The sequence below is a fragment of the Lichenostomus cassidix genome, chromosome 9, assembly GCF_008360975.1.
Source record: "Lichenostomus cassidix isolate B80296 chromosome 9, HeHo_3.0, whole genome shotgun sequence".
NCBI lineage: Eukaryota > Metazoa > Chordata > Aves > Passeriformes > Meliphagidae > Lichenostomus > Lichenostomus cassidix.
The window spans coordinates 16232085-16520442 of NC_139490.1; the positions used below are offsets into that span (position 1 = coordinate 16232085).

General features: G+C 41.4%; 4 protein-coding genes and 1 long non-coding RNA gene across 22 annotated transcripts; 4 read left to right on the forward strand and 1 right to left on the reverse strand.

Annotated features, from left to right (window-relative positions):
• The first annotated feature begins 10678 nt into the window (after positions 1–10678).
• On the forward strand, positions 10679–157551 carry DOCK10 (dedicator of cytokinesis 10). 14 transcript variants are annotated; one of them, XM_085069637.1, is made up of 57 exons: positions 10679–10981; positions 69330–69449; positions 77008–77097; positions 84530–84612; positions 88375–88447; positions 88767–88901; positions 89174–89308; positions 93233–93416; positions 95045–95130; positions 96882–96965; positions 97865–98020; positions 99554–99775; positions 100504–100626; positions 101247–101329; positions 106772–106894; positions 108181–108260; positions 109371–109558; positions 110186–110251; positions 111025–111117; positions 112878–113001; positions 113153–113271; positions 113924–114010; positions 114556–114648; positions 116701–116819; positions 119373–119442; positions 122543–122656; positions 123477–123548; positions 123979–124125; positions 125162–125245; positions 127917–128013; positions 128602–128646; positions 129114–129289; positions 129416–129532; positions 130496–130607; positions 131329–131450; positions 131536–131650; positions 131817–131883; positions 132628–132675; positions 133331–133432; positions 134311–134435; positions 134822–134934; positions 135494–135631; positions 137189–137371; positions 137946–138056; positions 139438–139653; positions 140345–140402; positions 140725–140823; positions 141987–142093; positions 142578–142700; positions 143617–143730; positions 148665–148811; positions 149273–149483; positions 152207–152397; positions 153019–153119; positions 153467–153605; positions 155562–155637; positions 156813–157551. In XM_085069637.1, exons 1-57 carry the CDS (start codon positions 10679–10681, stop codon positions 156878–156880), a joined length of 6777 nt encoding a protein of 2258 aa, XP_084925763.1. In that variant the 3' UTR covers positions 156881–157551. The 14 variants fall into 14 exon arrangements, with proteins under 14 accessions (XP_084925763.1, XP_084925750.1, XP_084925756.1 ...); XM_085069638.1 differs by lacking the exon at positions 10679–10981 and adding an exon at positions 36462–36725; XM_085069624.1 differs by lacking the exon at positions 155562–155637.
• Positions 157552–171339: 13788 nt separating this feature from the next.
• On the forward strand, positions 171340–172655 carry LOC146433364 (uncharacterized). Its single transcript, XR_014853939.1, has 3 exons — positions 171340–171447; positions 171848–171945; positions 172582–172655. It is a non-coding gene; the product is annotated as an uncharacterized LOC146433364 (long non-coding RNA).
• Positions 172656–175107: 2452 nt separating this feature from the next.
• On the reverse strand, positions 175108–194058 carry LOC146433365 (guanylate cyclase soluble subunit beta-2-like). 4 transcript variants are annotated; one of them, XM_085069640.1, is made up of 17 exons: positions 193344–193717; positions 192428–192501; positions 191454–191548; positions 191101–191261; positions 190598–190697; positions 189268–189488; positions 189076–189181; positions 187058–187161; positions 186521–186541; positions 186325–186382; positions 184432–184752; positions 183633–183781; positions 181280–181426; positions 180859–181013; positions 179160–179374; positions 178949–179071; positions 175108–178229 (listed from the first exon to the last, which is right to left on the reverse strand). In XM_085069640.1, exons 1-17 carry the CDS (start codon positions 193665–193667, stop codon positions 178078–178080), a joined length of 2526 nt encoding a protein of 841 aa, XP_084925766.1. In that variant the 5' UTR covers positions 193668–193717; the 3' UTR covers positions 175108–178077. The 4 variants fall into 4 exon arrangements, 3 of the variants coding, with proteins under 3 accessions (XP_084925766.1, XP_084925767.1, XP_084925765.1); XM_085069641.1 differs by lacking the exon at positions 193344–193717 and adding an exon at positions 193907–194058 and having other exon boundaries at positions 186325–186541; XM_085069639.1 differs by having other exon boundaries at positions 186325–186541; positions 193344–193715.
• Positions 194059–213901: 19843 nt separating this feature from the next.
• On the forward strand, positions 213902–268742 carry CUL3 (cullin 3). The gene is made up of 16 exons (XM_085069642.1): positions 213902–214391; positions 233024–233221; positions 240532–240645; positions 247431–247591; positions 248862–248976; positions 250272–250500; positions 252087–252232; positions 255095–255271; positions 256314–256484; positions 257893–258000; positions 259973–260097; positions 260439–260535; positions 261536–261670; positions 266521–266707; positions 267448–267593; positions 268266–268742. The coding sequence occupies exons 1-16, from the start codon at positions 214326–214328 to the stop codon at positions 268395–268397; spliced, it is 2307 nt and encodes a 768-aa protein (XP_084925768.1). The 5' UTR covers positions 213902–214325; the 3' UTR covers positions 268398–268742.
• Positions 268743–277516: 8774 nt separating this feature from the next.
• Positions 277517–282060, forward strand: FAM124B (family with sequence similarity 124 member B). 2 transcript variants are annotated; one of them, XM_085069643.1, is made up of 3 exons: positions 277517–277655; positions 278571–279897; positions 280890–282060. In XM_085069643.1, exons 2-3 carry the CDS (start codon positions 279169–279171, stop codon positions 281481–281483), a joined length of 1323 nt encoding a protein of 440 aa, XP_084925769.1. In that variant the 5' UTR covers positions 277517–277655; positions 278571–279168; the 3' UTR covers positions 281484–282060. The 2 variants fall into 2 exon arrangements, with proteins under 2 accessions (XP_084925769.1, XP_084925771.1); XM_085069645.1 differs by having other exon boundaries at positions 278576–279897.
• Positions 282061–288358: the final 6298 nt, after the last annotated feature.

The window sequence follows — 288358 nt, forward strand, 5'->3', positions numbered from 1 at the left end:
AGGGACAGAGTTTATCTCCCACCTGTGACTAATCAGCTGGCAGAAACTCAAGTGTCACCCCCTCCAAGTGAAATCTGGATAGGGATAGAGCTTTAAAGAGAGACTTTATACTGCGAGTCTGTGGGGAGGGAATGACTATAATATCCCCATTTTTGTTTATGGCATGTGTTATGTCTGATTTGCATGCATCATTCCACTTCTGTGTAAATGTAATGTGATGAGAAAGCTGGCCTAGACATTTTAAGCTGTTGGGGTCCATATAAAACAACATTTAAGGACACAGTCAGGGACTCCCTGCATGTTAAACTGGGAACTCAGAGATCTATCATTATTAATGTGCCATTAGTCATAAATAAATATTAAATAGTCATAATAGCAATCCTGATGTTAGCCCCTGAGGTTTTTGTTATTACCCCTCAAAGGAGCTATTAAGTATCACAGAACTTCTGTCTGAGCAGGGAAGAAATGTCTTATTCCAGAGTTGAAGAAATGGCCTTAAGGAAGATGAAGCAGCTCAGAAAACAGAGCACTAGTCTAACTGTGATGGGCCCAGAGCTGCAGCCAAAGTCCTCTGGACAGTTTATCATGTAGGCAGATGCTGATGATAGAGACTGATTTTTAGATCTTGATATCTGGCTACTGAGCCCACTGCTCTAGGAGAAGTACCTACACAGTAAATGCCTTTGTGAATGTGCAGTATCAAGTCCCAGGCAGTGCACAAATGCAGCCTGTAGTATTTGTATTTTCTGACGTTTTCAGTGCTCTTTTAGGTGTTGTACATTTCAAGTTGCATCTTTTTTCAGCTTTCTGAATGTAGTCTTCTTTTAAGAATCATTGTTCATGAAAATGGGACCTTCTCTGAACTCTACCTGCTGCTTTTAGTGCCAAAGTGCTTTCAGTTTTCCTGTCCCACCAACTCTCCAAATGTGGGTAGCAGAATTTTTATTTGCTTGTCTCTGATCCACCCATGAGTCATTCCCAGTAGTTTGTTGCCTTATAAATGCATGGGAGATGGTGGGTCTGTAGTGGAACCTCATTTGGGTCTGGATGTTGTGGTGATCTGTCACAGCTAATAATAAGGGTAGCAGTAGGTAAGTTTAAAAAAAAAAACAGGTGGTTTATTATCATGGCATGTTGAAGGCAGAAGGTGGACAAAGAACATTCTACATGACTGTTTCCACTGTAGAAAGTAATAGGGAAGGCTTTCTTTTAAACTCAGTTTTCTGCACCAGGGGATATGAGCAGCTCTGTGTTCCACTGCACAGATGGTAAAGTAAAAGGTACCGTAGAGATAAAAGGGTGTGGTAATTACTATAAAAATCTTCTCTTAAATGTAGTGTATGCATCTTTCCTTTCTGCCACATTAAGTTGAATGAGAAGATGTGTGTACACTTCAGGAGAGAGTTTGTCCCTCGTGTTAAAGACGTACTTCAGTAGTTAGTTGGAATCTTCTTCCTGTTGAAGTGGAGAATGTCAGAGCCCAGTAAAATTGGTGGATTTAGTCTCATGAACTTTAATGAGATTTGGTCAGTCTCAATAACATGATGTATCATTACTATCAAGTAAAATCAAGAATCTGATAACAGCTTCAGAGTACAGTTGCAAGCCAGTTTTTAACATTCTTCTCTAGTTACATTAAGTGTATAGAGTTACCCTAAGCAGAGTACTTCTTATTCCATTTCATTGAATGTGTTTATTTATGAGTACAGAAAAAGGAGAGATATCTTGGCACCTGTCATTGTTACAGTCAGAGGGGCAGAATTATTTTACATTGACTGATGCTGGCAAATGTTCCTGTTCAGATTTTCAGTTGGTCTCCATGGGTAGCTCTCTCCATAGGATGTTATATAGCTATGGTGCCCATCTGTGCTCTCATTTTATAACAAATGGCTTTCTAATATTACTAGTATTTTTGTACTCTGTTACTGTATTAGAACTTCTATTTATAGATGTTGTGATACACTCCAAAGATTCAAGAAATCCACCAGAAAGAAGACATTTGATTCTCCAGTGTGGAATATGCTCACACAACCTGCTGCTTTCATTCACACTGTATGAGTTACAATCTGAGCTTGACCTCAAATTGGCCTAGTTGCTGGATAGGTGAAAAGAGCTTTTGTTTAAAATACAATTATTTTTAATTTATTATGTGTCTAAATTTAAAAGTAAGCCTATTGCCATTCTAGTATTTTCATTTGTAAATATCAAGTGATTGCTCAAAGGCATACAAACTTTACGTGGTGCAAGGAAATTGGACCCAGCAACAGCTTTTATAGTCACAGGAACTAGATTATACTCTGGATTTTCACTTACATAAATTGGTTACCATCAGCTGCTAGGCAAAGATTTTTTAACTTCAGTGATGACATTTTCCCCTCTTTTTCCTGCCAATGCATCTGTGTGAGTTCTTGAGGGTTTTTAGTATTTACCTGTTTGTGACTGGATTGGACAGAGACAGGGAAGATAACTTGATTATCTCCTTTTCCTTACTCCACAAGTTCCCCTGTAAGTGCAGAAGAAAGCAGCACATTTTGGCAAAACTAAACCTCTAGAAAGTAAATTTCAGAATGCCTGTTTACATTTTTTTTCTGACACATGTTTATGGTGTAGCACTTTGTTCAACCCTTCTGACTCAGAAGCGGGAGTGGGCCCAAGAGTCTTCTAACTTGGAAAATTCAGGTCCCTGGATGTTTTATAGAGAGCCAGATTACATCAATCTGAGTATTTTCCACAGCTAAATCAGCTCTGGCAACAGTATTTTTGCAGTGTCCAGATGAGACTTCAGGGGGATTTAAGAGAAGACATCTTAAATCTTTCTGAATTTTGGTGGCAAAGTGAGTGAGGAGACTTGGTCTCACCATGAGCATTTGTGCATGCAGTGAAATGAAAAGTGATTTCAGTTGCTTTGAGTGTGAGGTAAGAGTAGAAATAGAGAACAAAACTTCCCTCAAAACCACGATGTGGCCATGTTTCCACTTCAAGGAACAGGCTTTCAGAGCCAGCATGTGAGTGTTTGTGGCAGGGACAAGACTGCACAGGGCTGCTGCTGGGGCTCCTACTGACTTTTCCATCACGGCAGTAGAACAGTCTAAAAGGGAGCAGAGGAAAGGCCTCTGCTTTTCCTGTGATATTTGAGGACAATTCCTCCCCCTGTGCAGGCACGGTGGTGGGAGGAAGGCAAAGATGAGGGGAGAGGTCACTCATTGAAGTTCCTGGCTGTAGTTAGGGATGTGCAAGCTGGTGGATGCATTCCCTGTTCAACCTCTTCCACAAGCTGAGTGTTCTGACTACAAACTCCAGCCTCTACGCTTCCTTTTTTTTTTTTTTTCCTCAAATGGAGCAAGAAAAAAGAAATTGTTTCCTTCCAAAGGAAAGTAGTGAATCATGTCCAGTACATTTATCCTTTTCACTCCCATTCAGCCATGCAGAATTTCCAGTCTCCAGCAGCAGTTTCCCACCCTGGCAGCAGTACATTGCTACAGGTATCTTTCTGCACCCCAACAAATCACCACAAGAAAGGGAGAATAGTAGGTTCAGCCTTTACTTCCTACTGCTTCAAACTGGACCTGTACTCTACTGAAACCTGTGTCTACCTTTATTAAATGACTGAAATATATACTAGGCTTTCTGCCTTACTTCTATTGCCTGATTTGTTCTTGATTATGGTTATGTCTCTCTTTTCAAAAGAGTTGACTGACTGTGTATCTGCAATGCCCAAGAGGTCTGGCAGAAGTCAAGACAGGCTGGCTGGTTATGCTGTTTATTGTTTTATACCATAGATTTTATCATCTATGTGCTCTGCATTTTCATGAAGGGAAAAACATTTGTGCAACATTTGCTTTTAAGAAAGAAAAATATGACAAAGCATCCAGCTTTCACCCAAGAGGATTACCCATTCAGTTATGGTTGCATTCCGTTCTCACCCTAGTTCATTTCCACTGGGAATTTTTACCTGTGAGGTAGCAGGCAAGATGCATTTTAAAATGAGATTTAGAGGTCATGAGACCCATCCTATTAATCATTTCAGGCAGTAGAAAAATCAAGCAGACTATGTGTTTAGAAAAGAAAAAGAAGGCTCCTGGAATGCAACCCTCAATGCCAAGTACACTTTGTATAGAGTATCATGGAAAAACAGCATTTAAAAATGGAAAGGTCAGGATCTTGACCTGATTGACTTCCACAAATGGTAAAATATGCTTACTGTGGAAAAAGAATACGTGCTATGGAGGTATGGGACATGAAAGTGAGAATTAATAGCATGAAGACAATTAATCTTGCCTTTAGTATCATCTATAAGAACAGTGAAAAATGTGCAGGTGGAACACTTACTAGAAGTTTCAAGTTGTTCTGGATATTCCTAAATTAAGACTGTGATCACAGAATTACCTTCAGCTTCTGTTATTTTATATTTAACTTTTCTGCCAATTTTTAAACTAAAGAGGTGGTTCTAATGATGAACAGTTGTCAAGTGCTACATGGAACAAGGAGAATTTCTACTTTAAAAGGGAAAAGTTTGCTTGAGCTGTAGTTTAATTTGTATGATTATGTGCACATTCTCCAAGGCTAAATCTAAAAGATATCTGCTTTTCATGACAACGGACCTCAGTCTGTTTACAAGTGGGTTGGTGTCACAATTAAATCATGCATGACATTGCATCAGTCATACTAAATGGAGCCTCTCAGCAATGTATGTTTAATGTAATTGATAATTGAGTAATATTTTGAAATTGAGAACTATCAATCATCCAGTGATTAAGATAAACTTGAAATTGATTTGACATGATTTTCCTTGCAGCTTCCATGCTAGAATTTTATGAGAATTTCTAAAATTAATCTGCAGAGATAGGATGTGAAGAATGAGTCTTAGAAGGGCTGCAGTGCTCAGTGCTGCCATGCTTTAGGATTCATAACAGCTTTGCAGAGAGAAAGGTTTAAACAGCAAACTAGTTATTTTCTGCACACTTAAGAAAAGCACTGTATTTAATGATGTCTGTAGTCCTGTGAGTGCCTGAGCACTTACAGGATGTCTTGTGAATCACTGAGTGATGCTTCTGCTCCATAAAGGTGCTTAAATACATGTGTGAATCTTCTCCTAAGAGGCTAATACAGCTGTCACAAATTCAAGGGTTTGCACTTGCACAGCTCAAGTGAAAAGGTCCTTTCTTTTAATGTTCTAGCTATGTATTTATAATGCTGCTCTGAATGCTGTGTTTGAATGCTTTATAAACAACACTGTTCTTGCACTTGATACCACTGTAAAGGGGCAAGTATTGAAACCAGTCATTGGGAGACTGATTAATGTGAATTACATAGCTGATCAGAAAATGGAATACAATATTTAGATGGAAATTTTTCATGAAACTCCAGCTCTGAGACTGATACACATCTTAAAATTATCACTATTAAATTAGTATTAATTATTTTTGTTCTTACAAATATTTACATAGAGCCATAGCTAGCCTTGTTACTCTTTTGGACTTTATGAACTAAATATTTGAACACCTTTAATGTACATCCATGTGAGGATGTAGTTTTTCCCATCTTCCAGAGGAAAGTCAGAGAAAGATAAATTCTGCAGAATAGGGATCATCAACCCAGGTGTCCAGACTTTTGCCTCAACCATTAAGTAGTGCCCTCTTTGCAATGACATTGTACAAGTTTAAGACTATGTTACTATTGCCACATCAAAACTGTCAGTAAATTTTGTGCCTATTCATGATGCAAAGACCCATTACCCAAAAGAAACTGGTTTGGATGAATAAATACTCCTTGTAATATAAAATTTAAGGACGTTGAAATGGGAGAGGAGCTTATGTCTAGAGTTCAAAGCATGAATGAATTCAGATCCACAAGACATGCTGGATTTTTATGGCTACTTAGGTGATTGCATGTCCTGGTCAGAGATACCATTAAATATGTATACATCTTTGTTTTCATTTAGATTGTGTACTTGAACACTTAGGTGGCGTTTCAATATAGAAGATTTTTTTTTCAACCCTGCAGTGTTCTCTTTTTCTTAACTTCTTATATTTAACACTCTAGAAGGACTAGAATTCTGCCCTGGCATTGTAACTAAATATGAGGTCAGATTTGGTATTCTGTAATTAAGGAAAGACACTCTGACCTTGTTGAACATGTAAAATAATGACAAAGCCTGTATTCTACAAGCAGTGTGTTTTCTAGTAACAAGTCTTTATAAAAAAGATAAATGTTTGCGCAGTGTTTGAGATTTACACTTAACTTGATCCTGATTCATTACAGGCATACATGCATTTGTTGATTAATAAAAACAGTTCCACTCAGATCTATCAGTCGTTGCTCTTCAATGATGAGCCTACATCCTCCCAAATCTATCAGAAATAGTTAAATTTTTATAGAAATACATAGAGTAGTCCATAGCAGGAAGCTTCAAATATTTAGAGGCAGCCTGTGACTCTTTTACCTGCCTTGCAAACATAGCCCTACTGTTGCCAATGTTGCCTCTACTCAGGCAGCTACACCCAACCTGGTCCCTTAGAGAAAGGGCAGGTGAAGGGCTGGAAACTTATTTATTTTAATATCCTTTATGCTATAAGCCTGTTTTTACAGAGTGTAACCTTTGCAGCAAAGTGGGCCTATATGTGCAGATATTAAAGGTGTGTGCAAGAGTATTACTTCTGCAGTTTTTAATTTGAGCTTTGAAGGAGATATTTTGTGTTTGCAGGTTTTAATTTCCTTCTATTGCTATCTCGTGTTATGACACATGAAGCTTCAAATAGATGTATCACCTCTAACTTGGTGAGTGCATCCACTGTGACATGAAGCAATGCAGATGAAGTGCAGGATCAGCTGTGGAGGGAGAAGCTCTCCTCAGTGCTGTGGGGTGTGCTCTGCCCAGGCAGGCTGAGCTGTGTTCCTGAGCAACCATGATCATCCTGTGAAGGGCAGGAGCCTGTGAGCAGGTTGGATTGCATGTTCTGTAGTTAGCAGAACGATTAACCATTGTGCAGTGGTGTAATTTGTAATAGATGGAGTGGGAATTCGTTGGGAAGTGAATAGTGAGGTCTTAAAAGTTTCTGAATTACTGGACCAATGTAAAAGGCACTTGCATTTAGAATCACATTAAAGGAATCAGCTTTCTTGTGGTATTAGCAGTGATGGAGATTTCTTAATTCCATGCAGCAAACATCTGCATCAGAATTTAGTGACAACTTCAAACTGTACTAGAAGCTAAGGTAGGTCACATGGACATTACATTGCACCCAGGAAAAATTCAAAGCCCAAAAGAAAATGACGCTTCATTAGCTTCATTTAGCTTCATACATTAGTATGTTTCAGGGGTTTTGCAGCTCAGATGATAAAAAAACCACAGCAGTTAGTTTCACTTTGCAGTTAGCATGTGCTGATAAAAGAGCAACTGCACTTGTGGTCAGGGGCAGAAGAGGCAGTGGGGGAAAAGGTGTTATCTCAAATAAAAAAATGTTTGCCTAAAACATTTGTGTGCATCAGCTTAATGGTACAAGAAATACAATGACTTTTGCACTAGACAAATTAATGACCATTTCAGGGACAAAGAAAAGTTAGGTAAAATGTTTAAACACTCACACTTCTGAGTAACCTGTTGGCATGAACTAGAGTCCCCAGATAACAAAGCTGGATCTCTGCATTAGAAAACTAATGCATACTGGGAACGTTTACCAGTACAGATATATAAAATGATAGATTTCTGTGATTTGCTTCAAAAGGCAGTTCTAGAAATGTTAGATTACCAAATATGCTGAAGAAGCAAACCTAAACAGAGTTTCACTATCTTTTGTTTTGCTATAAGTCTGTGGGAAATGACCACTGGGGGAACTGGAGCCGATTCTTTGATGCATTTTTGAGAAAGTGGAGCTATTGTCTGTTCGAGCTCACACACAGTTGTGAAAGAATATTGTTTTAATGCTCTTGCTAAACAGAGATGAGACTCATATGGCCTTGCTATTTAATACAACTGCAAATTGAAGGCTTTGCTTCTGATTAGCAGTGGTATTGAAACAAAATTTTTCCAAACATTCTTGAAAAAAACCTGTTCCAGATCCAAAGCCAACTTTGAGCTGGAAACCCAGTCCAAATGGTTACTGCCAGCCATTATATGCTGTGCTGAAATTGCTCTCCATCAGTGATGCTACAGTCACCCATCTCTTGGGGTCAGCGTTAAGTAGTTGAAAGAATAGACTTCAAACTCATGTTTTAGGAATGACTTGTTTCTGTAAATCCAGATCTCTAGTCCAAGACTTATTGAATATCCAAAGTTACAGCTCTTACAACAGCTGTTGCTGCTGTTTTACTAATGCTAAGTATGTGTTTGTCAAGGTAACAGTTTTTTTTGAAGGTGGAGAATTAATGGCATAGAGCATACATACTTTTTTAGCAAAACCACACTATGGGGTACCCAAAATCAAATGGAGGGAAGCATCTTAGAGACTACAGGGGCCTTGTGTAACAAGTGACTGAAATCTGAAAACCAAAGGACTTCTGAAATACAGAGGAACTCTGAAACAATCCCAAAGAATTACTCTTGCATAACAGTTTTTTGGTTAACAACCACATGCATGTAAAATCTTGGGCATTTGTGCTTTGCACTGTGTGACAATTTGAGAGACTCAGCTTATTTTTGACAGAGGTCCTTTCCTAGACTATCACTGAATGTTTACTTAAGAGGATGATAGTGAAAAATAGGTTCTATTTAATCCAACTGCCTTTTTTAGCTCATTATTTGAGTATTTGTGGATATTTCTTGCTTCCCCACAGGCTTGAAAATGTTTGTGGTGTAGAAACAGCTGGCGCTTTTATTTCTTGATGTCTACTAATATATTTCAGCAGCCAAACACTCACTGACAAGTATCTGCATATTCACTCAACCCCAGCTTGCCCATGTGCAGTTGTGAAGGGAGAAGTATTGTGGAGCACAGGCTGCTATTGCCTGACCACAGAGCTGACCACATCTGAGCAGGAGCAACAGTACTGTGCCCAAGGACAGGGATGGCTGGAGGTTTCTGACCTGGATTATGGTGATGATTTTTTTAAAATCATTTTCCAGAATGTACATGCACATACTGAATGGAAGGAACCATTAATTTTCTTTATTCTTTCTCACATACGCAATGTGTATTTTCTTTGCTGTCTGCAATCAATTGCAGTCAAATTTATCCTAAATTACATCCTTCTGTTGAGGCAGAATGGTTCCCTAGTCTCTGAGGCTACTTACTCCTTTTTATTCTTTCTTTGTAACATCAGGCTGCATTCCTAAAATGAGCCTTATATGGATTGTTTGCAAAATTAATGGGCTCCCCTTTTCTATCTCACAGTAGCTTTTTTTTGTGTCAAATTTCTCAAGAAATCTTTTCCGATGAAGTAGTATTTTCTTATTGAGCTTTAGCTTCAAACAGATGTCATCTCCAGGATCTTACAGTGTAACACCTGTTGCCTGGTAGAAATGGCTAGACTATAATATTTAACTGTTTTAAACCAATTCTGGGGCACTTCCGCACTTCAGATAATTCACTTGATGGGGAAATATTTCCTTTGCAGAGCAGTATCTAAATTCTGTTATCATGGCTGCCTTTGGTATCTTGAGTAAGGTTGGAGGAAAGAACTGGGAACCAGGAGGAGGCTGAAGTGAATTCGTCCCACACTGCAACCTGCTGTGTCTTACAGCCAACTACCTCAACACACACACGGTGCTTCTCGGGCAGGATGTAAGCCAGGAGCTCTTGCAACACTGAATTCCATGATACAACAGCCTAACTAAATGCTAGACTCTGTTGGGTCTTGTGGTTTAGCACCTTTGCAGCTTTAGCTGCTGCCCTCACACGTGTACAGCAGCATTGCCCTTCAGGGATTACACCTGAAGTTCCTCGGGTTTTATTTCAATCTTTCCTTACAGAGATTGCCATGCGCTCAGATGTGTTATCTCTCATGGTTACCTCCGTTCCCACGCCTGCCAGTTTAGCTGAATAAGGAAAACTCTGCATGACAGAGGAGAATGCAAGTATTATTGTGCAAAGAAATTAGGATACAGCTCTGACAGCAATCCTATATTCTCCACATGGAAGCTTTAGTGTTAAGGCATAAAGCTGTATTCCTACTAATAGAAGGTATGATGGCTCTGCTGGGGGCTGGGAGAGCTGTGACTATTGTGTAATTTCTGTGGGCTTAAATGGCTAAACTTAATTGTGGATCGGCTGAGTTTTCCATGGTGAAGAAAGAGGGATGCCATTCCAGCTGGCAGAAGGACTGGGAGACATTCAGCCTCAACCGTTCAGGGTCTGCAGCAACCCTCGCTGCTTGCAGGATGCTTTCTATGAGTTCCATGGATGGTGGTGATGACCAGAGAGTTGATTTCTCATGAAACCTGGTGACCACACCAGTTTCGTCCCGTGAGCCGGGGTTCCCACCTTGGCAAGTGGTTAATACCAAGAGCAGCTCTTCCCCTGCCGAGCCCACCCGCAGCCTTGCCGGGAGAGCATCCTTTGGTGCCCACACGCACTAGAGCACGGTGTGGCCGCGCCGGCCCGGCTCGGGCTCCCCCCGGAGCTGGTGTCCCCCGGGGGCCCGCGCGGGTGGATGCCCCTCGGTGCGCAGCCGTCTGGCAGCAGCCGGGGCGGGCGCGGGGCTGTCCCCGGGCGCTTCTCGGGCGGGCGCTGCGGGCGCGCACATGGCCAGCGCGGGCGGCGGGGGCGCGACGCTGCCCCGGGGAGGGTCGGCGGGCCCGGCGGCGGGAGGCCCCCGCCCCGCACACCTCCCCCGCGCGGGGGGAGCGGGAGGGAAACCCCCAGTTCCGCTTCCTGACGGCGCCGCGGCCCGGGCGGGGAGCGGCGGCCGGAGCGCGGGGCTGCCGGCGCCCATGGCCGGCGAGCGGACGCGGCGCTTCACGCGGAGCCTCCTGCGGCCGGGGCAGGCGGCGGAGCTGCGGCACAGCGCGGCCGCCGCGGCCGCCAGCGGGCGGCTGCAGCTGCGGGTGAGTGCGGCGGGGCAGCGCCCGGCGGGGCTGCGGGCACCGGGCACCGGGCACCGGCCCAGGTGCGAAGCGCGCTCGGGTCCCGGGGAGGGCGCGGCGGCAGCGCCGGGGCGGGGGGCGCAGCGCTGGGAGCCCCGGCCCGCCCGGCGCCGAGCGGAGCAGCCCGCGGCAGCGCTGGCCCGCCCCAGCCGCTCGGCCGTCGCCGCGGTGCTGCCGCGCTGCGCTCCGCGCTGTGCTCCGCGCCTCCCCGTGCCCGTGCTGCGGCCGGCGGCTGACAACCTCGCTGACAGCCCCGCTGACAGCCCTCGCCGGCGGCCCGGCATCCTCCCCTCGCTTTAGCCAGTTTTCTTTGCCTTCGGCTGAGCTTAGCAGCGGCGGCTGCAGCGCCAGGCGGGGAGCGCCCAGGCGCTGGCAGGACGGGCGCGGGTGCTCGGTGTGTGCCCATCACGTGGGGGATCGGTCCTGCGCTGCCCCGTGTCACCATCGCTCCGAGAGGCGTGTGCGCTCACGGGGATTTCCACTGGAAAACCCTCGCACGAAGCCTGAAATGCCAGAGGGACACAGACTCTGTTCTTCCTACTTGCATTCGCTTCTAAAATGCATCGCGTGGGGCTTCAGGCCCCGTGTCTCTCCATCAGTGGAATAGCACAACAGGGCTGCAGACTGTAAACACACTATTTTAACTCTATTTTCTCCTCCCGTTCCACAGTTGTACCTAAATCCTTAGCTGATGGGCATAGATGGCAAATTGTTAGGGCTCACAGCGAAATATCTACTAGCCTTTTCAAATCGCTAGGCATTTATGAGTCATTTATTAGCCATTTTGGTATTAAGATTCGTTTGGACTTAAGGCTATGTGTTATGAGAGTTATATGACTCTTTAGATGATTAAGCATATCATTTCTGTGAATCATTTAATTCAGATAAATATTCTCCTTTTCTAGTTTTTCAGACAACACAGCTCATGAAGTAGAGGGAAAGTTGTAAGTGAAAGGTCATCACTCATCAAAGTTTACCCCATGGCAGTGCCTAGCTGTAATGCATTCTCTCTGCATAAAACAGGAAGTATTTCTGCAACTGTGTTCCCATAAAGTTAGCAGACATTTTCCATCTTCTGAGGGGCTTTCCCCAGTACCAGTGGAGAGCTGTGCTAAAGTGACTGCTGTGTTTAGAGACAGCAGTCAGTTCACAGTTTGTAGGTATCTGTGCACCAAATGTGAGTTGTTTTCTTTATGTCACTAGATTTGAAGTGCTTTTACAGTCAGCTTTGAAGGTCTTCATAAAGCATTCCCAAGCTCCTGACTTGTGAAAGCTTAGAAGAACTTACATGTCTCTCCTAACTTCCCACAATGCTGTACATGCTTTCTGCCCTTGTCATATCCTGAAGCATCCCTACAACCTCACCACCAACAGATTTATGGGGTCCTGCCCTGTGGGCACAGACCTCAAACAGGATGCACTACACTGATGAAGTTTGGTGGTATCCTTCAAGGAACCATCATGGTTGGTTTGGGCTCTGACCGGACACTGTGCTGAGTAGTTGTCTCCTAAGAGGGTGTATTTCAGGTACCAGCTAAACTATTGTATTGTCTCATTGCATCTTGAAGTATTATAAATTAAATTCTGTTAGCAGTATGTTTTACTCTGCTGTGTATTTACTGCAAGAGTGTAGAGACAGACAATGAAATTGATGAAGCAAATCTGAAACTGACGGTCTGTTTCTTTAGAGGAGAGTGGGGTTTTTAATGTGTTACTAACAAATCTTATACTGCTGTCTTAAGAATGTAGCATTTAATTACTCCTCCTATATTCACAGTGTGTTTTATTCAAGCTCTTTAAAACATTGACACTTCAGTTGTGGGGCGACAAAAATCATCTGCCACTTCTGTAAGTGACTTCCTGTTGACTGATGAAACACACTGGTGCTGGATTTCATCAGGGCTTTTGATTCAATATATGAGGCAAATACAGTTCAGATCTGAAAAGATGGTCTTTTAAAGATACTGGAGTTAAGATTTGAAGACGCCAGACCAAATGCTGGTTTCAGTTACACCACTGAGTGGGATCAGTTAGGGACTTCCAGATGTGTTTTATTCACCAGTAGGCACAATGATTCTGAAGTCTGAGTTGCTTGCTGTGTTGAATATGTATGGCTCTGGGGAACTTAATGAAGTTACCATCTTTTTACCATACTTTTTTGGGTTTCCAGTGATCTTGCCTTTGAAAGGCAATGCTTTACAGAATGCTTTATGCTGAGGTCTCATGACAGAGTACAAAGCTGCTCCCTTCGGGGTTAAATCTTTCCTACCTATATCAGCTAGACTGGGCAGAATTAACCACTGTATCTTGGCAGATGTAACCAGGTTTGCAGTTTTGGGGCTGCCAGGTGGAGCTGTGATGTTCTGTCCTGGGCAGTGATTGCTGCCTCTGGGTCTGTAACACAGAATGCCAGGGTGGCAGGTCTGTTGAGGTGTGTTAGGGCTCCCTCCAGCCTCTGTGCCTTGCACACAGGGATGCTGGTATGGCACAGCCATTTTGCAGCAAAGATGTTATGTTGTTATTGTAAAAAAGTCCCACAGAACCTGAAATTTCTGACTGAACTTCAGCTGACTTTTTGTGCCAGAAGGGAATATTCGCACAGAAAAAAAGTTGGGTGCATTCAGCGAGGTCTGTTAGTTCTCATAACATCTTGCTCTGGATGTATCAGCACCTTGTATTCCAGTTACACTGAATCTGGCTTGTGTTGGAGTGTGCTGAAAGTTGGCTCAGCTGCTGTCAAGAGTCTGCAAATAACTGGCAGCTACAAAGGAAGGAAAGCATAAATGTGTAATGCGTAAAGAATTATGTGTAAAGACCAAAGGATTAAGCCTTCTGGTACTGCTTTTTGTGTACATCCTGTATTGAATTTCAGCTGGACCTCTGCTGGTAACATTTGAACAGCACCTGCTCTAGGTGCAAACCTTCAGTAAGAGCATAGGGATCAAATGTCTAAACTGTCTTAGAGAAAAGTGTTGTGTCTTTTAGCTCATTACTGTCTTCATATAGATTCCTTTTTCTTTTGTGTACTTCACCTTTACTTTTGCTCATTTATTCATTTAATAGGGAAAAAAAGTTGCTGGTGTTCAGCACACAAATCTGTTTCTAAAAAGAAAAAGGTGCCATTATAATCAGGAAAAATGAGTTGGCGGAAGTAAGGGTGTTTGTCATTTAGTCTTGTATGGGAGAGGAACTTCTGCAGTGCCCTGAAAGATAAAAAGTAGAAACAGAGATTGAAGGTGGAATAAATGTGTGTATCTTGCTGGTAGAGACTAGTAACTGCAGTGTTTTGGCAGAAGTAACTCATTCTACATTAATTACCCAACTCTTCAGCAGGTGGAAGGAGTGGTACTATCAGGTGTTAATGGTGTATAGCACTACTTCAGTATGTTTCCATTGCCTCCTTAAGCTTTCAAGTAGAAATGGCAATTCACTGAACTAGCTGGTGAAATAGATCAGCATCATCTGGAAGGTAAATAATTTATTGTATTTTGAAACTTTGTTGTGAAACTCTTTGTCTCTTCTAATAGGAAACAGTTGTTTGAAAGTTGCTTTGTGAACATTCTCTGCCACTGCCCAGGAGAGCTGAATAGCTGTGCACAAGAAAGGGAAATTAATATGTCTGTTGCTTCATTTGTGTCTGTCACTGCAACAATATGTTACTGGAAGTTTTTAAAATGGGAATGGGCCAGTCAGTGCTCCTAGAAATCAGCTTGCTAACGCTTAGCTAGTACTAAACTTCATGTTATACTATTATTTCCAGTTCTTAATTATTTTGGCTGAGCACTGCTGGCTGCAGTCCTCATCCTTTACATAAAGTACTGTGACATTGTTTTTACAAAAGAGCTGTGCAAGATCTTGCTCCTCATCTCTCTTCCATCGTTAAACAAGTTAATAGCAGTCTGGCATTGGGCTGGTACTCCACGTGTCTTTTTTTTGGCAAAGGTTTCTTTCCATCCCGCTGCAGCCAAGCACAGAGAGTCGTGATGTCCAATCCCTGCGTACTGGCTGTCTCTCTCACATGGAAGGCTGCATTACATGGCTCTCTCTTCTGCACAGTATGGGTTCCTCTCCTTTTCACTTTACCTGGGGCCACCATAATTCCTCCCTGAAAGAATAGATCCCCTTAGTTTCCAATGCATGTTTTTGTGGTATGTACTTTACAAATAATAATGTCTCTGTTTATATCGTGATTGTGTATTTCTAGTATATTTCTAGTGTGGGTGATGAACTGGTTTGTGACCCCCAGTGCTGAGTTGTAGTCTCTCAGGAAGGTAATGTGTGTGGTTTGCAGCCTCACAGGGTACACCCACTACCTTGGTACCTGGATAATGATAACAGAGTTGTCTGTGCCTACTCTGTATGGCCTTTTCTTGTTACGTGATTGGACTTCCGTGTTGTGAATGAAATAACACTGGAAACCTCATCTGTCGAGAAGGTACAGTGTTACCTCAGCTATTTCAAAGACAGAAATTGGATTGTGAAAGACTCCTTTCTTCTGAGGATGTTCTGGTGTCTACTGTTTGTCCAGGGTGAGCCCAAGTAATGCATTTATAGAGGCAGTGAGTCTATCATGGTGTTGTACACAAAATAGACTCTGTGTGCATGTACACAGGTGTTCATGCACTGACTTCACACACCAGTTACCAGATTTTTTGTCTATTTCCCTGGAAAAAAATGCAAACAACTGGTGCAGTAATCTTTAAAGCACATGCATACAGAGAAAGCCTCATCCTGTTCTAATGGCTGAGAGAGAGTTTGTTCATGACACCAGCATAAGGGAGAATCACCTGCAGCCTGAAGCTGGTAGTTCTGTTATAGCAGGCCTTTGCATTTGAAATGAATCTAAGGTTTGTTCAGGGCAGACAACTTGACAGGCATATTTAGACTGTTAACAACCTTGTGCAATGTTGAAATATTAAATAACTTGTGCATATTTGTAATTTACCTGTGAACCTTGTTCATGAATCTACTCTCAAAAACTTCCCTTTCATTAATAGCCTGTGTAATGTTCCTTACATGCTCAAGCACAAGACCCCCGTTATCTGCAAGTAGTCTCCTTTCTTAGCTTTTTTTTTTGTTGTTGTTGTTTTGAAGTGTCTGATGAGTAATTCTGTAGATGTTTTTCAGCTGGGGTATCCCAAGATCACTTGGTCTGGCCCAGGCAAGGATCTGATTGCTTTCAGCTGGCTGCTGGAGCCCAGATGGAAGGGCAAACCAAGCAAAGGGCACAGGAAGAATGCACTACTTGCACATTCTCCAGCTGTAAGGCTCCCTCCTCTGCAGGCAGACAAAAGGGGCAAAGTCTGCTCCTGAGCAATTCGAGGAACTTCATCTGGCACTGGGGATGAAATTGATGCAGCAATGAGGGAAAGGAGATAAGGGAACAGAGCCTCAGAGAGGGTGGAGACAGAGAAGGGAAGAAAATGGTTTAGAAAGAAGAAAAGCATTGGAGAAAATGGGGGAAAAGAGAAAAGACTTTGTGGGGAAGGAGAGGCTGAAGAAGACAATAAAACGAAGGAAAGAAACTAAGAGAGCTGCAAGAAAGATTCGTCAGGTTGGTGAATAACTTGTGCAGATAATCCATTAATATGCACCCCTGGGCAGTCATTTAGGAGGCTGGGAGACCCATGCACTTGGATTAAATGCAGGGTTTTTACTGTTGTCTCTCATCTGTCACTTGACTAACATTTTGTTTTAAATTCATGGAAAGTGAGTCAGCTTGAGTAACTCAAAATGCTCTCTGTTTGTAGAAATTGCATTAACTTTCTTCTTTTTGCCTACAAGGTTAAATAAGGGGTCTTGGGAGGGAGAGAATGAACATCAATAGCAAAGAGAAAGAGAAGCTGGAAAATTAAGCCTTGTGTTGGCTTTGGAGGAGGATGGATACACAGAGAGACAATTTAATATTGTTGTGGTTTATAACAGGCAGTTCTGCAGTGCATGTGTCACTGTCCAGAAGTCAAAACATGTTTGTAACTTTTCTAGCACAAGGTCAAAAGCCTGTAAAGTAGTGACACAGATGTGATTATTACACAAAGACTTACTTGTCATGTGTGTAATGTTTCCAGTTTAGGATTCCCTGCATTTCACAGAACTCAACAATAATTTTTCTTAATCTGAATGATACTTGCTGTCTTTTTTGTAATAACTACATATTCTTATTTTAGCAAATGCTGACTTTATCCCTGTTTTTGTTGATAAGAAAAACAAAATACCAGGAGCTAACTGCCTGAGGTCTTGTAATAAATCTATAGTAAAAGCCTTAGAATGATTGTCTCCAAGTTTGTCCTCATCACAGGCTGTCCTGCCCCATATGTATGAATAATTTGCCTGGCTTTGTAGTCTGCCTTACTCCTCTTGTTTCTGATATGGGCAAATTTTTACCTCTCTTGTAAAATTTAGAAAAACTGAAGGCTGCCTGTCCTTTGTGTCCTTGCTTAGTGTAAATAACTTCTGCTCACGTTGTCCCTTTCTGGGCAGAGCACAAACAGACTCCAAATAGCAGTCTAATAGGAGGCTACTGAGCTGCTTTAGTGTTAAATAGTGATGTGTGTCAGTGAAGCCTTCCGGAGCTGGGAAGGACTTTTCTACTTGTTTTTTTCTTTTCTTCCTAATTTTTCTTTATGATAAACCCAGGAAAGAAGGCAATGTTGCTTTTTTGTTCATAGATTTTACACAGGGAGGAAGTTCCTTTGGAGCACTGGGGGTAGGTGGTGCTGCCCAGCCTCTCCTTCCCAGCCTGTACTCTGGGAGTTAACATCCAGCCTCTTTGCTTGGGTGCTGTAATGTAACTTTTCAGCTGGAACCCAAATACTGCGTGTTTTGGAACACAGTGTAATGTTTTGAGATGACATAATGTAGATGTTCTTTAAGCTTGTATAAAAATACATCAGATGGGGAAACCTGGATGCATTTGTGACGTGTTTGGGTTCATACTGTGCAGACACCAGTGTGAACTGCAGCTACTGTCATTGGGATCCCAAGAAAATATGGGGAAATGGAGATAGATACCTCCCTGCAACAGTACTCTTCTGCTGCCTCTGTGAAACAAGGTTTTATCTCTGCAAAATCAAAGAAAAAATAAAAAGGAAATACCAAAAATTGAAAGACACACTCTATTACATTTTAAATTACTAATGCGCTCATTGTTAAATAACAATTAACATACTACAAGATTTTCTTCCTGCTTTTGCTATTGTGCAGTTGTATAAGATGCATTGTACAGAAGCTCAGTATGCTGTGAGCATTGGAGTGATTTTTTTAAATTCCAGTGTAGTTCCCTCCTTTTTCCTTCATGGAGTGTAGAGGAGGAAGTGGAGGGCAGTTCTGTCACTGAGTCTGAAATGGGCTGTTCAGGTAGGAGAGTAATGCTGGCTGACTTAAAGCAAACATGATCCTAGGTTACTTTGACATGTTGACCTAAATTAAATGATGTAGATATAATGAAATTTAATGAATGCAATTGAATTGGATATGATAGAGGGGGGGAAAACCCCTTCATTTTTAATGTATTTTTACTGTTTATCAAGGATAGTACAGAAATACTCTCTCTGAAACTGGAATAACTAGGACTGCTTAGAATAGCAAAAAGAAAAAATCTATTATCTTTGGATTTTAGTTTTTAAACTGTCATCATCTAAATGTATTGCTTGCCCATGACTGCTGTTCAATGTACCTGCTTTGCTAACTATGTTTAGGTTGATGGTTTTGAACAGTGAGCTTCTAATTTATAGGCAAGAATTAAATTCTGGACTCTTAAGTGTTTTGTAACATGTGGCTCTGCTTTTCCTAGGGCTAAGTTAAAATCTCCCCACATGGAGAGCACACTGGCTCTGCAGACAAGACTTAGAAACATCTTTTACCCAAAAGCCGTCTGGAACATTTCAACTAAGGGTTAATGTGTCTGTCTTTTGATGCAAATTCCTCAGTGCTCCGTGTTCTAGATTGGGTTTTTCTTGTGGTTTGGGGGCAGAGGTTGACGTGGTTTGAAGAAAATGTATTTTTAAAGTGTGAGAAGATTCTCCTGTGAACTGAGCTTTTGCCAGGCACTGGGACAGAACAAGTGCATGCAGAGTTACATGAGAGGAAGGGAGAAGACTGCTGTAGTACCCTCTGGCCACAGTGGTGTTTAATGAAGCCTTGAACTACTTCTTCCATCTCTTTCCTCTGCTGTGAGGGGCCTGGTGCAGCTTCCTTCTTGCCCACTCTCCACTCCCTGCCTTCTTTTCCTCTTAGTCCTGTGCAAACTCTGGCAGCCCTGGGGGGAGTCTGAGCCAAAAAGTCAGCAGAGGAAGGAAAGGCTGCCTATACTCAGATACAGTGCAAAATGTATGTTCAGTTTGAGGGAGGGCAGGATGCTCCACATCCCTTTCTCTCCCCTTTGGAAGCAAACACAGCACTGCTTTCCATGCTGTGAGTAGGGGCAGGAGAAAGAATTCAGAGCTTGTTGAGTCTTTGAGTGAAAGTGGTGGGCTGAAGTCAGCCTGGGGGCTATTGATTGGCCTGTGCTTGTTTAGATAGTAAGTCATCTTTGGAGTCTGTCCCGTGAAAGAGCTTTCTCATTGCTGTGCAAGTGCCATGGCACAGGCCAGGCTTGATGTCTTTTGTTAGGAATGCCTCTGTTGCATTTCACACGCCATAAATAACTTGTGGTATTTGTAGCAATCTCTGTCTCTCTTTGAAGATACAAGTGTACAGCCTTTTTCCTGGCTTCTCTTTTTTTTTTCTTGTTTTTTTGTTACTTAGAAAAGCCTCAAAAGTGGTCTCAAGTCTCAAAAGTGGTTTAGGGGCCTAAATTTGGCCATGCTAGGGGTAGAACTTTTTCATGTCTTTGAACTTCAAGCTATATGGAACAAAACACATACATGGAAGTTCATTGTACAGGGCTACTGTGCATTGACAGGGAGAACAAGTCCTGGGTCACACCTCTGCTTCTGTGTGCAGAGAGAAAGGGAGTGATGAGTAAGTATTAAAACCAGTAATGAGCAGACTTTGATATTTATTCTAGAATATCATGTGGTGTGTGAATACCTTTTGTATTCACATATTTGCAATGCATACTAAAATAGGTGCTGAGCCATCATGTTTCTATTGTCAGTGTATAGGCACACGTTTTTCCCTTCAATTCATGGCTAGCAGGTGGACTTCCAGCAGTGCACAGAGAGCAATTACAGTGGCCATGCAGACCTTAAATGTCATAAGCAGCTCTCATCTGGAAGTAAGTCACTGAAAGGCATGTGCCAATTCCAAAGCTGCATCTCAGTTTAGGCAACAGTTGCCTTTTACATGAGTAACAGTTGTTTTTTCCTTTGAGCTGTGTGATTGCAAAGTGCTTCTGTTCTGCTGACACCCTTTCATTAAACAGCTAAAATTGCAAACACTGATGGAAACAAAGTCATACAACGTTAAGTAGGGTTGAATTATACTGGTCTCTTTAGTGCTGTGTGAATTTATCCTCATAGCTTCTTCTAAATCAATGAAAACTGTTTCAGAGGTTTTGTAAGAGAACCTACAAAACAGAAATTCAGAAGATACGTGAACAGAAATTTGGCTTTCCTGGTCAAATAATAACATATGATTTAACAGCAACATTAGGAAATCCCTGATATAAACAACAAAAAACCCCGTTGCAGTCAAGGTAGATTATTACGTTTCTTCAGGTGTCTTTCAGAAACCTCCAGATCCTTCTTTTTATATTTCAAATACATACCCAGTTGTTTCCGTGTTTCTGTAGTCTTTGGAAAAGAATTGGAGATCATGTAACACACCAATTCCAAGTGGTTTAAGTCTGATTGGTTTGGAAATGGAAGAAGATGGAATGATAGTTTTGGGAGGCTTTTCTGTAACTATGATAGTTCCAGCTTGCTGTGGATGTTGGCCATGAAATACTTTTTGCCTTCTATGTATTCTTTCCTCAGAAAGGATGAGGAGAAAACTGTTTGCAGAGAGGTTTCAGATGGACGTTACAAATTTTGTGTTGCAGTGGGCAGGATGAGCTGTAGTACAGTGAGACACTATCTGAGATGCCTTAGTATGAAGTTTATCTCCTTTTTTTTTTTCTTTTTAGAGTTAATTTTACAATGAGAACCCTTCAAATGCACTTGCCATGGCCTGTATGTCCCAGTTAAATATTATCTTTCTCTCATTCCTTCATTCTCATATCTACCGCCTCCCTGCTTTGCTGCCCTCACCCCATCCAGTCCTGGATCCTTGTTGTGCTTTGTGTCTCTCCCACTTGTCTCCGGGCCTGTTAATGCCTCTCTGTGCAGGGAACAGTGTGTCAGTTGTGGCAGGCACCCTATCTTGCCATCCACGCCACACTGAAACCCACTTCTTCCAGGAATGCTCCTTGCCAGTTCTGCAAATGGATAATCTCTCTGCTCCTTACCTGCCTGAGCAGCTGGTCTGTGTCACTCTGCCCAGCCGTGCCTCTCGCCCCATACTGGTGATGGAAAGCCTTTGGCTTTGGAAATAGGGCTCTCTCCTGCCTTTAGTGTGAGGTTTTACATTGAGCACATGGGTTTGTATCAATGACTGCTGTCTGAATGACTGTTCACTGGATAAAATGTGGTTCAAATAATACCTAGTGACTCTTCTTGAAAGAAGGACTTTTCCTATGTCTGTTTCCTTAAAGGATTTCTGTACCAGTGGTTCCCTGCTTAGTGTAGCATGAAACGCAACTCCATGTCTTGATGTGTGAATATATCCATGGATTTATAAATATTTTTAAATCAGCTTGAGTAAATAGGGCTCACATCAATTTCCTTGGCATAATGTGGCACTCTTGGTTTGGAGCATTTAAGACAAGATAACTTGGAATTTAAACTCCATGGTGATGGCTACTGACATGTTCTAGAATAAGGTTATAAGGGCTGCTCTGCTTGGTCGTTGTGCCCCAACACTTATGGGTTTCTGTTTTCTACCACTATTTCCAAGTGTGTATTTCAGAAGATCCTGATTCCTAATCCTAAAGCATCTGTCAGGGATTCAGATAAGAACATGTGAGTCTCTTTATTTTGTGGGAAGGTTTTGTGTGATCGAGAATGGGAGTCAGCAGATGACATATAACTGGAGCCTGAAAAGGTGAGGTGTGCAAGCTGTATGATGCACAAGGAGGGATTGCTGCTCAGTGTGGAACTGAATCTGACCTCAGCCCAGCAGCACATCCTGAGCCCACCTGCCATAGTCTGCAGTGCAGCTGGTAAGTCTTGATGGTGTTACTGGTGTGGAGGTGAGGGCAGTTCAGCTTTGAGAGCGGAGGTAAGAGGAAAATTGCTGGCAAGGAACAGCAGCAAAGAGGACATTGCCATTTTGTCCCAAAAAAGCAGCTGCAGTTTTACAAAAGGACATCAAGGACAGTTAAAGGTGAAACTTTTAAAAACAAGAAGTCCTTTTATGTGTGATTATTAGTAGTTTAAAATACAAGAATTAAAGGAATTAAAGCTAAGGAAGTGAAAATATTTTTTTAATGTATGAAAATAAATTCCTTCTCCCCTCTCACTTATTTCCTTCCTTCCCACCTTTTTTTCCTTCTATCTCCCCCTCCTCTTTCCCTCTTTATTTGCCCAGAATCTTGAATCAGTGGAATTAGATATATTCCCTGTGATGCTGCAGTACTTAGGTAGATGATAGTAAAAAGGGATATTTAGGGAGGAGATGATAATCTTTTTCCTTGTCTGTCAAATGTGGCTGGTAAGGGTGAGCCTTTGAATTACTAATGTGTAGAGCTGTCTGGAAGTCTTCCTGTTTGTTTCTTTTATTGTTTGGGGAAGGTGTGAGGGGCTATGTTACATTTTTGAGAGTGTCCAACTAAATGCTAGCTTTTAATTTAATAAAGTTATTACTCTGTGTACTAACACAGCTGTGCCTTGAAGGGAACCCCATTGACAGGGGTGCCTTCAGTACCAAAATCCTGGCACAGCAGCACACCAGCCTCCTCTAATCCTTGTGAAGATTTTTTTCCTTTCTAGAAGAAAAATGCATGGAGATGATAGGCAGCGCATGATTTCATTCAGTTAATTGTTGTTCACATCTATAGGGTAAAAAAAGACAATGCAAGAGGGTTGTCTGATTTCTTTTGCTGGTGTCAGAGGTTCAGGCCTGCCCCATAACCAATATGCCAAACACATCATGCTGTCATCAGCTACCAAGGACAATTTAACAAATATCTTTTTCTCTGATAAGGCTGCAAAAAGAAATGAAAATTGAGCCATTACTAAGGAATAATACTTTTTTTTTTGCTATTATCATGGGCTCAGCATAGCAGATTTTTTAGCTTTTTCATGTCTGTCAGATAACAGGAATAAAAGCCAGCAAAGTGCAGTGCTAACAGTATGACTGCTTTTAGACAGTTTGGCAGGAAATGGTATTTCCTGTTCTGTTTGATGTTCTGTTGACTTTCTCATAAATATTAACCCATCTGGGGCTTCAACATTTGTTGTTACGGTGGGATAGACAATGTCAGTGACAGCCAAATTTAAATGTCTTTGTTCCTTTAAATAGATGGAACAGGTTCTGGTTAAAAAATATAGAATTACCCTGCACTTCTTTCAAGTGCAGTGTGACATCTTCAGATTTCTGTCTGCACAGTCGAGTTGGAAAGTGGATTAGATTTATCTTTAAGTTGTGAGCTCACACTGGTGTGGTTTGCTCTTATGGATCAAGTAAGAGCTTCCAGAAGTCCTGTGTCATAGACAAATGCAATGTTCCTCAGCATTCCAAAGTCAAATAATAATTGTAGTGCCATTTGATGTCCTTCCCAGATCACCAGGTAAATTTCTATTTCGAATAGGATGGTAGATCCATCTTCTCCATTACTTTCTTGAGAGGAATTGTGTCCTTGTCTCTTGAGACCCCAAGCAATTGCTATCCACAGGGGTGTCAAGGTCCCCTCCAGCCCAAACTCCTGTGTGATAGAGGAGAACCTCTCTTAACCTTTAACTCTGCCCATTCTTAGCCTTTCACACTGCCTGTTCCTCTTGGCTGGCAGTCGTGGGAATGCTGGTTCAGCAGGATGTCTTGGTTAGGCTAGTACCTGCTATCAGGGTGCAGCAGTCTTTTGGGGTTGGCTTTTGTGGTTTTTTCAAATCAGATGCTGATAGATGAGATTTGAAAGCCAGAGGGTGCTGCTTCCCAGAGTGCTGAGATCTGCTGAGCCATTTGTGCTGGGCAGAGGACATCTCCAGGTGTCTCCCTGGAAATGCAGTTCCATTCCTGGGGTTTGTGTATGCCAGTGACACTGTGCCCAGCAGTCTCCCGAGTAAATTGCCAGCCTGATCTTTTGTGAAAAGCAGTCGTGTTAAATTTAGTGTTACTACATCAAGAGTGAGGCACTAATACTGAGAGTAATTGTAACCAAGTCTGCCCTTATGGCTGACAGTGTGTGTTTGGTGTTTAGCTGTAACTGTTCCTAATTTGCTCAGCTGCTTGACAAAAGCATGAATGACATCAAGGTAAGAGCTCTTCTGTTGGCTGCAACTCTGTGTTGCCATGAAATAATTGTAACATTACATAGAAAGTGATAAATGATTGTTAACTTATGACTTTAATTAGAGCACTAATTATATATTGCAGTGAATTTCAGCAGAAATGAACAATTGCTATCTCTGCATTTAAATTTCTATCTGAATTGTAAGAGAAAGTTGAGAATATTTTCCCTTGCTGTGAAAAAGGGCTGTGTTTAGAGGGAATCTGCATGTACCATCATATTTTCACTTGGATGTCTCATGTTCTAATGAAAGCTTTGGCAGCATAGACAACCAGACTGTTGTCTTCCTTGAAAAAAAACTATAAAACAATCTTTTGGATTAAAGTTCCCGTGTGTACTCTGTAACATTTAAATAATTTACTTATGCTTTTGCACTATTCAGCTGGGGTTACTTAAGAACAAAACCCTGTTGAATGCCCAGCTGCCAGCAGAAGAATGAGGGGGTGGTCCAGGAAGTTGGTCATCTATTTAAAAATCTAATTGCATGTTCCACACAATTAGGGAGCTGCGTGCTTCTCTGAAGTAAATCAATACATCTGTGAGTGTAGATAATTACGATTTCTTGAAAAGCACTATCTGGCTGATTTGTTCTCTGTTTCCTGCTTGATTGAGAAGTCTCAAATGGTTAAAAAGAGAAGAGGTCAATGTTTGGGTACTACCTAAAATGACTAGGATCCTTTGGAAGTTCACTGGACATGTGTCATAACAAACTAGACAATAACATCACTTCTGTTATATGTTAGATAATTTTTTTAAGTAATGCTCTAAAATGGTTCTGTAAGAACAGGATTTTTTCTAAAATATCAGTTAATTTTACAAAAACTCAACAGCACATGCTATTAGGACTTTAATAATAAAAACAAATTACTTGTAACCAGGCATTTCAGTCAGTGAGAATGAAAACTCTTTGCACATATGTGTATTTAGCTCATAGTTTGTACTCATATTTTAATCTCCCTTGGAGTTCAGTATTAGTCTTTCAAAACACACATGTTACTAATCAAAATATTATTCTTCTAAGGATCTTTTCCTGAAATACCAACCAGAAGACATATGTTTATAGAGACTGTGTTAGAACTTAACAAATACAGGCCAAACAACTTAAAATTGGGCTGGTTGTGCTTATTTTGTATTTTGTTGAATCAACAGCCTTGTAAATATGAATGTTAATGGATACCAGAAACTTAAGGTTCGTTAGTTTTAGATTTTGTATGATTTTATTCTCTTCTGGAGGTCAACTAAAAGAAAGGGAGTGAAATCCTGACAAGAGACATGAAATGAAAACCACATGTTTTATAGAAAAGCTGTCCAGGGGACAGTGTCACTCATTAGCTGCTACAATAGCTGTTACTTGGTTTGATATAGTAAACACATTGTTGTGCTGTGAAAAAAGCCCAGCATTGTTATTTCTAAAAGGAGCAGGATGCTTTTTTATTGGGATGGGTTGGTTTTTTTTCCTTTTGGGGTGCTTTTCCATTTCCATGGTGATAAGGGCCAAGCTGTGGGTTTCAGGCACTTCCTTGGGTGTGGTGTGAGAGGTGGCACAGGAGCTCCAGGTGTGTCCTTTCTGAAAGGGTGACAACATCCTCCTGAGCACTGTTGGTCTGAGGGACCTTGTCTCTTTTCCATGCTGTTGAATGGGTGGTCTCACTGTTCCATTGTGTAGTTTGGACTTCTTGGCTGGTGTAAAAGCAGGAGGACTGTGAGCCTCCCTGAGCTTCTAGATGTGCTGAGAAGGGAAAGGTTTTGGGGCTAATCAGCCCCCACATTGTAATCAAGAGGATAACTTCTCTTACAGTAGCTGGCACTATATGCACACAGATCCCTTTTCTTGTCATGTAAAGGCTGATGTTTATGCCAGTAGGATTGTCTGTAGGTGGATTTGTCTGTAGAAAGTAATAATTTGGCCTGTGTGCTTTAGCCTGAGAAGTGTCATGGTTAGGTGACACTTTACTTGAGCAAACAGGGAAAAGGTGCTTGACTGGCTGCCCGTGGACCTCTCATATTTGGGTAGGATTTTTTGAGTAATATGTAAACAAACAAAAAAATCAAGGCACCTCTGTAATATTTATAGCCTTAAAAACTTTCAGAGTCCTAAGTCTGAGCTTCTTTTGTTTTGGATTCTTGGCACTGATAAATAAAAGAATCTGAAGCCACATTATTACACTGCTAGTGGAAACGATCCCTATTCTTCTTGTGGGATCTTTTCTGACAGCTAAGAGGATACATCTACAGCTGCTGTATTTGGGGGAGTGGGGTGATGGGAGAGCAGCACCTGAGACAACACAGTTTTTGCTGGCCTCTGTATGTACAGATTTTACTTTGCATTTCATTTTTTTACTTTGTCCACATCTTGTGCCTGATTTTCCATTTTGCAGCTGTAGACGCTTATGCTCGGAAATTGAATGAGATTGTTCCTTTTGGTTCCTTGCTTCTGGCTGAACTCCTTGCATATGCCTCAAAGTGAAATTGCCTTGAAATAATAAGCAGGGATTGTACAGCTGACATAGAGTTGAAAGAAGCCTGATTGGGAGCCTTTTTTGTTCATTTCTGGGTTAGGTTAGAAACAGAGCCTTGTGTGAAGTGAAATTGTACAGCCTAAATGACCAGGTTTTTTTGCCTCGAGCCTTTGGTTTAAGTCTTTGGCTTAGGTGGCTCTTCTTCTGTGGTTTGTTAAGCTGAATAAGCCATGTTCTTACACATTCATGGAATAACAGTTCGGAAAGAACTCGTGGAGGTTGTCATCTCCAGCTCCCTGTTCAAAGCAGTTCCAGAGAGATCAGGTTACTCAGACCCTTATCTACTCTCCAGGTATGCCCTGTTCCTCTGTTTGAACACCCTTCATGGTTAAAAATTTATTTTACCATAATTAATTGAAATTTCTACTTTCACATGTGTTGTGTCCATTGTGCATCATCCCCTGCTGCTGTGTCTCCATGGAGAGTCTCTCTGTATCCTACTAGAGTATAGACTGGCAAGGTTTTCTATCAGCCTTCATTTCTTAGGGGTGGCCAAATGTATTTTTCCCAGCATTTCCTCAGCATTTCCTCCAGCCTCAATTAGTCTTGGTGATTTTGCAAAGAACTTGATCCTCTCTGTCAGTGGACTTGTTCTGGGCATCTGAGAAATGGACACAGCAGCCACGTTAATTCCCTGGGCACGTTGGCAGGTCTGTTCTGCAACTGGTTCATTCTTGAAGGTGGCCAGCCCTGTTCACGAACTTTCAGTGATATCTCAGCAGAGTATTCATGTCATTACTTTTAAAAATAGTAGTGTAAATACATCCTTTGCTAGAGGTACCTTGCATTATCTCCAGGACTACATTGAACTCTGCTTATGCTGGTGTTGTATTGGTAGTTGATGATCATTTTGGCATTGGCCTCTGCTTCCAGCTCTTCTTCCTTTATTTTCAGCTGCTAAATGCCCAGCTTGCAGTAGAAATTCTTAGCTTCAAGGCATTGGATGTTTTGAATTAAAAATTTATTAAATTAGCTTGGAATGCTTTAGGCAGCTAGACTCCTGGCTCCCTGGGACAGCCCATCATTTTTGTGAGGCAGTTTGGAAAGGGCTTTCATGGCTTGAAAGTCCAGAAGCCTTCTGTGAAGAGCATGTGCAGGGCCGGGTGGGAATTGCTGCTGATCTCTATCACATGCAGTCTTGACTTGGGGGCAGAAGGTGTTGGATACTGCTCTTGTCCTCTCAGTCTGGCATCTGAGAGAGCAGAAGAATACCCAAGGTGGGAGCCAAGATGTGAGTGACTGTAACCTCTCTGGCCTGACTTCATCTGCAGGAGAAAAAATGGTGGGGTTTGATTTTTTTTGTCATTTTTCATGCAGGCAAAGAAAGAAACATGCTTATCTCCCAGGTAGTTATTCTAAGTGCTGATATAGTGAAGAATAGGAAGCTGTTCTAGAATGCTGTGATTGAGGTGAAGATGCCATCCAAGCTGCCACTAAGTGCCACACTTTAGTTCTCAAAATATTTTTACCCTATGTGCATTTGCAGTCAATACAGTCCTTCTTCTCTAGCTTATCTGGTATGGCCTGAATTTCTCCCTGTCCTGTGTAAGCTCTGGCATTTGTGTATGAAGCCTGACCTGTTCATTTAATACCTGATTCCACTCTTTCTTGATTGTAAACCACTACAGTTTTTCTTTGTGAAACGGTATAAAAAACATTAAATGAAATAATTCATTTCATTTATGAATTCAAACAATTCATTATTTAAATTCCTACCTCAAATGTTGACGTGCATTTTTTCCTACTCAAGTGAGTTGTTTGAAAACTAAAGGGGTGTAGGAGTAGATTGGAGTGTGCCAAGAGATACCTTCCTTTGCAGGATTTCTTGTGACCCAGAAAAGAGGTATCTTTTTCAAAGAATTAGAGGCTGAAAGTGCTTGTTATTTGTTGTTAGCTGGGTTGTAAGTAGAAAGATGTCATTGGCTTGGGGGCAAATTGGAATAAGAAATACATTTTCTACCAGGATATCACTGTCTAAAATTCTGCTTTATTCCAGATTTCAGTGGTCTTTTTGAAACTAACTCCAGTCTCTCTTTGTCTCTATTTGTTCTTGCTCTGTATTTCTAGCCTGTATTTGAACAGAAATACTACTTTTGGTTTTTGAACCAAAATACTCCTCTATTTCTGTTACAGAAATAGAGAATAGGTTGCACATCCTGAAGATGAGATGTCAGCAATAAAAGTTTCTGTGGCTCTTGTCCAAAGTTTGTTGATGTGGGTGAGAGTTTTTGCAGTGGTTTTTTTTTAGGCCTTTGATCCTATTTTAGAGAAGAAGTGGTAGTTCATTAAACCACCATGCTGTTCAGGCCATTCAGCATAGAGAACATTGCTGTACAATTGACACCTCGTCCAAACCCACATCTTGCTCTTAAAACCTCATTAGTGGCCAATGACGTCTCTGTCTCAGTGTGCACCAGGAGAGCTGGCTGGGAGATGTTCCTGCTGCTCTCCCCAGTTGCTTGGGTCTCTTTCCAGTGTTGTTCCTGTAAGTGGCAGGGCTGCTGCCAGGGCAGCAAATGGAGAATGCTTTTGCTCTTCTGTGGGAAGAGTGTCTTCCCATGTAGCTGGGTGTGTTTCATTCTTCAGAACTGATCTGTGAAACAGCCAGATGAAAGTCTTTGGAATTTATGCATGTCATGGAGGTCTTGGACAGTGACAGGTAACAGACGAGTAGCACTCTGTTTCAGCTGTAAGGGATGCCACAAGAACAACATCTTAGAGTGAAAGCAGGAGCTGTGGTCTTTTTTGGTTTTTTTCCTCTATGCCAGTTTTGGTTTTCAGACCCTCTGCCATTGGGCTGGTGAAATGGAAGTCACCTGGAATCAGGATCAGGTGTTGACAATGCTATTTGAGGGGTTGTGTGCAAGTTAAATGTGTATCTTTCTGAAAGGGAGTAACAATTTGCTACCAGTTCTTTTTGGGATCCAGTGGGGTGGTGGCTGTTTTTTTCTGTTGTGATTTGTTTGTAAAATCTTTGCTTCAGAAGTGTGAGCTCAGCCAGAGTTGTAACTTCTGGTGAAAACTCTTCACAGAGTTTATCTTAATACATTATATTTTTATTTAACTGTGTGTCAGAGAGAAGATGAATTTTGGTAGCTCCAACTAATTCCCCACCAGTTTTACTGGATAATAAAAGTTCTTTTTAAAACAAACAAACATTTGCTTTGTAAGTTAAGTAGTTATTTTTCCTGGTTCAAAGTCAAAGGTTTATTTTTCCTGTTTCATGTTTAAGGAAACCACAACAATACTTTTAGCTGCTGTTTGGAATGTTCTGTGCTAGATCCAGAAGCCACTGAAGTGCACTGAAATAAGGAGGTTTTCATCACTGCCTGTGGGCTGCAGTTCTCCATTTTACTTTATCTAAGAATAATCCCATTGATCTCAGAGAGGCTGTAATAGTAGAAAATTACCTGTCAAAGTGAGAAATTACTTGAAAATCAGCAGAGTGCTTCACCTGAGTTGAAAACAAGAATGTGGGAACTACTTGCATGCAAGTTAGGGATTTATTTCGCTTTTTTTGTAAATAGAACATTCTGAGAAACCCCTTTAGGAGTTGAAGCTCCAGAGATATGGGATTCTAGACCAGCTTCTGTCATTAGCCTGTTGGAAATCCTTACACCAGTCTTTTATCACTTTATCACCTTGTTTGTTGAATAGTTGTAATTTGTTGATGCCATCAGCAAACTGCTGTGAGATCTGATACAGGGAAACCTCTGTATTTTGGCCATGTACACTGTGGTGGTAATTGATAGTTTTCCACACAACTTCTGTATAACTCTTTACCCCAGATATCAACGTGAAAGAACAAAAGAATATTGGGAAGAGAAAGGCAGCAGTGGCACAGGCAGTCATAGGGAGCCTATTTCTGTGGTCATCTGACTTTTTCCTTTCCTGCCTTGTCTGTAGCGCTTGTTTCCATTTTCAGCAGGTACAGTACGTCAGGAAGCAGGAGTGTGTGACTTGGTCTTTCATGTAGTACTCCCTAGAGGGTGCCAGACACCCGCGTTCTGCAGCCCTGTGTGCTCTGCAGCCAGGTGACATCGCAGCGCTGTGGCAGCGCAGCTTTCCTCTGACCGGCGGTGGGGTGAGCATCGCTTGCTGCTGCAGGGTGCAGGGAGGAGAAATGAGGAGCCTGAAGGATGCAGGTACCTCTCGTATAGTCATAACCACGTACTCTCATTTGTGGGGTTTTACTCACTGAAACTTGCGTGTTATAAATTGTGTTGGTCAAGGATAACTATGTGAGAAGGAAACGCAATTTCAAGATGAAAAAGGTGTAAATCATTCAGGAGTTGTGCTGACCAGTTGCTGCAGTAAATGCCTGCTTTCCCGGGTCACTAGGGAGCAGCTGGTGGAAACTAAAGAAATATAAGGCTGTGTATTCTGACTCTGTCACCCACCCTGCTGTTTCAGACCTCAGTGTTTCTGGTATTTAACTATTTCTTCAGCAATGCTTGAAGATACAGTGCATGAATGTTTTGAAGTGAGTGCAGGAGGGTATGTTAGGAGTGGAAGGCACAGATGCTATTTATGGCTTTTAGCACCTGTGACTGCATAAGCTTTCTTTGAAGTAAATGTGGGATCCCCATGTATCCTTTAAAGCACTTTTTTTCTTTTTTTCCTCCCTTAGAACGTATGGTAGCAGTGGTTCAGCCTAGCACTACACAGCCTCTTGTAGGCCACTGGTCTGGATGTGAAAGGCTGGGACATAACTGTTGGAGGGAAAGGACAGAGCAGTTCCTTGAAGGTGGATTCTTGTAGTCCCCCAGACCTCCACTGGGAGCAGACAGAGAACAGGAGGTGGTGTTGGAAAAGCTGCCTCTGTGGCAGTGAGAGATGCCACTGTCACATGGCATCCGCCACATTACTTTAAGGCTACCTGAGCTTATACTCAGGTATATGTACTTATAGCTCTTCCTCAGGCATAAAATGTGCAAGGAAAAGAGGCCCATTAATGAGGGTTTGTCTCATTAAGCTGTCTGCCATGAAGACCATCTCTTGGAGTACTTTGCCTGCTCTGGATCTCAATGCTGATTCCTTGGAGGCTGGTTAGGATTCCACTGTTTGTTTTGAAGTAGCAGAGCATAAGAGAGGCTTTCAAACTTGGGTGTGTTTTTTCCCCTCTGCTTTCTTTGCAAGGGCCTCCAAGCCTCTGTGAAAACAAATACTGGAGACAAAGACCTCTGCTAAGAAAATGTGTATCAGCTCTTTTTATTTTGAAATGGTGATGTGGGTGGTAAATGTTTCAGTGTTGAGAGATGAGACATTAGCTTACCAAAATGTGAGTGATCCTCATTTGCATCCAGGTGGAGACTGTAATTTTGTAAATTTATCTTTCCTCAAATGTTTATCTGCTACCTGTATAAACTAACTTAAGAGAAGTTTTACTATAAAATTGTGGATCTGTGTGTGGAGCTGTGAGTGACAGCCACTTGCCACATTGCTTATGTGCTGTTGGGGAGCTGCTCATCATCTGTATTGGGATGATGTATGTGGAGTAATAACTTTGGTAACTTGTAAAGGTGGCATGAGCCTTATCATCTGTAGCAGTGCAGTTCTTGTTGTTTGTACTGCTGTGCTCTCTTTAGGCCCTGTTAATGGCTTGAGGCATCTGTGGGTCAGACTGAACATGCTGTTGTAGGCAGTTCCAGGGATGTTCCTGTTTGTGTCGATGGCTCCTGTGCTCACCTGCTATTGCTACTTTAGGATTGTCACACCACAAGACCTTCTGTGTAGCTTCTCAATATATGTCATGGAAAAACATCATGGAGAGGCAGGCTTGTTTACCAGATTAAAAAAAAAAACACAAACAAACAAAATGGTGCATGTCATGCTGACAGCTGAGAGGTCTGATGGCAAAGGGGGATTCTAACCTGCAGCCATCCTTGCTTGAGAAGAGCACAGCCCCCTTTGGAGATGGAAGGAAGGATCAGTGCTCAATTTGACAAGCCATCCTCTCCCTAAAGGATCTTCTCTGAGACTTGCCTTTCTGCCTTCCTCTTTCAAGCCCTCAGCTGAAGACCGAAATACCAATAAGTTGTATCCTGTTTATTGTGATCACAGGAATTCAAATGCCACAAAGAGAAAGGAAAATTAATGGAAGAAAGAAAGCTGTGGGAAGGAAAACAGCTTTTAATGTGGTGTGCTAATGAGGTATGAAATAATGTGTAAGAAAATGGCTGGTAGCATCTTTACAAAGTCTTGCAGTCTGCAGAAACAGAAATACAGGAATATTAAGGAAGAGAAATAACCAACTGCTTGGAGGAGAAGGGGTTTACTGTCTGCTGCAGACTTCATGCCAGAGAGAGTTTACCTCTTCAGGCCCTGGCTGCCCTTTTGCAAAGCCAGCATCTATTTCATGTGGAAGCTGAGGCTGAAATAGCTGCAAGCTTGAGGATACAGATGCCTTTGAACTCTGCTTTCTTATCATGGACTTTATAAGACATGGCAAGTGTGACCCACTTCTGTTCCTGCACAACTGTGCTGCTACACAGCCCCAGCCCTTGGAGGTGCCAGGGACTGGGTCACTGAAGTCCTCTGGGTTAAAACAATTATCTTGCCTATTTAATTTTTTCTTTTTCCCTTTTTTTCACTGAGTTTCCTTTAGTGGTCTCCTTCCCAGCCTGTCCCCATAAACTATCATGCTGGTGTTCCATGTCTACACAGCATAGCTAAAATGAGTGGTGGTTGAGCATGGAGTGAGAGTGGGCAGTGGAAGGCTTCCAGTGTGCATATTCCTTAGCCCAGCATTGCTGCCAAAGTCTTCGTAATGGGGAATGAAGGAGTTGCTTGCTCAAAGGAGTATTTTGCTTCCCAGGGGGTTTCACTGAATTTTGTTTCTGGATTAAAGTGCTAATTAACACAAAATAGGGCTCAGTGCTTCACTGTAAGAGTAACTAACACTGTTGATAGTTGGTGTACAAACATAATGTATGCTAATGAGATCCCTACCTGTGTAAAACAAAGCTGTTGATACTCTGTATGTGTCCAGGCATTTTTAGTGGGCTGGGAGGTTTCCTTTCCAATGATAGCTCATGCTTCTGTGAGATTTTCTTAAAACAGAAGGGATTTTTTAGCTCCTCAGTGGTTTCTTTTCCCCTGTGCATTAGCTGTTTTTCAGTTCTTGAATTTTGATCAAGAGCTGGAGGCTACTTTTAGCTGTCTTTGGCTTGTTAGTTTACTTGCTTTCAGACTAAGTGTCATTTTTTCTCTCCAAAGAGACAACATGCCAGGATTGTGTCATTTCTACTTGTATCTAATAGTGGCTTAATCCACAAATAATTGTAATGAAGTTACAAGGGCTGCTGGCAGAGAATAGTGTGATCCAAAGGCTGGAGGAATGAATGGGATTCTTCACTGAGAACAAAGTGAAGCTTTGGGTCGAGCCCTGGGGTGCTATTCCATACACACGTGCATGCACATGTGTGACAGTGTTGGGCTGTGCTATGGAAACCAAATTTCAGAAAAATGCTGCCAGCTCTCCCAGCTGAGCACTGGTGAGCAAAGGAAGATGCTGTACAGACAGACAGGAGATGTGTTAGCAGCCCCCAAGGTAGCAGAGCAGTTGCCATAACAGCCGGCAGCAGATGTTACCCAGGACCCTATTGCTGCTGCTGGAATTAGAGCAGGAATGGAGCTCTCCCGGCTGCCAAGTGCACTGTTTGTGTGGCCAAGGTGTCAGTTGCAGCTCTGGAGCAGGCAGGGGGCTGATGAAAATATAAACAATAGCAGCAGCAGCAGGATTGCTGATTTGGTGCAGGAATTACTCAGCTGTGCCACTGTGCCCTTGTAATCCCATTAGGAAAGTCAGGCTAACAAGCATGATAGGAGGCTCCCCCTGCAGGGTTTGCTGCTGGGGATGCAGGGACATCACATCAGCGTGTGAAGGATGTGTCCAAGAGAATCTGAGGGGGAAAGAGTCGGGTGGGTGCCTTGGCAGGGCTGGGGGTCAGGCTGTGCAATGCCTGCCAGTGCTGCAGACTGTTTTCCATATGCACTCAAAACAGTTTGCTCTAAAGAAATAAAGGCAAGAAATAATGGCTGTGAGTTTGTTACTACTAAAGAATGAATCTAAAGGAGTTACCTTTTCTGGGAAATGCTTTAATTAGAATTATGATGTCTTCGCCAGATTGCTGAGAAATTATGGTCTATCCAAGACCAGAAAAAGTACTAAGTACTTCCATGAAAAGTTTTCGGTGCAGTTCCTGGCTGAGATTCTGAAGAGGAGTATTATTTACAAATATCTTGTTAACAGACATTATAAACTTGATTATGCCCCTGTGGGAATTAATGACAAAACTTTCATGCCCTTCACTAGAAGCAAAAATCTTTTGATGAAAGGTAAATACGGTTTTGGGTGCACATATAACGAAGTTATACATATTAGCTTAAAAGCAGCTGCTCTGGAAACCCTATTGGAAATTCTTAGTTTTCCTAATGTGTAGGAGAAATCCATTTTCTGTAGGTATTTTTAGTGCTAACTTCCTCTCCTGTGCTATTATCTTACACACTCTGCCATTAGTGCTTGCTGTGTTTCCAGGTCAGCCATGTGATTGCCGAGCATCCCTGCCTGCTTTTTGAATGACTTGTCAGGCAGGAGCCAGAGAGGTAAGCTGTTAGTGCTGGCTGCCAGCAGCAGCCTCTCCCAGCCCAGATCCCACTGACAGTACACAGAAACCCTCTGCTCTCACCCTTCTGGAAGGTCTTTGCTGTGGGGTTCAGAGTGAGCCCCTGCTCTGCACAGGCTCCCGGGTAGGTGTGAAGATGTTTCCCTGCAGAAGGCACCCCTGTGTGGGAACACAAAACAGCCCCACTGTTGAGAGGTATTTCAGAGCTGCTGCTTCGCCTTGAGCCACGGCTGTTTTAGCATGAGCTGGATGAAGCACACCAGATTTCTGCCTTTTTGCCACTTGTTACATTTACAACTCAAATGAACTTGCTGTCCTTCAGAAAATTGCAAGAAGTGGCGAAAACATTGCAGTCCAAATCCCTCTGTGAGGTTTTTTTTTTTTGTGGTAAAAAACCCTTAGGCAAAGTGTTTTAAACCCAGCAGTGCTGATAATGAGAGTTAATAACTTTCCAGATATTGGCTTTTTTGCTACATACGACTTTTTTTTAAAGGTATTTAAACTGAGCCAGCCAGTTGCTGTGGATGCCTCTGTGTGTGCTTAATGAACAGCTGGCTCTTTTGAACTGGGAATTTTAATACTTTCAGTTCCATGAAACTGGAATCGGAGGAGGCGGATGAATGTACAAGAGAGGGAGAGGATTTTCTCATGCGAATTCAGGAGCAGGGAGGGAGGGAGGGAGAGGAAAGCATCGTAATATTGCGTGTGTTTCTCTTTCAGTGGATCAAATCTTTCCTCTGTCTGCATCCAAGCTATTTGGTTGTGATCAGATGATCAGAGCTCAAGGAAGCGATTGGAGAGCGAGCTGGCTGCAGCTGCACTGTAGGCTGTTTTCAGGGACAAGGAGCCACTGTTTTTCAAACATAGCATAAACATAGAAGTTATTTTGTAGGCTTCAGGATGCAGATATGGGTTGTGCTGCCAGCATTGTTCTGCTCCAAGCCTTTCGTTCTGTGGTACAGAGGAACTGTCCACATATCTGCAGGCGACGGCGACGAGAGGAGCTGTCACATGAAATTCTGCCGCTGGATAGCGATGATGAAATGAGCAGACCCAGGACTCTCATCATAATGGTATGGTATACTTTAATCAAGAGAGAGGTGACAGAATATGTGATTATTTTTTTTCCTTTAGCTATATATTTGTAGAGAGAGAGAGCATTGACAGGCAATTTGTCAGGTTAGTTCGGTTAGTTTGCTGGTAGATTTGCTGTGTCTGTAGTGTTACTTTATAGGTAAAGCTGTAAGCTGTATATAAGCTCTGTGTAAAGTAAATGTTCTGTTATTTAATTGTTGGTGGGTTTTGTTGCTGTTTGTGAGACAGGCAGCACTGGAGCCGGTAGCATGGTTATGTTTTATTTCAGACTTGGAATTCCAAGCAGCAGACAGCTTAGGAAATGTTTACTAAGTCTGTTCATCATAAAAACAAAAACAAACCCAAAAGCTAAACCAAACAAAACAAAAAAAATATCTTTACTTGCACCCAGGATGCAGTTGGAATTTATATTAAGTTATATGCAAATAAACTCCCATATATCTTTGCTTCAAACAGTTTGCAGCAGTAAAATGTTTGCTGGATCACTGCTTTCCGGTTTACTGAGTTGCCTCTGTTTTTAAATGAAGGAGGGCTTGAAAGGCTCTCAGTCTTCATGCATCATTTTCTTCCTGAATTAAATTTTTATTTTGTGATGGGAATATAATAAGCACTAAAGGTTTATTAGGAATAAGTGGCAGTGTTGTTCCTTGTTATAAATCACTGTTTCAGAATGAGGAATACCCTTACTGCCTAGTTACTGCTCTTCTTTGCCAAACACACATATGGTGAGCATTTCCAGAACCCTGGAGTGGCTTGCATCTGAGGTGGCAATGATTTGTTACTCTGTGGCTCTCACTTGATAAAAATATTACCAGACACTGAAAATAGTATTTTTGCCAGTTTGTCAGGACACTTGTTTATATCATTTAAGTGATAGAGATTTGATAAAGTTCAAAGTGCATCCCCCTGATCCTCTGTTTAGGGCTGTAACTTAGTGGTAAAGGGAAGATGGTAACATGAGAGAATTTAATAGCTGTCCTGAGCAGCTGTTTTGAAAAGAGCATTGCTGCCCATGGAGAGGTGTGTGGTGCAGTCATGGCAACTATAGTAGCAAGGGCCCAATCTCAGCAGTGCTTTACATATCAGCTGAGGGTGTTATCCAGTGCATGGGGGAGCCTCATGGTCATAAGGAGGGGAAGGAAAGAGATATCATCATTGTGAATCTTGTTAAAGCTTCTTGTGCTCTAAAAGTATCTATGTCTATACAACAAACTTTTTTTTCCCACTTAATGGTTAAAAAAATGACCTCAACAGCATTTAAACGAATAAATGTCTCCTTCCTGGTAGTAATTTCAAGCATGATGAAGTGAGAAATGTCTGGATGCACATCTGAGTATGGATCATCTGTGTAACTTGCTTCAGTCCATTGGGTGTTGTAGCAGCAAACATTGTGCCAGCCTTGCCAAACCCAGAAATACTCATCAGCAGCTTGAGTTGTGTTTCTTTGTGTGTAAGTCCTGTGAAATGAGGGCTCCAAGAGCAAAGGTCCCTGGGCTCTCTTACCCTGCAGTGTGGAGGGAGCTGTGGAAGCTGCCCAGCACCCTGCAGTTTGGGATCCCCAAAGGAGAGGCATTCTGGTCAAGGTGGTCTGTTACCTGATGCTGGGTGTGGGCTCTGAGAGCCCCTCAAACACATCCACTTGTTGTACTAACAGGGCCTTAGGTTTTCTGTAACACCAGTGGTTAATGCTTTGGTGTTTGTCCTGCCAAAAGGCTGCCCTTCCCCAGGAGCCTTGTGGGATCATTTTCTACCTCTCAGTCCCTTGGAGAAAAGGAGTGATTCAGCCCTGTCTTGAGGGTGGGGTAGGTGCAGGCAGGCACTTTGGAGAAAAGCTGCTGGGCAGGGGTTAACTTTGGACACATCTTTCTCTTCAGGATGTGTATTATTACCATGCTTTTGTTTTTAAGCAGTTAATTATATAGCTATCTAAATGAATTTGCTATTAAAGTTTGCAGTTAGGCATGGGAATGATGTGAAGACCTGGTGAGCTGAGAAGAAAGTGCTGCTTCAGAGCACTTTGTGGCTGAGTGGATGGTCCTGTTTCTGCCTGAGTTCATGTTACTTGAAAGAGCAGTGTGATAAAGAGAGCTGGAGGCTGCTGGGCCTTAATACGACATGTTGTGATCCTAACAAATTAGTTTTTCCCCTTGGTGTGTTGTATATCGTTGAGGTTTATGTCTGGATAATACAGTGGAGGCACCTATGTAGACGAGCCAGAGAGTGTTTAGTTCCCAGTGTCATTATGCACATTGTGCAGATGCCAGGAGCTAAACTGATCCCAATGAGATTACCGAGTGCTTGTGTCTGAAGGCAGTGAGTAATTGGACTGCCCAAAGAAGAGAGGTGAGGAAATCCCAAAATGTGGAATACCAGAAATACACTGACAGGCCTGGGTGCCATTGCCAGCGGCATTTGGCTCCTGTCAGCTGAACATGTGGCACTTTGTCTCTTCCTTCCATCAGATGAAATGGTCTTCCTCTCTGTAGCTTATGTGCCCCTGCCTGTATGTGCCCTACTGAAAGTGTTAGTCTTTGGTATTGAATTCAGGAGATAAACTATGTCTTCTATTTAAACAGCTTTTTGAAGTCACCAGGCTCTGCTGTCTGTTCTTGCAGGTTTGCCTGTCCTGTGTGAAGCAGAAGTAACATCTCGGTGTTGTTGCCTTGATAAAGAAAGCAACCCTGAGTCAGAGAGAACAGCAGTCTACCCTAAAATGCTTCCAGTAATAAACAGCTCTAGGGATGTGCCCCATTTTCCTCTGTTAGTCACTGAAGGGGAACATCCTTGTAGGATATTCTTCTAGGAATTGTTTTTGCCAGTGGCACTCCAAGCAGGAGATGCTGTGGGTGCACTCTATGACAAAAGAAAGGAAGATGTCCTGAGCACAGCCTCCAGCTATTGCTTAATGGCTACCAACTAATCACTGTATGGAGCCTTTAGGCATCACAGCAGGTATTTCTAGCATTCTAGTCCTTGCAGAAAGTGAGGGTTGATGTCTTTATACAGAGACATTTTTTTCTTCAGTTTGTTATATTAGAAATTTGGTTTTACCCTTAGGCAAGACAGATAAATTGTTAGTTTTAGATCTTGACTGGATCCACAGAGTGGGAGAGATGTCAGAAAGAGAAAACTGCAAATTCTCTGTCAATTACTAACCATTGTGTGTCATCTTCTCTTGAATGAAATCCTGGAATTTGCCAGAGACATGCAAAGTAAGTGTCCAAACAACCTCTAATATGGTGAAAAAGTTGAATCAATTTGTTCAGTGACTCTGATTTAGTAGACTCTTGTTTTCTGTACCTTTAAGAGCTCACAAGAGCTGGCTTTCAAAATAAGTCTATGAAATGGTGAGGTCTGAGATATTAAAAACCTTTCTGGAGTGAATGCAAATGGCTGTACATGCTGTTTCCACAACAAAAAGGAGAAGGGGAAGATGCCTGAAGAAAGAAAATAAAGTACATGGGGTTATGTAGAGCTGTTTGGTGTTTTAACGGGGGGCACTAACATTCAAGATGATGGTTTGCATTTGGAACTTGTCACTTGAAGCTGAGCTTTATGTGGTAGGTCATTCTTTGGTTTTTTTCATGCAATTCATTACAAACTGTGGCAGCTGAGATTTGTGTGATAAGAGCAAAGCGTATTTGTGGATATCATCCTACTCTCCACCACCCCCGGCCTTCTTGCCCTTAGTAATAAACCACATAAAAATGTAAAAAATGTTTTGCATTTTGAATAAAATAATGTAACTTGAGCTGACTTATTAGTTTGAGCACAGCAATATTCACTTCATTAATGCTGCCCAAGCTGCTTCTCAGGCCATTAGTTTGTATATGGATTTTTACTCTTCTAAAAGCAGTAGAGAAAACAGAAACTGGCTTTGGGAATTTGCCATCATCTAGTATTGAAGTTTACCTCCAGAACTATGTTCCTTAAGTTTTGTTGCATGAACTGTGTTAATTTTCTGCTTCTAGTTGAAATAATTTAGTGCACTCATCTCATTTGCATGCATTTCTCTCCTGGAGGTCTGTACTATATAAGAGCTGTCAATGGGTGGCAACTCCAGGAACTGCAGGACCTCTAACTCACAACTTACTGGTTTTGTTTTGGGAATGTGTCTGTGTGTATTCAAATGGGGGAATTGCAGTGCCTTTTGGAGGCTCAACCCTGGGAACTCCCTTCCTGGAGTTGTCTTGGAGGGGGGATTGTCTTTGCAAAGCAAGATTACCCAGGGCTGCAAAATGGAAAAAAAAAAAAAAAGAATATTCAAAATTTTCAAGACTTCTTAGCTCAAGTCAGAAGCTTCAATGTGTAATACATTTTCAAACAACAGTAATCATATGTAGCTTTATTTGACCTTAACTTCCACTTCAGTACTTGACCTCAGCAGGAACAGAAACAGGTCCATGTTTGAATAAATGAATAACATTAGAGTGTAAAGAGGAGAAGTAAAGTGATGCACAAAATGCAGTTCTGCTTCAGAGTCATTTTGGCCACTGTTCTTGTTACCTTTGCAGCTTCTTTGCATGCTGTGCTGGTGCTCTCCAGTCCTGTGAGTGACTGCAGTGGCTGCCAGCCCTTCCCCTGGGCACCAGGGACAGTGTCCATCTCTGCTCCTCAGAAGGGTGTTGGGTTTGTTCTGGTGTTTACCCATTTAGGCAGCAGCTGTGGCTCTGGGTAGAGTTTCTTATAATCAGAGGGGAGAAAGTGTGGGTTGGTTTTCATTCTTCAGTGCTGCAGTACCACGTTGTGTATGCTGATGGTTCAAGAAAAGCTGGTGTTGAAAGTGGTTTTTACCATGGAGCAAATCATCTCCATCCAACTTTGGTACTTTGAGCGATGTTTTTATATTGCTTTCACTTCTTATTAGTGTTGCAGCTATGTGTGTAGTATGACAGTGTGTAGAATGTAATTATTATGAATGTGTTAACCAAATTTTTGTGACAGCTGAAGAACAGTGTGGGCTCAAAGCAATAAAGTGATGAAAATATTCTCTTACATATGAGGAATTTATTCTCTTTTTTCCTCAGGAAATAAAAGAGAAGTGAGCAATATTTTTGTAAGCAGTGCACACCTGAAAGAGTAGGATATAAATTAAAGAGGCACAGAAAGTCTCTGTAAGTCTCAGTGCTTAGGAGTGCTTTGGGAAGGTGATTTATGCATTTGACAAAAATCGCAGTTTAGGATGTGTGTTCAAAATATTTCATGAGAGAGAAAAAAATTGACCTATAGAAAGGCAGAGGAACTTGATTAAAACCAAGAAGACAAAGAGAAACAAACACAAGAAAAGCAAGAAAAAAACAAGTCAGGTTTTTTTGGCTATGGCCATCTACAGCCAGTGCTGTGTCAAAATACTAACACAGATGTAAATATTAAGTGCTAGACACAGGATGAACCACCTAAAATAACCACAGTAACATCTTTGAAGTTCTGGAGACTTGATTTGAAATGCATTTCATACAGAATTTAGTGGAGGTATTTTGTTTCATGCTGTCAGTAGACAGTGTAGTGTTGGATAGAAATATAAATCTATGCGTGTGTTTGGAACCAGCCAGCCTTTAGAGTAATTTCAGAGTAGTTCTCTGGGTTTTTATGCACATCTTGGGCTGCATAAGTAGTTCCAGACTCATGACTTTGTTGAAATTATTTGGTCTTTTGCTTCCCTCAGTGAAGTTTTGGTACTGGGATGTATGGCTTCTGGCACTGTACTGACCAGGCTGTGGGAGTGGCTTAGGTTGATGGTTAATATCTACAGGAATCAAGTGATGACAGTGATACAACCTGCAGCAGTGTCTTGGCTGAGAAGCAGGTTGTCCCATGCAGAACAAGCTCCATCACGTCTCCACTGGGCAGAATTCACAGAATCACAGAACACTTTGAGTTCAGCAGCACTGTGGCTGTCCATAGCTCACAGGAGGCACGCTTGGGCAGCACAGACACTCTGCAGAGCCAGAGGAGTGCAGAAATCCCCCTGGGATACTCCAGTCACTCTCCCAGAACACTCCAGGTGTTTGTACTGCATTAGCCGTGAGAGTATTCCTGCTGGGATCCACAGCTGGAGCACCGGCCTGGGCAGCACAGGTGGATAGCCTCTGGCTGGCAGGGACGGTGGCAGCAGGGACGGTGGCAGCAGGGACGGTGGCAGCAGGGACGGTGGCAGTGTGGTGGCAGCAGGGACGGTGGCAGTGTGGTGGCAGCAGGGACGGTGGCAGTGTGGTGGCAGCAGGGACGGTGGCAGCGTGGTGGCAGCGTGGTGGCAGCAGGGACGGTGGCAGCGTGGTGGCAGCAGGGATGGTGGCAGCGTGGTGGCAGCAGGGACGGTGGCAGCGTGGTGGCAGCAGGGACGGTGGCAGCGTGGTGGCAGCGTGGTGGCAGCAGGGACGGTGGCAGTGTGGTGGCAGCAGGGACGGTGGCAGTGTGGTGGCAGCAGGGACGGTGGCAGCGTGGTGGCAGCACCGCTTACCGTCTGAACGTGCGCTCGCTGTCCTTGGCCCAGGCTCTGGCAGCCTGGGTCTCTTGGGATGAATTAGGGTGAGTTGCAGCTGCTTCCAGAAGAGCACAAAGGAACAGTATATTAAGCTCATGCTCTCAGAAAATGATATTAGTGCCAGCCCTCAGCCCTTGCCTCTCTCACTGGCCTTAACTCGCTGCTGGCTTCCGCCCTGAGAGCTGGGCTGGGCTTTAGTTTTCGTGCTGTTGTCAATACAGAATCCTCTGAGCAGCACTGAACTAGATTGAAATGCATATAGCTGAGTCCAGAGTCCATTTCAGGCCTTTGGCCACAACTATGGGGTATTGATTTAGCTTGGAAGCAGCTCTGCCCTGTAAGAGGTATGCTGAGTGCGGAAGGGAGCCATAAAGACACCGGGGCCCTGAGAGAGCGCTGGCCAGCCAAAAGTACTGCCAAAGTAAAAGCTCCTGGGAGAGGCAGAGCAGGAGGGAGAGCTGTCGAGGCAAAGACACTGTGTAAGAGAGGAAGAGTTATGTGATGAGAGAGAAGCAAAGTGGAAAATGCCATTTCTTCTCATCTGAAATTAAATAGGTACAATGCTGTTAAATGTAGGATATTTGACTTTAGAGGACTAGCCACCATTGCTCTGATGATATATCATATTCTAATGCTGCTTTTTGTTTCCCTCCTTGATCTTTTCAAAAGCTTTGGTTTTACTTCAGAGTGAGTATGCCTCTTCCTCCCTGATATTAAATTCTCCTCTCTTCTCCATCTTCCACCTCCTCCTTCCTTAAGGGTAAAGCCATCTTCTACTTTGACTTCAGCATAATTATGTTCCATTCCCCTCCTGGGTAGATTGGCAATCTGAATGGAGTGCAACAGAACTGTTCCTGATATTTCTGACTTCCGTGAAGTTTCTCCTTTGCAACACCAATCTTAATACACTTGCTCTAAACCTAGTTTAAATAAACTAGAATTACAATTTAGCACATTTCAGACAAAATTGTTATGCAAAGTTTCATTGTTATTGAGAGACAGAGCTATATCTCCAAACCTTTATCTCAAGGCTTCATACTCTTCATCCATCAGAACTATTGGTTTTAGTGTAAGTGGAAAGTCTCTGTTGCTCCATAACCTCTGGGCAGCAAAGCAAGATGATGTGGTAACAGGAGTCAGTTCTCTTCCCAGCAGCTGCTGAGCCACTCTACCACCAGCTGTGGCAGAAAGCTGAATGGAGGAGTAGATACTGTAAGTGCACCTGCAGCATCAACTGAAGTGTGATCAACTGTGTGCTGCAAAGCCTGCTGTGGGTAGCTTTGTTTTTGGTTGTTTTTTTTTTCTGTGCATCTCAGGGGGATTCCCACCTGATTTCAAAGAACCTCTTAAGAGATTCTGACTTCTAGATTGCATTTCCTGAATGGTACAAGGTTTTGATGAAAGGCAGCAGTGCTTCATGACTGTCAGATGGCTGCTGTTGTTGTGTGAGTGAATACAGACTAGCTCCAGCTTGCAGTACCTCCTGTAGCAGAAGGGGAATTGGACAAACACAGGCAAATGGTTTAGATGTTCCCTTGACCAAAGAGAGGTTTGTGAAGGCAAAACACAGGATTTAATTTCTAGGTCTAAGCAGCATTTCAGCCTATTTGAGCCTGTCAGCTAGTACTGGCTACTAGCTCTACTTTTATGAGTAAAACAAAAATTAAATTACCTGCTGAAGTACTCAACTCTTGTTGACTGCAGCAGTGTTGTTCAGGAATGCAGGAACAGGTGTGTTATCTTCAAGTGTTTGGTGCTAAGGAAGATGAAGGAAAGTGGACTGTCTAGGAGATATGGGAACCATTCCTGGTCTTTTAAGTTTCGAATCACTTCCTTGAATAATTAAGGCTTCCAGTTTGAATTTGTGATTGGAGTTAGGAACACCACAATAGTGAAAGGATTAGGATTCAGCATCAAAAAGCATGTCACATGAATACTTGAGGATGTTTTGGGTGGCAAGGGTTTGACATCATCTCGAGGCACTATTCCAAGTCTAGTCCAGCTGAAGCTGGCTCAGACTGTGGGCTGTGATCTCCTCTGCCAAGGTGTGGTAGCTGTACATGTGTGCCCACATTTCCAGTCAGACAAAAACTGATTACTTCATTATTCTGGGGCTCAGTTATTTCTCTTATTTTAAACTCTGTAAGTAAATACATTCTATAAAAATGTACTTTTATCATCCTCTAATGTGGTGTCTCTTCAGAACAAAATGTTATTTTCTGTCTAAACAGAAAGAAATTGTGTGCAATATCTTACTTCTACAATTGCAGTCTGTTAATAATTATTGCCAATTTGTGGTTAGCTTAAGAAATAATAGATTCTCTGTGTGTGGTTTTCAATGAAAAATAGCCATTGTAATGTTCATTGGACTTTTCTGCCTCAGGGATCACTCTGAGTACAGTGTATGGAGCCAATTGAATTGAATACTTCGTGCCTTTGGTGTTTGTTTTTCCTCACTTCTCATCTGTCAGCTGCTGTGCTCATTTTCTTTTCATTAGTATTGATACTTGCATGAAGAAGATATGGCCAGATTCAGTTCTCACTTAAATGTGTGCAAATCCAGCAGAATAAGGTTTTGACTTAAAGCAGTAAACCAGATCAGAAGTGTAATTCTGTTCTGCTTGCGTGTTTCTCTCCCCAAAAAAAGAAATCATGAAGTTAGAGTGGAAAATGTGTGTGGCCTTGCTGGATCAGTCAGGGGTTGGCTCTGAAACAGAGATGCTGGGAGTTGAACATTGTGCCACCAATCACTCATGACTTTCTCTGGCATTTTAGTAAGGGTTTGGTGTTATTACCTTGATGTTTTCCACAGGTTGTGACTTATGTGCTAAAATTAGCTCTTGCAGAGTAGAAGCCTTAGCAGTGAAGAGATTAATTACTGAAATGCAGATTCCTGGAACCAGATGCTCCCCCATCGTCTGCAATGTTTCTGCCATTAGTAAATTATGTGCAAACATTCATTGCAGCCATCATTACAGGAGATCTGATCTTAATGAGATTACAGAGAAGTTCTTGGGAGAAACTGATCTTGGAATTGGGCCTATTCTTTCTCATTTTTGGATCCTTCTCTTTCATGGCTTGAAGTTAAAGAATAAAAAGTGCTCACACAGCTGATCTGCTCTTCTTTCTTTTCAGAGCCTTAGCCCTTTCCCTGTCTTTAACCCATTCTCCCATGAACTTAAGGAGATTATTCTCCTCTCCCTAGAGCCCCCAGAAAATGCAGCCAGGCACAGAGCATCCAGCTGCCTGTTTGGTCTCCCCACCTGCCAGGTGGTGCTTGTGTCTGACTTTGCTGGTTCTGGCTATGACTCTGGGTGGCTTTTGCAGTGCTCCAGTTCCTCCAGCTATTCAGCACTGTCAGCTCTTTGGTTTTAAGCAAGGGCACAGCCCTTAAGGATGTACAGTGATCTAAGCAGTTACCTAATGGCTTGTTTGTTGCTAGGAATGTCCAGTTCCTTTGGCCTTTCAGCCTTGAAGTTAGCTCTCCTTTTATCTTTTAACTGGGCTGTTATGAAAGAAACCAAGTCCCTTGTTTGCTGCCTGCTCCCAGGTGTTGGACATGTGCTCCATAACACATCCTCCAGATGGATGTGAGCATCAGATGTGTCGAAGATAAAGGGAAAGCAATCCTAACCTTGAATCTGGTTCAGCAGGAAACATTCACTGCTGTTTTGCATTTTCCAGTATTTCAGATACACAATATGTTTTGTTGTTCATGATGCATCTGATTCTTCACGATGACCATTTGCCCCTCGTAGCGCCTGATTTTGTTTGTGCTGACAGTGCAGCAAAGATGTCACTTGGGGGAGGACTCGTGACTGGAGTGTTTGTGCATCTGTCACCTGCTTTTGTTCAGAAACCCTCTGACCAAGCAGCTCTGACAGACAGCATGCTCATTCCTCATGTGTAAATGCAAAATATATTAGCAGAATGTATGGAAGTATAGAGAATACTCATGAACACAGTTGGAGCTGAAGAACTATTTGGAGATAATAGAAATGTTTACTAACATATACTTAATTCTGGTTTTTATATAAAAGATAGGGAATCCAAGCCTGGAATTATATCAATGTGTTTTAGCATGTCCTCTCTGAATCTAAATGAAACTGTAAGTATCAGTTAATAAAATGTAATTCTGAAATGTTTTACTGTATGAAAAAAGCCAATTCTTGAAGAATGCACCAAAACAGACCTGCCCAAATGAAATGTTTGAGATGAGCTGACATAAAAGTTTGTACCAGCTCCCACTGAGAAGTTTCTTTACACAGTATTTTTAAGTTGCCAAAAGCTTTTGTACGTGCTCAGTGCTTGCCAATTTTTTCTTTTTAAATGAACTCAAAGGCAATTTTAAGTTATATGACCCTGCAGAAAGAATCCGAATTGGTGGCTAAACATTGTTTTTTGTAAAATGCATTCAAAAGACAACTGTATTTCTTGGAAATATTTTCAAGAAAGGTTTTGTTCCTTGAATCAGGACGTGTCTGCAGTGTTTCAGGCAGAACAAGGAGCTGACTGAGGAGGGACTGCAGCAAACTCTGCTTTATTTCCCATCCACATCCTTTTTTGGCACTTCTTTTTGCCTGGCTGTAGTGTGTATTTGTAGGAAATCAGAAGTTAACCCTTTGGTTTCTGGTTTCCTGACCAGTTCTTTTGTTTCCAGCTCAAGGGGTGTTTAATAGAAACAAGAATCATGATGTTCCAGCTATTTCCCAGTAAAAGGGAATTTTTTGGACTTTCCAGAATTTCCATATTAAAAACTCCCCCAGAATTTCCAAATTTAAAAAAGACCTCTTGGTACAGTCAGTTGTCAGTGACCAGTTTAGGGTTGATATAGGGCAAGAGTGGAGGTGCAAACAATTGTGTTTATGTGTTGGATAGGAAAAGCAAGAAGAGGGAGTGGGGATAAACACAGGAATACTGGCTTACACTCATCCCATCAGAGAAAGTCATCCAGAGAGGTTGAAGAGAGAGGAATCACTGTGATTCAGCTATGTGCCTTGCAGGGGCTGGGACCTGGAAGCTTAGAACAGCTTTACTGTGTTAAAAAGGACATAATTTTGGTCCTGTTTTCCAGTTCACTGAGAAATCGTAAATAAATTTTGCTTTTTGATCTATCCTTGGACAGAAGAGTTCCATAGCAACTTCTTGGGAGACCTTTAACACCTCATACAATTCAAACAGACTTAGTGGAATTGGAAAATTACAGAGAAGGGTGAGGAGGATCAGCAACATGTGTCCATGATTACATCTGTACATAGAGACTAGGCCTGGACTGGCCTGAAAAATAACTATCAGGAGATATGATGAAAGCCGTAAAAATCCAAGAATGGTCAGAGGTGTGTAGACTTTGCTTGAAATTTCTTCTCTCAACAATGAGAGATGATGAACTAGGGACCATCAAATTAAACTAATAGGGGGCAAGTTTTGGGGAGAAAGAATTACAAAATTAATATCAAAACTGGATTTCCTTGCCACAAAATGTGCAGGTTTGAAGAATGACAGACAAAGTTCACAAGAGAGAAGACCTTGAGAACTAGTAAATATGCTGATGCTATCTCAGGCTGGGAACCTGCATGACTGCAAAGTGAAAGAGTATTCAGGAGAAAGACTGGCGCAGTGACGATGTTCTGTAGATCTACCTAAGCATCTGCAGACACAGGTGCAGAAATGTGGTTTAAATCCTGTGTGTTAACACTGTGCTTATAGAAACTGCAATTAGGCATGGGATAACTGAAGGAGTAGAATTTGATGGATTAATTTATACCTCATTCTTTTGTCAAGGTTGGGTTACATAGTTTTAATGACTTTACACAGGCTTACTCAGGGACCCTCACCACTGCCACTTGGGTATTTTCCTTGTGGTTTTTGCCTTCTTATTTTAGTAATACTGAAGATTGCATATTTTTTCTATGTCTCTATTAGGCTAAGCAGTTTTTAATTAAGAAATTAAACACAAAGGCCTGGAAAGGTGAAACAGTTCTCCAGGTCTGCAGAAAGTTATGTCAGAGTGAGAAATAGCATATCAGATGTTGGCACAATTCGATGATGCTGTTTTATTTTCTCTGTTCCTGGAGAACAGAAAGATAAGGGCAATGTCAAAAGGATGCAAGTTATCTTTCTCTCTTTTCCACATAACAAATTTAATTAATGTAAATCTGACTTGCAGGGTTTTATATTCCACACCGTTTTTTTTTTTCTAAAATGAGAAAATAATCTTGCTTATTTGCTTTGGAAATTTATATGCTTTTTGTCTCTTCAAAATGCCATTGTTTAATTTTCATTTATAGGATCCAGATGATGAATTATTAGATGCAGTTGCTTTCTCAATTGCTTAAGATACCCACAGGCACTAGAAGAGAGTATACAGGAATTTGTGACATGGGATGTATGTTAAAAATATATGATATGAAACACAATGGTTGTACAATCAGTTTGCACATGTATGGAGGGGAGAGTGTTTTAGTGCTTAAAAAAAAAAGAATAAAAAGGAGGAGGATTCTAGGGCATTTTATATTAGCATTACACCATTGTAGATGTTGATTGTGACCTTGAGTAAATGAGTTGCCCAGCCTCCTTTTGCTTCAGTTATTCCAGCTGGAAAATTGGGTGAATATATGGACAATTTTTATAAACCAGATGTCTGATCTGAGATTTTCTTGGTAAAGAAAAAGAAAAATCATTCCTGCAGCATAGCATTGACATGAATAAAAAGGATTAAAATTACATTCAGAAAAGCAAGCAGCAGGAGCCAAAGTCACAGCTGCATTGACATGTCTGTAGATAGTGCAAATTCAGATGATTAAATTATTTAATCACCTTTCATGTCCCTTCATCACTGCATGTGTTGCTATCAAGGGCTGATTCCAGTCCAAGTAGGTGAAAACAAAAGGGGTAATGTTTGTTTGAAATTTCCCAATGGATCAAGCTAAAGAAGAAATTAGAGTAATTGCATATTTTGCTTTTGTACACATCAGCAGGACAACATTGCTAATGGAAAGTTTATTTTTCCAACCTGATCACTGGTGTAAGAAGCAGCATTTTGTCTGCTTAAAGAGTGTGAGTGCAGCCCAGTTTGTCCCCTACCTGTACAAAGCAGGCTGGGGCAGCAGCCTGTGCTGGCTGTGCTCAGCTGTGCTCCTGTGAGGCTGCAGTGCCCTGGGGAGCCTGGCAGTGGCACAGGGGACCAGCTGGCAGCACCATGGCACAGAACCAGTGCCCTGCTCGCTGTGCTCCCCCGGGCTCTGTCCCCAGAGGGCTGGCAGGGTAGGGGAAGGATGGCAGCAAACACGAGAGCAGAGGTGATGGTATTCTCTGAGACCATCATTAGCTTCTCTGAGGCCCTTCTCAGCCTTGTGGCAAGGGAATGTATGATATTCCTGCCAGGTGCAGGTGGGTTTCCAGCTTGGAAAGCTGCTGAAATGACACTGCTGTTCCATCTGTGTTCTTGTGGGGTGAGCTGATAAAAACATTGTGGTGGCAAAGAGAAAGTGGGGTGGTGTGTGCAGGGGGAGCAGCATTCCCAGGCTGTGGGACAGGGAGGGACTGCTTTGGTTCAGCCAAGCCTGCTTCCCAAACAGGAGGTCAGCAAGCCATTCTTTAGGAGCTGTAAATTCAGCAAAGAGGAGTAGTAAGTGGCTTTTGGTGTATGGACTTTATCAGCAGGGTCTTGTGTTGACATGGCCACACTGAGGTGATGAAATGGCCATCGGATGCTGTGTGTAACATCAGGCTGGAGCTGCCAAGTTGCTGTCCCAAGGCCTTCTCCTCAACCCTCCCAGGGACCCCTCAGCCATGGGTGAATTCTCTGCCAAGGCACAAAGAGACTTGCATGGACAACCTGGGGATGGCTCCTGTCACCACCAGCTGAGCTAGAGGGGCTGTTTCAGCCTTTCAGAGAGGAGAAAGACACACAGCAGCCTCTCCCAAGCATGTTCTGCATGAGTGCACTGAGAGCTGGGGCACAGAGGGAAGGTGAAGGCACCGAGAGAGGAATTGCTGAGATCAGCACACTGACCTGCCTGGGAAGGGAGGAGATGGATTGATACAGGCAGAGTCTTTGACATCAGGGAGTGCTATGTGGAAGGATCTGTTAGCAGAGCTCTGACAGATAGAAGGGCTGCTTTTCATGGACATTTATGCAGGGGCACCTTCCCCCTGCCTTGGAGAGCTCCCCTTGTGTGCTGATGTCCTTTTAACGGTGATGGATTGCCAGCCCTTTGCCTGGTCAGAGTGAGCAGTATGGATGTGTGAGCAAAATGCACGCATCAGCTGTCCTAAAGGCTTTGTGGAGTGTTTGTATGCAAGGCTTGATGTATCAGCTTAAGTTGTTAGACCATAGGTGGAATCGTATTTCTCAAAAAAACAATGTCATTCAATTTCAGTTGATTTAATACCAGAGTGGCTTTGCAAAAGGTTGCTTCAGATGTAGTTTTTCTAGCTCAGTTGTTTTACCTTTCTGTTTACATTGTTTTGGTTTCATATTTTTCCTTTCATGTTTTTTAAAGGACATTGTCAAATGTTCATGGATCAATACTGAGCATTTAATTCTAAATTATGATTGCTTCGTTTGATTTGGGAGTTTTTTGAGGGGGGGGAGGATGACAGGAGAGAATGTTCAGTCTTTGACAAAGGGATTGGGATGGAGGTCACTAGTGCTTTCTGTTGTCTTTGTTAGGTGCTAGCAAAAAAAACCCTATCTATCCCTGGCCCCAGTGTAGTGATCTGATTTACCTGTCCACCATGAAGCCTTTGGGAAGTGCTGTTTTTAGGTGCAGTCACAAACCACTGCAGAGCATGTGCTCTCCCCAGTGCCTGGACGATGCAGGTAAGATGAACGTGTGGTGTCCAGTCATTGTCAGCCTTAGTCTCACCATCCCATCAGGAGATTTTTGACAGTCGTATCTGAAAAAGCACATCCTGTGTGTGGCCACTCAGTGCAATCAATTTCCTAGTGAGCATTCTGGCCACAGAAAGGACGGTGTGTTATATTTGATCCTGCTGGCTTTGTCCAAACACAAAACTGGCTTCTGGCAGCATTGCCTGCTCAGGGTGTCACAGGCCGTTGTGGGGGACTTGCTGGGGGATTATCACTGAAGACATGAAAAGTAGCATCAGCCTGTGTACCTGGACTGACTGGATGCTGTGGGATATTAACTGTGTAAATCTCATTATTGGCCTCAGAAGATGAGTGTACCAGCTAGGCCTCCAAGTTCTGAAAAATTAATGTAAAAATATTCAAATTAAGAAAGAAAAATATAAAGAGCTCTTTCTGACCCTAGCCAGGGTACCACGATTTTTCTTCTCCCCAGTACCTGAGCTAATAGCTGCCTATTCCCCATGTGCTAACCTGTAACCGTGGTCACAGAGTTCAGGATTGTTTCTGGTTCTGCCCCAAGGATGGATGTTGGGAAGGGCTGGCACCTGCTGGTTTTTCTTCTACAACTTTATCATTGTGGTTCTGCCAGGAGCTCTAAGTGCTGGAAATGCCACAAGCCATTCAAAGGAGGTAGGAAGGCTCTTATCTGCACTTTGCCTGGCTGGGAAACGTTAAGTGTGTCAGACAGATCTCTCAGTATTGGTCTAGGCTGGGAAGACTTCTTGAATGGCAGTGTTGCTGTCATCACAGGGGGCTTAGTTTATAAATGAAGCAAGTTTTTTTATGAAACGTTGGTGTTTCATTTCAGAGTTTAACCTTAGAATAGGCATAATATGTGGTTGATGCAGCTTATTCCAGCAAAAGGAACCTCCTTATTTGTTAATTAAACTTTTTCTCAAATCTGTTAAACAAAAGGCCTGAGTCAGGATTATGCAATTATTTATATATACCTTGGTATAAGTCAGGATATGTTTTTGACTTGCGTTCTGTTTGTTCAGGTCATAATTGCTCCCAGACAGAAGTCCTGAGCTGAAGGGAAGCATTCATTCCCTGTAATTTGCTGTGAATTTGATGTTTGCATGAGATTTTTTTTCTTCTCTAAATCTGGGTGGAAAAAAATGCCAGTGTGACAAACAGAAGCATCAGTTCTTGATTCTTCTTGGTTGGAGTTGGTAGATCATATTATTTTAGAAGGACAGTACCATGAATTGATTATTTGATACACATCAGCCCAAATATTCAGCTAGTTTTGGAGTGTCTTTTATGTTAGTTGAAGATACATACTTTAGGAATTGCATTTTTGTATCTTTCTGTGGCTCCTAGTAAAGCACTATTGAAATGCATTTTACAAAGATCACATGATGTACTGCAGCACTGAATTAGTTTTGTCCGATGGTATTTTTTTTACATACTGCTGTATGTCACAATTCAAACTGAAGTAAATGAAGCATGAAAGGGAACAGATGTAAAAGGGAAATGAGAAACTCTAGAAGAAATGCAGGAAAAGGGAATTAAAAAGTTATTAAAGAACTTGTGACCCCTGTCAGAAAACTAAATGCTAGTGGTTCTGCAGAAAAAGCAATGTATAGCTTTTCCTTAACTGGAGTAGAGATATCAAATATTATTATTCTTTCTATCTAGATATTCATACATTTCTGAGAAATGCTGGGAGCAGATGAACATGTCCCACAAAGAGAGTAGAGCAGAAGGCAATTAAACACTTAATTGACTACTTTACATAACATAATTTTTTGAAGGGCTTCAACATCCTTATTTTGGATCTATGAATTGGGTATAGCAGTTCACAAGTGTAAACCAAGGCTTGTGGTTTTCCTGAGGCCAAATACCTCTTTTCATGGAATGACTTGAGGTATGGGTAATACTTCTCACCTTATACGTAGTAGTTCTGAATTTAAAAGTAGCACAGGAGCTTTATTCATAATAACATAACTATTTTTATAATTTTCTTAAATTACCCAGTATCTTTAACTGATGAGACAGAGAAGTCTTGAGGAAAAATTAGGAAATATTTTACAGTCACACGGATGCTAATGAAGTTTGCTTTGTACTTTGCTACAGGACAAAGCATTATTAGACATTTGAATGGTTTTGTTATTCCCCATTACAAGAGGGATTTGCATTCAAAACAGATCTAAGAAAGTGGAGTCTTTATTTGCAGTTGTTTACTATTATTTTGGTTCATATCTCTGTGTGAATGCTGTAACTTATTTGTTATTTCAGTGCTTCGACCTTTTAATCCTTGGTGTTGAGAAAATACAGTGCTGACTGCCTTTAGTATTGTTCTGAAAACCTGTCTGCCAGAGATATGGAAATGAATGAAGATTAATAATATTAGGAATGAAAAATCTTTTGGACAAAAGACACTCAGTGGAGTAAACTGGATGAGGACCAGCTGGAAACTTGAACCTAAGTTTATCTTCTGTATTATTTTGGAGGAATACAAGTTCATTAAAGTTTCAGGAAGTGGTAGTGACCCTTATCTCAGTGGAAAGGACACCCTGGAAAGGTTCCTCCCTGCTGTGGGAGGCAGGAAGCTGGGAGAGAGCCTTCCCAAGGAAAGGAAAGATTTCCCAAGGAAAGGAAAGATGGAACTCTGCTTGTTCTTTTAAGGAGTGGATCAGCGAAGGAGCCTCTGAGAGGAATTGATACCTGCCTGAAGCAAAGCCAGAAGAGCTGATGATTCCAGCATTAAATTTAACTTCTAGCAAGGATTTTTGGTCTTGGCAGCCTCATTCCCTGTGCTATGTGAGAGGCACCAGGGACTCCAGTAGAGATAGCGTGGTAGTTTGAGAGAAAACAAAGCTTGGTTAATGCTGTGCCTCTGTATTGGTAGCTACTTGAAATGTCTGCATACCTTGGCAGGGGGTTTCTCTTGTCTCTCCTAGTGCCAGACAGATGCCTTTCACCACTAAATAGGAGTACAGTGAAGTCTGGCTTAGGGAGTCGCAGAGCAGGCTGGTAACACTCCCTTTAGAGGAGGTGATCTTCTGAAAGGCAAAGCTGAATGACAAAGATAATGATTAGATGAGGGTTAGTTCAAGAGTTGCACCGTGTTTTAACTTTGGGAGAGGAAAGCTACTGATCAAACGGATGTGGTTTTGTAGTGTTCAGGTCAGACATGCTGGGCTGTGTCACTGCTCTCCTGGCACAGAAACCCAGCATATGGAACAACCCTTGGAACTTCTGCAGAGGTTTGTTACTTTGGATCACATGTTACTAATGCTGAGAAATGTGTGAAAAAGTTCCTAGAGTTTGTAGAATTCAGAATTATTTGTTGGAAAGAAAGAGGAAAAAAATGTCACTCACAGTAAAGTTGCAGATCTCAAATGGAGTCAGTAATTAATTGAAACAAGTTGTGAGAATGATGCTTATCATCCAACCGGCAAAAAATCCAGAATGACAAAGCAGAAAAGCTATCATTTATGCACACAGATATTAAATAAAAATAAAAACCTAATGCATGCCTGTCGTGGGTTTGAGATAAGGACTTTTGCTAGGAGGACGCACGAAAAAGGGCAAATAGGCTTCAAGCTTAAAGTTGTAAAAGGTGATTTAATTATCTAACAGAATTGGAGGATAAATGCAAGGCAAAAAAAAACTTTTCATACATTATTTTGTTCACTCTTCCCTCTCTCTTACGAACTTATAGTATTTACTCTCTTTCTTCTTTTACAATCCACAAGCCAGGTGGGGGGGGGCAGGGTGTGGGGTCTCTTTTTAGTCTACAGAGCAGATTTTCAAATTTATTCATCACTACAATTTTTCTACTACAAATACTCTTTATTTTTACTTGTTTTTCTCTCTCTCTAGACAGTTTTCTGTTCTCACCTCTACTCTCTTAAGAAGCAGTCTCTGCACTCACCCCCCCCCCCTTCCCTCTTTTCAAAGTAGCAACACAGACAGGGGCAGGTTGAGGGGTCTTTTGGTCAGTTCAATCAGGGAAAGAGGTTTTCTGCTTAGCTAGGGGTCTTTTTCACGAGCGACAGTTCTCTGAGAACTTCTTTGGCGTGGGTCCAATCTCACGAGCAACATCCTGCCTGAAATTCTGCTGCAACATGAGTCTTTTTGTCCATAGGGTGCTGTGCAGACTCTCCCGAGCTGAGGCCAGGCTGCTTCCATCCCAGGAGCAAGGCCTTTCTCTCTCTTGCAAGGCCTTTGCAATTTTAACTCTTAAATGAGACTCTCACTGGTTTACAGTCTTTTTCAGGTATTCACTTGCCCTTCTGGCGTGGGCTGTGGGCAGAATTTCTGCACTCCTGTGGACTCTATGGGCTGCAGGGGGACTTCCTGCCCCCCCATGGCCTTCACTGTGGCTTGCAGAGGGTTTTCAGTTCTAACACTGGAGCACCTCCTCCCCCACCTTCTTCACTGATCTTGGCAATCTCTGTGTTGTTTTCCTTCTACATATTTTCACTTCTACTTCTTCTAACTATAAAGAAGTGAAGTGAAAGAAGTGCGCGCTTGCTTTGTTTTGATTTCTTCTTAAATATGTTTTCACAGAGGCGTAACCAGCACTTCTAATTGGCCCAAACTTGGCCAGCAGCATGTCTATCACCTTCAGAGCTATCAGAGACTGGCTCTGCTGGACTTGATGTGAAAACTTCTAGAACTTGCACTCAGGACACACAGGAGCTATCTTTGTGCTACACCTCACCCCTCAGACACTTCCCTAAGCTTACTAGAACAGCTTCTGAGGGGTCCAAATTTTTCTTAGATGTTAAAAACACTTTACTGATGTTTTGGGCCAATCAAAACTACCACAATGCCACATAAAGGCTGTGTGTATAGGGGAGTGCAGCACTGCTGCTGCTGCAGGATGAATCCTCAGCTGGAACAAAGAAGAAAAGGGTCTGTGTGTGTGCCTGCACATTTGTGGGCACTGAGGGGGTTTGTTCAGTTTTAAAAGACCTTTGTGCCCTGCCAGCCTTCAGACAGCTGAGCACTGGGTAAGTCTCCTACCTTAATTAAGAATAATTTGACTGGCCATATCACTGCTCCTGTTGCCACTGCAGTTCCGAGGCACTGAGTGAGGGTTTCTGACCTGTCAGGGTGCTGCTAGGATTGCCCCTGCATGGGCAGTGGGCAAGGGGAGCTGCTGCCATTGCCCCTGTGTGGGGCATTTGGGGAACAGACTCAGTCTGGCAGCTGTACTTCTCCTGAGGTGGGAGCAGGGTGAAGCAAGCAGGTTCTCAGTTGGCAGGTTACAAGCACTTCTCAAACCATGTTTTTACAAGCCAAAAATGTGGTTTGGATATTAGCGTATCAATTTCTCTGTTTTCCTTTTTTTGTAAGCATCTGCAAATTTAGGAATTTGCAGGGTGCTTCCCCTTAATTGGTGTTTCATGCCACTTTGAAAGGGGGACTGCTGCCTTGGTCCAAAAGCAGAGATGGTCCTGGGCCCTGGCAGCACAAACCTGTCACTGCATGCTCTGTGATCCAGGTCTGTAACTGAGTGGCTCTGTAGGAGATGGCTGTTCTATGAATGACTTTTTTTAGCTTGCAGACACACATGCACATGAAGTAAGAGTGCAGCTGTTTTGGCTTTCGAATCAGGGAGGGTGGTGAGGAGAAAGGATGTAATGGTGTTTGAGACAAAGATAAATGTTCACTTGCACCATTTTTTCTACAACTTCCTATTTCGATTTGCATTAGGGGTGGGGGCTGGGTGTATTTATGGTTTAATGAGACGCTCTTGCCTTAATAGCAGAAGGTTGTTCACAGGAAGAAATGAGTTATTGCTGGTTTTCTTCTTCTTTCTGTTCAGTTACTGTGGATACAGCATGTAACTTTTAGACCTACTTCCCCCTTGAACAGTAGACGCAGCTTCCAGTTGGGCTGAAGCTGCTGAAGGAAGGAGGTTAAAGGAGCACAGTTTTTAAAAAGATATTTGTTGGCTGCTTAATTCCTACGGATACAATGAGCTTTCGTGGGAGATTCAGAAGGGAGCCCAGTGAACTGCGGAAGAAGAGAAAGACCATTAGGAGAGTGAATCAAGGAGAAATTCACAGATTAAGCTGTGTGAGTATGAACCCTTCTTCCACCTCTTCTGAGAAATGGCTAAGAAGTTGCAGGTCACTCTCAGGACTACACTTGAGAGAGAGTAGGATTTATTGCTCATTGTTTATGTAGGATTGAGCGAGCCTCATTCAGTCTGTGTGATTAGGGACTGAGCACTGGAGAATGAGACTGAAGCACAGGGAGTTCAGGGGTTTACAGAACTCAGGCACATTAGGGAAACTTTTACAGCCTCCCATTGTTGATCTGAAATGTACTGAGAGCAGCAGTGTGGGATAGTCTCTGGCACCTCACAGCAAGTACCTGGTATTGCCACGAAAATCCATAACACTGCTTCTGGAGTAGAAAGTTCCTCTGTGCTGTTTCAGAGCTCATGATCTGCCATGGGCACCTCTCAAGGCCAGGAAGAGGAGGAAGACACTGGCCTTCTGCAGTGCAGAGAGCCACTGGAGAAAGCTCCAGAACCTTTGGTGGACAGCTAGAGTGAGATTCTGCCCTGGGAGCTACACAGCAGCTTTGGCAGGGATGGCTTTTGGCCAGGACTGAGCCTCCTGAAACTGCCCTGTGGGGCACGGGAAGCTCACATTAACTGCATTGTGCCTAAACCTTGCTGACTGAAATTGAAACTGACAATTTTAGGTAAAACACTTAGAGACTGCTGTTGAGGAGTCTTTGGCAAGTACTAGTTTTCAGTGTATTCTCTTAACTTGAAAGACTACTTTAGCTCATAAAACATTTAATGGCTTCCCCAGAAGAGACAGTGAATCCTTTGCCTCAAGGCAAGAGTGTTTTCTTCCATAGTTTTGTACATCCAATTACTCTGTTTGCATGTGTATGCAGAGGGCTCTTCTGAGGCTTTTCAGTGTGTCCAGTGTAACAGAATCATTGACAATACAACCAAGAAGAGTATTTTCTTTAACTTTTTTAAATAGGAAGGGAAAGAACTTCGCAGTTGTAACACTTGGTCACTATTAAGATGGTTTGTGGTTCATCTAGTAGTGTTTGGGTTTTGCTTGTGACTAGCTGCCCTTTTGGGTAGGTATTTTATATGGAAGTGGATCTTTTTGACAAGGCTACTTTATGGTACAGTTTCTGCTACCTGAGCTCTTGGAATACAGTGAAAGGTACCATGTTTGAGCTCCGTGGTCATGGGTCCCAGGAATGAATGCTGAAAGCATCCAACCCTGGCAGTTCACAAGGCCTTGGTAGGAGGTAGGCACTTCTTGCTTTACTTATCCTCTTAAATCCTGGTGAGGAGGGATTTTTGTCATTATTTTACAAATCCTGACTATAGTTTATTAGTGCACAACAGAAGTGGTTGCAACTTTACAGGAAAGGATGGCTGGAAATAAAACCCAAATGTTTACAATATGCTAGCAGCCTCCCTGCAGATAAAGAGGAGTATATTTGTGCCCTTTTGCCTGTATCCTCAGATAATAGAAACCAAGTGTTCAGTTTAGTGGTGCCAAAGAACCCTAGAATTTTACTGATTCTTAGAAATCACAACAATGCATCGTAGTTTGACCTAGAATGTAGTGTCTGTAACTCTGTGGCTGTGGCTGTTGCCTTTCACTGGAAATAGGCAACAAGGCTGTTTCATCACAGGCTTGTGGGTCACACTACACTTCCCGTGACATGGATGGCTGCTGTATGTCAGCAACATAACTCAGCTTTTCAGGGGGATCTGTGCTGATTTCTGTTCTTTTCAGACATAAGATAGACAAAGATGGGGTCACTGTGTCATATTATTGTGTAGATGTATTTCTCAGTAGTTTGTTTAGCCCTTAGGAAATGCAGGCACACTTGGCTTTACTTTTGTGCCTTGCAATCTGTGTCTTTCTGCCCAATATTTCATAATTGGAGCATGTTAAATCCTTGGCCTACAGGCACTTTTTGCTCTCAACCAGCAGCCAGTCTCTCCTTCATGCATCAGTCCTCTGCACGTCCACAAAGATTTCCAAGTGCTGTCAGCTCCCACTGCAGCTGAAAAGACTTTCATGTATGGGGACCTTACTCAAAGAGTGCATTTCTTCAGATACTATTCTTAGACCTGCGTTTTCTGTAGGTGGACTTGCATTATTTGCTTGGAAGCTCCTTTTTTTTTGTAAGACTAATTATTATCTGATTAGTTTTAATTGATTGTAGGTTGTTGATTGAGCTCAGTGTGGTTGACCAGATTTTGCTCTCATTTACATCCTGTGTGTGTAAATGCCTTGATAGACAGATAATTGACTGGGCGGGGAGTTGATGTCAAGGAAACAATTACAAGTTTAACGTCACTGTGAAAGCTGAGTTTATAATGGTCATATATAGATGATGCTAATTTTACAGATAAAGCCTCTGTGGAAATACTTAAAATCATTTACTCAGATATGTAGCATGAGAAATACCTATTACTTGTGAAGAGGTAACTAACCATAGCGCAGGTAGAGAAAGAGGGTTATTCACTGAGGAAAATGAAGCAGAACAGCATGTATGAGATTCTCCCCATGGGACAGTGACTTATTACTCAGTGCTCTAAGAAGTCAAATGATATCTTTGAAAAGTTTATTTAGAGCTAATGCAAACATTTTTGTTAGCTGTTTTTGCTTCAAGGGCTTCTGAAGTGGTTGAGCCCTTTTCAAAACAGTTGTTTGCTCAGTCAACATGTCTAGCTCTTCCTACATCTAAAATTTAGGTTTTAATTGAAAATGGATAATGGATGTTTGCCTTTGCACTGTGTTGCTACTTCATCACATGTACAATAGTGGTCAAAGTCTTTAGCATCAGGGCATGATCTAACGAGCAGGCATTAGAGCTTTCCCTTCAGTCCTTGAAAAACAAGCTCTTCTATGTACTCTAAAACCAAAGTCTGCTAAAATGAAATCTTCAGTTTCAAAGTAAGTAAAACGGTTTTAAAGACAATCGTGTGCTGTGCACAGTATTATGTAAAATCTGCCCCCATTTTAGCAGCAGGTTTGTGTTGGATGAACCTGGTGGAGGAGTAGATGAGGTAGGAATACCTGGCACATCCTTATTTTTGTACTTCCTCTGAACCTGTACACAGATAACCGTGGGTAGATCCCTCTGTCTCCCTAACTCATCCAGTTTGCACAAACGGAGGGACCAATTTGCCTGTTGCTGTAACCAGTTCTGTGATTGCTGTGTAGATGCTAGAGGTGTAAGAGCTGGGCTTCTACCTCTGCTAGGAGTGCCACTTAAGGGCAAAATTTGGGACTTTCTTTTCTTTAAATGTAGATTTTCCTGAGCCTACAATGACTATATATGTGAAGTTATGCCTCTGTGTTTGTGTGTGTGCACAGGCAGACTCAGAAGTGCTATTTATATAAACTTTATACTGGAAGCTTGCAAGCTTTGGTCAAATCCGCTACACACAGCTTGCAGGCTGGTTTTGTTCACATTTCTCTTTGGGGCCACGGCTCTGCCCACCTGAGACTGTGCTAGAAGGAGCAGACATGAAGCAAAGCATGTTTCTAGAACTTTTGAACTAGATCACTTCAGCATCCCCTTTGTGGTGCCCAGGGCAGGACAAGGCCCTTCTCCCTCCCTGGGGTGGAGTGATCGCTAGCGAGGCAAGTGGCTGAGCAGAGCACTCTGAGCTGCTCTGTTGGCAGCTCCTCTCTGCTCCCCCACAGTTCCCATCCCTTCTGCCCAGTCCTGTTCCACCACATCCTACCTGTCTGTTCAGATGTCTGCACGAACAGCAGTGAATTGCACCTTTGGCTTTTGCTTCCTCTCTTCATGAATAGATTCTGTGTGGTAGATTTAAAGCAAGCCTTTTGTTGCTAAAACTGCACTTTTTTTTCCCAGGTTTAGGTCAGGTAAGGGGAGAGAAAGTGGCTGAGTGTTGCTAGGTTAGAGGTCTATGTAAATTATTTTTAAAAAAACCTTATGATGCTTTACAAAACTTGGTTTTCACCTGAAGTGACCTATGGGCAAATATTTAGTCTAGGCTTCAGAAGTCCTCACTATTTAGAAGCTGTTATTCTTGACATTTTGAAAAGCCAACCCATTCAATCCGAATTTAAAACTTAGCAGTTTCATTAGAGGTCTTGTCAGTGGCTGATTTTATTAGTTTTATGATTAAATTAAATTCATCTCCTTCCTAAGGAGGGTTTCAAGATACTGCATAAGCAGAGAGGATGAGTAAGTTGTTGACTTGTTACCTTGAATGTTTTTTGCAGATTGTACTGATAACTTCATCCACTGTCTACAAGGACAAGTGCTAATCCATGAAGATGGACATGGCCATGCATTGCCATTGCAGAGCCAGAAGGCTCTGCAGCAAGGCTGCAATGCCAGGTGCACAGTCATGGCTGAGAAACGGAATTCAGGAAACGTGTATAGCTGAGTGTAGCATGAAGCTCCACATGAACCGACAGTCCTGTGTGGCTTCCACATTTTAACCATGAGGGAGGTAGTTTTATGAGGCCTGGAGCTTTCAAAATTCATAATGAAAGCAATGATAAATTCTATCTTGAGAAACAAGAGGTATAAGAAACTGAGTGGGTCACTCCCAGTTGCCTGAGAACAGATCTCTGTGGTTTGAGCAGCCTTAGCCTTGGTGGCTTGTTGGTCACCATGCTGGAGCAGCTCTGGGTGCCACTGAAGGCTCTGAGGGCTCCAGCTGGACCATCAGTTGAAAGGAAGATTTTCTGAGATAGCTCATCCACATGAGAGCTGTTTCCATTTTTCAAATATTTAACATGCTGAATTCTCTTACAGTAACTTTTAAAGCTGAAAAATAATGCAAAGTAGACTTACATAGATTTTGATCCACAAAACAATGGTAGTGTAAGGGATTAGGATTCATCCTATCCCAGCTGTATTTGTATGCAGTCTCATTTAGTCAAGTAGGTCCCTTATTAGTGTCAATCAGAATTGTCTTTGTATAAAGAGGCTTTAAAGAATGAAAATTACTTTTCACTTTTGTTACTCCCAGCGGGATCCTCAACAAGTTTCTTTTCTTCTGCTCTGTTTGAGCTGATGGGTACTATAGCATTTTGGCAAGTAATTTCTGAATCACTAGGAATTGGGGGTTGGATACTTCATAATTCTTTGTGATTTTCTCTGTAGCAAAATCGTGTGGGAACTGGCAATCCCCTTAATGAAATTTATTGGCACGTTGGCTTCACTGCTGACACTGAAGAGTATATTAGTTGTGCTGTACAGCCCAGACTGGATTCTTTCCAAGTGCAATTCTCCAAGGTTTACTGAAAGTCATGACAAATTAAATATTCTGGACCTGACAAGTGAATGTATTTTAAGGTGGGAGGGAGTGCGTCAAAGAAAATTTTCTTTGTACCACTAATTTTAATAAATTTGTTGACTGTGGATCACATACTGAGCCAAAGAAAGCCTTTGTAAGGTGGCCAGAGAGTTTGTTGACTGTAAATAGATGCAGAACAGGCCAAGCAGTCATAAAAAGGAGGAGATGTGAATCAAAAGGAGAGACCGTCTGCCTGCTGGTTCTGGCTGTGCTTCCCTATCCATACCCCATATACTATTTGAAGACCTTGAATTGTCCACCCTGTGTTTGAAATGCAAAGCTTATTTTTCATAAGAGAAATCTATGTCATGATGCAGAGTATGTTGGGAACAGAGAGAGGGGAAGGCCAGTGGGGTTGGGAGTATTTTCAGTGGATGGTTCCTGTCACTTGAGGGTGTTGTGGTCACCTTGACCCCCGAGGGGCTGCACTGTCTGTGCTCCCTGGGTACAAATGCTGCCCTGGGACTCCCTGCAGGAGCACACAGGCTCTGGGGCTGCTCACCCACATTCTCAGCTGCCAGGGGCAAAAGGTACACCCCATGGAGATATTCTTCCCATGGAATTCACCACAGGCACCAAACTGCTCTACTGCTCTACTGCCCCATCCTGAATAGAGATGTACTTTGGTTCTACAGAAATGCAAAATTTTGGTGACTCCACGAAACCCAAATTGTTTTCTAGCCTCACCTGCAGCTCCTTGAGTGTTCAGGCAGATGTGGATAGCACATCTCAGAGCTGCTGGGCATACTGAACCTCTGGGATATCTGAAACAGGGTTAAATTCAGCCTTTATACTACATTTTCTCCAAAAGTCATGCAGTTAAGGCTGTTCTCTAGCTTCAGTTTGGACAGACTTGGCAAAGAAATATTCAAGTGGAGTTGGCCTGCCCTGGTGGAATACAATTAGCTACATATATTAACCATATGGAAATGTAGAAAGACGTGCATTATGTTAGAGACACAGTATGTAACTGGGGAAAGGAGGGGAAGAACAAAGAAGTGTGAGAAGCACTTCACGTTGGTGTCATCCTGGAAAGCAGTTTAATTTGCTGTTGTGAGTTTTGGTAGAAGAGGGTTTGGTTAATAATATCATTAAGAAGTATTAAAAAATTAAGGAAGGTGATGCTGAAATATAAAATCAGAGTCTTGCTTGATCTTTACCAATCTGGCCATCATGATCGTTTCAACTCTTTATGAACATGCACTGGATCCTTCTGTCACACTGATACTTTAGTCCAGGTAAATGAGTCCATCGACTTAAATTCTTTCTGTTGATCTGTTTCCTTATTTTTTTGTCCTTTCTGGCATGTGGAAGAGAATGACATAGTTTAAACATCTCTATTAAATTCAATAAATTTTAGAAATTCAGGATTTGGTGTCAGATCAATGTGACATTAAAGCATTAGAAAATCATAGCAGTTAGTCTAGTTTATTTTTAGAATGGGGAAGTTCTTGGGATGACTGTTCAGAGACTATTGGTCTCTGTTACATCATTTCCTCCTTCAGGGAGTGTTCACAGACACACAGCTTTAGGAGGATGATATGTAATTATGAAGAAAAGATGGGTACTAGCTTCAGTGCACAATGTCTGTGCATCTGGAGGCAAGTCAGGTACCATATTGATTCTGTAATATCATTTATGTGGATATTTTGGGTCATTACTACTGGGAAATACAATCCCTTTTTACCTAGACCAGAAGATGATGGCAGTGAAGCCATATATCACTGGTAGAATCTGGACTGTTTCACCCCGTGAAACTGCTTTATCCTTCTGTGGTGTTGGCTCTGCTTTAACATCTCTTCAATATTCCAAAAGAGTGTGGAAAAGCTGGCTCAAAAACATACAAAGGTACACAACACTGTCAGGGTGTGAAGTAAATGGGACTGCTGAGAATGTTGTAGCAGGTGAGGAGTCCGAGAGTGCCTTTTACTAGATGTATTCACAACCATTTCAGCACAACTAAATTCATTACTCACTTGAGATGGAGAATATAAAAAGCATTACAGAAATCCAAGCCAGCATAATTCAATTTTGGCACGGATTGCCAGCTTGGCCTGTTTCCAAAAAGAACAGACAAGTTAAATTGAGAAGAGGCAGCTCTGTGGTTATTAAATTAGCTTTAAATCAGCCCTACTCATTTACAGATCTCTGCTAGTGCTTGCAGGGAGAGATTTGCTAATCCCAACATCACTGCTTCTGTCTGCTTGGGAGGAAAAAACCAAGCAGCCACCCCACACCAAGAGAGATAATCTGCTAACTAACCAGCTGCCACTTCCCATCACAACTGCAACACAAGCACTGTGGTGCTGAGCTTTGCCAAATCCACAGTACTGGCTCTGCAGAGGATGGAGTGAGTGTCCACAGAGCAGATTCTTACAGTCTGTAAGAGCATGCAGAATTGATGAAGAGAGGCATCATGTTTGTTGTACCATCATGCTTGATGCTGGCAGAGAATGGACTGAATTATCTCTGCAGCCAGTGTATTGACAAGGATAGGCAATTACTTGTATCTCTGATTTATGGGAGTTGGCATAATACAGTATTGCATTTTACACAGGATTTTGCTGTACTGACATAGAAGGAAGAATGTAATTTTTATTGCATCAGTAGAAAAACCATCACCATAAATATTGAAGTGCTTCACTGAAGAGTTTTGCAGTAGGTTTAATAATGTCATATCTACTTGCATTTAGTTCAGATGTGTAATGTTTCTCCAAAGACTGCTCTGTTAACATCTGTTATAATGTTTCCATCAGATCATGCCCTTTGCAGCGCTGAAAGCAAGAGAATTAGTGCTGTGGGAACAGTGATGTTCATACGCTTGTTGTGTTCCTCTGCTTCGGGGTTTTCTTGAGTTGTGTTCTTGTCTCATGTAAATGACCTTGCAGCTGCCAAGGAGAAGTCTTCCCCTGGAGTGTTTGAGCAGCTTTCAGGAGTGGCTTTCTGAGCACTGCCAGTTTCTGAAGAGCAAAGCGAGGGCAATGTGACATGGCTTACCCTGCCTCCACTTGCACGCGAACATCTGCGTGATGTTAATTTGGAAGGGGATGTAGCTGCGTTCACCCCAACTTTACAGGGATTTCCAGGGGGAAGAAGGAATACCTCTTCCTTCTGCCTGCCCCCCAAAAAGGGTGGTTTCCACGGGTGTAGAAAACCTGCAAATGCTACACATTTTTATGGGATTTCCCCATATTTTAAGAGAAGTCCCAAGATTTCTGGGATTTCCCAGCTCTTCTCTAGTCTACAGCTTCAATAGGAAGGTGACTACTTAAGTCATTTGTTGGCGTAATGCTTTTTTAGGAGATTTTGAAAACTGACTTTCATGATGTTTCTAGGGAGCATCTGACCAAGATTAAGATTACATTGAGATATGTCTTGTTTTGGAGAGTGGACATTTTATGATTTCAGTGTCATGTCTGACTTACTAAGAGCTGAGATTGTTGCAGAATCATTAGCCTGACAGTATCAGCGCTGGAAAGGGAGGGTTATTGGTATAGTCAATGTCACACATTTTCTGCAGAAAAAGGTCATGTTTTAGGGAAACCACTACACAGGAAAATGCCCGTGTGAAGCACTGGTGCCTCATAAATGTCAGTGCATGTATTTTTTTCCACTTTTACTTTGAGTTTTCTCGTAAATGGTTGCTATAAGGTTTCCTACTGAAGGTAACAGTTACACTACAGCAAGTTTGCTTTCTGCTAAACTTGAACTGAGTGAACTTTGTTCAGGCCTCAGCATCATTACCCAAATCAGTGGTGCAGCATAGATGGTACACTCAGCATGCACTGGTGTTTTCTCTTTGTGGTTTTAACTCCTTGAAATGTATGTTTTATAGAGGAATATTTAATAAATAGATGCAATGACAGATGTAGTGACAGAAAGTCTGCAACTCCTGTCAAAAGGATACTGCAGTGATTTAAAACAATTTGGAAGGGAATGAGAGCAAGCTGTGTATGGTGACGTCGTCAGATGACCCCATTGAGGTCCTGTGGGGAGCTGCTGTTGGCAAATGACAAACTTCACTAAAGGATATAGCTGATTCTCAGCCCAAGAGCTTCTTGAGCAATACTGGATAATTGCGTGTCAATTGGGGCAGGCCAGGGTCAAATACTAGCTTAAGATAGCTTCAGGTGTTGTGGCTGGGTTAATGTGAAGTCTCATGTCCTAGTAAGGCTCCTTGTCTTAACTGGACATCACAGAACCAGAATCCAGTCCTGTCACAAAATCTAAATCAAACACTAAAGTGGTTTACTTGGATTTGTTACTGTTATGTGTTGATCTTGCCTGTCTTTTGCAGTTCTTTAATGTTTCATCATCAGTAGATAGTGCTTGTGGCCTGTGAATGCTAAATACTAATGATTTTTAGAAGTTTATTAACTCTTAAATGTGCCAATAGGACTGTGAGGGTTAATAGACTGAGAAGAGAGGTAGTAGATTGAACTGTTGAAGGAGCAGTTCTAACATTTTTAATTGCCTCGCCATCCTGTGGTGGAGTTTTCATACTTTAAGCAGGGAGTTGGAGTAGCTGACCTGCAAAGGTCCTGAGTTGTTCTGTGATTCTTGTATCAGCTGTTTAGCAACTGAATAACCTTCTAGGAACATGTGTATTCCTGTGTTTTAATCTGTGTGACTGTGTTCTTGACACTTAATTAAACTTTTCATAGATGCATTTGATGCCAAGGGGAGTTTTGAACTCAATATAGAAGGGAAACAATGTTCATGAGAGCTGGGGAGAAATCTTGAGATGCCTGTGATTACTCAAAAAACAACTGTCTAGGACAAAGTCAAAAGGGAGAGGGACATTTACATTTGAACCATTATATGTATAATGGACCACACGTAAGTGTGGTAGATAAAATCATATATGATGGACAATTTCATTGGAGAAATTTGCTTTATGGAGATACCAAAGACAATGTCCATATTTCTTTTTCAATACACCTTGGTTTTGATTTAGGGAAGACTGAGGGAAACTTTGTATAATTCTGGATATCCCGATGAAAGAACAGTGGATAAAATACAACTTTCATAATATACACTTTTGCATCAGACTGAAAGAGTAAATGTTTCTGCATTTGTTTTCCACCGGTGTCCTTTTGTGTCTCCCATCACCTTCTTTTCCATCCCTTCTGGCAGTTCTCTCGCCCTTTCTCATTCACTCTTCCTGAAGCTTACATCTTTGAATTGAGCAAATGTTCTCACTCTAGTACGTGACTCTTCATTTGCTTAATGTATTCTAGCATGTCAGGCAGGCTTCTCTTTTTCTATTTTTGGGTTGTATTTCAAGACACTGTGACTTTACTTTTGTTTGCCGGTTCCTGTGGTGGTTTCTTACTTCACTGCTGTTTTGGGCAATAATAATACTGCTGTGATGATACTAGTCCTGCTTTCTGACAAGAGAAACTGTGGAGATGGATGCCAGATATTTTATCCCAGGAGAATAATCTTGAATTATTACCAAGTAAAACAATATGGTGGTTTTCACAAGCTACCAGCAGTTCAAAAAGTGGGACTGCGTAAGACAGTGAAAGAATAAGTAGGTTTCTTACTCTGAAACATAGTAGCTCAAAGTCCTGTCTGTGTTCAGTTCAAACTGTATCCATCCATTTTCTTGATGTATTTATGGAGAAAGAGGGAATTCCAGGTAAGTTACGGTGGTGGTTTTGGTCTCTGTTATGAGCTGACAGATTGCTCTGGAGTTTTGAGATGGAGAGCAGCAGTTAAAACTGGCCCAACTTCCTCCCTTCATTCTTCTGCATGAGCTCAGCTGCAACAAGCTGAGCAGAATGGGATGAGGGGAAGAGTTGCTCATGCTTTGGTGTGCAAAAGCAAAAGTGCAGCAGATCTCAGTTTATGAAGGGGGTGGAAGGCAAATTTGAGTGTGAAGAGGTCACCTGATCTTTTCTTGTTTTTTGCAGCAGGAAAAACCCAAACTCTTGGAGCCTTTGGATTATGAAGCTGTTATCACAGAGATCGAAAAAAGTATTGGGGACAGCCAGTTTAAGGATCTGATATTATTCCCTGATGATGACTTTTCAGTAAGTATCAGGCAAATACGTGTTATTTCTTTTCTTAGATTCATTCTGTTCATTGATTTTATCTTCTAGATAATCAGATCATTTTATCTGCTAGAGGGAGAGCCAGAAGTTGTCCAAGGGCTCTCTAAGATTTTCTTAATTCATGCATAATGCCATACTTCCCTCCCACCAAATTCACTCTGCTTTTGAAGTTTTGTTTCCTCTGACATTTATATAAGCATGACTTTACTGTGCAGGATTAGATAAAGCTTGAAGCCCTGGTTGTTCCCAGGCATATTTCAAGAACTCCCTGAACATGTTATTCTATAATGTATACTTTGCTCAGCACTGTGGTACTTTGGCCAGTGCTGTAATCTCTCCCTACTGGTGTAGTCTAATTTAGTCTAATTTAATATGTAACTTCTGATCCTGTTCTGTTTGATGGATTTGGCCACTAGACAGAGTCTCTGGTGCTGAGGAAAGTTCTCATGGTGGGACACTGAGAGGCAGAGGATCTCTGACCCCACAGCCGTGGAGCTGCCTGACCTCACTCATCCTGGGTTCCCCAGTGCTTGTCCTGGCAAGCTGCAAAGACACTGGGAGCCTGGCAGTCCAGGGCAGCTGTCCAGTGGTGTTGGGGGCAGCTCAGAAGGGTGGCTGGGGAGATGTGTGGCCAGGCAAGTGCATGGGCAGATTGCCTGCACTGAGCAGCAGCTTCTGCAAAATCACCCCATCTTTGTAGAAGATTTGGGTTTTGATGAATAGGCATTCTCTAATGGAAATAGATTTCAATTTGTGACCAGTTGTAACTGCTCTGTGAGGGCCCTTCCCATCAGCTCACAGCACTGCTACTGTCCTAGGAGGGCAGCTTAATCTAATTGACTGCTTTGTTTTACTAAATGGCTCTATTTCCTTGGTGGCATTAACTGAGTTAATGTGCTCATGGGATTGAGAGAAGCTAAACAGAATAGATTTCCTCATTATTGTTAATTCCTTTATCCATTTTGCACATTTGTCAATTTATGAAATTGAAACTTAGCATTACAGAGCTGACAAGCCACACTGTGGGCTGTCACAAGGCCCTTGAGCCCTTTGACTTAGAGTAACTGAGCTCAAGTCTGTGGAGCAAACCTCAGTGAAAGAAGAATCTTGTCCTACTGCTGAAGGCCTCTGTCTGTCAAGCATATTTTCATATCCTTATTTTCGTCTTATTTCACGTAGTTGTTACCTGAATTTTAGTAGTTACTTCTGTTTCCTCTGTGTTATGCTTTGCAACTTTTTGGCATAACCTATTTAAATTTAAAAAAATAATAAAAAGGAAATTAAGACAGATGAGAGAGGTACTTGCATGGTAGAGGTGGTCTGTACTCCCAGAAGAGCAAAGGCAGTGGGAGGTAGGGTCCATATCCTTGCAATAAACCTCTCTCATCTTTGTTATCTCCTGCTGAAGTCAGTGTCAGTGACAAGAGCCTATGTCACCAGTCAGGACTGCAGAGCTTCTGTCCCAGGCAGGTTTTCCAGTTGCAGAGTTTCTATTTATAGTCCTGCTCCCTCCTGCTGAAATATCACCTGTGCACAAAAGTCTGGGTCAGCCATTTGAGTAGAAGGAGATCCACATCTGACTGAATTAGGAGGTGCTCAGGCTGGCTCTGAGTGGGATTTAATGTGATAATGCCTGAGGAAATGGTGGACAGTCCAGTTTAATGATTACACTTGCTGCAGACTTTGTGTCTCAGTGTTGATGCAGCCCCAGTCTGGGGCTCTGGGTGAATACATCCTATGGGCAAAAGTCTCTTCAGAGTGAAACCCCAGCAAAAGAGTTAGCTGAGGCAGTGAACATAGGAGAAAATTCTGCTTTTAATAATGATTTCCCATTTTTTGATCTATAGTGCTCACCACATGTCAGATATGTGTGAATTATTGTAGCTGTTTTTTTAGCTCAGAATTTTTTTCTCTTTTTGACTTGCATTCAAAGAGAATGCTGTTATTCTCACAAGACTTCTCTTGGTCATTTCCAACATCTAATGTGAAGTCTGTGGAACAGCAGAGAATTTTTGATATCAATCTGAACCTGATAGACTGTATTCCTCCATTCCCCTGCATCTCCACAGAAGAGTCAAGAGGTATACATTGCAGAGATGCCTTCTCAGGTGTTATTCCAGATGGGGAAAAGATACTTCACTTCTTTTGTAACCTTGCTTAATAATCCCTTAAAAAAAGAAATTGATTCACATTAGTTCCACTTCTTGTTTTCCTAGCAATTCCTTCCTTATAACTCGTTTGCCTGCCCAAAGCCCATTTTCCATTTCAGGAAAAGCATGTCAGCTCAGCTTCATTTTCACCTGTTCCTGGATCCTGTGAACAAACTTCCCTTCTGTTGCTGTGCTGTGAAATAATGGCCAGTGGAAATTTCTGCAGTACAGAGTACATACATCAGTACAGAGCTTATCCTGTACTTCTTGCTCATAGTAAGAGGGACTTAGCGTGCTTCCTGTTGTGCTTATAAAAAGGCAAGCTTGGTGATGACCCTGGTAGTTTTGCATCCTCACCATTGGGTTGCTGTGCTTCCTTCACCTTCTGTTCCCCAAACCTGGCCACACTCTCCTTGACAACTGGAACTGCTGCTGTCTGAGATTCGTATTTCTCACTTTTCTGCTATGTGTTTGCCAGAAAGGAGGCCATGGAAGAAGTGTTACACCTTCTTTCAAGTTGGTCTCACTCCCACCTTTAACCTGTGACATCTTGGTGTTGCCTGGATTTGTTATCATACATCTGTGCTTCTGCTCCTAAACACTTCATATATGCAAACAAAATACTTGCTATGATAAAAATAATTTTTTATCTTTTCTTCAGTCACCATCTTTTGGAAAGTCACTGAACACCCAGCAGCCTCTTTTGAAATCTCTCCAGGATCTCAACTCTTGCTTAAAATCACTGCTGCTCACCCTTAGTGGCAATAGGCTCAGTATCCCTCTGCTAATACTTCTGCTTGTGTGGAGGTTTTGTAACTAAATGTTTGTTAATGTTATATTGGTAAATATAAGTTAATTGTTATAAAAAGGTAGATGAAAGTATTTAATAGTCATTTAAATTTGGTATGGTAAAAAAGTATGTTAAACTCTCTAGGTCATGAGAATTTCTTCCTACTTCTTACTTATGGCTTTCCTAAATGTGTTTGAAAAGTGTAACTGGGACTTTTTTAAAAGTTTTGAAACTCAGACTTTTAAAACTTTATGCAAAAATGTTTGTATAAATATGGCTGAATTCCTGGTTTTGAATCTGCAATAGAAGCAATAATTCATTGCCTAAGTCTAGGACAGGTTTAAGATGGCAAAGCTTGCCTGCAAAATGCAAAACCTATTGAAATTCAGTCTGATGTGCTCCTGACTCCTTGGGCTTTGGAAAGCCCACCTGAGTGCTCTGTTCCCTCCAAGCTTTGCAGAGGCCTTAAAAGAAGGGGGGCTGAGTTGTGCAATTGCTGTACTTGCCATCACTGCAGGCATGATTGTTTCCAGGCTTTGTTTTTTTAACTCTGAACAAGAGCCAAAATCTCCCAATTTTTCAGGCTGTGAAACCTCTACTTTCTAGATGCTGTGCAGGGACAAAAGTTGTTCGTTTGGATACAGAAGTTCAAAACAGAGCCAGATGCATCTGTAAGGGGAGGGAGCAAGAGTCCTCAAGGACACTGCCTTTTCACATGAAACACTGTGTGTGCCATAGGGGCAGCTGGGAGTGCAGGCCTTGGAGCCTCCTTGGAAAAACCCCTGGAAACCTGAGTGTTATTTCTAAGATCAGAAGAGTCACAGTGGTGAGATCATGAGTTATTTCAAATAACACATGACTTAGCTCCCACCTTCCCATGTGATGAGGAGTATCTGCTCATTCTTGGGGGAGCAGGAATCGAGTGCATTGCTCTCATGACTAATGGGGTGTGGGTATCCTTGACGTGCAAGTTTGCATGGGCTGGCAGGAGCAGAGCAGTGAGAGGTATCTGGACTCCTAGAGATGCACTCCAGCTGTTTAAGCAGAGAGAGCTAATGCAGTCAGCATAGGAAGCTGTGTGATTCGGGGAGTGATGGGGCAAAATCTGTCCTTTAAATGTGCTCTGGACTTGCTTTTCTTTCTCTTTGCCCCCTGACAGGTGGTGAGGTCTGTGCTGGGACTGCAGCCTGTCAGGGAGCCCTGTACCACACCAGCCTCTGCACAGTGGTGTCTGTGCAGCATCCCTGCCTCTTAGCCTGCTTTTTAATTTGATGGACTATTCATTGCAGGTTTTGGTAATGTTTAGGAAATCTGTTTACTTGGATGAAAGTGGGGCTGAGCAGCTTTTCTTTAGAGAGCCTATGCCTAAGCATTACCAGGGAGGAACATGTCAGCCCTGTGTGGTTAGCTCTCTCTGAAGGGCAGCCTTTGCAGGAAGTAAATATCATCGTTGTTGATGCATCCCTCTAAAGATTTAACCACTGCTAACATGCTTGCAGACAAAAAGCTATTCAGAATAGATTCAGACTGAAAATGTTTGAAATGGCTAATGGAGTTTGAACTCCTCCATTTTCAAATGGTAAATTCACCATGTCACTGAGAAGTAGTCACTGCCTGAAAACATTATTCCTAATTGGTGTTTGAGAAGGAGCAGTGTTAACTTCTGTGTTTCATTGTAGAAGGTGAATGTAGAATGAGAAGGTGCTTAGTGAAATTGCACCTTATAACTCATACAGCACCTGGGACCAACAGCTTATGCAAATGAGACAGCCTGGCAGTGCCAGAAATCATGGTTGGATATAGGATATTTATATAAAATAAATTAAAAATAATTCAGAAAAATTATGGACTTGAATGCATTGGGCTGATACCTGCATTATTTGATTACCACAGTTTGCATGCACAAATGAGAGGGTAATTGGCCACTGGCTTGAACAGACAATTGCCATGATTGCCTAAACATTAGAAAATTAGGCTGAATTCATAGCACAATTATAAATACTGAATTCTCTAAATAAAATCCCTGATTTTTTGGATAACTGTTTCAGAAGCATATATTCTGTTGTTGAAATTTAGTTCTTTTCTGAATTTTGGAGAATAATGCCATGTCTGATCAGCCTTTAAGAGCATTTAGCTTTGGAAGTAATCAGCTGTGACAGGAAGTGCCTTTGTGGCCAAGCTAAGTGGTTAAACCTAACTGGTTCTCAGAAGGGAAGTGCTTCGTAGTTTTTAACACAAGTTTAAATATAACAATACACAACATTTTCCATGTCCCAATTCTTCGTGAATAAACCTGTGATATTCTTTGTCAAAGTCAACAAATGCAACAAGCCCAGTGTTGCCTGATTTCTCAGGTTTGCAGGGATGTGTTTCTTTCTTTCAAGTGCAGTCTTGTTGGGAAGGACAGTGGGGAAGGTACCACAGGCAGGTGGGCTTGGGTTACCTGGCTTGTTCAGCTATTTTTCTCAGGCTGTGTTAAGGGGAGGGAGACACAATGGTCCCACTAAGGCAGATGTTGCCTGTCTCAGTCAGTGTGTTCATATCAGTTGACAAGAAGTGTATTAGGTGAAAAAAATTACTTGCTATATGTCTTACCTATATAAAAAGACTGGAAACTGCTTTCTGTGCAATACATGGAGCAGGCAAGTTTTGCTGTGGGCCAGCAGAACAGGCTGTTGGTCTCTCTGAAGGTTATTCACCATCATGTCAGGGTCAGTGTGAGGAACAGGGTGCATTAGGTCTCTTCTCCTGTGGCCTCCTGCTCTGCCTCAGTCCAGGAACAGCAGCAGATCTCCAGCAGTGCTGGCCAGGCTCCTCAGCTCTGCTCAGGGACTGGGTCTTGTCGTGACTGCTTAAAAAACATTTACTGCTTGAAATGTCACAGATGTGTGAAGTAAAAGCAATAAGGTGCATTCCAGAGTCTGTGCATACTGCTGGGAAGTCCCTAAGCAACCAAGAATTCAGACAGCTTTTACTAAGCATGGCCTGAAAATTCACACTTCTCCATCTTCTGTTTCTTTTACTCACAGATTCAATGACAGTGTAAATCCCTTCATGCAGGCATTGGTAATACAGCTGGGTAGAGCCCAGGAACCCACATTTAGGAAACTCTGCTCAGTTTGTCAGAAGAGCGGGATTTTTTTCACTTTCTGATGTCTTATGAGGCCACCATGTTGTATCCTGAGCTCTCCAGATGAAACAGAAAAAGTTTGGGGAATCCCAGAATGTTTCTGTTTGAGTGCTGTGAGCCTTTCTTTCTTAACTACTCATGTGGAAAGTGATGGGGGAAATCAGAGTGGTTTGTGTAAGCTCTAAGGAAAAATGCAGTCAATAATACCCAGGCACTCATTGTGTAGAGTTTGGGTGCTTCAATTTATAGAGAAAAAGCATCACCTTTTAGTCTGAGGCCGAGGATATGGAGGAGAGCCTCCAGGGACACAGTAGATACTGCAAGCTGCTTCATGGTTTTAGTACATAATGATTCTTCATACTAAACCTGTTGGATGCCATAGGCCTTCCTCTGGAAATCATGGGTTCTTCCATAACAGAAGAGAAACCGAGTTTGGGAGGCCAGATTTGTCTGGGTTTCAGTCCTTTGCTGTCTTGCTTGACAGAGTTAATCCATTGTAATTGAGAGCATAATCTGGGCTACTGAGGTTTGATTTTGGTTGTTTTCTCCTCTTATGGCAGAGAAAGTGAGTGGGACAGATCTGTAGGTCAATTGAAAATACCCCAAAGCTTCCTCTTGTGAGCCTTTTGGGAAGTGGCAGCCTTGGCTGACCCCAGCACAAGGGCCCACAGGAGCCCTGGGTCACGCAGAGGGACCCTGCTGGTGGCCCTGGGCTCTCACTGGCCTGCTGGGAACTAAATGAAGCTTGGCTCCTTGTGGAGAACTTCTGGAGATCCACTTCTCTCTGTGGTTTCCTGCTCTGGGGCCTGACAGGAGAGCTCAGCCAGCAGCAGCTCTCAGAAAAAGGCTGTGGAGGCTGCAAGGGGCTGCAGGCAGTGCCAGGAGTCCCTGGTCAGCCCTGTCCTGCTGCCTGTGCCCACACATGGCAATGTCCCTCTGAGAGCTGCTGCCTGCTTCTCCTTGCTTTCCAACCATCCAGCTGTCCTGTGGCCCTCCTTTTGCAGCTTGCTGGGGGGACTCTGCTCCTCTCGTCTCCTTTCAAAAGAGTCCAAACTTTTTAGTTCTGTCTCCACATTCCTTACCAAAAAGGCATGAGGTGGAGAAGGGAAGTGGAGGAAGCAAGTAGCACTGTTGGATTTGGCATATATTTCTGGGAGAGGATGTAAGGAAGACTTGATGACTTTTTTTTATCAGAAACCTCAGAGACTGAAGGAACTTTGCTTGGAACAGTTTTATTCCCAGAAATCTATTCGAACACTGTTCTTGCTTGTAATTAATGCCTTAGCTGATAGTATTGAATAGTGTGTGTGGGCAGGAGCTGGGTTGCAGTTGCTGGTATGCATGTGTGTTGGCTGCATGACAAACTGAAAAATGCAAGCCGTGATAACAAGGTTCTTAACCTCTTCCTGAGACAAAACTGCTGTTCTGCCACTTTGACTAAATTGCATATTTTTTGTTTATTGTCAGATAGACACAATTTCACTGGAAATCAGGACACTGTATCCTTCTGTACCTGAAGATGCAGAACAAAAGGCAGAAAATTTATTTGTTAGAGAGGTGAGTATCTAATTTTAAATTAAACCAAGAGTTTGGGGGAGGCATGCTATATTTATAATGAACATATTTTTTCTTTTAGTATGCTTTGGGTGGTTTGAATCAGGTTTGAATTTTGAAGGCCAGTAGGAGGAGGGAGGGTTAACAGCATGTCTGCAGCTGCCTATTGTGAGATGTTTGTATCTAGAAAAATGGTAAGGGCACTGAATCAGCCTGTCATTGTACTGTTTTCCAGCTGCATTCCCTGTCATCATTAGTCCACTGATATTGATGTTGGTATTTTTACATCACTGCTAATGATTTGTGATCTGCATGTGCTTTGCACTTTGAAAATATTGATATCTTTCCAAAAATAGAAAACCAGTTGGCACTGGTTTAGAGGCTTATGTGTTATTACAAGGTATGTATCTCATTTGGGGGTGTACATAGGAGGAGTAGGTGCACTGTGAAGGGTGTGTAGGGGTTTATATTTATTGTCAGTATTTAGAGTCTATTTTACCTTCATTATAGAAAGTTCAACAAAGGTCTTGCATGACAGTTAGAGGCCCACCAGGCGTGAATAATTGCTGTACCTTTAAAAAGACCCTGTGGTTGTGTTGTTTCCATACCTGACCTGAAATTATAGGAGAAGATTTCTCATCCTGCTACCTCAGAAGTATTTCATGTTGGAGCTGGTTTTATCACTTTGAAGGACTTTGGAGGAGCTGGTTGCACTGTTCAAAGGAATTTACTTTAGATTGCTCCCTGAACCTTCCCATCTTTCACAATAGGTGTAAAATATAGATGTAAAATATAACCTTCTTTGCATTAACAAAAAAGGTTTGTGAAACCGAATTTTCAGTCAGCTTCTAGAAGGAATTTAATTCCAAGTGCTTATAATTAGCCCATAATGTGATAGTTATTGGCCTTTTTCTCACAGATTGTGATTTTTCACCTCTTGCTTCCTGGTCTGAAAAAGTATTTAATATGCACTATAACTGCAAGACAGTTCGTGTAGGAAAAGTCTGTTGCAGACAAACACAGGGATTAGAAATCATAAAGTCCAAGATTAGGCAGAAATGTAGCTGTTGAATTGTATGCAATTTTACAGGCTGGCCCTATTTCTTTTCAGCAGGTCTAAAAAGAGCAATAATAATTTACTGCCAGCTCAGATTGCCTGAATTTTGCCATCGTTGTTAATCTGGCAGCAGGGTTAAGGGATAGCATAGCTTGTGGAGTTATCTACCTTCCCAGGAGCCTCACTGCCCTTTCAGCACTTTGGGGTCTGCTTTTTGTTCTACGGTTCCACAAGTTGCAAGGCCAGCACTGTGCTCATGGCTTTCCAGAGAAAGTGGTGGGTCTAAAAATGGAACACGGTGCACAGTGCCGGGGAATCGTTAGAGCTGAGAACACCAAGGGGATGCTAATGGCAACCTGGTAAAATACATATTGAGTACCTCTATTAGCTTCCTCTGCAGTACCAGGGAGCCAAGGGGAGGGGGAGAGAGGAGCAAAGCAGTGGAAAAAGCCAGTACTACAGGACTAAGCCTGTGCATGGAATAGTAGTAGGGTAAAGACACTGTTTTTAAGTAGTAATGCATATGGTCTAATTTGCCACAAAGCCAAAAACTATATATATATATATAAAAATTAAACTCATATAAATGGAGAGGATGGTTTCCAGTCCAAAATTAGGCAAAACTGAGTATGGGGTTCTGTGAAGATACATGGTTGTAGTCCTCTGCAGCAACTGCACAGTTCTGCACTGCCCCAGCAGAGCCTGTTATGTTCCAGGCAGCACTTCTGGATAGATGTGCAGGAGTGGAGTTAGTGACCTTCACTTCTCTCTTGGAACTGTGAAAATGCCAGCACTTCACCTGCTGAAGGAGTCTTTCTTCAAATATAGCATGATATCACGGACAGTGAAAATGTCTATCTGTGCACACTTGGCTGACTGCTGAGACAAAGACATGGAGCAAGCTGGTGAACTGCTAAAGAAGGGTCTGCTCTTGGAGCTGAAACTGGTTCCCTTTGTGTGGTGTAGTGTGAGGACATGGCACTGAAAATGTTTCAAGAGCTCAGATCCAGGATCTCTTGTCTCATTCTTCGGGATGCTTGGTGGTGTTCAGATGGTCTTGTCTACAAGACAAGGTCATTTGTAAAGGGTTGTCTGAAGTCTGTGATAATGCCTTAAAATCCTGGCTGTCTCTTCCTGGCTGTGTGTTTCTCCCCTCCAGCTCTTTCATTTTGCTGTAGCCCTTCAAGGATGAGTTTGTTGGTTTTTTTTCCCCAGCCCTTACCAAAATCCATACAAAGGCAGCCTGGGGATTTGATCAGATTTCCCTTCCTCAAGCAACCATAAACTGTAACTAGAGGCACAGCAGCAGGACTCAATTCCCTGGGCAGTATCTGTTTATGGATCCAAAAGAGCTGACAAGCCAGATGAAGAAAGATGAGGCTGATGTTGCTGAGGAAAACTTTCAGTATTGATGGCATTTGATGCTGTCCACCTGTAGTGGAAGGTTTGTAGCTCTAGGTGTCTGTTCAGTTCTAAAACTTCTTTTGGATTCCTCAGGATCTAAAAACTTTCACTGTTTCTTTCACGTTGAAATGTTATAGTAATGGGAAGGCAGAAGAATTGATTTTAAGTAAGACCATCTGTGTTTTGCTGAATCTGTAAAATGAGAATTTAAAACAAAGTAAAACTAAGGTGACAAATAAATAGTCCCTTAATAAGTATTTTCTGCCTGCAAAGAGAATAAATAATTTATATTTTATGATTTATTAATGTCTGAGTCCCTTTATTCACTCATACCTAATTATTAGCTATATTTTAAAGTTAATACTTTGTGAATTGATTATTCTTATACCTGTAATTTTACTGGGTTGCTTTCCTTGTGGATTTTTCCACTGTAACTTTTCTTTTCTGAGGAACGAAATCAAGTTCCAAGAAAGGATAAGTTTCCAGAAACTTTTAAGGCCAGAATAAAATTGTCTTCAGTGGTTTGTTGTTTTAAGTATTTCTGGCTTCCTTTATCATGCTATTTCCTTCCAAATTCTGAATTTGGAGGTGTAGGAGCTGTGAAGGGGCAGAAGGAGTGAACTTCCTAGGTGAAAACCACATCAAAATGAAATAACAGTGTAGGAATACTGAAATTTCATTTCATGAATGATGTAGTTAATTTTGTCTATGATAATATAGTCATGTGGGTGTCTCTGAACTTTCCTGTGGAGATTTTGTAGATACACAGGAGGGAGTTGTCACCTGTAGTAAGCTTGTAGAGCCTTTGCCATTCATCTGGAGGCATTTTTATTTGAGGTTTTACATGTTGGGTTTACAGGATCTGTAAGTAATTATGAAACATGAATTTTATTAATTTAAATGTTAAAAAAGCCACAGCCTCCTGTATGACTTCTGAAAGTGGTTGTATGTCCATAGAGTTGATTTTTGAGGCTTTTTGATTTTCAGGCTAATCTGTATTGTTCTTACCTATTTCCAAATCACACTAAAATGAGAATTCCTGTTGACAATGTCACCCAGAAAGTTTTGTTATTGCTCATCGCAGTGTAGATTTCCCCGACTTCCAAATGTAAGCTTTTTCAGTGCTTCAAAGAGCTGTAGTGTCAGGGCTAGACATAGAATATTAAAGGATAGTGGGCCTTTTGATAGCCCAGGAGTCAAATACTTGTTAAAGATATTTGATAGTTTAAAATAGTAGTGTGTTTTAATGTTTTGGTTTGTTACTTGGCTGTGTCACTGGACCCTACTGTATGTTGTTTTGGGAACAGTTCGGAGAGCCCCAAAATGAAGGTCCGAGTTGGCAGCAGCCACTCCTGGTGCTGCCATGCTCATTGTGGGTGTGAGGAGCCTGGAGCAGGTCTGGGTGCAGGGCTGGGTTTGCACCCAGGGTGATCACAGCACCTTCCACCTCCCCAAATCCCCACACACCTCTTTTGGCTGCTGCAGGGAGGGAAGGAAGGCTCTGTGAGCAGAGCCATGCGTCATGGGGCAGAGACAGAACCACCTCTGCAGCTTCCTGCCCAGCACTGTGGCCACATCCAGCTCCACAAGGGTTTGCTTTCTGTTTCCAAGATCTTGCAGAGGCTTGCCCTGCCTGTTCAGCTCAGGAGCAGCACTCTGCCAGGGTGAGGGATGGGGCAGAGCTGCTCTGTGTACGCTGTTCCTCTGCAAGGAGCCCAGCTGTTCCACGAACCACTTTCATCCCATGTGCATCTCTATTTCTGAAGACCTCATAGTGGTGCTGTCTTAGAGAGGATATAGGCAGGGAGGTTGTTTGTTTCATTTGTGTTTCCCTCACTTCCCCCTTTTTTAATTCTTTTTTCCCCCCTTCCAAAAGGTTCTGTTCCATTGCTGGGTAAATCTTTAAGTGTCTTTTTCGCAGTGGGAGCCATCAGGCTGTCATCACCAGAACCAGAGATAAGAAGTTACAGGGGGAAAAAGCCTGCAGGATTGTCTGTCCCTGTTAGGAAAAACTAGGCCATCCGGACAACAACAAAAATGAAAAAAGGGAAAAAAGAAAAAAAGGAAAGACCTGAGTTTGATAGGGCCCCTGGGAATGGGCTGTGCTGCCTGCCTGGTTAACAGAGCAGCAAAAAGTTCATGCAAACATGTGCCAACCCTCCCACATCCCAAAACTTCCATTTCTCAGTCTATATTTTTCCTCCCCCAAAGTTCACTTGAGCTCAACAGCCCTTGCATTGGTGCCTCTGTTCTTTGCCAGGAACAGTAGTATCCAGCTCTGGCTTCTTCATGAAATCTCTGCCTCTAGAAAGGTTTTTCTTGCTCCTCAAATCAGGTTTGCAGGTATTTTTCCTCATTGTTAAAATTTAATTTCCAATAATAATTTCCAATTTAAAAAAAATCATTCTATGTCAGTGCAGTTAGCAGAAGTATTTCATTTTTAGTTGGGATATTCTGAAGAGAAAATCAGAAAAAATGAGAAAATAATCAGAGAAAATCAGGAAAAAAAAATGATGTTATTTTTTAAGTTAGATGTAGTTTCTCCACAGAAGCTAGTTGAAGAACAGCCTTCTTTCACTGGGCTGGCTTGTCTTTTATGAATTTAGTGAGTAATACTTGAATGTGCTGCTTTGTCCCCTTTGATTTTTATTTTGATTAGCTTTTTCTTAGAGGGGAACAATAAACCTTTATAGTTAAAAGCTAAAATACTGTAGCTGGCTCTATATGTTATTCACAACTGCTTTTTTGAACACACCAGCCTATAATGTTTGCAATAAAAGTCAGCATTGAGAATTCTCTGCGGGCTTTAATTGCATTTGTTAAGTAAAATATTCAGTAATGAAAGTACCACAGGGGAAAAATGGTCCTTTCTGTAGAAGGTTCAACTTGGTTTACATTTGCCAAGGAGAAGGGGAGAGATGTGTGAATTGGAGGTTCTGTGCTCACTCTCACAAGGCTCTAGGAGCTTTTCACTGGTTTATGTAGAACAAAGGATATGTTGCTCTTGTGAGAGTATTCTTATAGCTCAGGCTACTATCACATAGCTTAACACAAACACAAGAGCAACCAAGTTGTTTTACGAAGCATCATAGAACAGTTGTGGTTTAGTGGCTGGATTTTTATTATTTCTATATTGAAAAGCCAAGTGCAAACAACACCACAGTGGTGTAGGAGTATGGCTGTCAGGGGGAGCTTTGGACCTGACCCTTCCAAGTGCAGAGAGACTCAGTTATAATACTAGAATATTATCTTAATTCTTGGAGAATATGTGATTATGTTGTCTAATGGTCACACTTTATTCTGAATCCTGTAAGATAATGAGGGTTTATGTCAGACGAGAAGGTAAATCCTGGCTGCACGTGGGATGTGGGTACTGCCTTTGGTTGTGCTGAACTGCCAGGGAGAGAAGTGCTACAAATGTGCACCCACCTCCTTGCCACCTTTTCCACACTCCAAACCAAATAAAGCTGTCACACAAGACTCTGAATACAAAGAAGATGACTTCCTAAAATAATTCGTGGCTACATGCTCTGCATATTGAGCAAAAGATTTTAAAAAAGAGATTTGTTAAGCCAGTGCTGAGTAATTTAGAAAGCACCACCATTGTCAGGCTGTCTCAGATTTGCTCCAGCAGCCTGAGCATCCCCTCTGTGTCCCTCTGAGGCAGAGATCACTGTGCAAGCAATGACTCCCATGGGCACCTCAGGGGAGGCTGGGAGTGAAGAGCGGGAATACTCCCACTTGAGTCAACCTTTTTATAGTAATTTATAATTGCCCCTTTATTGTCTTTTCTTATATTTTCTCTGCATAGCTTTTGGCATTGAGATACCTTTGATCTATCCTTTTTTTCCATTTGACTCCTGGAGTCTCATGTCTTTCTGTGAGACTGTCTTTTCTGCTCCCACCTCAGATTCCTTTTCAGTGCTGCTGCTGCTTCTTTCTCTGCTGTAGATCTCCACCCTATTCCTTCCTGGTATGCCTCCTTTTCCCTGGGATCTCAGGCAGCAACTTCTACTGTTGGGTTTTAGCCTTGATCCCTCTCTTTCTTCCTTTCCATCTCAGGTGGGCTGGTGCAAATTTTCAGGTGAAGTGTGGGGGGAAAATAATACAATAGTGGGGTACAATCTTCAGCATACTGTAGAAATATCACTTTGCAATTTACACTCTTTATGAAGAATCACTGGGAATTGTGACATTGTGTCATTTTTCTTGTAGATATGTACCTTAGCAATAGCTGTACATATTTCATGCATCTTGTTGCCTTTCAAAATGTCATATTTGGTTTAACTGCATTGATAAAAGTTCTGCATCAAATAAATTGTACACATATTCTGGCCTATTTGACAGCACAGCCAAGCCCTTCAGTATAGTTTTGGTCTGGTACATACATGATGATATGACTGAGCAAAATCAGTGTGGAAGGGAAAATGAGACTGGTGAAAAATTATAGTCCTATTAATATATTCCTGAATGTTGCTAAGAGGTTAAGGATCAAACCTTAAGGGCAGAATAAGAAGCAGAGGGCTTGTGCTGCAACAAGGGCAAATAAAAGGAGTAAAGCAAATGTATTTACAGTGGAAGGCTTAGGTAGTGAAACAGGATACAACCAAAAAATATATAATCAATATACAGGGAGGAAGTCAGGCCTAAACTAGATCATGTATTTTGAGGCAGTAACTATATAATTTAATGATGCTTCCTAGAAAGCAGATGAGAATCAGTAAAGCATGTTAAATTGCTATCAGCTCGCTCCTCCATCTTGTATGATTCAGTGCATTTGATTTTAAAGGGAAATTGTGCTTCAAAATATGGAAACATATGACTCTGGCTTTCCTTTAAGATCTGTGCACCCAGCTCTAGCAGAGAATAATATGTTCTCTAGCACATGGACTCCCCCAGAACTTCATCAGTTTTCTAGCCTTACTGAGTCAAAACACTTGTAGTAATTCTGTTGTTTTTGTTTCTTCTCTTTAGGCTTGTAAATACTACAGTTCCCACTGGCATGTTGTAAACTACAAATATGAACAGTATTCAGAAGACTTCCGACACTTACCACAGTAAGAAATCACATAAGTTCTCCTTTTTTATTGTTTTTTCCCTTTAGGTTTGTGTCATTTGCTAAGCTTTGTCCATATTTGCACTTTCTTTTGTCTTCTACACTGTGCTTGTTTTACCGTATTTTCGGTGCCTTGCATTTTTAAAAAGGGGAAGCAAAGGTCCTTTAGAAAAGTTCAAGACTCTGCAGAATTCACTGGTATCAACAAACTCCATTAGTGCTGATTCAAGTCCTTACAAGTGTATTTGCGTATTCACAGCACAGTTGATACAGCAGAGGTGGCTTTTCGTTTTCCTTAATAATGCATAAATGTCACTCACCTTTCACTGGGATTAATTCTCCTTTTAGTTACCCTGTGTCACAGAGAGTAGGATTTCAGCTGCATTGTACAGAACTGGGTGCACTGATGGTACAAGGCTGTGGAGATGTGCAGGTGTCAGGGGCAGGGCATCCCTCCTGTGCTTGGAGGCAGAACATTAAAATCTCTGTAAAAGTGCTGGCAGGAGCAGGAACAAGTTGTTTGACTTGAGTGGAAGGAAATTAATCTGGTGCTCATTCCTACATGCATGCGTTTCTACCCATACTCCTGTTTCTGGAAAGTTTGTATCCTGCCCCTGAGGAAGGTTTTAGAGAGTAGTTAACAAAATCACTAAGTGCCAGAATGAGCTGTGTTACTGTCTCCTTTCCTGGAATTTGAGTAATTAAACGTATGATACTGGGTGAAAAAAGTATGTTACTGGGTACTGTATGATACAGGAATGAAGGGGGGGCTCTAAGCTTGGGATGGATGAAAACTAGTAGTAACTTCATTGCTTCAGGAACTGATAAACTGATATTATGGCCCAGTTAGATGCTGTTTTCAGAGGATTTTGCACTGTAAACCTTCCCTTAGACCTGCATTTCCTCTTGTGTGTTGGTGTTTTTATGAACAGTGAACATGGTAGTATAAAAAGCCATTAAGAGCAGTTTTGCTAATCAGAGATTATAAACATACCCTATCTTAAGTACCCAGTGTGCTGATTGGTTTAGAAAATTAATGCATTTAGTGCTCAAGAAAAATGTTTGTAGCACAGCAGTTTTCCTTTTAACCTTAAATGTCTTCACTCTTATGAAATATGCATTTGACAGATGTGGGTGCATTACTATGCACAAAAGTACGTTTTAGCTGATTACATACATCCTCTTCTGCTAAGGATATTTTAGTGTGGTGCTTAATGTGATTTGCTTTCATGGGTTCATGCTCTGGGGATATCAGGGTGTGTCTTGCATCTTACTTTTTCCTGCCTCCTAACATATGCATTATACTGAGGATTATCTTGATTTGAGATGTTGTGTCTTGTAGCACTTAGGAATGGTTTTGGTGCCACAGTGGGTGATATTTCAGACACAAAGTTACGGCAGGAGTTGACTGCATGTTGTTTGCTGGGATCTGCTGCGGCTTTTGAGCTTAACACACCTTTAACAGATCTGGTTTGAGGTCTACCTCATTCATACTGTTTCCAGTCTCTTCAACCTTGATTTACATGTGTATGTTACAAAGTTTCGTGTTTTAGTCTAAGTCTTCTCAAGAGAAATAAAGTAGCTTGATACGTCCTTGTTGTTCTATTGTATGTCACTGCTGATAGCTCCAGATGCCCAGTTTTTACCCCTTTTTTGTTTGATTTGAAAAATCCTGCTACTGCACTTGAGAAATCTGAGCATGTTCTTGTATCAGTCCCTTTACAGGAAGTCATTGTGTTGGGGAACACTGCATGAGTGTTCTGTGTTTAGCTTTGCATCATGGGGAAGGAGCATCATTTACAAGACCAGCTCTAACTGTGGCTGAAGTAATGCCATTCACTGAGGGTGTGCTGGACTTCCCTGTGGGCTTTTCCATGTAGAAGTGTGTTTATTGAGACTCAGCAGCTTTCAGCAGCGCTGAAGGACTTCCTGCTTGGTTGTGCTTGAGGCCATGCTGTGCTGGGTCACAGTGTCACACAGCATGGCTGCATGGGGCAGCAGATTCCTATCAAAGTGGCTCTTCCTGAATCCTGACCCTTTCTCATTGGGAAGCAGTTGCTGTGTGATGCTGAGGACCTGGGGCAGGCAGTGAGCACTCAACATGTCCACTGCAATTGCGCTGTGGCACCAAGGAGGAGCTAAACACCATGTGCATGACATGACCAAAATATTTAGCAATTGTTTTAGTTTTTCTCTGAGTGTGTTCCTCCTTGGACGTTTTTCTCAGCTCTTTCTACCCCATAAATTCCTCTCTGTGAGCTCTCACTACCTCTTTTACACCGTGTTTTATGCTTTGTGCTGCTGTGTTCTTGCTTCTTGAGCAAGTGGGAAGGTGGAGGAAGAATAAAGGTTGCTTGGTGTGTGCTGTGCTGACAGTCTGGGAACAGAAATAGGCATTAGCAAAATTATTGCTGCTATTTATAGAAAACCTGGAACACTTGGTAGATATTTCAGGTCTGGTGCGTTTTTCTGTAAAAGGTGGGATTTGGCTTGAAATTTTTGGTTTGGAGTCCTTTCAGGTACGGGGGAGTGTTTGTGTAAGAATTTTTAACAGCTGCCCTTGGTTGCATTGCAAAACCTGCAATGGCTTTCCATCACAGATATTCTGAACATTAATGCTTTTACAGATGTCAAAAATGCCAATAGATTGGAAATATTCCTTTTACTCAAAATATTGATCAGTTGTTTCCATTAAATGAACTGCAAAACTGAAGCAAACTGAGGAGAGAATTAAACACTCTTGTGTTCTGTGTGCACTTCTGGTGGCATGGCCACATCATGGCAACACTGCTTTTGAAATGGGGAAAATGGAGATAGGCATTGCTCATTACTCTGATGTTCCTTATGTGCAATTTATCTATGAAAGAATAAAAAATGAATAGGGTCAAAGTTATCTTTTTTCTAAAAATTCTGACATAGTCACTCTTCCTGATAAATAATGGCTTTTAGCATGACAACTTTTTTAGGTTTTCATAGGTTAACTGAAAATTTTCAAGATGAGATTGGTAATCTTCAGGAATTTGGAAACAATGTTGGAATTTTTCAGGGCACTGAAAAATCTATTTCTTTCCATTAAAAAATATCCTTGAGTTTTTGTCATGTGTATTTAGCTGTTACTTAATGTTTAATTCTGCAGCATGAGAAGTACTCTGGGCCAAAGTACAATTATTTGTGTGCTTAAAATTAAGCAAATGTTGACGTGCTTTGCATTTGTATATTCAGTTTTGCTTTTGAGTATACAGTGTAAAGAAATTAAATGACATCACATCAAAAAGACAACTGTGTACTTTGAAAGATTACTTGGAGGGTGTGCTCATCATAGTGAATAGAAAAAATATTTTGAAGTCATGAAGCAATGTAGGTTTAAGATGAAAGTTAATGTTCTTGGTTAAAGCTATTGAAGAGTTCAGCCTCATTCATTTGACAGCCTTGAATGGGATATCTCTGGAAATTGTTTCAGATTTGTTGCCCATTCTAGTGGAAGAGCAGCAAAGAGAACAAGAACTGGTATTTCATCATTTGTGTAGAAGTGTTACAGCTTCATAGTCTTGGAGAGAAGAAAAGATACATGTGGTTTAGGAAAGAAGTATTTTAAAAGTGTAGTGATTTTAAGGGAGACAATAGGGTCACAGCAAAAGGTGTACTGACATTGCCATGGGGGCTCAGGATGGTTACCTCACTGAAATAGCAGGTACATTATTTGTTTTTAATAAATAAATAAATAAACAGATAAATAAATCAATACATTTCTCCCCCCTCCCAGAAGTGAATGTAGACCAGAGAAACTGCCATCACATTCCTTTGAGATCGATCATGAAGATGTGGATAAGGATGAGGTATGTATTCTGGTTTTGGTGTGGGTGTTTATTTTTTCCCCTGAGGAAGTTAGTTATTGCTTTAATATCAAATAAAGAATGATAATGGAGGATCATTATCTCCTGTAAAATATTTCATATTTTAAATAGCTCTGAAATTAGTGAAACAGCTTTGTCTCATGTCATCCTGTGTATGGGAGGGCTATTAATAATGTTTTCCTTTAAAAGGAGTGAAAGGGTGATTATTTGTTATCAAGCAGATATTCACACATTACAATTTTCTTTTGTCTTGGAATTCAGAAAACAAGTCTATGCAACATTAATCATGTCATCCATACAGGATACAACATCCCACTCATCTTCAAAAGGCGGTGGTGGTGGAGGAGGAGGGGGATTAGCAGCAGGAGTTTACAAGTCTGGATGGCTTTATAAAGGGAATTTCAACAGCACTGTAAACAATAGCATCACTGTTCGGGTAAGGAAATGACATTATTCTTTCTTTATTGCATTTGGATTTATATTCCCCACAGAGGTGCACTTCTTGCCATTGTCATTTAGCTGTTTGTATCTCAGGTTTGATTACATTGCTTTAAATGATAATAAAATAATATTCCAGTTGTCTGCAAAATAGTGTGATCGAAGTGCAGTCAGGAGTTGCCTGTTATTTAAACCATGTGAATATAAAGTATCAGTGAAAATAATTTGCAGTACAACAATTCTTATGCTTCTTCTTTCCCACTACTTCAGTCGTTCAAAAAGCGCTACTTCCAGCTGACACAGTTGTCGGATAGCTCGTACATTATGAATTTTTATAAAGATGAAAAAATATCAAAGGAGCCAAAGGGATGCATTTTTTTGGATTCTTGTACAGGAGTCGTACAGGTAAGTTCCAGTTTGTTTCATTGTAGTGTTTTGGGTGTAGGATGCATTTAAAAAGGCAAATGGAAGAACATGTTCATTAACAGAATAATGGTCTCATTAGCAGTTTCAGGAAATGAAAGCAACAGTGGTTTTGCTCTTTAAATTGGTGTAAACGCTCAGTCTGACAAGCTTGAAAAAACCACAGCTGAATTATAGTAGCAAACCACGCACACGTTCTTTGTCCATGGCAAACATGAGAAAAATAAATACTGTGAAAAGTTTGGGGATTTTTTTTTCACTGAAATTACTTTCTTAGATGTCAGATCTTACCTCATGGTTACTAAGAGCATGCTTACTTGTGGGGTAAAGAGATTCAGGTTACAAAGCATCACCTGGTGGGCAAGTGTTAAATTAATCTTGTGTCCTGAGCCTCCTTGAAGCCTTTGGAGAAGACAGAGAGTCTTAATTGCAGCAGATAGGACAGAACCTTATTGTTTGTTTTCCAGAAATGACTAAACCAGCCTTTTTTTCCTTTTGTTCCTCTAAACTGTGTTTTTAGTTTTTTTCCTCCATCTTGTTCTTCCTTTCCTCTCATTCTGGTAATATATTTGTCTTTTTTCTTTTGTTTCATTTTAAACAAGATGTTACCTTGCGTGGTATGTGGCTATTGACTGATCTAGCCCAATGTGTCACTGAATAAGTAAATTCCTTTTATTTAATCCATACTTTACCACTTAATCAGCAAAGATTGGTAACAGTGTCAGGCAGGCTGTTTTGAGGGTTGCTTTGAAAGAAACCTTTCAGGGAAGACACCTGATAAACAAAAGGTTTTCTTGGTTGTGATGTCTCTCCTTCACCTCTAAACCCCTTTGGAGCAAGAAAAATAATTTCTGGCTGTTTTCTACTAACTTCTGAGGAAAAAAAAACCTCAAGAAACCTTTGAAATCATCCTCCCCGTGAACTTCTGACAGCTACCTTCTAAATCTCTAGTGTTCCTCCAAATTGTCCCACACTGGTTGAACAGTGGGTTCTCCTCTCACTTGCCCCTAGATACAAGGTTTGTGATTGTTCTTTGATTGGCATTTAGCATGGGATTGACAAATTTGAGCTAGCCTCACCAGCAAGAAATTAAAGTCCTAGCCAAGGGAGTACTAGGGTGAATATCATCAGCTGTCAAAGTCTGTGATGGACTTGGAATCATAGAGCTGGAAAATGAAACCTGGCTTAGAGTTGCCATGAACAGGGAGACCAGAGAATGTGGAGAAAGAGTTGGGCAAAACTGGTTTTTTAGGGAAAAAATGGGATATGAAAGTTGTGATGTAATGAGTTTTAATACCACTGTAAGTCATTTCAGTTTCTATGAATGACTTTGAGCTCCTGTTTGATAGAGGTTGAATATCAAAATTGTGATAAACATCTGAGAGAAATCATCTCCAGATAAAATACAAAATGCTTCCAAAACAATTCTGTTCTTTTGGAAGAATGACCCTGCAGGCATTAGACTTAGCCTGATGTTTCATTTATAGCTCATTCATGGTTCCTTTTTTGAATCTTGTATTATTTCCTTCTGGAAGAAATTTTTGAACTTGAAATTAAGTGTTGAAGATTAGAAGTCAAGGTCCATTTACCATATGGAAGGCGTTTTATAGAGGAGCAAACTGAGAAATGGTACCTTGGTTTTTTTTCCTGTTAACTGATCAGTAAGAAAATAGTTGGCCTTAGATTTAAAACAAAGGCTTTGCTGTAGATCTCATCTGCTTGCCAGAAGTCTAAAGTGCAGATGGAAGAGTGGATATTGAAGTTTTCCTGCCCTGCCTGATGTTCTTAAGATTCAGCATGCAAGATGTATTGCTGTATTAGATAATGTCTGATAACCTTTCAGTACCTGATTTAAAGATCTTGGCCATGTCTGTATGGGGAAGTACATCATATAGAAAATAAATGCATTAATTTTAAATGCTTTTTAGTCTTGTCTGATGTTAAGTTGAAACATAGCGTTTTTCTTTATAGATTGTGCATAAACTGGTGTACATAATACACTTTAAAAACACTCTGTGTTTAAAAGTTTCAAATGCCCAGTGCCCAAGATTCTTTGCGTAGTTCTGCTCAACTTCTAACTCTTGGTAAAGCCCTTATATGATGTTATATATATGATATGTGCCAGGTTTTCGTGCAGTTTTAGTCCTTGTTTTACTTTAATTTAAATGTATGATTGGAGGATTAGAGAGATTTCAGGATCAGGATAAATATTGAACACCCAAGAACCAATTGCTAGAAAACCCAACCCTATTCTTACCCTGTATTTGATGAACTAAAATTTATAACCCTGAAAGAATATTCACCTCCATAAAGTACTTGAGAGGAAAATTATTTCCTATCAAGAGAATTTCCAGTAGCAGAACTAAAACCATCACACATGCATACACACACACCCACACAGTCCCAAGTCAATTTGAAAAGCCAAGATTTGTCTGACCCTGTTGACCCAGGTAGGTTCAGAAGAAGTAGTTTTGTCTTAACTGATTCCTGATCTGGGTCATGACATGTAATATAAGAACTGGAGCAAGTGATTAGCAACAGATTGGGTAGGAATCTTCTAAATCATCTCTGCTGCTGGAAAAAAATGCTCATGGAATTTGCTTCTCAGTGTCCTGGGTTCTCATCCTCCTCTGCTAATCAGTATCAGATTTTGCCTCTGTTTGTCTTAAATAAAAGTATCACTATCATCTCACCATCTGGCTTACAAACATCTTAATAGCTTGTTCTTATAGGACTGTACAGGAAAATAGTTACAATATGCAGAACTGCAGGAGACCCCTGTCATGTTATTTGAGATTGTTCAGCTATGGGGTGGATGATTTTTTTTTTTTTTTAATTCATTTGCATCACTCCAAGGTTAAATCTGTCAACAAAGTGATGGCAATTTTCTGCAATGTTAAAATCAAAATGGTGGCACTGATGCCCATTGTCAATGCTTTAAAACTTCAATGAAACAATGGAGGGTAGGATGCATTACTGTTCTCTCAGATATAAGCAAGGAAGAGAGAAAACTGATGCAAGTGCTTCCTTAAAGCTAAGAGATACATGCCTCACTAATTTGGTAAATTTGAGGAATGAAGCACATTATATTAGATCACATCATTTTATTAAATTTTATTGAGCCATTCCAGTAACTAAGTACCTGTTAATTCTTATGACAGAAATTGATAGACTCATCATCTCCTGCAGGTAAAATCTGGTGACAGAAAACAGATCTCAGACATCAATCTATTCCCAGTATACTGGGCATTTGTTCTTATGTTGTGCTTGAAAAGGATAGCATTGCAATGACTGACCAGCACTATGCCTTTGGTGAAAAACTGTTGAAATCCCCTAAGTCATCTTTAAAATCCTTCTAAAACAAAAGTAGATGTGGGAAGTACCCATTGTAATAGTTAACATGCAGGAATTTGTCCTGTTGCAATCTCCCGGAAAGTCCTGTTCCCACTATCCCCCAAATATTTATATGACAGCATATAAATATATATAGCATAAACACTTTGATTTCTCTTTTTGCGTGTCTGGTCTGATGGAAAAGTGTAAGAAACTTGCTCTTTAGAGCTGTTTTCTCCAGACCACTCCAACTCAGGTAGCAGTGCTGCACTTTGTGACCAGAGGCTTTCTGTTATTCCACATGGGAGGTGTTCCCTTCTGAACTATTGTCCATCTTCGATTTCTGTGGCTAAATATAGGATGGATGTTTGGCCACAGAAACTCTTAAATGTACAAACTGACATAAAACTGTGTTAATATTGCATTACTTGGATTTTCTTAAAAGCCACTGAAGTTTGCTTAAGTGTCATTTTTAAGGAGTGGATGTATATAAGTCCATCTTATGGATGCCTTTTTCAGTACCTTTTTGTATTAGCTCTAGTGTTCATTTTTGTTTTCCTTTTTTTCCAACAGAATAACAGGCTTAGGAAACATGCCTTTGAGTTGAAAATGAATGACCTCACATACTTTGTGCTGGCAGCTGAAAATGAGCAGGATATGGATGACTGGATTTCCACTCTCAACAAAATCCTGCAAATAAATCCGGAGGGAACCATTCAGGAGAGGAAGAGTGCAGATCTTACTGATCTGAGACTTGGTAAGAGTGAAAAAATCTCTCGTATTGTTGGGGGGTTTTTTAAACAAGTGAAAAAAGTGGAACCTTCATAGCAGTGTTTAATCATTTTAACTGCCTGAGTCTGTAATGGATTCTGCACCTATTGATTTCTGACCAAGCAGCACCAGTCTTGGCAATCCCTGAACAATGTCAGCTAACTCTCCTCAGATCATTTTCAGAAGGCTGAAGGGGAGGTAAAGCTGTTCCCACAAAGTCAGCAGGAGCAACGTGGCTCCACTTTGCATATGCAGCTCTTTTTCAAATTTAGTCCTTTCTGTCAATGATCTTGCTAGGACTTTGTGTTTTTCTGTCCTGGAACTCTGCAGGTTTAAAAGAGTTTTGTGCTGGAGAGTGGTTAGATCAGTTCTTTCTCCAGAATTTTGGTTTTTTTAAAAAATCTGGAGCTAATAATTAAAAAAAAAAATTCCAGCTGTGGTATATGGCTCTTTCTCTGAAAGCTTTTTGACTTTTACTTCTTGTTTTTTTTAACTTGCGTATTATGCTTTCACTGTGGAAGAACGAATTGGATGCTCTGTTATACTGCAATCTTCATGTGGTACTAACTCATTCCTCCACATAATAAATCCACATTCAGTTTGGATGAACTCCAGCTGAAATTCTAAGGCTGAAAACACTTGAAACCTTAATACAGATGTAAAATGCGTGTGCTCTGAGCTGAGTCAAAGCTTTGAATCCACATGCATCTGAATCTTAGGGATGTTCAGAGCTAATTGAGCTCCTAGCCTGATGTTTATAAGTTCTAATTTTGGAAGGACAGGATACTCTTCAAATAGCCAAAGATGTTTTTACAACTTGGAGGCACAACAGACTTGCACTTCAGAATGAGAGAAGTACTTTTGAAAATCCCACCCATAAGGAATATTAATGAAACAGGAAGAAATATGTTCATAAAAGGTCAAAACACAGGCTAACAGAAAACAGAAGTCTCTACTGGTAAAATAGCTGATAACAAGCAACAGGAATGTGCTATGGAGTTAGCTTGTCAAAAGACATTAGGCTTTCTTGGCAAGAAGAGCCTTAAATGACTGTAATGACTTCTTTCACATGGGGCTGAATTACCTAGTGAAAACAGCACTCCCTGGTGATCTGAGTAAAGCACAGGGCTTGTGTACAGTGCTGTGCTCTGGATCCATAGATTTGCAGCTCATGGAGTCTAGACTGCATCCCTGCCTTTCCCAAAGAGCAGGTGAGGTCCTGCCTGCCCCACTGAGCACCCCTTTGCTGGTAATCAAAAATCTTTTGGTTGACATAAACCTTTGGTGTTTGAGGTGTTGCCTCAGAAGGGACTGAAAGTAAAAAGTGTCTTTGTCGTGGGTGTGAATATTTGTCATGAATGAATGTGCTGGATGTTTCACTGAGTAGTCAGGCCTTCTGTTTGGAAGCTTAAATATAGACTGAGTTACAGTGAGCAGCAGTGGGAGGTGAGGTTGAGAAGGACAGAGGTTTACAAGAGCATCGCTTCTGTTTGGTAGCCCGATGAGACTGAAGGGAATAAAAAGAAATAACGTGGGAATAGGGGTTTTTATCTTTTAAACCCAGTGGTAAGAGCAAGATAAAACCATTTTGTGTATTTTTTTCTTCTCTTCAAGACCCTGCAGAAATTTCGGTGAATTATGATTGCTCTCAAGAAGAGGCAGATTCTTCAGAGAACACCTTGCACCCGGATTTTGCAAAAGTAATGGATGTTATTTTTCTTTAAAGTTTGGTGGAAAGGACTTCGTAGGTGAAAAATGCCTGCCAATAGGTGATCATTAATATTACAAAAGGTAGAAAAATTTTGCACAGTCCATTCCAATTGTTAGAGATGCAACAAAAGACACGAATAATCTTTCTGAACACCTAATCCTTTTATTTAAGTGAGAATATCTCCACCAGATGTAAAGAAAGTAGGTGCTCCACAGAGCATTTTGATTTAGACCTGTGAAGTCAGTAACGGTCTGGTCCCTGCAGTTATCTGTGAAATATTTGCTCATCTTAACTGCATTTCAAAAGAGTTTGGCCCTTGGAGACCCAAGATTTCCTGAGTGACTGGCAAGGAAGAGAGCTCTGAACTGCTCCTTGCCTTCTGTAACTTCATTGAAGGATACATGTGCTGTCAGGGGAGGCATTTTGTCCTCTGGAGCTCATAAACTGCTTCATGTGGATGAGATAATTGTAGATGGTGCTAAGAAGCTTTTTAATGAAAAGCTAGATTGGAAATGCTTCACTGCTTTCTCTTAAACGGATGTACAATCTGTTTGTAGCCTTCTGCCAGTGAGCTGCTGCAGATATTGTCTGTCTGCACAGCCAAGTGCTGTTTGAGGATGTTACTCACACAGATTTGAACTGAAGGCTGTCTGTGCAATTGAGGACAGAATTTTACTGTAGTTCATATTCATATATGTGAAGTGGTCGCCTAGAATGCGAAAAAGAATAAAAAAATCAGATCATCAAACAAAATAAAGACAAAACAATCAAGCAGATAAAATGTAGTTTATGTATTAATAGCAGCAGAGTGTCTGTGGATAGATTTTTTCTAATGGTTTAGTTCATGCAGATATCTCAGGACCTGAACAAGAGAATTGTCCATGTCAGCTATGCGTTGTACTCAGTCCTAGGCAACCAGAAAAGATGGGCACACTGTTAACAGTTCGGAAATTAAAAAATTTAAAAAAAAAAAGGAAAATCGAAGTGAGAAGAAAGGCTGAAGGAGTTGAGCATGTTTAGACTGAGAATAAAATTTCAGAGCTATCCCAAGGGATCTTTAAGGGGAAGGGAATGTGCTGGGCTTACTTTGCATATTGGATAAATTAGCTTAAATAGCAAGGAAAGGAGTTATCACAGTTAGACAGAAGGTTAAACTTTTAGAAGGTAGGATAGGAAAGTAGCAGGTGGCTTCAGGAGGTTAAGCTGGTTTGGTCAGAGAGCTGAAGCATGTGTCTGTTGGAAGGAAAATGGGTGTGTCTGACCCTGTCCTGGGGCAGAGGGTGGGTAGGAGAGAACTCCCAGCCTTTCCTTGGGTGCCACTGCGGTCTGTGTGTGCCCAGGCTGTGAGGCTGAGTGGCATTTGCTGCTCTCCTTTCTGCCCTTCCCTGGCACAGGTGTTTTTCTGCAGGGCTGGTTTGGTGGGGGTTTATTTCCCTCAGCTTGGGAATCTCTAAACTGATTTTGGTGCAGTGATCTGACATCTTACTCAATGGATAGCATACATGAACATACAAGAGCTTGAATTACTGAATTGATCTGTTTTGGGATTCCTTAGAAGTATGTCATGGCCTGAAAAGCCCTGCTTCACAAGCAAAGAGTGTTTGGAGGTGCTTTGGGATAACTGCTGCAGAAGTAGGAAATGTTCTTATGAGTGAAACATTGATCATTCACTTAGAAGTCTAACAAATCTATGGATTTCTGTTCTTGTGCAGAAAACTAATTTATTATCTGTCACCACAGTACATCACAGAAACAGAAGAAACAGTGAAAGCTTCTCGAAATACAGAGCGACTAAATCTTTTCTCTTTGGATCCTGATATAGCAGTAAGTGATTTTAGTTTTTTTTTTTTTTAATTCTTTAAAGTTTTAAAATACAGGTGGCAGAAGGTGAGTGGCTTAGCTGAGCCAGCAGAGTGGGTTGCACTTCAGCAAGCAATTGGGTACAGCCAAGGCTTCAGCTGTGGAGAGAGAGGGAAGCTCACTGTAATCCACAGAGATTTCTGCATGGACTCTACACTTGGACTGCAGAAGGGTTGAGGATGGCAGTGACCTCTGGAGGGCATTCAGTCCAGTCCAGCTAAGCTCTGAATTAGCTTCAAACAAGCGTTAAAGCAAAGTTTGACATTTAATGTCGGGATCCAAATAACGTTATTTCTTGCACTGAATGTGATTTAAATAGAAATTTCATTCTACTTAAAAAGAAGGCTTAAGTATCAGTACTATCAGTATATATTTAAACTTGAGACTGCTGTCAATCAACTATAAGGCCTTTATTAAAAGTATTAAGCAAATTGAAAGAGGGATGTGGTATATGAGTAATGGGGAAAGAGGGAAATGCTTGGAATCTCATTCTGAAACGTGGTGTTAATAGTCTGAAAATGTGAGGTTTTTTAATACATACAAGGAGATTAAAAGCTAAAGTTTCAGAAACAGTAAGTAAACAAGAAAAACGTCTGTTCTAAAATTATAGGAAACCTAATTTGAATCCTTAATTCTGCCTCTGACGTTATATATGTCTGCAGGCAATCTTTTTGATTTGCTTCCTAATCTGTAAATTAGGACTAACACTCATTTACTATAGTAATACGAAGATACCAACAGTGACTTTTTGAGGTTTTCAGTGGTTAGATGGTTACGTGGTTAGAAAGACTTTTAAAAAGCTTACCTAGTTTTGGAATATGGTGCTTTTTCCTATGTATAACAAATTGCCCAACTTATTTCAGGCATTGAATCCTCAGAAAAAGGAGTTTCCAGGGACAAACTCTGTGATAAAGCCATTTGAAGAAAAGCCTGCAAAGAGGATCCTGATAACTTGCAAATCCCTCAGTTTGAATCTCCAGGCTTGTGTTACTGAAAATGAAAATGATCCTTTAACCAATGTAAGCCTTTCTTATTTCCCTATGATTTTTCTCTTTTTCTTTTTTTTTTTTCCTTTTTTTTTTTCCTTTTTTTCTCTCTTTTTGTGCAGGTGTTACTTGGGAAAGAGAAGTGAAAGGAAAGCTGTATCACACATGCATACTGCATTCACTCCTCCTGCCCTTACCATCCCTTTGGACTAAATAATGAAACTGATTAACTTTTCAATAGATATTTTGAAGTTGACTTAGACTGCAGAAATTTAGCTACAGCTTGGTGGAGAATTAAAAATGTTTAAATCTTTGAGGATTCTTAACAATTGCTGTAAGAAAAACAAGTTTAAACTGCCAAGACCTATGTAGGGAGGCAATTGAATATCAGTTGCTGGGATTTTTTTGCTGTTTTTCAGGGAAAGACCAGGAACCATGCAGATAAAGTTACAGGAGAGAAGGCAAAATAGAAAGGACAGGATGTTTCATCTAGTGGAAAAATCCAGCTAAAACCAGGACACAACAGAAAAATTTGCTTATTCTTACTGTAAGAGAAAAGGGCATGGAAAAGTGAGATGTAGATGTCAGTCTATAGCTTTTGGTTAGTTCTCCTCTGAAGTAGGAAAGTTATGAGACATCAGCATCCCAACAACTCCACTTTCATACATTACATATGAGGCATTGATTATGTTTGTTGATTTGTTTGTTTTTCATTTGACGATGACCTCTACAGTGAGTGCAAATTTAGCCTGATGTAATCAATATATTTTTTTGGCAGACTGGAGTAACTGTTTAAATAAAGTCATGATAACTGCACCAAGGGCATGCAATATGCACTGCAGAGGCTGAAAAGGCATAGAATATTGTACCTGCTATGTACTGCTCTTTATCTCCACAGTTGAAGGTTCTGATTTCTGGCCAGCTCAGGTGGTGTTGTTCTGAGGCTGATTTATTCCATCAGAACTCTGGATGCTCTTTGGAGGTTACTCTCAGTCACAGGACTGAATTCCCTGGTACTGTGCCATGTGATAAGTGGGCACTGTCAGAGTGGTTTGAATGCTCTTGGTTTCCCAGCAAAATGGAACATGTGTTTCCCACAGAATAATACACCCACGCTTTTGTGTTTGGACCAGTAAACATTTTGCATCTACTTACATTTGTCATCTTTGTGTTGCATTTCTGACGATCCCTGGAAAGCCCACACTCGCTCTTTCCTCCTTTATAATGACTCTGAATCTACGTTTGAAAAATCCTGCAGTGTGTTTTCTGGGGCTCTATTCATTTACTCTAATAATTAGTTAGCTATTTGGTTTTGGTTCTGTGAGTTTCTAAGCTGTCAATTCCTCTTCTGGCACCCTGTCAGCAAATTATCTTTAAAAGCCCCTAAAATCTAGGTTGGAAACTAGTCTGGGATGTCTGCAAGCATGTGTTTTTAATGTATCTCATAATTTGTGAAATCATACTTGTTTCCTTTCTTTTTTTTCTAATTGCAGAAACTATTAATAGATAGATGTTACCCCCATTGTCTTGGTTACTGCTATATTATGTTTCTGATATTTTCTCCAGGTAGAACCTTTCTTTGTGAGCGTGGCACTGTATGATGTCAGGGATGGCAGGAAGATCTCTGCTGATTTTCATGTGGATCTGAACCACACTCTTGTTAGACAGATGATTTCAGGTTCTTCATGTCCATTAGAAAATGGTGCAGTTGAAAATATTGACTCCAATGAAATGGAAGAACCACAGGTCAAAGGGTTCCCAGAAGAGTGGCTGAAATACCCCAAACAGGTATTCCATGTGTGACTTTCATGGCTTAGTGACTCGTGTGACTTATTTTAGTTCAATGGTTTTCTTTTTCATTGGAGAGTTTACATATACTACTAGTGGCTCTTGTTTTCAAGAACATTCTGGTTTTGGTTGTCAGTTGTACACAGCCACTTGCTTTCTGAGCTCCCTGTATAGACCATTTAGAATCAAAACTGTGATCACACTTAGTGTCTCTTATTTAGAGAAACCACCCATATTTCCTGGCCTTTTTGGGTCCCTTTGCTGACCTCTCCCAACCAGCCAAATAAAATCACAACTCAAAGCAACACCTAAATGCTGCAATAATCTCAAAGTGCTTCCACATGCTTGCTGTTGTTGTAAACTGTGTGCTGAGCCACCAGGGGTTACCTTTTCTCCTCCTTTCATTCCCCTGAGCAATGACTGATTCAGGCCAGCTTTTGGGTACTGCCCAAGAGGAGCAGTTAGGTTGGGCCATGCTAATGTGGTCATGCTGCTTTTTGGCTCCAATCAATCTGTTTGCAAGGTGCTGCATGTGCACAAGCTGACTTCAGCACTAGCACGAAGATTTTCTTTTCCATCTGGCTGTGTTAAATAAGTAGAGATAATAATCCTTAATAATCCTTTCTGGATTTGGTTTGTTACTGTTTCCATCGACAGAGAGCACTGCCAGTATTTCCTTTCTCCTGTGTAACTGTACACTTTTGAACTGTTCTCTCTTTTATCCACAGGCTCTTTTCTCCATAAGTAATCCTCACTCTGAGATTGTACTAGTGGCAAAAATAGAAAAGGTGCTTACAGGAAACATTGCCAACAGTGCTGAACCTTACATTAAGAATCCTGATTCTTTTAAGGTAATGTAACAGGAGCATCAGTTCCTTCTTTGCAAGCTTCAGCTGTTGGAAGCTGAAGGCATTGCAAATGGTGCTGACAAATCTCAGCAGTGTGTGGTTGCTGAACAGAACAAGCTCCCAGGAGCCCCATGCTTCAGAAAGCAAATGTCCAAGTTCCCCTGACTGAATGAATGAAGCACCATTTGGTCTGCAACATGCAGATCCATGTGTGGTGCATTCCTGTACCGGTTATGCCCTAGTAAAGGGATACTCTCTTTCAGGAATCCTTTAGAAATTATAAGCTGCTGAACTTTGTACATGAGCAAAGTCAGGGGAGGCACCTGTCTGTCTGTGAGAGCAGACACTGCACCTGCATTGGGTAATTACAGAAAACTGGAATAACAACTTTAATGCAGTTCTGACTAAAGGGGTGGTGACAGGGTTTCATTTCTCAATAGCATCATATTCATCTTGTGATGTCTCTGCTGTCCACTCCGGAACCTTCTGTTATGGACACTATCAGGCCAAATTATTTTAGGGACACTGTAGCCTCTTCAGCAGAGAAGTACTTGTATGTACAGTGCAGCAGTTCAGATCTTAAAATTAAATGGATGAAATAATTCACATTTCCTTTTTTGCAGTGTGCACAGAAAGTGTTAAAATCCAATAAACAGTTCTGCAGCAAGCTGGGCAAATACCGTATGCCATTTGCTTGGTCAGTGAGGTATGTATTCATTCTTTTCATGATTTTATAAGCATCTTATAGCTTATACTCATGGACTTCTATCCTTTTATTCTTTTCCACTTTTTCTGCTTGAAGCTAAGCAAAGCTTTCTCTCTAGTCCAGGACCCCAGAATATCCTGCAGCTTTTTTGTTTCGTTGCCCTATTTTTCTCACAGCTAAATGTCAGTTACTTGCTCATTAAATGTTACTGTGGTGGAATCTTTTCTTCAGGTAGGTACAGAAGTTGCCAGGGAGTAGCAAAGGTAGCTGATGGAATATCAATTTATTGTGAGCTCCACCATTCATTAGGCACTAAAAATTACCAAACAGATATCAAAGTCAGAGTTCCCACAAAAATTTCCTGCAAAGATGATTGTGGTCTGAAATAGAGTTGCAGTGGCCACCTAGAAAGTAGGTGCACAGGTGTGAAGCTCTGTTCTTGTTTTGATGCCTGTCAAGTTTTAAGAAAAATATAACCAAGGACTTGAAGTGGTTTGGGGGTCATATTGAGGGATTGTGGTTCAGGTACTCTTGCACTTTTTGTGGTTAGTAGGCGATGAAGTACTTTTATTTTCTCATTTGGCAGGTCAGTTGGGTTTTATTGCAGGTCAGTGCAGTGGCAGTAATGGATTTTTGTTCTTTCTCTCTCTCCTCCTGTAGAATTTCTTGCTGGTCTCACCTCAAGATTGAGGCACCCCTGTGGCCTTTTGATCCCCTTTTACCAAATATGGCTTTTTTCCATTTGTTCTCCGTTCAGTTTTCAATGTAATTCCTTTCCCTGTCCTCTGCCATTTTTCTTTCTCTGTCTTGTGTAATTTCTTCAACTTACTGCTGCTCTGGGATGAGAAAGCTCCCTGATGGAGACTCTCCTGTGTGTCTCTGTCACAGCTCTCCCTTCTTTCTGCCACGTGTAGAGCAGGGAATACAAATTTTTATATTCCCTATAAAAAGGAAAGCTGTCAATTGCCAAGTGAAAACACTACTCCTTCTCTGTGGCTTCTGTTCTCAGAGTAGCAGGCCTGGTGGAGAGCTGCCTGCAGCTGTAGGGAGAAAGGACGAGCAAGTGCTGGGTGAAAAAGTCATGTTGTGGCATTGCCCATGGCTATGAGAGAGAGCTTGGTGGTGTGTGCTGCTGGTGTGGAGCACTGAGCACCAGAAGGGCATAGTTTCCCATGACATGTGCTGGGGAAAGCTTCTGATTTTAGAATATGGTGCATAGATGCCAAAGAAGAAAACATGCAGAGAAGTATGGCCATTTGAAGGGTTCATTTATATTTTATTTACATATACATATATTTTATTTACATTCCAGTAAGAACAGAAGATGCAAGTGAGTGCTGAAGAGAAAGGCAGATAATGTGTCATCGCAAGCTCAAGGATACTAATGAATATCTGCTATTTCTGTGTAGCCAAAGGACCATTCATCAAAATCATATTTATGGGTTGATTGAGACACATTTCCCATGTAACAGACTGTGCAATGGCAGGAGGTGCAGGCTTGGCACCAGACTCACCTGAAGTTTCTTATTAACTCTGTCCTGCCTGCCTGTGCCCTGTGGCAATACCATCAGTGATATGTTCTGCAGCTCAGCCCTTCCTGTAGCTATCTTTAGGTGGTATGATGATTTTGACTAGCTCAGGGTCTGGCTAGGCACTTGTGGGTAAAAAGAAGGCTAGAACATTCTTCCACAGCTTCAGCAAATCCTGGCAAAAATAGAATACAGAAAGGTTTCCTTCTCATTTTGAAAGAAGTGTGTTTTCCTTACATAAGATTCTCCAAGCATCAATCCCTTGTTGCCTTGTGAGAGGGAGTTGGCAGGAGCAGGATTTGGGCTGTGTGTGCCCCAAGTGCATCAGCAACACTCCTCAGCCCAGAGCTGTGGCTGCAGGTCTGCTCTTGCTGTGCCTGAGGAAAATCTTAACAAACATGAGTGAAGTTTTGCTGCTATCCCTCTGTGGCAGGTAGCACCCTAAAAGCTAGGGTGCATTGAGAAAATTCAAATTCCACACTCATTTACATCTGCTTTTGTAGTAACATTGCTCAGGACTGACTTCGGTAAAAGCAAAGTATAAAATCTACTCCTGTTTTCACAGCTTGAAAATAGAAGTTTCCACGTGAGGGTATTGCACTACAGGGGGAAAAAATGGTTTGGCTATGATAAATAGCAAAACCCTGGGTTTGGAAATGTGTTTTCCAGTTAGTTCATTCTGGCATTAACCACACTCCTGTTTTTGTGTGGAAATTTTCCCTCCTTAAAGCAGTTACAGATGGCCACAGTGCGATTTTTACGTATGCATTCAGCAAGCCAGACTCTTGACAGTTGAGTATTGCACATGTGACTGAAACTCTTAATTAGCTCCTGTGGCACCAGTTTGTTAGCATTGCTCAGAAGCATGACTCAGGGTTCTTCCCTGATTTCCTGCTGGGAAATCTGGTGTCTGTGTGCTCTCGCAGGTATAATTACGGTATGTGTTAGAATTGCAGCGTGTCAGAGTCTCATATTCCTGCCAGAACTGCCAAAGTTTGCAAATATCTGCCTCAGCTACATATTGTAGATGTGGGGGGAAACTTTAATTCACAGAGATTAGTTTTTACAGTCCTACTCCTTCAGCCCTTCTCCACCCTCGTAAACATCATGTTTTAGAGCCTAATATTTGAATCCTTCAGCAGCTTCTGCAGCTGCTGGTTCAGTTCAGCTGCTGTAGGTTGTGGTAGCTGAAGGCAATGAGACTGTACTGATTTCCAGATCTTCCACTGCACATCTTCCATTGAATGTCTAACCCTGGAGTTGAGCAAGTTTCCCACAAATCATAAACCACTGCTTCAAATGTACCTTTTTCAAAGTTAAATGATGAACAATGTGTAGGTGTTCTGTGCTCAAAGAATTTTTAGGATTGTGGACAATCAGCTGGTAGACAATGTCAAAAGAGCAGAATCATATAAACACTTTGAATACTGAGATGATCTTTCAATTTCTTTAGTGGAGTCTATTAAGTTGTTTTCCCCTAAATTACCACCTTTAGAATCTCTACAAGATTTTAGTTCTGGGAATTTTTTCTTGTTGAAATATCTCAGTAAAGAAGTACCCAGCACTAAGGCATTGTTAATGTATTAGACAAGTATTGGACTCAGGGACTGTAGAAGTTTTTAAAGCATTTCCTTCTTTTGATGTGACAATTGTAGTTTTCAAATGCCTTCAGTATCTTCACTGTGACAAGGAGCACTCTTGTTCAACCGGCAAGGATCCAGCAAAACATGGGATTGCAGTTACTTAGCTGCAGCTATAACACATTCAATACTTGCTGCTCTGGCAACTCTTCAACTTTAATGAACCTGAAATGGGGGAATGGAGACACCAGTACAGTTTGACCAGTGCATAAAACACACCTTTTTAGGAAGGGTTATCTTGTTTTCAATGGACATCTAAATTATGTAGTTGTAAGAGCTTTATATAAATGGAGTATTGTGTGTAAGTTGGAGAGATAAAAATACTTCCCTGTTTTGTAGTGGTTTCATGCCTTTAATTTTGTCCTGGGTGCATTATTTAGGTTGGGATATGCTGCTGAACCAATAAGGAGCAGTCCTAGAGGTAGAGCATGTGATACCCAGGGAGCACTGGTGCTGCAGAGCAGTGGTTGTAGGCAGAATGACTCTCTAAAGCCCTTCTGACTCCAAACCAGTGAGCAGGACTGGACAATCATGGAATCTTTTGGGTTTGAAGAGACCTTGAGGATCACAAAGCTGTGTCCCTGAGCCTCCTGAAAGGCAGTGCTCAACACCACTTAGAGTGAGCTACTTAGAGCTTCTTTTTGTTTTTACACTTGCACCCCCAGCCCTTCCCTGGTGAGTGCCCTCACACCCTGCTGCACTGAGCAGGGCTCTGCTTGGTGTCAGAGCCTGCACTGGAATTAGCTCATAGTCTCCAGCAGGGCCTGGGTTTGCTCAGCATCACATTGCAGAGCCCAGTGGCCCAGCGGAAATCACTCACCAAATGTTTGGTCCTCTCTGTTAGTCTGGAGGAGGAAGCAGTGCCAAGTCCAAGAAACATCATAGTGTCACCAATACTGTAATAATTATTTAATCTTTTTTTCTTTCCTTTTTCTTTCTTCTGACAGCAGTTTAATAGGATTTGTAGAGTAAGTGGTGGCTGCCAGAAATTAGGTCTGGTTTCTCCCTAGTAAGCTTTCTGACATGGTGTGTTGGTGTGGACTTTATTCCCTCTAACAGCTGGAGGCAAAAATATGATAGAAGAGAGTTGATCATTTTCAACAGTTGCAAAGAAATGAAATAGGGGTGCTTCTCTCAGTTAATTAAGTTATGGTGCATTTATACTTATTCTTGCAATCCTCTTCCAAATGTTTGCTCTGTTATTTTGCATCTGGCAACAATTTGTCCTGGCATCAATTCTTCTTCTCACTGGCAGTGGAACAGAGGAGTAAATTAAGGAAGCAAGATTGGCCAAATGATTCACAGAACAGCACTTAGTGTCAAGAACATTTTACTTTTGTTAAGCAATGTTTTTTCATACTACAGTTGAATCCAAGGTTCATTAATTTGGATAGTTGTTATATTATCTGGTCCAGCCAGCATGTGTGACCCTTGAGGGATATACAAAGGGCACTGGAATGTCTTAATTAAATCCTGCAAGTGTCAATGAGCAGGAATGGAAATGTCTGGAAATGTTTTCCTGTGCACACAATTGCTGATATTTATTGTTCTCAGTTATAGATGGGTATCCTTCTTTTCCAGTTCGTTGGGTGCTTTGTAGCTGGTTCATCAAAAATTTAGTTGGTGCTCCACAAACTTGTTTTGTGAAGGAATGCTAAGACACTGTGAGTTGGTGCTGTGCTCCTGGAGGGCACAGGACAGATTTAATGCATGGGAGCATTCATTGAGGTCTCTAACCTGCTTCTGCAAAAGCATGTGTTTCTTTATGTGGTAAGAGTTGGTGGCTGGGATTTGACAGCTTGCTATGATTTCTGTTATTTAAAATTATAATGATTTTTCCTTGGATAATGATTTCTTGGATGAAATTACCTATGGATAAAACTACCTGTTGATGCATTGAGTTCTTCAAATTGATTCCTTCAAATAAGGAATCAGTCTCTTTGTTGAAGGGAGGAGTAATGTCTGTGATGGGTGAGAGGCTCTTTCTCAAAGCAGGTCTGAGGTCTTTGCAGGACTGGGATGCACATGAAATAAACTGAAATTGCCTGTGCTCCTACAAACATAAAGCTTGGCAGGGCTCTCGTGGGTGAAGATCTGTGGAGAGGCAATGAATTTGTGTAAGAATTCGTATCCCAGCCTTGTTAAAAGATCATATGGCAACTTCAAATGTTCAAATATATATATATATATATATTTGGAGAGGAGAGGAGATATAAATATATATATATATATGGGTGAGTGTTTATAAACATGTTGTTTTTCTTTTTTTATAGACCAGTGTTTAAAGATAATCAGGGAAATGTTGACAGAGACTCTCGATTCTCACCTTTATTCAGGCAAGAAAGTAATAAGGTTTCCATGGAAGATTTGATTAAACTAATAGCAGAGTACAGAAGGTAAGGAAACATTTCTAATTTGCTTTGAAGCTTTACAAAGCTGTGCAGAATAATTTTCACTGTTCTTTTTTCTTCATTTAATGCAGTGTGCCAAAGTGGCTGTATTAAATTATATTACATTAGTGTTTTTCACATTAGGTTTTTACCTGCCAAAAAGTGCTTGAGGTTGGACTTTCCAGGAAAATTGAAACGTCATTTGGCACATTAAAGTAAACGTTACTATAACCTAAAAATAGTGATTGCTTAAATCAGCTTCTGTCAGGGGAGATGCAGGTGAAGTACCCAAAACCAGAGCATTATCTCAGGGGGAAGAAAACAAGAAAAAATAAAAAAAGGGTGGCAGAGATGCAAAAGCATTATTTATAGGTTTCCCAGTTCCTTGCTTTTGTTTGTTTGATTCTCCATGGTAAACTGAAGAATAGACATTGAAAGTAAAAACCTTCTCCAAGATTTTTACAGTCTGTAAATTACTGAACAGAGGTTTGGCTGGATAGTCTTCCATACAGGTATAAATCAGATAAATCCTAGAGCAGGGTCTGTGTTTATACTGGAGAAGTGACATGAGAACTGAACCATGTATTTCTTCTTGTCCCTTCTACCCTAAATGTGCCTAAAAATGAATTAAACTGAATAACTTATGTTCCATTTATATTAAAAAAAGAAACATAGAAAGTTTGAATGCCAGCTATGGGGCTTGGATCATGTCCTTAACTTCTTGTGCCATCTCACTGTTACTGGTCAGGACACTTCACTGACTATTCATTAGTATCACCACTGCTGTGTTTGTGTCTCTAAAGCATCTCCTAGACAAAAGAGATTTATCACCTTGGTTTTGGCACTGCTCAAATTGCTGGGGCACAAGGAATATGTCTTGGTCCCTTTTCAGCATGGCACTTGCAGAAGCCACAATGCTGTGAACTCCTCTCATCCAAGTACTCATTGAATTCCTTTTAGGGAATATTCCATTCAGATTTGAGAAAGTAAAAGTAGGTAAGTTAATTCTTATAAAGTCTGCTTCATCACTTTCTTCCTCTTCCACAAAATAAGTTTGCTTGCAAAGAGAATGTAGGAATGAGACCAGGAAAAAAAAAGAAACCACAAACCAAATCATATTTTATTTCTGCTGTTACATTTGATTAGAGTTTGTCAGTAGATGTGTGTTAAATGTGTCTAATGTATATTTATGTCTTAAATCAGGGTATGTTTTTAATTTTGGATTAATTCCTGTGATGGTATCATCTCTGTTGTTCTAATTTTGTAAAATGTTTTCATTTATCTCATTGCAGAGCAGAGAAGATTAGCAAAATACAGACTATACCTGGCTGTTTGGAGATTGCGGTTGATTGTGTTCCTTTGGAACATCCAAGTATGATTCCACTTTAAAATTAATTATTCTCATTAAATAGGACACTCTCATAGGCTTTCCATCCATAATTGTGCCTCGAGACAATTCTGACAGAAGTGTGCATTGTATAGGAAAATGTATGCAGGGGAGGGTTTTTGATTTGTTGTCATTTCATTAAACCACTCTTTGTTTCATCCTGTAGCTGGCCAGATATCCCTCAGTTTTCAGTGTGTGAAAGACAAGAAAGAAACCACACTGCTGGAGCTGGCCTAGAGCCACTTCTCCCCAGCCTGCCTGGGTTGCAGAACACCTGCATTACTCTGAAACTGGCAATTTCCTCTTGTACTAGGTTAGAAGGAGGTAAAATTTGGCATGGTGAATGTGAGGGATCAGCAGCTTCTTTCAGCTTCCTCACAACATGTTGGTAGACTTTTCCTGGGGGCCATTCTGTGGTTTGAGGAAGGAATTTGTAGGCAGAGACTGTCCAATGGCTTTTCCCAGAAATAGTTCTGATAGCTCTGGACATCTCCAAGTTGGTGAACCCTCTCAGCCTGAGTTCCCCATGAAGTTTAATGCTTCACTTATTTAATGGCACAGGAAGAGAAAGTATTCTCTGTCCAATTTTAATCTCTCCCAGTCTCAGTGACAGAATGCTTATTTTCATCTTCTGTTTCTTGATCTGATTTCAGTTATCCCAATTGCATCATATATTTGATCTAGTTCTGCACTGCTCATTTCTTCATTTTATTTATTATATTATTAGGTAATAGAAAAACTTGAATGAGCTGCTGAGCCGTAAAATTGATTAGAAGTATCATCACTCAGTATGTTCTGTAGAAATTGTGCATATACCAATGGGGCTGTTACAGCATTAAATGTCACCAAACACTGTGGGTGTCAGAAGAGGTTACCAATGCTGTACAGTTTAACTCAAGTGAGAGAAACCATTTAAGAATGATATATTGCAATTGTTCTGAGGTAACGTGTAAATTTAAGGCATTTCAGCATTACTCATTCTTTGGAAATGGCAGCAGGATTTTGCATGTTCCATCTCAACACTACTTATTCTTAGTAGTAAGACTGTAAAAAAAAACACTATATATGATGGTTCTCTTTTCTTTTCTTTTGAAGATTGTGTAACTTCATCCTTTATTCCAATCAAGCCATTCCATGACATAAGGGAGCATCAACCTACCGTGGAAGTTGAGGAGTTTGTGCAGGAATCAACAAAATATTCTCGACCTTACAGAGTGTACAAGAACCAAATATACATCTATCCAAAACACCTCAAGTATGATAGCCAAAAACACTTCAACAAGGTACAGCTTGTGACTGATTCAGGCCAATATGGAGTAGTAGTGCATTGCATGAGCTCTTGTAGGAATGAAGGAGTACTTATAAAGGAGAGGAAAATGGTGATGTCAGTGAGCTGGCTCTTCTCCATTTTCTGTTTTTGCAATCATAAAATATTGATACAATTTTAATGAGTTGAATCTGTGGGTTAATTTTAAGTTGTATCGGTGATTTAAAGAGAGATAGTGTGGTAATACCTTCACAGTTTTCAGGAGGGCTTTATGTTAATGACATAATGTGTGCAGATAAAATTAATCTGGCTAATGTTTATAGTTCTTAAATGAAACCTGAGTACCACTTGTATTTCTATGATGGTTGAAAACTAATTAAGGACAAAATATAAATAAGTCCTGGTCACTTAATAGTGTGCTTCTACACAGTCATTCTGAGGCCTGGCTTGCATTTTGTCTGTTTTTCTTGGAAATTTTATTTCTAGAGATATCACTGTGGCTTACGGGCATTATAAATATTGATACATCATCTGCACGTTTCTCCTGGATTTTGAAAAGACCTAATTCAGCTCTGTAGTTTGCCTGAGTTTTTATGGATGCCCCATTTCTGATCTAAGCTTTAATACACTCCTGTCTCTCCAGGCACGGAATATAACAGTGTGCATTGAGTTTAAAAGCTCTGATGAAGAAGGAGCAAAGCCACTGAAGGTGAGCTGCACGAGAAGTATATTGAGAGGATGCTGATTCTGAGCACATAGAAAATATAGGAATAAGGGCTGTACTAGAACAATTAAAGAGTGGATGTTGTCATACATCCCTCTGACTGGTGGAGGGGAAAAATAATACTAGAAAACCAAACCGTTTTTTACAGTGCAACTTGCTTATTCTGGAATTTACCATCTATCCTACATTTCTCACTGAGCTCCAAACACTTGAGTGAAAAGAGGCACAAAATTAGAAGGACCTGAGACTTAATTCTTAACTTTGCTACTGCTTGAGGGCTGTTACATAGTATAGTTGTGGTCTAGTTTTCCCAGCAATAAATAAAATTGCCATTACTCAGTAATCGAGAGTGCCCAGACAGGACCCTGCCAGAAAGGAGATTGTTAACAGGGATAGCTTTTTTAACTTTGGAAAATCAGTAAAAGCACTGTATTGTGTATTGAACTGCATAAAAGTGAAATAGATTTTGTAAAGCTTTTTGCAGAAAACTCTGAAATTGATAACAGCAAGGAAGAAGTCTAAGGAGTCTGCATTGCTTAATTGAGCATAGGGTAATTTTCACAGAATCAATGGACTTTTACTGGAAGTGTGTATAAAAAAATCCACATTTGAGCACTTAAAACATTTCTTTTAATATTTGATAAAGTAATGATCAATCTTTCATGACACTGTTTTGAATGTACATGCATATTAGATATACCAATATAGTGTCTTCAGCAGAACTTCACAATATAATGAAAACATGTTACTTTTCTCAGTGTATTTATGGGAAGCCAGGTGGACCATTATTTACAACATCAGCCTACACTGCTGTGCTACATCATGCCCAGAATCCTGATTTCTATGATGAGGTCAGTCTGCTTTTCCTTTCATTAAATGTCTGCCAATCCCATATGTTTGCCAATGAGACAATAAAATATCTGTACAGAATGGTTCTGTTGCAATTGCCTGTGTGTCTGTAAGGAGCTGTGCTATGAAGATTGACAGGCAGCCTTACATTTGGTTTTCTCTTTTTAAATCAACTCAGTGAATTGTTCTTTTGTAAGATGTTCTGAGTACAGTTAAGATGCTGTAGAATTAATTAGGAACAGTCCAGCTCTCTAAAATGCACGTCTGGATTACATTATGGGTCCAGCTGCATCTCTGAATTTAATGGAAACAGTAAACATTATGATGAAGTGTGGAGCCAAGTGTCAGAGCAAATCCCTCTCTGAGATATAAGATCTGCATTGGGGTATTTTTGTTGATCCAGTGGTCTGAACAGAATGTACAGTGACGTGTGGTGGCTGCAGCAAGTCACTTAGCTGGTGCTTTTGAGGATGCAGCTACAGAATAGTTCATATGGTGGCCTTTGCCAAATGTTAGTCTCACGTGCATCTTTATGTTTCAGCACCACCAAGTATTGATTCCCCAGGCTTCCTGCAGGTGAACTTAATTTCATCCTAGCAGTGACTGGTGTGTTTGATGGCCTGAAATGTCAAGTGTCTCTTCTGGATTTTCCACTACTGCTTTTTGTGTAGTGATACGGCTGGCAAACAGCATAGAGTGTATAGCCAGCATTTTCCATACTGTTCTCTTAGTCAGTAAAATCTCCTTTTTCAGTAAAAATTTATTTTGATAAAATGTCAGAGGCAAGATCAACGGATAATGTACAACTACATGAGAAGTATGTAAGATTCATGTTTAGAAACTGAGGTGGAACTTAAAGCATTACATTTTCAGAGATACTGAAAACCCAGCTAATCCTTTACCAGATGTGGTTTGGGGTTTAACATGTGTGCACCTGTCCTAAATGGCCCTAGTTAAGCTAGTGCAGAATGTAAAAGAATGTAGAATTTTAAGAAGAAAGTTGTCTCAATCTCTGCGTCTGAGTGCCCATTTTATATCTATGTTTATGGTATTAGGTTCTTACCCATAAGCTGATTTAACACTGGAAGCATTTATGAACGATTTCTAACCCTTACTTTAGCACAGGATTAGCTTGGATAAACTTCTTCGCAGCTTACAAGAGCCAAGGGTCATTTTTATTACTTCTTGTGGTAACATGTTCTGATTTGTTTGTATTTTTATTCCAGTAGGTGAATAATACTTCAAAACCAGTATGTAGGCATTCATGAATGGCATGATATGGGATTTAAGACTGAGCAGAAATCATAAATAAAAGTTTATTTTCATGTCAGCCTTTATTACTTGGTCTTTGCCATGAAATGCCGATGAAGCAGTAGCAGAGATGTCATTTTAGTTTTCAGTTTGGTTGTCCTGAAAATACAAGCATGGTGCTGGCTATTTATGGCTGCTAAAGTGCAGGTGATCACTTCTAAGCAGAGTCCACCACTCTTTAGTTCTGTCTTCTTTCATCTTACGGTTTTTCATCGTTTATGAAAGTATTTCTCCACAAGACAAAGTGGAAAAAAGCTGTTTTCAGTAAAAGTGATCATTATAAACAATTTCATGAAGAGAACATTTATTACCGTGGGGCAAATGTTACCCAATAAAGGCAAGCAATACTTAGACCTCTGTGTAGAGAAAGATGTCACTCATTTAGCCCATCTCTGATGCCTGGTTTAATTGATTTTTAAACTAAAGTGAGGTGTAACATTTTACATTTCAGGTGAAAATTGAACTTCCCACTCAACTCCATAAGAAACACCACATTCTGTTTTCATTTTATCATGTCACCTGTGACATAAATGCAAAAGCTAATGCCAAAAAGAAAGAGGCTCTGGAAACACCAGGTACCTGTAGTAGAATTACTTTCAATTATAAATATAAACTATGTACATTCAAATAAGGATTTCAAAGTTTTTGGCTGGATATTATTGTCTTCCTTTGAACTTTAGAAGCTTGTTTTTCCAAAGAGTCCTATTTGTCTATTCTTGTGCACAGTGGGGTATGCCTGGCTTCCCTTGCTGAAAGATGCCCAGCTGGCTTCCCACGAGCACCACGTGCCAGTGGCCAGCAGCCTGCCTCCCAACTACCTGAGCCTGCAGGAGCCAAGTGCAAAGGTATTCATTCACACTTCATCTTCTTCACATGGCACACAGCGTCCATTTGCAGGTGTTTTACATGAGATCAGATTCCCATTTGCATTTGCTGGGGACTGTAAATGGTAAATAGGGTGTCTGGTTTAGGATACTCATTTTCTTATTGAGTGTAGGAACTAATATGTGTAGCACTGGCCTGAGTGTTGTATGTTGCTGATTCACAGGTATATATCAAAAAAGTATATTTTATGTATTTTACAATGTTATAACATCTCAAAATGTGGATCAGAGTGGTCAAAAAGAAATCTTTTCACAAACTGAGGCCATATGACATTCATTGTCCAGCTGATGTGCTCCACAGTCATGATTCATTCCCCAGTTTTGTGGTGTGATATCATATTTTCCTGCTGATCCAGTCCAACTTGGATTATTTCTGCCTCCTTGTGTTTGTTTTGCTATTGTCATGAGGACAGGGTGGGGCAGGATCTGGTCCCTTGAATGGTAGCACTGGTCTTGAGCTGAGAAGTTTGTACTGCAGTGATGGTGTTGGTGCAAGCACAGCAGCCAGAGCAGCTCATGCACACTCATATGCTAAGCTATGCACTGAAAATTTGGTGTAGACTTGAATAAGTAGGAATTGGTGGGTGAATTTTGTTTGGTTTTGTTTTAACAGCAGATTGGCAGTGATGTGAAATGGGTAGACAATGGGAAACCACTTTTTAAAGTCTCTACTTTTGTTGTATCAACAGTAAATACTCAGGTAAGCCAACATTGCTCTTAGCTCTGTGACCTGCTTACACATAAAGTGTCAAGGAAAGTGTCTAAAAGGGGTTTTAAAATGTGTGTGGATTTGTTTCTATAACATTTAAAGATTATTTCAGTGCAGAAGGGCAAGAGGCCAGTGATGGAATACACACTTTAAGGATGGAATACACGATTCAAGGAAAAAATTGTTTAAGATTATACCAACTGAAAAATTGTGGAATATCAATTTAAACAGCAAGAAAATAAATTGTAAGCACTAGGAAGAAAAAAAAAATCTGGCCTTTGAAACCCCTTAGATTGTGAGGAAAAAATTAATCACTGACAACACTAAAAAATGATTAGTCAAAGTGCTTGGAATTTAGCAAGCTGTGCTGGCCAATGGATTGGACTAAATAAATTGATTTTCTTTCCATGACTCCAGTATAAGATGGTGGGGGCCAAGTGTGTTCCTGGGTGTCACGGGTGATTGCTGTAACCAATTTCTGGTACTGAATTCTAGTCATCTGTAATAGAAATTAATGTGAATGTTTCCTATTTTAGGATCCATACCTGAATAACTTTTTCCATCAGTGCCAGGAAAGGGAAAAGGATCTCTCTCAGCCTCCTACCTCAAACTTTATCAATTCTTGTAAGGTAAAGTAACCTGCAGCACGAATTGCTCTACAGAATTGTATTTAGGGCTTTCTCTCAACTCATCCCTCACTGCAGAGCTCTAACCATGGTTTACCAGGAGGCAGAGGGTTTGTGACAGCTCCAGTTAGGACACTTGATGTGGCAGATGCGCTGCTGGTCTGACAGATGCACTGCTGGTCACACAGCTGCCTCCCATCCCCTCTCATTTAGAGCAGGGCTGCATCTCTGCCAGCAGCTCTGGTAATCCAGCCTATGCCAAAGCTCACATCCTGTTAGGGGATCCAGGAATGTTGCTCCAGTGATGTCTGGGGAGGGGAGTTGAAGCCTGTAGAGCTGCAGTATTCCTGCTAATCCCCTCTTGCCTTAAATAAATTCTATCCTTACCTCCTCTAAAAACCTGGATGCTATTCAGAGGGCTGCTCTGGGTATTTTGTGTGTATGAATCAAGGGTGCTTGTTGCCTGTCAAGTTCTGAAACCAGAAAGAACATCATCTGCAAAGATGAAATGAATAAGCAAGAGCTGCATTAAATGTGCCTGTATTCAACAGAGGTCAAAAACTCTGAGAAGGGAGGAATATGACAAGCAAATTAGAAGAGCAGCAGGTAAATGTAGGGCCCTAATTCTTCACCTATTCATGAGTGCTGAAATTCAGAGTCTTTGCTGTGCTTGTGGAACATTGACAGACAGATAAGCAGGAAAACTGAAGGTAGATGTGACACTGTTCCATCTCTGAACTGTGACTCTGAAGCATCATACATGTGACAATTGTTATATTTTCTTTCAGCAGTCAGTAAAATCCAGCAGGTGTTTGAGGATTTAGATGTTACCATCATCAAGGTGCTTTCTTCCTTTCCTTCATTGTTGATGTTTTCCTGTCTGAGTGTACCTTAATCAGATACAAGCTGCTTGGGAAGAGATTTTTGCTTTCATAAGCAAAGAATAAGTTCTGATAAATCGTGATGGTTCTCTGGACAAATCCAAAAGGATGGCCACTACTTTTGTTGGTAGATGTAATTCTACCTGCAGACCTGAAAGGAGTGCCTTTGTTTTCAAATACTGTCTTAATTTGAAGAAATTTCTAAGGTGTGTGTTTACAAATCAAAGCATCAGTGTTATTTAGAGGTTATACCTCTACAGAATTAAGTCTTTAATTAATTTCTGGAAAGCCATTGACCATATTGGACAAAGTTTAGGAATCCATAAAGGCTTTACTACTGTAACCAACGATAAGTTGGTTATCTAAACCACCAGAATTGCACTGTTCTTTATTTGCTGATTGTAGTTTACCTTTCAAAAATATTTCAGTAAATTTATTAGAAAACAGAGTCCATGTTGTACACAACAAGGAATCAACTATGCAATGTAATCAGAGACTAAGTAATCTTCTGCAGGGTATTTTGCTTTTATTTATAAATTGCTAATACCTCCATTAGAAGTTCTGAAGTTATTTGGAAATGAGTGAAATAAAAAGCTAGGAGAAATTCAAAGGAGTTTGTTTGTTTTTTAGTAAGAACTCAGCATCTTTCTTGATTAGAGAAGATGATAAAATGTCTATCCAGTCAGGTTTTTGTGTTAATACTACTTTTACCACAATGCTTTTAACAAAAGTATTTCAGCCACACCAAGTTCAGTTTATCAGATCTCTGCATAAAAAGAATGAGTTTTTCTAAAATTACTAGAAAATGCATCTTTTGAAAGTAGTGCTTGACTTCTTTAATTGGGCTTAGATAAGTATCTTTAGTGAAATACAAAAATTGGTTTGGGTTTCTCTCTCTCTCTCTCTCTTTTTTTTTTTTTTTTTTTCCTTAAGTCAACATAGAACAAAATACTGGAATTCTGAAATTTGGTCAAACCTGCAGTTGTGTTGATGGCTGTATTTAAAGCAAACTTCATGGGGAACCAGTTCTCTGCTTAGCTGACCTGTTTTCCTCCTGCTGTTACACCAGTGGCTGCACTGCATTTTGCCTGGTGAAGCAGGAAAGCTGCATGGCAGCTGTCACCTTTCATTGCTTATATTGCAGGTCTCATTTTCTTTCTTATATCCCTTACAGAATTTGCTGAGGATTGAGAAGATCCATGTAATTATGAATTTTCTTCCCGTAGTCCTGAATCAACTCTTCTGGGTTTTGGTGCAAAACAGTGATGATGAAGTTACAACAGCTGTGACCAGGTATCTGGATGATTCCTGTGTGATGTACAGAATTCACTCAGGAGTGCAAATGCAGGTGTTAGTCCAGTTAGAGCTGCTCTATGACATTTAGACTTCAGTAGCTGAGAACACTGCTTCCCCCTGAGCACTGGGCGCTGCAGATAACACATGGAAGAGTGTTGGTATCATGTGGATGGAAATCATTGGCCATGGTGGACATGTCTGTCTACCCTGAGGCAATCCTAGGGAAAGGTCTTATTCCTGAGGAGCAAAGAGCTTCCTAACAAAGCTGCTTTTCAACTTTGGTTTATATTCTGACAGTGTGCAGCTCAGCATCTTGCTGCATCCAGTGCAGAGTGAACCAGCCAGGTCACACTGTTCAGGGGCATTTTTTAATTAGAATGTATCAGCAACAGCTGAGAAGCAATAGAAGCATTTTCCAGAGAGCAGGCAAACAACTGGAATGATTTGCTGAGTCTCTCACCCCTCACATAATGAAATTGTCTTTATTGATGCTGTTAATCAAGGCAGCAGGAAAAAAATACTGGAGAGATTATTATTATTGGTCTCTGCAGGAGGGCAGAAAGTTGTGCCATGTTTACTTTTGGCCACAGTGGTGTTTTTGTTGTACTTTTGCCATTTGCTAAACATGGGGACTACAATACTACTAGTAGGAAAAAATTACAGCTGTCCTCTGCAACCCTGTTAGACTAATCTGCTGTCAGTATTCTTTCCTTCCACAGATTGTGCTTCAGAATTAGTTCCTGAAGAAATATTAATTAGGAAAACTTACAGGGAATTCTGCTTCCTTGTTCCTTTCTTAGCCTTGGAAAGCTAGATTTGCAATATGTTTTATCAAGGGGTTATGGCATTTTTCAGGGCCAGTTTTTACCACAGCTAGGTACTAGGATTACAAGAATTTCAGTTAGCTGACTGGAAATATGCTGTAGAAGAAGCAGCTGTTTAAAATACAGTTTTAATGATTAGATGGGAAAATGGAAGGATGTTAATTTTTTCATGCTTCAGATTTTGACTATATACCCACTTGGCCAAAAAAAAAAAAAGAGGGATTCTCAGTGTTTTTCTTGCATGTGTGGTGGCTTTTGTGCTAGTAGAGCTGATGCCAGTGGGAATATGCATGTGTGCTGTGTGTCATTCATTGACATGTCCTATATATACACACAGTTTCATTCTGAATAGCTTGAAGCAGCTTGCGTTGAACTTATTAAAAGCAACAACAACAGAATGAGAGCATAGATTGGCTTATGAGCTGGAGAGGAAAACATTATTCCTTTTATACTTATGGCTATTTACTTGTCTGGGGGCCCAGTCATGTCATCATTTCTGTGTCACACTTTTGCCAGAACTCATTTCAGTTTCAAATCAGAATGAAGGTAAAAAGATCAGAATAGGCACAACTAATTCTGTCATAGATTTTGTGTTTTGCTGTGTGTTTTACTTCTCCTATTAACAGCAAAAAATGAGTTAAATTAAAATTACTTAAGGGAATTACAAGGCTTTTGGATCCAATAATAAAGAATTGCCAGAAGTCACTCAAATCACCAGACTAGTCAAAAGGAGTACTGTATGTGGACCACAGTCTGGCATATTATTAATCTATTTTAGTCATACTGTTACCGTGCCTATCCCTGAATTCATTAACATAAAAATAAGATTATAAAATAGCAGAGTCTTTTCTATATTAAGTATCCTGAGAAAATGAGCTCCCAATAATCAAAAGAAAATTATACGGCCAAGTTGAAGAAGACTTCTTGCCCAGACTTGTGTTTTCTGAAACAGGATGATCTCAAAGATGGCCCGGGTACAAATTGAATAGAAAATTTTGCTGAAAGTCTTGGTCTCATGTAGTGCCATCCCTGCTGTTAGTAGGAGCTCAGGTTTTGAGAGTGAGTGGCAGTGTGATCCAGGCGATTTTCCTCCCTGTTGCTGATCCCCAGGCTCATTTGTGGTCCCTCCAGGAGCTCAGCCTCTCCCTGCTGGGCAGTACCAAGGGTGCTGTGCTTGGCCTGAGTGCTGGGGCTGAGTCCAAGGCTGTGAGCAGACAGTAATGCAGAGGGACCTGCTGGGGCATCAGCCCAGCCTGGTGCTTGTCTTTGATGAACAGTGCCAGCTTAAGCCAAGTATCAGGGAATTCACACAATTACAAACATCTGAGAGAACTTAGCAAGCAGCATTCCTGGAGAAAGGTGCTCTTGCCTCTCTGTCCATTAGTGTACTCTAATTTTTGTTATTCCTCAGTATCCAAGGTATGTATAAACTTCAGTTAGTTAATATTGTTTTTTTGTGATGACAGTACAGCTATTATCCTTAACACTAGATTCATTTTCTTAGGTGAATGCATATATAACAGCACAGTCCAAGCAAGTGGAAAGTCCAAGGGATGACTGGCTTTTCCCCATGGACACTTTTTGCACATACAATTCATCATTTGCATTACATCCCTCATGCACTGTTTTACATGCACTTACATGAACAGGACAATGTGATGTATCAGGTAGTCTTTCTCTGCCTTATGACAGAAAATAGCTCAATTTTTATTCTTCTGTCTTGCAGAGTTCTCACCAACATTGTTGCTAAGTGCCATGAAGAGCAGCTAGACAACTGCATCAATTCTTACGTGACGGTATGGCTGCTGGTGGAATGTTAATATGTTGTGCAGAGATGGGTTTGGTTTGGTGGTTTTGGGGGATTTTTCCTGTTTACTCTTAGTCATACTTGTTTGTAGCTTTTTCTGCATTTGCATCATAACTTTCTGCCAATGGTAACTGGGAGACTCTGGTTAAGAAACTTAAAAACTCTTGTGTTGACGACAAGCAGCTGCTCAGGTCTCTGCTGCTGCTGCTGCAGCTTTTTTCCATAGACCACCAAGCTGAGCAAGCACAGAGGGGAGAAGCTGCAGTGCATGCAGCTTCTGATAACTAGAACTTATATTTTAGAACCAAAACCTGGTGCCAATGCACTGCCACTGAGCTTTTAGGAGAGTAGGCTTAGTGTCAGTCTTTGTGAAACAGTGCTAAACTGAGAATTTCCCACTGTGCAGGTTTTGAGAGAAGGGAAGGGGGAGATGATGACATGAAAGATCAAGAAACTTCAACTAGCTAGACACCAGTGAGAGATAATTGATGCTGCTTGCAGTCTGCAGCACTTCTTGTGGCTGTGATGAGATTTGTCACTATGAAATATCAGGCCATCTATGTTATTTAGGTACAGGGCTGCCCTCGAAAGGCAATCCCTTTCAATCCCTTTGAATCCCTTTCAATCCCTTGAAAAGGATCCACAAGTAGTAATTTTTATGGACAAGGTACTTCTGGGTGCTCTTTGTGGAAGATGGTTGCATATCTCTTAGGAAGCTATAGCTTTTTAACTAAGCTTTTGACTATGAAGTCATGATTTTAGTCTCAAGATCCTTTGTTTGTGCATGTGCTATTGTACATAAATTCTTTTCTCATCTGTGCAATTCAGGTTCTCGTGACTTTTCCCTATATTTTTCCTCAGCCTTTTTTTAATCCTTCATTGTTTTGAAGAATAGGATATATTTAGAATATATATAGGTATATTCTGTGTAAGGAGTTTGGTTCTGGACAAGCTGTGGTATTACTTGAAGAAACAAAGGAATGGCCTTATTAAAGATGATCTCCTTGTTGTCTACATCAGTTGAAAATCCATTAAATGAGTATGAATAATGCTGTTGGCTAGCAACTATCTCATCATCAGTATACTTGGGTAACAGTTTAATAAGCCGAGAGTTTTATGAAGCACTGTGTTTTTAAGCAGAAGCACATATTAACTGCTGCTACTGGCAGGGACAGAAAACCCCATAGACAAGTGAATCCCATTTAAGGATGTTACACTTATTTATTCCCTTCACTTGCCTTTGTTTTCTCTCTTTTAATTGCAGTTGAGAGGGATGGTAAATTTTGTCCTAGTCATGCTTGGTGAATCAGTAACGAGAAAGTTGTAATATCTCAGAGTGTAATGTTTACTGTCTTATTTGTGTATTTCAAATAGCAGCATAGAGGAGAATTGAAGGTTGTTAAAAGAGTTGAAGTAGATATTGCCATCATTTTGTCTCTTGGTCTGCTCTGGTCAGGGGTGATAGAACTAATGGAGATCATGATAACAAAGAGAGATCCACCACAGTCATGGAAAGAAGCTATGAGACACAGTTGTGGGGTGTGCTGGCTCAAATGGTATCCTGCTTCACTGTGCAAGAATTAGTTCTCATAAAGTACATTTCATTTGTGGATGATTAGTATATGTGACATAAATCTGGAGGGAGCTGTTTCACTTTAGGAATAAAGTGAAAGCAAATACATTCCTGATAAACTGGGGACTTTAGCATGTTCATGGGTAGAATAATGAAAACATGGTAGGAGTTAGGCTGCTGATTGGGAAAACATTTTAATTTCAGTGTTGCCAGCTGTTGATTGATATTTGCATGGCATGGATTTACTTTCCTACTTTATGAATGTATGCGTTTACAGGTCATGCACCTCAGCCTCTGAGTAGTTCAATTTCAGTCTCAAGTACTCTGAATTAAGCACAGAATTCTGGTGGGGTCCAGCAGAGCTCTTCAGGCTCCAGAATAAATAACCTATGTAACATGTAAATGTAGTTAATTAAGTGGGTATTAAAACTTCTACTCTTTCAAAATAACTTTTCAAAATTGCAGTAGATATCTACTACATGCCCAGCTAAAAATCTTTGAAACTACAGGTGAACATTGTCACACCATAAGTCCGTTTAGCCTGTTTTCTCATTTCCAGCAGCAGTCAAAACCCAATAACTGGTAATCTCTTTGTTTTCCATCTGTAAGGAAACAAATACCTACTTTACAAATGCTGTTTTGGGAATAAGTAAGTTGAGAATTGTGACTCACAGTGCAGCAATCATGCAAAATTACACTGACTTAAATAACTGGACCCAGAAGAGCCAAACTGCACAGGGAGAAGCTTGCAGCATCTGCTGTGGAAAAAAAGCTGAATATTAATAACATATTTTCAAGAGATACTTGCTTTATTTGCCAAGCTGGTTGTATTGAAAAGGGGTTTTGATGCCAACTGTTTTGGTCCCTGTTAGACCTCTTCCTTTAGGGAAGGCACAGTGGTACCAAATTATTGGGTCAAATAAAACTCATAGTAGATGTATGAGTTTCAGGCAACTTGGTAGATAAACTCCTTCCTTGAGGGCTTGGTTTCTAAAAGGGGTGTAGTTTTCCCCTTCAGTCAGCTCTGGTGGGTGCTGTGCACATCTCAGGATGAAGAGTCATTACCAGCTCTGAGTAGCTGTTGCCACTGGAAGGAAGGAGCAGGTGAAAGGTGGCCTTGGCTAGGTGGGTGAAAAACCCTCCACATTTCCTCTGCTTACTTGTTCTTTTCTTTCCCAGTGAAATGGCTTGGAAGGCAGTTTAGGTGTGTCAGTATCCTATCCTCTCCTGACAAGCAAATCATCACAGTGATTTTAAGCAAAATTTCCTGCTGCTTCATATGAAGCTGAAATCAACAGGAAGTCGTGCTTAAAAATGGGTTTTGTAGGGGAGCAGTGTTGAGCCATTACTGCCAGGAAAATGAAACTTTATGTGGATGGATTGTTCAGTCAAGATGTCTTGACAGCAAAGGTTGTCAGCTGTTAGCAGTATACAAATAATTTATCATCCCTTACTGAGGTTTTTTGTGTTTGTTTTAATGCATGCATTGATAATTTTTTTTTCCTTTCTTCTTTAGTATGTGTTCAGGACCAAATCATTTGATGGAAGAACTGTCCATGAGGAGCTGTCCAAGAATGTGACTGGTCTTCTGAAGTCAAATGAGCAAGTAACTGTGAAACAGGTTTTAAAGGTGAATGATAACTTGAATTAGCACATTTGTAGTTTTGCTACTGGTTTTCTGCTTGAAAATCACTTATCTCTTTCTCCTCTTCCATTTCCCTGTATGACCTTTGTGCAAATCAAATCCTGCAGTGATTCAACAGTCAGACTTAGCAGAGCTGCTGCAGGTTCTCATCATAACACGTTTCTCAGGATGCTGTGGTTTGCATAATAAAATTCCTCCTGTCTGTTACAGCTCAGTCAGAGTCTGAGACCTAATTTTTACACAGTATGATGTGGGCAATTACTTTTAGGATACTCTGATTTAATTTTTAACTTGGAAGATGTTTCTGTATGAAATTCATACCAGTGTAAGGCCTGGCCCTGAGCCTCTGGGTTATTAGTGAGAGTACCCAGTCCAGCCCAGGACTTCCCAGAGGCAAAAATATGTTCACCTGTTTAAAGTGAACAAGTTCTGATTTCCTATACTGAGCCACTAGCAAAAAAATAGTCTGAAAAAAGCAGAAAATCTTCAGGAAACCTGGGCCATGCAAAAGTATTTGTGGTTGGGTGTGTTGTGGGGTGGTTTGGGTTTTTTTTGGTTTTTTTTTAGTGTGTAAGCTTTTTGAGTGTTGTTTCATATATCTCTTGAGGTATCTCCTGAGATATGTGAGGATGCAAATATTAACCTGTATCCTACCTATTCAGTATTTCAAATGGCATTTTTGAAACCTAGTGTTTCACATTGTGCATTGTTGAGACATGCAGTCCATCCATAAGGAATAGTAATGCACCATAAAATATTTATCAGGTAATCATTATTCATCCATTCTTTTCCTTCTTTCAAACAGCATTCCTGGTTCTTCTTTGCAGTTATCTTAAAATCAATGGCACAGCACTTGGTTGATACAAACAAAACAAAGGTAAGTCTATATACAAGATCTCATCAAGTAGTCAATCTACCTCTTAGGGGAAATATAAAATGCAGTCTTGGCAAATACACTTGAATATACTTGAACTTTTCTGCTTGACTGGCCAATAAAATAAGTGCTGTTATACTTTGTAAAATATTTGGTTTACCTACAAAAACATTCTAGTATCTGCTAGGCTCAAACCTATTCTTGATTGTACAAGGATAGATTGAGGACAAATTTCCCACTTTCCTATGGACCAGATTCTTCTCTTTGGGGTTCATGCTCAGATTAGATCCATGGAACCCTAGGAATGTTTTTCTTCTATGTTGAATGGCCTGTGGTTTATTGTCTTTATTCTTGACATTCTAAACCTGAATGTATTTTCAGGTTCAATGTGCAACATGCTATACTTTCCATTGATTATCTGTTCCCTGCTTAGGTTTCTAGAACTCGGAGGTTTCCAGAATCATTTCAAACTGAGCTGGATACACTTGTGATGCTCTTAGCAGACCATGTTGTTTGGAAGTACAAAGATGCTCTTGAAGAGACCAGGAATGCCAACTACAGCACTGCCAAATTTCTCAAGGTGAGATTTTCTGTCATTACAGCACATGCACTTATATCCTCATATTTAATACAAAATCGAGTGTATTCTAGTCTAGTGAAAGGGATTAAAACCAACTCTGAGTGAATGATGGCTTAACTTCCAAGTTCAGTGTTGACTGATTGTTCAGTTTTCTAGGGTCGTGGGTCTTTGAGAATGCAAAAGTTTCCTGTAAATCTGCTCTAAAGCAATTCTATTTCGTTTCTGTCTATGCTCTAAAAGAGTCAAAGTTTTCAAGTTTTGCAGATTCTTACCTTATATTCAAATGTAAAACGTTTGGTAAAGAGTGAGGCTGTAGTTAGGTTTGAGCTGATGTTCTTTCTTTAAATGCTGCAGTTCTGAATGACTGGGGCTGCATTAATTGTTCCTAATCAAGGAATCTGGTTTGAATGTGTATAGCAGAAGGCTTTGCTAGTTCTGCAGAGTTCAGGAACTGCAGGGAAGGAGCAAATTCACGATTGCATTCTCTGTCTGGTAGACTGACTCTGCAGGGAAAAATGTCAGTAACTGCAGAGCCAAGGCCCTCAAAACCTTTACACCTTCTGTCAATATTTAGCCCCATCAGTGAGGAAGGGCTGTGTTCTCATTATAAAGCAATGTAGTGGCACACTTGGTCCCAGAGAGAGAGCACAGCTCAGACAAAGGGTGCTTGGCTGGATTGATTCCTCACTGGTCACTGCCCTGTCACTGAGGGAGATGCTCAGGTCACCTCCAGGGATGGGTGCAGTGCTGCCAGGGAGGAGTGACTGCCATTAGAGAAGCTTTCTTGAGTGCACTGTGGGGGTCATTTTAGGCTGCAGACACAGTGAAAATGAAAAATTTTATTAGTTCATTACTGAAAATAAATGTAAAATCAAGGCAGATTCACCAGGTCCCAGATTTTCCTTGCCCTGCCTGAGGCTGATCTCATCTGAGCACAAGGTTCAAGTGTACAGGTGACACAAAGTGAACAGCAGGTAAGTGAGGCTATGTACTTTTTTTTAAAATAAAATAGTAATTCTTTTTCCCTCTTTCTTAGCGCTGTTTTACATTTATGGATCGTGGATTTGTGTTCAGGATGGTCAACAACTACATAAGTATGTTTGGAGCTGGAGATAGCAAGGTATGGCTTTGATTTATTTGTTTGCATGTTTTTTCTAAAGCGACTGACTAGCAGAAAACATTTTATATTGAAACTATATTTATGATTCCATGACTTCACTGTGCTCAGAACTCAATTCAGTGAAAACATTTAGAGTAAATATGGATTAAAACCTCCTGGGTTGAATGCATGTATCCCCTTCTCTGGGAGTGTATAGCCATGTTCAAACAACTACTCACTGAGACCTGCAAGAGCAGACTCTGCAGAGACTGCTCAGACCAAGGCATCCAAAAGACCAAATTTAAGCTTTAATTCTCTGACAGTACACTTGTCTATAAATATCATCAGCAACTGGCAATAGTTTTCTTTGAGGAGAATTCAGTAAGAGCATATGAAAAAGTTATCATTGTGTAAGCTCAAGTGAGAGTGTAACATCCCCTTTACTTTGTGTGATTGCTGTGCTCTTACCTCATTGATGATGCAAGAAGGCAAATCTGCTCCAAATTAGCTTGTGCTTGCTAGGAGGAAAATTCCCTGCAGCATGAATTTTTTCTATAATACCTATAGCAGTGACTGATATAGTTTGAACAATAAATTTCAAACAGTGAGAGGTCCCCAAATTATTCAGCTTGGCTCCTTTGCTCTTCATCCATCAGGATGAGTCACAGGCTTTTTCTCTTCCATGCCAGGGTTTATGAGCTATCATACCAGAGCATATATATATAGATAACACAATGCATTCAAGATATACCCTTTGAATGACTCATCTTTCCCCAAAAAACTCACAAAGCTTTTGTCCATTAACTTTTTATACTTCTTTAGTGGTAATATGTGCATTTGTAGCTAAAGAGTGAGATTACTCCAGGTCTGCTTTGCTTTTTGCTAAAACCAACTTCATTCTGAACTCAGGTCTTCCACTTAATCTCTGAAACAGCTGTAGAATGGAGTCTCTCAGTTATTAATGTCACAGCCTGAAGTCTGCAATTCTGTAAATAATATTATGCAATCTGAAAACTGTGTCCACATTTCAAACTTCCCTAAATACATTCAACCCCAGAAACAGATGTTTAATTTAAAAAGCCCATTAATGGTCAGTGGAGAAGCCTGAGATTAATCAGTGTGCAGAGCAGTACTTAGCACCTTCTTGGCAGTAGGTGTGTGAACACTGCCAGCATCCCTGCAGATCCATCTGCCAGCATGTGTGGGAGCAGAATCACTGTGGAGTTGTGACAGATGTGCAGCTGGAGCAGGGTTTGTGGCACTTGGAAACAATAGTCACAGGAAAAATCAGAGATTTCTGACCTCAAGGAGAGAGAAGCCTTGCATCATTTTCATTTCAGTCCAATGCCTAAGCAAGAGTCAATCTTCTAAATGTGCTGCAAGATTTCTTTCTGTGTGTGTTTTGCTTCTTTAACTGGATTGTTTGTGTATCAAAAAGATGATACTGCAATCTGACCTCTCTTTTCAGAAATAACAGTTTATATTGGTGCCTGAATATTTTGTGGGTGTATCAGTCTGTAGCAGTGCAGTTTGAATTTATTGTAATTCTGGATGAAGCAACATAATTTCTGTTCCACAGAAATATCCCTCATGGTACTCCATATTTTGACATTTAAATATTGTTTTGAGAAACATTTATTCAGAAGTTGAAATACCTCATTAGAAATCAGTTCATTGCTGTGTTCCCTCAAAATGTCGCAGTTCCTCTTGGGAAACACATTTCAGATGCTTCACTTCTTTACTTGCCATTAGTATGTCCAGCTGTATTCCTGAAGAGGTACTACAGTGCAGTAAAACATTTCAGGGGAAAATTCCCCACCATCCCCTACTTGCTAGACTCAGAAAAGTGCATGTTCTAGGTATCCCAGCCTGTAGCAGAAATGCTACAATTCAATTTTAGTGCAAATTAAAACACTTTAACAAGTCCTTTCTAGTGTTAGGGCATTCAGGGTAGCCCTTAATTACTGCATTCTCCTTCTGAGAACAATGGAATGAGAAGATGGAAATAAAAATTTGTTACTTTTATAATGTATTATGTAATTATGTATTATCTTTGTATCTCAATGTCACATCATTACAGTAGGAAGGATAAATTCTTGAGGTAGGTGCAAGGCTCCAAAGATATCTGGATGGCTTCTTTGAAGAGAGGTAATAAACAATACCAAAACTATGTATTATCCAATTCCCTTGGAGCTGGAACTCATTGGCATCCATAGAGGAAGTTTTTACTGCTGTCAGTAAGCTCTGGGCCTGACCTGTGTGGCTGAAACTTTGTAAAAAAAAAAAAAAACCCAAAAAAAAGTCATAATAACTGCGATGGTTCAAAATTTCTGGACTGGAGAAGATGCTTCACTATGATTATATGCTATAGTAGATGTCATCAAAAGCCCCAGTGTAGCTTTAAGGATATCTTCAATATTTAGTTTGGATCCAGCTTAGGTTTATCAGTACATCTTCAATGAAAAATCATAGTTTAAGGATCCAAAAAGCTTGTTTGTCTGTGACAAGTTCTTTTGATAACAGAGATGAAAACCACGTTTGTTGTTTTTGCAACTTGGCACAACAAGCTCTAAGGTTTTGTTGTTAGCTGTGAGTGTGAAGTCTGAGCTAGAGATAAGTAGCAGTGGAGCTCTGACTCACCATTTTCCCAGTTTTAATGGGAACTGAGCCATTGCCTGTTGTGATTTTTCAGACTCTACACCAGTTCAAATTTGACTTTCTGCAAGAAGTCTGTCACCATGAGCACTTTATCCCTCTGTGCCTGCCCATACGGTCATCAAACATTCCTGGTAAGGCCCCCCGCCCTGTGATAGTTTCTGTACAACAGTGGATTTTTGGGAGGTTCAGAGAACAGATAATAAACAGCCCTCTCAAGAGCCCTGTCTGCACATCAGGCTCAGAAGCCCCAAACAGATTTTCAGGTGTGGTGTTTCAGCAGTGTGATAAAAATAGCATCATTTCAGTGTGCCTGTAAATAAATTCAATCTCTGGCAGCTCAGGGAGGGGGTGGGAGGTAGAAGCTTCTCGCTAGAAGTTTTGAGGTTAATTAACTGGATTTTTTGTGATGACTGATGTATTAAATCAGTAAGGTTACTACAGTAGCCTTGGGGAGTGGTGAACTAGGAAAGGATTTCAACAGGTACAGCAGGAAGGGGAAGAATTTCAAACAATGGGCTCCTGTCTCCTTTTTACTTCAGTTTTCAGTAATAAAAAACTAGTTCAGTTCTGACACTTGCATCTTTTATTAACAGTAGAAACTGTTTAGTTCAAATTTGAGTCAAATTTAAAAAAAAAAAGTAAATTATTTTTACAATTAATACCATTAATTAAAAGGTGAATTATTTTTGCCTATTTTCTTATGTTTATGAAAAATGAAGACACTGTGACACCTTCAGAATCAGCACAGGAATATCGAACATCAGGTATGAACAAAATGACTGCATAAATGAGTAGAATTTTACATCAAGAGCTTTCAGATTTACTTTGACCACTGCTGCTGCATTGTGCCAAATTTTAGACAAAAATTATTTATCATTTTCAAAAGTGGAATTGCTCTAGACCTTTGTGTTTTAGAACTCCTCTAGCTAGGATATGAGAACAATTTGGACTCTGTGCCTCAAAGTCAAGTCAGTAGTCTAATGAGCAAGCAGTTGATATTTTTATGTTGGAATGTGTGCATAAATCTTCTTATTAAATAGTAAAATCTGTATGATTTCAAAAGATAATAATACTAGAGTAGTTCATTCTGAGAAGTGAGGGAGCAGAATGAGGCAGTCAGACCAGGAGAACAAGTTTAACAGTGGACTGAACATTTGGAAAATGGTGGGGAGGGGGAGGATGTATGGAACCGAAATATTAATTTAAATGATCTTGTCCGTTCTATTCCAAGACATTCCAGAGTACACACTGACTAATGAATTTTGCCGTAAACATTTCCTAATTGGAGTCCTGCTGCGGGAGGTTGGCTTTGCCTTGCAAGAAGACCAGGATATCAGGCACTTGGCCTTGGCTGTGCTTAAGAACTTGATGGCCAAGCATTCATTTGACGATCGATACGCAGAGCCGGTAAAGAACCAGCTTATTCTTTTTCATTTGCTTGTTCCTGCAGAGCTAAACATACATGGAACTTCCTTAGCCACTGGGATATGTTTATCAGTTTCTCTAGGATTATATTGTATCTTTTATTTTTAGGCAAAACAAGCACAAATAGCAAACCTGTATATGCCACTCTATGGAATGCTTTTGGACAATATGCCAAGGATTTACATGAAAGATATGTTCCTCTTCAACATCAATACTTCCAATCAGGTAATTTGTGTGATTTTTTTGCAGTCTGATCCAGCCATTCTGGTGGGAAGATGTCCAAGTTTATGCTGGTCACCAGTTAGGTTGCAGAATGCAGTTCTGAAATTGCTGGTCTATTTGCATCTGCAAAGTTTAATTTGGAAGGTCTCCGTTTGCAGAGCACCTGCAGAGCCCTGGGAGTCTGTACTGTCAAGGAGCAGAGTTGGGTTCTGGAAGAGACCCAGGACACTACTGTCTCAGGGCTGGAAATTCAAGGTTAGAGGTTTGGAGCCTCAGCCAGTGTGTCCAGGACATCTGCCCTGGTGCTGTGGGCTGAGGACATGTCCTCAGGCAGGAGACTGGGACACACTGGTAATAAAGAAAAGCTCCCACTGCCCCCAGATTCTTTGCAGGGTTATGTTGTGGACCCAAAGCTGGCACAACAGAGGGACCAGAAGCTATAGCAAGAGGCAGAGGGAATGTGTACAAGTAACTGAAAGGGAGAAAGGGTACAGAAATGTCATAAAACAACTTTACTGCCACAGAAAATGTCTGTATAAGCTGCACATCTGGTGTAATATGTTTGTTTCTTAGAAGATTAGATGTGTTATAACCACCCTGCTTTAAAAACTAGAAGCAGATTTCTGCAGGGCTGTTGTGTCTTTCAGTCCTTCCAGCAAATGAGCCCATTTCATCTGAGCAGTGCAATGGCAATTCATGTTCCTTTCCCAATGCTGTGTTAGTGTTTCAGAGACAAACACAGACTTGGCCAGTCCTTTACAGCTTGAGAGACTGTGAGAGATTTTCATGTTGCAGATAACTTTTCAGCATATGATGGCAAGCCTTACTCCTTTAAGGCTGCCATGTTAAAACAACTGAAAGGTTCTCAAATTCAGTGTCTTAGAAAAGCCTCCTGGGTGTGCTGTCCTTATCCAAGTTAGGAGTGGTATCACCTACTGGAGCTTGTTCTGTTTCTTTCACATGCAGGGCTCCAGGGATGACCTGAGCACAGCTGGAGGGTTTCAGAGCCAGACAGCAATGAAACATGCAAACTCTGTGGACACATCCTTTTCCAAAGATGTTCTGAACTCTATTGCAGGTACAGATGACAGATTGAACAGACACATAGGCAGATTTGTGTGTATCTCAATCCATTGTGCTTTCTGCTTAGAATTCATGGAGGATATCATTAACTTTTTTTATACCATATCCAGGGAAACATGGTATGCGATGTTTCTCTTCCCTTTGGGTATCTTTGGATTGACTTTCTTTCTCTTGTGAAGCTGTTCTACTCCCACTGCTTCACTTACTCTCCTGCTTTGGAATGATGCCAGTTTTCAGGCTCTAAGAAATCCCTTTGCCTGATTTCGTTCTTGTAGTCTCTGCCTGACTTAAAAATAGTTCCAAGGTCTCTCCTGAAAACTTCTGATGTCTCACGGAGGCAAATATTCATAGTTTTTCCAGACTTAACGGAAGAGTAGAAACACAACTTACTTTGTTCACTGCCTCCAAACTGCATTTCAAAATTCAGGGAAGTGAATTCAGGCATCTTTCCACTGATTTTTGTGGCTTTAGGTCAGGTCTTAGAGAATGCAACAGGCCATTTCAATGCCATGAAAAATGGCAAACTGAATCATTGTACTTCAACTTGTTGCATGTTTTCAGTACTAAACATACCCATCAATAGCTTTGCTATTGGAAGTTCAAAGCACTTGTCTCAATCCAGCATGTGACACATTTTAAGTTCTCCATTTTTTTTGTTAGTTTTTGTATCCATAAATGTTTTAGTTTAGCATGTTTGCTATGACTTTCATTTACAGCCTTTTCATCAATAGCTATCTCTGCAGCAAACCATGCTGACTCCAGAGCTTCCTTAGCAAGTCTTGAATCTAACCCAAGTACCAATGAAAAAAACAGTGAGAGAACTGACACGTGTGAAAAGGTACATGTGCAAATGTTGAAAACGCTTGCTAGAGGTGGGAATCCATCACTGTACTTAATGAGGCCCTTTGCTGTCCCCTCAACAGATCATGAGACCTTTGTCTTTGATTGGATCAACTCTTCGTTTTGACAAGCTAGATCAAGCTGAAACTAGAAGCCTTCTTATGTGTTTCCTTCACATCATGAAAACCATTTCAGAAGGTAAAAAATGTGCACTCAGTACTTAATTTATGTTCCTGTAAAATACTGTGAACGCTGAATCCAAATGAACATTAAATTAGAATAATTGTCAGTGAATTTTACAGGCTTTGGGTTAAGTTTAATTCCCTGTAATGGATACATAATTTATTTCAATATCTCCCTGTAGATGCACTGATTTCCTACTGGTTGCGAGCACCATTCTCAGAAATAACAGACTTTTTCAGCATTTTAGAGTAAGTTTACTTTGTGGTGGTTGGATTTTTATGTTGGATATTCTAAAGTTCTGTCTGCAAACAATTCATCTTTGGGTTTGTCCACCTATTGGAATAGCCTAAGATAGCTCTTGTATCTTAAATTATTTAGCCATAGTCTTCCAAGGTCCCAGTGAGGCTTTATTAATAAGATCCATATCTTCCAATATGTTGTGATTTCCATGAACAGAGAATTCTTTGGCTCTTCTTCCGAAAAGAGATTTTCATAGTAGTTTCCCATTTGGTGTTGAGATTCTGTTCTTCTCTTGAGAAAAACATTTAACTCCTCAAAACTTCCCAACCATAAGAAAAGTCACATAATGCAGGATGACCTGCTTTTCACATCCCTAGGGTGGTTCACTCAATCCCATCTATGTATGACTGCAGAATCCATGCAGGTATCTGGTTTTGGGACTTCCTCACCAACTTGTAGTTGAAATGTGAGTTATTTCACTGCAGCTGGTGAAGAAGCAGTGCTTTTGCAGCCAGGTTTTTGCCTTTGCCACCTCACCAGGCAGGAATGTTCAGCTGTGGGGAAAGGGAACATGGGTGTGCAAAGTGCTGCCACATCTCGTGTGTCCCTAGGCTGGGAACTGCTGCATTCTGTTCTTTTTGCTTACTAGCAGGTCCAAATGCCATAGATCTCATTGAGGCACTAAGATTCAGCATTTTTTTCATAAGTATGAAGCTGTTAATAGACATAAAATGTGTTGTTTTATCTTTCAGGGTTTGTCTGCAAAATTTCAGATATCTAGGAAAACGCAATATTGTAAGGTAATTCTGTAGTTACGGACTGTGTTACAGTATTTAAATATTACTGCACTATATTAGACTAAGATGACATTAGCAGTGTATCCATCAATTTTCTCTTGAAAAAATGTGTTTGTTGAACTGAAGCCAATGCATGCTTTTTGCTTTCTTTTATGCAAATGATGTTATTTTGATGTTCTGGACATCTGAGCACATACCTGCTATAAAAGATGAATTGCATGATGTGATAACCATTATTGCATTTATAACCCAAAATACTGGGCCATTCTCAACCACATTTCTGTGCATATGCTAAACAAGGAAACTTTGAACACTCTGTTTCCATCCATGTCATGGAAAGAATAGTTTTAATGGGCAAAGATAATTGTTTCACAGCAATAAAAAAAGAAATCTCCTGTCTCCTTGAAAAAGTGTGAGATCATGTTCAGCTGTGAAATGTGGAATGCACACTTTGTCTCAGCTGTTTCATTTTTAATTTTATGTTACTGTTGTGAACTTATCTATATGTCATGCAGTGTAAAAATTAAAGGTCACCAGATGAACCAGCTCATGCTCCATGGCAGGTTTTGTCAGGCCAGCATTTACTCTTCAGGGACATGGCAAAATCGATGTCACGTTTTATAACAGATTAACACTTATTTTCTCTTTCTCTCAACAGGAAAATTGCAGCTGCTTTTAAATTTGTCCAGGCCACCCAGAATAATGGAACCCTTAAAGGTTCAAACTCCTCTGGCCAGGCATCAGGGCTGCTCTCACAATGGTAATGTCCATTGAATTACTGACCCTACACACCCTCAGCCTTTGTTGTCATCCTCCAGCCCTCGTCCTCTGTCACAGCAATAAATTGACTGAAAAGAGGTTGACAAAAGATGTTACAAATTTCAGAGCCCCCAAAGCTTTAAACCATAAAAAATTGAGTCTCTTCAACTTGATTTACAAGCTGTTGGTTAAAATGTTATGTTCAGGGAGTAATTCTGTCCTAGAATATTTTTAATTATGTAAATTTATGAAACTACTTTTTTAAAAGGAATGAACAGGAAGTTTATTTTAAGAAGTTACCTGAACTTTGAGATGTTAAATCTTCCTGAATTCTATACTAGTTTCAAATACAAAATCCTTTCAAAAATTGTAATAATTATTGCTATTTTAGTTCTAAACTTCTCATTATAAATGAATGATGTGTTTGTCAGCATCAAAGAAGATTAAAAGAACATATGAATATGCACATGTGTATTTTTACTGTCATTGTCAGTTTGTCATCATTTTTTTCACCTCATAGAAACTGTATTATTTCTTTCATACTCAGGATATATTTTTCTACTATTCTGAGCTAACAGAACTCACCTCAGTTTTTCTTCACCCAAAGAGAGTATTCTAAACGTCAGCCAGCTATTGAAGCTGATGCTTTTTTTCCAGTGCTTAATGGAAGTTTTGTCCCCTGTGATTTCAAGAAATCACAGCACATGTTTGTTTGGTCCACCTCAGTGATTTTCTTCATCTTTGTTCCTCTGAAGAATTTTGCATCAGTTTGTTTAATTCAGCCATTGAAAAGCACTGCAGTAACTGACATGGAAAATTCTGAATCTGCACAGTAGTTTATTCTTTGTTTCTATTTTTAATGGTACCTTTCAATTACAGGATGCATTCTACTTCAAGTCACGATGGCCACAAGCACCACAGATCTCAAACATTACCAATAATCCGTGGCAAAAATGCACTTTCTAACCCCAAACTCTTGCAGATGATAGACAGTAGCACTGCAAGTAAGTACAGAAATTATTTACTTCCCCGTGGAATTCTGTGGGGTTTAGATCAGGCTCTATACAGACCTTTTCTTGACAGGAGGTTCTTAAAATTTTGACATTGAAGTCATCTATGCCACTTTCCAATTAGGTTTTTTTCCTCCTTTGAGGATGAATAGAAACAGGAAAGGATATACTCACATCACTGGTGCAGTTGGTGAGAGTTGACTCAAATTTCCTCCCCTTTCATCTCCTATGAGCAGTTTTCTTCAAAATACCATTTTAATCGAAAGTACAGTTAGAACCCCATCTTCACTGTGATGAAACTTAAGGACCAGATTGCAAAATTAAATCATCTTTAATGACACTCAGGAGATTATTTTCATCTTGCATTCTTCCTGCTGCAGGCACCTCCAATGAAACAGACATTGTACAGTATGTAGACACAGAGGCAAACATTGCTACAGAAGTTTCCCTCACAATCCTTGACCTGTTGTGTCTTTACACTCTGAATCACCAGGTATGTTTTGCTGGTTTTCTTTTCTGCAGGAACTGGTGCTATGTGGGATATGTGGTGAAAGGAAGTGTCTTGCATCTAGGAATACATAATTTTTTCTGAATCATGCTTATCCCACTAAATTTCAGAGATTTTGGACAGCAGATTTCCAGACATTATTATCTATCTGCTTATTATCTCTATCTCTGCAAGTCAGCAGCTCAGGTAGATCCTCTGCCTCTTTAAAAATTTCTCAGATTGCTTCAGCAAGCCCAGATGACTTGCTGAAGCTCTCACAGCCACAATACAGCAAACAGCTCTTTTTACATTTTAGTATTCCCTCTCTATAACCCTAATCTTTAAATATAGTGTATACAACCATGAGCAGTACTGGCATAGCAAAGTGCTTTTCTTGAAAAATTGCAAGTAAGAGTCTGCAGCAAGCTGGGAAAGCATCATCTGCCGAAATTTTGCACTGAAAAAAAGCATCTCTCCTGGAGCACTCTGAGGTGAAGTCCAGCAGATCTTTCTGGTTTTTCACGTCAATAACCACAATGTCCTGTCTTGTCTGTGAACTTTTCAGAGGCAGCTCCAACAATCTGATTGCCAGAATGTGTTGATGAAGAAAGTCTTTGACACACACATGCTCTTTTTGCAAATCAACCAGTCAGCAGCAGCTCTCAAACACGTCTTTGCTGCCCTTCGGCTGTTTGTAGGCAAGGTAACTCTGGCTTTACTCTGTTAGTCATGCCTATTTATCACTATGTTACAGCAAGTGCAGCTTGGGGACAGTTGGGCACTTTGAAAGAGTTCTGAACTTCACTGTATTAATACTTTTTCCTGACAAAGATGGTCTGATTCATTGCTGATTAAAAGAAGTTCACAATGTCTGAAAAACAGTTCTGGTTTTGAAATCCAAAAATTTACTAAGAAAGAGAAGGTTTTAATGTAAATAGACAAGTTCAGCTCCGTGGTGTATCCACTGACTTTCCTGCTTTTCCCACTTGTGGAAGAAAGCTTGAAACCTTATAGGTCCATGGTGTTCATGGCAGACACCTGGTTTGCAGAATCCAGTGGTGAATGATTGCTGCTGTCCCCAGAGGAACTAGCAGGAGAGTATTCCATGCACTTCTCCAAAAGTTCATCCACACTAATAGAGTTTTACAAACACTTTGTTTTAAACATAGAAGAACTTTGGGGGAAAAAGACATTTATGTGTCAACTGTTTCTTTGCTTGCATTAGATGTATATAAATGGTCATGGGCAATTAGGCACTTGGTGCCAGCTGCAAAGGCTGCACAATTTCCAAGTCACAGACTTAGGTGAGCTCTCTCAAAACTAACCAGAATGTAGAATGCACATGTCAATTGCCATGGGGAAGTGAGAATAAGCAAGACTGGCCTCAGCTCCTAAATGTTTCTGTGAAACACAAGAGTGTAGCTCAGTTTACACCATGTGGCCTTCCTCTGGCTGTTATCTCTGGCTATTCTGTTAGGGGAAAGGAGAAGGAAGTCATGCTTCTCCCAGTAATGCAGCTTGAGGTCATGGGGGAATATGAAGTAAACCATCCACAGACAGCTTTAAATGACATACCAGACAGTCAGGAACAGAAGAACTCTCTGCAAAGGGGAGAATGAATAAATATCCAGAATCACCCTTTTCATTTACCTGTAGCTTTCAGGACTGAATTCTTCTTTTGTGGCTTTGTGGGAGCAGGGATCAGTTGTGGTTTCTGCAGCAGAGCCCCTCAGGCAGTACTTAAGATCTATAGCCCATGTGAACATTTCCAGCTCTCCTCCCTCAGTCTTCTATTGCATTTGCCCTGCTGGTAACAGTAGGTATGGTTTGGAGAGCCATCCTTCTCTGTTGTCTCCTGCTGTTCAAACCCTCGACCTCCAGAAGTCACTGACTTTGTTACTCCAAGGATTTTCCTTCTGCTGAACAGCTTTTATAACAGTGCAAACTCCCCCCCCACTTTTCCTGGTTAGCTATCCTGCATTCCTTGCAGATTCCTTGCTGCTGTGTTTGCTGTGTGCCAGCTGCTGCCTGGGCTTCCTGGAGGCCAGTTTGATGGCATACAGTGTTTGTAGGAAAATCTGAGTGTAGTTCTTAATTAATCTTAAAATGTATGTGGGATTATGTTTAGTTTAAACCCTGAGATGAATAACTATGGAAGAGTTGTTTATATTGAAAGCTTAACAAAAAAGTTGTTAACTCAGAATAACTGCACCAAGACCTGAGAGTAGTACTGAACATATTCACACTTTTTTTTCAATAGTTCCCATCAGCCTTCTTCCAAGGACAAGCAGATCTCTGTGGTTCCCTCTGCTATGAAATCCTGAAGTGTTGTAACCATAGGTCACGTTCCACACAGACAGAAGCATCTGCTCTTCTTTATTTCTTCATGAGGAAGAACTTTGAATTTAACAAGCAGAAATCAATAGTCAGATCCCATCTACAGGTAAGTGAAGTGTGAGGTTATCAGTATTTAATGCATGGTGCGTTAAATACTGATGTATTTAATGTGCATTAGTTTTTATCATTATTATTTTTATGCATTGAGGCAAGGCAATCCTTTTGGAGTCCTCAGACAGGCAATTCTCTGTGGCAGCTTGATTTTCCTGCCAAGTCTGAATTTGAACTGGATTCTCTGCTGTTCTTGGGCTGCTCAGCTCTGTTCCAGGGAGAGACAGCAGCTGTGAATGTAGCTGCACTGCCAGATTAATAGCTATTCTTGACTCACGTGTGTTGATTACAGCAGTGGGAGCACAGCTGATGAAGGAACTAAACAGAATCTGATGGTACAGAAACAGACATAGAAAGTCCAGTAATAACATGTTTACATTGCAAAATGTGAGCAGTTACAAAATTTGGAAATACTATTCACAGTCCTGTGTTTTATATGTTACCTTCTTAAGGCAAGTATAAAAGTGCACTGGCCTGGTACATCCAGTCATACTAAAGCAGGGGTTAAAAACTCTTCTAAAATTCTGATTTCTTTGCTAATTGCATCCTGTGTTTGCTCCCCTGTGCAGCTCATCAAGGCAGTGAGCCAGCTGATAGCGGATGCGGGGATTGGCGGATCTCGCTTTCAACATTCACTCGCAATTATAAATAATTTTGCTAATGGAGACAAGCAGATGAAAGTAAGAAACATTTTTGTCAATAACTACCTCTTGCAAAAGGTCAACAATTTCACAGGAGCAACTGTTTCAGTGAATAAAATTGCTGGCTCTTATTAGCCAGTGATTTATGCATTCATAGTGTGTCTTTCTCAGGCAACCTGAAGTTCATGGAGGTGTTCGTGACTCAGAAGCTTAATAACTGAAAATAATTCTTAAACAAAAATATTTTTATTTGAAAATGGTATTATTTTTTATTTATTGCTTATTTTGTTCACGTGCCTCATGTCAGAGGTCATACATTGTGACTAACGGAACACAATCACAATTAACAAATAATTTTTACTCTACAATTGCTCCCTTTCCTCTGTTCAGTAAATGTGTAGCAAAAACGGGCACAACAGTTGGGTTCTGTAAGAGCTTACTAACTGCCTGAAAATGCACTTGGCTCTTAGATGAGTTACCACTGCTGTTAAAGTCATTAGCAATACTAAATTGGTTGAGAAAATATTCTGGTTTTTAATATTTACAATTCCTGTCCAAACATGTATCAATGTGCATTTGCAGTTTTATACTTTGGAGGTGTTGTCCTTTTCTGAGGGTGACTTTAGGGTATCTGCACTGAGATTAACAATAAAGTTTGTATAAGCAAATTGGTAGATAGCATAAGTAATTTGGTGTATTATCTAATAAGGTGTAATTACAGTTCTACTTGTGTTCAAAGTCCAGCTTTGATTTCACAGCACTGTGGTCAGTCACACTGTTTCTGTGACTTGCTCATCTCTGTGTGACACAGAGGAGGGAACATTTAATTTTATTTACTTTTTCTGAATGTTTTTGCTTTTAAACAAAGCAAAGGATGGAAATAACTCTGAAAACAAATGTATTTCACTTCTCATCTGAAAAAGAAAAACTGCAGAGCTGAGCTAAATATGTTGAGAACAGCTGGTGTGAGTAATATAAGGTCTCTGTTTTAATCTAGCACAGTGTGAGGTCAGGAGCCAGACTTGTGCTTTATTCCCATGGTGAAACATGTTGGGAGTGTAGTTAAGCAGGACTATCTATAGCACATGGTGCTGTTGCTCAGAGGAAAGTGTGTGAGGATCCAGTTCTGGACCCAGGAAGCAATTGAGGGACATCTGTTCCAGTTCCCTGACTCCAGCAGAGCTGTTGCACAGGGACAATGGAACAGGTGATTGACTTGGGCCACCTTGTCGTGCTGTGACACCTCAGTGAAAACACATCCAGGGTTTGTGTGAGTACTCTGGAACTGTGACTGCTCTGAAGCCTGCCCAGTTAGGGAAGGGGGTGGAGGTCTTCTGTAAGCAGAACTTTAGCTTGTTCAGGGCTGCTGCCTGTGGCTCTTTGGATGGTGTCAGTGATGCATTGCTTATCTTTCCCAAAGAACGTTAATTTCCCAGCAGAGGTGAAGGATCTGACCAAGCGCATCAGGACAGTTCTGATGGCCACAGCTCAGATGAAGGAGCATGAGAAGGACCCTGAGATGCTGGTGGATCTGCAGTACAGCCTAGCAAATTCCTATGCCAGCACACCTGAGCTACGCAGGACGTGGCTCGAAAGCATGGCCAAGATTCACGCAAGAAATGGAGATCTGTCAGAGGTAATGGAAATAAATGAAGAGGAAATCCATTTGTCTTTAGGCTGAGATGTTCTGATGAAAAGGGCTTTGAAAGACAATAGAAGTGAGTTAAGAGAATCATACAGTATCTCTCATATATTTGAAATCAGAGGAATACAGGTTTGAAAACACCTAGAGATGTGAAATGCTCATCCCAGCTTGCCTGATCATGACTACCTAAAATGTGCTGGAGCAAGACTTGAAGCTGTCTGAGAGGGGAGCTGAGGGCAGGGTCACTTGGCAGCTGTGCTGCTTACCCCTAACAGGCACAGTAGCTGTAGTGCAGAGGAGGTTATGAGCAGTGAGTATACCACATAAAGAATTTTCTTCTCCCCCAGTACAGCCTAGGAGAAGAGCTTCATTAATAGTGTGGTGTCCTTTTCATCAAAGCCTAAATGGCTGATGCAAAATTCCACAGCATAACCCAGGACTACCTTGTTTACTAAGTCATCTTAATGGTTTTCTTGAGAAAATCTATGCATTTATGTAAGACATCGGGTGAAATTTACATCTGAGGAGGATTGCATTATTTAATCCTTTATTTTCTTAGATTAGCTTTGTCTTCCTTTTTCTGCCCTTTGACTTGACAGTGATGAAAGTATGTGCTCCTTATCACATGTACACTGTAAGTCAGTGTACTTTAACATATCCATGTATGTTGGTCTCATTACAGGCTGCTATGTGCTATATTCATATTGCTGCTCTCATTGCAGAGTACCTGAAGAGAAAAGGTAAGATCAACATTCAAAACCAGCTATATATCTATAAATACTATTTTTGAAAATAATTTTGGGCTATCCTGCTTTCCTCCCTTATATGTAAAGTATTCTTAAAGCAGCTTGAATTCTTCCCAAATATTTTATTTTTAAAATACATCATAAATGCTAGTCTTAGATTGGAACAGTGAAAGTGTGTTTTGTGTAAAGAGGTTTAATTAAATGTTTAGCAGGCTAGTGCTAATAGAGAATGCTTCACGTGTTAGTCTGTTATTAAATATGCATGTATTAACACATACCAGTAGCAGTGTACTAATACCATCTTACAATATCATAGGTTACTGGAAAATGGAAAAGATTTGTACCTCACGTATGCTCCTGGAAGATGCTCAAGTCTCTGATAGTAATGTGTTACTAACAACTCACAATGGAGGAAGTGAGTGCTCTAACCTTGCCTGTTTGTGGGTCCAATAACATAATTAGGAGATCAAACTACTCTTTTCCAGCTGATCTGGAAAAATGTCAACCAAAGCAAAACTGTTTCTAGTGCATGTTGAAGGCTGTTATAGAAAGCAAGTCATCCTGATGCTCTTTGGCTGGTTTGATGGATTGCTCAGAATGTCTCTGGTTATGGGCTTTTGCAGCAGGAAAATCCCTCTTGGGTCAATTGGTGTTTAGCATGCAAATCCATGTCCAATTCCTTGGCTGTCCAAAGCTGGGAGGGCAGGGGGGTGGACTTAATATCTGGTTATCCATATGTAACTTAGTATAGATAAAGGGTTTTTTTAAAATCTGTGATGCTTACTAGAAAAATAAAGTGTAGGCTTATATTTTTAATGCTTCTATGCTGATGGTTATTTAGTTTATGAAATTTCTATTTCATAGTTATTCTCAGCATGATATATGTTAGCAATTTGCACAAAGAACAGTTTCTAGGGTCAAGGGCAAATATCTGGGGAAGAGAAAACAGTTTTGGAAAGACTATAGTCCTCCAGTACACCTGGAAGTGTCTGTGGACAGGATGAAAAAATGCATCCTTTTAGAAGATAGCTTTCTGTGAAGGGCAATATTTTTGAGACAGTTCAGTAGTGGTAAAATACTTTGCCTGAATAACAGATTATGGTAGCTGGACTGAAGAACTTGATTTTGAACCTGTACTTAAACAATTTTCAAAACTTAAGAGAGAGAATAGAGGCCCCCATCTCAGTGTGTATGGGTTAGCTTTGTTAATTGTGCCACAGTAGCATTTTCTTACTTCTAAATTGAACATGAGCCATGCCAGGAGTTTGTCACCACCACTGGCAGGTTTACCTTCTCCCCTTGAGAGCAGTAGACAGCTCAGGAACCAAAATGCCAAAGAGAGGAGTAACACTGCAGCAGCAAAATGCTGTGATTCCCCTTTGCCTGGAGAAGTGGATTTATATCACTGAGGAAAATGTGTAATAGTCTCATAAATTCAGTCAGCTCCATTTGTGCTTCTCATTACTTGGGCTGTGAAAAAAATGAACTCATCAGCTCTGTTTTAATGGCATCTAGTGACTTCTTGAAGTATCTGGTTATTCAGTCATTAATAAACTTCCTTACAACTTGCACTTCAAGGCTTATTTTCCATGGGATGGCCTGCTTTCCTGAGCATTACCCCCAACATTAAAGAAGAAGGTGCTATGAAGGAGGACTCTGGGATGCAAGATACTCCCTATAATGAGGTCAGCAATATTAACATTGATATACCTGCTCTGTATTAACTGAGAGTTTTATTTCTAGTGGATGCCTGGACATGTTACAACAAATCATAGTGAGTGTACTCAGGCAGTATTAAAAGGCACACAGCTTTTGAGTGAAATGTCACAGCTGTTGCACTAAATAGCCAGGACTGGTGTTTAGCTGAGGAGAGCATAAAGTACCAGAGCTGAAAGTCAGGGCAGGGGGGAGCCCATGAAGCAAACCCATTCTTCTGCATGAGATGTCAACTATTGAAGTATTTTCATGTTGCTGTTACTTCACGTTTTTTATCTAAAGAAGAGCTAAGTCACCAATACCTGATTAAACATTGTGTAATTGCAATAAAACTTTAATGTAGAAGTTCCAGAATAAAAATGAAGTAGTGGGTATGTGCTTGTGCTGCATTTCTATTAATTAAATGCCACCAGCTGTCAAGTCACTGAACTATTTGCATTTATGAAATTGCAGAATATTCTCGTGGAACAGCTGGAGTTGTGTGTTGAGTACCTCTGGAAGTCTGAGAGATATGAGCTTATTGCTGAGGTTAACAAGCCCATCATTGCTGTTTTTGAAAAGCAGAGGGACTTTAAAGTAAGTGGGTGTTTGGTTTGGGTCTTTTTAATTATCTTAAGGCAACAGTAAAGATCAAAATTTTTAGGGAAAAAAATGTGCGTATTTTAAAAGGGATGTTTTCTTTCTTCCTGACTGTAATTTCTCCTTTTAATGTTCCATGCTGTGAGAAAATAAAAAACTCTGGTGTCTTCCCTGCCTCTTTTCAGCATCAATTCAGCAGTAAATGTAAAAAGATTTCAAACAAACCTCATCTTAGCCAGCAGATATGATTTTTTATATGAGTTCTAAACTAAGAGCACATTTGCATTGTATTTAAGTTTAGAAATTACTGATAAATTGTGTGATTTCCTCACAGTTTCAAGGTTTCTTAATTTCTTATTTACTTGGCAATTTCAATACATAACCAATAGCCAGATGATAACCTCATTTACTGATTTTTCTGTGTTTAAATTTGAAGCAACCCAAAGGGGTAGGTAGCAATAAGCTGTATGCTGAGGAAGCAGTTCCTCAGATTTTAACTGAGCTGAAATTTTGGTTTGCTATCCCGAGAAAGTGTTGCTTAGTGGTAATTGTGGAAGTGTGTCTTTGTGTGGGGTTGGGAGCTGCTTGGAGTTGTTGGCAGCTTGTTCTCACCTGCACAAAGGACATTTGGGTTCTCTGACCTCTTACCAGGTCAGCACCACTGTCTGGTGCTGTTGTGACCCTGGACACAAAGGCTCCACTGCCCCAAAACTCCTCAGTAGATGACAGAAGCCTTGAAATGAATCTCTAGTGACTGCCAACAAGGTTTAACTATTCCCTTAGCATGTACAGCCGTGTTTGCAAAGCTTTGGGAACCCAGTTAAGGCCAGCCACGGTTGTGCAGAGCTGTAGTGGCATTTGCCAAGGTGCTGGCATCTCTCACCTCCCTCCCTGTGCCTGTTTGTTCACGCAGAGGCTGTCTGACCTGTACTATGACATCCACCGCTCCTACCTGAAGGTTGCAGAAGTGGTGAACTCCGAGAAGCGCCTCTTTGGGCGATACTACCGGGTGGCCTTTTACGGGCAGGTAAGTGAACCTGGGCTCTTTGGTCTCCACAGAGTCACAGATTTCAGACCTCTTCCTGATATAGTTCAGGGAAGCACTTGGTAGTGAATCACAGGGTAGAAACTGCCTCATGGGTCAGACTCCCTGCAGGATTTCAGTCAGGAAAGAGAGCACTTGTTTGCCTCTGTGTAAACCACTGCTGTGGGTTTAGTGGTGTATTAGAGAGCAGACTTGTGCGTCAGCTTTAGTTCTTGACTTCATCAAGCAAAGCTGAGACAGAGGCAGGGCAGGTTTTTTCAAACTACAACATGAATAGAACCAGATAAGGCATCTTTGATATATGGCACTCTCCTCTAATAGAGCTTAAAGCAGAGCAGTATGCAGTAGATGCTTTGTTGTGTTTTTCACTGACTGCCTTCTGCTTCCAGGCCACCTCTGATTCTGTGCAATGTACTGTAGAATAGTATTATTCCCTCTGCTGTGCTTCAGCACCCTTGAAGCATTATTTTGTGCTTTCTTCCACCACAAACCAGTGTAGCAATCCAGCATGTTCCTTTTAGTCCTGGTTTTGGCAAGCATACAATTTCTTGTGCTCTAAAATATAAAGTGTGTAAACAACAGATTGATGTGAATCATTCTGTTTGCTAATTAGATTTTAATGCAGAAATTTGCTCTTTTCTCCTTTTGATCTTATTCAAGGCTGTGGTAAGTCTAGCTCTATTGCATGTTTTGTTTTAATTCTCCTCACACATCCTCCATCCTTCCCCGTACTGTTAATTAGCATTAATTTTCCTGTGCTCTCAATTCTTTGGTTCGCAGCAGATGAAATAACGTTATTGCATTCATTGTTGCATCCTGCAAACTAACTTTTGTTTGTTCAGTTCCCTGAATTACTGAGCTGTATCTGTCATCATGTTGTGTGTGCACTGTGGGGCCCAATGCTGCATCATCTCACCTCAGTGGAAGTTCCTCCCAGCTTCACTGGGAGCAGGATTGGACCCCTTGTTTCTCTGTTGAAAATCTGGGGGTAGCATTAATGCTGTTTGAATGCAAGGCTGCTTTCCTGGCCTGTGCAGCAGCTCCCAAGTGGAAGGGTGCTGTGTCAGTCTGAGGTCTGTGGCAGTGGTCACTGGAGTGCCCTGGCAGGCAGTGCCATGGTCCTGGCAGTCCCTTGGAGTAGCAAGCAGATGGGAATTCAGAGGGGAAGGGAAGGTCCTGGTTCTCTGGACAGATTAACAAAGCTGAGCTTGCCAAATGCAAGGAGGAGTGAGCTGCACCTGAGGAGGGGCAGAGTTTTCCTTAAGCCTGGCCTTCCTCAAAACAGGAGCAGCACAGGGCAAAACAGGACTCTCGTACTTGCAGCCAGCGCTCTCCCAGAGCCAGGGCCTCTCCTAGTGGGTAATTGAGCTTCAGCACTTCTGCTGAACTGGGTTAGCCTCTCTGTAACAGTGCAATGACTTTCCAGGTGCCAGTGCCACAAGGGCAACTTCATTTAAACAGCTTTAGTGCTCTAAGGTGTATGACTTATTCACAGTTGTGTCTTTCTCTGTTCCCCCCAGTCACTGGGCTCTAAATGCAACAAGCACAGCTTTCTCCTTGCCCTTTGCAGGAGAGATGTGGTGTCATTGCTGTTCCTTAACTGAAACAAAAGCTGCAGAGAAAGCAGATTGAGGAACAAAAGAATAATGTTAATACTGGGAGGGAGAATTTTGGGGGCTCTTAGTGGAGGAGGACAATCTGCAGCCACACCTGAAAACTGTTCATGCCAAGGCAGAGACAGTGTTTGGTTGCTGCATTGCTGCAGGGACCCTGTGCAAGGATGGTTTGAATTATTGTGATCCTCAGGGAGGACACAGTCGGCTGTTTTCACCACAAGCTTTATTTGCCAGCTCAGAGAGCCAGATCTCATAGCAGCTGCTGTTTTAGGCTGCAAATTCTGTAAAAGGGCCTTTGGTGACAATATCTCATTGCACCCCCAAGTGACCACACTAGCCAGTGCATAGGAGTTTACTCATAAATGAGTGTTTGAGAATTCAATATCTTTCTTGAATTAAAAGCAAAAAAAGAATTGTTAAACATATTGAATAGCTGAGAACTCATATTGTGCTGATAAGCAAAGACATTCAAGACGTGTTTTTCAGAGCAGTGTTAGAGAAAGGAAGAGCTGAGGATTTATTCTCCTGTGTGTGCAAGGAGCTGTAGAAGTTGGAGGGCAGAGTTTCATAGTGATCACACTCACTCACTGTGGGAGGAGATGCTTGCTTGCCAGAGACAGGGAAGGATCCATTAGCTGCCAATTCCTGGCAGGCCAAGCAGAAGGCTTTACATCAGCACCTTTCAACAAAGGGTGGAGAAGAGTCTGTGCTGTGAGCTCCAAGGCTGTGTCTGGAGGTGTGTGGGAAGGAAGAAGGGCCTTATCAGAACTCCCACAGTGAAAGGCCTGGGTCCCAACTTGCCTCTCAGAACATCAGAGCCCAGTGGAAACCAGTAACCTGCTCTCCAGGAGGTCATCTGCCTTCCATCACCATCAGCTGCTCCCTGTAATAATTTTCATCCGTAAGGCTGTGTTGTCCTTGTAGGACAAACAGCCAGGATGAAAATAATCCAGGGATATGCATTGATAATGTAACCTTGGCTGCTTAATATTTTAAAATCCTGAAATTGGAGGATATTTGACTTCAGAAAAGTATTTAATCTTACTTTTAATAGTCTTTGCCAGACATATAGCATATGGCAGACGTGATTATTTATAGCTCACCGTTAACTTCTGCTTGTCACTTGTCAGCTGAAATACTGTAGAGAATATGTACCTAAATGATGTCTCTTGCATTAGAGATAAGACTAAATCTGTTAGTTGTTTGTTTTCAGGAATTTTTTTTTAAGTACAACGATTAACAGAGATATCATCTCAGTGTGCCATGAAGCATCAGCAGAGATTTGGCACTTACATATAAACACTGTGTTCCAGCATGCAAACATACACAGAATCAGGGTTTAAGAGCATAAACTATATTCTAGCTTGCTATGTGATTAATTCGGAAAACATGAGGGGTTTTGTTGGAAACAGTGAATAGTAACAGAAAACAGATGTCTTTTGACAGAGACAGTCCTGAGTAGCATGTTTAAGTATGGTTGCATCAAACTAATGGGGTTTCCCCCCATAAAGCAGTTTTGCTTCAGTGGAAACAAGATCAGAAACCAGGTTATGATCCTGTAGATCTTTTCCCAGTGTAATCAATAGGAACTCAATTGCCTGCCCAGCTCAGTAGATGTTTATAGGCTGTCAACTTTGGAACTCTAGATTTTTTCTCTAATTAACCCATGAAGTTCTTCATATGCCTATGGAGTTTAATTGATAATGTTGTTAAAAGTCATGCAATATTAAAAGGTCACTGTGAGACTGATGAAGATGCTGTCAGATGAGATGCTGTCAGATGCTGTTAGTCATTGGTTTCTAGTAATGCCCCCAGTACTCCTGGCACTTGCCAAATTAAAAGACAGTTTTATTGCCTCTTGTCCTCACTGAAGGAGAAGTCAGAGATGCACATATTTGTTAATTCCTATTGAAATAAAGATTAAGTGTTTTTCTCCTAAAGAAGCAATGAAATTCATAGCTTATTTTATTTTAATTCTGTAATATTTTTGTGAAGATTTGCCTAGTCAATAATTTTAGTTGGCAAAATTGAAATAGACTTCCAGATGAAAAGGCTGGATTTTGCATGAGAACCTTCCAAAGAGATTTTGGAGGTATCTCTTGCCTTTATTAATTTCTGCATCTCTGTTTTTCTACAGATGGCAGTTGGCTTAGGCATATTGTAGAATTAGCTGTCCAAGCCACATCATGTTAAGTTCAAAGGGCCTTGGGTCTGACATCATTAAAGCTGTCTGCCTTTCCCCCTGTCCCTGCAGCTTCAGGTGTTTTCCTCTGGGTCACTTTGTGTTAAGGTGAAAGGAAGAGGCTTTGAGTGCAGCTGCAGTGGTGCACAGCACCAAATTGTACATGAAATCCCAGGAGGAGGGCTGGTGCTGCTCATGGCATTGGGATGAATCCAGTCCTTGTTAGTGGGGCACCTGCTGCTTTCTGCTCAGCTGGGAGAGCTTCTCCTGCAGCGCTGATGTTCATGTTCATCTTGTAGCAGTTGAGTGTCCCACCTGCAGGTGATGCAATGCTCTGTTAGTTTTCAGAGTTGGCATTTCTTTTGAAGCCTGACAGATTTGTGTTCAGCCCTTCAATGGAGCTTTTTATTAAAGCTCTGCCAAGTCCATCCAGTGTATTAAATAAAGACCTTAACAAGATTGTACCTTTTTTGCAAAGAAACAGGGCCTGTGTGTCTTTTTGTTTTTCCTTTCAAATGTGAATCATTTACTCATTATCTCTGGAAATGCTGCAATTCTATGTGGCCTCTCAAGGTGCCACCAGAGTTCCTCTTCAGCTGCCTTGAGGAGATCCAGGCTGGTTCCCAGGTGCTCCCCATGCCATGGCCATGGGCAGCAGTGCCCAGCCTGTGCCTGCACAAGTGGCTTCAGAGGATGTGCTGCACACAACCCAGCTGGGCTCAGTGTCCAGCAAACAGCTGTAAATTGAACCAAATTATTAAGATTTAAAGCATTTTTGATGTCTAGTTTTTAATCCATGAGGGTTTTTCCATCATACACATGTCAGTATTTTCTAGAAAACCCTTTAACTCTTTAAGCATCTTGGTCTCTTACATGAATAAATGTGTAGGGATCTTTTCCTGGGTAACTTTGGAGATTGCAGACCAGTATAAGCACTGACCTCTAGACACATGTCTGCTAGGAGTGGACAGAGGTAAGCTTTTAACTTAGGTGCTGGAAGTGGCCTACTGGATGCTCTGGTGGGTATACAGGCAGCCTTGATTCCTGATGGAAGCACCTCCTTTAGGCTTTGCCCTGCCTGTTACGTTCACTGTATCCTTCTGTTTCTTTCCAAACAGGGCTTTTTTGAAGAAGAGGAAGGTAAAGAGTATATCTATAAAGAACCCAAATTAACTGGCTTGTCTGAGATTTCTCAAAGGCTGATGAAACTTTATGCAGACAAGTTTGGAATAGATAATGTGAAGATTATCCAAGATTCCAACAAGGTATGAAGGATGTGTGGTTTTGCACAAGGGAGAGAAATGAGTGCCTGGTTCACATTTTGAGAGCAGTGTTTTGAAGGAATGGCATCTGAGTGTATGTGCAAACTACTAGGAACCATCTAGACAACTAAAACAAGCCTGGCAGCTGCTGTATGGAAACAGCAGGGCATCACAGCAGGAGATGAGCAGGCAGATGTTTGCTGCAGTTGCAGAAACAACCTGCAGTGCACGTTGTTTTCTGTCTCATTTAGCTTTCATCCACTTTTGCCAATGGATATATTCAAAGGTCCCACTCTTCTTAAGGACCTCTTAGTTAAATATCTTTGTATTCATCCATGATCTGAGTATTACATTTGGAAGTGCCAGTTTTCATTGGTATGGCTGTAAATAAATCAAAAATGTAATGGATGCCTTGGAAGCTCATCACACTAAACATAACATTATTGCTTTCTGCTGTTACCCAGGTGAACCCCAAAGACCTGGATCCCAAATACGCCTACATCCAGGTGACCTATGTCACACCTTTCTTTGAGGAGAAGGAGGCCGAGGATCGCAAGACTGACTTTGAGATGCACCACAACATCAACCGCTTTGTGTTCGAGACGCCCTTCACGCTGTCGGGGAAGAAGCACGGCGGGGTGGAGGAGCAGTGCAAGAGGCGCACCATCCTCACCAGTACGTCTGCTCGGCTGCTGGGCAGGGTGATAACTCATCTTTGCAGTGTGTTGGCAGTGGGCTCCCTTACAGACCTGCTGACCTCTCTTAGGGATAGTTGTTTTCATTCAGGTGCTTTATTTTTCCTTATAATTGACATCTTAACTGTTTTTGCAGTGATGTAACTTGGGAGTGGTTCTGCTGGAGGCAGCTTAGCACTCAGAAATGTTTTTTTTTAAATAGTAAAGAGGTCAAAGAAAAAGCCAGGTAGGATGTCTGTTCTGCTAAGAGTAAAACTTAGCAGATAGGAATTTTTGTTCAAAATGGGATTAAGATACATTATATAGACTTTTTTTTAAGCTAGAGGTAAGATTTCAATTGGCATTTTAAGGCAGGAATGTCAGAAACGCTAGATATGTCTGCTCTTAATGAGTCATATTAAACTGAAGTTTTTCACTCCTTATCATGATTGAAATCTCACTTTTAAAAAGCATCCTTTGTGAGACTACTGCTGAAACTTGACATGTCTGAACTTTGATTTATGAGAAAATGTCTGAGTTGGAGGCATTGTTCTCATGGGCAGAGAGGCTGATGTTCACAGCAAAGGCTCCCAAGTGACAGAAAATCCAGTTCCCAGCCAACTTCAGTGCATCTACTTCCCCCAAAGGACAAAGTGAAAAAAACTGCTTGCAGTGCAAGCATAGTCACCTAGAAGTTTTGTTCTGACAAGTCAGGAAAGAGGCACTGATGTCTGAGGGTGTCTTGTTACATGACACAGCTTTGCTTGTAAGAAGAAAGGAGGAATGTGTGTGTGTTTTAGGTGCTTGAGCAGCAGTAGGTGTTTTGAGAATTGTACTGAAGCAGGTAGTTCCACTGACTTGAAAGTGCAGCTGTTATGGTCTGTCTGGCAAAAACAGAGAGGGCTGTTCTTGTGGCAGAGTATTTTCCCTGTGTTATTACATGCTGTCATCAGCTCCCACTGCTCTCAGCCTTGCTGCTTCTTTGGCATTAGGTGGGAAATTGATGACCTCCTCTTCTCCCCTGCTTTTCTCTTTGGCACCTGCTTCATCTCGGTGCTTTTCACTAAAGGAAACATTCTTTTCTTCTCTTTTTCTTTTTCTTTTTTTTTTCCACTCCTGTTTGATAAGGTCATGTATTTTCATTTGCTTCCTGTGTAAATTTAAGTGCTTTTAGTTTGAGAAGAAAGGAAGGCTTCCTGCTATGACTGGAGGAGTGGTGGAAGTCAATTGTGCTTGGGTGGCTGGAGTGGCACCTGCACTGCTTCTCTGCTCCAGAGCCTGCTGGGCAGAGGGCAAGTGCAGTCTGGCTGCAGTCCTTGCTTCACTGGCTCTCTGCCATGCCTGGCTGTGCCTTGTGCTTCCAGCTCTGGAAGTCCTGGGTTTCCTGCTCTCCAGTGAGACAGATGCCCTGTAAACTGGAGTTTATTTAGATCTGAGCTGACTGGAGGCAGATGCTTAGTGGAGAAGGACATGCATGGAGTTTGGGAGACCTTCCAAAGCATGTAGGGCAGTCAGAAAAGAGTGTTAGCTCAGATCAGACTTAATGCGCCATAGCAGTACCTTTGCCAAACTCCCTGAGATCCAGGAAAGGCCTTGACTGGAAGCAAAGAGTTTTAAAGGGGAATAATTCCTCTGTCAGCTCCTATAGCAGTATTTAGGTTGAATGTTAAAGGTACCTCCTTACTGCTTTAAGGATGATGTGTTAATAGGAGGTTCATCTGCAGGTGAGTGTCCTGGTTTAACCTCAGCTGGCAGCTTGGCCCCACGCAGCCACTCGCTCACTCAGTGTCCTCTGGTGGGATGGGGAAAATCAGAAGTGTAAAAGTGAAAAAACTCATGGGTTGAGGTTAATATAGTTTAATAGGTAAAGCAAAAGCTGTATGACAAGCAAAGCAAAACCAGGAGCTCATTCACTGCTTCCCGTGGGCAGGCAGGTTCAGCCATCTCCAAGAAAGCAGTGCTCTGTCATGTGTAACTGTGTCTTGGGAAGACAAACACCATCACTCTGAGTATCCCTCCCCTTTCCCTCTCCTTCCCCCAGCTCTACAGGCTGAGCATGACACCATATGGTCTGGAAAATCCCTTGGGTCAGCTGGGGTCAGCTGTCCTGGCTGTGTCCCCTCCCAGCTCCTCGTGCCCCCCCAGCTCCTCACTGGTGTGTGTGGTGAGGAGCAGAAAAGGCCTTGATGCCATGTAAGCCCTGCCCAGCAATAACCACAACACCCCTGTGCTATCAGTGCTGTTTCCAGCGCAGATCCAAAGCACAGTTCTGTACCAGCTACTGTGAAGAAAATTAACTCTATCCCAGCCAACCCCAGCACAGTGAACGATTCCCAGTTCAGCTAAAGTTTCTGCCTCTAACATGAAATATCAGTGATGTGATGGTTTGAGCTGTCTAAAGTTCAAACCATTTGATGCTTTAACTCCGAAGAAATTTATGGATTCTAAAATCTGAGCACTGAGAGCTTTTTGCCACTTGCATGTGACAGAGCTTGGTATCAAACAATGATGAGTTCAAAAGGAAGTGTTCTTCCAGTGCCAGGTACATCAGAATTCACTTGGGACCCGCTGTGTCACTTCTGCTCATTCAGTGATTAGAACTCAGTGTTTATGGATTGATAAAGACATTGACAAAGTCAAAAAATACTTTGACCTAATTGTTTTGCTTTTCTAAATAGTATCTTGTTGGGTGAGTTCTCTGATCTGTTCCTCTCTCTCGAGCAGCCAGTCACTTGTTTCCCTACGTGAAGAAGCGCATTCAGGTCATCAGCCAAACCAGCACAGAGCTGAACCCCATCGAGGTGGCCATTGATGAGATGTCCAAAAAGGTCTCAGAGCTCAATCAGCTTTGCACAATGGAAGAAGTGGACATGATCCGACTGCAGCTCAAGCTCCAAGGAAGTGTCAGTGTCAAGGTAACGACAATTTGCCTTTTGTCTCTTTTTTTTTCAGTGTGTCTATCTAAATTTTTATTCTGATTTTCGTAATTCCAGACATTTTTCTTCTTTGGCATATCTTGTATTCGCTTAGAGTGCATTCCAGTGTATTGGAATACAGCACTTGTATTCCAGTGTTTAGAGTGGGATCTAAAAACACTAAGGAGTGGAAAGTTTTCCACTGGCATTGATGACTGCTGGATTTATATGCTAATATAATTATTTCAGTCAAGTCTACTCTAAATAAAATTTAGGACCTTTCCAACAAGACTGTCACATGTCACTTCAGAATATGGCCCATCACAAGCAAGCAGATTATTTAAAGGGAGTTTTGTTAGGATTGGCTTTGTTATTTCCTATTTAGGAAGGTTGGGATTGTGAGAGATGTATTTCCGGTGCCCTTATGGAAATGTCTTCAAACAAACTTGTAGCTGTCTGTATGTCAGCTAGCTGGGGACTTTGAAAAGCCAGCACAGATCTACAGCTAGTAGAGGTTGAGCAGCTTCTGTTTCCTCAATAAAACTCCTCAGCCTTGGAACACAAGAGAAACAACAATGAATGGCTTATTTTCTGTACCTAAGCTGTGTATTTTCCACCCAGGTAAATGCTGGACCAATGGCCTATGCTCGAGCTTTTCTTGAAGAGACAAATGCTAAGAGATACCCTGATAATCAAGTTAAGCTTCTGAAGGAAATCTTCAGGTAAACATTGATTTTAAGCTTTTCATCCCCTGCATAGCACATAGGACACACTGCATGGCACAGGTAGGTGAGACATGAAGTTAGGCTGATTTGAACCAGCCTAATTTACACCTGCATTTACCTTATCTTACAAGTTCTTCCTAAGAAACATTTACTGGCGTTTTGGGCTACCCTAGTAGAACACATTCCTTTTGATCTAAAAATGAGTTCTGAAATTCACTTCTGATAAGGTGTGATTTGCAAGGGGGTGGGGGAGAGATCCAGCATTGTGTGTATATATAGAGATAGATGGTTTTGCTCATTACTACAAAGTGAGTCCCATTGTTTTTGTGGTTTTGTGCTTGCAGGCAGTTTGCTGAAGCCTGTGGCCATGCTCTCGATGTCAACGAACGCCTTATTAAGGAGGACCAGTTTGAGTATCAGGGAGAGATGAAGTCTCATTACAAGGATATGCTCAGCGAGCTCTCTGTAGTTATGAATGAACAGGTCAGACCATCTATTTGGTGCTGGTTGGGCTCAGGGAGGGTGGCTGATTGTGTCTTCTAGTGACAAATGAGGCTGCAGAGCAAAATACTAGAAGTAAAACCTTGCAGTGCAATCGTCACTGAGAAAACAGTTTACTTTTTGGTTTCAGTATCTACCCCTCTTTTTCTTTTTTAATACAGGTATATTCTGTATAGTGAATCTGATTAGTGAAGATCTGTCTTCTGCTGCCTTGCTACATATTGAAAAGTTGAATGTTTGTGAGGTTAAATGCTGACTGGAGTTTTGAGGTGTAGAAAGATAGTCTAAACTAGTGTTTTATACTTTGCTTTATTTGTCCTACAGCTGCAATGTATTTAATTAAAACAGTAAATTGCTAATAAGATGTAGCTGATAACCACAGGAGGTATCTTAATAGTTTCTATTTATATCCAGCTTTCAGGGAAAGTTATTTTTTAATTTTTTTTTTATATTTGAGTATACTGTCAGAATAGATGCCATGTATTTTAGCACCTTCAGAAGGATGAGCATGCATGGATATATTTTATGAACTGCATCCCAAAATTACGAATTGGACTCCAGTGCACACTTGCAGTTATTCTACTGCTGTGTCCAGGCAGATTTTTTTAATGTTTTCTGTTTCAATTTAATATTAAGCTATTCTGCATATTCAAGTACTAATTAAACCATATTTGATTATATCTCTGCATGCTCAGGCTACCTTAGATTGCACCTGATAAATAGTTCCTCTCTAGCAGTTGTGCTACATTTCCAGGTGCCTGTAGCACTGCTGGTGCAGAGTTGCTTGGTTTAACCACTGCTATCAGTGCAGAGTTGCTTGGTTTAACCCCTGGTATCGTGGTGGCATCTCACAGAAGTGTCTAATTGGCACTCTGTTACCCCATGCTGTATTATTCATCTTCACATATGAGGAGAATAAGGATTGATGTGAATTTTTTGCCCATTGTTGTACTTACTGTGGAACTGAGTGAATTTTTCGCTGGGTGTAAAGCTCCTAATTGCTTGGAGGGTTGGTGCCTGCCAGCTGGGGGTTGAACTCAGGGGTGCCTGCAGTTATCCCATCCTGTTTAGGTGTATAAAGATTTTTGAACCTCAAGCATTCCAGTGATTTTATCACAACTAATATTTATCACTGTATTTTATCACTGTATGTATCACAACTAATATTTATCACTGTGTATTATGTAAGTGTTAAGGGTATTATTTGTTAATCAGTATTCATGCATCTCCCAAGGAATTTGTTTTGGCCATCTAGTCAGTGTGCATAGGCAGCACCAAATGTCTTGTGTGAACCAATGTTCCTCACAAGAAGGGAAAATGGATGGCCAGCTCAAACAAGGCATGAGCAGCCCACAAAATTCAGCATTCATAAAACTTTTGGAGAGTTCTGTTAAATGCTCCTGCTTGTATTCGTATCAGTGAGCTCAGAATTTTCTTCATGTAAATGAAAATACTAAATAATACAAAATTACTTGTACAAAACGATGCTAATGTGTAAAGTTAAGAGTTCATCCAACAAAAGTCAAAATTGTCATCTGTTTTGCCAAAACCATCTGAATTTTAAAGTCCACCCTGAAAACAGTCTCCCACTTGCTGTCCTTTGGGGAACCCTAAAAAGTGGCAGCTCTGTTTTCCAGGCACTGTGGGGTTTTGAGAAAACTCTGCTCCTCTTGCAGTGAACTCATGAACTCACTGCTTCTGAGCAGAGTATTGCCTCAGAGAAATCACATGCCATAAACTGTGGCTGAAATATTTATCTCCCAGTTGGAAAGCTTGAGGCTCTCTTGCATCTGTGCCATGTGCTTTACACCAGTACGATTTGCCATCCTTCCCATTGTCGTATTCAAGAGAGTTTTGTTTCTCACCTACTGACAGTGACTTTTTCATCACCATATGTTTTTCTCTTTTTTGTTTTGTTTTGTTTTTCTTTTCTGACAGCTCTCTCATGGTCCTTGCTTATACAGCTTCTCTTCTTCCCTGTCTAACATTTCCCTCAATACTATAGCCAAAAGTGGTATGTTCATTTTTCTTACATCTATTTTTTCTTTTAATGCCATATACTTTCCTCACTTGCTAGTTTTTCTGCTGTATGTGTGTGTGTTTGATTTCATGTCTAATGACTCCCTTCTCAGAGAGTTAAAAAGAGAGTTAAAAAGAGGTATATGTGTGACGTGTTGTCCATGAGCAGTCTTGAGAGGCCTGTTCTTGAGGATCCTAGTTGTGAGCTGTGGGGAGGCCAGTGAGGCAGCTCCTCAAGAGCCCCCTAATGCTAGAGCAAGGGCCAGTGGTAGCAGAAGTGGCTTCCAGGGAGTGCCCAAGTCCCTGTGCTCTTCCTGCACATGGTGGGAGAGCAGCTCCTTCCCAGAGCTGCCCGAGCTGCTGGCTCAGGCGCTGAAGCTGGTTGTGGTCAGCAGCCCAAGTGACAGCTGAGGTGTGCCTGACCTGCAGCCCTGACCAAGCCCAGCTGGGGGTTGATGGCATTGGGTTACACCCAGAGCTCTGTGAAGGGGAGAGGTTTCTCTGCCACTGCTGGTGCTGTGTGGTCAGTGGGGATGGCCCCTGTCTCTGCTGAGGATGCTCCAACAAAGTACCTGTGGAAGAAGACAGGTTTTCAGTCTGCTTTTATAGAAGTAGGAAAAAAGAGCTATTGCCGAGGCTAAAAGAGCTTCTTCAGCAAAAAGATCTTCCTTCTTGCTCAAGCCTACCCATAGGACAGGGCAGAGCAAGCTCTTGCCACTGCTGCTCCCCTGCAGCTCTGCCCATAGGCTCAGCCTGGCCCCTGCTGCCAGCCCTGCTGCCAGGGGTGTGCAGCTCAGTGGGGCTGCTGCAGCCCCAGATGGCAGCGTGGGCAGAGCTGGGCCTGTCTGTGCCATGGCCAGGAGGTGCTGGGGCAGGTGTCTGTGAGTTGGTAAAATGTAGGGAACTTTTCAGTTGTGAGAGTAGTGCAGTTCAGGGAACCCCATGAAGCCTGGCAGAAGCCAAGCCCCATTTTCCCCTGACTCAGAGGATGTCATCCCTGTCCCTGCAGCCTCCATTTACCAGGGAAAGGTCCTTTTTCCTCTGTCAGATCCTTGGCATCATTGTGTAACAATTAAAAAATGGGAAATCCTTGGTTAGACAGTGGGCACTTCAGACACCAAGCCATTCAGATCTCTCACTGTTGCTTACTTTTTTCTCTTTTCTGAAAAGATTGCATACAAGGAGGACTCAGCAAAACACCCAGGGATGGAGCGCACGTTTTCTCGAGTCATCCATAGAGCCAGCTCCTCTGTGCCAGCAGCAGCCATTCCAGCAAATCCTGATGCTTGACTGCAGCCTGGGGAACACACAGCCTCAGGAAGATCTGCTGGCTGGGGCGGGGTTTGTTCTTTGTTGTTTGGGGTATTTTTTCCTTTTAGATTAATAGTACTGAAAATTAAGTTCATCATGGACAATACCAGGAAAAGGATTGGAGGGTTAAGATTTTAATTTATTGGAAGACTTCACAGTGTTATTTTTAAAAATGCAAGCTTGAGACTTTTTTATTTTTTTGCCTGCCCCAATATTTGCACATCCCCTCTCTTTTTTTTTTTTTTTTCCTTGTCAATTTTTGGTTTTGAGCAGCCTTTATTAAGCCAGGCTGATTATGAAATTTCCATTGAACAGATAGGTACACAGCAAACCCTAAGTTTGCTATAAATTATAATATATCTAATACTAAGTCCTAGTATACATATATTTTAAAGGTCAGAGTGGATGTTTTATAACATTTAAGCATATTGCAATTGTAAATAGAAGATGTGTAAAATATGTCATTTTTACAAAATTTAAAAAAATATCTTTTTAGTTAATTATGACAGTACTAAGAATATGGATAACATTTCAGTTACCATGATATTAAAATATTTGTGTATGTGTATAAAAGCGTCCATAAAACTTTCTCTTTGAAGGTCTGTGCATTGGTTCATTCCTGTACCAGCACTCTCTGGAGTGGTGGAGATCAGGATGCCTCCTGCATCCCAGCTGTCTGTCATGTCATGGATGCTGACAGGGACACTTATGGCCATCTGCAGAATGTGGCTTTGGATTCCTCCATGGCCCTGGACTGAAGTCACCCTGGGAAACACACTTGGTGTAGTTCTCCTGCTCGAGGCCAAGAAAACTCTGATTTTCCTTGGAAGTTCATAGTCTAAGATTTTGCCCAGGGCACACTGGGTAACCACGTGCCTTTAGTGAGATGTTTGTTTAAGTTTCTGCATCATGTGGGGATAAGGTGGAGTGATGCTGCCAGTTCTTAGGACTTCCCTTTAACACCTCTGGAGTTCCCACACTCCTCCATGTTCATTCATAGAAAATCCCTGCTTTCAGTAGTCTCTGCTGATAGTGCATGTGTGTTACAGTTCTTTCCTATGCACACAGTCCCCACAGTTCTGCTAAGCTGTTTTTTCTGTTTAGCTTATTTTGCCTGGAGAAACTCTGGTTGTTCCCCCAAGGCCTCCACAGGTTTGTTCAGGGCAGAGGCCAGCACTGTGTCTCTCTGCCTGGGGGTACCAGCAGGATTCCCAGTGTGTTGCCTCATTCTGCCTTCCTGTCTCTTCTCAAAACACCCCAAGCTCACAACTGGTGCATCTCAGCTGGAGTTGTTGGCCTCTGAATTCACCCCATCTCTGTGTGCAAGGTAGAGGTGCCATCATCCAGCCTCTGCCTGCTTGCAGGTGCTTGCTTGCAGGTGCTGCCTTGTTGCTGTCTCACTCAGCAGATGAGGAGTTTTCCAGAATTCTTTGCTAAGGTTTGAAACCTCCACAGTGTCCTTGCCTGGTAGGGGAAGGAGGGGAGTGGTTGGGACAGGCACACCTGGTGCCCATGGTTGTTTGGGATGGCCCTGCTCCAGAGTTAGTGCAGTGACAGTGTGACCCTCGCCTGGGGCTTGGGGAGAGCCCAAGCTGTCACCTGGGCACTGCACAGCAGCAGCAGCACACGGCTGGGCAGGAGCTGAGCCCTCCTCATCCTCACCTCCACAAGCCAGCTCTGCTCCTCGGACACTGTGCTCTGCAAAAACAGTGGTCTGCTGAAAGGAATGATGTCTGACCCAAATTTTAACTTGCTTTATGCTGTATATACAGTGGTAAGTGAAGTTTTACCTGCTGTTTATATATATATATATATATATAAAATCTGGGAGAAACCAGTGGTGGCAACAGCACTTCTCCATACAGAGAGGTAAGTGAGCACTGAGTCCTCTTATCCCTCTGTTTGTTGGTCTCACTGGACTCGTTTTATGTTTATGATGATTTGTGTTTATGGATGGGTACTTCAGAAGCCATCAAGGTGATTTGGAGACAGACTTTTTCTAATTAATGTTCACAAGAAATGAGGAACTACATCTGCTGTTGGCCATCTTTGGGAATAACTAGATTGCAAAAGCATGGTTTGCACTGAGGGAATGTTGCAGGCTGGTGCCAGGCTGGGCTGAAGCCAAGCGGTGGTCTGTAAAGCAGAGGTAAGGAAATCCCTGGATTGTTTTGTCCATAGCTTGCACACGAAATGAGTTTCATGTGTAAGTCCAAGGGCTGCGGGATTTGGTTTATTTGAAGCAACCAGCTCTGCAGCCTCCTCTGGGGCTTGCAAACCAGCCCATATCCTGGGGTTGCCTTATTGCTGTGTTAGAGATGCTCAGGCTCGAGTGTGGCTGGGTCCTTGCTCCAGATGGCTCTTCCCCTCCTGTTGTGTTCTCACACTTTAAACTTAGCTGGGTGAAAGCAATTAGCAGTAACATTCGCTTTGAACCCAGGCTGCAGCAGGGAGAGAAAACAAAGCATTAAACCATGGATAGTCCCAGCGTTTGAGGGGAGAGAATGAAAGCAATGCAGGATTCATGTGAGGCTGTAGGATGATTACAAGGATGGGGTTTAGCCCTTTAGCACAATAAAATGCAGCAGCCCAAACTGCAGAAGTCAGATGTGTAGCTCTGAATCTCACACCCACCCTGTCCATGATGCTATAGGAAAAGGCTCTTCATACAGTTGCTGCTTTTTAATCTCACAGGATTACATGTGGTCTGCAACATTTTTTTTCCTGGCAAAATCCCTTTGAGACTCCTTTTGTCTAGGGCAGCCATAAGACCATGATTGGCTGTCCTTGGAGCCGAGGTTTCCTCCAGTGAATTATTTCATACTCCTACACCTTTTCCTCCAGCTGGAGAAGGCTCATCCCCTGTTGCTGTAGGCAAAGCTGGTGAAAGATTCCCTTTCATCTGAGGAAGGAGATCTGCCTGTGCCAGACTCAAACTGAGCTGCTTTAAAAACTTTTCAGAGTGCAAAAGAAATTATTCATGTTTGTTACTTAGTGGAAGCTATCTCAACACCCCAAAAGGAGTTAAGTGTTATACATATTTTATGTTTAATCACATCTGTAGTGACACCCAACCACAACCAAAGGCTTAAATTTCAATTAGAGGGAGATGTATTAAATGTTTAATAGAAATCATTCCTCACAGGGTAATTATATCTTATTAACTGGAGAGATGTTACATTGGCAACATAATGTTGATTTGAACAGGAATATTTTTTTATTAGTTTTATTTTTGGATAATATCCAAACGAGAAATGGAAGGAGATGATCTACACCATTTGTACTCTAGACACTGCCCCTGTGCTGCCCATCCATGGGCCTGGATCTGGGAAAAAGTGAAATTGCATTTTTACATGGCTTTAAATGTGGCTTTTTTGATCTCAGCATGAAAACTGTTGTCCCACATATGTTGAGAAGCTCCAGGCTGCAGGTACCTTTTACTTCAGGTGGAACATTTTTTAAACTGGTAACTAACTACACAGTATTTCAGTATTATATAAGTAACATGGGAGGATGAATCTGCAAGACAGGTGATCCATCATGGATATCTTTAAAGTATCTGCTATGGATTTGACTGTGTTTACCAATTTTTAACAAGTTTGGTATGCATGCAAAAGATTTTTCTCTTAATATTTAGATTATCACAGAAATAGTGTTCACATTCCCAACAATTTAAAATCGTGAGATAAGCTCTGAACCTAGGCAGTTAAAATCAAAGGATGTTTAAATCAAATATCAAGTGAAAGAAATGGGATTTGGAGGGAAGCATTCAAAGCTATAGAAAAAGAAATAAAATTTTAAAAACCAAACAAACTGCATTTCTCATTTAAGAGAATTGCTTTGAGATAAATAAAAACTAATCTAAAAGGCAAAGAACAGCCAAGCCCATGAAGAACTATGGAATGACCTTCAGCTTCACCATCACTACATCCCCTCTGCTTTTGCACAGGCTGCTTGGACAGGAACCACTTGGCACAGACCACCCCACACCAGTCTCCTGCTCCTTCTGCCATCAATTTGCAGTCTGGAAGCCACAGCACGGAGTGGGGAGGGGTTTTTGTTATTTTGTTTGAGGTTCTTTTACTTTTGCAGTGGCCCCAAGTGCACGTATCCTGACAAGGAAGGGCAGGGTGCTGCTCTGGTGAGCACACTGCAACAGTGGAGAGAAAACCTCCTGGGGCTCTTTTGGGCTGCCAGGGTGCCTTGGGCCAGCTCCCTGCAGGACAGCACACGCTTGGCTTCAGCTCCTGGGGGAGCCTGTGGTGGAACAGCCCCTCTGCCTGCTCAGGTGAGCCTGAGATGGAACAGCCACTCTGCCTGCTCAGGTGAGCCTGAGATAGATGGAACAGCCACTCTGCCTGCTCAGGTGAGCCTGAGATAGATGGAACAGCCACTCTGCCTGCTCAGGTCAGCCTGAGATGGAACAGCCACTCTGCCTGCTCAGGTGAGCCTGAGATGGAGCAGCCACTCTGCCTGCTCAGGTGAGCCTGAGATGGAACAGCCACTCTGCCTGCTTCTGGTGGAACGTGGCTCTTGGAAGAAATCCAAGCATGAACACAGAGTTGGGGACAGTGGGTCAGACATTCCCAGGATCAGACATGCTGGAGCAGTGCAGTTTCCAAGCTGCCAAGGCTGGGACACTGGGATCAGCAGGGCTCAGGATCATTATCCCCTGCCTCATTACCAACCCAGTGCAGTGGCCATTCACACAGCTCTTCTCCACTGCCTCCTCCGGGGCTGATCTCTCCTGTGCTTCGAACACAGAATCCTTCTTACTGGGAAACACAACTGAAATTATTTGCAAATTAAAACTGAACAGAACAACTAACTTTAGTTGGCAAAAGCAGGGGAAACGTTGGGAAATGCCATCCTGATGCTTTTGTTTCAAAATTACTTAAATGTGCAGAGTTTGCTCCCAACTAGGCTGGTCCCTGTGGCCATGCCCTCCACACCAGCAGCCCCTGACAGAGCAGGGTAGGCTCATAGCCAGGGGCAGAGGAGGCAGACCCCAGCCTGGGTGCCCACAGCTCTCCCTGCACAGGCCCTTCCAGCATGTTTTTTGTTTGCACTGCTCAGAGAGCAGCTCTGGGCAGCCGTCAGCTTGCTGGGCAGCTGGGGAAGGAAATGAGAACATTATTATTCTTTTCAAGAAAAGTCCAGCACAGTTCCTTGGTGAAATATTAGCTATGGAAAATATCAAGTGACTTTCCTACCTCCCAGGCAACTGTTGGAGTATTTGGAGATGGGAAAAAGTAAAAGGGAAAAAGTAAAAGGGAAAAGTACAGTGAAACTAGCAGCATTAGGGGAAAACTGCCACAGCATGTAGATTATCAGGCCAAGAGAGTATTGAGTGGTTTTAAGGCAGAATGGTAAAGAGCTCATGTGGGAGAGCCTGCTAGTCCATAAGTAATGTTTGTATTTCACACTATAGCCTCAAGATACAAAAACACTGGCACCCCAGCAGTTCTGGCTCATGGAGGAGGTGCTGCTGCCCTGTCCCGTGCCTTCAAGAGCATCTCTGAGACACAGTAATGTGGGAGTGGGTAGTGAGTGTCCTTCAGGCCAGGAGTTGTAGCCTACACAAGAAATGTGTGTGGTTGTTTGTAAGGTTTCATTGAGCTGGCAGTGTACAGGTGTTCTTAAAAAATTCTCAGTAATGCAAAAGTGCAATCTCAGTTACTGACATCTCTGCCCAGGTTGTTGAGGTTTTTCATTACTCACTAGAGCATGTTGAAGATCTCAGTATAAACATCTCCACCTGAACAGCAGCGTGTTTCCTTTTTTCCTATTAATTACCCCACTTCTTATAGAAGCTGCATTTTCAATGTGTTTTTTAAGCTGTGCTCCCCATGTGCTGCTTCAGTTAGATATAATCACTCATTTTTTGTTAGAGAACAGCTGTGAGGGTGTTACTTACCCTGTGGTACGTTTTTGTGACCTGTGAACACCATGTGGTTCTCCTTACAGTTCTCAGTCATGGTTTGGATGTCTTTGCATGGATTGCCTGTGGTGTGATTCCTTATAGCTACGGAGATTCAGATATACTCACATTTTACATAGTGTGTTTTGCTTGAGAAAAGGAAGTTGAGTAAGAGGCCATTATTATTATTGTTTTGAATTTTAAGATGGACTTTGTGCTTGGGGCTGCTCTGTAGTCATGAGGCTCTCTCTCTCCCCTGAGTGAGGGCTTGTTTTAATTTGAAAGCTATCACAAGCTCTGTGCAGGTAACTTTAGGCCCAGTTGTGAGCTGCTCATTATGAAAATCTCCAGCTGAGCATAAAGATTCTCTTGCATGAGGCATGGGTTTGTATTCTGTAGCATATGTTGTGCTTGCAGGGGGCTGGAAAAAAGGAGACTGATTCTGATTATTCCACACTAACTTGAGGATCCATTTAAAGGGACAGAGACTCAGAGCCTTGGAAATACAGCACGGAGACCTGAAGGGCTCTCTTAGAAGTTTGAAACGTTTCTGCAGCCTAACTTCATACCAGCCCAGTCCAAAACCATACACGAGATTTTCAGATGTGACTCGTGTGTCTCGGTATTTCTATTCCCCATTTTCAGGTTAAGCCTTGTTTTTCAAAAGTGTCGAGCATCCCTTGCTGGATCTCAGACCCCTTTCAGAAACCCTGAATGCTCAGAATCAAAGCGTCTTTTAACAGAGCTCGTGTGGGATTTTCTGCATACATATGGGAGTTAAGGCAGTCAGGCAAATGGTTCTTGCAAAACAAAAAGGATGCTTAACAGACATTAATAAGTTAAACAATTACCTTTTAACAGACTAATCAGATAACTCTGTGCCATCATTACCTAATGAGGTGTTGAAACCCGAGAATGCTTTACACAAAAAATTGATTTTTGCCACCTTGCTTTGTTCCTGGGAGCTGGTGGAGCTCACTCTCCTCAACAGCCTGGCTGCACCCGCTGAGAGCAGCAAACCCCACTCAGCCGTGCTTAGAAGGGAGCGTTTAATTAGTTATGAGAGGAAGGCGAGCTCTCGTTCAAGCACAGAGAGCAGCCAGGTTTGCACTCACGCCCGGCTACACGTGAGGCTGGGGAGTGACTCCACGGGCTGTGCCCTCCAAGGCTGCTGCTCTGGCTGTGCCCCAAGGGCAGCCCTGTCCCCCGTCCCCCTGCCCCATGTCCCCTTCCCACTTCGCTGTCAAGGACAGAGCATTCCTGCGCGCTTGTAATTGCCTTCCTGGGCTCGTCCTACCAACGTACCAATTTCCATTCCGCCGGGAATCTGTCCGAGAGCGCTCAGAAAAGAGCTTTGTGCCCAAGTGCTGGACGCTGATCACGGTGTGTGACCGTGGCGCTCGGCGAGGAGACTCCAGGGACAGGGACCTGGCTGGGACAGGAGCACCGTGGGACAGGGACCTGGCTGGGACAGGAGCAGGGGGACAGCGGGGTGGCTCAGCCCGGGCAGGAGCAGAGCTGCTGGGCAGGAGCGCCGTGCTCTCGCCTTGGGCAGATGTGAATGCTGCTCTGCGCTCCCACAGAGCTCAGAGTGCAAAGGCACCAACTCAGCCCTTTGTCACAGGTGAAAAAGGAGTTTCCTTCCCAGGCAGGTGGGCTGTGGTGCTGGGGACACCCCAAGCAGGGAGGGCAGGCACCTGCCTGCTGGTGGGGCAGCACTGGCACCTCCCACATGAGTGTCCCAACACCAGCTCAGCCTTGGCCTTTAGGAAGTGTGTCAGCAAAACAGAATCAGCACACAAAAAAAATTTCTTTTGTTAATTTTTAAATCCACTGAATATTTTTTTTACCTCCTTAAGTTGTACAGCCAGATTCAGAGGAGAATTAGGTTCTTTTGCACCACAATGAGGTATAAAACATGTCAAAGTCAGAAATCAAGCAAGGACTCAGGGCACCGTGATGTCTTGCACAGTGAGAATTGGAAGGGTTTGGCATTGACCCTGACCAGAGCTGCTGCTTGGTCATTTTTTATAGGATGTATAAATCCAGTGCTGCTGACATTCGAGGCTGATTAACAGCAAACCTTCTCTGGAGACTTCAGCCCTGACAAAGATCTGCACTTCAGGTTTGGTGCTGGGATGATGGAGCTGTGAGCTGTTCTATTACCCAAGATTTCCTGTTGGGCCAGACAGGCTGCTGTGCTTCTCCCCCATTCTGTCCCAGAGAGGCTGAAGATGCAATGCAGCCTCGCTGGTCCTCTACCAAAATGCCAGAGCTCCAGTGTGATGGGGTGCCTTGTGGTAAGCAGGGGTGAAGGGGCAGCAGAGGCATCAGAGAGGGAGTAGAGCTCCATAAGGATGGAGGTCTGTGAGTTAGGATGAGATGCTGGGCAAAAGGAAGGGTGTTGGTTTATTGTTAAGTAGTAGAAGAGATTTTCCCACTCCAGCCACATTCAGTCTTAGTCCTCTGTCTCCATCTCCTTCTCCTAAGAACTAAAGCCTGTGTCAGCCCAGCCATGCTCTGACCAACATGTGTAGTGGGAAGAGACAGCCTCACCTCAGGAAGAGCTCAGGGAAGAGACAGCCTGCTGTGCTAATGTGGGGTGCAGGGGCCACAGCACTGATTTTTTTGTGCATGTTTGTGGCAGCTGAGGCCCACTGCTTGTGCTCTGTTAGTCAGGTTTAGCCCCTGAGAAGGGAGGCTCTGTCTTTTTGCAGAGAGACTCCAGTGCCACTGGGAGGCAGGACACTCCTCCAGCTGCAGCATGTCATAGAAAATATCCTCACACCTGCTGCTGATGGATTTTCCAGGACAAAATGTTGTGATAGGCTAAAAAGAAATCATCATACTAGAGTAGCAATGAGTCCTTTTTGATTTTTTTCATGTCTCTAACATAACAAGAGGGATTTGGCAAGTGAGGCAGCTACAAAAGCTGCTCAGCAGTGGTGGTGGCTGTGCAGGTGCTGTTTTCTGCTGGTGGTAGCTTTCACACAGTCCCTTCCCTGCTCTCAGTGCAGCCCTTCCCCAGGGAGCCCCTGCAGCAGCTGTGCACACACAGTGACTGTCACTGTGCCACCACACATGTCACTGTGCTGGGCAGGGGCACAAGGAAGAGCTGAGCTCCCCGTGGTTTAGGAGGGAGATGCTCCACAAGGTTTCTGTGTTTGTTTACAGGTTTTCTGCTGCATTACTACTTGGTATGCAGTTTGTTCAGTCCAGTGAGGCTGTGCACATGTACCAGCAGCCACATAGAGATATTGCTATGGGGCTCCTTCAGCCCAGCAGCTGCCAGAAATTCTGTGTTTGATTATTCTTAGCAGAGAGCTTAGGATACAACTGAGGGTGAAAACAATTTTACCCAGCTCTGTATCCTACTAAGCACAACTTGCCAAAGCATCTCAGGTGTGAGAAATTGCCCTTTCTATTGAAAGACTTAAAGCTGAAGTGCTTCATAGCAAAAGCCACGCAGCTATAGGTGTGTGCAGTAGGCTCGGGAAGGCACACTGAAGATACACCCAGCCACAATCTGCAGCCCTCACTTGTGCCTTGGCTAAGAGGCACCCAATGTTTCCCACTTGTGGCATGCAGACCAGCAGCATCCAGGAGCTGGCAGGGTAAGCACATGTCTTGGACCCCACTGAATTCACAGAAAACAAGGGTGGGTGAATTGAGCCCTTTCTGCTTACAGGGAGCACTCTGGTCAGTACAGTGGCAAAGGCAGCTTTGCTAGGTTTTCGTTGTCTAGAACTCCTGAGTCATCTGGTCCTTGCAGCAGGAGCAGCTGTATGAGGATACAAGACAAAAGTCATTTCCTCAGAAGTTTCTGGTGCATCAGAAGGTCTATGCCTGCTCCAGTCTGGTTCCAGAGGAGCAGCAGGCATGGGATCAGGGGAGCAGATGTCTCCAGCTACAGCTGGGGTAAGCTAATTGCTGAGCTGGTAAGTGTCCCTGCCTGGCCAAACCCACCAGCTGCAGGATCAGCAGTGATAATTATAATTACACATGGGTGCTGTCACTGCTCCTGTGCCTGATCTGCTTGTTGGAGAAATAGACCCATAATGTTCCCTACACACTGTCCCCACCACAGGGACACCTACACTGCTATTTAAGCCTGGCTCCAAGCCCAAACCAAAAGCTTGGGTGCTGTGGCCTTCATCTGCAGCCTGAGAAGTCACATTTGCTTCACCTCTCTGCATGCAGCCTGAACCACGCAGAGCCCTCTGGAGAGGCTCCCAGGAGGTGACAGCAGGGCTGCTAGTGGCTCTTGTGGCTCCCAGTGCCCAGCCTTGTGCCTGTGTCCCTGTGTGTATTCCTGCTGCAATTCCAGCTGCCTTTGCCAGACACAGCTCGTGGCTGTTGGTCAGGAGGCAGCGAGCACAGCATGGCCTCTGGGAACCATTCTGCCCTTGGGAAGCACTTTTTGAGGATGCTGCTCCAAGAAGGCAGCCCTGCCCACGTGGGGACATGCCCCAGGGCAAAGCCCCTCACTTCCATCCCTGGTTTTGTCTCAATTCCAGCAATTTGTGCCCAGTAGCTGCTGGGCAGCAGCAGTTCCCCATAGACCCAATGGCTTCCTCATGACAGCCCTTTGACATGTCTGGAAAAAATAAAACTGAGTCATCTCATGTTTGAAGCATCTCACAACAGTTTTCCTTTCTTCTCCCAGCCTCCAGCAGTAGAGGGGGGAAATGCACACAGCTGAAAAGTCTTTTTTTTTCCCCCTCTCTCAGATATTCCTGACTCACTGATGAGCTATTGGGAAGCGAATGTCCTCAAAGCAAAAGGTGTGTTAAATTATTTCCCTGTTGACTTTCTGGTGTTCTCAGTTCTGTATTTTAAAGTAGGTTTTGGGCAGTGGGAAGACTGCTCCACAGGTTTTTTCATCTCACTGCCAGCAGAAAAATGACTTTAGGGACTAGGCGATGAGAGAAGTACAGGGGATTGTGTTTCTCTTGCTAATGCAAGAATCATGCCTGGCCTGTCTCTCGTTACACTCCTGGGATGCTGGTGCTGGCTCTCCACTCCAACTAGCCTCCCTGGGTGCCCAGAGAGGGCTTGGGCTCTGCTGCAGCCTTCCAAGAGAGCTTGGTGTACCTGCGTGTCCCTCACAGCTGTTGGCAGATGTTAACAGTGGGCTTCTTGTACTTATCAGCTTTCATCTAGAAATTTAATTTTCCTGTGAGAAATTGCTAGTTCTGGAGTTGAAATTCCAGATGCACAGAGCAAAAAGTGTCATTCTCCCTGTGTTAAGGGAGAGATTAATTGCTGCCCAGCAAAGGGCATCCTCCCTGTGTGCTGTGGAGATGACCACTGGCCTTTTTGGGCAAACAGGAGGAAATGGGCTCTGTCCTCCTCGGTCTGGGAGGAGAAAACCAAGGGGCAAGAGAGGGGCGGGCGGGTTTTCTGTGGTGCAGCGATGCCGTGTTGACAGTGATTTGTGCGGTGGGGAGAAGGTGCTCCGCTCCGAAACGCGAGCCCCGAATGAATAAATCATGCTCCTCTCTTGGCAACCTGACAGCTCCGTGCAGCCCTCCAGTGCCGGGATCTGACCTGGGCGGGGAGGGACTCCACTATCCGCAGGTTCTTAAGGGCAAGTGTGCCCTCTCGGCCGGGCAGGGCAGGGCAGCATGGAGGGGAACGCGCATCTCCTGCAGCTCATCCGCAAGATGCGCTCCCAAATCAACAAGCTGGAGAGGGAAAACAGGGCCCTGAAGGGAGAGCTGCAGGGCTGCGGGCAGGGAGATGGGAACAGCGGTGCGAGGAGCCTCGGCAGCGAGCGGGAAGGACCTCCTGCATCCCCGGCTGCATCCCCGGCTGCATCCCCGCAGGGCAGCGCCGCGGCCGCTCCGGAGCCCGGGGAGCGCACAGGTACCGATGGGCGCTGCTGTCCGGGCTGGCCTTGTCCCCTGGGGCTGGCCTTGTCCCCTGGGGCTGTCCCTGCAGGATGCGCCAGCCCGGCTGTGCCCTGTCCGCAGGGAGAGAGGACGAGCTGCTCTCTGGCTGGTTAATTCCACGTGCCTGCCCCATTCTGTGCTCACACCAAACCCACCACCACTTGCTCTGGGGGTGCATTTTCAGGGTGCATCTCCCCAGCTGAGCTTAGTGGAGTATTTTGCTCACACAAAGTTTAGTTTGCTTAGCAGAATTTGACTTACTGCTTTGGGTTTTCTCAGGCATGGACTCTCCTTCACAGGTCTTTCCCCTCTGTTGCAGGCAAAAGTGTGCCAACAGTTACAACAGTGCTATAGCCCATCTTGCCTGGGTAAAAGATGAGAAAAATGCTACAGATAATAACAAATAATGATGGGTTGGCTGCGTACATCATGGCAGATGTGCAGTTTATTTTTGCTGATAGCACAGTTAGTTCTTGCTGTGGCAGACGGGTCAATATCTAGGAATACATTCTCTTCACAACTTTATGAGAGGAGAAAAATGGAAATAGACCTTGGTTATAGAAGTCTGGTTGGGACTTCGGGGGGATTTAATGAAGGAGGAATTAAAGCAAAACATTGCTTGGTAAAAATATTGGAGAAATAGCCCCACAAGCTTTCCTGGAGACAGATCTGAGTGAAGGTACCATGAGAGGCTGAGAAGCACTAGTGAATTTACATGAAACCAGAGGGGTGCTGTGGTGGAGCAGTGCTTGTTGCCAACCCCACTGACCCAGGCCAGGTTACCAGCCTGAAGGCCCCAGACAGGGACTTCTGTGGCTGTGGATGTTGTCAGTTTGGGAAAAGCTCCCTGGTCTCTGGGCAAGTGGGAAAGCTGTGTGGCTCTTCCTCTCCAGCTGCCTTCTAGGGAAAGGGTGGGGCCTAAAGGGGCTGTCTGGTTTCCTCTCCCTCTTGGCTTCACCACATATAAAAAATGGTTTTGAGTCTCAAAAAAGTGGTTAGAAATAGAATGGTAGATCATTTGGGGTTGGAAGGGACCTTAAACATCATCTAGTTTGAATGCTGCTGCCATGGGCAGGGACACCTTCCTCTAGACCAGGTTGCTCAAACTCATCCGTCCTGCCCTTGAACACTTCCAGGAATGGGGCATCCACAACTTCTCTGGGCAACCTGTTTGTGTGTCACCACCCTCACAGTAAAGAATTTCCACCTAAAATGTAATCTAAAGGTCCCCTCTTTTGGTTTAAAACTGTTCCCCCTTGCTCTATTGCTATCTGCCCATGTAAAAAGCTGCTCTCTGAAAATATGTTGAGAATATCTGAATTGCCATCATTATTATTAGTAGTATTATTAGTATTGTTTCTAGCTTTGCTTTTTTGTCTGCTTCTCAGATACTGCCATGACTGTGAGACGCTACCCCACTGTCTCCCCAGCCCCTGCTCCTTCCAGCACCAGGTCCCACTGGGCTGGCAGGAAATCCCCAAGCAATGGGCTCCAAGAGGTGCCAGGCAGTGCTCAGCCACCAGCCCCTCCTGCTGCAGCACAGCTCAGCAGGGAGGAGCAGAAAGGGCTTGAAAAACCACCAGCCAGCTGTGTCTCCTACAGCCACTCCAGCAACATGAAGCTGTTTCAGGAGCATGTCTGTAAGTGCAGGTAGGTTTGATTTGCCTTCGCAGCATCACCTGCCTGGGCTGTTCATGGGTTTCACCTAATAAGATATGCAGACTTTGCTCTGGATTTTATTAAGTTATCAGCAAAATTGTTGTTTGAATGTATATGGGCACTGAGCAGACTGGAGACCTCCTTTGAGGAAGTTGTCCTTCTCCTCCCTGCAATGCTTGAGGTTTGGCAGTGGGAGCAAGTTGAATTTGCTATAGAAAGGTGAGGCTGAGGTAGAGAGAAAGGGGTTGGACTCTTTGCTCTGTTAAAGCCAGGCAGGGTTTTGCAGATTGATGTGATGTTCTGACAAGCTAAGCTTGAAAGGGATTTTTAAACTTTGAACAAAAAGCATGGAAGTACCAAGAAACTCTGAACTATGCCTTTAGAAGTGTGATTACTGTGGCTCATGGATTTAGATGTACTGTATCATATTTCCCCTGTAACTGAAGTATTACAAGTTAATGCTTTCAGCCTTGAGAAAAGCAGTCTCAGGACAGCTTCTAAATTAAATGAAATGGCTGCTGGACCAGCCCTGAGTGCCTCTGCTCGTTGATGAGAAGATTTCCAATACAGGACAGCAACCACAGGAAGAACCAGCAGGAATGGGACAGTGATATATGATAGCACAGCCACATCCTGTTGCTGATAGATCCACCTTGGGAATTCATGCTCGTTTCTGGGTTGAGCGCGATCATGCTGTGCTGAAAAGGAAAATAATCCAAATGGCCTCAAAGCATGTGTTTGAGCAGGGAGAAGTCCATGGCTCTGCCTGCCTGCCTGAGCACATCCTGGGGCAGGACTCCAGTGGCCACCATGGGGCTGACAGCTGCTGTGGGGTGTGTCACCTGTGTGGAGGTACCTGTGCCTGGCACATCACAGCAGCTTTGACTCTGTCCCCCTAAATCCTCAGAGCAGGGCAGTGCCCAGCCCCTTGAACTTGCAAAGCCAGTTTAGAGCCCAGCTCCTCCCTGAGAGGCTGCAGGGGCCAACGAGGCCAAGCTTTCAGAGGCACCTGGGTTTTCTTGTAAGGACATTTCAGGGTCAGATGTTTTACAGCAGTTAGACACCTAAATTTAGTCCCTGGCAGGGAACTCATATCATTTTCCAGAGCACCCTGACCCTGTACCTCAGCAATGCTGTGCACGCCCCACTGGGTCCAGGGAAACTCAAGCCTCTCCTTGCACATGAACACTTCAGGGGGTTTGCCCTCCAGCCAGCTCACGTGGAAACTGTGCGTGGAAGGAAACACATGGCAGCGTGCAGGAATGGGATGGCAAAGCAAATACTGCTGCTTGCTGAGAGGGGAAAGAGCTTTCAGAGCAATCAAAACAGCAGCACAGATCTGTTACATCGAATGCCTGGGGACCTCCCGGGTGCCCCGTGGCTGAACGGCAGCAATGATGATTTTATCGCTGTCATTACAGCTGCCTTGTCAAGCTGAACAGGGACTCGTGTGCACTCACTGCTGGCTGCTTTAGGAGGAGAAATTGCTGTGGAAAGAGCTTTTCACCTAACCCCCTTGGTAGGCTGGTTGACATCCTGAAACATGCAGCTTTGTGTTTGTTACACCAAAAAAGATTTAATATCTTTTACGGTCTTAATGCTGGATGCTTCCATTATATACCCAAATGTCTGACACAGACACCAATCTTAGCTTTTCACTAGTAAGATAATTTCTAGCAATTAGTTCAGCAAGCTTATTAAGCCTAATTTTTTTACAGGGATGACATTTTTGTTTCCCAGCATGCTGGTTCATGTCACATTTTCTCATTCTTTGTTTATTGTAGCTTCCTCACATTTTGCTCCAAAGCTATAATCCTGTATGTGATATGAATATTTTTGCTTTAAAATTAACTCTGTAGAAGTATCACCTTGAATTTATATAGAGTACAGCCGCACCCAAGTAATAAAAGAACAGCACTGCTAACAAATCATCTCTAATTTGCATGTGTAAAATATTTTAGTTCATATATGCTAGAGCATTCTTTCTACCAAGAGATTCCCACTGTGGTAAATGAAAAAAACCATTAAATATTTAAATACAGGATAAGAGAGGCTGAGAACTCTTTTCAGGGCTATTATACCAAATTTCTAAAGAGTCTCTGTGGGTGCATGGGCACCCTCAGGATTCTGTGCACATGTAGCTTTGTGCACACAGGTCAGGCAGTGATACGGAGATGTGGGACTCGATGGAAAAAGGCAGATGCTTCCAGCAGACAGGAACAGGCTTGGTCCTTTGGGATGACCATGGGGATGGCATGAAATCCTGCCTCCAGTAGTGTGCAAAGGTTGAAACCATTTACTTTTTGCTTGCTGGGTTGGGTTGGAGTTCTTTTGGTTTGTTTTTGTTTTTTTTTTACTTTCTCTGCATGTTTTCTACATTTGTAATCCTCATAATGCTTTCTCACTTTTTCTCCAGGGGTAAGGTAAAGGCTGTGAGTTTCCTCTTACCAGTGGATATGTCAGCATTTGCTGAAAAGCAAGGTTCTCTCCAAAGCCCACAAAATCAGAGCACAAAACATCTAATGACCATCACTGAAAAGGATATGTGAGCTGGTGAATTTTTAAAGGCCCATTGATTCCCGAGATAAATTGGCCTTAATGACAGCTGTGTGTCAGGTTCCTCTCCTGCAAAACACTCTGGCAGGATGCCCACAGAGCATCACCCAGCCCTGTTCCGGGTCACTGGCCCAATGTTCAGCATGGAAATGAAACCACCACAAAGCCAGCTGGAAGCCCAGACACTGTGATGGAACCACACAGAGCAAAGGTACCTCACAAAGTGCTGCTGTGCAACGTGTCTCAAGGACCCCTGACCTCAGGACTGATGTAAACACGGTGTTGAAGCTGGATTGGGTGTGTTAGTCACAAAAACAGAAACCCTGTCACTGCTTGGGTTTGCTGATCCCTTGACAGAGAGGTATTTGATGCAAATGACAAAGTAAGAACTATCCAAGAGCCTGTGAGGTTTTCTCTGTAGGTAAAACATTCAGACTTCACAGTCCTCATACAGCAAAGTTAAGGAGGTGTTACAGAGTCAGTTAATGTTGCTCTGAATTTCTGCAAAGCTTGGCAATGAATTGATGTCCATCTGAGGTTCAGCTCCACCAGAGCTCAGGGGGATTAAGTACCTATTGGTGTGAAAATGTGACTCCAAATCTGCTTCTGATTTGGTGTGTTCATCCAGCTGGAGACTACAGGCTGGACACCAAGTCGGAATAGGAAGGACTAGGAATATCAGAATTTTTTGGGAATGGCTTCTCAGCACAGCTCAGACCAAAAATCATTAGCAGAAATTCAGCAAGCAGGTGCAAAATAAATGTGAGAGAGAACTACAGACAGCTTGTAAAAAATGAGCAGTGCTTGATAATTTAGTCATATGAGTAAAGATAGTGTTCCATGTGTTTATTTTGATACCAACTATTTATGGAATTAAAATACTGCACATTGCTATTTCTTTATGTACAGGAAGAACTGATGATTTAATATTGTATAGAGAATACATAAACAGTAGATGTTTGTACAGATAACGTTAAGGAAGATTTTAGTCTCATTGTCTGCTCTTAAACTCTAGAATTTTCTACAGTGAAAGCAGAGACTTGGTAGGAAAAAAACATCCCCTCTGGATTTTCCATGATGTTGTACACTTGAATGAAAATCTGTGTTCCTTCTTTTGTTTTGAATTTCACTGTGGGTTTTTTATATTCAAGTACACTTCTAATATATTCTAATCATTGAAGTAATCATTTCAATTGCACTCCTCTTTTAGTTGTGTATTTTTATGTTCAGCTTGGATCCATACAGAGTTGCATTGTAATGCCAAAAGCACTGAATTAATGACTTCCAGCAAACGAGGTTCCAGTTTGGAAAGTTTACTAAACAGCCTGTTTTGGAAGGCTTTACAGGGAAGTGCTTTTTATATGTTTTAAGTAAAACATCATTGCTGGGAACTAAACACTGCATATGTGTTCAGTTAAGCACCTAAATTCAGTTGATTACACTTAGCAAAGTAACAACAGTCTGAAAAATCTTGCCCCTGGACCTTTAAGGTACCCAAGATTTTACAGTTAATATTTTAACACCAGATTTAATGAGATTTCAAAAATCTCAACTTCTAATTTTTCTAAGCCTCAGCTTCCATGAAGCAGTGGTGAAGAAGTGAAGCACTTCTCTTTTCTGCTCAGTCCTTTCTGGGATATTTAGGTGAAAATAAGCACTGTCTTCAGGCCAGACACATTAATACTGAAATCTAAAAGGTCTAAAAAAAGACATCACTTTTTGTAGGCATTCTGAGAGACTCTGGTGTCCTTCACCAAACCCATTTGTGGCCAATAATCCTCCAAGAAGACTGCTTACAGGTAAAATGGTTTCTTCAATATAGTTGATCAAAAACAAGTGAGGATAGAGCTGATTAATCTAGGAAAATACCATCCTTCCTGAAAATAATAAACCTCAATGGCAAGGCAGTGGACAATACTAAAAATATTACAAAACTGTAACTATAACAAATGCTACACATTCCCTAGAATGTGGGAATTCTCACACCCTTTTTTGCATCAATTCACTGTGGACACATGACTGACACAAAGACTGTGTACTTTCATAGACCTATAGGAAAAAGAGAACAGAAAAGGTGGAAGTGAGAAGAGGGAAAGGAATCAAAATAGTCATTGACAAATGGCAGTCGGTGTATTAATGAAAAGATTTATTTCTGAATGATATTTTTGCAGTCTTTAGCAGGGCCTACAGATTTAAGAACACATGATGATGCACAGGCACATCGATGTTTAGAAGCAGCTGAGCAGATCTGACCCAGCTCTGCATCTCCAGGAGAACCAGATGGCAGCAGATGCCACAGAGAAACCACTGAGCACATCATTGTTACCACAGGACAGCATGAAGTAACTTACCATGGAGCACTTACTGGCAATTAAAACATTCTAATATTAAACATCCATAGATTATTCAGTGCAAGAAGGGAAGGTTTCAGTGAAGCAGGTGTTAAAGGACAGAGAGATGCTGGCAGCAATGAAGCCACAGTTCTTTTCTTTCTTCTTCCCAAGATGATCCATCTAGTTCAGAGGAGCTCTGGGCTTCTGCCTAAGACTACTCTGTAATATAGCTATATTAAACCCCAGAATATATGCCAAACCCTACTCACTGATGGCCAGGCTGGTTGGACAATTTCCATCAGGAAATACTTTTTTTCAGAGAAGTGGTCAGTGGGGATCAGCCACACAGGTGTTGGACTGCAAGAGCAGCAGAGACAGCAAGAGCTTCCCTGCTGCATTCCCATGGCCACTGAGAGATGTAACCTCCTGTGCCACGCTTGTGCTTGGGTCTAAAGTGGCTTTCTATCTCCACAGCAAATGCCAATAATGACAGAGTCCTCCACTGCTGTTTGTTAAATGATGTGTTCTCTGTTCCATCAACACAACTAGTCAAGGGTACTGAAACACATCTCAAGGCTGGAGACAAAAAAGTCCTGGCAGAATTGATTCCTGGCTTCAGCCAATGGGATTGTGCTGATTTAACTGTTACTTCACATTTATGTCATTGTAAGTGAGAGAGAAATTGGATACTCTCATTCTTCAGGAAAGTCTTTTTAAAGCTACAGTTGTACTACAGAAGCACAAAGCCATGAGCACTGGGATGATGGGGAGAAGTTACCAAGGGTGAAGGTGAAATTTAGATGCTGTGTGTCTGAGGGTAGCACAGACTCCAGTGCTGGGAATCTTGGTACCCAGCTTAACAATTTTAACCCCTGGATGCAGCATCAACATACAGTAAGTACATCTCTCCCTTGCCAAAATAATGAATAGTGCCTAGATAACAAAATCCAAATAAATAAATTAAGCTTTCCATTCATAAAATTGCACTCTCCCTGAACAGTGCTACTCAGCTGTATGGTGGAAAGTCCTCCTGTCACAAGGTGTGCCTGCAACAGCATTTCAGTGAGTCATGAGTACACTCCTGGCTGAATTTCCTGCTTAAACCCACTTACTGCACTTTGTTTCACACTGTAGAGTGGACCCACAGCATACCCATGGATCTCTTCTGGACAGAACTAAGAGGATGTGCTTCTAAGGTGCTCCAAAAGCTAACAGGTATTCATTGCATGGGACCACACCTGGCAAACCCCCTGGGACACCTCTGGTGTGCACAACAGCACCAGTGGTTTCACTCTATGCATCCTCCCCTGCTGGTCTAATTGCACTAATTGCTCATGTAGACAGAGCTGCTGAGCTCCTGGACTATGGAGCTCCTGTCTCAGAGATTTGAAAAAAAAAATCTAACCAGGTGAAATTTCATCTGGTTATACCATAAAGAGGATATGGCTTTCATCAGTCTTAGCTCTCTGTCGGGTGTTTAAAGAGCCTCTCTTGCTGCAGACACAGAGGTGGAAATGTGATGCTCCAGACTGTTACAGAGGAGTAACATTATCACCTTCTCCAGTGAGTTCTTGCTCAAAGTTCACAGTGGTCTCATGCTTGCATCCTTAGTCAATGAATCCACATCCAAAGGTAATAAATCAGTGTGCAGGGCACATCTCCTGTCAAAGTCACCCACCCACTCCAAGCTCCATTTACAGGAGTGAGAGCACAATTTATGATGTACCAAATTGTCTACAAGCTTTATATCCATTGTATTTTGCTCCTCTGTCTGAAATGCCTGACAGATGAACTTCAATTTTTCTCTGCCATTTCTGATCAGGTGTAGTCTAAGAATATATCAGCATGGAAGTAATTCAGCTGAGCAGCCTCTGACACCAGGCAAGAGATGTTGATCCCTAATGCAGTGGTTTTCTGTGATGTTAGTAACATTAATTCCAGCGCTGACAGTCTCCTTCTGCAGTCCGGATTTTTTTTTGTTTATCTGGGGTGACAAAATGAGAAATAAACTTGAAAGTCATTTGAAGGTCCCAGATAGGTTGTAGGCCTTGAACAATCCTTCAGTGTTGTGTAAAATCCGAGGCTTTGTAACTCCACCATTTCCATGTCCTTCTGCACACAGCATGTATGGCTGGTTCAGAGACCACAGATGCTTTTGGTTTACTGTTGGGTGCTATCAAATACACATTATATTCTCTTCAGGATGCAAAAATACTGGTTGTTTTAGACCTATTCTGCACTTCTGCTTCATAATGCCTTTACCCAACAAAAGACCTGTTAAGAGATTAAGCTGTTATTGTGGTTAAAACGTAGATTGAACTCTGCTAATCTTACATGGGGAAGTTGTTGGCTGTGCTGAAGTCAAGACAGATGGTCACTTCAGGGAATGTTTCTTTTATGGCAAGTGCTCATTTGAGTAGGAATATTTCTAGCTGGATGAGTCACCTCTTTCTCGATTGCTGCATCAGATACCAACACATGATTTTTACAGAGGGTTATTCAAAGATGTGGCACAGGCTGAAAAAATGCATCTTCAAAGCATCTTGCAAGGGTTTCTTTCTTCACTGGGAGTATTATACGACCCATGTAGATTGATTAAAAAAAATTTCCTCCGCTGTTTTATTTTTACTGAAAATTGTGATGAAATGTCTTTTTCTTTTTTTTACAAAATCATGTGGTACTCATATACAAAATCAGTCCCATAGCAGCAAAATGCACAAAATCATAATAAAATTTCTCTGTTTAATGTAAAAGTAAGAAACTTAGAGTAAAGTGCAAAAATTAGAGCGAACATTTCTATTCTGTGGCTCTTCAGCAGCAGGTTTGGCTCTTCCCTGGTTTGGAGGACGGGGACCATCATCTGCATGCTGGTTGCCATGGAGACTCCCATCACTTTTGGAATCACAAGTTTTGCCTGAAAGGAAACACTCCTGCAGCGTGAGTTTTTAAGGACCAGAGAGATTTCTGTTTGTCAGCACACTACATACTAGATTAACTACCACATCTGAGCAGGTGGGAGGGAAGCCAGTAAAATATTTTCTAGCAATTAGCGACAACATATTTAGTCTGTATAAAATCCACAAAACATATAAGTAGAACTACAAGACTTGCTGCATTTGATTAGGTTGTTATGGCATCAAATCTGTTATCTCTCAGTATCAGCTACTTCAAAGGAGAATGAACTTTGGCCACAGAACATGAGCATGGCAATAAATCCTTCTGACTCCTACAGCAGACTGGCCTGAGGACTGAGCTCTCTCTTGAGTCAATAAGGCTCTCCCAGAACTACTTCTTTAGGAAAAGATGTGTACATGAACAGTTCATGGGTCTGTCCCTGTGAAGAGCTGTCTAACATTTATGCATTCTGTTTGCACTGCCAGAAGGGCTCTGGGGTTTGGCAGCTCTGCCAGCTTCTTTCTCCCTCGTGCACAGTCAGCACCTGGGATTGCTCCAAAGGTGAAATTTGTCTGGCCCTAAAGAGTGTGCAGTAGGGTAATGTGTATATGTTGGCATGAATTTCTGGTTTGAGTAAAGCAATGGTTATTGAGAAGATGAATATAAAGAACTTGCAAGATTAAACCTCAGTTACTTCCTAGTTCTGTTGTTTTTGTGAGATGGTAACTAAATAACTACCTGTTAAATCTCCAGTTTTCATTTGATTTCTTCTTTTGAGGCTGTTTTGTGCCTCTATGGGACCATCAACATACTTCATTGCAATAGCTGGGGTCTGATGCTTCTCTGGCTGAGTCTGAGTAGCTGAAAGAAGAACAGAAAAGCACATTTAATTTGATTGTATTAACGTTCATTTGTTCAAGCAGGAAAATACGAATCAAGTTGACTCTACCTGGCTGATGAGAACTTGGTATTGTTTCAGTCTTGCCTTCTGGAAAGGACTGAAGAGATTCATGTCCAGAATCTAAGTCTTTCATTGGCCTTCCCATAATCTCATTCTCAGTTGCAGATTTATTTCTAATGAGGAAGTATGTGTGCATTTTCCCTTTGCCTTTTACTTCTATTTCTCCTCTTTCAGTAATCTCAAAATTCTTGTATTTTAGGCACCTAAAGTATCAGAAGCAAAATGACACATGAAAATTCAAGACAAGTGAAAATGACACTGATGTTTTAAAAGGGCTGAGTGATCAATCACAACAGTCTGGGAAAAAGAGTCTCAATTCATGAACAACTGAGGATTTGTTTCAACTGTTTATTCAAGTCTGCATTGCTTTCATAATTTTACACGTACAGCCTGATCAAAAATTAATGGATCGCATAGTCAAATACTTCAGTAGGGTGGAGGGTTCTTACTGACCAGTAAATGGAAATTAAGAACTGAGGCAGCCAATATCAGCTAGACAGAATTATCCCCAGTCATTTCATCAGAGAAGGCAATCAGGTCTGTCAAGCATGACTTACTAATTTATTTTACATCCAGCCTTGCTATTCCCAATTGCCTTTTTCACGTGTCCGAAAATGGCCATTTGATTTTCACTGGGACTGACATGAGGCTGATCAGCCACAGTTTCACCCTGTCCCCTTTGCCATTTTTCCACACAGCTGTATCATCTGGCTTTCTTCAGCTGCTGCAGTGCTGGCAGTCCTGGTTTCCCAGAGCTGCCAGCCAGCAGCATTGCAGTGCCACCAGGAGCTCTCTCATTCCCTCAGATCCCTTCTGCTCCCATGCCTTGCTGTAGACTGAGGTGTCTCAAACCCCCCCTGCTCTGATCCTCCTCCAATACTCATAGCTCCCCTACTCCTTGAACCCTGACTCTTGGCAGGGACCTTGAAGATCTCATCAGTGAGGAGCAAGGCAAGAGAGGCCCTGAGTGACTCAGCCTTTCTCCAGGGCACTGTCACTAAATCACCTGCCACAGCAGGTCTGTGCTTCTATTTATATTCTAACACAGCAGAAGCTCCTCTGACTGCCTTTGAACTTTGGTGCTCATTTCAACGCCAGCTGAGTTCTCATTTCCCCATCATTCCTAAGTGCCCAGACAATGTTGTTGGACTCCTTCCTTTGCAGGTTGTCTGCTTCCACTCTTGCACACTGATTTTATACGTACATAAAGTCCTTGAAAATGTAGTATTAATTTTTTACTAGCATGAGTTTCTGGGAAGTAAATTACTCACAGCATGAAGAGGATAGCTGTTTATGCAGTTAATTCTTAGTAAGTGTAAATAAAACTGTTTCACTACAAATTTATTTGCTCAGTCAGAGAGATTTTAAAGCTTTTGTTATTAAATATTCTTAATGTTCTGTCTTTCTAGCATCTACATCCATTTATCAGTACTTCCAACTAAGTTATCACAATTATTTTCTTTTTAATATTTTGCTCTCTAGGATGGAGACTCTCAAACCTCTGTTTCTATATATAAGTACACTGGGAATAATTAGAAAAAAATAAAACCCTTTACAAGCAGTGATTGTCCTTTACAAGCTGCTTAAATGAGTGACTAAGCACCATCCACGCTGAACGGTGCAGCTGCCCAGGCAGTGGATTTTAGCACAGACTGGAAGAGGTAGAGTTTCCATCAGAGTTACTCACTGGTAGGCACTGGAGCTGAGGTGGATTTTGCTCGGGACGCCGTGGCTCTCCATGCGGGAAGCGATGTTCACCGTGTCTCCAAACAAACAGTAACGAGGCATCTTTTCTCCAACAACCCCAGCCAGGACAGGACCTGTATGGATCCCAACTCGAATCTTTACAAAGACATAAAACACCCCACAAAAATGTCACTTGTTATTTGACATCTTTCTTAATGCTATCCAGCCACCTAAAAGTTCATCTCAACACAACACTGGACACCAGTATGATATCAAATATCCACAGGGAGAGGCTCTTTGTGAAAAATGCCCAAAGATACAGAGGAGTCAGCAGCAGCTCTTTGAGGTCCTGCTGCAATACAGTAACCAGGAGCCCAGCACAAGAAGCAGACAGACACACATGCACTTCTGTGTTAACTTACTTGGATAGGATTTCCAGAAACTGGGTTCTGTACTCCTTTGGCTGCCATTATCATCCCCAGGGCAAAATTAGCAACTCGCTCAGCATGAGTGGGCACAGGCACAGGGACCCCACCTACCACCATGTAGGCATCTCCAATTGTCTCCACCTTTAGTTGAGAGGGACAAGCACATCAGCTATGGCTCACTCAGGTTAGTGCTTTGCTGTTGAGGGCTCTTCTTACTGCACCAACTGCCCCTTTCTCTTAAAAGATGCTTCCAGTCACTGGAAAGCTTTAGCACACATGAGCTTCCTTGAGATGGAGATCCTTTCCTTCACTCCACACTAAAAATTTCAGCACATTCTGTCCCTGCTCACTTGACCCACTTTAGATAACAGTGTGAGAGACCCTAAGGACTGAGGGCTGCTGTGCAATTCCAGACAAATGTTTGCCTTCCTCTTACCCAGGGCAGAGCTCTATGCAAAGAATTGCCCCCAGGCACAGGCTCCTGAGCCAGGAGGTTACCTGATAGATGAGTGCTATTAATTAGCTTTAATTCACAATTGGTGCTAAAAGCGTATTTCTTATTTAAGAGGGATTTATTTTTTAAAAAGTCACAATAAAGCAAGGCAGCCTGTTCACTGGTGATTATGATTATGATTATGATTATGGGGTTCACATGAAATGAAGGAACCTCCAATCTCTGGGATGTCACAAAACGCAGTGTGAGCTAAACAATTTGGGAGCATCCTCCCCTACAACCAGCTGTTTTCCCACAACAGCTGCAGCCTGTGAGACCAGTGCTGAAGGGTTCATCCTCCATCAGGCATCCAGTCTCCTTGAAATGCTTGATAAAATACCTGAGAAATACTTTGGATTTGGTTCCTGTACCAGAAACTTTGCTGGGAATAGAACAGAGAATTCTCAAATGCTTAAAATTCACTGTAAAAGTCTGTTACACAGTAAGGAAATTTTCTAAATTCCTCTTATGAGACTCCACTGGCCTGTTTATCATCAATAAACAAGAGTTCTTTTCAGTTAGATTAATTGGCTTTCTAAAAAATTAATACCAATAGGGGAGCGGAAACATAATTTAATATTTAGGTTTGTCTATTAACATAATGACTTAAAACTGTTCAGCACATCAGTCTCAAAGAATGTGATCCTGTCCATGCCTCTATCAGATAGCCAAACCCACAGTGATGTCAGTAATTTTCTGTAACAGATTAAAAACAACTGTAAAAAGCTACTAATGCAAATAGATACCCTAATTATTTTTCAGCAGCAGTAGAAGATTTAATTTAACAAGATTTATTCATAACGTCAGATGTTTATAAGCTTGGGCCAAGTTTCTTTGATCAATGCCACTATTTCATTTCTTTCCCAATTCCCTGCAATAGTAATCTCATCCTTGCACTCTGTACCCCAGTAACCTCCTTCAATATTAATAGGAGTTATATACAGGCATCAAGGGGAGATTATTATAGTGACAGATCATTTACTCATGATGGATGATTTAGATAGAATATGATGCTAATTTATCCTAAAATTTGTGGGCCATATCCTGGGTGCTTCAATTATTGAATACAGAATCCTTGCCAAGGCAGAAATGCTTCTGATTTCCCAGTACAATTTATTGTGGGATGAACTGCATGCCTTGCCTGAGCAAGGAGTGAATGAGATTTGGATTTCACCCTTTACTATTTCTGCCTTCCTAAATATTTAATGACCTGGGGAGAGACAGAAACTTTGGAACTGCTCTTTAGCACATCAAGTCTGGTAACTCTGGAAGTGTTAATAACAGTATTATTATAGGCCAGCCAGGGCTCTGATCTTTCCAGCACAGTTTGGAGACCAAAAGCATTACAGTCTAGGTCTAATTGATGCTCTCTGGGGGTCAGCAGGAGATCGACAACATTGCTGAAGATCTCTAGATCTCTATGAAATAAAAATAATCTAGGTATTACCTGGTTGTTGTTTATAATGCTATTTCCCACCAAAAGAGACACTTAGTGATATAGTGACCTATTTACAACAAGTTCAAACAAAGGAACTAGGAAAATTATTCATGTTGGATATGCATTTGAGAAAGGGGAGAGAGAGAGGGATGTATGAAAGAGCTGCCATTCTGGTATTAGTGTTGTGCAAAGAGGCTTTAGCCTATGACAGAAGTTGCATTCCTGTCAAAAAATTTTAAACAGTTTTCTTCACACTTCTCCCTGTTTTTCAGTTTGTGTGGCCATTACAAATAGGTAATATTTTATGGCTTATAAAAAACATGCTGTGGTGAAGAGAATTTAAGTACATTTAAAACCAAACCAAAACAAAAAGAACCCAGAAAAAATTTCTACTGCCTTTTTCAATCAGTTCATACCTTGTACACGTCATGCACCGTGGTCAGTCTGTCAAATCTCAGGTACATTGAATTTAGCATGAGAACTATCTGAATAGGCTCACACTGGGCACAAATGTTGGTAAAGGTCACCACATCACTGAACAGTATGGTGCACTCCTTGAACTCTCCTGTGGGCAGAAGGAACAGTGGTAAGTGTTTGTAATGGCTGGACAATCATGGTATCTGTTTGAGACTTGTTTGGAAAGATCATTCTGTGACCTCTCAGCTGTAATACTCATGCACAGGAATCACTGCACATCTCAAACAACCCAGACATCTGAATACATCATATCCAGGATACACTTAGCTTGTTACCCCTGTTATCATGTATGTATGTGCTTACTAAAGGGATTTTAGGCATATTATTGCTACCCTTACTAACAATGGGAGTCATCATGATTCTGTGTTTATAGATAGCAGAAACATACTAAGAGAATTTTCTAGCAAAGGCCACTTTACTCCCTTCACTTCTGAGCCCTCATTTTCCTGTATACCCACATTAAAACAAAAGTCTCAGATTACTGTTGAAACACTGACTTTTGTTCACTGAATGGGTAGCTACCACCACCTTTCAGCACCTAAGGAACAATTTTGGCAAAAAGCTTCCCAAACTTTCTTTGAAAGAATAGCCTAATTTTTATCAGTGACATTAAGGGTCTGTGGTCATCCTCCTACCCAAGAATGTCACAAAACAGAGTGCTGTGCCAGCACCCCATTCTCAGTGTCACTATCTCCTGATGCACAAGTCACACATCCCAAATGCACCCTGCTCATTCACCTGCCTCAACTCGCTTCCCCTCTTTCAGCTGGTTGGCCACGTGCTGGGGAAGCATGGCGTAGAGCAGAGCTTCAGTCTTCTTCTTCTCTTCCTCCAGGTGCTTCGAGAGGATCCGCAGCTCTTCCTTCTTCCTCTCCAGCTGGTTGGAGAGCTCCATCTCCGCCAGGCGCTGCTGGTTGAGGAGAATCAGGTCCCTGGTGACATCGTGAGGAGCAATGTCTGCAAGGTGCATCTGCCGCTCCTCCAGCTCGTGCAGAGTGCGGAGCAGAGGGGAGCAGAGGTACAGCATGCACTGCAGGGACTCCATCCACAGCATCTGGCCTGTGTGCAACAGTGGAACAAGGCTTTTCAGCACTGTGGCCTTCTGCATGGTGGTCAGTGTTACTGGTGTTAATTTTAGGGGATGGGTTCTAAGGACCAGGGGTTTCTGTAGGGTCTGGATCACCACAGGGACTTGTGTCCTGTGAATTAAAGGTAAACCTATTCAGAGGAGCCACACTGGGCAAATAAAATGTCAGGAGCCAGGAAGGAGTCACTCCCTCACTGCAGGTGCTGGGCAGAGCCCAACTGTGACTCAAGTCCATCCTCCTCATGAGGAACCCCAGCACTCACATCTCTCCTCTCCACTGCCCTCCCCATTATCCCTCCTCTCCTCCTGGTTCTTGAGCTGCTCCTGAAGCCAGTCATTCACCATCATGCACAGGGGAGCTGAGACTCGCAGCAATTAACAAAACACGTGAAGTTTATTTTCACAGTGCACAGTTCGTGCCCCAGTAAAGTCAATGGCACTTTCCTTCCTGGAAACTGGAGCTTTCAGTCATTATCATAATCTAAATAAGCAGTACCGAAAATACCTGAAAGGTAAAAGGGATTTTTGGTGGGGATTCTGGTTTTTGGGTTTTGGTTGAGGATTGATTATGATTCTGATTTTTAAATATTATTATTATTATTATTATTATTATCTCACTTCATAAGCATCATTGGTTTCTAAACAGCAATCTAGGAATTCCTATTTCTTTTTTTCTCCCTCACGTCTTCCCTAGGGCAGTTTAAAGATGAACAGATTTAAAACTAAGAGGATTGAAACATCAGAAATACCAGGTGAATTAACCCCTAGAGCATAAGAGAAAGCACAGTTGTACCCATGACTAGTCAAAGTTCCTTATTTTGGTAACATTACTTTTTTCAAGGTCTCCTAAGGTAAACTAAGCTCTTAGTTTTTTTCTGAATCTCAGGAATACAAGATTTGACACTCATTACATAAAGGTGAAAGGAGACAAGAGAAAATTAGGTCACATTACATAGTTCAGAAAAGCAAAACTGAAGTCACAGAATACTTGAACCAGATGTCATTATAGTTAATTACACCAAGCAGAGCATCATTCCATATTCAGTTCTCTCAGTAAAAATAAAGCAAACACAGTATCTTTTTTGCTGAGATATTTTTAACTGGTAAGTTCTTACATGACTTTGGGGGGGTGTGTGAAGACAGAAATCAGAATCTGAAAATGTGCTACAAAAAATAAAAGCACAGAGAACTAATCTATTTTTAATCACACTTGAAACCCAGCCAGTAGCAAAAAACTCCCCTCAAAGGCATAAATTAAGATCAAATCATGTATTCACATGTGGGTTTTGCAGCATTAGAAAACCACCATATTTCTAAGCCTTTCAAACAGGAGCAGAGTGGTTGTTTCTGACCAAAAGCCTTCCAAATCTGGTGAGGTGATAGCAGAACTGGTGTACAAGCATCCACTGTTTCTCTAAACAGAACCATCTAATCTCCTCACTGCCCAAAGGCTATTTATAGGATTTTATGTGAGGTCAGGAGTGCACCTCAGCATAATTCCTGGTTCAATACGAGCACTTATGCTATTGAAAACAGTGAAGTACCTCTTAGCTCTAGCATTGGCCGTTCTTTCCATGACTCAGGCATCATCTCTCTTCTGGTCTGGAAAACAAATTGGCTGTTGATGAATTTCTGAATGCTGGAGATGGTGAAGGGTACTTCTGGGTGAATGATCCTGAAGTACTGATCCAAGCAGATGCCCATGGTCTGAAGGCCAGGTACAATCTTTTGAATGCTCACCCCAGCTTGCTTCACTTTGAGCTTAAAAAGAAAACATGGACCATGTGTTATAATTCATGTTCCTTTGGGGTCAGACCAAGCTTACAGATGATCACTGTTTATACATTTCCACACACTTAGCCTTGCTGCAGCACATGGCTTATTTCTGAGCAGAATTTCTACTTGTTAGTGTAGTGCTCCATGCATGCCCTTCATGGCAAGAAAAAGCTCCAAGAAAGGAATGTTGTTATTGAAATGTTCCTTCCTATCAATTGTGAAAAAAACCCAAAACTATCTTCTATTATCCCTGCTTGCATTTGTGCAGGCCTAAAAAACAGCCTCACAGGTAGCTGCAGGAGAAAATTAGAGATACCAGAGTGTCTTGTGTTCCAAAAAGAAAATAACTATGGCATAAAACACCTTGCAAATATTAATTTCCTAATAGATGCCATGAGTTACTTCCTCTTAACCATGTGTAGAGATTTAGTTATTCTCCTTTAGTCTGCTGATCATATGTGAGCTCATAAAACAGCAGCCCTGACCACATGCTTGTCCTACCTCTTTGTCAAAAACCATATGAAAAGGAAGTCCATTGCAAAACGTTTTTGTGTCAATCCAGAGGCTCTTGGGATAAACAGGATCAAATCCTCTCAGGAGCTTACCTGTGGTGAGATAAATGTGTAGTTTTTTAATCAGGCTGCACTTTATAAAATCAGTCAGCATTCCTTTTTATCACTCAGTGAGACAGGACCCTGTATTATAATGAGTGAGGACAAAGCAGTGTGTGTGCCCAGAAATGTGCACACATCTGTGCTAAACTCTGCAGTGTAATCCACAGCTGATTAGCAGCTAATCTGAGTTGGCTGAGTGTTTAAAACTTAAGCACACAAAAACCAGAGAGCACTAGATGCATGAAATTATGTGGAGAAAATAAGAATAGATGAACAACTGCAGATGTTACTCCTCTATGAATCTGCAGATGCCATAGCAATGTAACACAGCTACATCCCCCAAAAATGTGCACAGAAGTGGATTTAATACACTTTGCCAGCTACTAAGGAGCACTTAGAGAAAAAAAACCAGCATGTTCTGGGTTTTAGTCTCCTGTACAATCAACCATATATATAGTGTCTATAGCACCAAAGAGACCAAACTACTGGTTGGTTTCTATTTTACTTTCCCTGAGATTTTTTACAAAATGGTCACAAATCTACAGAGTAAGTTGTGCTCAGTGGCAGATATTTTTATAAAAGGAATACAATGGGTAAAATAATCGAAAGAGCTCATCTTTTGAATGAAGCACCCTAACCCTTTGATCTTCACAGTATAAACTTGGATTCCCAGCAACCCACAAGAATCAAAAGGATGATTATTTCCAGTGATCTCTTCCCCCCCGATGGTGGCTATGGCAGTTACTCCAGTAAATTCTGCTGAGAACAAATGTTCAAGGATCTCAGGAGAGTGGTGCAAAATATTACAAATTTAGAACCTAGCCTTTAGACCTGTTACTGCTTCAGGGGAAGTCAATGTCGGTTTTTAATTTGTCACGGTCTGCCTCTTGATAACTCACACTTATAGCTAAAGAATTTTTTTTTAATTGATAATGCTGATCTAAAATTTTATTTTAAATATATATTAGTTTCTTACTCAATATATCTACCCTTGTAATGCAGTGACACTGCACTGTGGCTAGCACAGGTTTTTCCCACGAGAATTTTCTTGTGTTTTATAAATAAAGTTTGGATGTTACTGGAACAGTGTCCCAGAACTTGGACAGTGCAGGTCTGGCCAGTCAGGCCTGGGGGAAGGCTTCTGACTGACCAATCTGGGTGACTTTTGAGAACTCTATAGATGTGATGAAATCAAAACAATAAAGGTCATTCCTTCTTGCCACTGAGAACTGGTGCCTTCATTACTCTGCTAGCTGCTCAACAGCGACACTGCACCAGGTGATATCAGGCTCAATTTTTCACTCATCTCAGAATGCAGACATCTCAGCAATATTGAGCTAGATTCTCATTCCTTTTGGGGAATTGAAAGATCCTAACTGAAAAATTCCTTCCATGTTACAAACATATGTAAACATCTACTATGTACAGGTATGAACAGAGATTACTAGATTAGCAGTGGACTTTTGGTAGTGGAGGATGTAACTTGGCTTTCAGAATTTACTACAGTTGATAATTTCAGGAAGGAGTTGTATCAACCAAGTTAAAAAACACACTTTCAAATTCAGCATTGTAAACCAAGTGACATAAGAATGAAGAATCAAATTCACCACACAATGGCATTTTACAGAAGAACACTTTTCAGATGAAAGCCCTGTTTAAGAGACAAAAGTGACAGGTCATATTCCATTTAAGTATCTGTCATTACTAAGCATGCTTATTATCTGCAATTTTTCTTTGATCATCAATGTCAAACGGAAAGAAACGTAACCAGAAACATTTTGAAAAGTTGCAGAGGAAATATAAATGGTAACTTCAAAATGGGTGGGTGGGGATAAGGAGGCTTGCTGACTTTCTTACTGAAGAGGCTCAGAAATTATGCCAAGCTCCCTCTGAACGATCTCTCACCTTTTCCTAATGTGATTATTCCTCTTAATGTTTTCCAGTGACTTTTCTTAACAGGACAAACAGAGTTTCCTCTGTCTTCATTTGTACTCTTTGCTTTTTCAAGGCCCTGTTGAAATAAATTTAAAAAAAATTCAAGGGTGTTTTTACTTTAAACGTATTTTAGTAATATGGTGATAATGAATATTAAAATACCTCTTTATTCAGCTGGTTCTCAATTTGTTTTTCAGTGTCAACAAGACATTGAGATGAGGAAGAAAATTCATTTCTTTCCTTGCATGGAAATAGAGGGGTTTGAGTGACAAGAAAAACAATATGTTCTTTTTTCCCAGTTCTTTCTTCTTCTTCTGTTTGATTGACTATTTTCATTGAAATCTCAATGTTAAAAAAATCCAGGGCTGCTGCACCGATGATTCCTGAAGGGGAAACAAAAGACAAGGTATTGCCAAGAACAAAACCTTTTCAACTCCCCTTTTAGAGGGCCCACAGTGGAATTTCACTGTTTCAGAAATCACTTTTCCAAAGGACTCTGGAAGAAGAAAGCAACCCATGTCGTTCTTGCTGCCGTTGCCATGATGAGAATATGCACATAGGAGGTCAGCTTTAAACTCACTGCTGCTTTTGCCTTGGCTGAGGACAAATGCTTATTTTCACTAGGAGCAGCTCAGCAGGATATGTGAAGAATGTGTTCAAGTAGCCATAGAGCCATAATATGAATTCCCATTAACCCAAAAAGTGCAAGGAATCTAAAGAGATTCTGCTATACAGTCTATTTCAGTCAGTGAGGAATATTATATTTTGAAAGGCAGGAAATACCTTTCATGCAGATGCACAATCAGTTCTCTCATTTCTGATTAGGTGTTAGGCAAAACACTGGACAGTGACATCAAAAGCACTGTCTGAAATTCTAAATAGTTCTGTGCTTTCAATATGAAATGAGTTTTGACAAAGGGAGAAGTTTTGGTGAACTTCTAAATTCAGCATCATTTATGAAAGAACTGAATATGATCATCTCTTACAGACCTATAGTTGTCTAATCTCTGCACCAGTACAGCTCTGGAGGTTCTGGGAAATGCTGGTAAGAGATTCAGTTTTGAGCAGGGGTCAGTAGGAGTTTTACAGATTGGATGTACTACAGGTGGGATGAATGTCCTCAACTCAACTAGAATTTCTACTTCACTGTAATTTAAAGAGCACAAGTCACTGAGAATTAATAAACATTTAGACACAATACACACCATGAAGTTTAACTTTTCTTTCAGGAAGGGAATTCTACAGCAAGAATGGACATTTATGGCCTGGGCTGTCATACAATAAATTTTGATGAAAGTTACTGGGAGCTAGGAATGATCAGGCAGTAGGGAAATATTGAGTTCAGGTGTCTGGAGACTGAACTCTGCCAGGCTTCAATTCCATGGCCAGTCCTCATCTGAAAAAAGATACTGAGCTCTGAGTGTATCTGCAGATATATGATTACTCTGTATATGTATTGCATTGATCTGTACTCTGTATTTTGTCTCCTTACCTGGCACAATATGGCACAGACCTCTTCTGTCTGAATAGTAATGCAAATGCATTGACCCATCTTCATTCTTTTCTACTCTAAAGGATGGTGCATTCATCTCCTGAGGAAAAAAACAAACAAAACCAAAACCAAAACGCAATATCTTTTTCTGAAAAAGACTACTGATGAATTTCACTTGTACAAAAGCATCTAATGCCTTAATAACATAAATTGTAATATAAAAAGGCTGAAAAACAGAAAATTAAATATTCTCACCTGTGAAGAAAAATCTGCTATGCATTAAAGCAAATGTACTAAATAATACTTAATGTTGAGGACTAGTGAAAACCAATCATTTTTAGAAATTGTCCTAACATTTTGGAGTAATCTTTTTCAGAACACAGGAGAACATGGTTTGGTGATTTTTTCCATTATTTATTCACACCTATGAGATGCTGTTTCTTGTGTTATGAACTCTGGCAGAGTCCATCCATACCTGCTCAGCAGTTACTACTTGGACTTGCCTGGTAAGAAAGGGACAGGTAGCTGTGCAATGCATCCAGGTTTTCTATGAATTCATAGAGATTTCCACCCAGTGTCCTCAGCATGTGGTCATAGCCTGAGCGTTTACAGAATTCAAAGAAATACTTTCCAAACTCCCTCAAAACCATGTCTGCAGGAACACCTGGCAAAATAAAGATACTTTGAGGAATAAGAAAGTTTTGGAAGTTCTTGCAATGCTGTCAGGTGGGTTAAGAATGAAGGCAGAAAATTAGCAACATAGGGAAGGCATTCCAAAAGGCACAGGAGAGAAAACCTGGGCTGCAGTCTCAGGCTTGACCCAGGATGGTTCATTTTTGAGGATGCTCACACATACCTAATACTTTGCAGGCTTTGTCAATGAGCTGCATTGTGATCTCATCTTTGTAAACCTCAAAAGTCAAGAAAGAATCCTGGACTCCAGCCTGCAGCCTACAATAGAGAAGACAATATTCTTGTCTCAGCAGTGCTGTAAATACAACATGCTTGGGTGACCCAACTGGCACTATATTGGAACACACTAACTTACACCTAATAATGTAAGTTTAATGTTACATTGCTTTAACATGGATGAATGGTAGTGTCCACCTCTCCATTTCACATTATGGTGTTACAGTAAACTCTTCCAAGGATTAGGACATCATGCTGTGGGTATTAGAGTAAGTGGAGTCTTCATTTGTCTTCTGGTCTACTGGATTGTCATTCAATGTGGCCATTATATCAAGCTCTTGGGACTCCACAAACTGGGGTTTTTATTATTTGCCTTCAATGGATAATATATGTATGCATCTAAGTATCATTTATGTATCTTGGAAATACCATGTAGCTCATCATGAAAAGAAAAACCAGGCATGATACAAGGTCAGATTGAATGGGGCTTTGAGCATCCTGGTCTAGTGGAAGGTTCCCTGCTCATGGCAGGGGGTTTGGAACCAGATGATCTATGATTCCATGAATTAGCTGCTTTTCTGAGAGTACTGGAATTAAACTGACTTTATATTAAGGATGACATCTTTTCAGTGTAATTACTTCTCAATATTGTCACAGTGAGCCAGCGAGTCTATTGCAAAATTGTCTATAAGACTAAATGTCATCTTTAATTATCTGATATGACAAATTAATTGGGACAAATTAGTATCAGAGGATGAAGTGTTACAAGGCAAGAAACTCCTGCTTTTGCCTTGTGAGTTACTCCTAATAATTACTTGATATACACATCAGCTACCATTTACCAATGAGAAATTATATCCCCTGCTGCTGAATTCCTAAATGTTTTCTTTCAGTGCACTACATTTATTGGGAACACATTACCTTAATTTTTCCCATGTCTCTTCACCATACTTTTCAACCACCAAAGACTTCAGGCACGTGTTTATAAATCCATACTGCAAAAGCAAATACATGAAGATGGAAAAGGCATATTGTTTGTTCAAATGCCGCCCCAACACGCCACCTTTTTGTATTTCAGATTCCTCTCCTAATTTTATATTTCAAAGGAGAAAGTAATAATGCTTGACGGCCTAAAGAGAAAGTAATAACGTTTGACAGCCATTATGTCTTTCAGAAAACAGCGCAGGCTTCTCCTCAGCGTTTCACAAGCATTCAGCAGAAGAGAGCAAGCAGTGCCTGGTGTTTCGCAGAGGAGCTGGCGGCACTGCCGCCCAGGGATGCGCGGAGCCTGCAGCCGGAGCCGGGAGCTGCAGCGCGGGCACAGCAGCCACGCACGGCTGCCGCATCGGGGTGACTGTGCTGTGCTGTGCTGTGCTGTGCTGTGCTGTGCTGTGCTGTGCTGTGCTGTGCTGTGCTGTGCCTGCTGCCTTGTGCCTCAGCCTGACAGACCTGCACTGCCCGTGGGGAAACGTTATCTAAAGCAGCGGCCCGAGCAGCGCGGCCAGACCGCCGGCTGCCCAAGGATGCTGCGGGGCGAACGCCCCAAAGCCAGCGGGGCAGCATCCTGCTCCGGCACGGCGGCACCAGGCGCTCAGCCCCGCTCTCGGGCTGCGAGCCAGCGGCAGGGGCTGCCCGTCTGTCTGTCCGTCCGTCCCCGGCAGGGGCTGCCTGTCCGCCTGTCCGCGGCCGCAGCTGTCTGTCCGCAACCGGAGCTACCTGTCTGCCTATCTGTCCCCAACAGGAGCTACCTGTCTGTCTGTCCGTCGGTCCCCGGCAGGAGCTGTCTGTCTGTCTGTCTGTCCCGGCCCGGGTGCCCCCGCCCCGCCGCCCCGCTCACCATCCTGCCGCTGCCGCCGGTCCCGCCGCACCGCCCGCTGCCGGCCCGGGGGGAGGCGGCCCGGCCAGGCCCGGCCCCGCCGCGCTCGCCCGCCGCGGTGGCACCCGCTGGCACCCGCTGGCACCCGGTGACACCCGGTGACACCCGGCGGCACCCGGTGGCCGCAGACACGGCCGGCTCTCGGAGCGGCCCCGAGCGGGGAGGTCCCGGGTCCCCTCCGCGCCCCCCGCGGGCTCGGCTGCTTTCCGCAGAACACGCGCGTTCCCCGCAGCTGCGGCTGTGTCGGCAATTCGGAATGCGAGGAGCATCCCGGGGCCACGGCATCGCCGGCACGACGGCAGCTCCCGCAGCTCCCCCGTGCCGCTGCTGGAGCCCGGGCAGGACGCGGTGCGGTCAGCGCCGGCTGGACACTGCCTGGCACGGCCGGCATCATCGGGTCCCAACCTCCGGAGGGCACGGAGCCGGGAGAGTGACAAGAGCAGAGGAGGTTTCTTGCCCTGCTTTCTTAGAATTGCCCTTAGTGGAGCAGGAGCAGAAATGGTGGAGGCAACAGCCACCCTTACCCAAGGACAGGAGGTCTGTAGGGAGAAGCAGCACTTTCCATTCCAGTGCTACCACGCTGTGAGTTGCTGCCAGAGGCCTGACGAGAAGCAAAAAGTGAAGCTCCCTGCATGTGGCTGCCATCCTCCAGCCCATGTTTGCAGCCGCCCAGCCTGTCCAGGAGGAAAGGACAGCAGCAGGGGTGTTAACAGAAAAGAAGTGATTGGTGCTAGGTGCAATGAATTCATGGGGTTTGGTGCTTGGCAGAGTTGTCCCATTCCCTAGGTTTATTCTTGAAATAACGATTTGTAGAGTAAGAGATCTGAGTGATTTGAGAGTGAGTCCTGAGGGGACACAGTGAAGAACTGGGGAAAACCCCTCTCCCCTTGATAAAGATGAGCTTCTGTCCTCCATCAGCCAAACTGGCCCAGGCAGCCCTGGGGGTGGTGAAAGCCCTGTGTCACCCACGTCAGGGGTCGTGGGACGCTCTAGGGGACTGTGTATGGAGCCAGGGCTGTGTGCCTGTCTGGCAGGGAAGGTTGCGGTGATTCTGAGGCACTGTGCTCGTGGCTCTGTCTCTGATCCTCAGCACTCCAGTGCTCTGTGTGTTCAGCAGGTACATCCAAACCTGGGTCAAAGCCCTACACCAGTGCTGCTTTTTTGGCAATCACAGCCCTCCCACCAGCCCTGTGCTGTCCCTGCCCTCCCACAGCCTCCTCTAGCTTCCCCTCAGCCTTTCTGTCCCACACACATGGGAGACTCTCCTGTGACCTCACTGATAATAAACTGGGTCTCTTCTCAAAAACTGCATCTGGTGCCAAAGCCTGGTCAGTCAGGTCCTGGGGAAGAAAACTAACAAAAGTCCATGCCCTGCTGAAATTCCCACTGCTGTGTGTAGAGGACTAGTTTAGCATAGAAACATGTACACAAACCCCTCTGTATTTCCTGGACAATATCAAATATTTGTTTAAATACACACCTGTTGGAGCTAGCATTGGCCAGCACAACAGATGGCCTATCTCCTGGATTTCTATCTGTGCTGTGATTCCAAGGAGCACCCATGCCTGCTGCAGGGCAAGAGGTGGTCCTGGATCCACACACACATCCCAACCACCCACCTGATGGGAATAAACACCACATCATCTAAGAATTGAATGGGTGTGCTTACTGCCTTCAATTTATAAATTAATTTCTATTATACAGGAATGAAACTCATTTTCAGATTTATAAAACCTGAGTCACTGGTGGGATATGCAATTACAATAAGAACTTTAGTATCCGCTCTTCCAGTACTTTAGTATCTTTACTTTTTATCATTGTATGACACCTAAATAAGCAACACAGTGATTTTAGTAACAGATTAGCAACTATCAGAAGGATTTGGAGATGCAATTCAGGTAAGTTATCCAAAATTCACATTAGTACCTATATTGCACAAGGTAAATCATACTGGAATTGAATTTATTATTGCTTTAGCCCTTCTTTGCATAGTAAATTGATCCTATTGTTTTTTTCAGGTCTGTTTGTCATTATGAGAGAAGTTTGGATACAGAATCCTCCAGTCAGGATTGGTCATTAGGTTGCTCACCCTTTGCAGGCCCTGGCCCATGATGCATCCTCAGCCACCTCTGTTGTCTCTAGTTGTATAACACAAACCTTCCAAAACAGAAAGCAAGAGATATAAAACTCATAATACACTTCTGGTATGACTCTTTCAGGATTCTTTATTCCTTTGGCACAATGTAATCAGTACTTCCTAGAATGTTGAGATCAGCAGCTATTTCTGTGTATAACCACCAGTCTTTAATCAAAGACAACACCCAACATGTTTCTGTATCACAGCCCACTCTGTGTAAAATGAAGACAACAATACTCCCCTTTCCCATCTGTTGCTGTGCTCTGGTGATGGTGATTCTGGTCTCTCTTGGCACAGCACATTCGGGTCTCCCAGACTATACTGGACCTCACTGCAGAGATTTGGCACTGACACCACCAGCTGCAGCCGAGCAGGTGTATTTGGGTATGTACAGGGAAGGCTGGAGCAGAATGGCTTTGGTTTCAGAAGGTTTCTTGCTTCCCAGAACAAATAGGGTGGAAAGGGATAGGCTCAGACAGAGCTACACACTGGAATTGTCCTGGGAGGCTGAGCCTCTTGCCAAGGGCACAGGACACCTCCAGATGAGGAATGTCTGAAAAGCTCTCCATGGGCTGCACCAGAACAAAGCCTTTCCTTCCTCCCAGAGCCAACTCAGTGTCCAGTGCTCATATCCAAACAGCAGCCTGAGGACTGTGCTGCTGTAAAATTCTGAATAATTCTGCAACCTTTCTTTTGTGAGCAAGTGTGCCTTATATTTTTTCTGCCTTTCTGGGAAAAGGTTCATTAATTCAGAAAGGAGGTGCTGTGGCCTTGCAAAAAAGAAACACATCCATACCTCACAATTGATTTTATCAAGAGACAATTTCCCCTGGCCTTTGTTGTGCTTGTACCCAGTTAGTTCTAAACAGCATCCTTGAGCTCTAGGTAGTTCAGCAAAATAAATGAGCTATCTGCAAAGCTGTATACACTGTTTTCTCAAATAGATGAGAAGTGAAAATATTCAATATAGCAATTTATAACTTCTTGTTACAGCCTTGGAGAATGCAGTCACAGACTGTCATGGTCTGTGTATGCAAGGCCATCCTACTTTTTCTTCTTTTTCTCTCTGTTGTGTGATCATTACCAACAATGCAAAGTCATACATGAGTTGCCATGGTGGAGGGGCTCCTCCCATGCCTGTCTGAGCAGAGCACATTCTAAACATTGCAGTCTGGAGCCCAAAATACCACAGCAGTAACAGAATCCTTTCTCCAAGTGGTTGCCAGCACTGTCTCCTACCAAAGACCCCTAAGGATGCAGTCTTTTTCAGCATACTTCCTTCAAACACAGCCTCATATCCGTTGTTCAGATATCATGTGTTCACATTTGTCTTAAATTAGCCTGCACAGTGACTTTTTAGTGACTCAAAGTGAAAAAGAATCTGCACTTCTACTGATGCAAACCAAAAAGGAAGTTTTATATATATGTATTGGTAGGCTTCCAGTACTTCACACTACCAAACCATGAAGACAGCTGATGCAGAGTCTAGATTAGGAATAAAAATAAACACAGGAGATGCGCTGCCCTGCATAGTTTAGATGGCTCCAATTTTCAACATACATATTTAAACCCCCAGCAGTTATATTTGAATTCTTATTAAAGACCCTGGGCAAAATGTAAACGACATTAATGTAGACTAACTCAACAGTGGTGAAACTATATGAGTGCAGGTTTTGTCCTCATGAAAGCTTTCAAAAACCCAGCTCCTCTGGTTATCTGTTAAGCTGTGCTGGAGATGAGAAGCCATCAATATTATCAGCAATACATCAATAATATTTAAAATGGGAACTAAGTCAGGAAAAGTCACAAGCTCAGGTCCAAAACCTATTCACAGCTGCCCTTGATAGGGAGGGAACTGAGGAACTGAGGAAATTTATGATCCCTCCAAGAGCTGGATGGTCACTGCAATCGCTCCCTCTTCCCCAGCTGCCCACATCTGCTGCCATGGAGCTCTGCTCTCCTGTGTGTGACCCACCAACACTTTCCTTCCTAGGCACTCCTCTGATCCAGGGGAGTCAGGGCTGCATGCATGGAAATGTCTCATGTGAAGGAGAAACAGGCTCTGCAAAGTATATTTGCATGAAACTTTCGGGTTAAAGTCTTTGTGCACATTCCTCTGGGTATTTTCTTTAGCTTGCCTCTTGTATGGCTCACATTCAAGAGCTAGCATCCAATATCTTTGTTTTCTACAAAGAAAATAGCTCATTGCTTGTGTTTTTCCCCTCTGATTGCTACTTAATGAAATTGGTTCCAGCTGTACCATCACTGCAATGAGCTACAAAGAATCACTTGTCTCAACTGTCTGGGCCAGGCTCGTTTCAGCCACAGCTCACAGACAGCACAGTTATCTAGGAGACTGGAAGAGTGCAGTCAAGAATAATGCAAAAATGAGTAAAAGCCAAGGCTCATCAATCTTTGGTGCTGTGCTGTTGCATCTGTATTGTGCTCCAGCCTTGTAGCTCCAACCTGTTAGCCTATGGAGGTGTTTGGTTGCCTTCTGGCACCTTGTTCTTTTGGAAAAGTAACTCCAAATGATAAGGTGCTTGTGTCAAATGAAGAAATAGTGTAGTACAGCCTGTGCACAGGTGACACTAGACAAGAGGTATCTGAGGGGTCAGTGGTATGTTTCCCTTCCATCCCACCAGTGTCCCTCCCCTGTGCTTTGAAGAGATGGCATTTCCTGGAATATTCATGTCACCTTTCATCTGTGGTATAACTCAAAATCTCCACGGACCCAGTTCAAGAGCCCAAAGCAATTTAGCAGCACATCCCTGATAGTGTGAAATCAACAAATGGTAAATGCTGGCTCTAGTTTTATTTGTCTTTCATATTGTGAGAGATTGCTCCGTTACTTTCAGAAATGGTAATCCAGATATCCTTCACTGTGATATATTAAATATCTGGGGTTTGTGCTTAAGAGGTGACCCAGGTTTCCTTGGCTGTGGGTATTAAGACCTGTAATTGTTAAATTGCAAATCTATTGAATATGTTTATGGTTCAGTGAGCTTTCTCCTTGGCTACCTTTCCCACCAAACCACCTACAGCTGACACTCTTGGTGCTTCAGAGGTAACATTCAGCTTCCCTGCTGCTTTTACTCCTCCAAGTAATATTGTGCAATAATATTAATTATGTAGCATGCTTAGATTTCTCACACCATTTTTTATTCTAGCTTTCCTTGTTTGAACTGAATCTGTGAGCTATATCCCATGCGGGATCTTTGAAAAATACTTGGATCCATTCTGTGCAAAGGGGAAGCTCAATATCCTTTTTTGTCACTAGGGACAAACTGCTCTACAGCTTTGTGTCTGAGTTTCCAGAGGACTGCAGCACCCATGATCCCCAAGAAGAGCTGGACCTGACCTTTGACAGTGAAACACTATATGAAAAGGAGAAAGTATACAAACAAAATTCCCTTGTTTAAGCAAGACTTAAGTGTGTTGAGCTGGCAGACAGAGAGGAGAAAAGCTAAACTCTGTGTTACCAAGAAAACCTGAGAAATGATCCCTCTGATGATTATTGCTGATGAATATTGTGTATTCTGACTTCCCTGTGTGTTTCTATAGCATGAAATTACACTGTAATGCAGGAAGGTACTTCCCTCCCTCTCCAATCAAAACAATAGAGCCAAAACAGCCAGCATTAGATGTTTAAAAAGATTCATTACACAGTTTCAATTATTGTTCTAACTTCTGCCGTGCTGGCTACACTCTGGAACAGAAAATACCTTTCTGTAAGCTAGCAGTAGTCAAAAAAAAAAGTCTATCCAGCTTAAGCTAGCTACTGAATATGCACTGCACCTTCCTAACTTCTGCTGTAGCCATCTGATAGCTCTTATGGATTAATTTGGGGACAATAGCAGTATTTATTCTGTTTGGTTTTTTTTTTGCTTGGCTTTGCACTGATATGAACACTAGATGTACTAAAATTGAGATTTTGAGGTTTTTACTGTTAAATGTAGAGCTACATCTGTTCGAGATCTGCAGCATTTCCCTTGAGATTGATTGTTTCCTCTGATAATTTGTTTTGCCAAAACCGGTGTTTTCCATTCTTGACTTGAACCATCTTGCTTTCACCAAAACTGGTTTTATATAGTGTGTCTTTGAGGCTGAGGAATAACTGTCTCTCTCTTATTTTAAGAAGAATTATTTTGTTGAAAGGCTATTTTGTTTAGAATAGGAATCTGTATCTGCATCCCTGTCGAGTTTGCTTGAACTAGTTCTCCAGATGGATGAAGCAGTTTAGTTGTAGCTACAAAGGACTTGACAAAGAGTGTAAGATCTGTCCAGGAATCAGAATAAATTGCTTATGCTCATCTCTGTGCCACCAGTGGGATCAGTACCAGACAATTAGTGCATGTGTGTGCCATGCTCCAGTGTAGGTGTGTCACTCACTGCGAAACTGGCATTGTCACAAGGGATATTACAGAAAGCTGCCCAAATCTGGACATCACTGGCCTTTACAAAAGTGGTTTGCAAGTACAGCTAACTCCTCATGGCTGTGTGAAGGCCAGCTTTCCTCCAGTTTTTGTCTGACCAGGACTGATGTTGGATTTTCCTGCCAAAAGCAGGGAAATCCAAATCGTGGACTTTCATGGAGGTGGAGGGACACGAGTTAGTGTGGGAGCTGGCTGTGGAATTAGTGAAGTGGGCTGATGTGTACATGCACATGTGAAAGAGGAGCTGCAGTGCAGCACGAACTACAGCTCGGAGGTGCAGTGCTATCTTTGGCTGCACGGAATTAGCAAAGCCCCTGCATTTGTTGGCGTGGCCAGCAAGCACACTGCAGTTTGTTGGTGGGGATGGAACCATTTCATAGCATGCAGGATCACACTGCTGCTGGAGCAATTTGTCTTCCCTGCTGCATGCACAGCAGCACCTGCAGCTCCTTAAGGAGCATGCTGGGGCTTTGCTCATCTCCTTTCTTGCTCCTTGGCTAGTTTTCCCTTTCTTTTCTCCCTTCTTCTCCCCGCTCTTGACAGAGTAGCCTTGTGGGAAAGGCAAAGCTGGGTGTTTCTGAAGCACTGCAAGACAATCAAACCAGCTCCAATTGAACCTTTACTGGGAAAATCTGTGCCTCACAGTGTGCAGTATGTGTGAGCTGCAAGGAAAGACTGCCAGGCTGGTGAAGAGCCTGAAGGACCCCAAGGACCTTAGTTCTTTGACAGTGACAGTGTGAGAAATAGATTAAAACTAATTTGTGAATTATTTCTAAAATGTTCATTTTATCCATGCTTGATGGGTGTGACTGCTGTATAAAGTTAACATCAGTCACCAGAGTATGCTGTGCCTCTCTTCAAAGCCTTGCACAAGTGGTGCTTGTAACGCAGGTGAATGGTGATGTCCACATTTTCCCAGGGGAAAACAGAAGAGCAGTGCAATGTGCAATTGGACACAGGGATGATGATCCAGCATGTAACTCCAGAGCTGCTGGCCAACAGATCTGTACTCTGGACCCGTTTTTATTAGCTGAAATAAGAAAGTACAAATGCAAAGCTGGAGATATGTGAGCTTCTAACTGAGAATCAGAAGCACCAAGCAGCTAATTGGGAGGAGGCTAGCTCCAACTTGTACAGCTGTTCTGTCCCAACAGCTCACCTGATGGTGTAATACATTAAAAACAACAATAATCCTGCTGTCCAGTAACGTGTACAGGCTAGTTACTAGAATCTTAACTCCAGCTGGAAGCAGAGATGCACAAATGAATATCACAGGCAAAGCCAACCCAAATCTATAGTGACAAGTCTTTCCAAGGATTGGCCATTGGGATGACAGGCTCTATGTTACGTGGGCTTCCACTGTTTACCAGACTTCCATTTGCTGTCTGTAAGCCAACAGTTCATTCCTTGTTTTGCCCTGTGGCAACATCCAACTACCAAAATTTCTAATGCAGTTTTATGTATGGAACTTGCTGGGGTTCTAGGCAACACCTCTTTTCTTGCATGGAAGAGTGATCTCTTTAATGGGATTAAAGAGAAGGTAAAATTTCCTGCTTCCATGCCTAAAGTGAGAGAATTGTTAATTGAGTAAGAAATATTAGAGTACCTTTAGAGGCTGTTCTTCTAATATAGGCTAACATTCTCAGCTATATGCCTTGGTTTCCATGCTTTGGGGAAAACAGATGTGACTAGCAATGGAATATTCTGATGCCAAAACAGTGACTGGCCCCAAGCAGCAAGGTCACTGCTGTCATGGACACTGCCCAGGCTTTGGGCACTTCTGACAAGTAATGCTTATGGCATGATGATCTGAAAATCCATCCTACGTTCGGGATTGTTCCTATGATTCCTGGGTCTTCCTGTAAGGAAATATTGCAAATATTTCCTTGCACAGTTCTTAAAAGAAGGAAAAATGAGGCAGAGCTCTTCAACAGCCACCAGTACCAGAGCACTTTGTGCATAAAGTAATCCTGAACAATCTAGTGAATTGGGCATGTCATCAAAATGCATGCAGGATTACCCAACAGAGCTCTTGATTCACAGGACTAGGATTAATGAACACCAGGAAAATAATAGATTGTGTTGGGTAATCTGTGTGTTTGGATGCCCAGTCCTTCAAGCCAAGTCATTCTTGTAGGCCTGGGAAATTCCTGAATGAAAAATTCTGCCATTGCTACAGGTCTTCATTAAAACACAGAGCAAAGTCCTCTGCATTCCACACACTGTGTAACACTGAGAAGAAAACACTGTGGGTAAAAATCCTGCTCTAATCGCTAAATTCCTGCCAACCAAAACTAGATACTTTTTTCCTTGTGGCTGCAGAAACTAGACCTTGGATGTGTTTTGCTGTCAGCACAGTCTGATCAAGCACCGTGCATCTGACAGCCAGCCTGGCACTGCCGCATGCAGCAACTGGGCTCCAGTGGATCTCATGGGCAAGGAGGCCTGAAAGGCATTTTAATTTTTAATTAAATGTTTGACTTTCAAGCTGAGAAGGCCTCCTCAAGATACATGTCAGTTATATGTATAATGCTATGAATGAGAAGGTAGGTCCCTCCTTACTGAGAATAAATATGTATGTGTGTGTGTGTATGTACAGGTGTGTGCATATATATACACACATATATATGTATATAAATATTTTTAAAGCAAAACTTCTGGCCCAGTAACACCTCTGCAGCAATGAAAGCCTCCTGCCTTGCTCTGATTGCATTCACTGCTGCAGCAGTTTCATACCATGGTGGCTCAGGAAGCTCACTCAGGAGGAGTCCCAGACACTGATGCAGTTTCAATCAGAAAAAAAAAATCCTAAAAATAATGTCATAAGCTAGCGCTGACATGTGTGGAAAGAGCTTGGCAGAGTTATGTAAAGAACTGATTGGTGTGGTGTAGATTTCTGTGCAGGGAAGGCTAGCTTGGTTGGGGGTTTTTTAGTGAGGAATACTTAGGAATGAGACAAGTGGAAAAGGACATGAAGAGAGAGGAATTGCTAATGGCTTGTGCTCTGGAAATTACAAAATTGATGTTCCCTGTGGAAAAAATGGCACCTGTTTCACCACATGTTTTTTTCAGCTATTTAGGCCTTTTCAGATCATATGAGTATTTTAGAAGTTTGGCAGAAGGTATGCAGAGTCAGATTTTGAAGCTTCTCTATACTTTCTGGATGCTTTCCTACAACTGTAGAAAAGTTGTAGAAAAAAAAGCAATTCTGGAATATCATAGCATTGCTTCTCATAGGCAACTGTACATGTTTTCTTGTCAATAAGCACTGTATGCCACTCTTTCCTCAGCCCAGCACTGTATTTACTGGAACCCAAGTGTATGTGGTAAGTTCCTGTATATGATGTGCCAGCTATACATTAAACAAAACTCCAATAAATGAGTCACTTTTATTCCTTTCTCCCTCTTTTGTAAATGCATTTATTTATAAGTTATCTTGCCCATGGTGAAGAAGTGTTTGGAATATATTATTAAGGGTAATATTTGTATCTGAATAAGGGATGTCCATTCATTGGGATAAATCCTGGAAGTCAGGGTAGTTCTGAAATGTGAAAGCAGCGTTAAATTTTAAAATAATTTTAAAAAATTTAAAATTAAGATAAATAAAAACCCAAAAACATGCTACTCTCCCTGGCTGAGAACCTACAATTAAATGAATCACCCTGTTAACTAATTAAAAATTCTTTAGACATGTTTCTGCTATGGCAACTGGCCCAGCATTAGGCTGATTGGTGGGGCTTCTGAAATGATCTTTAGGACTTTCCCCTCTGGTCAAAAATCTTCCTAACTAATAGTCCAGCTGGCCCAGAGAAGGAGCAGGGGATGTCTTCCTGGATCCTGCATTCAAAAATTCAGTCTTCCTTTTGGCAATGTAAGTATATGTAAGTCTTTGGTACTTTTCCAGCCACTCACTTAAATAAGACCATGCACTGAGCACTAAGTGTGAAAGAAATATACGTGCCTGTAAAAGTTAACAAGAAAAGTATTTTTGTTTGTTTAATTTAGAAGCTGGCATCATGCCTCATGCTCTTTACAGCTGCTAATAGCTGACAACTTCGACCTCTGCCAGGCCCTGAAGGTGGCTAGAGATGCTGGGTGCACAAGAGGACAGGATTTACACCTTTCCATTTGGCTGACTTTGCCTAATTTGGCAGAATAAAACCCTTTGGCATTCCTGGTTTTAAGAAATCTGCAAACCCAGCTAGGGTTGCTGAGCTGTTGCCTGATGTCTAGGAGTTGCTAAACTGTGATAGCATTTTGACAACAAAATGGCTAAAATAGCACAAGTGTTGCTCCTGTTATTTCTAATACACCTCGGGACTACCCTAGAATTTACTTACTTCTATTTTCCTGAACAATCTGGTGCTAGAGACAAGGTTTGCAGTTAACATTCATCCTGCATGCACTTCATTAACGCACACATTTGTTAAATTAGTGTTCTGCTGAGAGTCCTGCTTCACTTGAAAAATAAAATAAAATTGGAAATCTTTGAGGAGGAGAATTGCTGAAGGTCTTTAGCTAAGGTGAATCCAAACCCTTGCAAGTTAATTAAGAGCCTTTTTAAAGACAGGTGGATTGATGGTGTTTTCAATAAATGTGCTTATATACAGTTGTCCTGCACACTGGAGACATCAGAAATAACCCTTACAATGGCCTTTAAAGTAAAATGGAAGGAAATTTGTAGCAATATTGACCAAAAAAAAAAAAAATTGTAGCATATTGAAAATACCAGAATATTGTTTTTGTTTTATGTTTTCACCTCCTTTTTGTTTACTTGGGTTTTTTTTATACTACACTCGTGAAACCAATAGAAAATAATGAAGCATATAATTGAACCCATGCTAGTGGTTGCAAAAGGTTCCTGATTATAACATGTGCCTATCCCTGGTTGTTATAATTTCTCAATTAGAAGAACCAGAAAAGTTGGTGAGGGAGATCATAGTTAGGCAATTTGTAGGATTTTTTTTATATTACTCCACTCCCAGCTAGGCATTGGAAGGATCCCATTAAACAGAAAAGAAAATTATCTTCCAGAAATAATTCTCATTGTCTGTCTTAAAATTACTACTAGTATTCTCTATCCATACTGAAACAGAAGCGTTTTGTTTTACAGTCAGATTTTTTTTTACAGTGGTATTGAACTTGCTGTTTGCTCAAATTAAGAAGTATCAATGGTATATGCAATAAAAATTGATTTTCAACAGTGCTATGTGCAACACAGCTCATTTGAGGAATATTGCTTGGCTTATCCTCTATGGGCAGAATCTGCCGACTGTCTGACAGCATTTTAAATTGAAGTAGTGATTTTAGTAATGACATGAATAAAACATCCCCTAGCCATGTAGCTGGAGCCAAATAAGCTTTGAGATCTGGCCACAGCTGATTTCAATCCCTAGAAAGAATTTGGTTCAGAGAGAGACACTAAGAAATGTGATTGCCAACCTGAGTATCACCTTGAAAAGGTGTCACTGTTTGATCAAATATTTATTTTCTTTTTTTTAGCACAGCAGGCTTGTGTAAAGTACATCAGTAACAATTAACTTTTCTTAATACATTGTATTTTTATTAGGAAAACTTTGCCATACATCTGATAAGTCCATCCTAGGAAGATGATCTTGCATATAGATTTTTATTCTGCTGTATGTAGCTCTTCATCCACTGTTTTTTCTGCACTTTGTTTTTTAATGTCTTGAGAAACTGTAGCCATTTCATGGGAATGGGTCTGTGCTACCAACACACCATGCCCTCTCATGAGGACATTATTTATTTAGGTATTTCTTGAAGGTCAAACAAATAACTCACTGGCATCCAAAGTTTATTTTTACCTTGCATCCATGTCATGACTGTTCCAGAAACCAGGCTCAGCACATGTGGGCTTGCTTTGCCAAGCTCAGTGGACTCCCTGCACGAGACAGATACATACCAAGGTGATCTCACTAGGTTCAAGATATCTACTATGTGATCTTTATTTTCTTACTTGTCTTAGGCCTCTTTTCAGGCTATAAATCCAAGCACCACAATCCCACTCCTGAAACCACATCTTCCTTCCCACCACACCTTGCCCATAACCTGCCTTATCTCCATCATTTGCAAACCGTTTTGCAGAATATTGTCTATTTTTCTAGTGCCAGATAAAAGTACTATTTGCTGGCTCTTAGAAGACAGTGTTGTAAAGATAGTAGCAATAATCTTATGGTTTAAAGAGGCATCTTGTCTGAATTTATTGTCATGGAGTAAAAGCTGTTAAAGATCCCTTTTTGCATTGAACTCAACCTTGTGAGTTGAGAACTGTTTAAGGGCTGAAAGACAGTTGTGTTTTTCATGGATGTTTTGCATTTTTTAAGCAGTACTAAAAAAAAAATAGTCATACTATGCAACTTGCTTGACTACTTAATGGCCATGTGCCATTACCTTTTTGCAAACTCCTTTGACTGCTGAAAGTCTTTCTCTCTCTTCCTCCTTTTTGCATTTTCACCACAACCAGGAGTTACCAACAGCACAACTCTGCCAAAAAGGCGTATCCAGGGCAATAAATGCACACTACTCTGTTTCAGGCAAGTTCTGCTGGGTTAGATCAAACAGCTGCCAAAGGCAGGCTTGACTAACCAGCGTGCTTTGTCTCAGGCAGATTAGGAAAACAGTAGAACAATTCCACTTCACTGAGCTACAGGGAGAGCCCTGGTTTATGGGAATGCCCATTCCAGTTGCCTGGCATCTTTAGCCTGCAGAACCAGGTCTGGAAGAGGATGTTTACCAGCTCTCTGTAAAATAATGACTGTTTTCTGAGGCTTCAGTCACATGGACATTGTAGAAATGGCTTTGTGGCACTTGAAGACATCCATCCCCAGCCATAAAATGGAAATTACCTTCTTCCTGGTACAGCTTAGGTGTCAGAATAAATCATATGGGCACTCATCGTGTTTCAGTGCAAAGACAGCAGGATAGTAAGTGCTGGTAGGAGAGATGTAAGTTCACTCACCTGACTTTTCCACTAGAATTTAAACACTAATTTTTTCATACTCTGGGATGACTGTACAGCTGCTGCAGAGCAATGATGAACACCTGGATGTTGGTCACATCTTAAACTGGCACAGCTGCTTGGCGACTAAATACCTGACCCGAGACTGAACATTAGTCACTTTCCTGCACAAGGCTTGCTGTGGCAATGTAAAGAACATGGTAAAGATGCAAACTACACCTGGGTAGAGCCTTCTTCCATGCAGAAGTAACTTTTGGAACAATGCATACATTTTAGAAGAAGAAAATTCCCTTGTGGGAAACCTAGAGTTTTACCTGAAATGTGGAAAGGCCACAAATGTACAAGCATTTTAAGTATGCAAGGCAAGCAATTCTCTGTCACTTAGCAAACAGGAAACGTCAGAATAGTTGAGGCGTGAAAGGCAGTAACAGCCACAAATAAAGTAATCTCTGGTGAGTGTAACCATGAAAAATGTGAAATGTGTTTTTCCCTCAAGCTTCAAAGTCACTTCCTCCAGTCCCACAGAAACTGAATTGGTACTAAGATCTCATAAGAAGAAACATTTGTCAGCTCAGACATTGTCTATCAGCATTGTCTGTGCCACACAAAGCACGTAAATGTTCCCAAAAGTCTACATTACACACCTGCATCTGCAGATGGTGCCAAGAGCTGCTGCTGCTATTAATACTGAAGTGAATAAATCCAGAGGTTTTGGAAGAACATGGCATTAGTGGCTAGTCCTGACAGAACTCACCTCATTTCGACTCTGAGTTGGTATTTAGCAAGTTACTAAGCTTTATTTGACAGGTTGAATAATGAGGGATCTGTCACATATGTAGGTAAATAGTTGTAAGGAATAATTATCTTTGGTGTTACATTGTTTTTGATCTTGCTTCAGTTTCCAGCCAATTTGTTGGGCTGTCTTTTCCTACTCAATTTAAATGGCAGTACTCTTTCCCACATGGGTGCTTTATACCCCAAGAACAGGTTACCCCACACCTTTTGGTAGGTGTTTGTGTAGTATGATGGTACTGGTACAGCTTTTTAACTTTTACTTAGGTTGGTGCACAATATTTCTTCTGTGGTTTGTAGTAGAAATTGGGTTGTTTTTTTCCTGAAAGGTTGTCTTGAGTGTTTTGAGGCATCTGGCTCTTGGAGGCTATCTTCTGACATAGTATGTTCACATCTGTTCACCTCTTAAGAGCAGATTGTTTTGATGTGATAGGGAAAACATATGAACCTGAACCATTTGTCTGACTGCACCACTGCAGTTTTCACTCTTGGCTGGAACTCTGTAGCATGGGTTTTTTTTCTAATGTGAGCTTTGCACAAAAGATTTGCTCCAACTAAATCTCCTGTCACACTACCAAAAGCCTGTTTAAACTCTGCACTGGGCAGTGAAGCAGTGGTTCCACACTAGAAAATGGGGCTGTAAGCCAGGAGCCTGGCTGCTCCCAGTGGGACAGCAGTGAGGACACAGACACTCACCCAGGGTGCTGCTGCAGTCCCTGTGACCCAGGCAGGGTGTGAAAGCAGCCCATGGTGCAGTTGTTACAGCATTTGCTGTTCAGAGAAGCTGCAGTGCTGGGGCATTACAGGCCATCAGTTTGCTCGTGTCTTTTGCAGTCCCATTGTGCAACAAGATCACTGTCAAAAACATGCATCAGAGATGGGAGTTTGCACTGCAACTGAGACTTGGCTTAGTCTGCTAAGGACTTCAGTATTATTCCAACGATCTTGAAGTGGGTCAGGTACTGAAAGGGAAGCCAGTGCTGTTTGGACAGCATTAATTTGGGTTATTATGTACATTGTCTGGTTAGACCTGTTTTTGAAATGTGCCACTACACGATGTGCTCATTACTGCAACCTCATCATCTCCTCCTGCCTGTCCTCAGCACTCTGCTGTAAACAGTCCACTGCGAGTCTGCGGCACTGCAGGCAGGTGTGGTGCAACAAGTGCTGCTGGAGCCTGCAACTGCCTGGCTGCTGGAGAGAAAAGCACAGAACTCTGAGGGAGAGCCTGGCTTTAGCAGTGCCCATCAGCTAAGGTTTTGTCTGTAAGGCAGGTCAGTGACAGAGAAAATATGGCTGAGACAGTACCTCAACATCTATTTTTCTTCCTATGTGCAAAAATATTTGAAAGTAATTTAGTCTGGTTTAATTTTGAAACTGTTCAGCTATTTAGACTCATATTTTAGCTTTTACTGTGTTTGTGGTGGCATTTAAATGCAACAGAAATTAAATTTAAGCACATCCTAGCCAAATGTTCCAAGCAACAAGTTTCCATGAGTGAACAAGAAAATAACTTTATGCTGCTTGTTTTCTTTCTTGTCTTGCCACTCCACAGCCTTTCACTGCACCCCCAGGCCTCTCAGACACCCCTACTGCCTCTACCATGTCAAAAAAAGACGCCAAACCAAACAAAAAATAAAACACAACTGCACTCCTTGTTAAAGCAAATAAAATAGTATTTCTAGAGAAGGAAGAAATAAGAAAAAAAGAACAACTCCAAACTTACAGATCTACCTGAAATGCAGATAGCTTTATTAGAGTGAATTATACCTCTGCCTAAACTCCTCTGAAGTGATTGAGAAAGATAAAAACAAGTCTTTTCTTCCTCCAGGACATACAGGAAATAAAAAAAAAAAGAAAAGGTATCTTAGTGGATAGAAATAATGTGAAATGTTATGCCTTGAAATTGTTGTGTTTCTTCAAAGAAAAATGTAACAGTGTCCTGGTAAATCATATTTCTGAATATTGATCCTGTTTGTACAGGAAGCTATTGACCCTGTACCTACTTGAAATCTAGGAACCTCAACAAATCAATCAGTTGGTTTTGATTTGCAGGGAAGAAATTAAGTAAAAGTATACCTTTATCTGGTTGTCCTGAGCTTTTTTTGTTCTTTCAGTGATTTAGAATAAGATTTTGCTTTTGGCAGAATCTTCAATATGATCTACTAAAAGCCACTCTGTGGTTCATTCACTGGATGCTTGAACTGTCTTATATATGGTTACTGTGTCATGTACCAGTCATGCAAATCTGAAAGCAACCATCACGTGCAAAGTGATGCAAGCACTTAGGGAAAAAAATGAAAAAAAAAAAAAAAGTGGGGGGTTAGCTCTCCCCCTGAATCTGGGCTTCACAGGGCAGGATCTCACTGGTTTTCCTACCACATGAGCAAAAGCTTTTTTTTTTTGCTTCTTTTTTTTTTTTTTTAACCTTACAGTGACTTCAAGCCCTGAAATGCTTAGCCCTGAGTTTGCAGTCAGACATTTACGTGCTCTGCAGACCAGGATGTGGTCATTCTGTTTCCTTCTGTGATAGAAATACTTTATGCTTTTGTATTTCAATCCCTCACCCCTGAGTAAGGAAGACCTGAGAATATGTATGTATGATTCCTTAGAAAGGATGGCAACTTTTCAAAACAGAAAATCATGGTTCCTGGCTTTGATGAAGCACAATTAAGCCTCACCAAGCAAAAAGTCACCATCTGAAATAAAAAAATCATATTCTCCTAGACATGTAGTGAATATTTTTCTGGAAGTTAACACAAGCTGTGTTCTGCTTTTAAAGGCCTAATTATAAAAATGTAAATTGATTCCAATATAATGTGCTCTTTACATTCTTCTAAAGTTTCTGATGCCTTTCACATGATTAAGATTATATGTTAACATAGAAATCAGATTATAAAGCCAGTGTTTAAATAATTAAAGATTTGTTTTGTCCTTGAAGACACACAGGTCAATGCAAAGGGCCATCCTTCTGGTGCTGACAGCAAGGTGGTGATATTTTGTGTGGACTGGCAGGCAGCTAACCAATGTCCAATGTTATTTAGTGATATCATCAGTATCTAAAATCAGAGGACTGATAGGACTTCAGGAAAAAATAAAAACAGAACTGTAAATGGCTCCTTGGAATAATGCTGAGCTCTTCTCTGCACAGGGTAAATTATTTTGGGGGTCTTCATAGCTCTCCATGCTGTTGTGGTTGCTGTAAACTGGGTTTAAGGCTGCTCAATGCTCACATGTGAACTTGCCAACAGGAGTGACCCTCTTGTGCACAAGAACCATTCCCTGGTGGCCAGACCACAGAAGGACATGAGATGTTTGGGAGACAGCTGGGGTGACCTGGGTAACCCACAGGGTGCCTCACTCTTACTATGTTAATCTGTCCTCCTCCACCTGCCTGTCTTCCTTCTGGTTTTGACCCCCCTGGAATTAACATTATAAGAACTTAACAAACACCTAAATTAGTTCTCCATGTAAGCTCAACAGGTAACTTTTACTGAAACCTCATTTTGTACCTGACGTATGGAAATAGAAAAACTTGTGCTAAAAAAGTGGTAATTGTCTCCACCTTGGATAGTCACAGAACAGACCTCAGACATGAAAGGAGGAGCTACAGAGGAATCTGTGTTAGCACATATGACACACTGGGTCATAAATCTGCACCAAAAGAAGGCTCATGCTCCAAACTCAGCTTTTAGTAATAAAATTAGAACTATCATTACACTTGTGCTAGTGTGTGGTTGCTACAAACTCACATATAAAAGAGAGCTATTTGACATGAGAATTGAGATTACTTGGTAGGAGCACAATTTTATTTTTTATTGAGTGTAATGTGGCAGACTGAATGGTGTCTGAGGGTGAGTCAGCACTCCTCCACTTTCAGATAAAAAATGTGCATTAAGAGCAACTTAGATGAAGAGAGGGCAAGAGACTGGTTGTCCAGGGCTGCTGTAAGTATAAGGCCAGTGTCAGGAAGCACAGAAGCAATCATTAGAGAAGTTAATCCTGAGCCATCTGCTGTAATGGGGACACTAAAAGTTGTTCTTTTTCTACTTTCTTCAAAGAAATGCCAGTTCTTCAAAAATGGTTTGTAGGGGAAAGTTTTGGGTTTTGAAAAGAGCACTAAATTTGTTGAAAATTGTTCTTGTGACATTTTCAAAATGAAAAATCTGTGGTTTAGTATAGATTTACTTTTGAATTAGTTCTGCAAACTGTTTTTACAAGAGTCAAAATCAAACCTTTTCGAATGACTTTATCTTAACTGTCATGGAATGGGAAAAAAATGATATTAACATAAGAGGTTGTCCTCATTTGGCAAAGGAAGTACTTAGGAGGAGAAATGACATTGAAATTATACTGAAACAACGTGTAAGCCATATCCTTCGTATTAACAACTGGTAATCTTTTCCTTCTCATCTCATCTTTCTTTGATCTACATTTTGACTATACTGTAATTTTGAAAGGGACTGGTTCCTATTGCACAGTCATGTTGCAATCGTTGTTTATTGTGTTGCTCTTATATAACACCTACTCTAGGCGTATATACTTAATTCTGATCAGGAGATTAAAAAAATATGTCATATATGAACATGCATAGTCCCAATAGGAAGTGTTTGTAACCAACTCCAAGAGACAAAACTGGTGAAATCACTGTTACAGAAGGTAAACGAGCTCAGAGAAGGAATGCGGCTTCCGTGCCCTGCAGACATGAGCAGTGTACAGGCATATATAGGAAAAGAGGAATGATGGAGGTACGTGGAGCTGGATGCAAAATGTGCATCACACAGTGCCCTGGTATTCAGAGTCCAGTTCAATAGTCACCCGAAAGAAATTCTCTTCCTGGCTGTGCCACTTACTTCCTTTGGGGGATCTTGAGCAAGACATGTTTTGACACACATTTCATCTTCTAAACCCACTAACTTTTCAGTCAGTTCCCCGGTATCTGGGACTTGGATTCTTTCTGGCTCACCAGCCTAACTTTCAGAGGCGATCCTCTGCTAACTTAGAGAATCTGACATTTTCTAACCATTCTACAGCAACTGCCCTTTGCTGAACGACCTATATTTAACTGCGGGCACATGGAAGCATTGCCTCAGGTGGCACCCTCATTTCTCAGGCATGCACTGCGACGCAGACACCGAGCACAGGTGAACACACCTGCCTTGCATCACGGCACCGTGCAGACACGGAGCATCGGTGAGCACACCTGGCGCTGTGCAGACACGGAGCATCGGTGAATACACCTGGCAATGCACAGACACAGAGCATAGGTGAACACAGCTGGCACTGTGCAGACACGGATCATCGGTGAATACACATGGCACTGTGCAGACACGGAGCATAGGTGAACACACCTGGCGCTGTGTAGACACAGAGCACGGGTGAACACACCTGCCTTGCATCACGGCACTGTGCAGACACGGAGCAGCGGTGAACACACCTGGCGCTGTGCAGACGGAGCATCGTTGATACACCTGCCTTGCACCACGGCACTGTGCGGCGGGACCCGCCTGCCGCTGACATGATTCACAGGGCAGCCCTGGCAGCCGGGAGAATTCCAAGGGCGAGGAGCAGGAAAAGGAAGGCAGTGCCAGGTTGACACCAGGTACCAGGCACGGGGCAGGCGCTTTTGCCCCGTTTGCCCGCGGGGCTGCAGCAACAGCGAGGCCCACTGGCACTTCCCTGTAATGGCACCAAACCCCGCACTTTAAACCTAGTGAAACAACTGCCGCAAGTCCGACAAGTGGGATATGGACCAGGCATTGGACTAGGTTGCCCAGAGAGGTGGTGGAGTCGCCACCCCTGGAGGTGTTTAAGAGGCGTGTGGATGTGGCGCCGGGTGATGTGGTTTAGTGGCTGTGGGGTTACTGCGGCAGCGCTGAGCGGACGCTAGGACTGGATGACTTTAAGCTGTCTCCCAGCCCTGCTGACTCCGTGATCCCGCGGCACCGGCGCGCCTGGGAACGCCCCCGGCCGCCCGCGGCCCCGCCGCCCCTCACGGGACGCACCGCCCGCCCGCCTTGGCCCCGCCCCCGTCGCGCGGCGCCGCTTTCCGCCAATCAGCGGCCACCGCCCCGCCCGCGCGCCTTCCCCGCCCTCCCCTCCCCGCCCGCCGCGGCGCTGAGGGCCCGCCGGAGACGGGACGTCTCGCGACAGCGGCGGAAGTCTCGCGAGAGCGGAGAGGCCCCCCCTCCGCCCCCGCCCCCGGCCCTCCCGCCGCCCCCGCCCCACCGCGGCCGGATCCGAGTGTGCCGGGCGGTGGGAGGGGAGGGAAGGAAGGGAAGGGAAGGAGAGCAGGGGAAGGAAGAGAAGGGAAGGAAGGGAAGGGGGGGCGCCCGGCCCTGCGCAGTGAGCGATGTTTGTCCGCCATCGCGGCGGAGGCTGAAGGAAGCGCCGCCAGCGGAGCGAGGGGCCCGCGCCGCCGCCTCTCCCGCCCGGCCCGGCCCGGTCGGTCCGGCCCCCGCGCCCTCCGCGCCCCCCGGGGGCCGCGCTCCCAGCGAAGGTCGCCAGCGGCCTCCCCCGGCCCCGCTCCCGGGTCCGCCGCCCCGCCGCGCGTCCCCCGGCTCTGCCGCCCCGCGCCGGAGGCGCCGCCGGGCCCGAAGATGTCGAACCTGAGCAAGGGGACGGGCAGCCGGAAGGACACCAAGATGCGGATCCGCGCCTTCCCCGTGAGTACCGGGCCTGGGCCGGGCCGAGCGGCCTCCGCAGGCCCCGGCGCCCTGTGGGCCGCGCTGTGCGGCGGGGCGGCGGGGCGCGGGCAGGGGCGGCCGCGGTGCGAGCGGGGCGGGGGGAGCTGTCAGGCGGGCCCGGGCAGCCCGAGCGCCGTGCGGGGCGGGGGAGCGTGCGGAGCTGCTCCTCGGGGAAGCGGTGCTCCGTGCCGCACGGCAAGTGGGAGGCGGACGAACTGGTCCCCGCGGTTATCGCCTCTCTCATCAGTCAAACAAATCAATTATGAAAATCCACGGACGGCAGAGGGGAGGGGGACAGTGGGGGCTGATTTCTTTGTTTTCAAGGAAAAGGCCTCAAAGAGGGAGTCGAAGGTTATGCGCCTTCATCAGCAAAATTAGTTAGCCCCGGAAGGTGTGGGGGGAGTATTTATTTATGTCTTCTTCAGAGTTTCCTCTAGCTGAATTTATTTCCCTCTCCGCTCCGTATAAGAGGCTATAAGTCGTATGATTATAAAATTTAGGTGGCACAATGCCAGCTGTTCTGAAGGTGTTACTATAAACATGTAGGCATAGGTAACTTTGCTGCAGGTTCGGCAGAGTCGCGAGCGTGCCTTCCCTTTGAGTTACAGAGAGGAAGGAGCCAGATTATTAATTTAAAGTGCCGTAACGCTGCTGTGTTTTGACAGTCGGTTCAATTAAAGCTTACAACAGAATAACAACTACGGCACGAGTAATGGCGTTGGGGAACGATAGGCATAGAAAAGGTTCAGTCTGCCGGGGGATGACCAGGAAGCGTGTGTGTGTTCAGCGGTGTGCATGTTAAAAAGAAGATACTTAGTTGAGTTTCTGGCTTTTAAGGTTTCGGTGTTAGCTTTTCGATGCTCCGTCTGATCCCAGTAGGCAGTGGTGTAGAACTAATGTGCTGTGCCTTTATAGAGAAACTGGACATACCTGTTTATCTCATTTCACTGGCAAGGCATATATCAATATATTTGCTTCATCCAAACTCTTGCTGATGAAATTAGAAGATTCTTTATATTCTCAGCAGCCAACTTTACAGCAATCTGAGTTATGCTGTTTTGCTCTTTCCTCTACTTTTAATCATGACAGTTGCATTCAGTAGTAAGAGTAGAAAGAAAAAAGTAGGCTATGAAATTAGGAATTTTAGATGATGATACGTTTTTCATCTCTGCATTTTAATATATTTCTTTAAAAAACCTTTTCCAAGAATGTCAGTTTTGGATTATAGAAATAAAGGAAAAGACTTGCTGCACTGTGGCCATATTTTTACTAGCAAGTAGTAGGAAAACCTATACAAAAATGAACCATGAAAAACGCAATGTGTATGTTTTATAACAAATTGCACCAAAATAGCAGTCTTCTAATTTGATAAACAGGTTCATGTATTCCAACTGTGAATATGTAGCTATGGGTCAGACAACAAAGGCAGACTTAACAATGGGATAAACTTAAGTTTGTATTTTTCACCTCTTCTGTATGTGAAATTTGTTTTGCAGGGGTGAAAAATGCTCTAATGGAGCCCTGTTCTTACCTAGTTAAACATTGTCTTTAAACTGTTTTTGCTGGCATTGTCTTTCTTTTCAGTTGCTTAAAGAATATCTAGGTTAAAAGGTGAAAACCAAAGTGTCTTCTCCCTAAAATAATTCAGTAAGTCACAAGTCATCAAGGCCTACAGCTGTTTAGGGACAGTTGTTGATAGCAACTTTCCAGATGTTCCCTCTGATAGTTTTTTTTTTTCTAAGACATTTTATTGACAATCCTGTTGATAAAGCATTTATCATGTATTTTGCTGAGAGATTTGGACGGGTTTCCCTTTCTTAACTGTAGAAGTCAGCAGCTGTAGTTGATGTAAAAATTGTAACATAGGTTTTGTGTAGGACTAGGTGGTTGTAAAGCCTGGTCCAGGAAATGACTTGGTGCTAGTGGCTGCAGTAGGATTATTTGTGTCAATGAGGTGTATTTTGTGGGGGGTAGAGTCTATGTTTAGAAAATGTAGTACTCATGCAGCAGCTATGGATCTTCGTTCTTTTGTCCCAAAAGTGGTGGTTCTGCTCTTTGGCTCTCAATTAAGAGTGCTTCCAGAGGTGATTTTGTAGGCTGCTTCAATTTGTCTTTGTATTGATCATCTTTCCTCAGGAGGTCTTCCTGGTTTAGATTAGTTTGCTTCTTGCTTGGGGGTAGCTATTTACTATTACATTAAGCTAGAAATAGCCAAATTGGAGAGGTCATGTTCCTGAAGCATAGCAATATTAGCATAACTTCCTCCGTGTCAGTTCTGGTTTTTTAATATTTTACATTTTTATAAAGTGTTTCATACTTCTGTTATTATGTTTTATAATAGCTAAAGGAAAGGAGAAATAGTAATTTGCCAAACATTACTTAAGTTTACCTTTTTCACCTTATGAAAAATTTAGTAGAAGTGGACCAAAACATTGGAAAAGCACCAGGGTTCTACCTGGAGATCTTAATAGTTAGGAATTCTTTTATTCTAGATTTCTTTTCTATTATTCTTGTAATTGGTGCTAGATTATCTGTCATCCCAAGCATTCATTAAGATTTTCTAGCTCCTGGTATGTGCTGTGATGTGCTTTTCTTAAGTCAAGGGCAACGACATGGGGTACGCTGTTTTTGTGGAGTGGGTTGTACAGTAATCAAGAGGAGCTGAGAAAAACAGTTTTCTGTATGTTCAACCAGTTTTTCTTTTCACAAAAGAAAAAATGCATTTCTTTTCCTAATTTATAAACTATCTTGCTAAAAAGAACTTCCTTGTGTTCTCTTACTCATCGTGACTTAAGGATGGTGATAATGTTTTCGTCAGAAGTAGTCCAGATGAGGATGCATTCTCTGAGACTTCAGACTTGAGCATATTTCAAACCTGGGAAGAATAATAGAAATACATTTCTAAGGCAGTTTGTTGTGTGTTCAGGAAAGCAAACTCATGAGGTTAAGCTTGTGCAGTTATCCTTATGTACCACCGTAGAAGACTTCCAGTGTGCTACTTTCAGTATCCACTTCTGGTACTTTTAACACCTCCATAAAATATAGCTGTTCCATATTTATATAAGGTCTATCCAGAGAGCATTCAGGGTGATGTTAAAGCCAGAGATGGAACAGTGTAAGAGGACTTTTGAGTGACAGAAGGTTCCTTTTTTTCTTGTTGCTTCAAATTCATGCATACTGCAACAGATATGAATATGGATGCTAAAAATAACCAAATTTCAGAAATGTCAAGTAATTGTCCATGATGGAAGTTGACTGTAGTTAGTAAGTTGGGGTTTTTTTATTATTTGGAAGAGTGCAGTAGTCTGCTGAATGCATGTGCATTATATGCAAATGCAGGTTTGATACAACTACAGAACATGAATTAATTGCACCTGTTTTGAAGAAGTTTTGGGAGTTGTTTCCTTCCCTGGTTTAAAGGTACTCTCAGGGTCTCAAATTGGCTCTCATTGATTAACTCTGAGCCCAGTACTACTGGCTACAGGTGTACTTTCAAAGCTCTCAAACAAATTTTCAACAAATCTGATTTTAAGATGACTTAGTTATCTAAAAAAAAGAGTGCAAAATGTTGCCAAAAAATGGTCAATTTGCATTTAAAACTTTTGGAGAGATGTGATTTCTGTAACGGAGATCTAGAATGTATAAATTATGTTTCCTGCAAGTGTATTTGAGCTGGTTTGCTGTGACTGGTTAGCTAGTGGAAAACTGTAGCCTTAAATGTGTTTTGATGGAAAAGTTTTATGTGGTAAAAAAAGTGCACATTTCTTACAGGAATAAACAGAATGTGAGAATTCAGGAAGCATTTGGGGAATTCATTTTCAAAAGTTAAACAAGTAACATTTATCTGTGTTGAATGAACTTTTTTTGCAAGAACTCATTCTTCTCTAAATGCAGGTGTCACCATGAAATTGGCTGGACAGATCTTTCTGAAAACCAGCATGATCTAGTGTAGGTTATTGGATTTGATCATTACAGTTAGAGGGGTTTTTTTTTTAATGCTTTCAATAATTTTCTTTTCCTGCAGAGCTGTCTCTTTTCTCTAGAGCAGTGCTACAAAGTAGTGTTTTGCCAGTTCTCAGAACTATTTTGGTGGATCAGTGTTACATAGTTACATTATGAATTCTGCGCAGCCTTTGGAGAGATTCTACACATGCAGTTGCAACAGAGAAAGACTTTAAAAAATATATAAGCTTCACTGACAAATTTTATTTTAAATATTTGTGCCCAAGAAAATTCTCATTTTGTTCAATCTTGTGCAGAAAGACAGCCTTTCATTTCTTTCAACTGTTTATCAATTGATATTAATTCTTCCTCAAAGAAAGTTATGTAAACTTAGAAGTAAATAACTCCAGCTCTTCCATGAGAAGGCATTAAGACTCATATTTTCATTGCCAGCAATCCTTTCTCCTCAATCTAACAGCCACTTGTTCTAGGCTTTGTGTAGGCAGCAGGCTTTTTTTTTTCAGGGAGCACCAACTGCTTCTGTGGTTTGTTTTGAGTGTTGGGGAATTGATGATGCAAGTTGAGATGAGCTTTGTTAAATTTATGCTTCAACCTGCAATGTGTGGATCTCTCAGTTCCAGAAGTTGGTGTAAATTTTGTCCATCTTGAGCATCTTCGAGCAGCTAGCCCCTAGAAGAACCACTGAAGTGTGGTTACATTCTGAAGCATTCAGGTTATGTAAGTGGTACGTGAGGATCTGCTTTGGCTTATAACCCTCAGAGCCTGCATGCAGTGTTGGGGAGAGCGTGGAGAGGCATGGAAGGTGGCAAAAGAGTGGATTTGGGAGGTGGTTTACTGCAGGCTTTTTCAACTCTGAATAAAATAATGTGAACATACCAAGTGCTGCAAGATCACCTGGTTAACTGCATGTTTTACGTGGTTGGCTTGTGAATCTTAATTACTTTATGTTCTCAGACATATTTGTGAGAGCATCTTAGCTATTAACCTATGGAGCCTTTGTGGTCATAAGTTGATATTCACTACTGAAATTTTGGTAGGCTTAAAAACTGAGAATAAAACAGGCCAAAAAACTAAAACACTGTTTATCTTATTCAAAGGAAGGTGTTTTGGTGCAAATTAAAAAAAAATATGGAAATACTTGCTATTTACTGGTCAGTTAACTTTATGAAGTCCTGCTAGTTTTCACAACTATTTTTCTTTAATGAAATGCTGTAAGCAAACTGAATGTCCTAATAAGACATTTAGAATTTTTATGAGGTAATAGCACTAATTCCAGGGTAGTCTGAATAGTTGTAGGTAGGTTTTTGTTTGGTTGGGTTTTTTGTGACACACAGTGCATATTATGTTTTAGTTTTTGCCTAACCTAATCTCGTTAGCATTCCTCAGTTCTGTAGATGTTCGCGTTTCCATTGCAAATTTTCTTTGTTTTCCTTGTTAACTGGGTCTTAAGTTCTGAGCAATCATCATTTGAGTTGATGTAGAGTTTTGAGCCAATGCCTCTGCATGGCAGAGGAAGGAGCACTGCCATTTATGGATCTTGCTGTATTTGAAATTTGCTTGATTTTGCGGAGGACTACAAGGCTAAAGTTGAAGTGTTCTGTTAAGATTTTTATGCTGGCTAATTCAATCTGAGCTTTTTCAACTGGCTTCATTAGGTTTCTCCATCCCTTCACTCGTGTTGTACAGTAATGCATTATTAAACAGGAATTACTCTTTTTCCCTGGTAGTGGTAGGTAAAAGAACTTCCAGAGTAGCTATAAAACTGATGAGTAATTTTTTTATATTCTACATGAATAATTGTAATAGTAGTATGTAACATAAAAATAGGCTTTTTTCTATTGAGATAGTACAATTTTTCAAAATTTTCTTTTTAATCTGTTCTGGACAGGTGTACACAGCATAAGTGACCCCATTTTTCAGAATTTCAAACGGGTATTCTAAAGTCTTAGGCTTTGATCTGTAGGGCAGGTAGTCCTGGTGCAAGTGCTTTTAAATTTTCATCACCATGACTGATGTGCAGTGTCAGTCTCTCTGTATGTGGTGAAAACATTTTGTGATAGACTGGGACAGATTTTTCTTAAGATAGTTTGATTGAGTCCATTCATAAAACACAGTGATTGTGTTACAGTCTAAAATAGGTACTTGACCTTGTACAAATGATCACTGGATCTTATCTTTGATTTCTAGTAGCTGTACAAGTGGAAAACCAGCTCTTGAGAAGTAAGGTCATACTTTTCATTCTGAGTCAGGTTTTGTGGAAACGGAGCAAGAAAGTAGCATTGTCAAAAACTACAGCATGGCCAAGCATACTTTTTATCACATTATCATTTTATTTTTCTGAAGGTCAGTTAAAGCCAGTAGAATTTTTAAATGACTGTTTCTTTTCTGAAGGTGCAAGTACTTGCATCTCAGCATAAGTAAATACTGTTAGATGGCTTAACAAAAGGACTTCCATATTGACTTTTAACATTTTAGGAAAGGCAAAAAATGCACTTAATGCCTGAGTACTGCAAGGAGGACAAAACTGTAGTAAACATTTATGTTTGGCTGTTGTTTGCAGTGGAGTGGCCTCAGTTCTGTAATTAGCTATGTATAAAATCAGTGTTTGAGGGCTGAAACTGTCTTGCTTATTGTTTAAAAAAGGTATAATGCTATGCAGAATTTGAACAGATAACTTGCTTTGTTGGTTTATGGTTATGAATGAGGTACGTTTGTGGAAATGCCAATTTTTGTTTAATGGTAATGAGAATAAACATAAATTAAGGCAGTAACTTCAATTATGCATGTGAACGATATAAAGTTGGACAAGCTTATATAATAAATTCATAACATTAATTTCTTAGACTGCATGTGGTCTGAGCATAGGCTGTACATGTCTGTTTCTTATATTTTGTGTGTGAAGAATCTTTATTGAAATAAACACTTTACTTCCCCACTAGTTTTGTTTTTAAAATGTTGATAGCATCTGAGTGGACCTATTTTTTTTTTGTTATATACATGGATTTAGTTTTCTATACAGCTGTGAATTTTTTTCTATTACAGTCATTTCAGTGTTAGTCTTAAGTCTTCCAGTCACTGCTGATCTCTGCATCTGATCATGGTGTATGCACTGTGTGGTACAAAAACTCCCCAGAGAGAGTTTATTGTCAGGACACAGGGGTATTGATTTGTAAGAGACATATTAATTGTGTCTTCCTTCTCCTACCTGAAGTAAGCTGAGGGGAAAAAAGAATTTTGCACTGTTGGTCTCTGTTTACCATAAAATTTTGTCTTTCAATTCCTATGCAAGTTCTCTAATTGTTCTGCTGTTATTATGGAGGAGGAGTTGTCATCAAACCCCCAAAACCTCTCAAGGCCCTTCAGCCCCACCATCTCCCGTTCTTCCTTTATCCCCCTCAAGTCATTCATTGTGTTCCTTGTTTTGAAATGACTACAGGAAATGTCTACAATCTGTATAAGCTGGTGTGTATTTCACAGATTTCCTCTTTAAATAGTGTTGATTTTTGAACAATTGTAAAATACTGAACTACTTGTAGGTTAATTGAAAAAAAACAGAAATAATTCTTGTGGGATTTGCCTTGAGTGTTGAGTAGGCGAGGAATGGGCTATTTGTGGTTCAGGGAAGCTTTCTGAATTCAGGTCACCAAAGCTGCAAAGTTAATGAACTAATGGATTTTTTTTTTTTACTCAGAGAGATGATACCTCTGAGGAGACTTGGTGCCTTCCACAGAAGGGGTGTAGAACAGCATTGCTTTCCTTTGACACTTCTTAACTGAGATTGAGGCATGCAGCATCTCTGTTATTCTTTAAGGTTATTATAATGTTGATATTGTACAAATCACCAATACAAAAGCTTTTTTTAAAAAAACCTAATTAATTTAATCCCTTATTAAATTAAGATTTCTTATTTCAACATTGTAGTCGTTGTGTTTGTTGGGTGATGGTCTTAAAACTAAATTGACATATGATCACATACTGAATCAATGTTTCTATCTGTTTTGACTATGTTAAAAACAATATTTCTCTAAATTTAGAGTTAGGAATGATGTGAGTAGCCTGGGCTATAATGGTGCTGACAGTGATCTGTTGTCAGTTATGGCACTCTCAAGACAACCTGCTGCACGTTACCTGCAACGCTGAGATCCCACACTGGTGTAAAAGGAGATGAAGAGAGAGAGTCAGGGACCTCTGTCCCATGAAAATTTGAGATTCCCAGCAATCTTCAATCTTTGCTAGCAAATCTTGTTATGTTATACATAAGCAAACAACTTCCCTTTCTGCTTTCAAGTCTTTAGTAAATTGAAGTAATTCCAGTGGAAGAGGAATGAGCCACCTTCCTTCTCCTGCAGTGTAAGAGGCTGCACATGGCCCCTTATCCTGAGTAAGCTGCTTTGAGAAAATTTGCAGGCAAGTGTACTTTGTGTAATTTGCTCATAGTCACACAGTCCTCAGGTTTTGAAAAGCTTGTCCTTGGCTCCTACAAACTTTTATTGCAGTGGAATGCTAAATGACTTGAATGAAATTTTTAGGATTTGTCCCTGTTGGGAAATGGGGAAAGACATGCCCCATAATGTATAAAATCTTGTACCACTGTTTGCACTGTCTTGTCGTTTCACCTTTGCCAAGAGCCCGTTTGACAGCCACAGACACACAGCTGAGCTGTACCTGTCCCTCACCACACCTGCTAGACCTCCAGGATGCTACAGACATGAGAGGGATGATTCACTCCCAGAAATGCAGCTTCTCTTTGTTCCGTCTTCTGCTGTTCTAATTAGGTTCAAATATTTCTTTTATCACCAACTTTGTTTAGCATAGAAACAAAGCTATTGTATTTCTTTCAGGAACATATTTCCTCCTGTTACCACAAGCCTTTTTAATTTTTTTTTCCCCCAGCTTTAATTTGAGGAAAGTTGTTTTAGGATTACGACTTCTGAAATTAGTCAAGAGAACTCTGAACTTCTCATTAGTCTCAAAATATTGATAATTTTATTCTTTTGGGCAGGACAGAGGAAGTAGGTCAATCTTTGGTGTTGAATCCTTCTATTTCTTCCTCTATTTCACTCCCAACGGGTTTTTCTGGAGTTTAACAATCTTGACACAATATACACTCTTCTTTTACCGATGTGTTACTTGCACCATAAGTGGTCAGTGCATCTACTAAAATAAGTCAGAAGTTTACTTCATGTGTGAAAATGCTTCTGTTATTTTGCAAAGCTAAAAGTGAATGAACAGACTTTCTGGTGTGTAAACTTAGATATGGACTTCAGCTCTGAGTTTCCAAGGAAGTAGGAGTATAGACAGTATAAAGCAGTATATAGTATATAGAGAGAGTATATATACAGCAGTATAGACAGTTCTTCTTTTCCCTTGTTAGTTTGAAGTGCTCTTGGGAAATCAGTAGTTTCACTGCAGGTGTTTTATAGTTCTCCATTTTCAGGTGCTGTAGTAACGAGCACTGTAGAAATGTCACTGAATGTTTATGAAAGAGCCTTGGTTAATACAGGCAATGTCACTCTTTTGGCTGTATAAGCACTTCCATTCTGTATCAGTGACAACTGTCTTTTGAGCTAGAACTTCCTAGATTTAGCCTCTTATCAGTTCAGTTCTTCTAGAGAAGCTTGAACAAAACCAATTGTTTTCTTTTAAATACAACTTTTTAAAAAAGGAGTTTCATAACGTAATGTCAGGTGGGCAGAAACTTGCATCATAGCAAGGGAGATATACTCATTCACAGCTAATGCCTTTTGATATTTGAAATGCATTTAGGTTTGTTCACAGATGCTGGGGAGAAAAAGATTTTATTTAAAATCTTGGATTTCTGTATTTTAATTAAATACTATTCTGCTGTCCTCTTTGGGCAAAGCATGCAACTGTAGAATAAAGTCTCTTGTCTGAATAGAAGCACCTTAGCAAATTTATGTTGAAAAGAAGTTTATTCTGGTGTTTTCCTCAGCATCCAGCCATGTTGGAGGGACAACATCCATTAATCTTTGCTGATTAAAGCATATACTCATTTCAAGCAATTTGGGTCTTGTGGAAAATAATTAGTAAGGCAGATGAGTGTATAAGAGACAGAGTTAAAATTTGTATATGTGAACACAGATGCAGACTTTACCAAGTTTTGATTATCCTGTGTTTTTACTTAACCAACTGATACAGTTTTTGTAGAGAACTTTGAATACTGATCTGTGTGAATTCATAGATACCAATAAGTGGATGAAAAATGAGACTGGTGAGCCAGCAGTCATTTTTCATTGGCTCACTCAGACAAGTAATATTCTGCTTTTGTCTGTGTTAATGAGAGCTCTTTTTACCTGTATTAATGGAGTGACTGAAGGTGCATTTTGTAAGTTGAGCATCATAAGTTGCAAATTGAACCCATAAGTTGATTTTTGGGGAGTATAAGAGTTTGTAGTTGTCCATTAGTATTAGTGTTAGGAAAGTGTATAAATGTCTGTGAGAAGAAAGTTGTCTGTGTTCACAGAATCTCCACTGTGTAACTTTGTGTTTTAGATTATTTGTTTGCCTCTTCTGAGTGTCTCTGTTTTTTGCATTTTTTTAAAGAAATGAAACAAAAGCTTTTGGATTGTCTTTTGCCTTGTGTTTATCTGGTAAGTGATGGCTGCTCAAATGTATGTCATTTATAGTCTCATTTCAGATGAAGCAGGTGTTTGGGATGAGTTGTTTTTCTCAATTTTTTTCCTCTTCAGCATTTTATGTTCCACAGATATGCAAGACTAAAGATTAGGAAGGGCATTTGTGAAAGAAAAGGAAACTGTATTAAATAGAAATTGAAATCTAGAGTTAGAGAGGTATGTTGGCAGTTCAAGATCCGTGTCATTCTTCTGAATTGGTTCCTAAAATATGAGATATAATATATAAAAGAGTATCTTATCCTTGATTTTGTTCAGTTTCCTAAACATGTCAAAACTGTCGCTGCAGTATTACATTTTCTATTAAAAAAAAGTTTTAAACTTTTCATATGGGCTGTTAAATTGCTGTTCTGTAGTGAAACTCCTGTCAGGCCTAGTTGTAATGCAGAGAAATGTTACATTTTGAGAGAAGAAACAAATCTTTTTTCCTGGGATTTACTAGAAAAATAAGTTCCTGGAGCATATCACATTTTGCTGTAAAACTTAAAACCAATCAACCAACCCCCCTTCCTCTTCAAGCTCCTACCCCAAAGCAGCACTTGTTTTGTGAACAGACCAGCATGCTCTGAGACTCTGCCTTGGAGGTAAACCAAATCTGTCAATCACTGTGCAGGAGGTGACTCCTTCTTTTAAGGAGCAATCACTTTTTAGGCTACTCAACCCATCTGCCCCACACTGGCAGAACAGCTTTTCAGTGCTGCAGAACCCATTCAAGCAAAGTGGAGAAGGAAATGGTTTCACCTAAAATACTGCAGCTCTTGGATGTTTCAGTTGACAAAGGAGGACTCCTCTTTGATTTAATTCCATGTTTTGCTTGTTTCTGCTGAGTAAAGCCTGGGAAGGAGAGGTGGATATTGCAATTCCTGCATTTCTTATTGAGTATTGTCATGGAGCCCTGCTTGCAGAGGCTCAGGCCTTTCTGAGGGTGAGACTAGAGTTGATTTTTCCATTGGCCTTCAGAGGATTTCTTTCAGCACTGGTTACTCAGCTCATCTTCTGAGCCTGGAATGGAACACAGTGCAGGCTGTGAATATTCCTTGTGGAAGGAATCTGGAGAAGTTTAGTGTAGGGTTTGCCCAACCAAACAAGGGCAATGCTTGAATATGAAGGGAAGAGTGAAGAACAAAACACAGCTACTAAAAATTGTGCCAATATTTAATATTGTAAATGACAACTGGCAGATGTCACCAGCAAGCTACAGGTGTTGATTCCCCCCCACCACACACACCCTCTGAGGGAGTATAATAGTGTAATAGGCATTTCCTGACACTCCTTAGGAGATGTGGATAATACTCTATTGTCATCTTTGATTGTTGCTAAAGATCATCTAGGAGCAAAAGGTGTCCTACTTATCAAGACAGTTTTGGTAGCACATTTCTATGACTTCCCTGTGATTCTTCACAGATGTCCTGAGATTAATAGCCCAGATTCAGGAGAAGAGCAGTGAGACAGGGTGCCCCTTACTTTCTTCATGCTCCTGTTCTTAGCTTCCAGTCACATTTTTGGTGTGTCACAGTCAACCTGTTCAGATAACGCTATTGAGGAACTTTGTGGAACTTGTGTATGGTGGTTTTGGTTGTTCAGAGATCAGTTGCTTTCATTTGTGGGAAAGTGTGTGTAGCCCATGCATCCTCTTCCAGATGTACTCATTGTTACACAGTGAGGAAGACTTCAGGACTCAGGAAAGTGTGGGTATTGAGCTCTCCATTTAACATTTATAGGAGTACATTTTATCTGCTCTGTAGTTGAAGAAAATGTAGGTCCATATCTTAATATGCCATTTTTCAGAGATATTCTTGGAGCAAATGCTAGACAATATATCTCTGCCATTGTAAATTCTTGTCTTTTAAATTAACAATATTCAAAGGGTTTGTAAAAATTCAAATAGTGATTAGGTTCTGAGGCAGGAAATGTGCTGCTCTTGCCCTTTTCCTGATAGCCTCAGCCAAACTTCATCCAGAATGAAGGATACAGGCTAAGGATACTGACTTCTTGTGTAACACACTATTTAATACCATCTTGATGAATGCCCTGTCTTGCAGTGGAAGGGGAGACTGTTGCTGACAGGCTCCTTTGCCTCATGGACTGTGCCCCTGTGGTGTCAGTTTTAGATGACACAGTCAGACCCTTCTTGTTTTGTCTGCGGAGGGATCGGAACTGGGGGAGGGACAAGAGGTTACAATTTTTAAGTGCAAATGTTATTCCCAGCACTGCTAGTGAACTTTAATTTTTGGTATCCACTCCCTTCAAGGTAGAGAGCATAAACACCTGTATTTTGTAATTTCAGTTGGTTCTCATCCCAGTGCTCTGTGGTATTAGATTTGTGAAGGATGCCATGGAAAGGAATGAGGCAGATGGTTGGGTTTTTTTTTAAAACCTTGAGAAACCTTGTTCTGCAGTAATCACTTTCAGATTGACGTGTTTCACCTGCTAATTTGTAGAATTGAGATAAACACTCTGCAAGCTATGCTGTAGAAAAACTGAGTAGTAGTGTTTGCAACCTTTTTGAGAGTAAAAATGTCCTGCAAGTGTGTTGACAGTCTGTCAAAACTTCTGAGATTTAACAATGGCCTGTTTGGTCTGAGATCTTTGTGGCAACTTTATAGAACTTGTCTAGAAATTTCAGCAGGAAGGATGAGAAGCTGTATCTAGTCAACAATCTTGAGAGTAGCGGTTTGTGTGTCTCCTCTTGCTGCTGGTGGACCTTTGTGGATACTCCTGACATTCTGTAGGACATATTTTTACCTCTTCTTCACTTTTTCCCTAACCACCTTTTGTTAAGAAGCTACTTTAAGCTGGTATAAGCTATCAAGAGTTCAGCAGACTCTTAGCAGTTTACTCCTGTAACTTCTCCTTGCAGTTCACAGCATTTCAAGCATGGTTATATAAGAGGAGCAAGCTCTGTAGCGTTAAGGGCAAAATGATGACAAGCTAAACTGACAAGAATATGGAATGAAGTTGTGTTTGGAGGAAGCTGTTGTAAAAGTTAAAGTAAATGGAATGGAAATTATACCCCAAAGCATTTATTTCTCTGCAAAGTAGTATGGATTTCCAGCAGCAGATATGTTGGATGTTCCTGAACCTGGGAGTTTTGGTGTTGTTTTTTTACCATAGTTGGTAGAAGCTAGGAAGCAAGTGCCAGGTTGCACTGGTGACCACAATTATTTTGTTGCTCACCTTGGTTATCCTACAATGCATTTCTGTTGGAAGACTGGTACGGGGATTTTGAAAAGGTCACATTTACTCAGGGAGCCCTGATTTCCTGGCTTCCTCAGCCTACAGCTGTAATGTGGATCACCACATCACCCAGTGGTTGAGGTTTGGAAGGCACTTTGGGAGGTCATCTTGTCGTGCTCCACTGCTCAGGTGGGATCACTAGAGCCAGTTGCTCAGGACTGTATCCAGATGGCTTTGGAATATCTCCAGGGTTGGGGACTCTGCAGCCTCTCCAAGCAACCTGTGGCAGTACTTGGTCACCCACATAATGAAAAAGTTTTAATGATGATCATGAGGAATCTCCTGTATTTGTGCCCATTGTATCTGGTCCTGTCACTGAGCGCCACAGCAGAGGCTGGTTTCCCTTTCCAGTCACCTTTCCCTTTTGGTTTTACATACACTGATTGGAAACTCTAGGGTTTCTGTCGGCTGTCGCTAGAGGTTGACTCTGTCCTTCCTGTGAGAGGTGCTCCAGAGGGTTATTAGTGGCCCTTCACTGGATTCTCTCCAGTATGTTCGTGTTTTTCGTATACTGGGGAACCCAGAATTGGGCGCAGTGCTCTACATGTCTTTCCAGTGCTGAGTAGAGCCCTTGGCCTGCTGGCAATTCTTCCAAATACAGCCTAGGATACCATTAATCTTCCTTGCCTCAAGGGCCCATTGGTTTGTCATCAAATTGATGTCAACCAAGAGCCTTGGGTTCTTTTCTGCCAGATCTCCTTTCTGGCCCTTGGTCCCAACAGGCATTAATGCATGGGGCTGTTCCTTCTCCCTAAGGATGGGTTGTTGCACTTCCTTTGAACTGCATGACTAACTTTTTGTATGAAGTTACATGTTAATCAGAAAGTAACTAGATTTGAGCTTTTGCTTGTTCTGATAGTATGGTAGGTTACTTGGAAGGGGTGGTGCCTGTAAGCTTCTAGGACTGAGAGACTGAGAAGTCTCTTCAGGACTTTTCCCAGCTTTTCTTGCTTTACAGGTGATAATGGCAATAGATTGCTGACAGTGATTGTTTATTTGACTTGATGATTTTAATAAGGTAGACAAACATTGTTAAAGGAAGGGGCTTCAGTGTATGTGATCCTCTGCACTGTGGAATAAAGGACCTTTTGAGTCCTGTGCAGTCTCTTTTTTTGTGAAATGATTGCACTTTCATGTACACTGACATTTTAGTCTAATTTCCTCAAGATGTACTTATGCTACACTCTGAGTTCAGATGTTTGTGCTCGAGTTGTATCTTTGAATCATTAGCATTTGGGCAGCAGTGTGTGGAAGTTTTCCAACCAGCGGCTTCGTATAAACAGCTCTCTCTCCTGCCAATAACAGACTTGGTCTCTTTCCCATTCCCCAAGAAAGGTAATGTTCAGATAAGCGCGAGTACATTAACACATTTCCTCTGCTTGGATACTGGCTTCTTACTATCTTGGTGAATCTGGGTGTGTAGACACTACTGAAATCACTGGGATTTTGCTTCTGAAAGCCTTTCCAGACCTGTGTGGTTTTTCTCAAAGACCAGCAGAAGCAGCAATCTGGGTTGTGTTTAAATCTGCAAGAATACAAGACACAAGCAAGGCAACTGTATTCTAACTGTGGATTTCACTTCTAAAATACAACCATTAGGAGAAATCTGGGAATGAACATGGAAAAACATCTGGGTTCTGATCCTGTATTTGTGGATCACTTACGGACTTTGTTGCTAGGGATCTAGAGAGTTGCATAAATCGTCATTGTTGGGTCAGACTGGGGGATTAGGATCACAGTTCTCTTTTCAGAGATGCTTTTTTAGAGAATTCTGAAAAATGCCAGTGTTCTAGTAGCATCAAAAACTTACTGGTTATTTTTTTGGATTTTAAATCTGCCAACAAGCCTGACTTAAGGAATGGGGATGAAAAGAAATGAACCTATAAGTTAAATAATCCAAGAATAGATTTAGTCATTGCAATTCTTACTTACCCTTGAGAATACAGGAAGACCTCTTCTGCTTAAATGCTAAACAACTTTTCAGCAGCAGAGAGGAAATAATTCATTTTTGCTCAAACTTTACTGCAGTGACTTACTGCCAAATAGAATGGAATTATTTAAAGTATTAGGAGTCTTTGCTTTGTTAGAAAACACTGCTGCAAACAAGTTAGCTATGCTAGATCTTTTTGGAAGGCAGTGCTCTTCTAACTTGATATCCTAGAACTTGAGCAAACCTGTTCCTGTAAAACCTTACAGATGTTAATCTGTGTCAGAAGCAGAATAGGAAGCTGCATTGAAAAGCAGAGTTTTTAATGCTTAATCTTAAAAGGTAATAAAATAACTTTATAATAATTTTTCAAATATTTCTGTATATGTATCCCACGGAGATGTGTACTCCTTAAAATTACCTTCTGTGGACCTTTCTTGTGCTTTCAGAATAGCTCGTGGTATGTCAATTGTTATGTGGCAAAACGCTCTGTGTTTTTGTTTGTATTGAAGGACTTAGGAGCAAATAATGTTGCAATCATTCCTTCAGTTTTTTGGTAGCATTTGGATTAAAAGTACAAGAATTAAACATTTGACTTCTAGCTTTTTGCTGAACAGATCTGAATGATCGCATATGTTGTATCCTTGTTGTATCGCATACATTATCCTTGTATGTAACATCCAGAGATGTTCACTGTAACCAACCCAGAAACAGGAACACTGTAATACCTCTGCAAACTGGTGTCCAGTGATTTGCCAGGTTTATACAGATCATACCTTTTCTTATAATACAGTGTGCAATTAAATTGCAGTTGAGATAAAAAGATTGTATTGGCTGAGAGGGTTTTGATTAACAAGGAGAGTCTCTGCATTGTTTGAAAACAAAACCTTTTTTTGAAAGGAAAACTGAAAAGCTTTTACTTGGATTGCTATGTGCAAATCTAAATGGTTGCCTTCGTTATCAGTACTTGTAAAATTGCTGCTTCAGGAGGGCTGTAGAAAGTAACTTCCCTGAGGAAGCACCAGTGTAGCAAATGCAAATTAAAACCAAAATTACTGACCTTTCAATGCTGTGCATAGCAGAATAAGGAAGAAGTGTGGAGGGACCTATGACATTGCATCCACCATTCCTCTGGTACTTTGAGGCTTTGCTTTTAGGAGATAGGGAGCTAGAAGTTTTTCAATGTGTTTGTGATTTTTTAGCTATGTAATGACACATCTTAAGTTTGGGGTATATAAAGTTTAGTAGTCAAGTGGATATGGTATCAGAGGAGTGAAAAAAGTAGCGATAGGATTATTTTTATAATAAAAATCTTTGTATTTAACCAAAACTCCAAAAGATGAGCAGCACAGGAGTTTGTGTGTCTTGTTTTGAATTTATTCAGAAGGCTGTTCCCTTCCAAGGAGGTGAATGGCTTATCTTTATTGTGGGCTGTATTGTTATTTGTCATGACTAGAAAACTTGACATGATATTTTGAAAATATGTGTAAAAAATGTGCTTGGAATGAAAAAAAAATCTGCTAAATAATTGTGTTTCATTACAAATGCAGTCAAATGTAGTCTTCATATCTTTATTCACTTAGTGGGTTTTGGTGGAAGGCTAAGGAAAGGTAGATTAGGGCTGATCATGATTTTCCTTTATAATGTCATACCATTATTCTTTACTCATTTCATACTTTCAGCTCTTATTGTCAAGACTACTTTGACAGTATTAATAGACTCTGGGATATTTTCACTTCCCATAGTTATTTCGGGAATAGCAACTTTTTTCCGTTCTCTCTTCATCCTTTTTCTTTTAGCTATAAAATGCTAAATCAGTTCCTGATCTTGTATAAACGAAACCAAATTGTTTCTGTTAAAAAGTGTTTGGGTTCTTTTTTCATTTGGGTGATGAAACTTGGCTGAATCACGAACTTTCAGCAATACTGACATCTGATTTTTTTTTTTTCTTTGCTACACTTACATGCAATCCGAGATACTGCTTTATCTATAAGACATATATTGAAGCACCTTTGCATTGGTAAAGCATGATTGGGAAATGATTCACACTAAGTACTAGATAGAAGTTTGCTGTTGTATTGATACTATTTCTAATGAGTTTCTCTCCTCTGAATCTTTTTCTTCTATTTACTGAAGTATACAGCATCTGAATAACAGATCAAGCAGATGCTTAGTTCTTGGTGCATGTCCTTTGGAAAAGTATTTAACTGAATTTGTGCAAAGGGAATATGTTGAATGCAGGTGTTAATGTTGGACATTTGTGGTGGTTTGCAGTGGTATCTATAATTATTTAAATGGTAGGTACAGTGATGTAGGTATGTCATTCTTTGGCTGTTAGTACCTCAGCTAGTCCCTAGTTAGCTCAAGCAGATGACTAAGTTTGCTAAATCTGTGTCAGACATGATGTTTTGTTGTGCAGGTTGATTTGGGGTCTGGTGAAGCAGATCAGTGTTACAGTACAATTTATGAAGTGCCAAGTAATGTGTTAATATGGAATGAGAGTTAACCATCTGTCACTGTTAACACTGTGGAGGAAGAGTAGGGAAGAGGCTTGTGCCCATGTTTACCTGCCTTTCCAGCTGCAAAGGCTCTGGGGTTGGATTCTGAGGATTTGCAGCTCTGAAATGAAAAACCATTGAACTTTTACAAATTACAGTTTTCATAAATATTTCTTGAAATCTGTACTAGTTTCATAAATACTGTTTTTCTTTTAATAAAGTCTGAGAAATCTTGTGATAATGGAATCAACAAGATGGGGCAGAGCAATTACCTCATTATCTACGTTCTTTTTTTTTTATTCTAAACAATAACGTAATGTTTTCTTTTTACAGATGACTATGGATGAGAAATATGTGAACAGCATTTGGGATCTTCTGAAAAATGCAATCCAAGAGATCCAGCGAAAGAACAATAGTGGTCTCAGTTTTGAGGAGCTGTATAGAAATGCTTATACAATGGTGTTGCATAAACATGGTGAAAAACTCTACACTGGACTAAGAGAAGTAGTCACTGAGCATCTAATAAACAAGGTTTGTCCATTTATCAATTAAAATACAAGTGTCTTATATGAAAGAATTCTGAACAGTTACGTAAATGGCAGAAAATCTAACTTTATGATGATGTTGCCTTGTGTTGTAGTTGTGTAGCTTCTCTCAAAAATGGTAGCATAGAGGTAGCATCAAGCTCAAATGCTTTCATTTTCCAGATGCTGTTTGTTGTAAGTTACTGATGGAAGGCAGGCCGTAGGACATATTGGAAAGTGTGTTAGAGGAAACAACTTTTTTTGAAGAATAACTGTTAAGAGCTGGTAATTTTTTTTTAAGGTTTGTGGAATTTTTGGTGCTCTTTTGTGACTTTCTTGGGCCAAATTTTGGGTTGTTTGCCAATCAGTTTTTTCATCTATGGAACAACTTAAATACCACTGTAAGAACCTGTTCGTTATGGGCTAATGAACTAATTCACAAGTTAATGAGACAGTTGTGCTGGGATTATGCTGTTTAAAGAGGCAGTAGGCACTGTTCAAAACCAGCAGCTCAGCAATAACAGAAATCCTGAGTAGTTCACACTGCTGTTTCAGCCTTTGCAAAACCATGTAAGTCAGTCAAAATGACATGCAGAAACTTTCTGTTTCTGAAGTTGTATAAGAAGAGGAATCTTCAGGTCTCATGTTAAACCATGGAACCACCTCTTCAGTCTTGGAGAGAAGTTTAGAATTGATTAATAAATACGTAATTGAAAAAAGTTTAAATTCACTTTTTAGGAGTCCAGGTAATATTTAGTGGCAATAAGATTCTAAGCCTAGGGGAGATGCCTGCCTTACTCCTTGCAGGAGGATCCATAGCTGCCTATCTTTGCAGAGAGATAAGTGTCCATTTTGATCCCATGTTCTGCCTGTGGGTTCAAATGGAGTTTCAGATTTTTGTTCTGCTTTTACAGCATCTGAAAAGGAGAGTCATACACCATCATGTGTCTTGGATGATTAGTTCTGGCTGAATTACAGAGCATGGATGGGACATTTATGGCTAAATAATGCAGGATGCTTGGGGAGTTTTTTGTGCATTCCAACTGAAGTTAATGCTGTGGCGGAGATGTGTTATTTCTTTTCTAAAATCTTCTTTTTAAAAGGTGTGGTCCAGACAAGTATAGTCTAAAACTGCTTTGAATGTGGGGCTTTTTTACTGTTTGCAGCAGAGGAGACATCCTCTATGAAGTGGCTAAATAATTTGCAGTTCTTTTCTATAATTGTAGCACATCTGTGACTCTCAAACAGTTCTGGTTTCATTATCTGTGCATTCATAATCTGTACTATTCATATAAAATGTGGCAAATGGCTGAGGCTTTTTGTGCCTTGTTCTTGTATATGCCTATGCACTTAATCTTAACACTAAACTTTTATTATTCCTAGGCTTTAGTTTATCCTGGTTTAATTTGAGGGAGGCTTATTTTTGTTCCTGGGTATTCTACAACGTATCATAGTTCCGAGCTATTTTGCATATTAAAAATTATCCATTTGCTGCATTAATGATTCTGAAGTGCTGATTGTAGCAAACTGACAAATGAGCAGATTCTGAGTTTGTACTTTCAGTGCGGAGGCTGAGAGGACTGCACAGCCAGCAGCATAGAGAAGTGCCTTTCTGGCACTTAACACTCTTGTATCTGATGCTTTAAAAAGAATCTTCTCTGGTGACCTAGGATACTGATCTTTAATGTAATTAATCAATTTATATCCATGTGTGTGGGTAACATAAAAATAGATGACCAAAGCTTTTTCAAATAAAAAGACTAACTGAGTTTTAGTAGTTAATTGCTGTGGAGTTAAAAAGGCTAAGTTTTTTAGTCAGCCTATAAATTAAGTAATCCAAGGAAAAGACTAAAAAAATGTGACTTATGCCAAAAATTTCTGAACAATGACAAAAACTTTCATAGGCTCAAAGCTACTGCTTGTCTCTTTTGAGTGTTTGCTGAGACACATTATGTTGAGGCACTAATGGATGTATGGAAAAAAATAGTGCATTGTTTGTCAAGAATAGGTTCAGTTCTGTAAAGACATCTTAGAGTTGTGCCATTAGTACTTGTTGTAAGATAGATAAAGTATTGTTTAACCTCACATTTTTTCATAGAAATTTTAGCAAAATCTTTTATGTTTGCTGTCTCTTTCCAAGAGCAATTCTCTGGTAAATTTTAAGTAGCTAATGAACAATAAATGCTCTCATCACAAGTCTTTGTAAAACTTCTATTCAGAGAATCAGTGATGCGTGCTAGAATTTGGAAGAGGGGGATTTTGTCAACTGAAATATTGCTCATTAAATTTTGTAACTTTTATAAAATGGAAATGTTCACAGGTGAATAGATTATACTGAAAAACCGTATTCAGTTCAGGGAACACTGCTGAGGAGCCAACTCCAGATTTGAAATTGCAATAATCGTTGAGCCATAATTGTCATTTGCTGCCCACAACTCCAGGTTATCTTTTTAGAAAAAAGCTGCATTCCTGTGGTATTCCAGTCATGCTGGTTAATTAAGAATAGATGAAGAGACTAAGTAGAGGCAATGTATATGTTCAGTTGTTTCTACAAGTAGTTTTAAAGCTTGGAAAGCACATACTTTCATTTTTGGCAAGGCATGGTTAAAGGCTGTATTTATGCTTTATGATTATTTAATTGCCAGGTGAAAGTTGTGCTTATTCAGCATTTCAATTAATAACGAAACACTAATGAGAAAAGTATTTAACTTCTCAACAAGAAAACATAATACACTGCATTGTCTTTACAGCTTAATTTAATTGTAAATAAAATAATAGGTGCAAATATAATCAATACAAGGTGCATGCAAGTGAGTTATCAAGGGTGCTTAGTTTTGGACTTGCAGAACCCCAATGTTTTGTAGTTAAAAATCACCAGGTTCTGGCTGTGTGGTGAAGGCAGTAGTAAGCCAGGTACTCTGCGTCACTGAGAGGAGTCAGCTGTCTTGAACTACCTTGTTTTTATTATGGGGTTAAGAACATGCTAAAGCTTGTCTTTACCTCCGTATTGACATCATTTAAGTATATTACATATAGAGCTATTTAAAAATACTGTTGGATTTTGAAAGTACTGAAACCTTTCATCTTAATTCAAGTATTGAATACCTGTGCATCTGGTGCTTCACAGATTTCTCCCATTCTTGCCCATTGACAATCTTGTAACTTGATGGTCCTCCTTCAAAATTTTCAAGCCTAGTCAGTTATTACTTCACACAAATGTTTAGTTTTTTTAAACACACTGAGCTTAGTTTACAACTCTCTAAACTGTTTGCTGATAAAAAACATCACTTGTGTTACAATAAAAAACAGTTGAAGTTAAAAAGCTACAGGATAATATTTTTAATGTTCCTTTTATGCATAAGTCAGTGGGACCCAAGAAGGTACATCCCAGAATCCTGAGGTGATTGACTGATGTAGACAAGCCACTCTCCGTGGTATTTGAGAATGTCATGGCAATTGGGTGAAGTTCCAGGTGATTGAAAGAGGAAACATTGTACTCGTCTTTCAAAATGGTAGAAAGGAAGACCCTGGCAATTGCAACCTGTCAGCCTCACCTCTGTGTCTGGGAGGATCATGGAACAGATCCTCCTAGGAGCTATGCTAAGGTACATGGATGACAGGGAGGTGATTTGGGACAGCCAGCACAGTTTCACCAAGGACAAGTCTTGCCTGGCCAACCCAGTGGCTGCCAATGATGGAGTGACCATGTCAGTAAACAAGGGGAGAGCTGCAAATGTCGTTTCTCTGGATGTCTGTAAAGCTGCAGACATGATCCCCCACAACCTCCTTCTTTCTGAATTGGAGAGACATGGATTCAGTGAGTAGAGTTCAATAGATAAGAAATTGGTTGGGTGGTCTCATCCATTGGTTGTGGTCAACAGCTCAGAATTCCAGTGGCCATCAGTGCCAAGTGTGTCCCTCAGGGACAGTACCAGTACCTGCTATTTCAGAATAACAGTACAGGCAGGCATGTGAGAACATCTTTGGTCAGGAGGGCACAGAGCTGGCAGTGTTCAGTGCAGAAGGAATGCTGTGAGATGCTGGTGCAAAAGATACGGGCTGAAAAGTGTGTCTACTCTGGGACTTAGAAAGTTACGTTTGGGATCCTTTGCAAGCTTTAAAATTTACTATCTTAGTGTTGCAGAGAAAAGGGAGAGATGAGAGTCATCTCCATCAGGGAGTTTGAAATTATTTCCATAACATCAATGAAAAAGGGAGGAATGACATGAGAAGTTGTGTAGGAGGCAAATTACCTATTGAGCATTAGAGAGTACTGTAAGCCTGACTGACAATGCATGAAGTGTTATCTGCCTTTATATTTTCTTAATGATGTTTTCAGATGATCTTGAGCAAGTCTGCTATTATATGGAGGGCAAAAGGATGTGAGGGAATTGCTTGAAAGTACATAACAGTTCAGAATCCCTAGTATTCTTCAGTGTTTGATTTTTTCCTTTCAGCGGTAGGATAGCAGCTGCAGGGATGAACAAACATTTCTGGTAGTCAATCCATTAACCTACTTGGGACTCCTAAGATTTTAGAATACTATCTTTTAGACTGCTTGGATTTTTCTAGAAGAAACTCTATAGTAAAAGTTCTGAGAGCTTGAGGCCTTAGTTCAGAAAGTGCTGTTCTGTACTGCTGCTCCCCTCAGGAGGTTCTGGCTGTCCTTACAGTAGTGGAAATTACATAATTGAACTATTTGTGCTGCTGCATCAGGCAGCAGTATTCACTGTAAGGAAGAAATAGTAGGCCATAAGTCTTCTTTGTGTACACTTAATAAAGAGTTACTTAAAGGTATTGAAAGCTTATGCCAACAAACTACTTTTATTTGGGTGAAGGTTTCTGTATTTCCTAAAGTGTTGTATACAGTATAAAATACAGATGGACCTAAAATTATACACAAGATTTCACCCTTACAACAAAAGAAGATCTTATTTTCAAGTAAGTCTGTATATGGACAACCCTGTTTAAGCTGGCTTTCCCTGCAATTTACTTTATAACTGCAAATAGTGTCACAGAAATCACTACAAGCTCAGCTAATTGTAAGTAATATCCTGCTGATAAAAATCTTCGAGACTGACATTTTCTAAGGCTTTGGCAGAGTAGCAGCTGTGTCTCTTGTTAGAAGAGTGTGGGTATGCACATTTTTTTACTTCAAATAATTTATTCCACCAAAGTGGTGTGACTGCACCTTTACATGGCTAAGATGTTTTGTGCATTATAGCAGTTTCCCTGTAATATTGCTGAATTAATGGCCCATACAAGGAAAGTGTTGAACACTTGTTAAATGTAAAGTTGATGTAAGCAATAATTTGCTTGGCAATAGTTTGGTTGGCTTTTGTAGCAGCTGAAAGAATGGCTTTCCAAACCTCTGTGCAGTTTAAAATAAACATAGGAGAATATCACTGAGAAGCTTCACAGGGAAACTGAAGGTAGTTCCATTGTACAGCACCTATTCATGAATTTCAAGTACATTTCCAGAAATCCATGTGACATACCCTATGGAGCAGAGGTGTCACTATTGCAGAGGGTGCAGGTGTCTGCTTGGAAGACAAAGGCAAGTTGTCACTGCTACCTGGTAGCAAATATCCACCCCCTTTTGTTAGCAGCTGCTGTGTGACTTGGCACTGGCTGGCCCAGCAGGATTACAGTGATGAATGTGGGATGTGTGCAGTTAGAAAGGCACACTGCCTCTGTGTTGTTAAAATAAAGGATATCATAAAATTGATCAGTAACTACCCTTGGTTATTTGTGCTTATAATCTAACCATGCTTTGGTGAATTTTATCAATGTGGATGAGCTACCAAATAATGTTTCCAGCGTTCTTCAATACTGACCAAAGAAGTGAAAGCAACCATGTCATGTTTCTCTTGTTCTGGGAGATTCTGTGTACTCTTGACAAGAATGTCTGCAGAATTTTTTAATGCATATTTATGTTTTGGCTAAAAACTACCTAGGTTGAGTGACAACAGAGCACACATTTGGGAGACCAAAGGGTAAATGATGATCGTGATCAGAAAGAATGAGGCAGCTAAGCAGTGCATATAATTGCATATTATGTTTTCCAAAAGCAAGGAGGAGAGGCCTTGCTCAGGTCTGCAGAGTAGGTGTTTGAAGATGTAAGAAAGCTTTGAACAGCCTAGGCATACTTCTATTGCCTGGATGCAGGAACAAGGTGAATATTATTGGGATAAGTTTCTAGAGCTTCTTGACACCATTGTGTTGGATGATTATGCCATGCTCTGTCTCTGCTTTGCTCATCTAAGTTTGTGAGTGTGTATTGTAATGTGGCAGACAGAATTCTGTTACTCTGTTTTGGCCTAATGACTTAATAAAACTGAAATGCAGAATGATGCCTGTCAGGTGGTTGCAAGAGATGTTGGTGCAGCTTGTGGCTGCATGTGGCATGTGTGTTTTGTTTCCCTGTTGGAATTCTCTGTACACTATCACCCAAGTATCAGTGCAAATCAATAAATGTGAACATTGTGTTTGGTTACAACAGAGGGCAGAATATATATTTTGCATGTTATGTCAAAAGTCAATTCCCACATTTTATTAACTCTGGAATTTTTTTTACATTCCCACAGGTTTCTCTTTGACATTAGTTTCAAGTCTGAGCACAGCAATATGTGCCTACTGCATAAAATCAAAATATAAACTGGATGAATTTTTTTATTAGTAGGGAGAGTAGTGGCAAAGAGGCATAAAGTCTGAAGTTGATGAGACACATTAATCAACTTGCAAATACATTCATAAAAAACAAAGATGTCTTTCTTTTCTCTGTGAAGTCTTGTTGCTGTTAATATAAGAGTCTGGTCTTTACCAAGCAATTGGTTCCTTTCAGAACTGTTGTTTGCTGTATCTTTATGCTATCTCAGCTTGTCTCTCTAAATGTCATCATGGTCAATTTTCCACCTGTACTTGTTCCTATTTGTAGCATTTACTACTACCCAATGTTCTGAAATTACTTGTGATAGTAAAATTACCAGCAATTGAAACATTATAGCACAGGAAATAAAAGCTCTGAGGAGTTGTCAAAAACTCTTTTTAACATTTGAGATTTCAGAAATTCCTTTAAAATTTAATACCCATATTTATTTTTTTGCTTTTGTTTTTAGTCTGATTTTTCTTACTTCTTTTTCCACAGATGGGAAATACAAGGTAGGGATGGTTAGCACCCAGGAAAAGCAAGAACTGGTTTGCAAAATTCAAGTCCATAGAGGAGCAAGAATTTTTGTGCTGAAGCTAAGTTTAAGATTTAAATGCTGCAGGAGAAACTGACTTGAGTTTGTCAATGTATCTTTTTTTTTCCTTCAGGTGCGAGAAGATGTGTTAAACTCCTTGAATAACAACTTTCTACAAACACTAAACCAAGCGTGGAATGATCATCAAACAGCAATGGTGATGATTAGAGACATTCTGATGTATATGGTGGGTGTTCTGCTATTTCACATATTTAACAGTGCAGTAAAGTGTCTTTGACAAATTCAAGCAAATAAACCAGAGGGGTAAAAGCCAAGACATGCTTACCAGTCTTTTTCCAAATACTGCTCTCTGTCTCTTGTTTTGAATTTTCTGTGCGTGTGCAAGACTGCTACAGGTGTTTGGGAAATTGTAATTGGATTCATCATTTAGGTTATCTCATTATCACTTAAAAAACTGATATTAAAAAATGGATGCAGTTCTTAAAAAATTTGCAGTTCTTAAAAAATAAGCTAGTCAGACCCATTCTGTCAGATTATAGATGTTGGTTCAGCTGGAGGTGTTCTCTTATTGTGGAAAGCACTGTGGTGTAAAGCCTCGTGAAACTTCCAGTGTAGTTGTTCTTTAAGACTTAGGATTTGAAGAGGTTAACTTTGCTTAGGTACAGTGTGTGTCCTTGAGTGTTAAATTCTAGTTGGATTCTTTGCTGTTCATCAAGAACTTGTGTAAAAGATTAAGCGGTGTACAGTAGAGTATAATCTTTGGTTACAGGTAAGAAACTGAGAGCATGTAGCCAACAGAAAAGGCTTTTTTTTTTTTTTTAAGAGAGAGGGCATGGCATTTTTATCTGGATTGTGTTATGCTTTAGGTAGTTGATATGTATTTATATTCCTATAATGCTGGGGGTGTTCTAGGATGCAGGGGAGTATTTTTGCTTAGCTTCTAGACAAAGGTTTTGACTTCAAAAGGAAGTATTGAGGTGCTGTGTTTTTTGTGTAAATTTTTTTCCTCTGCAAAATATCCTAAATATTATAATTGATGCAGTACTTGGCAGTGAAGGACATACAGTAATTGGACTTTTTTGATCCAAAAAGCAGGTTAACTGGAATTGTACTCTATTTGCTAACAAGTGGAGTCAAGATCTTGTCTTGTTGCTGTTAAAGATGTCATGCTGTGACTTTGACCACGGTTGTATTAGCTGTGAAGTCCTCTTTGGTAAATAAGCTACTAAAAGTCAAAGAATTTGGAGTAATTATGGAATCACAAACTTTTTTTTTTTAATTGATTTATTTGCCTTCATGTTGGGGTAGTTCATTTGTTTTATTTCAGTAGTGAAAAGACTACATCACAAAAGACAGAGGGCTGGATAAAATGTCTTCAGTGACACTGAATGATTTGTGTATCTTATCTTGCCAAAAGGCAGGACAGATTATTTTGAAGATGTACTGTCTTTGCTATGAGAAATCTTGGACTTTCTAATCTGTTTGTGAAGGACAAATACAAATCAATTGCTGCTAGCTGCACCTGAATATCTTCAAGAATAGTTAATGATTGGAGCAATCTACCAAAGCTAGTGGTGAATTTTCAGAAAGGTTAGAAGATGGAATCCAGAGCTTTCTAGGAGAGTAGCTGTTGTGTTTTAGCCAAATATTCTATGTTATTTCTGCACAGAAGGTGCTGGATGGTCCAAAGTAATGGATAATGCAATGTGTGCTGCTCTTAAAATCAATGATTTCTAATCCTTTAAACAGGGGCAGAGAAAACTGGCTTATAAGCTTTCCTTGTTTTAGTGGCTTCAGCAGTATATTAAAGGCCAAAAACTTTTTCCTTGAGGAAGGATTGCCTGCTTCAGTTACCACTGCTGGGAGAGAGGAGAGCCATTTCCTGTATGGTTTTTGTGCACAGAAGAGTAATGCCTTGACTTTGTTGTGAAGCTTGTGAGTGCTGTCCAAACATCCAGTAAGCCTTTTTCACTGAAATTTCAGGAGGTGGAAACCTTCAAAATTCCTACAAGTGTACGTTGAACTTCATTGGTTATCTTTCAGATTCAGAACAGAATAATAAATAAGCTTGAATACTTCTGGACTATGTAGCCTTCTGTGTGCTTTTTGACAGTTCCTAATTATTTCAAGTGGGTGTTCAGTTGAGCCCTGTGCTTGACTAATTATTTGCCTCCCACTGATTTTTTTTTTTTCCCTTGTACCAAAATAAGAACCACAGAAACAATTAAACTACAATAAAATATACTTTTACTATAACAGTAAAAATAGAACAAAATTTTCTTTCAAAATGCTTATATAAACTTTAGGGCACTGATGTTTGTTAAACCTCTGTGATGTAATATGGGTTTTATAGTTAAAATTTAAATCTTTATTAGGTAGAACTGATGTGAAGATCTGATACAATGGGCAGACTCCCTCCTTTTCATTGACTTGGAGGGACATAAGACAAATTGTCAATAATATATCCTTTGATTACACATTAAAGTAGAAACAATTGTTTAAAACAGGACTACTTTTAAAGATTTGCAGTTTCACTTTTGTCACTGGGATGTCCTCTTGAGTCAAACATAATTTTCTTCATTCAAAAGAGGCTAAGAGTAAGAAACTCCCAGTCTTAAATATGTATTCATACAAAAAGTTTGGAAAAGCTGCCAGTATCACAAAATTATAAAGCACCTGTGAAAGATCAGATCTGACTGCTTTTCAAAGATGCAAATTTCAAAAACTTTTTAATATGAGGATTGATTTATTCTTATTTCTGATGTTGAATCTGGATGATATGTAGGTTTATAACTATATGCTTATGCCAGAAGTTGTTTATACATTTTTATTCAAGCACAGCTAATATAACTGAGGTTAAAAATATTTTATCTAAAAAAAGCACCAAACACTGTATAAACTGGATCACCAGGCACTGTTAATTGATATGCTTGTGTTCTACCAGAAGTATATGCAATTATCATCAGTTTGTAAGTAAAGCATGACCCAGTCCTTCTCTTATTTTGTAGGCCATCTCAATTACCCATCAGTTTCAGGAAATGTACCTATTGCCCAGCAGGACACAGTGTGACATCAGTGAAAGTAAAACATTTAACATCCTCTTGAATTCTGGTCTTACTCTCTTGAATTCTTGCTTCAGCCTAGTGATTGTACATCTTAAACTCAACTATATCTGTTTTAATGCCATGTTTGCTTTCCATTTGTTTCACCCATTGGCTCCCATATGATTTAAGTCAAAACAAACACCTATTCAAACCATCTTCATTTCTTCCTTCTGATTAATTTTGCCACTTTTAAAATAAAAATCAATTCAAATAGAGCTTTTTTAGAAATGCATGTGTTTTCTACAGTGGGGTTTGTGCATTTTGGTGCTTAATGACTGGAATACTTGCTGTTTGAGGTTATGGCAGTATTTTATTGTTTGTGCAGAACCTCTTCCACAAGACATCCTCAAGTTTGTCTTACAGTTGTGTTTTTAAAAATGTGTATAACCTTGTCTCTTGTGAATACTCTGTGCTAAAAGTCTGTTGGTTTCAGTTCTGTTGCAGGTGTAGTGTAAGGTTTTGCAACCTTTTGCACAATGAAGATCTGTCTTGATTATTTTGAGACATTCCAGTTTCCCTGACTGAATTTCAAGTTTATGTAGTTCCACTGGATTCTGTAGGCTATAGCACGAGCTCTCTTCCTTTTTACATGTTTAGGCTGCAGTAATTGGTGCCAGAGTAGATGTAATAGTCTGTAAATTCTGGCACTGTCTGCAACAAGCAGTGGGGTACTGAGCAGTAAAGTCATGTGCTAAGTAGCATCTTTGCTAAGTCATGTACTAAGTCATGTTGAAGTAGTGAAGTACTTTTGGGCATATCTGAAATTCAGCCTCACAGCAGCAGCATCAGTAAACATACCTACAGTGGGCTTTATTTAGCTGCTGTATGGAATGGGAGCAATGGAGGTGGAGTTGCTTGGGCTTTTCTTCAAGCAACATGAGTATGTGTATTCTTAGAATGTCTAATGGCAGCTGGGTTAAACTGGGTTCTGTGGTGTCTCTTCTTTACTACTTGTGCTTGCTAAATTTAAAGCACTTCCAGGTATATGAGCGCAGCAGTCACACCCCTGGCTGCATTACAGGCGGATGGGTAGTGCCAGTTACACACTGAAACTGAATTGTCAGAAATGAACAATTGCTCCTGCAAATACAGCTGTGGATTTTTCAGAGGGCAGAGCATTCCCTTCTCACCTGTGCTGTACACAAAGCTGGTGTCTTTTTTTTAGGCCAGCACTGACAGGTTGGATATGTGAGTTTTGACGGATGACTCTGATTGTCCGTGGCTTACACACACAAGGTAATAGGGAAAAGTGTTGTTCTTATTTCCAGAGCTAGGATCAAAGACACTTACTATATACACAAGGATGTCTGGAGGCTGCTGCATCATCCAGGTAGTGCATCCATGCACAGATGGGTAAAATGTGGCTATTGGTAAATCACAGTAGGTAACTTCAGATCAGAATTATTCAGCAGTGTAAGCAGGATTGTAATTTATGAATAATTGCTGTCTGAAACTCCATCCTTGTCTCCTGAAAGTTACTCTTGCCTTTGAGCACCAACTGCTCCTCCCTGTGGGAAGTGATTTCTGTTCAGTACTGTGTAGGCTTGTCAGTCAAACCTGTTCCCAAATGGGGCTTTCTATGCTTGTTGGTTTTTTTTTTTTTAGATTGGGAGAGCTTCTAGCAAATGTGATCTGTTACCAAGGGTGAGCAGATCAGCAGCATCAGAAATGTTAATGTTGTTGCTCTGGTTTGGGTATTGTAGAGAGGTTTGGCTTACTACAGAGGCTGCTGATAAACTGAGAGGAGTTACTATTTGACAATGGCAGTACAGAAGCTATGCAGATGAGTCATGTCCATGGCTTTAATCCTTTTAGATACCCTGCTGCCTGTGCTTCAGAGGCCTGAATATTTTTTTAAATAATTACATTTTTTTCTCTTCAAGTTATATAGTATTGGACACTACTTTTTAATTTGCTCTTTCATCTTTTTGAAAATGTGTTTTAAGCTTGTCTTACTTGAGAATCATTTACTTCTGTTCTTGATGCAAGTCTGTAAATAAGGAAGTGAAATAAACAGCCCTGTTTCCAAATAACAGAAAAACAAAAGTAACCTATTCTAAAGATCTAGCCCACCACACGTCACTAAACTGACTTCATGAGACCAATTAGTAAATGTTTTGCTTTGAGACAGAGTTGAGCTTTCTTCTGGAGCCACAGAGTAGGCATATCTGAGCTGTTGCCATCTTGTTTTCTCATTTAAGTGCTGCCTGTTTGAAGGCAGAGAGCAGGAACTCACTCATTAATTGCAGAACCTGGTGTTTTGCTTTCCTCTGGTCAGCGAGTGGCAATCTGGCATATAATTATTATATGAAGAATTTTGTCATGTGAATTCAGCTGCTAAATTGTGTGTTGTTGCTTCTTATTTTTTGAAATTGCGGAATTTATGTAAACTTGCCGTTTTGGAATATTTTTTCCATAGTCTGAAGCATAACATTTGTTCTTTTAATGGTTTTATTTTCCAGGTGTTTGAGGAGCTTTACTCTTTAATTCTGAGTGTGATAAAGCACTTAAGATAGTAATGGAACCAGTGGAGAAGCTAATCTTTATACACAATTTCATTAATTGACCATCATCTTTTATCGAATTTGATTATTTTTTAGTATTATTGTTTTGTTATAACTGGGTACATTTTTAGAAAACCTCATCCCAGCCAGATCTGTGAGTGGGTACAAAACTTGTAGCTTTTTCTAAAATCATTGTCCTGATGCTTAAATGGTAGCAAAGCAGTATTTTTAGTAATTGCCCAAACTATGATATTAGAGGAATGGATTGTGCCCTGACAGAAATTAACAAAAACAATGATAGCTCATCTCAGAAAGGGGTTGTAAAAACTCACAGTTCTTCTGTTCTTAATATTGTTTTAAGTGGTCTTACCTAGCAGTGGCTGTTAATCAAATACATGCATTTTCTGTCTGCTAGTGACTTTATTAATAGCCTTCCTTTTTTCTAAGTTGGGAGAGAGGACTAGGAAAGAACAGATGAATTTTTGAAGTGTTTCTGTGGGTAGCAGTAAGAGACTTGGGGTCTGCTTAACATTCAGTCAATTCTCTGTGATGGATTTTGGGCTATGCAGTCTTTAAATGCAGATCTGAGGATCAGCATTGGGTTTTTAAATGTAGGTGGATAAAAAAAGGGTGTTTGAGGAGCTTGATCCTTATAGACGGAGATTATGTAGGGAGATAGAATTTAAACATACATTGAAATGTAAAAAATACTTCCTTCTCTGCCTCTTCTTTTTTTGGGGGGTTACATGGGTGAAATTATAATCAAACATAACAAGGTTTTGAAATATTGCTCAAGTTGAATGAAAGTGAATTTGGGGAGGGATGTCTATAGAAGTCCTTATGTCCAATTTTGCAGTACTAATTAATAAAGATTTTGATTGTAACTCTTCTTGTTTTGGCTCTATATTTGCTGCTCTTTAGCTAATGATGCTATTTCAGGAAATTCACTGAGTATTGACGGTTTTTTGCCTAACAGGAAGATGCACAGGGGGAGGGGGTGGAAATTAAATAATTTTACTTAAAGATCAGAAAGAGATGGATGGAACGGTTTGAGTAGGTAAGTAAAATCTCTTGCAAATAGTGCTATGGATTTTGTCAGTAGTTGAAGGTTCCTCTGCACCCAGACTAAAAAGTGGGAAGGCTGTAGATCTGCTCTGGCATGCTTTAGTTATAAATCCTGTGTTTATGCTCCTAAGCCAAGTAGAACTTTCAGTGTAAATGAAGTTTTGTAAAATGGGACTGATTTTTTTAAATTTTGAGGGTATGCATAATTTCTGTTAAGACAGAGAAAAGATACATTTGGTCATATTTCCACTACAGAGAAATAATCAACCTCTTGTACTTTTGAATAGCATAGGTGCACTGAATTCACAGTTTTATTGCTGTTTCTGCCCTTGCTGTAGGACCGAGTGTATGTGCAACAAAACAATGTGGAGAATGTCTACAACTTGGGCCTGATCATCTTTCGAGATCAAGTCGTGCGTTATGGCTGCATCAGGGATCACCTGAGGCAAACTCTGCTGGATATGATTGCAAGAGAGAGAAAAGGAGAAGTTGTAGACAGGTAAGATGTTTGTAAGTGAATGTCTTTGGTTGTACATAATACCTGTCAGTTTTTAAAGAGGGACCTAAGAACATACACAAATAATTCAGTACTTAAGACTACATTTGTGATCACAGCTAAAGTTTCTCCGTATTCTGGAGTAACATATTCCTTTGTATATTATATTTTAGCATGGTGGTAAACAGGGAAGCTTGTTAATATATTTTTTAATATTTATCTTGTGTTTTTTTATTAAAACTTCATCAAATGTCTCCATTATCATGCTGGGCCAGAGCATTTGGTTACAAAGAGTTTGACAACTTTCTGCCTCTTGCTCCCTTGTAATTCCTCCATACTGAGAGGTTGTTTAATTTTCTTGTATCTTTTTATTTATTTATTAGATTCTCTCTTTTAATTCCAGTTCCTTTTCCTCATATTTTGATCAATTTGTTTTTCAGCAGTTCTGTTGCATCTCTAATTTTTAAATATGTTTCTCAGCTTCCTTGGTCACTTCAATGGAAGTGGAGTTTTGTACCACCCACTGCAGATACTACAGCTGAAGGAACTGCAGATTTGCAAGGTTTTTTGTGCTTCTCCAGTTTCAGAACAGCTGTTGCATGTAGGGATATGTAAACTCTTTGCTACTCTGGCTGCAGTTCTGTGACTAAGTTGCCCAGCATGCAATTTCAGAAAAGAAAAATACTCCCCAGCTACAGCTGTGTATTGTCCCCTACTGCCAGAAAGTGGAATCTTTTTCTAGATCCAATTCTTGTTTTCATTAACTTGCTGATATATTTGAATTTTGGTGGGTTTTATTTCGTGTTCAGTTGGGTGGGTTTTTTGATTTTTATTTTTTGTGTATTTTTTAAACAGCCAACCAACCAAAAACCTCGAACTTTGCATAGCAACTTCCATGTGTGCAGTTGTTTTGAATTGCTCAGTTCTGACCTATGTGTGCAGTTTTCTTTGAAGTAGTATTTTGGGTTAATTTCTTCTATGTTGAAATATGTTCTTCATCATTTTATGACTTAGTAGAGCTTGACACCTGTGTCCCTATAATTGCATTTAAAATAATTAATAATCATCGTCAGCTCTTTAGTTTTGAACAAAACCAAACAACCTCGTTTCTTGAGTGTTCTTGAAAATGTCATGTACTGAACAAATTAGAATTGACTTTCTATTACTACATTTTATTAAAGTCAATATTGTGTTATGAGTTGTTATTCTGCTGTGTACTCTGTCTTTCAAGCACGTAGATTTCTCAAGCTGTTCACACCTTACTTTTTGGCAGAGGCGCAATAAGAAATGCTTGCCAGATGTTAATGATTCTAGGTCTTGAAGGAAGGTCAGTCTATGAAGAAGACTTTGAGGCTCCGTTTTTGGAGATGTCTGCAGAATTTTTTCAGGTATAGCAATATTCTAATACCATATTTGAAATATTGTTGTAACTCTCTGGAATTATCTGGTGGTACTTCAAATATTTGTTGCTTTTTGATGAGTATGTCCATCTCCTTTAAATGAAATAAAAAAATAGTCACTAACTTTGCAGGAAAAAGTAACACAGATTTTACAGAATTAGCCTAATTTGAATGTAGTTTCGAGCTATGGGTGCCAATAACATGTAAAGTAATCATCTTGCTAATCTTGTGCCTACTTTAGGCTATTTCATGCAACTTAGCCTACCTCTTCTTTGCCCCCACAGTCTTTTTGAAATACCAGTAGCGTGAAAGGTTCAAAGAAAGGTTTCAGCCTGGGAAACCTGTCAAATTGCCTTTCAGGAAACTTTGTTTCCTTCATAGTTTCCACATTTGTGAGTTTTTTTTTTTGTAGTAAAGTAAACCAAGTCAAGGAATTGAGCATAACCAAGTGGCTCTCCACTTGGTTATCAAGTTGAGGGTATCTATGATCAATTGTTGATCAGCCACCAAATAATACATTCCAAATATTTTCTGAGGGGGGTTCTGTGAGATAGTTGGAGGAGTAAACCAGTTGAATGCTTGTTGAGTGTAATCATGATCATCTGTTGCTGGAAATCGATAGAAATTTTAAAATCACCATAAAAGATACCTAGATAAGATAATTTGTGAGTCTCCCAATTCTCATGCAGGATTAACTGTCAGATGCTCTGATCTCCAAAGTTCCTTGGAAAGCAGAAGCATATGTTCCACAGCCATTTAAGTGTCATTGTGTTCTGCTTTCCACTGGTGCTTATATAAAGTTAAGAAAAATAATTACTTTCATTTAAGTTCTATTACTTATCTCTGCCTGAAAAATACGCCATCTTTTCTCCAAAGACTCTGCTGACCAGTGTGAATAAAAACAGTTTGGCATGAAATTATGTGCTCAGCATTGTCAGTAATGAAAATGAAAACTGTCAGAAACTGGTATTTGGAAGGAATCTTTGATCCTTTCCTTTCCCCATCTTCATTTTCTTTGAACCTATAGCTAAAACTCTAGTTGGTAACCAGAAACTAGTTAGGCTTGGGTTGTTTTAGTAGGAAAAACACCTTGTTTATATTGCAAGTTCCTCCTTGTGTAACACATTTAGCATAATAGAACCTTTATTTTGTTTTAAGTGTGTATGTAAATCTTGGATGTGTTGGACATGCTGTGTTTGATTTGAACTTGCTTATAAATGCTGATCTGACATGTTTTTACCCTTGACAAAAAAGTCTAAAGTATTAATTTGTGTTCATTGCAGATGGAAAGTCAGAAATTTTTAGCTGAAAACAGTGCTTCTGTATATATAAAGAAAGTAGAAGCTAGAATTAATGAAGAAATAGAACGGGTGATGCATTGTCTGGATAAATCAACGGAAGAACCCATTGTGAAAGTTGTTGAGAGGGAGCTTATTTCCAAGCATATGAAAACTATAGTGGAAATGGAGAACTCTGGGCTAGTTCATATGCTGAAAAATGGAAAGACAGAAGGTAAGACTTCATCATTTGTGAGGCACAAATGCTAATGACCCTGCTTATTATTTTTAAACATGGGATAAGTCAAGCTTAACATTTGTGTTCCTGTGTAATTGTGGAAACACTTAGTGACTCTGTTTGCAAACATCTGAGAATATTCAGTGAGTGTTAGATGGCTCTTAAAACAGAGCCCATGCCCTTAACTTGTTTCTGTTTAGTACCAGATACAGGTACTATTTCGGTAAACCAAGTATTTTGTAAGAAAAGTACAAATATACTACAGTGGTCTCTGTCACCAATTTTCCACGAGCCATTTTATTATTTCCATTCCTCTAGTATGTACCTGTGAAAATGCATCACGGTTTTGTGGCCTACAGGCAGTTATTTTAAAATGTTTTTGAGTAGAAGACTTAAACAGAAACTTTGCAGTATCAGTTCTTGGGGAGGGAGTATTGTTGGAGAAAGGAGTTGGCCATTTCTAAAGGATAAGAAGCAGCTTGTTGAAGTGGTTGAAACAGAAGGGCTTGGCTTGATTTGCTTTTCTCTCATAGAGGTTAATGTGGGACAGAGTGACTGAATGAAAGCTATTATGGAAATAGAACATAAGTTTCTAAAGCAGCATAATGAAGAGAGGGATTGTAGTATCTATATTTAGAAATCAGTGCTCACACTAAAGCCATGAGAATAGGGAGCAGCCTTGCTGCTTAGATTAATGGCCTTTGTTCATTAAAGCAGCTTCACAATTACTAGGTGATAGTGAGAGCACAAAGTGAGCACATTTCCTAGCTGTAAAAAAAGAACTACTATGTTGAAAACGAAAGTGATGATACTGTACTTAACACTTTTTTCTTTAATATCCAGTTTAGACAGCCTTCAGGCCAAGGGTGCAAGAATATTAAAGGGTATTCTTAAAATATAGGAATTTGTTTAACTTTTATAGGCCTTGGTTTGATTCAGTTAAATAGTAAAGTGGAAATGCTGCTTTATGAAGGTGAGATTTTGCATAAATGTACAAGGATGGATTGTTCTTTGGAAAGCAATGTTTAGCCTAAGCCACTTCTCATTATTTTAGGTGGATGAAACATAGTAGTTTAAAACTATATGACTGGCTTTAAGACAAATATGAATTAAACCCTAAAGTTTTGCCAGTTTTTTCTTTTAATACATAAACAAGCATTTAATTAGTGCTGTCCTATTTGGTTAAATGTACTTTAAAAAAAAAACAACCAGCTTTTGATACAGTGCTTGATTTTGGGAATTATAATCTTGGAAGCTACATTCTTAAATACTACTGGAAAACATAATCTTGCTGAAGTTCCAATAGGTTCACTATCCTTTAGCATTAGCAGATGCCCTGCTACAGACAGCCCAGAATTATTGAATACAGTCTTTGCTTTTCATTTTGAGGCTCCTGCAGTCAGCATGTTGTCAGGGCTAAAGGAAAGAGGAGATCAGAAGAATTTGGTGTCAGAGCTGTTACAAGCTGCTTTTTGTGGCTCAAGTGGCTGAACTTCTACTGTCATCTTTAGCTCTGAGATGAATGAGTTACAGAAGTGTAACACACAGAGGTGTCCTGCATAATCTCTCATTTTTGCTTGCAGACCTTGCTTGCATGTACAAGTTGTTCAGCCGTGTGCCAAATGGTCTGAAGACGATGTGTGAGTGCATGAGCTCATACCTGAGAGAGCAAGGCAAAGCACTGGTATCTGAAGAGGGAGAAGGAAAGAATCCAGTTGACTACATTCAGGTAGTTAAATACTTTAACTTCCTTTTCTTTCCCACAGTCCCCACATTAGCAGTTTACCACCTACGCAATTTATAAGGTATATGTTGGTATTGGTTCAAAAGGGATTGTTATTAATAAGCTATATTTACAGGGTTTTTTTAAATGTACATTCTCTGAATCTTCAGACATGTTTAGAAGTTTTACTTAAGTTGTTTGGAAAGTACATACTAAGTTTTTGTGCTTTTAGTAGATCCTTTTAATAAACAACTTATTCAGCCTAATTATCTAACTACTGGGAACTTCTTGGATTACCCTAAATGCTTTGTCTCCAGAGTGAGTTGTATATCTGCTGGCAAATAGCTTTTGAGTGTCCACTTTGTTTAATTTTATCTAACATTAGCTATCGGTGTTTATTGAGGCAAAAATCACATGGCAGTATTTCATGGCAAGCTTAACTGTGACTGAGAGGTGAATGTGTTTATCAGTCATAACAAATTACTCATTCCATTCTCTGTCTCCCTGAGAAACAGAACAGTTCTGCATGTTAAAAGATGTGTTCTTTCTTATTCTCTCTCTCACTAAGTGATGTGTACCATTAATTTACCAAGATCACAAAATATACTTCAGAACTACTTGTCATCTTTTCTCTTCCATTGTCTCTTAGAAGATGGTTTGAAATTTGCATATAAAATCTTTAGAGTTCATTGAACCTTAAAGCTGTGTTTCTATAGCTGGAAGATGTTTTATATTTAATGTGAAAGTGTGTATTCATTAAACATTGTTTGAGGTTTTTTAAAATGTGTGGTTCAAGTCCTTGTGTCTGTTCTTCGTGAGAAACATTTAGTGTTGTATGTCAATCTGTGCTGTTTTGTTTGAAAACAGTAACTGTGCTAGAACTGGTTACTATTTGAAGAAGCCATTTGAGTGTAAAAACATTTTTGATTGGATTATTAATTTTCTGGCAATGCTGAAGCAAACTTCTTACTAGGCTTGAATAAGAATCACTTCTTCAAGGCCTGGTAAAAAGAAGGGAGGGTGCCCTTGAAAAATTATTAAGTTTAATGATTAAGGACTATTACATTTGTGGTGGTATGATTTAGAAAAAAAAAAAAGGGGGGGGTGTAAAATTATGTGAAAAATAAGTATCTGGATTACTTTGAAGTAATTTTCACTCCTGATGGGCCTAAAGAGCTATCATAAAAAATTTAACTGAGAAAGATAGATATAAAAACTCAAATTATAAAGATAGTACCAAGATTTTCTGTCACAAAGGCAAAGAGCAAAATGAGGCTGAGGAAGACTTGCAGCCATACCCATGTACTTTGGCAGAGCTCAGCCCCTCAGTATGGATCCCAGCATCTCATGAAGATGTCCTAGGGCAGGGATTGATACTCAATTACTTAAAAACCCCCAGAAAGCTTTATCCACCACTTCTACTGAGATGGTGGAAGAACTGAGAAATACCTATGAATTGAGAAACCACCTTTCCCTTCTCATCTCAGCCATGCTCATGTGAATCTGTCAAGGACAATGCCACTAAGGAGACAGACATGGAAGCTGCATTAAACCATCAAGAAAAAAATCTCCATCACAGCTCAGCGCTGCTTCCACAACATGACATCATCTGAGCATAATTGGCAAGAGGATTGCAAAAGCATTGCCAGGGGATTAAACTTAACTTTTTTATAATAGTTTGAAGGGATGTTGAAATGCTTTTGTAATTCAAGGTACTAACAGTTTCTCCTGTTTAACACCAGGTTGTTCAGATGGTGTACTCCTGGAGAGGAGACATGAGCTAACCTTGGTAAACAGAGAGATAGTGGAATTTACTTTGAATTTAAAATTTCTAATATGCATTAATTAGCCTGTCTAAAGACCATTCCTTTAAGTGAGATGGTGAGTTCCTAAGAAACATTACTACTTCTTTGAGTAATTCTTGAATGGCTTCTTTAAGTAACCTCATATGAGTAACTTCTTAAAAACCTGAAAACTTAAATATCATTTAACTTGGACAGTTTTTGCAGGTAGTGGTTGTCCATGACCTAACTTTCAAGTGAAATTTTCTCCCCCTGCCTGCCAAATGCTGTCTCAGTTAAAACCTGTGTGTATCATATATACTTAGCAAGGTGCTCAGGTGATTTTAAGTTGTGTCCCCCTTGTATACTCAGTTGCTTTAACCCTGGATGAAAATGGTGCAAACCCTAAAAATGATGCTTAATAGTCCAGTGATTTAGTTCAGAGGAAGTGGTTCAGTTCAGGTTGCTTGTATCTAACTTTCACATGCTCCTGGTGACTCTTAATGATAGGCAAGGAGCATGCAAGTGAATAATGCAGAGCATGTCCCTGGATTAAATTAGAGGGAAACAAAAATGCTGACAAGTTTAGGCCTGTTGTTGCAGTGTGTTTTCTCCTCAGACTTGTTCAGTAGCTCTAGGGATGCACTTAATGGGTGCTTAGCCTCAGCTTTCCCATATGCTGTGTTTATGATACTGACTTTGTGTTCTTTGAAATAGAAAAGGCTTAATGAGTGCAACAAATACCTCCTTTAAGTTGCAGATTTCAAAATACAGGAAATCAACCTGTTTGACAAGGGTGTTTAAAAAGCTTTCTTAATCTGAGAAGTGTATTATAGCAAACTGTACTTGTATTTGACACCAATATTTTAGCCAGTTATCTGAAAATTGCTTTCTATAAGAGATTCATGGCAGCAATAGAAATGGAAATGAAATTTCAGATACTTTCTAACAATGATGAACAGAGAGTATTGCAGAACCTCTGACTGTAGATCTGGTCTTCTCTATGGCCTCATCTATTATTATTGTTTCGCAGCTTACAACTTCCTATCAGTGAAAATGGTTTTTCTTTCTTTTCTTTTTTTGAAAGGGTTTACTGGACTTGAAGAGTAGGTTCGATCGCTTCCTTCAAGAGTCTTTCAATAACGATCGACTCTTCAAGCAGACGATTGCGGGTGACTTTGAGTACTTCCTCAACCTCAACTCCAGGTCTCCAGAGTACCTCTCGTTATTTATTGATGATAAGCTGAAAAAGGGAGTCAAGGGAGTAAGTATAAATCAGCTCAAAATATCATACTTTTTGCTCTGTGAATTTGGATGGAATTAAACTTAGCTACTTTTCTAAGAATCATTTTTATATTAAGAGAAATGGCAATACTACCTTTAAAAATGTATGTGTAACACATTTGGCCTCATAACACTTTAGATTTAAACTTACAGAAAAATCAGGTATAAGATCTGTGTGGCTTGTCACCTACCTCTAAAGCAGCATATCTGAATTACTTCTAGCAGATACTTCCTCAAAAACAATTAGGTTGTAGTAGATTCTGCAGCTCCCTTCTTTTGAAACCTTAAGTATCTTTTTGCCTACATGATATTTAAGGTTTCAAATTTATCGTTTGGCAGCTATTCTCAAGATACAATCATTTCTTTTGAAAATTAATTTGATTAGTGAAGAGGATTTGTCTTTGCTGCTTTTTACTGGTTTTACATACCAGAGGGCTATTACCATATCTGTCATTTAAGTACATCTGTTATTTTCAGTCTTAGCTTCTTTCATGAAATTTTCTGAGGTAGAGAACCCAGAACTGGACAGGATGGTTCAATTGTAGCTTCAGTGACTCTGAATAAAACTTAGTATTAGCGCACACAACTTATGCTTTGGGAATCAAATAGTAAATTCTGGTTTTTTATAAAACATAATCATTTTATTTGCACTAGACAGGTGTTGCAAAACAAGCTGTAGCAGTTAAAAGCTTCTATTCCAAACTAACTTTTCTTACTTCTAATATTGATTTCTCTTGGTGGTTTTTAGAACTTACCCAGAAACTTTTACTGTATTTATCAAGGCATTCTGCCCATTTAATGTTTCCCTTCTCCCTTGCTCTTGCCTTTCCCTTCCTTTTACATCTAATTCTTAGTTCCACTTTATTGAGTTTGTTCACCTTTCTTTCGCCTGTCCATCATATGTTGAACCAATTTTGTTGGCCACTGTTACACCATCTGCTGCTGTGAATTACTTTAAGTATTTAGGTTGTGTAAGCCACTTGTGCTGGAAGATTAAGACCAGCAAATTATTTCTTTTACAGCTAACAGAGCAAGAAGTAGAAACTATTTTGGATAAGGCAATGGTTTTATTCAGGTTTATGCAAGAGAAAGATGTTTTTGAACGCTATTACAAGCAGCACTTGGCAAGAAGACTTCTCACGAACAAGAGTGTTTCAGATGATTCTGAGAAAAATATGATATCCAAATTAAAGGTAAGACAGTACTTGCATACCTCTTAGGGGGTTTTCTTTCTTTTCTGTTTTTCATAGATATGTTTTTTTCTGTTTTTATGTGAGATGTATAGATAATGTGAATCTTGATTGCTGCTAAATACAGAGTTGATTTTGAAAGCCCCAACAGAAAATACAAAAGGCTTTTCTGAATATTTCATGGAAATAAAAAGAAGGAATTGCTGAAAAGCCCCTGTGATGAGAGTGCAATCTAAAAAACTTTTTTTTTTTCTAAGTTAGTTAAGACTTTTTAAATAATAGGACAATTGCAGTGACTGAACTTGAAGATAAGACTGTGTTTATCCTAGATTTTCTATCACTCACAGTGCAATTTTGTTATTGCTTGTGTTGTTTTTTAGTTGCCTCCATCAGCAGACTGGTGATAATGCTCAATTCCTTTTTGGTTAAGTAGTTTGAAAAAAAATATGTTCATATCAGTCTCTAGAAACACGTTTTCCTGAGCTGGTTAAATATTGATTAAATAGACCAAGAGATGGAGAAGAAAGTAATGCCTAAAGCTGAACAGACCTTAAAGGAAGTTCTCTTGCAGCTTCTTAAGTGGCAAGATAAATGGCTAGGGAACTTCTGAAGCAGAGTGATCCTAAAATCAAACTTACTGATCCTTATTTTTGATCTTCATATTCTGTCAGTAAGTGCAGCCTGTTTGCATCAGATTTCTCCCAATTTCAGAGTATTATTTCCTTCCCAGTTACCTCTCCACGACTTGTAGCCTGGTGATTCAGAAGGCACAGGGTACACATTCACAAGACAAATCAGTGGACATGAAGTGCCCTCTTTTCTCACAGAGCTGCAGAGTGGTTAGGAAACCATGCTAAAACTTAACATGCTTACCTTTCCTATATATATCACAGGATGTGTTAGAAATGGGCACACAGTCCTGCTTGTGCAACTGAAGTGCACAGGCTTGTGCACATCTGTCTGTGTGCAGATGTCCCTGATTCTCACAAGGCCTAGCAATCTTGCTGGGTAATCTGCAGTCAGCCTGCAAAATAAAACACTCTTAGGACAACAGGAGTTTCCTTGTGATATAAATAGGGTTCGTTTCCCTTTACAGTATTGTGCTGAAAAGCAGGTGAAAGTGTATGTCTTGATTTAATAAGCCTTTATGGTTTTTTTAACATTACATAGAAAGCTAAAACAAAATAAAAAATACAATAGTGGAGAAAAGTGAAGGAAAGCAAGTTAACATCTGTGTAGGGTTAGATCCTTATACAAGGTAGGAAACTTTGCTAAGAGCTGAATGTAATGCAAATGGAAATTCCCCCAAATATAATTCTGGGGATTTATAAGCCAACTTTTAGCCTCGCATTTTGCGTATCAGAAGCTTTGTTTTCACAGTGCTGGTACAAGTTACTCTGTGTATTTTTAGACTGAATGTGGATGTCAGTTCACGTCGAAACTGGAAGGAATGTTCAGGGACATGAGCATCTCAAACACAACGATGGATGAGTTCAGGCAACATCTTCAGGCGACAGGGGTGAGTGGTGGGGTCTGGGTGTTTGTCCTTTTACTTCAGTACAAACCCTGCACTTCCGTCCAGGCTTGCGGTTTTTCATTTGCTCCTAAATGCGTGTGCCGAGAAGGCCTTTGTCAACTTGAGCAGAATGTTCCTTTTACCGTGTTTCTTATCTTATAAACCGGGTTAGCATTTCCCGAAATGCCAGAGTCGGCTGGGAGCTCAGTCACATCTTGTGAAGTGCCAATTTCGTTCCGTATAATACGTGTGCCCAAAGGGCTGCGCGGCTCAGCGGCTCTGCCGGGCGGCACCGCCAGGGGGCGCGCGGCGGCTGTCCCGTCCAGCTGTGCCCGCCCCGTCCAGCTGTGCCCGCCCCGTCCAGCTGTGCCCGCCCCGTCCAGCTGTGCCCGCCCCGTCCAGCTGTGCCCGCCCCGTCCAGCTGTGCCCCACTGCAGAAACCAGCTGCCAACTCCCATGTATGTTTTCCAAGCTTTCCCATTCTTCAAAGTTCGTCACCGGTCGTGATGTGTATTTTTTGCTTAGAGCAAGAAAAACACTGCATGCTGCAGGTATTTGCAAAGCATGCCAGCTCATGTTGAACTTCCCTGGCACAATTAATGCCTTTGCTAAAAGCAAAGTTGTCGTTTTATTGCAAATTTCAAAATTTAGTTTTTCAAATTTTGTTGCAAATTGTCAAATATGGACTTAGTTGTTTAGTTAGAAAAAATGACACCCTCTTGTAAAAGTAGGTGGAATATTTTATGGAGACATCACTTCTTTTTGAAATATCAGTTTACTTGCTCTAAAACACTGGTTTCTTTCTTGTGGTGATAGACAGTAGCACTTAATAGTATATAATAAACAGCCAAGTGTGCAGCTAAGGTAGGGTCTGTATACCAAGCATGATAGAATCAGTTGCATAAGTCTGAGTGTCAGGAATATTTTTATGGATGCACTGTGTCCAGTGTCCCTGGTTGTGCAAGGTGATATGAAATCTTTGCTGTCTTGAAGCAATTGGCTGAAATCTTCCTCATTGGCATTCTGTGAATCATCATGAGTAGGAGAACAGCATGTTCTCTAAGTGGATTCAGAAGAGATTGGACAGGATATGGATAAAGGTGTTTGTGGACAGGCAGCTTTCCTACTGTTTTCTTTTGGTTTCTTTTCTTTAGAGGCTAGTCATATTTTGATTCTAGAATGCTTGAAATATAAATTTCAAATAAAATTTGTTAGAGCATTCCCATTTTTTAGGTATCATGCCAGACTTGTATGCTTTGATTTTTGTTGTCCATGATGTGTGCTCTTTGAAGGTATTGATTCTACCTACTAGAGCTGAAAGTAGTCAGTTTTAAGCTTAATAATGCACAGTTTACTTGGGATACATACTGAGCATTATGCATCACTGGTAGACAGATCTTTATCATCTACTACCACATCTTCTTTATAGATGAGCAGTTCTGCTGGGGAATGTTTCCTCAGCAGTGCTGAATATCCAGTCATGGCTGTCCTTAGGGAAAGTGGATAGGTGGGGTGTGTGAAAGTGAGTAACTGCTGACTTTGCAGTCCACAGGGAACTTACCTGTGGACTGCAAAGTCAGCAGTTACTCACTAACATCAGATTTAACATCAGATATTCAGTATTTCCTCTCTACTTCCAGAGAGTACATTTAGAGGGAATTATTTTGAAACTGACACACTTTATGCAAGCCAGTGTTATTGCATGTCATCAAAAAACCTATTTAGAAAGATTTGTTGCACTATAAGTTCTGTTTATGATTACAGACATTTAGTTCTTGGTTAAGAATTTATTTTGTTCAATTCAGTATGCTCTTAAATGTCAGAGGGAAATAATGTAGAGGATTTTTGCTGTACCATCTACTCTGATTTTTTTTCAAAGTTAGACAAAATTCTAAGCATTTTAAACTGATTTTTAAAAGTGGTGAAACATAGTCCTGTTTTAAAATAGTGTATGTTTTCTTCCAATTATCCTTAGGTGTCGTTAGGAGGTGTTGATCTCACAGTGCGTGTCCTCACAACAGGTTACTGGCCTACCCAGTCAGCCACACCAAAGTGCAACATCCCTCCAGCTCCCAGGCATGCTTTTGAAATATTTAGAAGGTATGTATTCAAATAGATTTTTAAGTAGATTTATTAAGAAGAAACTTTCTAAATTTATCTGTACAGATTTTTTTTAACAGTTTTACTGCTAAAGATGGGTTGGCAAACTTCTTCAGCTCATGTGAAAATTGGAGAATGCAATAGTTGCGTTATGATGATTGAGGTTTTGGGTGATTTTAAATAGAATTCTGACAAAAGTTAAGGTTTTGAAAAAGCAAGAAGTTATAAATGCTTTTAAAATGTCCTCAATAGCTCTAAAAGGCTATGTAATGTTTTAAAGGTATTTTTTCTTCAGTACAAAATGTGAACTATGTATTGTTTTCAATTCAATTCCATTACAGATTTTATTTAGCCAAACACAGTGGGCGACAGTTGACACTCCAGCATCACATGGGTTCTGCAGATCTCAATGCCACTTTCTATGGGCCTGTTAAAAAGGTAGAGAATCAAGATTATGTAAATATTGTATCTTTTCTGAAAAGTAAGCAAATGCATATTTTTAGTAACTTCAGCATTTTTGTAAAATAAAAGTAAACCCATTGTGAATGTAAGAATAAGATGCCTTCCATCAGCTTTTTAGTCTGATTCTTTCTTTGTAGCAGTTTTGCTTGGACTTTTTTTTTCCCTCCTAATCTAATTTGAATGCATCACTCAGCATTATCATTTACTTGTAGAAAAGTAGTAAATATCGTCTAGAAGGAACCTCAATGGTTTGAGTGGGTTTTTTGGGGTTTTGTGAGTCTCAGTCCAAAGTGAAAATAAACTTACTAATTTTTGCTAAGCCAAGTTTAGTCTGCTTTTCATATGCAAAGTGCAATGTAGATAACATTTTTTTAGAAACAAGACTCTAAGCAGAGTTTATAGAAGTACAATGTTTAATTAGTATGTATACAAGAAAGGAATCTCACAATGATGACACCAGTACTAAAATGCTAAGCTGGAGCTAGTAATGGCATAATGCTTGGGAATGTGGGAGGCAACATAAAATGGAAGCAAAATTCTTATAACAAGGTATTTATAATGTGCATTGGTGAGGATGTTAAAACTGTTACTGTAAGATAAATATTTTGATAATTTTAAAGATAAGAGTAAGAAAATTTGGAGGGCAGGCAAATAGTGGAAGAGGGGCCACAGAGGTTGTGGAGTCTCCATCCTTAGCCTTGGTCAGTATTTGATTGATGGCTGTGGATGGCCTGGCTTGGAGTCCTAGCTGGACCACAGGACCTCCATCCAGATGGGCCTCCAACCTCAGTTTCCCTGGCACTGTAAGGCAGCTGCTGGAGGAACATTCTGGTTATGCCCCCAGGTGTTTGCTTTTCTAATGCTTCTGTAGGCTGATCTCCTAGAGAAATTTTTCATCATATAACTTGTATCTTAGCAGAATAAAATATTTTGCAGTGAAGAATAATCTAATAGTAGTTTTGGAATTTTAAAATAGGAAGATGGCTCAGAAGTTGGTGTAGGAGGTGCCCAAGTGACTGGCTCAAACACACGGAAGCACATATTGCAAGTCTCCACTTTCCAGATGACAATATTAATGCTATTTAACAACAGAGAAAAATACACATTTGAGGTAAGTGTTGTAGGTTTCTTACCTGATTCTCAGTATCTGTTTTAGGCACTTTGTTGTGAGTAGACCTTTAAAGAGCAGGTGTCTCTCATTCTGTTTGACTATGCATCAGGCTGATAAACACAAGAAGCAGATCATTAGCAATGCACCTGGGAAGCAGCTCTAGGGGAGGAAATTATTTCAGAGTAGAAGGTTTCACAAATCTTTGAGAACTGTGAGTGTGGTTGTTCTAGGCCATTGAGCTGTAGAAAAGCTGAAGTTGAAATGCAGCAGGTGGCTCCATTTCCTCATTTTGTCCTTGAGAAACTGGATTTAGAGGCCAAAGGGTGGAGAAGGGTTTGTATCCTGGCTTCTTGAAAACCTAAGTAAAATTGGCAGGCTGGACTGAGCTGGGGGATGAATCAAAGAACTTTCAGCCCTTTTCTGAGCTGACCTGCCAGAAAGGACAGTGAAGAAAGGTCTGCATAGATTCTTAACAAGGAGACTAGAGGGGTGTTGCTGGGAAAGGTTGAAATGTCAGCCAAGAGATAATCATGAAAATTACTTTAGGAGTGGAGGAGGATCACGTGCTTTGTGATGTGAGCCTTATATTGTTAATATAAATTGATAGTTTTGTTTTAGACATCATCTTCTGTTTGAGAGAGCATTGGCAGCCTTGAAAATCAGTATGGGTGCACTTTAAAACAGAGTGGATTTCCAGGTTTTCTCATCTGCTTTTGACTGTGCTATGCATAGTAATCATTTGCCTTTTTGTTTGGATTGTATTTTCAGCCTATTTGGCATACTTCTAGCCTGCTAATAAAGAAAGCTTCTTTGAAATGGTCTCAGGAGTGATTAAGGAAGGCAGGATTTGATAAGAGGCTCTTAATAAACTACTGATAACATAAAACATAATTTTAGAGCACAGAAAATCCTGTGTGTTGTGAAATCCATTGCAGGAGCATTACAGCTTTGAGTACTTTCTCTGCAGAATATTTGAGGGAGTGAAAACAAGAAGGGGGACTTACCAGCTCACTCATTTCCTTGAAACTGATTTTGAAATTGGGCTGGTGGCTGCCTTATTCCACCAAACTGCAGGCTTAATGAGTAGTAGAGCCTTACCTGTATATGAATAAGTAATACTTGGCAGAGCAGTGAAAAATACAATTTTTAATACGTGCTCTAAACTATATTTTACTAAGACCAGATGATAGACAAACATGTCCATCTGCTTTTAGGTTCTATGTTTTGTTTATTTCTGGTTTGGGAGTTCTTAAGCTCTTTCTTTGTGTCCCACTTGAACTAAAACATCAAGGAGGCATATTTGTGTTGTTTGGTTTCTTTGGTGAAGTGTGTGGGAGTTTGTCTTTAGCTCTAGCCAGGAAAGCTTACGAAATCTTCAGAGGAGAATGAATTTTATCTTTGTTCATTGATTATTGAATACCCTGATTAACTACTGACTGCTGGGCAACCATTTCTTCTCTGATGTGTCAAATCAGTGCTTTCAGTGCAGCAGAACACGTGAGCTGACTTGTGTGTGCTTGTGTATCCTAAAATTGTCTGATACACAAGTGTTTCTGCAGAGTCACAGCTCAACAGATTCATTTGAAGTTGCCTTCACAGCTGAGCAGACTTTGCTATTTTATTTTGCATTCAGTGTGATTATTAATTGCAAACTTGATAAGATCCTCACAATAATCCTAATAGCCATTAAGCCATGTGATTGAAGAAAACATGGGATAATGATAACACAAAAATTATGCATAAAATGCTATGGAACCTTCAAATATTGTTGCATAGAAAAATTTCTTCACAAAAAAGTGTGAATTAATTGTATTCCTGTACAGTAACATTTTATTTGTATATGCAAAATAACTATTGGCCATATGGGTCTAGGCTAATGCCACTGAAGTGGAAGAGGAAGGATCTTCATGCAAAACTTCATAGAATGTTAATTTTTTCTCAGAATTCATTTTTTTCTAATCAAGTCTCATGTAATTCTCAACATAGTTTTCTGTTGATTTATGTTACAGCTCAGTTTTTTAAAAGGTGAAATGTACTTGTTTTGTAATGGCATCAAAAATAAGGATGATTTTTTAATGTTTAACAAAGAAGAAATACAAATGTGACCACAGTAGAAGTTAAGTTGTTGACTAATTCCACAAAAATGAGAGGTTAGGACTTGAAACTAGATCACCTGTTTTTTTCTTTTGCTGATGTCTGCTTTGGAAAGTATGCAAGTTGAAGTCTGTAAATAAAACTAAAAATACTTTTTATTATTTCAACAAAATGACATAATGCTTTTTTTCTTCTGATTTTTCTGCACATTTTCCTTCTAATCTGGCTTTTTATGTAGAACTGGGCAGAGTTTCACACCTACAATGGTCTTTTTTGTAGCCCTCAGATAAATCTCACTTGGTAACATTTTTAGCACTGAGATTGTGTAATCAGTACTACTCCTGTGCATTAATCTAATGTGGTCTTTAAAATAAGGCATTTTTGGAGATGGGAAAGAAATAAACATTTTTTTGTGGCTACATCAAATATCTACATAAAAATATGTTTAGAAAAACATTACGCTACAGGCTGAAGGAAAGGGAGCACAGGAACATCTGTTATCCCCATTTACATTCATAGCTGCATTTTTTTTCTTTATTCAACTCAAAATTTTTGGCTCCTTCTGAGGCAGCATATTGCAGTGCAATTCTCTTTGTGGTCTTTACTTTAATGCTGGCTTATAAATTCTGAAAGTGAAATGATTCAAGTATGTTTGTGGCTCAGATGGAATGCTACAAAGTGAAGTACAATAGCAAATACACAGTGGTTTATATAAGGATGGATAACATGAAACCCCCTCAAATTCCCTTTTGACTCTTCTTTTCACTTTTGTTAAAAGCAGAGTATATCTATGGCCTTGTAAAAGTGATTTGGTTTTGAAAGGATTCATTTTAATTGTTGATCAAAAATCAAAGTTTGGGAACCTGCATGTCACTGGCATTACATTGTTAATAAGCTGGGTTTGGTTTGTAGCCTTTAAGACTTTATTTTTATCTAAGTTCCAAAATCTGGCACCTTGGTTTGTTAAATTTTATGCGGATCAATCCATTTCAGTAAGATTTTTTTGTTGTGACCATGGAAAGGATTATAGCTTTTTGGTTGTTGTTTTTCTTTTAATACTACTTTGTGCTGAATCTGAAAAAAAAAAAAGTGTGAATGTGACAATTGTGTTTTAAGTAAAGCAGCAAAGGAAGAAGTAGTAACTTTCTATGCGTAGCTTGGGAAGAGACATTTTGATATTAGCAAATATTTAAAATATGTGGATATTTACAGCTTATTTCAAATGGTATAAATACGGTATAAATGAATACTCTTAAGAACACTCTGTTATTTCCAAACAATCTATAAGCAAGATGTACCAAAAATTCTGATTTTTTTAAAGTTTGGACTTAGCAATTTTATTCTTTTTACCTTTTAGTTAATTTGCACTCATGTCAAAAACAGTTTCATGTAAAGTCAATGGTGTATATGTAGTGTTGGGCCAAGTTGAAAAATAGTGCGTATTTTGTCTGAGCCTTGGCATCACAGAGAGCTGGTAGTGAGATGCAGATGCTGTGTATGAGGTGCAGTGTAATTCCTGGTAAAAGTCTGAGACAAGGCCAGTACATCCAAATTATTTTTATTGTATGTTGTTAGTGGTAGGTGAAGACAGAAAAGTGGCTGTTTTTTAATTTAAGAAACAGCTTGACTGTACTCAAGAAATAACATCTGTTGATAGAATTCAGTTTGATTTTTCTGGTCACTCTTTAAAGAACTTTTAACAAGTTTGTTATGGTTCTTTACAGATCTTAGCATTGTGATCACTTGGAGTTGTTTCTGCTATTTTTAACCTAAGGTCATCACATGGACTTGTGTGCCATGAGAATCAGGAATTTATGGGGACAGTGAAAGGGCTTGATACTTACCTTGGAACCAAAGGGATAGCTCTTGTGGACAGCTGTATGGCTGTGAGGTTTGTGTTTTCTCTTTATCTGCTACAAGTCCCTCAAGTGTCTGAATGGGAATGTGAGATCAGAGGTGTCTGCAGTTTCCTCAGGCTAGAAAAAGGAAGAAAAGAGATGAGTGAAAATAAGCATTTACTGAATGGGAGCTCAGTGAACATGTTAGGTCTGAGGGAGCAGCATAGTTGTTTTTCTCCTAGGGCATATTAAGGCATCATTCTGCATCCAGTGTAATTTGTTTACCTAGATCAAGATCACTGGTGACTTGCTAACATCCATCTCTCAGCTAACTCTTCAGAACACTGACAGAGGTGCACCAGGTTATGTAGGTGTTTTTACAAACAGTCTTCAAAGTTCGTATGTTTGCTGCACTATAATGTAGTCTTTTTGTATTTCACCTGGAGTAGTCCTAGCCAAGGGCATCTAAACTGTAAATAAATTGTTTGAATTATTCAGAAAGGAGGTATAATGAATCTAGAGTATTTCTATGTTACAGTGAAACCAGACATTATTTGCTCCATTTGTAAAGATCTTATTTTCAACAGCTTGGCTGAATGCAAAAGTGTTTGTGCAGCTCTTGGTCAGAAACGGTCATGAGCATCATGGATGTTGTTCAGAAGGTTTGGTTTCATGCTGTTCCACCAACCCTGGAAACAGTTAACAAATCCTTTCAGCTCCTGGTGCCTCTTCATTTGACAGAATTCACTGTCTGGGCGCTGACCCAGGTCAATCATTTTGCACAGTGCCCACTGAGACCTTGCTGCTGAATGAGCTCTGACCTTTCAAGTGCCACAACTGTCACAGTATTTCTTTTTTAAGTTGTTTGCAACACATACTTCCGCCACAGCCATAAGCTAACTAAATACTCTTCTTTAGGAAATTCAACAAGAAACTGATATCCCCGAAAGAGAACTGGTTAGAGCCCTACAGTCCCTTGCATGTGGCAAACCAACACAACGTGTTCTCACAAAAGAGCCTAAATCAAAAGAAATAGAAAATGGTCATATATTTACAGTGAATGATCAGTTCACATCTAAACTACACAGAGTCAAGATTCAGACGGGTAAGTGAGCTTTATGTTCTACTCTCTTGCAGTCCCAAATCTGCCTTAAAACTTCAAATTAACTTTTGCAGGATTGATGTCCGTAGAAGTAAAAGGAAGAGATTTTTTTTTCTTGCTGATTAGTTGCATCAAAATGAAAATTCAAATACCAAGACAACTGTAGAAGTCAATTAAGCATTTTACTTTACAAAATTTGTAATTATCTCTTACAGGAAATACTGAAAGAAAAAAAAAATTCAAATTAAATAATAAAATGAAAAATATGCTACTGATAGATTCAGAAATAGGAAAATTGCCTCATAAGTTGCTGTACTGCTGTGAAATGAGTGATGGTTTTAGCCCATGATACAACAGCCATTTTCAAGTACCAGGTAGCTTCTAATGGTTTTGGGCAATGATTTGGGTTTAACAAATAAGGGAAGCTGAGTGTATAATACCACTTCATTGGCTTATGGAAGTGCTGGTGCTTGTGCCTGTAAACAGATTTGAGTACTGTTCAAATTTTAACATAGTAGTGATTAAGTAACAGTTTGTTATCTTGTCAGTTGCTATCAAAATATGCCAGAAAGTGTTAATACGTTCCTGTGGCTGCTTTTCATTTTAAAAAAAATCAACTTTGAGAATGTCAAAACTCAGGAAAATACAGCTTGATGTCTAGATGAAATAAATAGTGAAGCTAACACACACTTAAATAAATTTTAATTTTTCTAACATAATTTACATTTTCTCTTTTCTTCAAGTTGCTGCCAAACAAGGAGAATCTGATCCAGAAAGGAAAGAAACAAGGCAGAAAGTAGATGATGACAGAAAACATGAGATAGAAGCTGCTATAGTTCGGATAATGAAATCTAGAAAGAAGATGCAACACAATGTGCTAGTAGCAGAGGTATGCTTGTACACAGCTGGGATATGGGTCTGGGAGTTCTTTTTGCTTTTGCTGTTAACTCATTAAAGTTACACAGCTCTCACTAACATGATCCTGGAAGGCTTTTGAGAGATGCTCTGTACATCCTTTTTTTTTTTTTTCTCCCTATCTGAAGACCCAGTTAAATCCTTGCCCTTCACTTTAGGATGTACTCCCAGGATATCTAATTTTCCTTCCTCCTTTTAGTGCTGGTATGATGTTAAATTCCTTGAAAAGCAGTTGTGCACACAAACCAGTGTGCTTAACATAGTTTTCTGCTTTGATCTTGTTACTGACTGTTGGGTCCCAGTTTGAGAGATTTGAGCTCTTAGCGGAGAGAGAAACAGTCCTGCTGCTCTTCACTCCTAAGCTCAGACAGCTCCAGGACGTTATACATTTTGCACTCCTGAACTCCCTTAGAGCTGTGAAACTGGGAGAATTCTCAGATTGTGACCATGCTTCTGTAGGACTTTGAATTATACCCAAACATGAGCAAGCAAGTAGAGGGTCTGTCAGAAGTCTGCACACTGCTGCTTATGCTTCATGGCTGTTGTCATCTCTGTCTTAATACGTTTTTCTGGTTGTTGTGGTCTGTTAGGATACTTAAATATCTTGTGCTATGATCTTATATTATTGGGTTTTATTTTGTTTCAGGTAACTCAGCAGCTGAAGGCCCGATTCTTACCAAGTCCAGTTGTTATTAAAAAACGTATTGAAGGACTTATTGAGAGAGAATATTTGGCACGAACACCTGAGGATCGCAAAGTATACACTTACGTAGCATAAAATGCGTTCAGAAAATTTGATTTATTCTTGGACTATACTCTTCGCATGAACTGGGAAGTTCTTTTAAATCATTAATAATAAGTCGACCATCTTCTCTATTAAATTACAATACATGTTCTAGACCATTCAGATCAAGCCTTTTACTCCTTTTGAGAGTTTTTGACATTAATTGAGCTTCAGGCTTTTCAACGTTATCCCTGTAGAGATCATCCTTACAATTCTTCGGGAAAATGTGAATGTGCCGCGTTTGTTTTCAATACTGTATGAAAACAGAGAAATAAAAATGACTTTAGAAAATACAGCTCATTTAAAAAAATAAATTTGTTGGAATTTCATTTCCCCAGATCTTCAGTGTTGATGTAAATGTGTTTCTGTAGTGTTGCTTAGCACTTCGCGCATTGTATAAGTTGGGTTTAAAAGAAACCACAAGTGGTAAGGCAGAATTCCCACTTATCTTGCTCTGCTTCAAATGTTTCTTTTACTAGACATGTTTAATTTAAATACTTGGTAATTTTTTGAAGACCCGAGAAGACAACTTGAGCATGTTTCACTCTTCCAGCTGCACTCACTGTTCCAACAACATGAATCAGGAACTTCTGGGGGCTCAGAAAAGGCCGTAACAATTTTGGCTTTCCCTTCTGTAATTTGAGTTCTTCTAAATTAAACTCTATATTGATTAGGTTTGTTCTGGTTTCTTTATAGGAAAAAGGACAAGATTTTAGTGTGTATAAACTGTATAATAATTTTTGCTGTTGTACTCACTGCTGATGGTGGATTGTACAGGGCGATGTTTTTATTTCACTAAATGTAGACAAAATAAATTTAAAATAAATTGATTTAGTGTACACAAACAACTAATTCAAGTGTGTTAGAGTACAGGGTTGACAATCTTTTGGAACTAAATACTGTCCCCTGGGGAAATGTACTGGGATTATATTTTGTTAATAAACATCATAGATGGATCTGTAGCCCCAGGGCTTCCCATCATAAGTGCATATTTCAGGAGATTAAAGTGAAGCCAGCGTGCACTATTTGTTTTTAAAAACGCATTTTAAACACGCAATAAAAAATTGTTACTGTAATGAAATTTTTAGGTCTTACCCTGGAACTCTTTCTTCTTCTTGACAGTATGCTGCAAAAATAGATTAAAAATAGCAGTTTGGTGGCATCATTCTCACAGTTAGAAATTTTTGAGTGTGCATTGTACTGCAGTTTTTATTAAACCATATTTCTGACATTCCAGTGCACATATTCCCTGGTTTCCTGGCCACAGCTATTTTTCTGCTTTAATTCCAAACAGTATTTTTTTTCCTTGGTTCACATTACTTTCACCCATAGACCTTGAAAAATATAGTTGGGATGGGCTTTTCAATATATAGAGCTGGAATTGAAGCAAAAAGAAAAGCTTGGTTGTGGAGCATTTTGGTTCTGCCAGAGCAGTTCTTGATGGGCTGTACTAAGCAAGTGTGTGGTGCTGGTGCAATGTTCCAGTGTGACTGCAGAGTGTTTTTTGTTATGTCCACATATTTACCCTTCTCCAGCCTTTAAGATACAAATCCTGGCTACTGTTCAAGAGTAGAATATTTCCTTTAAAGAGAGGGACTGGAATTAGGGGGATATTTTAGCCTGATCATTTGGAAGTTTTTTTTATGAAGCTTTAAATTTACTGCACACCCCCAACACACCTACACACACACACAGAGAATAGTTTTTGAATCAGCAGAAGGAGGTGGTGGCTGAAGAACTTCCCTGCCCTTGTCCATCAAGAATTTAGCCCCAAAAAAATGAGCTGGGTCATTGGCCCTCCTGGAAAAGGTATTTGCTGGCTGTTATTGAAACACCTCTGTCTCTGCACGGGGTATGCAAATCTTCAGTAGAGATGAGGTCATTGTTTAGCTGTACAACAGTACTAAATACAGTCTCGAGTTGATCTAGGGTTTTGATTTTATTTCAAGTCACCAGAAACATCTTCCTCAAAATGTAAACCACTCTTCCATGTACCAATATGAAGGTTTTCTTTTATGCTTAACTTGCTCTTTATTAACATGAATGTTGTGATATTTGCATGTTAATGTTTTCCCCTGTGCTTGGCAGGGAGAAAAGGGTTCAAGTCCTTTTCCTTGTAAAGTTTACAAAAACGTGAGTGTTGTGATTTGGGACAGGAGGTCTTTGTCCTTTGCATTGCCGCTGTACTTCTGTTGTGCATCAGCTGAAGTTTCCTACTTCTGGGGTCCTTTGGAAGTGCTGAGGCTGAATGTTCCGTGAATGAATGTATAATTAGGTGTTGAAGAGTGTGTTTTTAAAAGCTATGTGGGCAACAGTGTTTGCCAGAAGAACAGCAGGTGGTGATGGCTATCTTCAGTAACAAGTATTAAGAGCACAGTTTCCATATTAATAGAATTTTGAAGACACTATTCAGGAAGGGACTTGTGCTGAAGTCAGACTTTAAAAATATGCCCTTTTCCACTGAACAATGGGGTAGAGGATTGAAAAATGGAGAATGTGAAAACTCTGGTCAGAGAGAACAAGACATCACTAGAATGCTGCTTAAGGTGAGTTTGATGTTTACATGTTTGTATGTTAGTGGGATTTCATTTACAATCTATAGCAGAATTCTGCTATGCCTTAATTTCATTTCTCTTAATTTCTACTTAAAGCTTCTTTGTAATTTTGTTAAAATTTCATTAGTAGGATTGTGGTTACATGCATGAGTGCAGTTATTAAGTTTGGTTTATTTGCATTAACGTGCAGCCAAACACAGTAACAACTTAATAAACATGGAGTGTAATTCTCTGGAATTTTTAAAATTAAAAGTAGGGTTTGAGTTTTATATCTGTTTGAAGATGTGTATGTATGTACTTTCCTAGTGCATGACTTCATTTAAAAGGATTGACAGTACTCCTCATTTTACCATCATAACAAAGATAATCCTATGGATCCCTGATGCAGTTGTTGGTCTTTTTCATGTTAGCTACCTTTACAGCTTTGATTTACTCTTTGTGTCTCCCAGAATTAATCCATACAGTTTCCCCACTGGCTACAGAATAAATGAATGCCAAGCAAACCAAATCAGTGATGTTAAGCTACTCCTGAATGCAATGTCTTTCCTCACCCTCTTCCAAAGACAAACTTTGCGCTGTAGACCCTAAAGCTTCCAGTGCCACTCAATTTCATTCTCCTTGCCACTGCTCATTGAGAATCAGCCACTGGTGTCAGATTTACTTTCCCTCACCTGTGGAAATAGAAGCATTGCACTAAATATGCTGGGTGACTGTAGTATTTTTATTCACATGTATTATAATCAAATTCTGTAGTATGTGATGGGTGGCACTTATCCATATCCATCCACTTAGACATATATATCCATATATATGTGGATATATAGATACATGGATATAATGGTAGAGCCTGTCATGATGCATAGTTTTGGGGATAAGCCTGCACAGAGATGAGGTTACCATTTTTTCAAAAGTAGCAAAAACTGGAACTACTTGTGGCCTCTGCATGTTCAAAACTGGGCAGAACAACTATAGCTCGATCAAACTCTTTGGCTCTGCTTTGTTCCTCACGGTGCTTAGAGGCAAGCTGGGCTCTGATCCTGAGCTCCCTTCCACAGAGCCCTGTGCTTTGGAGCAAGAGTTTGACAGCCTAGAGCAGGACTCACTAGTGTGCTCAGCTGGCAACAGGCATTATCTTGTTTGTGTCTGGGCCAAAGTTTAATTTCTGTTTATATTCATTTTGATATCTTGAACAGTAAGCGTAATAACCATTGTGCTCAATCTGAAGTGTGAATTTAATGGTTTCTCTGTCCTCTGGAGTGTGTAATGTGAAAGGGCTGTAAAATGCAGAACTTGTAAATCCATCCAAATGAAAGCTGGATAAAAGGACAAGACAGTCGTTCGCTTACCTTTCTGTCCTTCACTGTGCAGGGAACTGTTCATAGATTGTGCCCAAAAACTGCATTTAATACTCTGAACCTTTCAGCAGGGCTGTTTGCTGTCATCAAGCCAGCTGCCCTGCAGGGAGGAAGGTGCATCTCTGGGGAGAGCAAGGCAGGGCTGGAGCAAAACTTGTTCTGAGATTATGGTGGGTGTTCTGGGGCAGAGGGTTGTGCAAAACGCAGGTTTAGTCACTTGTATTCACCGTGTATAAGATGTTCACCTGTGCTGGTAGCTTTGGGGCATCCTGGGGGTTTTCCAGCAAGGAATGTGTATTACTGGGGATGTGGAGTCTGCAGTTCAGAACTGCTCTGAACATGCGAAGGTGTGACCTACTGGGCCCTTGGGCTGCAGGAGTTGGGGCAACTGAGGTGGATAAGTGTGGCACAGTTGGGTGATTTATGAGATTTGGCATGTACTAGGAGTCTTGTCCATCGTGAACTTGGAGTGGGTTCTAAGAAATTAATAGAAAAATACTAACAATCCTGTCTAGGCTGAAATCCTGGTGCCTTGAGCTCTGTTGTCCCAGCAGTTGATCTGCAGTTACATGATAAGCAGGACTCGGGCTCACTGATTATTGCCTTCATAAGGAAACATATTGTGCAAATCAGGGAGGGATTTATCCCTCCCTAAATGCATATTACCCAAAATCTTGGAAAAGAGGTATTTCCTGTTTGTCTTTCATGTCAAGTGGTGAAATTTGATCATGAACTCTGATTTTTCAGTTGTGTGGAGGCTCTTACCATCAAGGGCTGCACTGGGTAAGATCCCACTGATACTGAGGATTGTTCCCCAGGTTCAGCAGTGAGCAGCTGGTTGGTGCCTTTGCGATACCCCCTGGGGGAGTGTGAAAGGAGGGGCAGCACTGATGCCCCAAGCAAAGTCACCTGCTGGATTCTTTAGCATTGAGCTCTTCAAAGAGCCCTGCCGTGGTGTTTGTCTGCTGCTGCCACTGCTCAACGCTGCTGTGTGAACAATGCTGTAACAACAGCATGGTAACCAGCACCGTGCTCCTGTTCCGTTGGTGACTCAGCCCTAGCTGGGAAACCCACCTGTGACATCTGCAGGAATTCAAGCCAAGGCCCAGGCTGCATGATTTAGTGCTGGGTGCTCTGTGAAGAGAGAGCTCAGCTGCTTGTTCCCTTGAAGGAACACTCATTGCACTCTTGCTTTAAGCTGGGAAGTGTATTCTTCCAGGGAAGCAGATTTCACAAACAAGAATAAATTCTGGCTCTAGGAAGTCTTGATTCAAATGAAGCTGTTGGTCTTTTCTGAGCTGGAGCCCAGGTGAGGGAGTAATGTCTGAAACTGCACCAAGCTAGGTGTCTGGAGAGCTACATGATCCTGTTTGCCTGAGTGGAAATGGGAAGGGAGAAAAGGGGGATTCACCAGTGGGTGCAACTTCTTAAATAGCTTTTAGCAGTCCTGCTATTGGAGGGAAAAAATCATAAGAAGTCCCAAAGTCCTCAAAGTGACACCACATTAGAGCCTGGTGGTGCCTTACTATAGCTTCTCAGTTCATATGCTGATTTTCCTTTGGAAAGTTTGCTGGAACATGCCCCAAATCCCAGTAATGCCTGAGCTTCCTAGACCTTGAGAGCCACTTCTGCTAATGTTTGTTGGATGTTTGGATCTTGCTTCTTTTGAAATTCTGTTAAAGATAAGGCTAATAATCTCCTGCAGCTTGTCTGTCACAGCATTTGGTATCAACTTAATTATGCAAATCTGCAATTCCAGCATAATGTGGGATCCAGGCCAAGACTGTTTTTTTAAATTAGAACTTGGGATGTATTATTCTGTGTCTTAGGAAGGTTGTGTTCAGGGAAGGGAGTAATTAGAAGCCCTCACACTGCGTGGGTCTGCCTTGTTCCTTAAGCTGGAGCTTGGCCTCGCTGGCGAGGTCACCATCTCCTGGGGACTGGCTCTTATTAGCACTCTGCAGGGTGCAGTCACACCCGGCTCTGCTGCTGGCCTTCCAAGAATTCTGCTTTGAGTTGCCTTCAACAGTGCTAAATACAAGCTGATTAAACAAACACTTCACAGGGCCCTGAAAGTCTTGGGTTTGTTTAGATCTGTTTTCTTTTTCTGGAAGGTTTTTAATTGTGGTGTAATTTATATAAAAATTGCTGGGTTAAATCTTTCAGAAGTGAGTCCCTGAGGCTGGGCACTTAAATTCACATGTAGGTAATCTGACTGCCTCCTCATCACACACTGCCTTGTGTGGAATGGATTGACCCTGGGGATGTGGGCAGAGGGATCTCAAAGATGCCATCTTGGGTCAGTGTTAAATGTAGGCTCTGTGAAGTCAGGTCACCACAGGAAAGGCTGAGAGAGTTGGGTCTGCTCAGTCTCAAGAAGGCTGAGAGGGGATCTAATCTGGCACAGGTTGCCCAGAGAAGGTGTGGAATCTCCCTCACTGGAGATATTCCAGAACTGTCTGGACACAGTCCTGTGCCATTTGCTCTGGGATGGTCCTGCCTGAGCAGGGAGGTTGGACCAGATGCCCCACAGTGGTCCAACCTGACCCATACTGTGATCTTTTTTATCAAATACTTGTTTCTGCTGTAACCTCCAATTGCCTCATTACATGTCTTGGACCTTGGTTTGGGCGCATGGAATGTTTCAGGGATTTTTTGAAATATTTTACACAAACTGAAAACTGAGGAAGAATGGAACTATCTGCAAGTGCCCTGTAACTGGCTGAGGATACATAGCCCACATCCCCTGGGAGATGAATATAAAATCCAGCCAAGGACATGCAGTCTTTTTGCCACACATTTGTTACTAATAGGAAGCTCCTCTGTGTGTCTCAGTGCTGCTCTGTCAGCCTTGCACTTGCCCCAAAGCCTGAGTCAGCTGAGCTGACTGCAGTCCCCAGGTGTCCAGGGGAGATGTGGTTCAATCCTGCCTGTCCCTCTGGCAGCAGTGCCATAGTGCCACCAGGATCCCTGTTCCCTGGCTGCCGTGGCTCCCTGTCAGGAGGAACCTCTTTCACTTTAGTTTACATTTTACCTCCTGTGAGCCTCCAAGCTCTCCCTTGTCTGTGCACCTCCAGGAGTCCAGGAGGGAGTCCCTCCCGGCAGGAGCTGGAGTCACCGTGTCCCCTCCCTGGGAGGAGTTGGAGCTGCGGTGCTGCCCGGCCAGAGCTGCAGCTCCAGCAGAGCCCAGGGCAGCGCTGCAGGTAGGACACAGCCTGACACAGCTCCCTCTCCTCTTTACAGCTGTATCCTTGCTTCCTGTTCCTCTTTGTGCGTGTGTGTGCTGAGATCCTGACTCACAGCGTCTGCTGGAGCTCTCTGTATTTTCTGTGACCCTTGCCGGAGTCCTGCTCTTTGACAGCTGGTTAAAAAGAAGAAACAAGAATTGTTTGGGAGAGAAGTCTACTTAAATAAATGCAGTAGGTCAGATGGGCTTTTGCTTTTTTGGTTTTTAGTCTCCTCCAAAGTGATGATGAACTGGAGTCACAGAATTTGAAGCTGGAGACAAACTCTGTAAAGATTTTTGTATTCAAGTCATGCCTTAATCCTGATTTTTGTCTCAGCACTGTCTATACTGTAATTGTCGTCTAGCAGGTTAATTTAGTAGTTTCATCCTTGTTACAGGCAGAGCTTGAGATTGGTGTAAAACAAAAAAAAAAATTTTAAAAAGAAATTAGGAAGCCCAAGTCATGCATTTAATGAGGCTTTCTCCTGAGGTGCTTAGGTAATTCATACTCAGTCTCTCTCAAGTTAATTACGTTCTAATAATCCTTGTAAAGTACTTTCCTTACAGATGTTGCTATGAACTTATTAAATTCTGTGATGCATCGTCAGTTTTGGTGGTGTCAGCTGGAGCAAAGGGCTCTGAGCAGTGCAGAGGATGAGGCTCAGCCCAGGGATTCATTATTAAAAGGAATTTTTAATTATTATGCTGTGCCTTTCCACTGTAGGATTTTAGACTTACAGCAGACAGTATTCTCTTGAGGCTTCACACCATAAAGTGTTTATTAGTTGTTTATATTTGGACTTTAATTTGTGCAGGGCTTACCAATGTATGTGTTAGTGCTAGATACAAGTGTTCATGTTTGTCCTGCTGTTACACACAGCTGGAGTGCCCCAGCAGCTTCCTGTAAGTTCTGCTGTGTAACCAGTCACTGCCATGTGGGAATGGGGCCCCAATTTTTTTGAGTCCCATACCAGAATTATCCACCCCTCCTCCCCTCAGCAAAGTGACTTTTCATGTAAGATTGAACTGCTATTTTTCTAATCTCTTGAAGAAATCTTTCTTGGCGTGTTCAGTAGGTCACCGTGAAAAATGTGCTTTTCCGTTTGGCAGCCAGACTGGAAAGCTGGGGGAAGGGGAAGCAGAGAGGAAGGCAAGGAGTCATTCCATTCAGGGATCAGAGTGAAATCAGCACTTTGCTTTTCTTAGGAGATGCAGCAAAAGCCAGCACTTTGTTGTGGTGGCAGCCATCCCTCCTCCACCTGAGATGAGCAGTGATGAAGGGTCTGAAGTGACCAGGCTGCACCAGTGAGGGCTGTGGCACCCTGGCTTTATCCCAAGCTTTGGGGGGCAATAGACGGGAGACAAAGGGAGGGCATGAGAGTACTCTTGTCCAAGGTTGAGGAGCCTGGATTTGAGCCCCTCCCCATGGATATTTAGCTGTCAAAACAAGTGGAAGAGGAGCAGAGGTGCTCAGGCTGGGTGGTGAGGCTGTCCTCCTCTGAGGGAGAGCATCAGGTGATGGCTGAGGATCAGTTCATCTCATGCTCCTCATGGTAGGATTGGTGTGTTCTGCTGACCTGGAGCTGCTGGAGAGCTGAGAACCAGGCCCACAGCTGTTCTGCAGGCAGCTTCATCAGTAGAGTTTCAGAAGTGATATTGGTTCCCTGTCCCACCTTAGCAAGCACAGAAGAAACACCTGGTGGGGGTTCAGGACTTAAACCTTTTTGTGAGTAAGGCTCTGGTGTTTGGCTGTAACACCAGGGGATGCTCACGTGGGGAGGAGTGGGGTGAAGCTGCTCTTGGGAGCACCTTCCAGCTACAAACCAAGCCCTGATGAGCTTGCTTAGCTCTAGTGTTTTCCTGTACAGGCAAAATTCCCCTGTTCTTCTCAGGCAGGAAGGCAGATGACTGCCTGCCCCTGCCCTGTAGCAAGGAGTTGATGAATCATTTCCTTTTCCATATTTTAGTGAAATTGTGTTGTTCAGAGCTCATCTAGAGCATTTTAATGCTATGAGCACTTGCACTCTTCTCTTCACTCTCTTCCTGCAATTGTCTGAAGGCTGGATTTTTTTGTCTCCCTCCCAACAGCAGTTGTTCCTTGCTCAAAGTGTTGCAGGTGGGTGCAAAATAATTTTTTTCCTCATTTTCTAGACAGTCTTTTCTATCCTTATTGTACAGAGGTGTCAGTGTAGCTTTTAAAGCATAAATGTGAGTTTCTACCAGTGAGAGTGATCTCCATAAAGGAAACCAAGACACTGCTGCTTGTACCTTTAGACCTTGGAGATGTTACTTAGTTGAATATAAATTTAGGGTCCTATTAAAAAATGTAGTTCAGAGTTTGAATAACAGAGTTATTAATGCTGGGGTTTCTGCACAGTGAACCACTTGCTTTGTGTGCTTGGCTGTTTGAGAGGGAAGTTGGCACATCAGCAGAGAGAGATGTGCTGCTCTTAATGAGATGGAGGTGGGCAGATCATCAGAGGCCCCAGTTTTGATTTAAATACTGGCTGCAGTGGGGCCAGCTCTGTATAGGAAGTGGGTTTGTCTTGTCTTGTATTGTGTTGCTCCTGGGCTGGCAAACAGGGAGATGAAGGGACAGTGTGATTTATTGTCCAGACAATAGAAGAGACCTGGAAAGTGGTGTATTTTCAGCATTCCTATAGTAGCTTATGCAGTGAGTTAAATTAGGTATCAATATGTAAACCCAAGGAGCAAGGAAAAAAACCTGGACTTTGCTTGAGGCTGCTGATTACATGGGTATCTCAGGAGAAAAAAAGGAGGAAAAAGAAGCAAACAGGGAACTGAAAATGGAAAGCCTGGTACCCAGGTTTATGGGCCATGTACAATAGCCCAGGACCAGGTTTCCAATTAGACAGCAAGCTACCTGTGGTGTGAAGGGTGTAACTAGGAGTTGAGGTTTTTTCCCAAAGCTCCTCTTTCCTGATTTATATCTGCCCTTATTGTTATCTGCTGTGTTCACATGGTTGGTTTTTTCCTTTTGTTATTCTGTTTTCCTTCCTTGTTTTTAAAGAATAGCTTATCTGTGTGCCCCAGAAGGGTGGGACTCACAGAGATCACAGGCTTTGTACAATGAGCCAAGGCCAGCCTGCTGACTACAAGAAAATTTGCTGTGGGTTTCAGCCACGAGTGCCACATGGCTTTTGCAAAAGGCAGTGATTTCACTGGTGGGACTCAGCTGGATCTGGAGCAGCCACTTCCATGGAGAAGAGACAAGCGAGCATCACCTCATCCTGGAAAATCACTGCTTGTCTTCCAGTGCTGTTCATCTCTGCTGGCCTGAGTTGTGAGTGAGAAGAGCAGGAGGACACAGAGCTGTTTCTGGACACTTGGGTCACATGTATGTGGTGACCAGAGCTCTGGAGTTGGGAATGAGCCTTGAGCTGAGCTCTGCTGGGATGTGATCTGGGACTGCTCACTAAAAGCCTTGTCACTCTCCACCTGCCACCTCTGCACATCCACTGTGCTTACCTGTGTGTTTCATCAGGTACTGCAAAGCCTGAAGGAGTCTGAACCCGTTCTGTTCAAGTCTCTCCCTCGTGTTACTGAGGCAAAGAGGAGAAGGAAGGCACTGATTTGTCAGTTTTACCATTTTGCCAGGAGCCTTTGCAATGGATGATGGAGCAGAGTCTCTGATGACTGTGCATCTCCTCGCCCATTTGGGACACTCATTTCTTCTGCAGCAAACTCTGGATCGGCTTTTGGAGTGGCTCTGCCTGGACATTCGCCTTTTCCTGGTGTCTGAGCGACTTCCTCCACTGAAATACTACGAGAGATACCGCAAGAGGAGCTGCAGCTTTCCTGGAATATCTGTCCTCCTTTTCCTGCACGAGGACTTGGGGGAAGAACGGATTTTCCAGGTGCATGAGCAGTTCCAGCGCCCGCCCTGGCGGTACCAGCGTGCCCAGTTTGCCAACGGGCACAGCCCCCACTGTGGCCCAGCCCAGCAGGACTTCTATGGCCTGGACGAGCAGCTGCCCGTGTGGGGCATCAGGAGGGTGCACTGCGGCCCCGAAATCCTGCGGGTCACCCTCTACTGCAGCTTTGATAACTACGAGGATGCTGTGAGGCTCTACGAGATGATCCTGCAGAGAGAGGTGACCCTGCAGAAGAGCACCTTCAGTGTCTTTGTGCTGCATGCCACCCCACACGTGGCCGTGCAGCTGTGCCTGAAGCAGCTGCCCATCGGGGTGGCTGCCGAGCCCAGGGACTCCTCAGCCCTGCAGTTCAAGGTGCAGGAACTCGGGCAGCTGGTGCCCCTCCTGCCCAACCCCTGTGTTCCCATCAGCAGCACCAGGTGGCAAACGCAGGACTATGAAGGAAATACGATTCTGCTCAAGGTATGTGTCTGCAGTGCTCTCAGAGGAGGGCGTTTATTTATTTCTTCTTCAAGGAATGCAGGAATGGTTCAAAATGGAAATGATGATTTTGTTTGTTCATGTTTTCTTTTGAATTTGTGAATGCAGTAATCGGTGTCTGCCAGTGCTGTGATGCGGTTGATAAATGTAAGCGCTGATCCTTGGAATGTTTTTATACTGTTAAATTAACATCATTACTGCTTGCCTGAAATGGAAATTATTAATGCTTTCTAGGGCATGCTAGCTTAATATCTTCCCTCCTCTGCCCCAAATAAATGATTGTAGCAGTCTAATCTTTTCTGATAAGTCATTGCTGTATAAATGTTTGTCAAAGCAGATTTTTGGCATTCAAAACCAGAAGTTTTGTAAGTGTAATGTTGATATAGCACTGCCTGCAGTAGAGGTTGTGAGCTCACAAGTGAGTTGCAGTTGGGCAAAAGTGACAAAGAGATGTGTCCTAGAAAGTCTCTGCCTTTTCTGTTCAAGTGTGCAGTCCAGAGGTTATATGAATACAAATTTTAAAAAAGACGGTCTGTGCTGAGATCATATGCAGTGAGAATTATGCGTGTGAGCAGAATAGCAGTTTAGCTCAGTGGGCTTTCTTTCCATTCTAACAATCCCTCCCACCTCTGGTTATTTTTTCTTGTAAGTTGGATTTTAAATTATTTGCCCATCCTGTGCCTTTTGTTTTTCCTTCCAGAACTCCTCTGTTACAGATGAAGTTAATTACTCTGTTTAGCTTATTTTATGCTGCTCTGAACACTGATCTCAGGGCAGCCCTTGCTGCCTCGTTCAGTATCAATTTTAAAACTGGTTTGCACCTATGGGGATTTTTTGTACCCACAGCCTATTTCGGCAAGGACTTCCCCAGGTGTGACAGGCTGCAGGTGACCTCAGCACGGTGAGGCTGGGCGAGAGCATCAGTGCTGGTCAAACTAAAGCTATGTGTTAACTGGTTCTCTAATTTTCAACAGGTTCAGAGCAGCTCCAAGACCCTTGAAAGGAGCACCGGGCTTTCCCAGCAGCACAATAATACAGGCGGAGGAAAAATCCCGCAGGACTGCATCCCAGCTCCTCTCCCTGTAAAGAGGGGTAATCCTGGGCGGAGAAGCCAGGAGGGCAGAACAAAATCTGACCCGGGTGAAGTGCTTGTGTCTGAGCAAGGCAGCAGTGACCTCCAGAGGCACTGGCGCTGTCCCGCCGCTGTCCCCGCGGCACGGTGGCGTTGGGCAGCGCCGTCGCTCCGCAGGCAGGCGGGCGGGAGGCTGCAGGCTGCGCTCCCGGGCAGCGGCCGGCACGGCGGGGCAGAGACCAACGTGGACACCGGGCTGGCCGTGGGCACTGCCGGGACAGCCCGCTGCCCGCTGAGCCACTTCTGCGGGGCGCTGCGGGCCAGCCTGCTGCCGCTGCCATCGCCCGGCGCCGGCGGAGCGCTGCGCTACCCGCACGGACAGCAGGGGCTGCGCGCTGCGGCCGGGAGCGGCACTGCGCCCGGAGGGCACTGCCCTACACCGCCTGCCAGCCCCAAACACGGGCCGGAGGACGACGAGCAGGAGTTCTTTATATGACGGAAGCCAAATGTGCCGCATGGACTCATCCTTCCCGAGGGACAGCCGAGCGCTGTGGCTGTGCTGTGGCTGCTGCTGCTCGGGGTGTAGCTCTGTCGCTGTGACACCTCGCAGTGGGGTCACTGAGATGGACACTGACTTCCCATGGACAGATGTTAAGGGGCTGCAGGAAAGCAGGAACAATAACACTGTATTTACAGAAAATTGTTGTTTTGGTTTGGTTTTTTTAATGCACAGTAGGTGAGGGGTGTGTTGTGCAATGAATAGGAATAAGCCATATGACTCCTGCAGCTGTTCCAAGATGCTAAAAAATAGACAGTGACATCTTCAGATGGGTTTTGAAGGTGCAGCTTGCCTGAGCTGCCCAAGCAGCTGGATGCCCCCAGCCCTGGGGACTCACCATCCCTTGCCAGGACACACTGCAACAAGGCTGTGGCATGGTCACAGTGGCTATGCTGATTTTCCTTTGTGTTCCTTCGTGCTTCCCCAGTTGTTGCTATTCAAAATCTATCGGTGTTGTCCATTTAATGCAAGATTTGAAACGTAAAAATGTTCTTTTGAATATTTCTCAAAAATATTTCTAGTGAGACCTTTTTCCTGGCTCAGCACAGTACACAAAAAACACACACTTGAAGAGCAGTGCAGTAAAACCTGCTGCTGCCTATTTGTGTGGCACTTAACAAAATAAACACAGCAACAGGCCAGGCTTTGTCAGACCAGTGTGCAGTTATCAGCAGGCAATCCTAGCTGGGTTTTAATTAACAGAAGACAAGAGAAGTTAAGAATCCTGGAGGGAATTGCCAAATGCTCGAGAGTAATGAGGACTAGAGATATGAAGTCATGTTTCAGCAACAGATGCTGAAATAACTCCCATCTTGATCAGTTTTCTCAAGTAGGATTAAATAAATCTCAGAGGGAAAGAGATGGGAAGAATATGAAGGAGGAGTGAAATTATTCAAAGAAAAGCCACATCTGATCATACTTACCTTCCAAACAGCACAACAAAGAGGTGTTTTCTCCCATAAATATATCTGAATTCTGGGGGGTGGGGGTGGTATAGAATGGTCCATTCTCTGGGCCCTGCCAGCTGGTGCTGCCCTGCAAGTGATGCTCATGGACCCTTAAATCTGGGGGCTGAAACCTGCAGAAGGGGACACTTCCTTCACTGGACACCTACAAACATCCCCCAGGTTTTCACAAGCTCTGCAAAAATTGTGGACTTTTTAATGAATCATCCTGTGATATTTTACATCTACAAGGGTGATTATTTAATCTTCCCTAGCACACTAGAAACTCAGCCAGGGCTTTTCAGAGCTGGAGAAAATCTCTAGTCAGTGGGGAAGCAGCCAAGAGGAGCTTGCAGGGGCTGGCTGGGGTGTGTGTGAGGGTGGGCTGGGGGGCACATGGGGAGAGGAGGGGGATCAGAGCAGAGCATGTTACAGACCTGCAGTGGGCATGGATGGGTTAGGCATGAACTCAGGAATAAAGCCAGAAGTGGGATTCCTGGGAGGAACAGCTTTAAAGAAAGATTTCATGGTCTTCTCTCTTCACTCTCATGCCAAAGGAACTTGAGTGTGACTGTTTAGCATAATCTTATTTTTCCTAAATGAAAGATGGTGCTTAAGAGGTGGAAGGTCAATATCTAGATTGGGGGAAATATCATATATATATATATGTATTAAAAAAAAAAGATAGAAAAGGGACAATGATAAAAATTTCACCTGCCTCCAACAGATCATGGAAGAGAAGGACTTCAAGCCAAAGGCAGACCCTCTGAAAAGACTGCTTTTAACAGTAAGCATGTAAAATCCATGCATTTTAAGTGCAGGATACACACTGTAGAAATGTTGTATCACAGAGGCAGGTGTGCAAGGGTGTGTTGGGTCAGAGGGCACATTTCTCCATGGGTGGATTCAGTAGAGGAAGGCAAAGATTCATGTTTTCCAGACTGTTCATATCTCTGCAGCCTCTATTTTATACTTGTTCTTTGCACACTGTGCCATTTCTTTCAGGGTTTTTTAAAGTCTAAAAAGAAGCACGGGTTGGCAGGGTCTGCTGAAGGTCTCTGTCCCAAACACCAGTCAGGATACTCCAGGTAAGCAGCCAGAGCAGGTGGATGCACGAGGTGTGTGGCTCTGGCAAGGCTGGCAGTGAGCTCAGCCAGAGCTTCCCATCCCCTGTGCTGATCCCAGCAAAGCACAGCAGGGAAAACAGCCTTGGTGGGAAACTGAAGAGGGAGTTTGACAAGTTACAGGATCATGGCATCACAACACTGGATGAAGGGAAATGCAGTGGGATTTTTACTTTTGGTGTGTGTCATGCTTGATGTAAAGGATTCAGTCTGGTGGGAATGGCTCTGCCCTGGCTGAGGGGTAATGGTGCTGTGCATACTGAGCTGGTGATTCCTCTGATGGACACCTTGATGGACAGCAGCCAAGGTGGTCAGCATTGACTCACACCCTCTTAACAGAGGTTTTAATTCTGAGGTATGCACTTTTTGGGGGGCACTGGGCACCCTGCACTGTGTCAGGCAGTGCTGTGCCCAGCAGTGGGGCATGGCCCTGGGACTCCTGAGAGCCACTGTGACCCCATTCCCAGAGGGGGCAGAGATGCTGCCATGGCTGTGCTCACAAGGGGTGATGATGAACAGTCCCATCCAAAGGGAAAGGCTTTTCTCCTGGGCCTCTGGCACAGTCTGGGTGATGGAGAGGGGAAACCTGTCCTTGCAGGAGCAGGATGTGTGCTGAGAGAGGGAGCTGTGGGCAGCAGGGGTCAGAAAAAGCAGGAGAGCTCACTCTGGGGTCACTTGATCACAGCCTGCAGAGATGACTGCTGTTGCTTTTTATTTTTTAGCCCCTGGCAACAGAAATTGTGTCTTTTGTCTCCTCTGAAGCAAGCACAGCAGTGTTTCTGAGGGATGAGTTGCCCTGGAGCAGCAGAAGCACTCCCTGATGCCTGGATACGAGCACAAAGGCAGGGGGTGCTCCCCTGCTCCCCACTCCTGGCATGGTGCTGTGGTGCAGGCAGGCACCCAGGAAACCACTGGGGAGCTCAGGGAGATCACAAGCTCGGCGTCTCATGGTAAAAAGAAGCTGGCAAGGTTGATTCTTTTGGGGAAGCAAATGCTGAAAGCACTTTTCTTTCCTCAGTTCTGGGCCAAGCTCAGCTCTCATGAATGCCTTGGTAAATCCTGAGGTAGTCTATGAGCACAGCCAAGCTTCCCAGATTTAGTTGGTGGGTCTGGGGTGGGAGTTTTTATTCTCTTCACCTGTGTTGGTGCCGTGCTCTGTACTCAGTTCAAACAAAGCTTCTCAGCCACTTGGTAGAAGAAAATAGATTTTGTAACGGGAATACAAACCAGAAATTGTCTTGTTGCTGCAGCTCCAGCCCCTCCACGGGCTGTGCAGTCAGGGACCCGCTGGTCACCTGTGCAGGGCTGGAGCAGTGATGGTCACTTCTTCTGCTGTCCTGTCACCTCCTGGTCTTTGCAGAGCATTCCAGATTATTATGGTTATTGTTATTTTTGGTGTTATCGGTGTTATTATTGTTGCTGTTATTATAGTTATGTTTGTGGGTTGCTGCCGTGTGTCGGGGCTGCGGGGCTGCGGGGCTGCGGGGTGCTCCTGCCCGTCCCTGTCGCACCAGCTCCGCCTGCTGCCAGCACCGCACACGGCAGCTGTCCTCCGCCGTGTCCCTGTCACCCTCCTCCCCAGCAGAATGTCCCTGTCACCCTCCTCCCCAGCAGAGTGTCCCTGTCACCCTCCTCCCCAGCAGAGTGTCCCTGTCACCCCTCGGGAGCAGCAGCACAGGCAGCACGGGGGCTTCCAGCGCAGTCCCAGCGTCATTCCGCCCTTCTCCTCTGCCCTGCAGAGCCCAAGCAGTGCCCAGAATCCCCCCGGGTGGGTGATGATGCTCCTGTGGCTCCACTGCCTCGACGGGAAGACGAGCTGCCCTCAGCCAACCCCAGCCAGGTCCATCTGCACTCCTGTCCCCAGGCTTTGCCTTCCTGCACCATCAGATCTCCAAGCCCAGCCGTGGTCCAGCGTGTCTGAGCTCTTTATGGAGCTTCTTTAAGGCCCTTCAGCCCCTAGCCCCACCCTTCCAGCAACTGGGGCTTTTAATCCTCACTTTCATTACCATGGAATTACCCTGATAGATTAGAAAGCAATAGAGGTACTAATAACAAAGAAAGACCATTTCTCTCTCGTTCATTAATTTTCTCTGACAGCAAAGTAGTTAATTAAGCAGATCTGTCATGTAAGTGACAGGGGAAAATAGAGTTGTTCTTAATGTGTTTTATTGTTTTTTGGCAGCCTCAGCCACTGATGCTCTGCAATGTCATGTGCAGTGGTTACTGTGCATCTGCTGTGTGCAAGGAGAGTTGTTGATATGGTACTGACATGCTTGCTACAAAGATGTTTTACTAAAAATGATATGATTTCTCATTTTTCATCAGTAATTGAGCACTGAAGGATCACTTCAGGACAGACGTGATGGAGCAGGGCAGGGAGTGGGGTGAGGAGTGGGACCTTTGCCTTGGCAGGGCAGAGCAGGAGGAGATACAGAGCCTCCCAGGTCATGTCTGAACTCTTTCTGTGCCTCACTTGCACAGTGAATTATGGAGCTCAAAGGCCCTGAGGCTTTGCTTTTCTCTAATGAGGAACAGGAAACCAAAACGAAGCCAAAGGAGAGGTCTGGGCTGTGAGAGGGGCACAGAGGGCTGGGGTGTCCCCGTGGCACCCTGTATGTGAGGCACACATCCTTCTCTTCCCCCCACCATTCCATGTGGCAATCAGGAGACTTGCCCGTGGTGCTGCTGACACTGCCCAGGGCAGGAAGGTCACTGCCTGGAACTCCTGCCCATCCCTCCTGGAACTCCTGCCCATCCCTCCTGGAACTCCTGCCCATCCCTCCTGGCACCTCCTGCACACAGACTCACCTTTGCAGCAGCTGTTTGGGACTCTGTGGCAAAATGTAAAGTCTTGGTGCTGGATTTTGCTGAGCAAACCTCCAAATATTAGACATGCCAGTCTGACAGACCAGCTGGGGTGGGGCATGCAGGAGTGGAGCATGCACATGTCAGGGCTGGGGGCTCAGCTGGTGTGCAGCTTCCCAACCTGTGCATGTTCCCATTGGAGCTCCACTTTGTCCCCTTCTCCAGAAAGTGTTTTCCTGCAAGGCTTGCCAACACCTTTCTTTTGCCCTCAGGGAAGTGAAAACTCATTTTTCCTTCCTTTGGCTGTCTCCTCAGTGTTAGCTGTTCCCCATCAACTTTATTTTCAGGGAAAGCTGTTCATTTGCAGTGCAATACTCCAAGCTGCACACCCCAAATACTTAGTACTCATTGAAAAGAAGTGGCAGAGATATTCCCCACCCCTCAAACCATAACATCAGCAATACAGAATAACAAAATATGACAGCTGTTGCAAGAAGAGATTCTTTCCTCTTCTCATGTATTGGTCTTCTTTAGGCATAGAGGATGCACCTGATCAACCTGCATTAAAAATTCAATTATCCTGTTTTTTAAAGAGAAACAGGGATCACACCCAAGTTTGGGAGGGTATCTGGAAGGAAAAATGAGTGTGCCAGGAAGCAGTCAGTACGGATGTGTTGTCCTGGGCACTGCCAGGAGGCTGTCGTATCTTCCATGGAATTTCTCAACCTCCCCTTTCAGCAGACTCCTCCCGCCAGCACAACTGCATTGCAGTTTGCTGTGCTGCACTTCTGATGTTTAATTCTCATTATTTGAGAGAGGTTTTGAGAGGTTTTCATCTCCCATTGAGCACTTGTATTAATATTCCAGTTCAGGATCTCAGTTCTGCTGCTGATTACAGGCAGGAACAGATCCAATTCCTATTAGGGTGAATTTATATTCTTTAAGAGTCCCGAAAGCTTTCTTCTCCCCTATCACCCTTCTTCAGGCACTGGCAGCCTGGCTGTGCTGGGAGGTGATTAGGTTTGTAAATTTGTTCCTGCAGACACTCAGTGACACCGTTCATTTTCTCATCTCTCTCGTGCAGCTGAAATTGTGACAGCCTCACTTCTTTAATTGGGATCATCTCCATCAGCATCTCAGCATCAGAGGAACCTCACAGGGCACAGGCCTGGGGAGGCAGGGAGCAGGCAGGAGATGCTTGTTGCTTTTTGAACCTGAAGCTTCACCAGTGGATGGTTGGAGTGGAAGAGTGGTTTGTGGTTTTGCTTTAATTTTACCAAAATTGGCTTAAAATGCCACGGGGATTCTCAATTAAAACAACAACAAAAAAAGGAGATTACATTAAAGGAAACTGCCAGGATAACACAAAAGATGTAATTCTGAGTGTGCAGTGAGTACAAAGGGAACGTGTTTTGGCTATTCCAGTGGCTGGAAGTTTTATTTCCAGTCTGGCAGCAGAACTGAGCAAGCAGATCTTGGTTGTGTTCCTGTCCCTCCCTCATTTGCTGGCCGTGTTAGATAGAAGCATCCTCTCAGGATGACCACATGTGCTGGGAACTGCACCAAGAGCAGCTTCCTTTGGATGCAATGGTCTGGAAACTGGTGATGGCCACTGGGGTGGGACCCAGCACATAAGTGGGATGAAGTAAATGGGTGTTATGAAACCTTGTGCTCAGATGAAATGCAGCATTTCATGGCACTGATATTCCACTTCCCTGGGGGCTTCCTTATCCACTGAGCACAGTGGTTGTAGTGTGGTCTGCATGGCCTCCTGCCAGTCCAGCAAGCCCTTAAAGCTGTCACTGCACTCTCCAGAAGCGAGTTGGGGTGTTGGGAGGTGACTGATGAGGCTGGTTCAGGCACCACCAGCAGTGTCTGTGTGGAGCAGGTGTGCAGTGACACTGCCTGGGCTCCACTGAGCTCCTGCTGGGTCCCCACT

Bases quoted from the DNA above. Each gene is read 5' to 3' on its own strand.
- LOC146433365 (XM_085069639.1), bottom strand. From the start codon at position 193,667: ATGCCGTGGCCCCGGGATGCTCCTCGCATTCCGAATTGCCGACACAGC. The intron at 181,014-181,279 runs GTAAGTTAACAC...GTCTTTGTAAAG, and splicing joins TTTCTGGAAATCCTATCCAA to ATTCGAGTTGGGATCCATAC. The intron at 179,375-180,858 runs GTGAGTAACTCT...CTGATACTTTAG, and splicing joins CTCAGCTCCAGTGCCTACCA to GTGCCTAAAATACAAGAATT.
- CUL3 (XM_085069642.1), top strand. From the start codon at position 214,326: ATGTCGAACCTGAGCAAGGGGACGGGCAGCCGGAAGGACACCAAGATG. The intron at 258,001-259,972 runs GTGAGTGGTGGG...AATTATCCTTAG, and splicing joins AACATCTTCAGGCGACAGGG to GTGTCGTTAGGAGGTGTTGA. The intron at 260,098-260,438 runs GTATGTATTCAA...ATTCCATTACAG, and splicing joins GCTTTTGAAATATTTAGAAG to ATTTTATTTAGCCAAACACA.
- FAM124B (XM_085069643.1), top strand. From the start codon at position 279,169: ATGGATGATGGAGCAGAGTCTCTGATGACTGTGCATCTCCTCGCCCAT. The intron at 279,898-280,889 runs GTATGTGTCTGC...AATTTTCAACAG, and splicing joins GAAATACGATTCTGCTCAAG to GTTCAGAGCAGCTCCAAGAC.
- DOCK10 (XM_085069637.1), top strand. From the start codon at position 10,679: ATGGCCAGCGCGGGCGGCGGGGGCGCGACGCTGCCCCGGGGAGGGTCG. The intron at 89,309-93,232 runs GTAAGTTCCAGT...TTTTTCCAACAG, and splicing joins CTTGTACAGGAGTCGTACAG to AATAACAGGCTTAGGAAACA. The intron at 131,651-131,816 runs GTAAAAAATGTG...ATCTCCCTGTAG, and splicing joins CATGAAAACCATTTCAGAAG to ATGCACTGATTTCCTACTGG.